At 35.4% G+C, this 271,533-nt stretch overlaps 4 protein-coding genes and 1 long non-coding RNA gene across 7 annotated transcripts; 4 read left to right on the top strand and 1 right to left on the bottom strand.

Annotated features, from left to right (window-relative positions):
* Positions 1 to 24,165: 24,165 nt before the first annotated feature.
* On the top strand, positions 24,166 to 26,570 carry LOC136030418 (uncharacterized). The gene is made up of 2 exons (XM_065709383.1): positions 24,166 to 26,377; positions 26,428 to 26,570. Exon 1 carries the CDS (start codon positions 24,615 to 24,617, stop codon positions 26,358 to 26,360), a length of 1,746 nt encoding a protein of 581 aa, XP_065565455.1. The 5' UTR covers positions 24,166 to 24,614; the 3' UTR covers positions 26,361 to 26,377; positions 26,428 to 26,570.
* Positions 26,571 to 30,864: 4,294 nt separating this feature from the next.
* On the top strand, positions 30,865 to 64,030 carry LOC136030417 (uncharacterized). Its single transcript, XM_065709382.1, has 5 exons — positions 30,865 to 31,185; positions 39,939 to 40,264; positions 47,311 to 47,366; positions 49,137 to 49,371; positions 63,865 to 64,030. The coding sequence occupies exons 1-5, from the start codon at positions 30,905 to 30,907 to the stop codon at positions 63,960 to 63,962; spliced, it is 996 nt and encodes a 331-aa protein (XP_065565454.1). The 5' UTR covers positions 30,865 to 30,904; the 3' UTR covers positions 63,963 to 64,030.
* Positions 64,031 to 70,403: 6,373 nt separating this feature from the next.
* LOC136030416 (uncharacterized protein CG3556-like) lies at positions 70,404 to 243,997 on the top strand. The gene is made up of 11 exons (XM_065709381.1): positions 70,404 to 70,442; positions 75,270 to 75,344; positions 87,414 to 87,543; positions 92,001 to 92,120; positions 104,396 to 104,499; positions 130,075 to 130,221; positions 167,708 to 167,922; positions 213,221 to 213,401; positions 219,965 to 220,169; positions 231,061 to 231,215; positions 243,862 to 243,997. The coding sequence occupies exons 2-11, from the start codon at positions 75,275 to 75,277 to the stop codon at positions 243,921 to 243,923; spliced, it is 1,389 nt and encodes a 462-aa protein (XP_065565453.1). The 5' UTR covers positions 70,404 to 70,442; positions 75,270 to 75,274; the 3' UTR covers positions 243,924 to 243,997.
* LOC136030415 (dynamin-binding protein-like) lies at positions 179,022 to 235,413 on the bottom strand. 3 transcript variants are annotated; one of them, XM_065709380.1, is made up of 4 exons: positions 235,268 to 235,413; positions 192,632 to 193,172; positions 187,449 to 187,688; positions 179,022 to 180,486 (listed from the first exon to the last, which is right to left on the bottom strand). In XM_065709380.1, the coding sequence occupies exons 2-4, from the start codon at positions 193,169 to 193,171 to the stop codon at positions 179,179 to 179,181; spliced, it is 2,088 nt and encodes a 695-aa protein (XP_065565452.1). In that variant the 5' UTR covers position 193,172; positions 235,268 to 235,413; the 3' UTR covers positions 179,022 to 179,178. The 3 variants fall into 3 exon arrangements, with proteins under 3 accessions (XP_065565452.1, XP_065565450.1, XP_065565451.1); XM_065709378.1 differs by lacking the exon at positions 235,268 to 235,413 and adding an exon at positions 211,542 to 211,564; XM_065709379.1 differs by lacking the exon at positions 235,268 to 235,413 and adding an exon at positions 208,582 to 208,722.
* Positions 243,998 to 252,443: 8,446 nt separating the features above from the next.
* On the top strand, positions 252,444 to 253,871 carry LOC136029830 (uncharacterized). Its single transcript, XR_010618125.1, has 2 exons — positions 252,444 to 252,853; positions 253,125 to 253,871. It is a non-coding gene; the product is annotated as an uncharacterized LOC136029830 (long non-coding RNA).
* The last annotated feature ends 17,662 nt before the right edge of the window (positions 253,872 to 271,533 follow it).

Genomic DNA, 271,533 nt, shown 5'->3' with positions numbered 1-271,533 from the left:
TTTCTGAAATGAATTTATGCTTAGAGTATTGTATTTTTCTTTTATTCTTTGGAAATGGCTATTCAATTCGGATGGAAGATAAAAATTGTCAAAAGGTATTGCACATTTCACTATTTTCTCTTCCATGTATGTCGAGGTATCAAAATCAATTACAAATACTTTGAAATTGCCATCCATAAGTACATTATCTGTCCTTAGATCTCCATTAGTAATTCCACACTCTTCTAATCTCGCAACTATGAACACTATTTGATGGAATATATTAAGTACTTCGCATTCACTCAATACTTTTTGTTGGAATACTTTAATGACTTCACATTCACTCAACCAGCGATCACTTATTTAATCTCGCTTTATCTGTTCTTTGATGGGGATTAAAAAAAACTATTTTTTTTAACTGAAAGTAAGGAGCGACATTAAAACTTAAATCGAACAGAAATCGTTCCGCATATGAATAGGACTGTCCCTTCCTCAACGCCTCGCTACTCACGCTAAATTGTGACTCTTTGTCACAACTCTACTTTTTATAACAATAAAAACTAGCGTAAAGAGCAAGACATTGAAGAGGGATAGCCCCTTTCATATACAAAATAATTTCTGTTCGTTTTAGTTTTAATGTCGCTCCTTACTTCCAGTTAAAAAAAAAACTTGTTTTTCATTTAATTTCTTAACGTCTTTCAACTAATGCAGGTTTGAATTCGGTTCACCGTACGCCAAAAGTTAAAACAAAATCTCCAGATTAGTTTTGGCAGATTTATTCCGTATATAAAGGGTTGCCCCCTCCTCAATACCTTGCTCTTTACGTTAAAGCTTTAGATTGACTCAAATCTAAAAGCAAAAGACTCTCACCTACTAGTCATATTTTCGGCGAGTGGCTCTCTGACTAAACATTGCTTAAAGTTCTTGAAAGATTGTGTAGTACATTAGGACAAACTTATAAGCACCTATTTGTGTTTTCAAACAAGCTCGCGTAGTGTTAAGACTAAAAACGTGCATTGAAAAACGGATCTGCTTTCATCATATGTTTAACCGTTATTTTACTTTAATTTTCAACTGGTTGAGCTGGCCTTGCGAGATAAGGATTACTTAGCTCAACTTGAGACACTTCACAAAAGAAAGCCTTTAGTCGAATCTCAAGCAGATGTAGAGTTTTCAATTGGCTGTTAAAGGCATTACGCTGGGTGGGCAGATAAGATTTATGGCTCTGTCATCCCTTCTGGTAAGCATTTAAATTATGACTATAAATTCATTCAGTTATCATCATTGGCAGCGCAATACCGCTGCCTAAGTGAAGAAAAAGATGGACTTAATGCATTATTTCAGTGTAAGTTCAGTATTTTATTTCAGTCATTTATTTCAGTCATTATTTCAGTATTTCAGGAGCGAACTGTAAGTAAGATGCTTCAAAAGAATTAGGTTTTTTATGCCTATTTCAAATATATGATTTTTATCGATATTAGTCTTACCCACCAAAAGTAAAGTGCCTGATAATATTTGGCTTATTGCCTTATTTCGCAAAAAGGGAGAAAAAACGCTAAAAGTCATAGATCTTAATAATCGGACCATCATAAAATCATACAATCAGACTCAGCGTATCAGAGTAGCCTACCCTACTGAGGAGGTTTCAAGCTCTTACCTGCAAAAAAGTGGAATTTTGTATTTTTTGCCAGAAGAAAGTTCGTGGATGCGTGTTCATTTGTTTTTTGTTTTTTTTTTATTCCTATGGGTGATCGTGTCGACCCAGTGGTCCTAGAATATCTCGAGAGGACTCATTCAAACTGAAATTAAAAGTTCTAGTGCCATTTTTAAGTGACCAAAAGAATTGGAAGGCAACTAGGCCTCCTCCCATTCTCATTCTTTTCCCAAAGTCACTGGACCAAAATTTTGAGATAGCCATTTTGTTCAACACAGTCAAAAGATCTAATAACAATGTCTTTAGGCGTAGAATGACCCACAGAATCCCGGGAAGGGCTGCAAGTTGTGAAGTTTGCCCATTGTTTACATGCAGTATTTGTTATTGGGAAGCACATAGCCATTTCTTTTGGCGGGTGTGTGCGGTAGATTTCTATGAGGAGAATCTTCCTTGAGGAGGGAAATTTCTGGAGGGTGAATAATCTAGGGGATATATTACACTGGGGGTTTTAACAGAATTACTATACGAAATTCTTTTTAATTGTCTTATATTATCCTTGCCAAATTTCTTGTGTGGAGATGTCCAGGTGGAATAATCCAAGGGCTTTTATCGGCGTGTTTTGTTTTCTGGGAAATAATTTCCACGGAAGGGGGGCATTTCTTGAGTTATCGAGAGACAGATTAGCAATTGAAGTCTTGTTCAAATGAAAGAATGCTAATGAGAATTTTTCAGCATGAATTTTCCTCAAGCAGTTTTACAAGAAGGGGAACTCTCAGCGAGAATGGAGCTGTCTGGAGGAAATCGGACGGACGAGGGGGTGCACTTTATGCTGATTAAAATTTCCACAAGGAGATTTCCATGAGGGGGGAGATATTTCATATAGGGTGAGCCAGATTTACCGGCATTTTTTGAAAAAACGGAACAGAAATAATGCCACATATGAAGGGTTCCCCCCTCCTCAATATATTACTCTTTACGCGAAATTTTTACTATTAACTAAGTTTGAAACACGGTGGCCGTCTAATCAGAATATGAGGCTTCTTTAAAGCGTTAACAGCTTTAACGTAAAGAGCACGGTATTGAGGAGGGGGCAACCCTTTATATTCGGAATAAATCTGCCAAAATTGATCTGGAGATTTTGTTTTAACTTTTGGCGTACGGTGAACCAAATTAAAACCTGCATTAGTTGAAAAACGTTAAGAAATTAAATGAAAAACAAGTTTTTTTTTAACTGGAAGTAGGGAGCGACATTAAAACTAAAACGAACAGAAATTATTTTGTATATGAAAGGGGCTATCCCTCTTCAATGTCTTGCTCTTTACGCTAGTTTTTATTGTTTTAAAAAGTAGAGTTGTGACAAAGAGTCACAGTTAAGCGTAAGTAGCGAGGCGTTGAGGAAGGGACAGTCCTATTCATATACGGAACAATTTCTGTTTGATTTAAGTTTTAATGTCGCCCCTTACTTTCAGTTAAAAAAAATTTGCTTTTTTTTAATCCCCATCAAAGAAAAGATAAAGCGAGATTAAATAAGTGATCGCTGGTTGAGTGAATGTAAAGTCATTAAAATATTCCAACAAAAAGTATTGTGTGAATGTGAAGTACTTAATATATTCCATCAAATAGTATCCATAGTTGCGAGATTAGAAGAGTGTAGAATTACTAATGGAGATCTAAGGACAGATAATGTACTTATAGATGGCAATTTCAAAGTATTTATAATTGATTTTGATACCTCGACATACATGGAAGAGAAAATAGTGAAAGGTGCACTACCTTTTGACAATTTTTATATTCCATCCGAATTGAATAGCCATTTCCAAAGAATAAAAGAAAAATACAATACTCTAAGCATAAATTCATTTCAGGAAGTGACAATAAAATCTGGGAAGAAATGAATAGACTCTGTGGAATAGGTCTAGAAACAATATGGACTTTGGGAGCAATATTGGCACAACTTTTACTTATTGAACCAGAAACATTTTTGGAGAGCATAGACTTGAAAGCTTTGGAAAGTAAATATCTGTATCCTCCATTTCACCAATGGTCAATAATTTATTGTTCATGGGTCAAAACTAAGATCCAAACAAAAGGCTGAATTTTAGTCAGTGGAGAAACTTAACTCGACAGATCAAAATGAATAAAATCTTGAATTTTTTTATTCCTAAACATTTCAGCAACACAGAGATTACTGGAGTAGAGCTCCAGTCTTCTAAAGCTGGAACCATCAACACTGCCACAGATGAGGAACATTCGGTGTCTCAAAAAGTATAATGGAATTTCAGGGAAGGAAAATTCATTTTACGGTCTACAGAAAGCCGCAGTATTGCTTCAAGAGAAGAAGAAACAAGTTATGAAGCGGTATTAGACTATAGAACTGGAAAAATCACGGGTGAAAAAAAAATAGTGGAACGCCCTATAAATGCAGCAGTAAAAAAATTAGACACTCAAAATTAGGAGACAGACTCTACCCATATAGTGAATCAGCTGAGCCCACTCCAGAACAAACAAGTCTTGTGAATACTGTTACGAAGGACTCAAATGTAACAGAAAAGCAATTCGAAGAAGAACCAGGTCTAAAGAATGAATTAGAAGAGCCAAGTCCTGTGCCTATCCAAGATACTACTCTCGCATTGCCAGTAGCAGAAAATGACGAAAATAAAGGATTAATGTGACGAGGTATTACACTCTGAAATTTTGCCTAATCTAGTGATGCCTGCCAATCCCTTTGTAGATTTAATTGTGCCTACTCTTGTTGTTAAATCTCTTCCGGTGTCTCAAACATCTATTGGTGCTCCAAATTATCGATTCTAACAACAAAAAGCACTAACAATGAACAAGATGTAGAAGAAGGGAAAGTATCGAATATCGTTGAAAACACTCCACCTGGAGTCAGTGACAAAATAATCAGAGGCCGAAATGTTTTAGTTGACACTCAACCAGAGTTCAACTTGAATCAGTGACAAAGAAACCAGACGCCGACATGTTTTGTTGATGCTCAACTTGAGTGTTACGGAGAATTGAGTATTACAAATTGTTCAATCGTAACAAAACACAATTCGAAGAAGGAGCAGGTCTAAAGAATGAATTAGAAGAGCCAAGTCCTGTGCCTATCCAAGATACTACTCTTGCATTGCCAGTAGCAGAAAATGAAGAAAAGGAAGGATTAATGTGACGAAGTATTACACTGAAATTTTGTTTAATCTAGTGATGCAAACCTATCCCGTTGCAGATTTAATTGTGCCTACTCTTGTCGTTGTATCTTTTCCGGTGTCTCAAACATCTAATGGTGCTCCATAGGTATCGATTCTAACAACAAAAAGTACTGACGCTGAACAAGATGTAAAAGAAAGGAAAGTATCGAATATCTTTGAGAACGTTACACCTGAAATCAGTGACAAAATAATCAGAGGCCGACATATTTTAGTTGACACTCAACCTGAGTTCAACTTGAATCAGTGTCAAAGAAGCTAGACGCTGACAAGTTTTGTTAATGCTCAACTTGAGTGTTCCGGAGAATTAAGTATTACAAATTGTTCAATCGTAACGGAAAAACAATTCGAAGAAGAAACAGGTCTAAAGCATGGATTAGAAGAGCCAAGTTCTGTGCCTATCCAAGATACTACTCTCGCATTGCCAGAAGCAGAAAATGAAGAAAAGGAAGAATTAATGTGACGAAGTATTACACTTGGAAATTAAAAAGTGATAAGTTCACTGAAGGTGTTTGATTTCATCGGTTTACGATGAAAAGGGATCTAATAGACATAAAAAAAAATCTATGTTTATTTGATCAGAAAAAACGTCTACCACTTTACAGCATTCGAAAAAAAAAATATTCTTAAACTTTTTTTCGTGTTTAAATATATCACAAATTAACTTATAAAAAAAAAAGCAACATGCCAAGGGGTCTATAGGCTCACATTTGGCGGACGGTCAATTGGCAACACAAAAATCAAACCAGGTAGGCTAATAAAAATAATCTTCCTTAATATTTATGTTTTTATCAGAAAATACGTAAGATTTTATCAGAAAATACATATGATTACCGAATCAAAAGATTCGGTAATCATTATGATGAATTAATCCATATTCTATATGGGAAATGGTACCATAATCATTATGAGAAATGATACCAATAGAGAAAAAAAAAACGATACAAAATTTCGGATAATTCAGCAGAATCTGGGTCGAGAACTTTGGCCAGATTCTGTTACAAAGGAATCAACTGTAACAGAAAAGTATTTCGAAGTAGAACCTTTTTAAACTTTTTGGTGCCATATTTTTTAGCTTACTTTTGATGATTGTTGGCCTATATTTTTTTTCAATTATGTTTCATTTGACACCTGCTACTGCCAAAAATTGCAAAAGTTCATATGGAAGTCTTTTCAACACAAATGGAGTCCTGTGGTGGCGCAGTGGATTTGACCTTAGCTTGGTAATACGGGACCCAGAGATCGAATCACACTGCAGTAATGCTCTGCAGGGCCGACGCAAGGACCTTAGTAGTCAAGAAGCGTCGTTAATTCTTAAAAATTAAAAAAAAATCAACACAAATGGATTTGCAGTTTTTTTGCTAAATTTTTAAAATACTTCTAGTGTATAAATTTTCTCTTTTTCCCGTACCCTAGCATTTTTGAACAAAACTAAAACAACTCAAATAAAAGTCTCAAATTCGGAAACCTTATTTTCCACAGGGGAAGGGTATTTTCCATGAGGGTATTTTCTAAGGAAGGGTATTTTCCGCGGGGGATTTTTTCCAGGGGGGGGTAATCACCGGGGTAATAAACGCCAAGAACCCCGGTAAAGATTATATAATTTATTCAGGTATGTAAATAGAATGTGAATACGGTGTATTCACACCGTACACATCTATATCTATCTATCTATCTATCTATATATATAAAAATAAGTTGTCTGTCTGTGTGTCTGTCAGGTGACGTCATGTTTCTGTGTCGACTGACGTCATGTTTGTTGATTGACGAAATTACACACCGGGACATCGGGACACAAATGACGACCGGGACATAGGGAATATAAATGACGACCGGGACACTCAAAGAGAAAGCGACCGGGACACAAGGAATGTTCGATTAGCAATCACCATCAACAAAGCACCGGGACACAAATGATGATCCCATTATGACTATCCCAGTAGAGAAATTCGTCTTTTCTATATCTCTTCTTCCAGTCTTTTTTTTTCGAAATGATTTTAGAGAGGGCAGCACTTGCACTGAGCCTACAAATTTTAGTGCTGTAAAATTTCAAATAATCAATGTGTAATTTATAGCTTACAAAATTTACATTTATAGCTTACAAAACCTTGATGAGAAAACAGCCACGTTTCATAAAAAGCTAATTGATAAATATCAAATTTGTTTCCCAGAAAAAAGGTTTAAAAGGTGCTCAAGTGACAAACCCTTTATTAATCAAACAATAAAATCGCTAATTAGAACCAAATTGAAGCTGTTTAAGAATGGTAAACTCGATCAAACCAATATATTAAGAAAATCAATTAAAAGAGAAATTCGTAAATTGGCACGATCATACTACAAAAATAAGATCGAAGAATTGTTCACTAATAAGCCAAAAAACTGGTATTCCGAGGTTAAAAAGCTATTTGGCAGGAGTCTTGACCAGCTTAATTTCAACTTACCAGAGCCCCTTGATGTTACTGCAAATAGTCTAAATAAATTTCTCGCTTCCATTGTCCAGAGCCTTCCAGCATTGCCAATCCAATTATCAACAGGAGCCCCATCCCCTCTTTTCCCGACTGTTTCCCCGTCTGAGATTGAAAGAAGAATTGATAAACTAAGAAAGACAAGTGTTTGTCCTTTGGATATCCCATTTCCTCTTATTAGATCCTTCGGTGATTTCCTGTCTAAGCCCTTGTCTGTCCTGTTTAACGAAATTACTAAGTCTGGGCAAATTCCAACAATTTGGAAACAGGGTTTTATTACCCCTTTGAAAAAGAAAAACGGAAAGCCTGGCTTTGATGGCGTTCGACCTATTACGCTTACTCCTATTTTTTCAAAATTGTATGAAGGATTCCTTGCAGATTTGCTAAAGGAAAAAATCCTACCTCTTACTGACCTGAAACAATTTGGAAACTTAAAATCAACTTCTACTTCCCACTACCTCGTTTCTCTTATTGACCACATCGGGAAAATCCTCGAAAAACCTAATTCCTGGCTAAACTTAATTTCTATTGACCTTCAGAAAGCCTTTGACCTTGTTAACCACAATATTTTAATTGAGAAACTAGAAAGCGAGTTCAATATCGAACCCTTACTGGTAAAATTAGTTGCCTCCTTTTTAACAAATAGATCACAGGTGGTTAAATACCAGAACCATTACTCAAATCCTCTCCCTATCTACAATGGCATACCCCAAGGAACTCTCCTAGGCCCCCTCCTTTTTTCAGTCATGGTTAACAGCCTTGCGAAGGAAGTTCCAGACCGTTGGAAATTTGTTGATGACCTAACGATTGTTGAAAGTTGCTTCAGAAATTTACTAAGTGACCCTATGAGTATTCTCAATGAAATTGGAAGTGAGGCTTTGGACCTAGATATGACCGTAAACCCCTCTAAGTCCATGATAATGCCGATTTGTTTCCTCAAATCCTCGCCCTGTTTTCTTAATCCTATCCCTCCTGAAATTTATGCATCCTCGGTTAAATTACTTGGAGTCACAATTTCTTCAAATTTAAAGTGGGATATCCACGTTAAAGATATCATCCATAAAGCTAATGCGTCTATCGCCCTCCTTAAGCTCCTAAATAAATATAGCGTCCCCCCTTCTCACTCCTTAAGGTTGTACACGTCTTTTGTCCGTCCGCATCTTGAATATGCTTGTCCAGTTTGGCACCCTGGCATCTCCCGTGAAGAATCAGACAAAATTGAGTCAATCCAAAAAAGAGCCTTGCGAATAATTTTCAAAGAAGGCAAGGTGCCTTACTCTCTGCTCCTAAAAAAAGCTAGTTTGGAAACCCTTGAGCGAAGGAGGTCGTCGTTGTGCCTCCGTTTTTCAAAAAATGCAATAACGAACCCTCGGACGGCAAATATTTTCCCCAAACGTCACTCACCATCCAGATTACGACAGCCTCGAGCTGTTTCTGAGCCTATCCCAGTTTTGTCTCCCATTCGCTGCGTTACTTCCAGATATGAAAAAACCTTTGTCCCCTTCATCACAGAAAAAATAAATAAAATAGCCAACTAGTTTCTCCCCCCTTCTTTTTTTTTGTGAGGTGCTTTAGGTCGTTACACTAATTTGCTTGCCTCCCGCTGTTTTGGTTTAGTTTCCCTTTTAATTCATATGTGTTTTTCGTGTGTTTTATGCTTCGTTCTTTTTTTGTGAGTTTTTGGACTTTTTTTTAGTGTCCCTTTTAATTTGTAGATATATATGTTTATTTCTTGTTCATTTCTGTGTTATTATACTTTTTTGTCCCCTTTCCTTTTTTTCTGACTTATATATTTATTTATTTATTTATTTGACTCATAATTTGATTATTTATTATTATTAGCTTTGTGTTTTTTGCTTTGTTTGATTTATTAGTCGACTCCGAAGTCCGAATTCGGCCCTTTGAGGGCTTGTGATAGTGATTTTTTTGAAATAAATATCTTATCTCTCTATCTCAATAAAAAACATGTACAAAAGTCTTTAAAATGGGGGGGTTTGGGGGGCGGCAGCCCCAACTGCCTCTCCTAATTCCTGTACGTTTTAAGGTTCGTTTTTGGGACGCAGCCTCTTTAACTCTTTAAGAAAACGAAGTTTTCTTCATATTATTGTTACTAGATCCATTTGGAAGCAAACTGTATTTCTTGTAACAAAGGGGAAAGCCTTAGGACTTTATGGGTGTGAAAGTCTCCGATTTTTAAGGAAAATACCTCCCCAGCCACCAGTAAATCCTCTAAATTTAAGAAATAAAGATTAAAAGTATATTTTTAAGGTCCATGAAAATACTGGGCGAGCAGAGCAAATATTTTGCAACCCACCCCCCTGTACTTTATTTCCATTAAATTAAAATTACACATTGATTATTTGAAATTTTGCAGCACTAAAATTTGTAGGCTCAGTGCAAGTGCTGCCCTCTCTAAAATCATTTCGAAAAAAAAAGACTGGAAGAAGAGATATAGAAAAGACGAATTTCTCTACTGGGATAGTCATAATGGGATCGTCATTTGTGTCCCGGTGCTTTGTTGATGGTGATTGCTAACCGAACATTCCTTGTGTCCCGGTCGCTTTCTCTTTGAGTGTCCCGGTCGTCATTTATATTCCCTATGTCCCGGTCGTCATTTGTGTCCCGATGTCCCGGTGTGTAATTTCGTCAATCAACAAACATGACGTCAGTCGACACAGAAACATGACGTCACCTGACAGACACACAGACAGACAACTTATTTTTATATATATAGATAGATAGATAGATAGATATAGATGTGTCGCGGTGTCCCGGTCGTCATTTGTGTTCCGGTGTCCTGGTCTGTAATTTCTCTTTGAGTGTCCTGGTCGTCATTTATATTCCCTTTGTCCCGGTCGTCATTTGTGTCCCGGTGCTTTGTTGATGGTGATTGCTAATCGAACATTACTTGTGTCCCGGTCGCTTTCTCTTTGAGTGTCCCGGTCGTCATTTATATTTCCTATGTCCCGGTCGTCATTTGTGTCCCGATGTCCCGGTGTGTAATTTCGTCAATCAAAAACATGACGTCAGTCAAAACACAAACATGATGTCACCTGACAGACCCACAGACAGACAACTTATTTTTATATATATATAGATTTATATTTTTGTGCTACATTACTGATATCTTGTGATAACGATTTATTCAAAAGATAAAAAGATCATATAGCAAGGGCTTTGGGATTACCACAGCGCCTCAGAATCTTGGGGCCAGGGTTTTAAGTTATATCCCAGGGGCATATAAGCTTTTTATGGAAGGTGCGGTCGTTAGCACTTTAGAGGAAGCTCATTGATTGGAAATATATAGTTTTAGTTCTTTTTAATAGTCAAAATCGGTGTAGGACATCTTGCCCCCCTTCCCTGACAACCTGTTTTCCCAAAACTTATCTAATCAAAATTGTGAGATGGCCATTTTGTTCACAATAGTTAAAAGAGCACATAACAATGGCTTCAAGGTGGATACAGTCCTCCAGAGCCAAGGTGAAAGTTATAAGTTATTCCCCGGCAATACAGGCTCCTATGGAAATAATGGCTGCATAAACTTTAAATTGGAAGGGGGTCATTTGATTAGAAGTTGGAAGAGCTAATGCCCTTTTCACAGAGAGGGAAATTATTCTGTATATGAAAGGGGCTGTCCCCTCCTCAACGCCCCACTCTTTACGCTAAAGTTTGACTCTGTCAAACTTTCTAGTTCTCATTTCACAGTTCTACTTTTCAAAACAATAAGAACTTTAGCGTAAAGAGCGGAGCGTTGAGGAGGGGACAGCCCCTTTCATATACGAAATAATTTCTGTTCATTTTAAGTTCTAATGTCGCTATCTATTTTCAGTTAAAAAAAAAACTTGGTTTTTAAAATTTAATCTCACAAATAGAATGAGATTATTCTTCACATGAAGTTGTGTTTCAGGGAAATGGCTACTGTTTATACAATTTCATTATAGATTGTTGTCACAGAAGGTTCAAAAGAATCGGATAAAGTAAACACCGTATTCACATTCTATTTACATACCTGAATAAATTAAATAATCTTTACCGGGGTTCTTGGCGTTTATTACCCCGGTGATTACCCCCCCCCCCCCCTGGAAAAAATCCCCCGCGGAAAATACCCTTCCTTAGAAAATACCCTCATGGAAAATACCCTTCCCCTGTGGAAAATAAGGTTTCCGAATTTGAGACTTTTATTTGAGTTGTTTTAGTTTCGTTCAAAAATGCTAGGGTACGGGAAAAAGAGAAAATTTATACACTAGAAGTATTTTAAAAATTTAGCAAAAAACTGCAAATCCATTTGTGTTGATTTTTTTTTAATTTTTAAGAATTAACGACGCTTCTTGACTACTAAGGTCCTTGCGTCGGCCCTGCAGAGCATTACTGCAGCGTGATTCGATCTCTGGGTCCCGTATTACCAAGCTAAGGTCAAATCCACTGCGCCACCACAGGACTCCATTTGTGTTGAAAAGACTTCCATATGAACTTTTGCAATTTTTGGCAGTAGCGGGTGTCAAATGAAACATAATTGAAAAAAAATATAGGCCAACAATCATCAAAAGTAAGCTAAAAAATATGGCACCAAAAAGTTTAAAAAGGCTTTGCTATTCTTGCAAAGGATAGTTGGCTCTGGGAACCATTAAATTCTTATTCTTTATGTTTTTAGGAATGAAAGCGTTGTCAAATTCTGCGATTTTTTTTCCTATCTTCCAAGTGTAAAACTACTATAAATCACAAATAATAAATAAATAAAACCCAAAACTAACCAAAATTACGATAGAGTCTAGTCAAACTCAAAACAAGCAAAAATTAAAAGGAGTATGGCTGACAACAGCCAAGTCTTCTTCAGACCAGAGCACAATTTGCACTTTACTTTAAAAACAAAAACAAATAACCGTGTATTGTCAGTTTCTTACACATATTCTGATATTCATTTTTTATAGTCTTAGTTCTTCTTTAATTGTTAAAGTCAAAAAGTTAAAACATTTAAAATGTATATTCTTTTCAGAAAAGTGCAAGTTATGTTCTGGTCTTGAGAAGTGCGTGGGTTGTCAGCCCTACTCATTTTAATTGTTGCTCGTTTTGAGTTTGAATCGGTTATATATTGTAATTTCTGATCGTTTTGAGTTTAGTTCATTTGTTGATGGTGATTTGTCGTAGTTTTACGCTTGGAAAATTATTTGAATTTATTTCTATCCATTTTGGGCTTAACGAGGCAGTTAAATATTCTTTGACAAACGTGTGTCATGGAAAAAGTTTTTTAAATTCATTTCCGTCCATTTTTGTTGACATAGTCTTTTAAGTTTTTTAAATTCATTTCCGTCCATTTTTGTTGACATAGTCTTTTTCATATAAAAAAAAAAAACATTTCTAATATGCTCCATACTTTTTACTTTGAAATTTTTTTGGCTTTATTTCTGCTCATTTTTAGTTCAATAAGGCTCTTTATTTTTTTATTAAAAAACTCATGTTTTCCATTAATGAATATTGTCTGTAAGCGATTAAATAAAAAAAAACAAGTTAATAAACCTTAAAACGAACTGAAATTATTACATATATGAAAGGGGTTGCCTCCTCAAGACCTCGCTCTTTACATTAAGTTTTTTTTTTATAGAATTTCAAAACAAAGTTTATTTTCCTAGTTACACGGCCATTGTGTTTCAGGAATTGTTCTTAAAGAATTAGGACAAAAAGTCAAAACTTTAGCGTAAAGATCAAGGTCTTGTAGAAAGGGCAACTCCTTTCATATACGTAATAATTTCTGTTCAATTTAAGTTTTGATGTTGCTAAGTTTGATTTTGATTTCTGGTCGTTTTTGAATAAAACCGGGAAATCCGGTGAAAAATGAAAAATGAAAGGTGTTTTGGTTGAAACGTGTTTATGAGAAATTCCGGTACTTGTGTGTTTTACGCGCACTCACTCAAGTGTACGATGTGTAAAAATCGAGAACAAACCGGTTTTTTCATTACTTAGAAACAAATTTGGGCTATATATTTATTTACACATTAGGGGGCGGGATTATCGCGGGTCTGTATGAAAAATGTGTTAGGTACAATTATTCTCCATATTATAAAGTAAGAATTGTTTTCTGACTTCAAACTGTCGAAATACTTTATTCCCCCCCCCCTGTCGTGTGCAAATATATAGCCTAAATTATATATTTTCATCTATTCTGTTACTTGTGTTTGTCTTGTCTCGTGCTAAGCTGGAAAAAACCAACGGAGAAACCGATTTGTTTTCGAGTTTTACACAAGCGTAAACTTGAGTGAGTGGCGTATAATACACAATTACCAAAATTCCTTCCCCTACGGAAAGAAAACTCAAATAAAATTTTCAAATTTTAAAAGCCTTATTTTCCACTGGGGGTGTATTTTCTGCAGGGGGTTGTTTTCCACGGGGATTATTTTCTGCAGGGGAGGTATTTTACGCAGGGGTATGTTCCACGGTTTTTTTTTCCAGTGAATATTTTCTGGGGGTGGGTACTCACCGGGGAGGGGATAACGCCAACCACCCTTTACCAGTTTCAAAGCAATAAGGTTATCACCATTTAGAAAAATAGATGCGTTGAGGACACTCAGTTGAGAAACATACAGTTTAAACAGTAGGCCTAGAGGATTGATATAAAAGCAATGGCACTTTTCAAAATAACTGATTGACATAAAATAGTGATACTGTACTAGGATACTTTTTTGTCCTTTTAAAAGCACGAAAAATATAAATGCATGTGCTTTAAAAGCACGGAAAATATTAATTGGCCAAGTTGCGAGTACCATGCTATTCTATTGGAATATTTCTTTGTAGTTTTTGTGGGGATAATCCAATTTTGTTAAAAAAAAATTATTGACAGCATTCTTTCTTGGATGTTACCCTTATGGGCACAATTCTTGTGGCTACAAAAGTGTTTGAATATAATTTAGGAAAGTATAGGCAAGAAGACAGCAAGGCAAAACTCCTTTGAATATCAGCATTCTTATGAGCCTACCATATGATTTCTTTTTAGATAATTTGCATAGTTTGAGCTTTTTTTACTTCTTTATTAATCAAGGGCAGCCAATTTTGGTCCCTAAATTTTGAAAAGCATATTGCACACGTTGCTGTATGAATGATACATAATTTGATTAACTATTGAGCCACATGTGACTAATATAATTTTTAATTCTCCACATTCCGGTTGTAACAGAAAATTCATACTCAATACTTTCACTTATAAATGTAAAAAATGTAATAAAGAAAATATTTTTTTTACCTTTGGAACTATTTGGGTTTGTCATTATACAAGGCAATTCACTATTACAATGGAGCTTGTACAGACATGCCATCTTTGATACACAAAAAAAAAAAAAACGAACAATTCAGACGGTTACAATACATGGAAAGAGGATACTTTAAATTGATCATTCTTTCCTTGTCTTGCATTTTCAGCTACTGACAATAAAATAGCACAATCATGGTTACCCCCAGGACTAAGCTCTTCTAATTCATTCTTTAGGTTCTACTTCGAAATACTTTTCTGTTACAGTTGATTCCTTTGTAACAGAATCTGGCCAAAGTTCTCGACCCAGATTCTGCTGAATTATCCGAAATTTTGTATCGTTTTTTTTTTCTCTATTGGTATCATTTCTCATAATGATTATGGTACCATTTCCCATATAGAATATGGATTAATTCATCATAATGATTACCGAATCTTTTGATTCGGTAATCATATGTATTTTCTGATAAAATCTTACGTATTTTCTGATAAAAACATAAATATTAAGGAAGATTATTTTTATTAGCCTACCTGGTTTGATTTTTGTGTTGCCAATTGACCGTCCGCCAAATGTGAGCCTATAGACCCCTTGGCATGTTGCTTTTTTTTTTATAAGTTAATTTGTGATATATTTAAACACGAAAAAAAGTTTAAGAATATTTTTTTTTTCGAATGCTGTAAAGTGGTAGACGTTTTTTCTGATCAAATAAACATAGATTTTTTTTTATGTCTATTAGATCCCTTTTCATCGTAAACCGATGAAATCAAACACCTTCAGTGAACTTATCACTTTTTAATTTCCAAGTGTAATACTTCGTCACATTAATTCTTCCTTTTCTTCATTTTCTGCTTCTGGCAATGCGAGAGTAGTATCTTGGATAGGCACAGAACTTGGCTCTTCTAATCCATGCTTTAGACCTGTTTCTTCTTCGAATTGTTTTTCCGTTACGATTGAACAATTTGTAATACTTAATTCTCCGGAACACTCAAGTTGAGCATTAACAAAACTTGTCAGCGTCTAGCTTCTTTGACACTGATTCAAGTTGAACTCAGGTTGAGTGTCAACTAAAATATGTCGGCCTCTGATTATTTTGTCACTGATTTCAGGTGTAACGTTCTCAAAGATATTCGATACTTTCCTTTCTTTTACATCTTGTTCAGCGTCAGTACTTTTTGTTGTTAGAATCGATACCTATGGAGCACCATTAGATGTTTGAGACACCGGAAGAGATACAACGACAAGAGTAGGCACAATTAAATCTGCAACGGGATAGGTTTGCATCACTAGATTAAACAAAATTTCAGTGTAATACTTCGTCACATTAATCCTTCCTTTTCTTCATTTTCTGCTACTGGCAATGCAAGAGTAGTATCTTGGATAGGCACAGGACTTGGCTCTTCTAATTCATTCTTTAGACCTGCTCCTTCTTCGAATTGTGTTTTGTTACGATTGAACAATTTGTAATACTCAATTCTCCGTAACACTCAAGTTGAGCATCAACAAAACATGTCGGCGTCTGGTTTCTTTGTCACTGATTCAAGTTGAACTCTGGTTGAGTGTCAACTAAAACATTTCGGCCTCTGATTATTTTGTCACTGACTCCAGGTGGAGTGTTTTCAACGATATTCGATACTTTCCCTTCTTCTACATCTTGTTCATTGTTAGTGCTTTTTGTTGTTAGAATCGATAATTTGGAGCACCAATAGATGTTTGAGACACCGGAAGAGATTTAACGACAAGAGTAGGCACAATTAAATCTACAAAGGGATTGGCAGGCATCACTAGATTAAACAAAATTTCAGAGTGTAATACCTCGTCACATTAATCCTTTATTTTCGTCATTTTCTGCTACTGGCAATGCGAGAGTAGTATCTTGGATAGGCACAGGACTTGGCTCTTCTAATTCATTCTTTAGACCTGGTTCTTCTTCGAATTGCTTTTCTGTTACATTTGAGTCCTTCGTAACAGTATTCACAAGACTTGTTTGTTCTGGAGTGGGCTCAGCTGATTCACTATATGGGTAGAGTCTGTCTCCTAATTTTGAGTGTCTAATTTTTTTACTGCTGCTTTTATAGGGCGTTCCACTATTTTTTTTTCACCCGTGATTTTTCCAGTTCTATAGTCTAATACCGCTTCATAACTTGTTTCTTCTTCTCTTGAAGCAATACTGCGGCTTTCTGTAGACCGTAAAATGAATTTTCCTTCCCTGAAATTCCATTATACTTTTTGAGACACCGAATGTTCCTCATCTGTGGCAGTGTTGATGGTTCCAGCTTTAGAAGACTGGAGCTCTACTCCAGTAATCTCTGTGTTGCTGAAATGTTTAGGAATAAAAAAATTCAAGATTTTATTCATTTTGATCTGTCGAGTTAAGTTTCTCCACTGACTAAAATTCAGCCTTTTGTTTGGATCTTAGTTTTGACCCATGAACAATAAATTATTGACCATTGGTGAAATGGAGGATACAGATATTTACTTTCCAAAGCTTTCAAGTCTATGCTCTCCAAAAATGTTTCTGGTTCAATAAGTAAAAGTTGTGCCAATATTGCTCCCAAAGTCCATATTGTTTCTAGACCTATTCCACAGAGTCTATTCATTTCTTCCCAGATTTTATTGTCACTTCCTGAAATGAATTTATGCTTAGAGTATTGTATTTTTCTTTTATTCTTTGGAAATGGCTATTCAATTCGGATGGAAGATAAAAATTGTCAAAAGGTAGTGCACCTTTCACTATTTTCTCTTCCATGTATGTCGAGGTATCAAAATCAATTATAAATACTTTGAAATTGCCATCTATAAGTACATTATCTGTCCTTAGATCTCCATTAGTAATTCTACACTCTTCTAATCTCGCAACTATGGATACTATTTGATGGAATATATTAAGTACTTCACATTCACACAATACTTTTTGTTGGAATATTTTAATGACTTTACATTCACTCAACCAGCGATCACTTATTTAATCTTGCTTTATCTTTTCTTTGATGGGGATTAAAAAAAAGCAAATTTTTTTTAACTGAAAGTAAGGGGCGACATTAAAACTTAAATCAAACAGAAATTGTTCCGTATATGAATAGGACTGTCCCTTCCTCAACGCCTCGCTACTTACGCTTAACTGTGACTCTTTGTCACAACTCTACTTTTTAAAACAATAAAAACTAGCGTAAAGAGCAAGACATTGAAGAGGGATAGCCCCTTTCATATACAAAATAATTTCTGTTCGTTTTAGTTTTAATGTCGCTCCCTACTTCCAGTTAAAAAAAACTTGTTTTTCATTTAATTTCTTAACGTTTTTCAACTAATGCAGGTTTTAATTTGGTTCACCGTACGCCAAAAGTTAAAACAAAATCTCCAGATCAATTTTGGCAGATTTATTCCGAATATAAAGGGTTGCCCCCTCCTCAATACCGTGCTCTTTACGTTAAAGCTGTTAACGCTTTAAAGAAGCCTCATATTCTGATTAGACGGCCACCGTGTTTCAAACTTAGTTAATAGTAAAAATTTCGCGTAAAGAGTAATATATTGAGGAGGGGGGAACCCTTCATATGTGGCATTATTTCTGTTCCGTTTTTTCAAAAAATGCCGGTAAATCTGGCTCACCCTATATGAAATATCTCCCCCCTCATGGAAATCTCCTTGTGGAAATTTTAATCAGCATAAAGTGCACCCCCTCGTCCGTCCGATTTCCTCCAGACAGCTCCATTCTCGCTGAGAGTTCCCCTTCTTGTAAAACTGCTTGAGGAAAATTCATGCTGAAAAATTCTCATTAGCATTCTTTCATTTGAACAAGACTTCAATTGCTAATCTGTCTCTCGATAACTCAAGAAATGCCCCCCTTCCGTGGAAATTATTTCCCAGAAAACAAAACACGCCGATAAAAGCCCTTGGATTATTCCACCTGGACATCTCCACACAAGAAATTTGGCAAGGATAATATAAGACAATTAAAAAGAATTTCGTATAGTAATTCTGTTAAAACCCCCAGTGTAATATATCCCCTAGATTATTCACCCTCCAGAAATTTCCCTCCTCAAGGAAGATTCTCCTCATAGAAATCTACCGCACACACCCGCCAAAAGAAATGGCTATGTGCTTCCCAATAACAAATACTGCATGTAAACAATGGGCAAACTTCACAACTTGCAGCCCTTCCCGGGATTCTGTGGGTCATTCTACGCCTAAAGACATTGTTATTAGATCTTTTGACTGTGTTGAACAAAATGGCTATCTCAAAATTTTGGTCCAGTGACTTTGGGAAAAGAATGAGAATGGGAGGAGGCCTAGTTGCCTTCCAATTCTTTTGGTCACTTAAAAATGGCACTAGAACTTTTAATTTCAGTTTGAATGAGTCCTCTCGAGATATTCTAGGACCACTGGGTCGACACGATCACCCATAGGAATAAAAAAAAAACAAAAAACAAATGAACACGCATCCACGAACTTTCTTCTGGCAAAAAATACAAAATTCCACTTTTTTGCAGGTAAGAGCTTGAAACCTCCTCAGTAGGGTAGGCTACTCTGATACGCTGAGTCTGATTGTATGATTTTATGATGGTCCGATTATTAAGATCTATGACTTTTAGCGTTTTTTCTCCCTTTTTGCGAAATAAGGCAATAAGCCAAATATTATCAGGCACTTTACTTTTGGTGGGTAAGACTAATATCGATAAAAATCATATATTTGAAATAGGCATAAAAAACCTAATTCTTTTGAAGCATCTTACTTACAGTTCGCTCCTGAAATACTGAAATAATGACTGAAATAAATGACTGAAATAAAATACTGAACTTACACTGAAATAATGCATTAAGTCCATCTTTTTCTTCACTTAGGCAGCGGTATTGCGCTGCCAATGATGATAACTGAATGAATTTATAGTCATAATTTAAATGCTTACCAGAAGGGATGACAGAGCCATAAATCTTATCTGCCCACCCAGCGTAATGCCTTTAACAGCCAATTGAAAACTCTACATCTGCTTGAGATTCGACTAAAGGCTTTCTTTTGTGAAGTGTCTCAAGTCGAGCTAAGTAATCCTTATCTCGCAAGGCCAGCTCAACCAGTTGAAAATTAAAGTAAAATAACGGTTAAACATATGATGAAAGCAGATCCGTTTTTCAATGCACGTTTTTAGTCTTAACACTACGCGAGCTTGTTTGAAAACACAAATAGGTGCTTATAAGTTTGTCCTAATGTACTACACAATCTTTCAAGAACTTTAAGCAATGTTTAGTCAGAGAGCCACTCGCCGAAAATATGACTAGTAGGTGAGAGTCTTTTGCTTTTAGATTTGAGTCAATCTAAAGCTTTAACGTAAAGAGCAAGGTATTGAGGAGGGGGCAACCCTTTATATACGGAATAAATCTGCCAAAACTAATCTGGAGATTTTGTTTTAACTTTTGGCGTACGGTGAACCGAATTCAAACCTGCATTAGTTGAAAGACGTTAAGAAATTAAATGAAAAACAAGTTTTTTTTTTAACTGGAAGTAAGGAGCGACATTAAAACTAAAACGAACAGAAATTATTTTGTATATGAAAGGGGCTATCCCTCTTCAATGTATTGCTCTTTACGCTAGTTTTTATTGTTATAAAAAGTAGAGTTGTGACAAAGAGTCACAATTTAGCGTGAGTAGCGAGGCGTTGAGGAAGGGACAGTCCTATTCATATGCGGAACGATTTCTGTTCGATTTAAGTTTTAATGTCGCTCCTTACTTTCAGTTAAAAAAAATAGTTTTTTTTAATCCCCATCAAAGAACAGATAAAGCGAGATTAAATAAGTGATCGCTGGTTGAGTGAATGTGAAGTCATTAAAGTATTCCAACAAAAAGTATTGAGTGAATGCGAAGTACTTAATATATTCCATCAAATAGTGTTCATAGTTGCGAGATTAGAAGAGTGTGGAATTACTAATGGAGATCTAAGGACAGATAATGTACTTATGGATGGCAATTTCAAAGTATTTATAATTGATTTTGATACCTCGACATACATGGAAGAGAAAATAGTGAAATGTGCAATACCTTTTGACAATTTTTATCTTCCATCCGAATTGAATAGCCATTTCCAAAGAATAAAAGAAAAATACAATACTCTAAGCATAAATTCATTTCAGAAAGTGACAATAAAATCTGGGAAGAAATGACTAGACTCTGTGGAATAGGTCTAGAAACAATATGGACTTTGGGACTAATATTGGCACAACTTTTACTTATTGAACCAGAAACATTTTGGGAGAGCACAGACTTGAAAGCTTTGGTAAGTAAATATCTGTATCCTCCATTTCACCAATGGTCAATAATTTATTGTTCATGGGTCAAAACTAAGATCCAAACAAAAGGCCGAATACCAAATAAATTTTGGAATATTTATATTTAAGTCTACCGTATATAAGTCTATCGTAAAAGTCTATCGTAAATAATAAAACAGAAATTTCAAAAGAATTGAAAGTAAATTTCAAAAAATTTAATTCCATAAAGAAGACTGAAAATTACAAAGCAGAAACTGAGTTCTTCCCAGCACGTAGATCTTGCGTGTACTGTTTTCAACTTGTAGGCTGTTGATGCTTTAAACTAGGTAGGCCGTGGATGTTTTAAATTCGGTAGGTTGTTGATGTTTTAAAGTAGGTGGAGTGTTTATGTTTTATACTAGGAAGACTGTTGATGTTAAGCTGTTAATATTTTAAACTTGGTAGGCTGCTGATGTTTCAAAGTAGGTAGGCTGTCGATGTTTTAAACTAGTTAGATCGTTGATGTTTAAACTAAGTGGGCTGTTAATATTTTAAACTAGGTAGGTTGCTGATGTTTTAAACTAGGTATGTCGTTGATGTTTCAAAAACGGGGGGAGGGGGGTAAAACCCCTCTATTTAAGCCTTTTGCCTTGTTCAAGCCTTGTGACGAGGTAATCTTAAACAGTGAGAATATCGACCAAGTGGATAGCTTTACATAACTTATTATTAGTAAAATAGTGAGTTAATTAGTGGACTTTGGTTCATTTAAAGTAGAGAAATCGGGCACTAAGAACCCTAGCTACACCGCTTATAACGTCATAGGATGAGATCAAACATGTATTTAGTTATAGTGTTACGTCATTGAAAATTGTTTGTAATGACGTTATTTGAAGATATAACTTGGTTTATTTAGTATAGCTTAGTCAGTGTAAAAACTTAACTCGACAGATCAAAATGAATAAAATATTGAATTTTTTTATCCCTAAAGAACACAGCAAAACAGAGATGACTGGAGTAGAGCTCCAGCCTTCTAAAGCTGGAACCATCAGCACTGCCACAGATGAGGAACATTCGGTGTCTCAAAAAGTAGAATGGAATTACAGGCTAGGAAAATTCATTGTACGGTCTACAGAATGCCGCAGTATTGCTTCAAGAGAAGAAGAAACAAGTTATGAAGCGGTATTAGATTATGGAGCTGGAATAATCACGGGCGAAAAAAAAATAGTGAAACGCCCTATAAAAGCAGCAGTAAAAAAATTAGACACTCAAAATTAGAAGACAGACTCTACCAATATAGTGAATCAGCTGAGAACACTCCAGAACAAACAAGTCTTGTGAATGCTATTACGAAGGACTCAAATGTGATAGAAAAGCAATTCGAAGAAGAACCAGGTCTAAAGAATGAATTAGAAGAGCCAAGTCCTGTGCCTATCCAAGATACTACTCTTGCATTGCCAGTAGTAGAAAATGATGAAAATAAAGGATTAATGTGATGAGGTATTACATCTGAAATTTTGCCTAATCTAGTGATGCCTGCCAATCCCTTTGTAGATTTAATTGTGCCTACTGTTGTCGTTAAATCTCTTCCGGTGTCTCAAACGTCTATTGGTGCTCCAAAGGTATCGATTCTAACAACAAAAAGTACTAACAATGAACAAGATGTAGAAGAAGGGAAAGTATCGAATATCGTTGAAAACATTCCACCTGGAATTAGTGACAAAATAATCAGAAGCTGACATGTTTTTGTTGACACTCAACCTGACTTCAACTTGAATCAGTGACAAAGAAACCAGACGCCGACATGTTTTGTTGATGCTCAACTTGAGTGTTACAAAGAATTGAGTATTACAAATTGTTCAATCGTAACGAAAACACAATTCGAAGAAGGAGCAGGTCTAAAGAATGAATTAGAAGAGCCAAGTCCTGTGCCTATCCAAGATACTACTCATGCATTGCCAGTAGCAGAAAATGAAGAAAAGGAAGGATTGATGTGACCAAGTATTACATTCTGAAATTTTGTTTAGTCTAGTGATGCCCGCCTATCCCGTTGCAGATTTAATTGTGCCTACTCTTGTCGTTGAATCTCTTCCGGTGTCTCAAACATCTAAAGGTGCTCCATAGGCATAGATTCTAACAACAAAAAGTACTAACGCTGAACAAGATATAGAAGAAGGGAAAGTATCGAATATCTTTGAGAACGTTACACCTGAAATCAGTGACAAAATGATCAGAGGCCGACATTTTTTAGTTGTCGCTCAACCTGAGCTCAACTTGAATCAGCGACAAAGAAACCAGACGTCGACATGTTTTGTTAATGCTAAACTTGAGTGTTACGGAGAATTGAGCATTACAAATTGTTCAATCGTAACGGAAAAACAATTCGAAGAAGAAACAGGTCTAAAGAATGAACTAGAAGAGCCAAGTTCTATGCCTATCCAAGATACTACTCTCGCATTGCCAGTAGCAGAAAATGAAGAAAAGGAAGGATCTAATGGTGTTCCAAAGGATCACAAACCTGTGATCTTGCGCGTTGAAAATCCTCCCAGATATAAATCGCCCGTAGGTTTTCAATTCTGCTGAAAATTTCCGTGAACATTTTCTCGGACATTAGCTATCCTCACACATAAAGTCACCGACGAGAAAGAAAGAAAGAAAGAAAAAAAATATATATATATATATATATCAAAGTGGAAGTAGCCACTACCCTGAAAAGTGATAAGTTCATTGGAGGCGCTGAATTTCATCGTTTTACGATGACAAGGGATCTAATAGACATAAAAAAATCCATGTTTATTTGATCAGGATAAACGTCTACCATTAGGCCAATAGTTTATTATATTGCATAGATGTTAAGAAATGATCAAGTACCTGTCATGCCCTTCTAAAAAATATTTTTGAAAAAATGAATATGTTTGATCTAAAATGCTAAATACAAGCCAAAAATGCTTGTGTAAAAAAATATACGAATGAAATTAAGGTTGTATGGGACAAAGGTAAACAATGGGGTCCATGCAGGAGCATTTTTCCCTAGATTTTCCTTTAAAGCAGATGTTGCAAAACATATTTTGGCTATTTTCACTAAAAAATACCTTTTTTTGTATACACAATTTTTCTGTCATTTTTTGGTATTTTCGTAAAAAAAAAAAAAATTCGTGAATTGATGCTACTGACGTTGAAATTCATGATTTTTTTCAGCTGAGGAGAGTTTTGTATTGACGAAGCCTACAAGAATATGGATTCACTAGTCCAGGACCAAAAAAAACATCCAGTACCCGTGTGGCATACTATTTCTTCTGGATTAGAGTCAGGGTCAGTGCTTGATCCTTTACGCTCAGCCATAGCTGACCTAGCTCTAAATTAGTATCAAGAAGCATCAAGTGAAGGTGAAAAGGAAGCGTCTGTGAAAGCACAAGAAGGCCCTCCCATTGCACTATTTGGCTTACTTGCCGTAAAGCGGTGATCAACACTACCATTAGGGCCTATAAAATCCAAAGCGGTATTATTTTTGTCTACTTTATCTTTAAAAAGTACAAAAATATAGTTTTAAGTCAATTAGACATTTCACAAATCTGCAAAATTCTTCACAGAATCCAAATTTATAATTCAGATAAGAATTCTTAAAATTTCAGGATGAGTTGAAAGTGGATATTTGGTTAATTCAAAATAACGAAATTGGACACTAACACTACTAGCTACACCACTTATGACGTCATATGATGAGGCTAAATTTATTTTAGTTAGTGTATCATTGAAAATAGTTACTGATGACGTCATTTCAACTATATAAACAGATTGTTTAGTACAGTTGAGCCATTCTAGAATTTATTGCATTAGTAACATGAAAAAAATCTTCCAAAATTGGTTTCACCGCTTTCTGCAAAAATTAACAAGCGCATCAGACATTAATAACGATTTACCATGTTGTGTAAAAACATGTGAAAAATCGACAGAGCCTACAGATGCTACACAGATACAGCAGATCTTTACAGATGCTATGCCTAAGAATGTTGATTTTGAGCATGGAAATGACCCAAAATCAATTGAAAATAGGCACAACTACAAAAAAAAGCTTTGTACAGACTTCAAACCCATTCAAAAGATGGAAGAAAGTAATAGCATGTACCAAACTTTCCATTCAAATAAGAGAAGAGAAATACTTATCTATGACAAACCGAAAAATCCTTTTCATATAAAAAGCACACTCAGTAAAATGGAATACAACAAGCTAGCAAACCTTACACCGATAATAAAAGAAGTGATGATTGGACTTCGTAATGTAGTTTACAGTGTTTCAGCTGTAATATGTTGCTACAAGAATAAGGTAAAAAGAAGTGTTGACAGTATTCAGAGAAAGGCAGTGGTAGGAATGAAAAATATTATTGACCGTGTTAGAGCTATGACTTCTCGAGCTAAATGTGACGATGCACTTGTACCCGACATTAGCCATACTTCCAGCAGCAGCTGTAACCCTGTAAAGAGCTTAAGGACAAGTATAGAAATGTTTAATGATGATTACTGCTTGAGTGAGACAGTTATAGGAATAGGACGAAATGGAGAAGTCCTCCTCGCCAGCGACAGGCAATGCAACAGAAAAAAAGTTGCCGTTAAAATTGTGAAACTAGAAAAGAATGTCAAGATTCGAGATGAAATATCTGGAGTTGTTATCCCAAGAGAAATTTATTGGCTGAAAAAAGTCCAAAATATAGAAGGCTGTCAAAAATGTGTTGCCTCTTATGTTGACGAAAAAAATGCAGTTATTGTTACAGAATACCAAGAAAATACGGTTGATTTACGCAGGTTTATCTATAATATGCTGATCCCCTTCAAAGAACAGATAAAGCGATATAAAATAAGCGATCGCTGGTTGAGTGAATGTGAAGTCATGAAGATATTCCAACAAGAAATATTGAGTGAATGTGAAGTACTTAAAATATTCCAACAAATAGTATCAATAGTTGCAAGATTAGAAGAGTGTGGAATTACTCATGGAGACCTAAGGACAGATAATATACTTATAGATGGCAATTTCAAAGTAACTCTAATTGATTTTGATGCCTCGACCTACATGGAAGAGAAAATAGTGAAAGATGAACTACGTTTTGACAATTTTTATCCTCCATCCGAATTGAAAAGCCATCACCAAAGAATGAAAGAAAAATACAATACTGATAATTATAAATTCATTTCAGAAAGTGACATAAAAATCGCGGAAGAAATGACTAGACTCTATGGAATAGGTCCAGTTACAACATGGACTTTGGGAGCAATCTTAGCACAACTTTTACTTATTGAACCAGAAATATTTTGGGAGAGCACAGACTTGAAAGCTTTGGAAAGCAAAATATCTGCATCCTCCATTTCACCACCGGTCAAAAATTTATTGTTCATGTGTCTGAGCCAAGATCCAAACAAAAGGCCGAATACCAAGGAAATTTTGGAATATTTATATTTAAATCTACCATATATCGTAAATAATAAAACAGAAATTTCAAACAAAATGGAAAGTGAAAGATTTTCCATAAAGATGACTGCAAATTCCAAAGCAAAAGCTAAGTTCTTCCCAGCACGTAGATCTTGCGTGTGATGTTTTAAACCAGGTAGGTTGTTGATGTTTTAAACTAGGTTGATTGTTGGTGTTTTAAACTAGGTAGATTGTTGATGTTTAAACCAAGTAGGCTGTTAATATTTTAAACTAGATAGGTTACTGATGTTTCAAAGAAGGTAGGCTGTTGATGTTTGAAACTAGGTAGATTGTTGATGTTTTTTGGGTAGGCTGTTGATGTTGATGTTGAATTGGGTTTTTTGGGCTTGAGCGTCCCGGTCGTCATTTATATTCCTTGTGTCCCGGTGACCTGGTGTCCCGGTCTGTAACATACGACAATAGATCAATTGTGTTGTAACTTTGTTCACGATCCCATTCTACACATGTAGAAATAGAAGCAGTACGATTAGGTGAAGGCATTCCCAAATGCTTGAGAAGTTTGTTAGCAATAGATAAGCACAAATCTTCAATCATAACTCAGGTGCAGTTATAAATTTCTGTTATAAAGTCCAAGGTCATATCTGACCTTTCTAGCCGTATTTGGTGGAGTATATTCTCGGCCATTTGTGATTTGTATTTCTCCCATAACTCTGTAGAAGATGAAGGAGAGCAACTTGTGCCGGAAGACACGGGCCGTAATGTCATGTCTATGAACCGGCGATTGTCCAGGATGTAAAAGCTGTTGTATCTAATCCCAAGATGGATTATATATAAATGTAATAAACGACGAATCATTAATCTATAGGTATAATATTTCATTGCGCTGCATTTCTTATCCATTTCTTTGTTAGTGGCTGGATTTATCAATTTAATATTAAAGTGATAGCCGTCGGCTCCATCCCAAAAAATGATAAAATATTGTAGGGCATCGTAGCATCGACGAGTTTAATAAAAACTTCTCATTGAAACGCCTTCTAATATACTTATAATGACGTCATATACAAAGCCTTTGACGTCATATACAAATCACCAACCATAACGATTGCCACTTCGTTGATAGTTGCGTATCAGTAGGCATCAATTCGATTGCTGCTTTGAACAGAAGCACTAAATTATTAATCATGTGGAAAAGATGTTGCAACTCAGAAACGATAGTCCTTTCAACGTATAAAGTACTCAGCTAAGTTGCTTGTATTATTCCCAATCAGTAGTCGCGCTCTTCTTGTTAGAGTTTCAAATGCTTGTAGGACATGGCAGAGGAATATCATAGAGGGACAATCCGTAAGAGGCACTTTGCTACCTGAGTCTTTACAGAGCCCAGGGCATTTTGTGTGATCACCACTGAAGAAATGGTGAGGAATGGCATTAAGAGCCTCTATTAATTCTTTTGCGCCTTTGCCTTCTTGGCTAATTCAGATGATCGTTGCCCGGGCGTACCCACTTAGCTTTTTAATCATTATTGGAGTTAGCCTTTTTGAGCATTCTTGGCCACCAGTCTTCCTTTTATTATACAATCACGATGTAAGGCATTTGCAGGCATGATTTACGCATTCCACTTTCTCAATCATCCGTCCGTATGGAACCTTAGCGATCAACTCATTATACATGTTGGAGTCTCCATCAGCAATGAACCTCTTATATTTTAATTTGTGCATTGTTAGAGCTAAGCGAAATGCCTCTACTATTATGTCCGCTTCCATTCCTGTTGATGGTCCATCCCAGTTCAAAAAACACTTGTGATGGGGTTTTTCCGAATTTCTGTAACGAAAGCACATAGCACAAAACTTGTTTCGAACGCCAATATGGAGCAGCTTCTTAGAGTAGTATCCAATCACCACACCACATCCAGATAAAGCTCTGTAACGAGTCCCGTAGCTTCGCGTGCACCAACTTCCATCAACAATTACAGTTGTCTGCACAAGACCCTCGTGGTCGAATCCTTCTCCAGCTCTCAAAGCTGCCTCTCTTTCTGCTTTTCCATTTTGTAATAAATATTCGGCAAGGAGTTTTTCTGTTTTCTCGCAGATTTCACGCTCCTACTTTGAAAACACTGCAGACGCTGGAATATGTAGTCCTAATGTACAAAAAAGCTCCTCAATCTGGGCATGCGTAAGTCCAGCATTTATTGCTCCCAGGACCATCTCACGATTTAAATTTTTGGTCTCTCTGTCATCTGCTTGCGGTGCATTTTTATCTTTTTTTCGTGATGGAGGAGCTTCGGTAAATACTGACTCCTCCTCTTTGCAGGATTCACATCTGAATACAAATCTACTTCGGAGTCCTTGTAGATATTCTTTTTCAAAGATCATATTTGGGACGTCCTTGATGTCTTTGCAACTAAAAAAAAAATATATATTTAATAAAATAAAATGAATGAGACTTTCCCAAAAGTTTTAGACTGAAGAACTTGCCAACATATAGACCCTTTCGAAGAACTCGTCTAGTCCAACATATAGACCCTTTCGAAGAACTTGTCTAGTTCTTCGGCGTACCGCATTATTAGGTATTTTGGATATTTGCATCTACCAAGCTCTAAATACTTTTTACAAAGGCGCTGTCTATGTGTGGTAACACTTTTAAGATGCATACCTCGCTTTGATTTAATTTTCCCCATGATTTCGGCTTTGTGTGCACAACTTTACTGAAGGCTCCTGGCTATTTCTCATTTCTAGGTTACTTCATTGCATTGAAATAATTTATGAAAATTTTAACCTCTATTAACAAGCAGCTGATTATACCAGCTTGTCATTTTAGTCTCTGGGGGATATTATCGGTGATCTGAAAAGATTCTTTCTGACAACCGACTTGTAAAAATTTCAGGTAGCTGAAACTATTCTAGGGGACTGTTAGAAAACAGGAAAATACATCAAAAAATGGTTCCAATCATCTTATAGATTATTGTCTTCTGCTCATGATAGTACCGATTTTGTTCCAAAAGCAATATCCTTCATAGAGTACACTTGTGAAAAAGACCTAGACATTTTCTAAGATTTCTAAGCAATTAGAGGAAATAGAACAAAATCCTTTCAAACATTTTGTAGCATCTTCAAGAAGCTATGGCCTGATATTAAAAGCAGCATCATCCGCCAATCAATACTTGAGTACTTTTTAAATATAAATTTTCAATTTAACATGGGATTTTCGAGTTCCGTCAGTTCACTTAATCACCGCCTTAAGTATGTTAAGTAAACCCTACATATTTTGAGAAAGGGGCTCATGGCAATGTTATTTACTTGTAATTGCTGGGGGACTAGACGCAAAAGCCTCACCTGATATCTAAAAGGTACGGGTGAACCCCATTTGTTGCGGTCTTGTGGTTGCTCTTGAGCATACCGGAGCAAGTAGCTCTTCCACTTTCTGCCAAACTTTCGAAATCCATCAATGGCGTCGAGGTAATTTTTGACAGTTGTCCTCCAATTCTTCAATTGACCCCAGGACTTCTGTGCTAATCTGGCAAAGGTGCAGCTAGAAGCACTTGCTTGATAATGCGACAATTGGGTAGGCTACTCATGGTGGTTACAATCCTGTGACGCGTGATTTATCTACGCAATCCTGCAGTTGTTGTGCCCCCTAAGTTTTTAAACGAAACATTCTCCACTTTTGAGAAAATACCACTATCTAAGTTGTAACCAATAGGAGAAGGTCAGCTATTGCAGTACCTAGGACAGTGAAAAAGAACTAAGATATGCAGTTATTGGAAGTAGCAGATGCCAAATAAAAAAAAGGCAATAAAAAATGAAAAATTAGCAAAAAAAAACCTAAAAACATGTGACACCAATCTTATTAAGAAAGTGTAGTTATCTTTGGTAATCAGCAGATGGTTCATATTTTAGCCTTTATGGACAAAATTTGATGTCAAATTCAACTAATTAATTTGGGTTGTAAATCTTCACGGCTCAATAAATTTGAAACAACGAGTAGAAAAATCACAGAAAATCTCGGTTTTTAGGCATAAAATGACCCAAGGCAGTAGTCAGGATTTTTTTCGGAAGGGGGTTATTATTTTCAGGGGTCTACATAAAAAGTAATTAGGAAAAAAACCTTTTATATCTATTTTTGTTAAGTTTCTACGAATCGGACAGAAACTTCAGAGGGGGAGCTCAAGCCCCCCCCCAAGCCCCCCTCCAGATATGACCCTGAATACAACTAAACAAATCTTTGTATGTTGATGTCTTTATTACTCTAATAATTATTTTCTATCTTTGAAATTGGCATATTTGTCGTATTTCCTCCATTTTCGAATTGGTTGTCTGAATAAAATGAGTACGAATTTATAGTGCATTTGCTGAAGAGAAAATCAAAGGTGAAAAATAATGTCAGACTTTCTCTTGAAAAAACACTATTAACTTAGGGTTGTTTTCTTATTTCCTGTCAATGCTTAGTTTGCGAGAAATATGGTATATTTCTTCTGAATTTGAGTAAATGCGGTCTACCCGCCTCTGGATAATTAACAATATTAAAATAGCACGTTTCTTACTGAATTCGGTTTTTAATGGTTATGGGCCACAATAAAATAAAAATGTGTCATGACGTAACGAAGTTCAAAATTAATTATTAGCTCGACACAAAATAACAAATGATTATAAGAAAAGTGAAAGAGAATGGTACGAACATTTTAGTCCATTATCGTAAGCCAGACGAAAAACATGTGCAAGTTAATAAGTTCTTTGTTGATGTTGCATTTATTTCAAATATCTCAAGCGAGAGTTATATACTCAACTACTATTGTGCTTGGTACTACCACTGTGGCCCCGTATAACCGTACCTTTACTGTTTATGAGACACAAACTGTTACTGTATCTTCTAACCCTACATGCTACAAAATTCCTGAAAGATACCTACCTGATTGCAGAGAGGGGCGACAATTGTTTTCATTTGCAGATCTATACTCGCCAAATGGAATTATTGGCCCTAGTCCTGTTATCAGGTAAATAATTTAATTTCACTTCAAGCGCCCAAATATTCTGAGAAGGTAAGGTGTCAATTCATGAGCATTTTGGAACTAAAGTCAGCCAAAAGCGTTCAATATTGCACTTTCATAGGTAAGGCCGAATCCAGGGGGGTTATGGAGTTTGAACCATTCCTCCCTGAAATGTTTCTCTGACTCATAAAAACATAACAAAAATGAATATCAACAAATTTTTAATGCATTTTTATAAGTTTTTTTTTTAGCCCCTCTCCTAACGGAAAAAAATCCTGGATACGGCCCTATTCATAGGGTATTATATACAGACACTGGTGTGCTTGATAATAGAAATGTAGTTCCATATAATAGCACGTTTACTGTATATGAGACAGTTACCGCATCTTCAAACCCTACATACTACAAAACTCCTGAAATATACCTACCTGCTTATAGACTTATGGACTTTTTTTAATTTGCTTATCTATGCTCGCCAAGCTGGATTATTTGTCTTGGTTCTTCTATGAGATTAAAAAAAAAAAAGAGCGACCCGGCTCAATAGTGACCAAAACTCTAAAAAGCTGAATTTGATACCAATAGTTAAATTCTAAAAACAACCCATTTTAATGGTGATTTTAAATATATAAGTTTCATCAAGTTTAGTCTTACCCATCAAAAGCTACGAGCCTGAGAATATCTGCCTTATTTTAGAAAATAGGGGAAACACCCTTTAAAAGTAATGGAATCTTAACAAAAATCACACCATCAGATTCAGCGTATCAGAGAACCCTGTTGTAGAAGTTTCAAGCTCTTATCTACAAAAATGTGGATTTTTTTTGCCAGGAGACATCAGGGATGCGTGTTTATTTGTTTTTTTCCCAGGGATGATCGTATCGACCCAATGGGCCTAGAATGTCGCGAGAGGGCTTATTCTAACGGAAATTAAAAGTTCTGGTGCCCTTTTTGAGTAGCCAAAGACATTGAAGGGCACCTAAGCACCCTACCACGCTCATTTTTCCCAAAGTCACCAGATCAAAATTCTAAGATAGCCATTTTATGTAGCATAGTCGAAAAACCTAATAACTATGTCTTTGGGGATGACTTACTCCCCACAGTCCCCGTGGGAGGGGCTGCAAGTTACAAACTTTGACCATTGTTTACGTAATGGTTATTGGGAAGTATACAGACGTTTTGTGTGGGAGGGGGCCTAGGTGCCCTCCAATTTTTTGGGTCACTTATAAAGGGCACTAGAATTTCTGATTTTCGTTAGAACGACCCTTTCGCAACATTCTAGGACCACTGGGTCGATACGATCACCCCTGGGGAAAAGAAAAGAAAAAACAACAACAAATAAACACGCACCCGTCATCGATCTTCTGGTAAAAAATACAAAATTCCATATTTTTGTAGATAGGAGCTTGAAACTTCTACATTAAGGTTCTCTGATACGCTAAATCTAACGGTGTGATTTTCGTAAAGATTTTATGACTTTTGAGGTTTTTTCCCCTATTTTCTAAAATAAGGCAAATTTTCTCAGGCTCGTAACTTTTGATGGGTAAGACTAAACTTGATAAAACTTATATATTTAAATTTAGTATAAAAATACAGTTCTTTTAATGTAACTATTGCTATCAAAATTCCGTATTTTAGAGTTTCGGTTACTATTGAGCCGGGTCGCTCCTTAATACAGTTTTTTTTTTTTTACCACGGACTGTTTATGAAGTTTGATTGAAAATCAACATTATATTTTGCTTTGGTTAAGATACTGTCACGTTTAAGGGGTGTTTTCCCCTATTTTCCCAAATAAGGCAAATTTTCTCAGGCTCGTAACTTTTGATAGGTAAAAATATCTTTTGATAGGATTTGATGAAACGTATATATTTCAAATCAGCATAAAAGTTTGATTTACCTATTAGTATCAAAATTTTGTTTTTTAGAGTTTTGTTTACTATTGAGCAGGGTCGCTCCTTACTATAGTTCGTTACCATGAACTGTTTGAAATGATAGCTTACGCTCTTTGAACTGGAAGACTTAGAAATTGATAGTTGTACTAGTTTTTTGAAACCTTTGATGGTGATCTAGGAGTAGGCTATACAAGGCCTGAACGACTAAAGGCCCCTGTAAGGGGTAGAGATAGAGTTGGTAGTGGTAACGATGAAAATGATAACCATTTATATACTGGCTCTGTTGGATGTGATATTGACGGTGTCGTATGTGGTAAGGAAGATGGTACAGGTACTGGAGTTTATGATGACGATTACTATCTATATATATAAAAATAAGTTGTCTGTCTGTGTGTCTGTCTGTGGATCAGGTGACGTCATGTTTCTGTGTTGACTGACGTCATGAAATTAGTTGTCGTCATTTTTGCTTTGACGGTGACGTCATTCAAGATATTAAGACATATGTTCACGTAGAAATCTATTAATGTTTAAGTTTACAATGACTGATGAACTTACCATGGCAAAAGCCGATGAAGATGCTCAAAGAGTCTATGTCAAAAAACTTGCTGCTGATAGAGAAAGTCAGAAAAGAAAGCGTGCCGAGGAATTAAAAGAACAGCAAGGAAACAGGCTTGAGGCTGATAGAGAAAGAAAGAACAGAAAGCGTGCCGAGGAATCAAAAGAACAGCAAGGAAACAGGCTTGAGGCTGATAGAGAAAAAAAGAACAGAAAGCGTGCCGAGAAACTACCAGAGCAACGCGGAAGCAGACTTGCTGCTAAAAGAGAAAGTGAAAAAAGAAGGCGTGCCGAGGAATTACAAGAACAGCAAGAAATCAGGCTTGCTGCTGATAGAGAAAGTAAGAAAAGAAAGCGTGCCGAGGAATCACAAGAACAGCAAGAAATCAGGCTTGCTGCTGATAGAGAAAGTAAGAAAAGAAAGCGTGCCGAGGAATCAGAGCAACCTGAAAGTTATCGCCTGGCATTCAGGTACAACCCAGTCGATGATTATAGCTTGAGTAGATGTGTTCAAATCGGGACAATGTCTGAAATTTGTCCCTATTGCAAGGCCTTGAAATTCAATGGTGAAACAATGGGAATGTGTTGCGCCTCAGGAAAAGTTAAACTTCCTCTATTGGCTGCACCACCAGAGCCATTGAAGACGAATGAATGCTTGCCTGAAAAATTCTAATTTATGGGCACACGTAAAAATATTAAAATTAACTACAAATATGCGTGTCCGATTGCAAAACGATAACTCTGGTCAAACATTTTCAGATCAATTGCTGACAATTGGAAACGGAAAGCTCCCAGTAGACTCAATTTCAGGACGTATACAACTACCTGCTGATTTCTGTAATTTAGTGACGTCCAAAAATGAATTGATTGAAAAAGTATTTCCGAATATTCTAAAAAATTATAAAAATAATAAATGGCTAAGTGAAAGAGCGATTCTCGCACCCAAAAATATAGACGTCCACGAAATCAACAATATTGTTTTGACCAAGATTCGAGACCAGGCAGTCCTTTACAAGTCAGTCGACACAGTTTTGGAACCAAATGAAGCGGTTAATTATCCATCTGAATTTTTAAATTCCATAGATCTTTCAGGGTTTCCACCACACGTGCTACAACTAAAAATAGGCGTACCAATAATACTTTTAAGAAATATAAACCCACCAAAGCTTTGCAATGGCACTCGACTTGCCGTAAAAAAAACAATGGAAAACCTAATAGAGGCCACAATCTTGACAGGGCCTTTTGAGGGTGAGGCTGTTCTTATTCCTCGCATTCCCATGATTCCAACGGATCTGCCTTTTCAATTTAAAAGATTGCAATTCCCAATTCGATTAGCATTTGCAATCACCATTAACAAAGCTCAAGGTCAATCATTAGAAAAATGTGGTATAGATCTTAATACTGATTGTTTTTCCCATGGACAATTGTACGTTGCATGTTCGAGGGTCGGTAAACCTGACAATCTATTTATATGCAGCGACAATTGGACAGCGAAGAATGTTGTATATTCGCAAGTTTTACGCAGTTAATTTGTATTGTATCTATCTATCTATCTATCTATATAAAAACGAGTTGTGTGTATGCATGTTTGTTTGTTTGTAAAAAGAGCGTTTGCATATGATGTCATTATTAGTACATACGGCTTTGTATATGCAGAGACAATGGGAAAGCCAAGAATGTTGTATATTCGCAATTTTTACGTAGTTTAACTCCTGCAGACGAAATGAATGCTTGCCTAAAAAATTCTAATTTATGGGCACACGTAAAAATATTAAAATTAACTACAAATATGCGTGTCCGATTACAAAACGATGACTCTGGTCAAACAGTAGACTCAATTTCAGGACGTATACAACTACCTGCTGATTTCTGTAACTTAGTGACGTCCAAAAATGAATTGATTGAAAAAGTATTTCCGAATATTCTAAAAAATTATAAAAATAATAAATGGTTAAGTGAAAGAGCGATTCTCGCACCCAAAAATATAGACGTCCACGAAATCAACAATATTGTTTTGACCAAGATTCGAGACCAGGCAGTCCTTTACAAGTCAGTCGACACAGTTTTGGAACCAAATGAAGCGGTTAATTATCCATCTGAATTTTTAAATTCCATAGATCCTTCAGGGTTTCCACCACACGTGCTACAACTAAAAATAGGCGTATCAATAATACTTTTAAGAAATATCAACCCACCAAAGCTTTGCAATGGCACGCAACTTGCCGTAAAAAAAACAATGGAAAACCTAATAGAGGCGACAATCTTGACAGGGCCTTATGAGGGTGAGGCAGTTCTTATTCCTCGCATTCCCATGATTCCAACGGATCTGCTTTTTCAATTTAAAAGATTGCAATTCCCAATTCGATTAGTATTTGCAATCACCATTAACAAAGCTCAAGGTCAGTCATTAGAAAAATGTGGTATAGATCTTAATACTGATTGTTTTTCCCATGGACAATTGTACGTTGCATGTTCGAGGGTCGGTAAACCTGACAATCTATTTATATGCAGCGACAATTGGACAGCGAAGAATGTTGTATATTCGCAAGTTTTACGCAGTTAATTTGTATTGCATCTATCTATCTATCTATCTATATAAAAACGAGTTGTGTGGATGCATGTTTGTTTGTTTGTAAAAAGAGCGTTTGCATATGACGTCATTATTAGTACATACGGCTTTGTATATGCACAGACAATGGGAAAGCCAAGAATGTTGTTTATTCACAATTTTTACGTAGTTTGGAACACATATATAAATCTATCTATATTCACAGGTGGGACACAGGGACACAACTACAATGGCGCATAACTAATATGGCGCGTAACGAATTACGCGCGCGGGGGGGCTTGGGGGGGCGCGAAGCGCCCCACCAACTAGGTGTTGGGGTGGTGCGAAGCGCCACCCCAACAGCTAGTGATTAATATAAATATGAAGATATTTTTGGTGGAGATCTTCTTGTGGCAATGATATATTGAGATGACGTTGAGTTATAATGGTCTTCTTGTGGCAATGATATATTGAGATGACGTTGAGTTATAATGGTGATGTATCTCATGTTGACCGCATTGATAATATGATATTTACGACAGGCTCCGTTGATCAACATGGACGGACACGTTTTCCAGAATAACATGGTACTGAGACTGAAATTTTTTCTATCAGATTCGGTGGAGTTCAAAGTTTTAAGAATTAATGGTTCTGAATAGAAAGGCTTTTTATTTGACAGATTGTTTGCGACAAAAGTAGAAGGAATTTTCACAAGGATTGGGGCACTCAACGCAGATCAATCCCGCCTTTTGTAAATAAATTCAAGGGTATTTCAATATATTTCATCGGTATTTCGAAGGGGCATATGCAAGGTATTATCCAATTTTCCAGGGGAGGAGGTGAGGGGTTTGAACCCGCTGAAATGTTTGTCTGACTTATCAAAGTGACAAAACGAATATGAACAGACTTTTAATGTGCTTTGATTTTTTTGTTACCCTCCCCCCAAAAAAATCCTTTTTTACCCACCTTCCTCCCGCCACAAAAATATGGGATACTGGGTCCTGGGTCCATGTCCCTTGAAATACTGACAATTTTACGCTTTTTCTTATTGTTTCGTATGTTTTCCTCATTTGACCATTTTGAGATTTTTCTTTCTTTGTTTACGACTATCAACGGTATGGCTGCTATGACTAGTGATTCCCCCTTCAATTGTGAAAATTTGTGGAAACAGGCCAACCTTTATGGGATAATAAACGGTATTTCGCTGAAAAAAGGGGATAAAAATAGAAATTTTCTTAGCCAATGGCGTCAAAAGCGCTTTTCAAATGGAGGGAACAATGCGTAACTATACCTATTATTAATTAGAAAGAAACTTTCAGGAATTTGGTAGAAAAGTAAAAAGCTATGTAAAACTTAAGACCAGCAGACATAAGTCCTATCATAATTCAAATTCAAAGGGACTATAAAGTACTATCAACGATTAATTGAAGCCCAAAACGACCATAAATTAATAAAAATAATCAAACATAAAAATAATCAAAGATAAAAATATCAAACATAAAGATAACGGACAATGATATAGATGAATAATACATCTTAAAACGAGTAGAAAATAAATTGAATATTCAAGTCAAACTTAAAGCAAACAGAAATTATTACAAATAGAAGCTTCGATATTGCCCCCTTCCACCTCTCCTAGTCGTAATAGTTCTATATTGACACAACTATATGTCGGATGGGGGTGGTAGCCAAACTCCTATTTGTAGTAGATTTGTTCGTTTTAAATTTGACTTGAATATTTAATTTAACTTTTACTCGATTGTAACTTATTTTTGTAGTTATATCTGTATCTGTTGTTGTTATATTTGATGTGATCCTTTGTTACAATTTCTGTTCGTTTGGGCTTCTGTGATATTGAATTCTGGTCGCTTTGATTTTGGATTATTATAGGAATGGGTTCGACATCTCCATCAACTTTCTCTTAAAGTATCGAATTGGAATGATTCAATGGTACATTCAATGATATGTTCTATTATGTTCAATTGAACAATTCTTCTGATAAGAAAATTAAATTTTATAAAATAAACCTCTATAAGTTACAAAATTGTCAAAACGAGAAAGCATCGCCTTTTCAAAAAGTTTGCTTTAGAATTGTTATTGTGCGCCAAAACAATAACAGAAAGCGCCACTCTGATTTAGCGCAATGACTTTTTCTACTTATAACGGCACAAAAACTTTTAATGTCTTTTCACTTATGCCTCATCTCGATATTCTTGAATCGATCATCATAATCGATCGATCATTGGATCAATCATGCTTACCTCTTCCAGGGTTATTGTACACATGATTTTAACAAATAGACATAATAGTATCTTTTTATTTGGTTCAATATCCAGTGAAAGTTTCAACTGGATACCATTAACCTATCCTAAGATATCGCAGATATGACTTTTTGAAAATCAGGATGGATATAGTTGTGTTTTGATTGAGTATACCATACCCCTAACCATGCTCTGAAAGTTAAACCTACCCATAACTATTCTGAGATGCTACAGATATGTAATTTTGATAACCAGGATGCATATGGTGTCTTCACTAACTCTTCATAAAGTATTGACGAAATGCCGTTCTCGACTATCTTCATGCAATATAGCGTCATTTGATTTTAAAAACTCCCATAGCATTTAATGAAAGTTTGAAATTAATACCTGTAACCATTCCCAAGATCAATATAGACCCGACCAGATACGCCTTTTTGAGAGCTTGGGTGGATCTGGTGTCTTTTGACATAGGGCAACAATTCCATCAATACTCAATACATCACAATACATCAATACTTAAAAACTCTCTTAGCACTCAATGAAAGTTTGAACTTAATACCCGTAACCGTTTCCAAGATCACTATAGATCCGCCCAGATACGCCCTTTTGACAACTTGGATGTATCTGGTGTCTTTTGAATCTGATGTCTTTTGACATAGGGCAACAATTGTATCAATACTCCCTGAAATTTTCAATTTAATAACCTTAGCCCTTTAACCCTACTACAAAACCCGGTGAAATTGCACTAACAAGCGTAATATTTTTATAGGCCTACCAACTTCTCCCATGGTGCCAGACGTTAGAGACAGAATGGATAAATGCTGATATTCTATAAATTCAGGGCCTTTAACAAAGGATGCATAATCATTAAGAATTTATCAGTGAAGGTCACGGGATTCAAATCTTATCCTGTTATGGACGAAAGTATGACAAAACGGAGCTTATGAAAACAGTGACGCCAATTCGCGACATTATAAAGGAGGGCAAAATACATTGCTCAAAATCTAGGGGAAGGGCGATTAACTTCGCCCCTTAACTTCCCCAGTTGGTATCATTGTTCAAACTTCGAAACAGGCATGCAAAGAAAAACCTTAAAACAGACAAAATTTCTAGAGTTAATTGTTTAATGGAGAAATTTGCAAGTTTTATTTTTATTCATCAGTTTTTCAATCCCTCGCAATCCATCACTAGCCCTTTTTTAGCCCCCACAAGCCCTCAACAATTTTCTGCAAAGAAGTCTCAGCTTGTTAGAGAATTTCAACAAAAGTTGTTGGTAGCGATTTCCTTCTAGCTCGGGAACATACAATTGTTGGTAAAATTGTTACCGTTGTTTTTTTCCCTAATGTTAGGACAGTGGTAAATTTCCCTTTGAAAACATCGGTCTGGAATTGGGTAGGAATAAACGGCAATTTCTCCATAAAACCCAATAGACCAAAATCAATGTAGAAATTTGGAACGTTTATACCACATATTTTATACAGTGTTACCTTTATTACCTTTTTTTTTCAGGAAACACTATTCTATACCCAGAGGAAGCCCTCAAGTAAGAGCAGCGTTGCCACTGATACGAGCCCCTATGCCACTCAATATGTTTGAACTGCCGCCATCAATTAATACTGCACCCTATCACTCTCCAACCTTCGCTTTTTATCCTGAAATTGATTCAAGTTTGAACTTTATTCCTTTAGAAAGAAGGCTATTTGATCTGCTAGTTGGAAATGTTTATGAGACAGTTAAAACAACGTCAACAGTAACAAATTTTGGTCAAGAAGTAACAACAGTCGTTGCGAATTGTCGCCCCAAAAAAGAGCTACGTCCTTCGTGCCCTTTGCAAGGTAAATTTTTGATGCCTTAAGTTTTGTATACAGATTATCCTCTTTACTGAACAATGACTAAGAACATGTACGATATTCATACCTTTAGCAAGATAACATTTAGGTATCGTCTCTAGCTGGATAGCAAAAAATTGTAGTTTTGTGAAGTCCCCCTCAGCAACTACTTTTTTCTGTGGTTGTCCTCTTAGAGGAAACCTAGTAAAGAACGAGTCCTAGCCCATAGTAACCGAAATTTAAGAACTAACGTTTAAACAACTACTGTCAAGTGAGGAAGAATCGCTAATTGAAGCTGATTCATGAATGGTAACTAAATTTTTGATGAATCATAATGGTAAAAGCTTATTGCGAAACAAATCTGTAGGACTATCAAAAATAGCCTAAAGCCCAGGATCGTATCCAGGATTTTTTTTTTTCGGGGGTAGGGGGGGTCCAAAAAAACTTTTAAAGACGCATCAAAAATTTATTTATGTTCATTTTTGTCGCGTTTTTACGAGTTGGACAAAAATTTCGCTGGGGGAGAGGGTCAAACCCCTAACCCCAGCACCCTGTATACGGCCTTGCTGAAGCCCCACTGAATTGGTGTCAAATTGAAATTAGATCGAATTACACTCCCTAATCTAGAGCAATTAGAAAAGTCGCTTTTTCGCATGTGAAGCTCTAATGTGTGTCCTTTCTTTCTTATTGTTTTTTTTTTCTGTAGCCGCTAGAGGAGCGCTTAAACATCATAAAGAATGTTCAAGGACTCATTTGAAAGAAATTGCTATATCTAGTGCCTATTATAAGCGTTAAAAACATAATACTAAAATAAAATTCCATTTAGGAAAAAAGTTAACACGAAGACGAGATTTTCACTTTCTGCCCGTCATCACGGTAGCTAGCCATACGAATTTTATATACCACTAAATAATATTAAATATAGCATTTTCATCAAAGATGGTACCATTTACTGAACAGTAATTTAAATTCAGATTTTCAGAAAAGCGTACGTTCGACACCGTAAAAGTACCCCATCATCGTAATTATCAGAAAGTTTTAATAAGTCTTTGTGTCATGACCGCCCAGTGCTCTCATTTTTAGTTTCAAAGTACAAAACACACCAAGAAAAAATTTGCCTTCTGGTTTCATCTCAGATCTTTTCATACCTGAACCGGTTTTTCTGCGATTTTCTTATGGTTGTTACAAAACTGCAGATAATTTTGTCTTGCGTAATGTCCTAACCATTGTTGTCACACTGAAGCTGAAACGTTAAAAAATAACCCAAAAATAATTTCTGGTAAGTTGGCATTTCTTTTCCTTTCTACACAACATAAGCAAGTCTAACATTTAACGGGGTAATTCACCCATAAAGTGATCAGTTGATCTAATGATAGAGAATGACATTTTAATGCACAGTGTCTGATTGTTGTTTTTGTCCTTCTGGTAGTGAAGCAAAAAGTTGAATAAGTTTCGAGCTCCTATCTACAAAAATGTGGAATTTTGCATTTTTTGCCAGAAGGCAGATCACGGATGCGTGTTTATACTTTAAAGGGTTTAATGTTGAATAATTTTTAATTATTAACTTATCAATGCATGGTTTTAACTTCTAACTGTTCAATCATTTATACATTTCTTTTCCCGCATGTCGCAATGAACTCCTTTTAAATAGTTTTTCTGATCGTTGCTGTTCTTTAACTTGACAGTGTAAAGTCATGTCCCGGTCGGTAAAACCGCCGTGTTTACGGACCTAGATTGAGATTTCAGTAGATGTCGTGTTAATATCTTCATGTTATTTATTTAAACAAATGGAAAATTGTGGTGCCATCCGTAAAATCACTGCACGAGTCAGTACGACCGCTACATTTATCGACCGATCAAGATTTCGGTACGCGTCGCAGTATTTTCATGTTCTTTATTTAACATAATGAAACATTTTAGCACTGTAAGTCACATCCCGACACAAGTCAGTAAAACCGCCGCGCTTACAGACCTAGATCGAGATTTTGGTAGATGTCATGTTAATATTTTGTTCTTTATTTAACCAAATGAATCATTTGGTTAATCGAAAGCTACACTATCGAAGACATGGAGACATCGAGTGCTGCGTAAAGATGCAAAGTGGCAAAACCCATTTCTTCCTTATCCTGTCAGGAGTTAAACAAGGCTACGTCTTGTCACGGTTACTCTTCATAGTTGTCATTGATTATGTAATACGAAGCACCAGCAGAGACGACATCGAACTGAATCCTGAAGTCTACCTGAGCGATAAACTTCGTTGAGGACATCACCATACTTGAATCATGCAAGCAACGACTTCAAGAACCTTTAAAACAAGTGAGCCAGAAATGCTGCCAGGTCACCCTAAGGATAAATATTGAAAAAAAAATGTATGATCACAACAGGCTCACTCCTGAAAATCGCTTGTGGAGACCATCAGTTAGAACAAGCTGTCCATTTCAAATACCTAGGAACCATAATTGGGATACAGGATCTACCACAAAAAAGTGTTCACTAGAATATGCCAGGCCAATGGAGCCTCCAATAGACTCGATAGAAAGTTTGGCGGTTTTAAAGATTATGCCTACGGCTGAAATTTCGACTCTTTAATAGCAACGTCACACCAGTTCTGCTTTGCGCAGCCGAAACCTGGCACTTGAACTAGGAACAAAAGAGGAGAATTCTTGCTTTTAAAAACACATGTCTGCATCCACCGAAAGCAAAGGATAACCAACTAATCCATCCGTGATAAAACGGATTGGCCTCTTGTGACAGATGTAATAAGAGTTTATGAATTGAGGTACCTATGCCACATACTGCGTATGGGAAATACCCAGCTACTGAGTGCATGGGTCCACTGGAAACCATCGGTATAAGTCGTAGAGGCAGACCCAGAAATACCATGTACTGAACTTTACAGACAGATCTACGAATCCTAAACACCTCAATCCAGCCTAAGGGGAAGGATATACTGACTGCATAAATTTTCAAGAGGAGTGGCGGCTCCTTGATGCCGTGGGTGCATCTGGTGCCACAGGTGGGTCTAGGGTCTAAGGTCCTCTTTGGTATCAAGATGTTACGGTTAAATCCTTACATAACTGTAAACCTTCAATCCAGTTTTCTGCATGTTTGTATTAGGCTACGGCAATCATAAAACCACATTTTCTAGAGCCCCATGATGTTAAATTTTCTATTTGATTTGATTTTCTGTTGATTTTTTACACACGTTCCTAGTTTTCAAAACTCGGCGCCCGCTAAGTGTTAAAACTGCATAAGCGTAAATGGAGGCCCTTTTCACTAGAAATTTAGCTCCAGGTCCTAAGTTTTTGAAACGTATATTATTTTATAAGTTCCAACTGAACCAACTTAAGAATCTATATTTCGTTTTTATTGTATTTGGTGCTTAAAATTTCTTAGTATATCCCGGTAGCAGAGAAAAAAGTTTTACTTTTAGTGGGCTTTGAGATAAAAGTACTTTTATTTTTATAAAAATACACCTTCCTTGTTGTCAAAACTTGGCACTCGCTGGGTGTTAAAACTCATAAGCGTATATGGAGGCCCTTTTCACTAGAAATTGATTTCCCATGTTTTCTTAATTCTTCTAAGATGTGTTTAATTTTGTCAGTTCCAACTGAATCAACTTAAAAAAATCAGGTTTCATTTTTAAGGTCCTTGGTGCTTAAAGTTTCTTATTATCTCCATGCAGCAGAGAAAAAAGTTTTACTTTTTATTGGATTTTGTGATAAAAGAATTTTGTATTGCTTTCCCCTTTTTTCGTTGGTAAATCTTATAAGCAACTCTGCCCTTCATGCTTACAACTTTTTAATAAAATAAAATTGAAGCTAGGTATAAGTTTTGAAATGATATTTTTCATGTAAAATTAGGCCCACCTATCCACGTTGCACTGACCACAATACATATTTTATCAGGAGGGGGGTAGACACGCTATTATAAATAGTAGGGACAGTATAACTTTCCAGTATTTATTATATCATTGTAAAATTAACGGTTTAATAAAGTTAGGTTAAAGAACAAATTTTTAGTATTTAGGTTAAAGAGATTAAAACGAATATGTATTCCCCTTATTGCAATGGGAGAGCCTCCAAAACCTTTTACAAATTAAGAATCTGCAGCTTACTGAAAGCTATTTAGAATTCAATAAATACAGTCATTTAATTAGTTCTAAGTAAAATACTGACTTCTTACTTTTCAATGCACACCATGCATTTAAATATATTCCTGCTAAGAAATGAAGCTTAGGGGGTGGGGTAGGGGGACAAACCGTAAAACATACTCCTTTTTTTAGTTTAATCCTAAATCTCTTAGGAACTTTTTGATGCCTAAAATGGGTAAGAGGGTAAAATGTTGTTATTTTGATGTCCTTGGTAGTTTAAAAAGCGTTTTATAATCCGTTTGCTCATTTTGTGACATCAATCATCAATTTTTTCTAACAAATATGACTATTCCTTAAGTGCTTGTCAGAAAGGGAAGACAAAAATTAAACTAAATGGTATCAACAAGAAACAAAGATTCAGAATCTTTTCGAGTCATAGTTGATTTGCAGCAGAGAATGTTTGATGCTTTACAGTCAATAGCTTACCGTCAGTCTTACCTTAGCTCCTCCAGTGGCTCCAGAGGCATATAGGATGTCAGTCAGTAGCCTCGAAACTTCCCTCAAGTGGGCCGCTGCGTAGATATCCTTCCACTCTGGGATCAGAATCGTCTGTAGGGCTCCTCTGGCACGTCTGTACGTTCTACGAAGTGTGTTCTTTGGTCTTCTTCAATAACGGGTGCCGTTCGGCTGCCAGTGGAGAGGTATTTTAGGAAGTTTATGACCTGGTATACGGAGAGTATTTCAAAGGTGTCGTCATCTTCGTTGCCTCACAACCGTAGTTGGTAAGTGCAAATACGGATCTTGTCATTGCTGTTATGGTCTCTGCATCTGATCCTAAGGGTCCGGTGAAGACAGCTATTTCCAAAGGCGGTAATATTTTTTCCTGTTCTGCGGTTAGCTTTGAGCATTTGATAGAATAGCCCAGAACAGAAAATACATTCGCCTGGATCAGTCTTATTTTTAACTTCTGTGAATATACTATGGATTTCCAGACTGGTAGAAGCCTGTAAAATGCTGCGTTGGTTAAGGCTATTTTGGTGTGTAAGTACTGTTTCAGAGTCAGTCTATATTTATTTAATTAGCCTAGAATTTCACGGAATATAATCATATAATAGTGTAATTATTATAGAAACCAAAAGAAGTGGTCTTTACAGACGCCAACTAAAAAAAATTGTTGAAGAGGGAGTATGAAAGGTTTTGAGTCGAAGGATTCCACTTAGGGATCTCTAACTTTACAAATTGAAATTCCATGCGTGACTCAAGCTTCAGAAAGATTCAGTATGTCCATATTTCCACTAAATGTATCTATGAAGCATATGTTTAAATATTTGCATATTTTTGAGTTGTTGTCAATAGGGCTGCATGGCTCATGTCACTTCTCAAAGTCATATTTAATTACTCTTTGGTTGTTTTCATTCACGAGAAAGTCTATGGCTAGCTCAAAATACCGATCTGATGCTATTTATGTCAGGCAGCACAAGGGATTTTGAAAAAGGTGGTGGGTTCCCCTCTATGGCACATAAAACGCCATAAGAACTTCTAGAAAGCCTTCTGTCAGCTTTTTATGATCAAATAAAACTGTTTGTGATGAAGAACTTTAAGTAGAGAGTGGTGACACGGTTCAATATTAACCGAAACTCTAAAAAAAGAAATTTTGATATCAACAGATACATCTAAAGAATTGGATTCCGATTATGTAAGATTTGTTAGGTTTAATGTCATCAAAAGCTACTAGTCTAAGGAGAATTGCATCATTTTCAAAAAGGGGAAAACCGCTAAAAGTCAAAGAATCTTAATGAAAATCACACCATCCGATTCAGCGTATATGAGAACCCATGAATTGAAATTTCAAGCTCCCATCGGCGAAAATGTGGAACTTTGTACTTTTTTTCAGAAGAACAATTATGGATTTTTTTTTTTTTACAGAGGTGGCTGTATCAAACCGATAGCCCTAGAAAATCGAGAAAGGGCTCACTCGAACGGAAATTAAAAGTTCTAGAGCCATTTTAAGTGACAAAAAGATTGGAGGGTAGCTATCCCCCTTTCTCCTTTTTTTCCTCAAAGTTAACCGATCAAAATTTTGAGATAGTTATTTTGTTCAGCATAGTTTAAAAGGTCAGTAACTATGCTTTTGGGGATAAAAAGACCCCCCACTGCCCCAGGAGAAAGGTCTGTAAGTCATGAAATTTGCCCATTGTTTACGTATATTATTTGTTAGTGGTAAGAATATAGACATTTTTCGGGGAGTGGGTCAATTTTCTTCTGGAGGATTTCTTACGGGGATAATTGTCGATGGGGCGGGAACTTTCCGTGGGTGAACTTCTCAGGGGAAATTTTAGGCTGGGGGATTTTCAAGAATTCCAATACAAAATTATCTTTATGTTTGTTACTTTCTCTTTTGCTATTCAATTTTACACGTGGAAACGTTAATAGTTATTTTACGGGGTAAATTCTGACTGGGATCAAATTTTCTAGAGGATCTATCCTCACTAGAACTTAAATTGAGTAGAAATTGTTACGTATATGAGGGGGCTGCCCCTTCTTAATGCTTCAGTCTTTACGCTAAAGTTTGAATTTTTGTCCAAGCTCTTTAAGAACGTCTCATGAAACACACAGCTTGTTTATTTAAAACAATAAGAAGATTTTTTTAAATTAGTAAGAAAATTTAGCGTGAAAAGCGAGATATAAAGAAGGGGGTAACCCCCTTCACATACATAATAATTTCTGTTTGTTTTAAGTTTTAATGTTGCTCCTTAGTTTCGGTTGAAGAATTCATTTTTTTTTCAATTTCATCTAAAAGATTAGGTATTGGACAGAAAAACAAAGATGGACAATGCATGAAAGACAAATATACTCTTTATTTTGTCGTTGTCGTTGGACAGACGAAACACCTTAAACTATTGACCACCTTAAACACCTTATCCCCCTTAAACTATTAAAATCATCTTTTTATTTTCAGTGATGCTCAGCGTTGAAGAATGTGACTCCATCAGCTCTGCGGATATCTTACAGATGGTAAGTTGATCACAAGCACACATTTAAGGGAGGCTGTATGTAATACCAGCCCTACCGCCTGCAAATCTGCTTGTTTCCAATTTTCTAAAGAAAATTCCCTATGTAGTTGACCTGACTTTTTTCAACTGTCCCCCTTCCCAACCACTATCAATAAGTTCCTATGCACGTGTTTATTTAATCGATGGAACTCTAATTAACATGATTTTTCCTGTGTTTAAATTCTCCTCCTCCCTCCGCTATCAATAAATTCCTATGTGCATGCTTGTTTTAGCAGAACTAAGTTTCTAGTAATTCGTATTGTAATCAAAGGGACAATTGATATCTTAAGCCCCTCTGAGCATATTTGAAAAGTGCATTCTTATTTATGCTATTTAGCTTGTAATGGCTGGTATTTCCATATTTTTATATAAATAAAATGGCCCATGGCAGTTCTTCGTTATAAATTCCTATAAGGATGTTCCTCTTAGGAATTTCGGCGATTGTTCGATTGTTCCCACAATTTATCAGATATTTGATACAATTAGCATAATTTTGGGACTGCGTTATCCACCCTCTTGTTTTTTCATTAAAATGACCAGTTTACATCAGTTCTGGTTATGTAATGATAAACTTTACATAACCAGGGTTTAGTAATGCTAAACTTTGAAATAAAGTATTTTGGTACTTGTATGATAAAGCACCCTACGGCTCAAGTTGTTTTCGTTGACGCATTATAGAACCGGTTTTTTCGTTAGTTTCTTTCAGCTTAGCATGAGACAAGACAAGAGAAGCGACAGAATAGATGAAAATTACATAGTTTGAGCTACATATTTGCACATTAGGGGGTGGGGGTAAAGTATTTGGACAGTGTGAAGTTAGAAAACAATTCTTTCTACATAATATGCATAATAACTGTACCTAACACATTAGGCATGCAGGCCCGCTATACTTTACCCCTTCCCCCAATTTGCAAATATATAGCCCAAATCTGTTTCTAAAGGATTTTATTTTTATACTTTGGTATATTTCATTAGAATTGAGCGTTAGAGAAACATATTACAAGAATATTAGGTAGGGGGTATATCAGACAAATAACGTATTTTTCAAGGGCTCACTTATTCTCTGTAAAATAACAATTGATAATAATTGTTACCATAATTTGAGGTTGTGGTCCACCATGGAAATATCTCCTAAGTGCACTATGAGCCCCGTATCCCCTTTCATACTCTTTTACGTCGTAGTGAACAAAAGCCATGAAATTGTTCAGTGTATCCAAGACTTTATGAAAGCAATTCCTACTTCGAATCATTAATAATGTGGCTAAGGCTTCCTTGAAGTACTTTACTTGTTTTGTAATGTGTCACTAAGCGTTTTTCGGAAAAAAATGCTGGTTTAGATCGTTTTTTACTCTACAGGTTCGTAGACTGGAGCTACTTTTATGTAGCATATATGTTTTCTAGGGGGGGGACTGAGGTCTCGGGAAAGATGCCAAAATCCATAAGGGAATAACTTTGGAATAACTATTTAAATACTGAAAACTATAATAACAAATCTGTCAAATTAAAATTTGTTTTGGTACAGGCCCGATAGACTTACACCCTCTCTATTTTTTTATACAATAGTGACTATTTCTCGTCAGTTTTGTTTGACCTATCACTAATTGAATCTTTATTTGGTCTTTGTACTCTGGACTATTTTTTTTTGCTTTTTTTTTTAATTTGACCTGAACTCAGGTCAAATTAATTATTATGGTCACAATTATTGACTATTAAGAAGTTTCTTTTCTTACAGGGTGAGTTGCTTGATCCAGACTGGTCTGTAAAGGAGTTTACTGTCACCTTTGACAGCACTGATGGAACAGATGACCCCCCACGCTGTATCTTAGGAATAGAGATTAAAGCTAAATCTGATCATCGAATCCTGTCTAGTGAATTTTCTTCAAAATTTGCGAAATACTGCAACGTTGAAGAGGCAAAATGTAGTATTTCTGGACTGAGTATAGATTTGTGTACATCCGAATTTCCAGGTAGGTTTCATACCAGACCATATTTGTACCTTTTAAGGTTTTTCGCCAGACCAGACCAGGTCTCCTGGCCAATGAAAAGATAAAGCTGTATATCCTCTAATGGGACGAGGATATGTCATAAAATTTCTTTAAGGAAGTAGAAGGGAGTGACAATACTAACAAGGCTCTGAACAAAGTGGTTCAGAGGAGGAGAGGGTACAGCTACGTTGGCTTCAGGTGGCTTTGTACTATGATGGGTTGTAAATGACATTAGCGGTAATTTATTTCGCTTGCAGTCTTTTCGAGTTTTTTTCCAGGTGACGGCTTTTACCGGCTTTTACTTTACTTAGGATAATTTACTTTACTCTATTCTTCCGTTTTGGGAAATACCTTTTGCATTCACAGCTTTGCACTCGCAACGGTTACGTTTTCAGTAGTTATGGCGTTTTTTGTATTTCTTCAAAAATTGTGGACAGGTTCCATAAGCGTCGAAAAAACATTGTTGACTTTCCGCTTAACTGTATAGCTTAATTGTGCTGTCTAAGTAGCTGAGATATTATTTTTTTGCGAGTCTTTTGTGTATTGTTTTCATTTTTTCTATTATTTTTATATATTTTTGCATTTCTATAAGTTCATTTCATGCTTGTAAAGAAGTTTAAAATAAATTATTACTATTATTAACAATAAGCTAACAAAATGTTCTAAAGCTGACATACCCTATCAAGTATGTAGGTTTTCAAATTGAGATATCTCACTGGTAAAATGAAAAGCAAAGAAAGACGGGAAAACGCAGGTATGGAAAGACAAGAAAAGACGGGCATATAAACGTGGGGTACAATATTCCAACAAGAAAGTAAAACCCGGTCATAATAGTTTAATTTAAAAAAAGACAAATAATATTTAAATACTTCAAAATAATGGCGGCATAATGACAAATAATTACGACAAATAATGGGGTACAATCAGCCCCAAACAATTTTAAATCCTTAGGGTCAATATGAAATGAACATTGGAAAGTCAACGCACTTCTGCTATGATGGTAATCGAAAAGAATCTATATTATTTATCAGCGCAATAAAGTTATCATGGTCTGTATTGAAATGTAATTAAGCTGGGGCGTATTTATTTTTATCATTAAGGAATAGGCTTTTCATTTTGCTACATTTTTATCAGTCAAACAATCAGTTGTGGCCTGTTTTGTTGTTTTGTTGCTTTGTGATATAAAGTTGAAGATATTCTGTTTATCAAACAGTTCGTGGTAACGAACTGTAGTAAGGAGCGACCCGGCTCAATAGTAACCAAAACTCTAAAAAATTGAATTTTGATATCAATAGCTACATCAAAAGAATCGCATTTTAATGCTGATTTTAAATATATAAATTTCATCAAGTTTAGTCTTACCCATCAAAAGTTACGAGCCTGAGAAAATTTGCCTTATTTAGGAAAATAGGGGGAAACACCCCCTAAAAGTCGTAGGATCTTAGCGAAAATGACACCATCAGATTCAGCGTATCAGAGAACCCTACTGAAGACGTTTCAAGCTCCTATCTACAAAAATGTGGAATTTTGTATTTTTTGCCAGAAGACAAATCACGGGTGCGTGTTTATTTGTTTGTTTGTTTTTTTTTTTTTTTGTTTTTTTTTCCCAGGGGTCATCGTATCGACCAAGTGGTCCTAGAATGTTGCAAGAGGGCTCATTCTAACGGAAATGAAAAGTTCTAGTGCCTTTTTTAAGTCACCAAAAAATTGGAGGGCATCTAGGCCCCCTCCCACGCTCATTTTTTCCCCAAAGTTAACGGATCAAAATTTTGAGATAGCCATTTTGTTCAACATAGTCGAAAACCATAATAACTATGTCTTTGGGGATGACTTACTCCCCCACAATCCCTGGGGGAGCGGCTGCAAGTTACAAACTTTGACCAGTGTTTACATATAGTAATGGTTATTGGGAAGTGTACAGACGTTTTCAGGGGGATTTTTTTGTTTGGGGGTGGGGCTGAGGAGAGGGGGCTATGTTGGAGGATCTTTCCTTGGAGGAATCTGTCATGGGGGAAGAAAAATTCAATGAAAAGGGCGCAGGATTCTCCAGCATTACTTTAAGAAAACAATGAAAAATCAACATGAAAACGTTTTTTCAAATGAAAGGAAGAAGTAGCATTGAAGCTTAAAACGAACAGAGATTATTACACATATGAGGGGTTCTAACAATACTTTAGCATAAAGAGCGAGGTATTTAGGAGGAGATAAATACCTTGCTCTTTATGCTAAAGTATTTTTAGTAATTTCAACTATTTGTTCTACGGCCTTTCTGATTCAGGGGTCATTCTTAAAGAATTGGGACAAAACTTACGATTTAGTGTAAAGAAGGAGGTATTAACGAGGTTACAAACTCCCTCATATACATAATAAAAATTAAAGAATATAAAAGTTTGTTACGTAAGTTAATTCTAAAGTTACGTATATTTTTTGCTAATAAAAAAATTCGTTAAAATTACAATTAATAGTTGCCTTTTTATGTAACCAAAAAATTGCATGGCAACTAGGCCTCCTTCCCCATCCCATATTTCTGAAAATCGTATGATCAAAACTAAGAGAAAGCCATTTAGCCAAAAAAGGAATTAATATGCCAATTTCATTTGAATAGTTTACGTGTGGAGAGTCAAAATCAAACATGCATTAATTCAAAAACGCTCAGAAATTACATAAAAAAAACTAGTTTTTTTTAACTGAAAGTAAGGAGCGACATTAAAACTTAAAACGAACAGAAATTACTCCGTATATGAAATGGATTGTCCCCTCCGCAATCCCTCGCTCTTTACGCTAAAGTTTGACTCTTTGCCACAATTCTGCTTTTTAAAACAATTAAAAGCTTTAGCGTAAAGAGCGAGGGATTGCGGAGGGGACAATCCATTTCATATACGGAAAAAATTCTGTTCGTTTTAAGTTTTAATGTCGCTCCTTACTTTCAGTTAAAAAAAACTAGTTTTTTTTTTTATGTAATCAGACAGAGAACCTAATTTATTATCCTTTGTCGTGTTGCTGCCATATTGCATGTTTGGTAATAATCATCTTGAACATCGCAAAAATTAGTTTTAAATCTTGTGTTTTTTTTCTTTTCTTTTATATGTTTTGTTTTTCGAAATTAACTTTTTTTGTTTTTTTTTATTTCTGTTGATAAATGCTTTTGGATGTGAAATAGGAATGTTTGGACTTATAACTAGTAAAACAATTAGAAAAATATTGCAGGCTATATAACTAATATTATATTATAATTAATTTTATATTATAATATTATAATTAATAATAAAATCATGTATTATTGTTTATCTTTCTAAGGTATATTAAAATACCATTTTCGTTTTCCATATTTCCATTTCGTTGTTATTCTAATGAAAAAGCAGTGTAGTCTAAGAGATTTAACGCAGGTCTTTATCTTAAACATAATGCTATACTTCAGCACATAGTACTGTTTCAATTAAATAATGAACAAGCTACCTCTGGTTGTCTTTGAGCTAGAGATGGTGAGATCTTTTTTGTCCCTATTATTGCTGAACTGCTATATCTTCTGTTAAGTAAGCATACCTTTTTAAATAGTATTCTTGTGAGTGCACACAATTAAGAGCATTAGCCGTAAAATTCCAAAAAAGACCTTATTTTACCAATTTGACATCTGATAAGGACACATTTTATTTTAAGTTTTTGAAAATATAAAAATTGGATAGAGGCTGAAGCAATTAAAAATTATTGCTCAAAGCGGAACCAGAAGAAAGCTTCTGGTTAAGATACCAGAGATTAAAATCATGGTTTAAATCATGATTAAATAAGATTAAAATCATGAAAGAATAATTTTAATCATGAAAGAATCATTGAAAGAATAAAAGAATAAGATTAAAATCATGAAAGAATTATAAGAATAAGAAATAAGATTAAAATCATGGTTAAGATATTTTACTAATTTTTAAAGGAACAAATCCATAGCTATAGCTTTGATATTCAGGATCCATAGGGACGTCACCCGTGCTTGCTGAATTTACTAGCAGCCTAGATATATATTGTAGTATCCCTCCCTCTCTAAAAAATCGTTTAACTGTTGCTCTCTATCATCTTGGTGGTCAAATAGAATACCTTGCTTTACCAGTATATTTTTGTGTCAATAATAAATAAAACCATAGAAATAATAACGGCATAACTAATATTCCTTGGGAAGAATAGCAGAAAATATATTTATTTGAACATTGTCTGATGACAGATTGCCAAAGACTGTTCTTGTTGCGAAATAATTATGCAGCGAAATTAAAATCGAGCAGCGAAATAATTATGGTGTAACTTATATTTCTTAGGAGGAAGAGAGGAAACTAAGTATTACAGATTGCCTAAAACTGTCCTCGTTGGCAATCCATCTGGGGCAAAACGAAAAGGTGGGAAAATATCATAAGGAAGAATTTTTCCACTAGCGGTTGAGCCGTAAGAAAAACAGCAATGTAATTTTCGCTTTTAGTTTTTAGATGATGCACCTATTGATAACTACAACTACTGCCAAATAAATGCAGCACCAAGCTACCTGAGGTGCTTGGTGCTACAGCTACGCACGCTTTTCCTCCATCTCAATCTATTCAAAGCCCTCCTCTTTAAAATCTCCTAAGAATTTCCAATTTCCAGTAAATTTTGCTTACGATCTTCTCTTACAACCTGATTTTCATTTGGCCTGATGTGGTTGGACAAAAAGGACAATCTTTGGCAACCAATCGTTAAGGACACTAAAAATATGGTTATTGTTAACTAAGATTCTGATAAACAACCAAATTATTTGTTGGTTTAACCAGCTTCTTGGATTGAAGAAAGTTTTGAACACATTGCCGCAAATCACGAAACTTAAAACAGCGGCACCGCTGAATCTTAATTACTTGACAATAATGACTCCACGCTATTCAAATGGCTTCATTTGAATGGCTCCATCCCTGCTTGAAAAATTAAATTTTGTTTGAAAATCCGTTTTTTTAAATGTGGAACAAATTCATGCGACATTGTTTGTATATATTTTTTACGACATTGTTTGTATATATATATATATATATATATATATATATATATATATATATATATATATATATATATATATATATATATATATATATATATATATATATATATATATATATATATATATATATATATATACTAGCTGTTGGGGTGGCGCTTCGCGCCACCCCAACACCTAGTTGGTGGGGGCACTTCGCGCCCCCCCAAGCCCCCCCGCGCGCGTAAGTCGTTACGCGCCATAATAGTTACGCGCCATTGTAGTTGTGTCCCTATGTCCCACCTGTGAATATAGATATATATATATATATATATATATATATTGTCCCGGTCGTCATTTACATCCCCCTGTTTCCCCCGGTGTCCCCGTTGTAGTTGTGTCCCTGTGTCCCGGTCGTCATTTATATTCCCTGTGTCCCGGTCGTCATTTGTATCCCGGTGTCCCGGTCTGTATATACATTCGTTTTTTAGTTTTGTTTTTCTCCTTTATTTTTTTCCTTTTTTTTCTTTTTTAGCTTATTTAGATTTTTAGATTTTTTAGTTTTTTTTTCTTTTTAGTTTTTTTGTCCCGGTCGTCATTTATATCCCCCTGTTTCCCCCGGTGTCCCCGTTGTAGTTGTGTCCCTGTGTCCCGGTCGTCATTTATATTCCCTGTGTCCCGGTCGTCATTTGTATCCCGGTGTACCGGTCTGTATATACATTCGTTTTTTAGTTTTGTTTTTCTCCTTTATTTTTTTCCTTTTTTTTTCTTTTTTAGTTTATTTAGATTTTTAGATTTTTAGTTTTTTTAGTTTTTTACCTTTTTTTAGTTTTTTTTTAGTTTTTTTAGTTTTTTAGCTTTTTTATTTTTTTTATTAGTTTTTAGTTTTTTTTGTAGTTTTTGCCTTTTTTTTAGTTTTTTTAGTTTTTTAGCTTTTTTATTAGTTTTTAGTTTTTTTGTAGTTTTTGCCTTTTTTTAGTTTTTTTAGTTTTTTAGCTTTTTTATTTTTTTTATTAGTTTTTAGTTTTTTTTGTAGTTTTTGCCTTTTTTTAGTTTTTTCAGTTTTGACGTCACCTGATCCAGTTTTTTCAGGTGACGTCACCTGATCCACGATCCACAGATCCACAGACAACTTATTTTTATATATATAGATAGTTTTTTTTTTTTACTTATGTCCTGGTCGTCATTTATACTCCCTGTGTCCCGGTGCTTTGTTGATTGCTAATCGAACATTCCTTTTGTCCTGGTCGCTTTCTCTTTGAGTTTCGTCATTTATTTTTTTCTTTTTTAGTTCTTTTAGTTTTTACCTTTTTTAGTTTTTTTTAGTTTTTTAGATGAAAATTTTTTTTAGTTTTTTTCTTTTTTTCTTTTTAGTTTTTTATTGGTTTTTACCTTTATTTTAGCTTATTTTTCAGTTTTTTCCTTTTTTTTAGTTTTTTTTTATTTATTATTTTTTTTAGTTTTTTACCTTTTTTTAGTTTTTTTAGTTTCTTTAGTTTTTTAGCTTTTTTACTTTTTTTATTAGTTTTTAGTTTTTTTTTGTAGTTTTTGCCTTTTTTTAGTTTTTTCAGTTTTTTTTTAGTTTTTTATTGGTTTTTACCTTTATTTTAGCTTATTTTTCAGTTTTTTCCTTTTTTTTTAGTTTTTTTTAGTTTTTAGTTTTTTTAGTTTTTTACCTTTTTTTAGTTTTTTTAGTTTTTTTAGTTTTTTAGCTTTTTTATTTTTTTTATTAGTTTTTAGTTTTTTTTGTAGTTTTTGCCTTTTTTTAGTTTTTTTTAGTTTTTTAGCTTTTTTATTAGTTTTTAGTTTTTTTTGTAGTTTTTGCCTTTTTTTAGTTTTTTTAGTTTTTTAGCTTTTTTATTTTTTTTATTAGTTTTTAGTTTTTTTTGTAGTTTTTGCCTTTTTTTAGTTTTTTCAGTTTTGACGTCACCTGATCCAGTTTTTTCAGGTGACGTCACCTGATCCATCCATAAACAGACAGACGACTTATTTTTATATATATAGAAGATATATATATATATACTAGCTGTTGGGGTGGCGCTTCGCGCCACCCCAACACCTAGTTGGTGGGGGCGCTTCGCGCCCCCCCCAAGCCCCCCCGCGCGCGTAAGTCGTTACGCGCCATAATAGTTACGCGCCATTGTAGTTGTGTCCCTATGTCCCACCTGTGAATATAGATATATATATATATATATGGTTTTAACTACGTAAAACTTGCGAATATACAACATTCTTTGCTGTCCCATTGTCTTTGCATATAAATAGATTGTCAGGTTATCCCCCTGTTTCCCCCGGTGTCCCCGTTGTAGTTGTGTCCCTGTGTCCCGGTCGTCATTTATATTCCCTGTGTCCCGGGTCCCGGTCATCATTTGTATCCCGGTGTCCCGGTCTGTATATACATTCGTTTTTTAGTTTTGTTTTTCTCCTTTATTTTTTTCCTTTTTTTTTCTTTTTTAGCTTATTTAGATTTTTAGATTTTTTAGTTTTTTTTATTAGTTTTTAGTTTTTATTTCTTTTTAGTTTTTTTGTCCCGGTCGTCATTTATATCCCCCTGTTTCCCCCGGTGTCCCCGTTGTAGTTGTGTCCCTGTGTCCCGGTCGTTATTTATATTCCCTGTGTCCCGGTCGTCATTTGTATCCCGGTGTACCGGTCTGTATATACATTCGTTTTTTAGTTTTGTTTTTCTCCTTTATTTTTTTCCTTTTTTTTTCTTTTTTAGTTTATTTAGATTTTTAGATTTTTTAGTTTTTTTATTAGTTTTTAGTTTTTTTTTCTTTTTAGTTTTTTGTAGTTTTTACCTTCTTTTTAGTTTTGTTAATTTTTTTTTTTACTTGTGTCCTGGTCGTCATTTATACTCCCTGTGTCCCGGTGCTTTGTTGATTGCTAATCGAACATTCCTTTTGTCCTGGTCGCTTTCTCTTTGAGTGTCGTCATTTATTTTTTTTCTTTTTTAGTTCTTTTAGTTTTTACCTTTTTTAGTTTTTTTTTAGTTTTTAGTTTTTTTAGTTTTTTACCTTTTTTTAGTTTTTTTAGTTTTTTAGCTTTTTTATTTTTTTTATTAGTTTTTAGTTTTTTTGTAGTTTTTGCCTTTTTTTTTAGTTTTTTGTCCTGGTCGCTTTCTCTTTGAGTGTCGTCATTTATTAGTTTTTTCCTTTTTTTTTTTAGTTTTTTATTGGTTTTTACCTTTATTTTAGCTTATTTTTCAGTTTTTTCCTTTTTTTTAGTTTTTTTTTATTTTTTATTTTTTTTAGTTTTTTACCTTTTTTTAGTTTTTTTAGTTTTTTTAGTTTTTTAGCTTTTTTACTTTTTTTATTAGTTTTTAGTTTTTTTTTGTAGTTTTTGCCTTTTTTTAGTTTTTTCAGTTTTTTTTTTAGTTTTTTATTGGTTTTTACCTTTATAGTTTTTTTAGTTTTTTAGCTTTTTTATTTTTTTTATTAGTTTTTAGTTTTTTTTGTAGTTTTTGCCTTTTTTTAGTTTTTTCAGTTTTGACGTCACCTAATCCAGTTTTTTCAGGTGACGTCACCTGACACATCCATCCACACATCCATCCACACATCCACAGACAGACAACTTATTTTTATATATATAGATATATCTATATATATAAAAATAAGTTGTCTGTGTGTCGATCTGTGGATGGATCAGGTGACGTCATGTTTGTTCGCATATGACGTCTGAATTATTTCACACTAATACAAAAGAAGAAAAAAACTAAAAAAGGTAAAAACTACGAAAAAAAACTAAAAAGAAAAAAAAATTAAAAAAGCTAAAAAACTAAAAAAAACTAAAAAAAGGTAAAAATCTAATAACTAAAAAAAAACTGAAAAAAATAAAAAAAGGCAAAAACTACAAAAAAAAATAAAAACTAATAAAAAAACTAAAAAAGCTAAAAAACTAAAAAAACTAAAAAAAACTAAAAAAAGGTAAAAAACTAAAAAAAACTAAAAACTAAAAAAGAAAAAAACTAAAAAAAAGGAAAAAACTGAAAAATAAAAGAGAAAAAGAAAACTAAAAAAATATGAATAAATATATATAAAAATAAGTTGTTTGTGGGTTATGTCTGTCTGTCTGTCTGTCGAGTGACGTCGTGTTTGTCCGCATATGATGTCTGAATTATTTCACACTAATACAAAAGAAGAAAAAAAACTAAAAAAGGTAAAAACTACAAAAAAAACTAAAAAGAAAAAAAACTAAAAAAGCTAAAAAACTAAAAAAAACTAAAAAAAGGTAAAAAACTAAAAACTAAAAAAACTGAAAAAACTAAAAAAAGGCAAAAACTAAAAAAAAACTAAAAACTAAAAAAGCTAAAAAACTAAAAAAACTAAAAAAACTAAAAAAAGGTAAAAAACAAAAAAAAAACTAAAAACTAAAAAAGAAAAAACTAAAAAAAAAGGAAAAAACTGAAAAATAATAGAAAAAGAAAACTAAAAAAATATTAATAAATATAAAAAATATAAATATAAATATAATATAAATTAGCAATCAACAAAGCACCGAGACACAAATGACGACCGGGACAGAGGGAGTATAAATGACGACCAGGACATAAGTAAAAAAAAAAACTAAAAAAACTAAAAAAATGGTAAAAACTACAAAAAGCTAAAAACTAATAAAAAAACTAAAAAATCTAAAAATCTAAATAAACTAAAAAAGAAAAAAAAAGAAAAAAGATATATAAAAATAAGTTGTCTGTGTGTGGATCTGTGGATCAGGTGACGTCATGTTTGTCCGCATATGACGTCTGAATTATTTCACATTAATACAAAAGAAGAAAAAAACTAAAAAAGGTAAAAACTACAAAAAAAACTAAAAAGAAAAAAAAAACTAAAAAAGCTAAAAAACTAAAAAAAAACTAAAAAAAGGTAAAAATCTAATAACTAAAAAAAACTGAAAAAAATAAAAAAGGCAAAAACTACAAAAAAAATAAAAACTAACAAAAAAACTAAAAAAGGTAAAAAACTAAAAAAACTAAAAAAAACTAAAAAAAGGTAAAAAACTAAAAAAAAACTAAAAACTAAAAAAGAAAAAAACTAAAAAAAGGAAAAAACTGAAAAATAAAAGAGAAAAAGAAAACTAAAAAAATATCTATATATATAAAAATAAGTTGTCTGTGTGTGGATCTGTGGATCAGGTGACGTCATGTTCGTCCGCATATGACGTCTGAATTATTTCACACTAATACAAAAGAAGAAAAAAACTAAAAAAGGTAAAAACTACAAAAAAAACTAAAAGGAAAAAAAAAACTAAAAAAGCTAAAAAACTAAAAAAAGCTAAAAAAAGGTAAAAATCTGATAACTAAAAAAACTGAAAAAAATAAAAAAGGCAAAAACTACAAAAAAAAAAAAAACTAATAAAAAAACTAAAAGAGCTAAAAAACTAAAAAAACTAAAAAAACTAAAAAAAGGTAAAAAACTAAAAAAAACTAAAAACTAAAAAAGAAAAAAACTAAAAAAAAGGAAAAAACTGAAAAATAAAAGAGAAAAAGAAAACTAAAAAAATATGAATAAATATATATAAAAATAAGTTGTTTGTGGGTTATGTCTGTCTGTCTGTCTGTCGAGTGACGTCGTGTTTGTCTGCATATGACGTCTGAATTATTTCACACTAATACAAAAGAAGAAAAAAAACTAAAAAAGGTAAAAACTACAAAAAGAAACTAAAAAGAAAAAAAACTAAAAAAGCTAAAAAACTAAAAAAAACTAAAAAAAGGTAAAAAACTAAAAACTAAAAAAAACTGAAAAAACTAAAAAAAGGCAAAAACTAAAAAAAACTAAAAACTAATAAAAAAACTAAAAAAGCTAAAAAACTAAAAAAACTAAAAAAACTAAAAAAAGGTAAAAAACAAAAAAAAACTAAAAACTAAAAAAGAAAAAACTAAAAAAAAGGAAAAAACTGAAAAATAAGAGAAAAAGAAAACTAAAAAAATATTAATAAATATAAAAAATATAAATATAAATATAATATAAATTAGCAATCAACAAAGCACCGAGACACAAATGACGACCGGGACAGAGGGAGTATAAATGACGACCAGGACATAAGTAAAAAAAAAAACTAAAAAAACTAAAAAAATGGTAAAAACTACAAAAAAACTAAAAACTAATAAAAAAACTAAAAAATCAAAAAATCTAAATAAACTAAAAAAGAAAAAAAAGAAAAAAGGAAAAAAATAAAGGAGAAAAACAAAACTAAAAAACGAATGTATATACAGACCGGGACACCGGGATACAAATGACGACCGGGACACAGGGACACAACTACAATGGGGACGCCGGGGGGCACAGGGGGATATAAATGACGACCGGGACACCGGGACACAAGGAATATAAATGACGCCCGGGACACTCAAAGAGAAATCACAGACTGGAACACCGGGACACAAATGACGACCGGGACACAGGGAATATAAATGACGACCGGGACACAGGGACATAACTACAAAGGGGACGCCGGGGTGCACAGGGGGATATATAAATGACGATGGCGACTCAGGGAATGGTCGATTAGCAATCACCATCAACAAAGCTCAAGGGCAATCATTAGAATCATGAGGTATAGATCTGAATACGGATTGTTTTCCCATGGACCATTATATGTTGCATGTTCAAGAGTCGGTAAACCTGACAATCTATTTATATGCACAGACAATGGGACAGCAAAGAATGTTGTATATTCGCAAGTTTTACGTAGTTAAAAACATATATATATATATATATATATATATATATATATATATATATATATATATATACATATATATATATATATATATATATATATATATATATATATATATATATATATATACATATATATATATATATATATATATATATATATATATATATATATATATATATATATCTATATTCACAGGTGGGACATAGGGACACAATTACAATGGCGCGTAACTAATATGGCGCGTAACGACTTACGCGCGCGGGGGGGCTTGGGGGGGCGCCCCCACCAACTAGGTGTTGGGGTGGCGCGAAGCGCCACCCCAACAGCTAGTATATATATATTCTGTATATTTTTAAATTAGAGGTTAAGTTTTAGTGACATCTATATTTTAAACTATATGTGTGGTTTAATATTAGATGGCAATAATTTTTTTTAATTATGCAATTTTTAGACTACAGGGTCGACGCAAATACCATAGCAGTCAAGAAGCGTTGTTAATATAATACTAACTGTATAACTACATTCTTGAATCCAAATAACTCGAAGATGATGATTCCGTAACTACTTAAAAAGTTAAATTTTTTTGGCTACTCAGTCTTACTTATAATACCCACTGCTGCGTCAATCTCGACACGGTTTTTTTCTGGCGGAACAGACGTACGACAGAATCGGATGAAGGTTGCCAAAGAAACGCAGACTTTTGCGTCGCTGCGACAAACTCTAGAAGAATTCAAATCAGGTTCTCAAACTCGGGATTCTTCGTGATCACATCGTGATCCTTGGAATATAATATGGGCTGGAACCTGACGGCCAAAATTAGCTTTTCAATCAGCTCCATGACTTTGGTTATGATTTTTTTTGTATGAGTTGTAAATTATTCAACGCATCCGACATTGCAGCAAAACGGATGGTTTTGCGTCGTTTGTCGCACGATTTGCGTCATTTGTCGCATGTCGCAGGATTTTATGCGAAATCGCAGCTGTGGGGACCAGGGGTTGCTGGATACGATATAAATTCAAGCTAATCAAATAACCTCTTAAATTTCCAAATATTCTTAAGTCACAACATTTACATTTTAATGGCATCTACATATTTTAAATCAGACGTGCGGGTGAATATTAAACGGGAATAAGATATTTCTCTTGTTAGAAAATTGACAGTCATAAATTTTCTTAATTTTGAAGTAACTGTGCTCAAACTGGCGGGATGAAATGACGAAACTTTGTGCTAGAAGTGACGAAAATCTTAGAACCTATTAGACATACCTACACATCAAACACCATTTTGTTTCGTGAAATTGTTCAGAAAAGAAAAGAACATTGAAGAAGCTCATTTTAAAATTATATAAGAGACGTTTTTCAGGGGCAATAGGAAAGAAACCTCTTTAATGAAAATATAACAGTTCAAAATAGGGATGAAACCTATTAATTGACAGTGAAACAAATATAAAATTTTTAACTGGATATTTTGGACACATATACAGTGTCCATCACCAGCAGTAACACTAAAAGACATTAATAAAACTAGCAAAATTTATAACCAATAAACTAATTACATATAGTTTATTGCTCTTATTTTTTCAATGCAACAGCGGAAGCAAATCTCCTTGACATTTTCGGTTCCAGTTCATTAGATTTATCTGACATATCAGGTGGACAGAGGTCAAATCTCTTAGGTGAAATGAAATTTACTTTATTTGACCTCAGTAACATATCATAAATTGAATTCAATCCAAATTCACCTGTATCTCTGTTTGTGGAATTATTCTTGAATAATTTTTTTTTTTAATTTCGATTGTTTCCCTGAAAATTTGCTTTAAACCTTGGTACCTAGAAATCAAAGAAATATTCTCAAATAAAATAAAATGATTTAGATAATTAAAAATATGTTCCGATAGACCCGACATTAAATCTTCAGGTTTTGAATTTTGCTTTAACGGCGATGAAATGGAATTATGGTGTTGTAGTAATCTCATTTTCAAATTCTGGTTAGTACGTCTCTCATAAGATCTTCCACAAGTAAATGGGTTTTTATCAACCCCACTTTGTTGCTCAACAGAAGTTTGATCCTTTATAGAATTTAATAAACTAGCCAAAGTATTACTACCTCTTAAAGCTACGTTTAAACCATTATTTTGTAACAATCTTTTAAGTTTTTCACTCAGCCCTGGAACATATGGTAAAGAACAAAAAACATATTTCTTTTCTGTTATTTCCAGGATATTATTAAAAAACTTGTGGAAGCCCTTATGTGGGACGTACTAACCAGATTTTGAAAATGAGATTACCTATTTTGAACTGTCATATTTTCGTCAAGGAAAGGCAGTGTGGTCTTCAAAGTTATCTATACTTCTTTAATATTTATAGATGAAGCTACGTGTATACTTACAAGCGTAGCGGTTATACATTATTTCTGATACTTTATATCAGAAACCTTTTTAATATTTATAGATAAAGCTACGTGTATACTTACAAGCATAGCGGTTATGCGTTATTTCTGGTACTTTATATCAGAAATCTCTTTAATATTTGTAGATAAAGCTACATTTATATTTGAAATCAGAGTTTTCATACGCAATTTTAGAAACGTTACTTTAGTAACGTCTTTAATGTGTATATTAAAGACGTTTATATTGTATACTTGTATACACATATACATGTAAATAAAAACCTACAAGTATATAAAAATACACATGTATACAAATAATATACAGCATGCATATTTGGAAGCATAGTATTTGCAGGTTTGGAGGCGAGCCATTAGAAAATGTAGAAAATTATAAAATCCTAGGTGTTGATGTGATTTTTCTTTTTCAGATTTTTTGCTGGTTGCAGATCCAAGGTTGAGAAGTAATGCTACCATAGAAGAAAATCCTTGTCGCAATTTCAAGAGTCTTATAAATTTCACCAGTTAGATTTTGGGGACCCTCCAATTATTTATTTGAAAATATTAGTGACAATTAATAAATATTGTATTTACAAACGTTTGGTTTTAGAATGTTGTAAGGACCCTCAAATGCACTACATTCACCAAATTAAATGCAACTCGACTACGATAAATCAAAAGAAGTTATGAAATATATTTTCACAAAAGTTGTACTCAAAGTCAAGCCCCTTAAACAAATTAGCTTTGCCGATATGATTGATTTTTTCCATTATCTATTGCCTCCTTTGGTTTGAAAAATGTTCAGGAGTTTTCGCTCATCGTCGCCCAATTAGTATACTATCGTATTTGCCAAAAATCAAATTTATGTAATTTGAATAAACAAAAAATTCAGTTTCAGGTATTTAGACATTTCAAACTCCTCAGAATTATCTCAGGATTCTAATTTGCTTTTCTGAGGATTCTTAAAATGTCTAAATAACTTTCAAATGGCTTTTTCATTCAAAAGAAGCGTGAATTCTGGTTTCGGCAGATAAGATACCATGCAAGATGTGCTACGCTATTTAAAAATGTTTTATACCCTTTTCATTCACTGATGCAGCTGAGAACTGAAAATGTTGATATCAAAATCTTTTGTGACGTTTGTTGGATGCCGAAGCTTTTCCTGGACAAACAGCTAAAAAAAAAAAAAAAAAAATTGATGTTTCTGTTACACCGGAATATCTATATCGTGCTATATGAAGCATCATGAGCTACATCAATCGGTTTCGCGAAAGGATGTGATTAAAGCCCAATGCTGGCTTTTGCAAGCTTAAATTGGACTATCGACAGTCATTTTTTAGTCTTGCGATTTACATCACAACAAAAGATTAACCAATCACCGGGCTTTTAAAGTAACATTGTATAGATTGGCCGTAAAAATGTATTTATCTTTTTCATTATTGGGACTTTGATCCATCATATATTGTTTTCTACTACGCTGGACTGATTTACAAAGTTGAAAACCCCTGAGATGTTTCCTTTTCAATTTATCTGTTTTTTACCATATACCGGATGCCCAAGAAAACCTTCCCCGCACCAACAACTGGTCCTTAATTACAGTCAAAAGACTCAAATGAATATTTGAGTTTTTCCAACCTCTCTTAAATCTATTAGTTTGAAAAGAAAACCCTTAAAGGTTCTTAAGATTTTGCTGTTACCCACATTTGAAAATCCGAATTAACTTAGTGTCTAGCGTCTTTTGATTTAGCTGTATAGCCGCTTAAACATGCCCAGAAATTTTCTACTCAATATCCTTAGCTGTTCATGAGATATTTTAGATACACCTCTTTGACAACTTGGATGAATAAAGTGGCTTTTGATCTGGTTTTACATCCCCCTCAACAAGTTCTGAAAGTTTCAAATTAATATCCTGAGCCGTTCCTGATGTATTGCAACGATACGCCCTTTTGAAAACTTGTATGCACATGGTGTCCTTTTTTCAAAATCCCCCCAATAGTCCCCGAAAGTTGCATTTTAATACCCTTAGTCTTTTTGGACACCCTGATCAAATTTGCACACCTTTCACAGTAATAAAACCTATATAAGGTGCCATTGATTGAGAGAGGAGTAGGATGTGCCCCCATTATAGATTTTTTGCCTCCCCCACCTAGATTTTTCACGATATTTTCATTGAAAAATTGGAAAAACGACTAATTTACCCTCCCACTAGACTTTGAAAATACATCCCCCCTCACCCCTAAATTTTCATTAACTGAGGCTACTGCGTATGTGTATGAAATTAGACCTTTCAAATATTTCGAGCAAAATGACCATCTCAAAATTTTGATCGGATGTCTTTAGGGTTGAGGGGGAGGGTGTGGCTTAAATGGTTTGGAAGGGGACTGGTTAGCCCAAAATCACTTTTGGCTCTTTCAAGGGACACTAGAACTCTTAATTTTCAGCCGAATAACCAATTCCAAGGTTTCTACGACAACTCCTTCCACATGGAGTTGCCTGAAAAAATAAATAAATGAGTAATAAATAAATAAATGAGTAATTAATTGAAACCATATCGCTCTTTACTTAGGCAGTCCAGTAGCGCTGCCGAAGATGCTATTTTATATAACAAGTTTCGTTTGATCGTTAAAAAAAAAAAAAAAAAAAAAAAAATATAACAAAAACGCAAAATCAAACAGTTCGTGGTAACGAACTGTAGTAAGGAGCGATCCGGCTCAATAGTAACCAAAACTCTAAAAAATCGTATTTTAATGCTGATTTTAAATATATAAGTTTCATCAAGTTTAGTCTTACCCATCAAAAGTTACGAGCCTGAGAAAATTTGCCTTAATTAGGAAAATAGGGGGTAACACCCTCTAAAAGTCGTAGGATCTTAACGAAAATGACACCATCAGATTCAGCGTATTAGAGAACCCTACTGTAGAAGTTTCAAGCTCCTATCTAAAAAATGTGAAATTTTGTATTTTTTGCCAGAAGACAAATCACGGCTGCGTGTTTATTTGTTTGTTTGTTTTTTTTTGTTTTGTTTTTTTCTTTTCCCCAGGGGTGATCGTATTGACCGAGTGGTCCTAGAATGTCGCAAGAGGGCTCGTTCTAACGGAAATGAAAAGTTCTAGTGCCCTTTTAAAGTGACCAAAAAAATTGGAGGGCATCCTCCCACGCCGCACGTTGTCCCCTCCGCAATCTCTCGCTCTTTACGCTAAGGCTTTTAATTGTTTTAAAAAGTAGAATTGTGGCAAAGAGTCCAACTTTAGCGTAAAGTGCGAGGGATTGCGGAGGGGACAACCCATTTCATATACGGAGTAATTTCTGTTCGTTTTAAGTTTTAATGTCGCTCCTTACTTTCAGTTAGAGAAACTAGTTTTTTTTTAATGTAATGTATCATAGAAATAAGTCTGGAAGCTTTCAAAAACATCTTATATTATGGTTAAATACAAAAAAAATTCAAATGAAAGTGAGGCGCAGCGTTAAGACTTAAAACAAATAGAAATTATTTTGTACATGAGAGTGGTTGACTCCTCATTAATCCGTCGCTAAGCGACAGATTAATTGAAAATAATTGAATTAAAGCAATCTAAAATTATCAGTGCTTCAAAGAAGCTTGTGTTTCAGGAGCCGTTCTAAAGGAATTGGGACAAAAAGTCAAAATCTCTCCCATGTTATTTACATGAACTTCAAGCATGTGGCTCAGAGTTTCTTCTGGGTCAGCTGTGAGAATACTATCCGCTCTAGTTATGCTTTTCAAGCGTATCTGGGGTATTTCTTTACAGTCCTTAATAGCCTATTACTGATTTCATCTGACTCTATACTTTCACAGAAAATCCTCCTTCTCTCCTTAATTTTCCTTTTTTAAACCTTCTAAGCTTTTAGTGTTTTTATCAAAAAGTTTGTGTTAACGACAAGGCTCGTAAGGAGCCTCGTAACGTAAGGAGCGACAAGGCTCAATAGTAACCGAAACTCTAAAAAATGGAATTTTGATAACAATAGTTACATCAAAATAATGGCATTTTAATGCTGATATATAAGTTTCATCAAGATTAGTCTTACCCATCAAAAGTTACGAGCCTGAGAAAATTTGCCTCATTTTAGAAAATAGGGGAAAACACCCCCTAAAAGTCATACGATCTTGACAAAAATCACACCATCAGATTCAGCGTAGCATAGAACCTTATTGTAAAAGTTTCAAACCCCTATCTACAAAAATGTGGAATTTCGCATTTTTTGCCAGAAGACAAATCACGGATGCGTGTTTATTTATTTATTTTTTTTTTTTTTTCTCCAGGGGTGATCCTATCGACTCAGTGGTCCTACAATGTCACAAAAGGGCTCATTCTAACGGAAAATAAAAGTTCTAGTGCCCTTTTTAAGTGACCGAAAAAATTGGAGGGCACCTAGGCCCCCTCCTACACTCATTTTACCCCAAAGTCACCGGATCAAAATTCTGAGAGAGCCGTTTTATTCACCATAGTCGGAAAACCCAATAACTATGTCTTTGGGAACGACTTACTCCCCTGCAGTCCCCGTGGGAGGGGCTGCAAGTTACAAACTTTGACCTGTGTTTACATATAGTAATGGTTACTGGGAAGTGTACAGACGTTTCCAGGGGGATTATTTGGTTTGGGGGGGGGGGGTATTTGAGGGGGGAGGGTTATCGAGGCGGATCTTTCCATGGAGGAATGATTTTCTTTTTCGAAAATTCGCGCAGGATTTTCTAGCATTATTTAAAAAAAACAATGAAAAAATAAATATGAAAAGTTTTTTCCACTGAAAGTGAGAAGCAGCATTAAAACTTAAAACGAACAGAAATTATTACGCATATGAGGGTTTACCTCCTTGTAATACCTCGCTCTTTACGCTAAACTATTTTTAGTAATTTCAACTGTTTATTCTACGGCCTTTGTGATTCAGGGGTCATTCTTAAGGAATTAGGATAAAATTTAAGCTTTAATGTAAAGAGCGACGTATCGACGAGGGGTGAGCCCCCTCATATACGGAATAAAATCATACGAATATAGAAGTTCGCTACGTAATTTAATTCGTAAGTTACGTATATTTTTTACTTATGAAAACGTTCGTAAAAAATTTTAAGTTATAGTTGCCTCTTTAAGTAATCATAAATTGGAGGGCAACTAGGCCTCCTCCCTCGCTCTTTTTTTCTCAAAATCTTCCAATTAAAACTATGAAAAAGCCATTTAGCCCCAAAAAAATTAATAAGCAAATTTCGTTTTAATTATTTATGTGCGGAGAGCCAAGATCCAACCATGCATTAATTCAAAAACGTCCAGAAATTAGACAAAAAAAAAAGTTTTTTTTAAAAATGAAAGTAAGGACCGACATTAAAGCTTAAAACGAACAGAAATTACTCCGTATTTGAAAGGGGTTTTTCCTCCTCAACGCCCCGCTCTTTACGCTAAAGTCTTTTACTGTTTTAAAATGTAGAGTTAAGAAAAAGAGTCAAACTTTAGCGTAAAGAGCGGGGCGTTGAGGAGGAAAATCCCCTTTCAAATACGGAGTAATTTCTGTTCGTTTTAAGTTTTAATGTTGCTCCTTACTTTCATTTAAAAAAACTTGTTTTTTTCTGTTTAATAACTTCCAAGGATGAATCCCAATCTGCAAGATTGGTGAGATCCAGGTGAGCGATTCGGTAGATAGCAGATAACAATTGAGTAGTCTTCGGGTCGGCTTTATTAGTCTAAGTTAGTTCTGAAGACCACTACTTATGTGCTTGCTCCCCTTCTTCAACGGGAGTTGGAGGTGCCTCTTGATTAAACTTACTATTCATGCTGGATATTAAATGGTTTCTCTTGGATTGAATTGCACCTTCACAAGTTTTTTGGCTTGATTATAAACACCCGATTATAAATGTACAATTTTTTTATTATGCCTTTGGGGATGACATGACCCTCAATAGCCCCTGGGCTATTGATTGGCTATTATTGGGCCCTGGGCTTTAAGTTGCACAATTTACCTATTGTTCACATATAGTGTTTGTAATTGGGAATACGCGGAATCTATTTTTTGGTGGGGGGAGGGGGAAATTTTCTGTCGATTGATCTTTCCAAGAGGGCATGCTATTGGGAAATATACGGAATCTATTTTGGGGGGAGGAGGGAGGAATTTTCTGTCGAGGGGGACTTTCCCAGGGGAGAATTTGCTGTGTGGAGGAAAGTTTCCGGGGGAGGTTTTCTAGGGGTAATTTTACACAGGGAGGGGGAAGGTGATTTCCAGACATGATTAGAAAAACGAAAAGAAATTAAATAAGAACAGATAAGTTTCTTCAACTAAAAGCATGGAGCAATACTAAAATTAGAAAACGAACAGAAATTATTCCGTGTATAAGGGAGGCTGCCCCTTCTTCAATCCCTCACTCTTTACCCTAAAGTTTGACTTTTTGTCACATTTCCTTAAGAAAGACTGCTCAAAAACAAAGGCCTCCAAATTTGAATTAAAAGTATTTTAAAGAACTTATAAGCGTTTAGCGCACAGAGTGACGGATTGAGGAGGGGCAATCCCCGCCCCATATACAGTGTGATTTCTCTTCGCTTAAAGTTTTTATATTGCTCTTTACCTTAAGTTGATAACTTTTTTTTATTTAATTGAAGCCTAAACTGAGAAGAAATAAAGTCAAGTAATAATTCACATTTAAAAAGACAGAAACTACTTAGACTGAAGTAATGAAACCAAAACAAATAGAAATTAAGATGAATAATCAATTCAAACTTCAAACGAAAAAAAAATTGTAAAGAAAAATGGAGCTACGACCCCCCCCCCACAATTTTTTACTCCTGCCTTAAAATCACTACATACCTTTGGAGTTTAGCCCCAAGAAATCTCTTTCTTGGAGCGTCTCTAAACCCCTGCACGAAAGCCTAGAATGACTAGAAGTCAGTCTAGTTTTTACCTGCGGAGCATCGCCATTGATTTAACCATTTCCAGAAAACAAAATTTCCAGAACAGAAACTAACAGTCGCATGGATAGTTCCTTGGCGTAAACATCTAAGGAGTTCAAAAGGTGAATGAACAGTCCGGTGAGTAACCAAATTCATAGAAACATTTTTTTTTGTATCTTGGGTATCCAAGATCAAAACCTGAAATGAGAGGAATTTTTTTTTTTTTGAAAGGCATAATATGCGATAGGTGATATGCCAAATGATAGAACATTTGAAACTTTAAATTGGTACCAATAAAAATGGAATCCTGCTATGGTTTTTCTAGTGATTAAACTTTTTTCTTATAATTGCTTTGGATATATTAAAAAAGACTCAGAAATAGTAAACCCAATCCTTATAACCAGTGGCGTAATTTCATCAAAATCCTGAGGGAGGGGGGGACAAAGTTGGAGCTAATTTTCCCAAATAAAGTTGAACTTGAGAAATGCCACATAGTACCATTAAGGTAAAGATATCCTGAAAAAACTGACCCGTTTCTGTGGATTCTTGAATTATGCAGGCTTATCTTAGTTTTGACAAGATTGGAGTCTTGGGGGAGGTGAAAATCAAGGTCTGGGATGATCATTTGCCCCCTTGTTCCATAGAAAACTACGTCCCTGCTTATAATAATACGAAAATTCATGTTAAAATAATCATCGGTTTGTTAATTAGCTTTTCAAAGTTGTGCCTGGTCATCTGTTCTAAACTAATGTCGGTAAGTGTAAAAAGACTTCGTTGGCTCAGAGGGGCACTTGCTCATCATATTAAGCTTAATCCCCTTTTATTGCACTAGGCGTTTGATATATAGTTACCGTAAGACGTTCTTAAGATTTTATATGGAGACTCCGTCCCCTAACGAGCCTTTCATAGTAATTTAGGCACTTAAACCCTACCTAGACCAACTTTGCAGCTTGTTTTTCAGAGTAAACCTAGAGTATTATCCCTTACAATTTATCCCCTAAATCCCCTCACATTTTGAAAAATATATTTGGAGTATATTTGGAGTATTTGGAGTATATTTGGAGTATTCACTGAAATGCCTATTTCTGGTATTTTGAATGAAAATAAAAAAAAAAGACAAATTTAAACTACTAGATTAAACCTAGATTGCACACCTAGAGTAAAATCCCTTACAATTTAGCCCCCTAAATACCCTCAAATTTTGAAAAATTTCTTTGGAGTATTCATTGAAATGCCTATTTCGGGTATTTTTGAATAATTTTTTTTTTTAAACGACAAGCCTGCACCCCTAGATTCAAAAAAAATATTTTGCTCCCCTAAATTTTTGCGAACTGACAAAACTTGTCTTAATTAGGCCAGATTGTTGTTTTAAGTCATAAAATGGCACACAGCATTACTTAGCCTTGGTATGGTCTCCTTAGTTACTTAAACGGCACTAGAAATTTCGATTTCCGTCAGAATGATCCTTTTCCCAATATTCAATGACAACTGGTTAAATATGATCAAACCTAAAAAAAAGAAAAAGCAAAATTAAAAAAAAAAAACAAGAACAAAAAACCCATATCCTTGGCCATTCTACTAAAAAAAAAAAAAAAAAAAAAAAAAAAAAAAAAAAAAAAAAAAAAAAAAAAAAAAACATTGTTCTTAGATAGTGACTTGAAACCTATGTAATAGGGTCTTTGATTTGCTGAATTTGAAGGTAAAATTTTCATGTAGATTACTCCCTTCTTTTCTTGGTTTTATTTCCTCCTTCCTCCAACATATGGCAAATTTTTTGAAGCTCGTATCTTTTTATACGTAATTGTAAACCAAATGAATTTCATACATTTGAAATTGCGAGAGACAGCCAATTCTTAGTTGTATATATTTTTTTCAAAATCAATTTATATGTTTTGGTTACTAATATCATGAGTCGTGTTTTACTTACAGTTCATTATGACGAACTGTTTGAAAATTAGACACGGCTTCCGGTTATAAAACATAATTTCTGTGAATAGACTCCACTGAGTAAGTCAAAGTTCAAAATATTATATGTTTCCAACTATCATAGTTGGATATTATATCTTTCCAACTATCATTATAGTTGGATACCATATACATGGTATATGGTATATACCATATTGTATAATACCATATACAATATATGGTATTATATCTTTCCAACTATCATAGTAATTTTCAACTGGAATTGGTGGCAAAATAGCTTTCTACACTTGACGTTATTTAATTTTTAACAAAGCAACGTATTACACAAACATCTGAGGGTGAATTTCATACCTAATTTCCAGCTACTCCCAAGCAAATCCAACTTTCATGAGGGTGTCAACAAATAAACACAAAAGTGCAAAAGAGCACCTAAATTTCTATGTTAAAAAGCATGTTGTTTTTCTGTGACGTCAAATTTTAACCGAAATTCGAAAAGAACAGAATTTTGAGAACAATATTTATGCGGGAAACATGATTAGGTTTATTGCTTCAATTTCGGAGTGTCTTAACGCTCTTTAAGAAAAGTTTATCGGATGATGGTTAAGTTAAATCTGAAAAGGAAAACCCTTCCAATCTCCTGTATTCCCCTTCAACAGAATACCAAACCTTTGTGGTCAAACTTCCCTGAATTTAAATCAACTGGAGAAACCACCCTATGAGGTATTATCCATACTGAAGATAACCGCACCTAAGGTGTCCACTTCCTTATTGCTTAAACCAGCTATAGTTTCACAATATATATTCCTTTTACACGCCTGAAACAACAATCAGACGCATTTGTCGAAGGACTCGGGCTTAATTTGTGATCATACTGTGTATTGTCTGTACAACAGCAATAAAAGAACTAACTGACAAATGGATTGACCTCTGGCGGCTCAAATATTACAAGAAGAGTATTGTGTAGATTTAGAAATTGTGTAGATATAGTTAGTTAGCAACTAACTATTTAGACTTGACTCATATGGTGGCGTGACTATTCCAAACAACGTTTCTAGTGACAGAGTGTGGTGACAGCAAAGATCAACTAATGTCAAAAGTATTTCCAATATTAGGGCCTTTTAAATAACAAATGGGGACAAATGACAATTGCTAAAATACTTAGACTTCATGAGGTACGGGATCCATCCCTACGGGAAGGATAGAATAGCTATCGTGATCTAATAGGGTGGGGTGACGAGAAGGGACGGATAGGCCTGGCTGACCGTCCTTAGAGTTTATCAGAGGGAATGCATAGACTATGTGACACACCAAAAAAAGGGAAGAACGGGTTAAGACCAAGTGCTGGCCATTCAGGAATCAGAGTCTTAAAGGTCCAATTAAGTGGAAAACCAGTTCAAATAAAAACTAGTGGGAGCTGATTCGTTTAGCAATAAGGTACTTCCGAAGAAAAATAATGAAGAAATTTTTCCTCCTTACGAATTTCCGCTTGAGAGTATTTAAGAAAGGAGCTATGGTGCATGGGAGGGAACTAGGCATCCTGAGGGATTGGCTTCGGTAGCCTCTTAACTTTCACTGTTGGAAGCATTTTCAGACCTGAATTGAAACTAAACTTGCCCTTTAGAGTATTCAAATTTAACAATGGAGACCAGTATCAAGCCTTGTGGGAGGGTTTTGGATAAAGGGGTACAAAGTACAGTTGTAGGGGAGGAACATGCATTAGCCATCCATCCTTGTTCCATCCCAAGCAAGAGACAAATAAGAAAGAACTAGAGTTAGGATAGGATGAAGGAATACAGGGTACAGGGGTGGGGGGACCTTTGTTAGCTCGTGATATGGGAGTGTATCCACCAGGAATCGTAGTTGTGAGAGATTACACTTTGGCGATGTAGTCATAATTGGCCACGAAATGCAGCATCCAATTGCTGGCTGAGAGGCCTGACTTGCAAATCTAGTTTCCGAAAGGAACTGATCCTCGCCAACCTCTGAGTCCAACCTCGGTAAGTTAACACGAAATACCTTCACCCCCTTTTTAGGCTCATCCAACTCAATCACACCTGTAATACCACCCAATTTGTCCGGTCCCCGGTATGGTTTTTTAAGCTCCACCTCCAGACGACCTTACTTTCTGGTAAGAGGATGGAGACTGATACCTCCCCATTAAACTTGTGTTTTTTCGCTGACCAAAATCGGCCTTGATGCATATGAAAATATACATTTTTGGCTGACCGAAATGTATATGAATGAATTTAGAATGAGAAGTAAAGTTTGGGCTGGGGGGGATTGAAATGTCACCTGTTGAGAGATGATTAGGATAAAATTTATTTCCAAAAATTAACTATCACAAGCCAGGATGGCCTTGATTCACATTTTGGTCAATTTAAAAAAAAAAACGATTTCGGAAAGGATAGTTTATTTGGAAATATTCAACTTGTTTCGAAAAGCAAACACACTAAATGTGCCCCTTATCTCCAAGCATTACCATCCAAAAGGCAAGCTTTAATGTAAATTGTGGGGTCGAGGGGGCCGCAGCTCCTCTCATAATTAGGATAACTTCGAATATGATTTAGAAAACAAAGAAAAATTAAAAAGAATAAAATAAAAGAGCCACAAAATTTAAAATTTGCGGAAAATTTCCTCTAGATGAGGGAACGTAGCCCCAAGACTTTACGATAAAGTTTGACATAATTACCCAACATTTTAAGAAAAAATGCCTTGTCATGAGAACATTGAGAGTTGGATATTTTTTTCTTTTAAAAATGCCTCAAAAATGGCAGGACTTATCAATTCACAATTGGTTTAAGCAATAACATTTTAATTCTAGAAATATTTTGAAAGGAGATCAGTATGTAAAATATTTGCAACTGCCAACAGGCTACGCTTTCTTATACAAAATACTTTTAGTAAATTACTAGTGAAACTTTCTTATAAAAAGCAAGGAGTTTGAGGGATATTAATTTTTGTGGGCTACAAGCTATGCTATTATGTCTGCTGGTGTATGCTTATTTAACCAAATTTACTTTTAGGCACGATGGATCAATATTTACTGCTATGTTCATATGTTCTTCTCTTAGTAGGAAAACTTGAAGGCCTCAGTCAAGGTAATGATGAATTTTTATTTTTAGCTGCTCTAATGTTTATAACGGGGCGCCACTCGGTGGTTTTTTGTTCAAAAACTTTTTTTCAGGCTGGAGGGGGGTTAGGGGGTTTCAGGCTGGAGGGGGGATATGGAGGGGCTTAGAGGGAGGTTCAGGGGGGTTAGGGGGTTTAGGGGAAGTTAAGGGGGGTTAAAGGGGACTAGCTGACACTCCACGTGTTCAGCAACGCGTGGCAGGGGTCAGCTAGTCTATATATATATATATATATATATATATATATATATATATATATATATATATATATATATATATATATATATATATATATATATATATATATATATATAGTACAGGGAGCCCGGCAGACCCACTGCCGGGCCCCGGCACTTGGTACGCGGCTGGCTTCTACATATGGATTCTCATTGATGCTTTTTTCTAACCACAGTTAGAAGATTAGAGCTTAAATTCTTGGTGTCATGACGTCACAACAGGCTCGACACAGCCACCCTGTGAAAAATACATATTATTTATTAAAGTCCTGACCTATTTCAATCGTTTTTGTAGCCAGTCATCGCTGTTCCTTGTTTTCCAACTGTAGATTTTATTGTCCAGTTTTGTTCATCTTTACCTCAGAAAGTTATTTCCGCGCCTTTTGCTTTAGCAGTTTAGATTCATACATCTTATAATTTAATATCTTGTGGCGTTATAGATAACAAATACGTCTTTTCTTGTTTCCAACCAGAGATCACTGTTCAAAAATTTCCTTACTGTTCAATGGTATTCTCGCTGTTGTTAGTTTTATGCCTTTTTCTTTAGCTGTTGCGATTCTCAACTTCACTGGTTTTTAATCACATTTATCTGTGCTTCCTTTTCATCAACCAATCCCTCAAACATTTTAAATGACCTTAAATTAGAATTAGCGCATTTGTAAAATTACATTTGGATCTTTAACATTTGCCTCGGCTTGTCTTTTGTTATTATGAAAAACACAACACCTTTGTTTTTTAACAGAGGTTGATGCAGTATCAGGTTCTTCGGTAACGTCCTTATAAACCCTAATGTCGTCATTTATAGCTATTTCACTGCTTGGAACTTTTATAAAATGTTAAACGTCGACTTTTGCCCCAGTTTGTCTTTTGTCATTATGAAATACATATCGCTGAAACTTTATTTTTTAGCAAAGGGTATGGTAAGCATTGATGACCTTATTCATTTCAAAGTCTGGAACCCAATTGTCGTAACTATCATTTTCAATTTTGGCACGTTTTGTCTCCGCTGTCACTTATCTTCTAACCCCATTTTTCTTTCTTCTTTATTTTGGATTTTCATTGCTTCAGACAATTTGCGAATTCCTTTTGCTTTAGCTGCCCTTATTGGTCAGTTTTTACATGATAGTCCAGGTTGTAGATTTGTTAATTGTTCAGATGGTGGGACAAAAACTTCTTTTTCTTCAAACAAATTATCATTTATAACATTATTAAATTTTCGTTTTTTGGGTCTTGTCTCATTTGATAGTCCAGGTTGTTGATTTTCACCTGTTGTGAATTTAATTTGTTCGGGCTGTTCTCTTGGTCTTATCACGTTTGAAAGTTCAGGTTGTTCCAAAGAATCATTATGTCACTTGTCATCGCTATTATTTTCAATTTTGACACGTTTTGATTATCGCTGTCGCTTATCTTCTAACCCCATTTTTTCTTCCTCATTTTGGATTTTCATTATTTCTGACAACTTGCCAATGCCATTTGCTTTAGCTGCCCTAGTAGGTTTAGGCTTGCATGATGGTCCAGATTGTAGATTTGTTGATTGTTAAGGTGGTGGGACAAAAACTTCTTTTTCTTCCAAAGAATTATCATTTGTAACACTTGTAAATTTTGTTTTTTAGGTCTTGTCTCATTTGCTGGTCGAGGTTGTTGATTTTCACCCATTGTGAATCTAATGCCCTTTGCTTTAGCTGTCCTTATTGGTATAGTATTACATGATGGTTCAGGTTTTACATTTGTTAACTGTTCAGATGGTAGGACAGAACATCTTTTTCTTCCAGGGAATTATCATTTATAACACTTGAAAATTATCGTTTTTTAAGTTTACCTCAAGATAAGTTATTCATACTCATATGTCTTTGCATGCTGAGTCTTTTCAAAGATATTTAATTATTGAAGCAAGTCCAATTTCTAACACCGATTGTCTACTAAGGTTCAAACTTTTTGTTTTCTTTTTTCAGATTTTTGATTTGTTGTAACCCTTTACTAAAATATATACATACATATTTTTGCAATTACCAGTTTTTTCTTCCTTAGTAATTTAATTTCATATATTTGATTGTTCAAGCAAATCAAATTTCTAACAACAATTTCTACTAAGCCTCAAACTTTTGGTTTTCTTTTTTAAGGTTTTTGAATTATTGTGATCCCTTGTTAAAATATATACAAATGTTTTTCCGATTAACAGTTTGATGCTACTTACACAATTTAATGTTATTTCATACTGTAGGCTTTTCAAAGATACTTGATTATTGAAGCAAGTCCAATTTCTCACACCGAATGTCTACTGAACTTCAAATTTTTGGCTTTTTCAAGGCTTTTGAATTTTTGTAATTCCTTGTCAAAATACATATAATATTTACCAATATTTATCTCGGTTGTAAACGAACAGAACATTCAGAGGATTCTCAACTCAGTTCGTAAATTGAAGGGGAGCGGCATTCGTGTGTGCACGAATCTTCCCCCCCAAGCTAAACGCTATTCGAAACGAACTTCTTGCGAAAGCAAAGGATTTACGTGAATCAGATTCCGCAAAGTTTACGCGTGTTAAACAGAAGGGCTCGAAGCTTTGGCTTGAATACAAATCCACGGCCTCGTCACCCTGGGAAAGAGTGTTGGACTAGTTATTGCTGTCCCTTTGTGATTATTATTAGTATTGTGATAGAAATTTTGATTGATTTTTTTGCCACTTCTGTCACAGTGTTGTGTACATGTTGGGTTCTACAACCTCGTTTTTTGCGTATGATCTTTTTTTTTAGTTTTCTAGTGTTAGTAGGTCTAGTGAAAAAAATCAGGTTTCGAGGTCTTGTTTGTTCTCTGCCACTTTTTTACCCGATTTGCCTGATGAGTGGTGCGATGCCATTTCCATTTTTCCATCGTGCCTACCTGGGACATAAGGTAAAGATGAAATTTATATATAACACGTGAGTAGTGGGGAGTCTGGGGGAAGATTGGGGAGCCACCTCGGTGATCAGCTTGATCTAAAAAATATTTATTATGATTTTCCCCCTTTTGCTAAAGGTGTTTATGATGATCATTTAGCTAGCCTTCCTGCTACTGATTTTTTATTTGAAGGGGATTTAGGAACAACTGTAATTGATGGGAACTTAAGATCAGCACTTTTTAACTGCAGAGGTTTGGCTAGTAGCCACGAGTTTGTTTCGCAGTTACTTTTTAACCACAGGGTAAGTATCTTAGGCCTATATGAAACGTTTTTAAGTAATGAAAATGCAGAATTTATGAATTGTGATGGGTTTAAATTTATATCTAATAAAAGGGAAAATAGACAGGATGGTGGAGTTGGACTTTTTGTTTGGGATGATATTCCATTTGTTGTGAACAAGCAACTATCTAAGCATGACCAAGAGATGACTTTTGGGGGCCTTTGTATTGAGTGTGTGATTGATTATAGGAAAGTTCTTGTTTGTGTTTTATCGATCACCATCGGCTTCGTTACAAGAGTTTTTGCGAATTTATGAATGCTTCATTGAAGATGTGACTAATTTGAATTCTGAGCAAGTTCTGGTAATGGGTGATTTTAATATTAATTTATTGTTAGCTCAGACAAATAGACCGGGAATTTCTAATCATTTGCATGAAAAATCGATTGATACGGAAGATACGTATCGGAAGATACGGCTACTCTCATTGATAATATTTTTTCTACTATCCCCGTTTCTCTTTCGCATATTATATTTACAGATGTTTCTGACCATTGTGTGGTAGTTGCGGATGTTGGAATTAATCACAGACCAAAATTTTCGGAATTTAAACAAACTCGACAAATTAATAAAGAAGGAATGGATAAATTGAGGAACCTTTTTTATTTAAATGAATGGACTGCAATTCTAGAATGTGAATGCATTGAGACGCATTAAAATAAAAAAAAATATACACTCCCTAAAAAACCATGGATTTCACGCGGGCTTCTACGCTCTATTTCAATAAAAAATAAGCTATTTAAAATATCTGTGTCATTCCCATCTACTAAAAATAAAGAAGAGTTTAAAAAGTATAAAAATGTCCCGACACAGTTAATTCGGAAAGCAAAAGCTAGATATTTTGAAAAATCATTTGTAGAAGCTCGTGGGGATCAAAAACACACTTGGAGACTTATTAACTCTCTGTTGGGAAGGTCTCAGAAATCTTCATTTCCGAATGAAATGCTACGTGGTGATGGTACTTTTTCTTTCGATGAGCAGGAAATAGTGAACTAGCTCAATGCTCATTTTGTAAGCATCGGTGAGAAAACAGCTAATGCATCTCATGTTTCTCCAAATAATAATAATAATGATTTATTTATAGATCACATGCCCCCTCCCTCTGATAAAAGCATGTTCCTTTCCGCGGTCACTGAAATTGAACTAAAACACATCATGTCTAAAATGAAGAATGGTTCATCTGAAGACCTTGATGGATCTTCGACTAATTTGGTCAAAGAAATATTCCCAGTTATATCACCGGTGTTATGCCACATTATTAATCTTATATTTGTAACTGGTGTCCATCCTTCAACATTTAAATCAGCAAGAATTGTGGTCCTACATAAAGTGATGACCCGAGTCTTCCTGCTAATTATCGTCCTATATCGATACTCTCTGCTTTTTCGAAGGTTGTAGAGCGAGCACTTTATAACAGAATTTATTCTTTTTTTGACAAATTTGATTACATTTCTAAACTTCAGTTTGGATTTAGAAAAGAGCACTGCACTGATCATCCTATGGTTATTATTGTCCAACATATTATTGATTGTCTTGACCGTGGCGAAACGCCTGCAACTATATTTTTAGACATACAGAAAGCTTTTGATTCCATTTCTCATCAAATTCTTTTGTATAAGCTTTCGAATGCTGGTATTCGTGGTAATTGCCTTAGGTTACTTGAATCGTATCTTGATGGGAGGCAGTAGATACGTATATATAATGATGTTAGATCTGATTCTTTACAGCAGTCAGATAAGGTTGGTGTTCCCCAGGGATCCATATTAGGACCTCTGCTTTTCCTAGTTTACATTAATGATTTGTGTTCAGCTACTGGAGTTTCTTATATAGACACTCAGTTTGCTGACGATACTGCAGTAACCATTTCTGGTAAATCTCGTGAAGAGCTAGTGGTCAATTTAACATCCACATACGATAGATTGTCTATTTGGCTCTCTGATAATAGACTACTTCTGAACAGAAAGAAGACGAAGTTTATTGTTTACAGCAGAACGGGTCACAAGTTTCCAGATATAGAATCAGTTTCCCTTTCTGCGAATGAACCTGAGTCTGTTATTGAAAGGTTTGTATCGATAAGATATTTGGGAGTTGTGTTTGATGAGAATTTGTCATGGAAAGAGCAAATTAATCAGGTTAGAGCAAAGTCTGCCAGTGGAGTTGGTATAATGTGCAGTCTGAAAAACCTTCTTCCATATTGCGCTCTTAAATCCCTTTACATTTCCCTTGTGCAATCCCATTTTGATTACGCATCTATTATTTTTTTGAACACTTTAAAAAGTAATGTTACCCCTTTACAGATTATCCAAAATAAAGCAGTTCGTATCCTTAAACCTTTTCTGCCATCCCCATCAAACTTCCCCTTAAAATCCACAACATAGACCCTTTTCTCACTTCATAATATTCTTCCTGTTCGGCAAAGTATTCAATTTTTAAGTGTTATGTTTAAGATTAAGCTTGAACGAGAAAAGCTCCCCAGATATTTTGCATCGATGGGTCTTATTTCTTCTCCTTCATCTTCACAAGCTGAAATCCGTGGTAAATATAATCTGCGGACTCCTAAGGTAGTTACAGAGAGGTCACGTTTTTGCCTGAAGTATTTGATTCCTCTACATTGGGAAAGATTGAAAAATGAGATTGATTTGAATGTAAGCATAGATGCTATAAGACGGAAGTTGAAAAGAGTGCTGATTGAAAGTTATAAATCTAAATAATATGAAAAAATGTTTTTTTTGTTTTTTTTTCTTTTAAGGATGTTTATTATTTTTTTAAGTATTGGGTTGGTCTCCGGGGTTCGCCCATGAGGCCTCCAGATGTCTTATGACTCACTTGGTTTTAGGTTGTAAATTTATTTGCGTCTCAGGGTGCTGCGCGGAGGATGGAAGTGGTATCGTACGCCACGGGATTTGTTTTTTATTTATTTCTGCCAAGATTGGTTAGGAGAAGTATTTATTTTTAATTTTTGTGCATATTTAGTGTTTCTCAAAGGTAGCTCAATTGCATTCGAGCTATACTCTCAGCCTTGAGTTACCTAATATTTTGTATATATTGGTTATAATAAAAGAACCTTGAACATCTCAAATTTCTAACTTATCTACTTCGTTTTTTTGGGCCAAAATATCCCAGAATAGAAATTTTCGCGAAAAATATGAAACCTTTTTCGAGAAAAAATAAATAATTACATATGTAAATACATAAATAAATAAATACATTAATAATAAAATAAATACATTTTTGGTCGGTATAAATTATATTCTTGTCTTCAGAAGGCATGGGGAGTGTCAGCCCTACAAATGCTAATTTTTACTGGTTTGGAGTTTGACTCGGTTATTTATTGACATTTCTATTCGTTTTGGGTTTCATTGATTTATTATTGGTGTTTTGTGGTAGTTTTACGCTTGGAAGATTTATTTCTGCTCATTTTTGGTTTAATGGAGCTCTTATTTTTTTTATTTTTCTTTGAAAAACTTATTTCGTGGCAAAAGTTTTAAAAATAAATAAGCAATAAACATCAGATTACATAGAACATCTTGACCCAGTGCAAATCTATATGACGGAGAATGCTGGAAGAAAGAAAAATACACACGCAGTAAAAAGCAAAATGACAGTCAGCCATCTTCTATTGAATACGCAACAAAAACCAAATGGGAGCAAAGTGCCATGCCCAATAAACAACAGAAGCCACAATTCCCAATTGGCCCAGAGACATAAATCGTATTGGGGCGTTAAAAAAATAAACTAAAAAAGTTAATTATCCAGATATAAAGAAAAACTTGCAATTATTTTTAAGGCACCAAATGAGTGGCACTTTTTAGTGGACTTGGGAAGGTACTCTATGCAGCATGAGAACCAATCAGAGGATTGAAATCTGATTTTACTGATGGATTGAATGAAATTCGAACGTCAGCAGGATTATGGAAATAGCTAGTAACAGCATGAGAACCAGTAAGAGGATTGAAATATGATTTTATTGATGGATTGAATGAATTGTAAACGTCGCCAGGATTATGGAAACAATGAGTAGCAGCATGAGAACCAGTCAGAGGATTGAGATCTGATTTTACTGACGGATTGAATGAAATTTGAACGTCAGCAGGATACTGGAAATAGTGAGTAGCAGCATGAAAATCCTTCACAATATCCCCTAAAAAAATATAAAGCTCCCAACAAACCTACTCCCTCACTACCACCTATCCACCCACTCCTCCTTACCACCCCTAACCAATCAGACCTCCCTACCACCTCCTATCTCCTCACAAAAAAATACCAATTCAGCCATGCTCTTTCATAAATAGGCAATATGGCTGAATTAAAGCTATCTCATGCTATCAAAGGGCATTCTTTTTCTTCCATAACAGAACTCCAATCAATAATACTAATCTCTTCTGAAAATTTCGAAGATTTTCTTTTTTCATTAGTCTAGTTATAACCTTCTTGTTTCACAGTTTTTTCACAGGGTGATTGACTGTAGCTATTAATGGAAGATGGAATATCCAGGGCATACTATCACGCCAGCAAAGCTCCTGTGAAGATCACTCGGCTAAACAAAGATATTGTTGATCAATGTTTAACTTTGTGAGGTTATTCTCGTTGGTACCCCCACGAGGGGGTACAGTCACTCGGAATCATAAATTCCAAGAATCACCATTAATTCCTGAAAAATCATGAAGATTAAAATTAAAGTCACCCATCACAATATGGCTACACTCGGATGGTATTTTAACAAGCAGCTCATTAAACCCTTCAAGGAAATCATCCAAGTGTGCACTTCGCGGCTTATACACCGTACTAATTAGATTTTTTTACCATCTACCTCAATCTCTATTAAAAAATTTCTTCATTCCAAATACTTAAATCATTCTTTACACTATATCCATTTCCCTCCTTTACCAAAAAAGCAATCCATCCACGGCTCATTGAAACTTGGTTCTTCACTTAGACCTTGTACCCTGAAAATGAAGAAAGCAAAATATGTGCTTAAAAACGATTCACAAACACCAACTATATCAAATTTTGACAAAAAATCATCTAGTAGCTGAATAAACAAAATCAAATTTGAACTAATAGATAACCTAGATACAGTCCATGAGCGACCGTATCTTTCTAATCACAGTCTCGCCTCTAGGCCTAGTCAAAATTTGCCCTTGATCAGACCAAACATTCTTCTGACCGAATTTGTCCTTAGCCACATTCAGGATGTCTCTTCGTTGCTTGGTCAGAGACTCCGCAGCAAAAATACCACTAGAGGCCAGTTTAGCTTTAGACTTGAACACTTTCTTGGCGATGTCTTTGCTCAAAAACTTCACAATAACTGGAGCGACCCTTGGAGCAGACCAAGTTGAGTTAGTAGCAGCATTATTCAGCCGAGTCTATAAACGTTCATAGTCCCATTTGTAGTAAATTCAGGCTAAGAAATCTTCTGATTTATAGTTGACTAGCAGAACGAGTGTCAACTCTAGCTAGCTGTCTAACACCGTGAAACACAACTGTGACTATCACGACTGTGACTGCCTAACACCGTGACTATCAAGTAATGATTTTTGTTCGTAACCGTCAAATTTCGTTTCAAGCCTGTTCAGTTGTTCATCTAAATACTCAATTTCGTTTTTCAGCCCCTTCAACGATTTCTCTGTTATTTGAAGCTTGTGGTTAAACTCAAGGACAGCCTTATAAATTTGACTCACGATAGTCTCAGTTGATTCCTTAAGTGAGTTTGAGCTAGCCAGCTTTTCCGTAACTTATTGAGTAATAATGTCTATTAAATCATTTTTGATTTTATTTAGTTCAGCTTGAGTTGCTATTGCATTGCGATTAAGCTGCTAGTTGCCAAGGGCGTTGATCCCTTAGGTTTGCCTTCATCACATTTTTTTCAATGCAAGGTATGTTTTAGACAGTCTCTTTAAAATATCAGGCGCAGAAGCAAGCACGTAAAAAAAAATTCTGTAGCAGGAGCAGTTAAATTATCAGCGCTAGGATCATAGACTTGGAGATTTGTATTAATAAGACGGAATTCATCGTGAGATTCATAGCAGAATAAACAGTTCGTGGGAACGAACTGTAGTAAGGAGCGACCCGGCTCAATAGTAACCAAAACTATAAAAAATGGGATTTTGATACCGATAGTTACATAAAAAAAATCGCATTTTAATGCTGATTTTAAATATATAACTTTCATCAAGATTAGTAATACCTATCAAAAGTTCCGAGCCTGAGAAAATTTGCCTCATTTTAGAAAATAGGGGAAACACCCCCTAAAGTCATACAATCTTAACGAAGATCACACCATCAGATTCAGCGTATCAGAGAACCTTGTTGTAGAAGTTTCAAGCTCCTATCTACAAAAATGTGGAATTTCGCATTTTTTGCCAGAAGACAAAATAACGGATGCGTTATTTTAAAAAACAATGAAAAAATAAATATGAGAAGTTTTTTTCTACTGAAAGTGAGGAGCAGCATTAAAACTTAAAATGAGCAGAAATTATTGCGCATATGAGGGGTTTACCTCCTCGTAATACCTCGCTCTTTACGCTAAAGTATCTTTAGTAATTTCAACTATTTATTCTACGGCCTTTGGGATTCAAGGGTCATTCTTAAGGAATTGGGACAGAATTCAAACTTTAGTGTAAAGAGCGAGGTATCGACGAGGGGTGAACTCCCTCATATACGCAATAAAAACATACGAATATAGAAGTTCGTACGTAAGTTAATTCGTAAGTTACGTATTTTTTTTTACTAATGAAAATATTCGTAAAAAAATTAAATTTCTAGTTGCCTTTTTAAGTAATCAAAAAATTGGAGGGCAACTAGGCTTCCTCCCTCTCTCCTTTTTTCTCAAAATCTTCCGATTAAAACTATGAGAAAGCCATTTAGCCAAAAAGAAAATTAATATGCAAATTTCGTTTTAATTATTTATGTGCGGAGAGCCAAGATCAAAACATGCATTAATTATAAATGTCCAGAAATTAAATAAAAAAAAAAAAGTTTTTTTAAATGAAAGTAAGGAGCTACATTAAAATTTAAAATGAACAGAAATTACTCTGTATATGAAAGGGGCTTTCCCTCCTCAACGCCCCGCTCTTTACGCTAAACTTTTTTACTGTTTAAGAAGTAGAGTTAAGAGAAAGAGTCAAACTTTAGCGTAAAGAGCGAGACGTTGAGGAGGAAGAGCCCCTTTCATATACGGAGTAATTTCTGTTCGTTTTAAGTTTTAATGTCACTCCTTCCTTTCAGTTAAAAAAACTAGTTTTTTTTATTTGATACAATATAGACTGGCTTGCCACGTGCATCTTTACTAGCTTTGACGATTCTTACTGGCCAGAGAGGATAATCCTTGAATTTCGCAAGAGCGACATCAAACTGGTTGAAAGACATGATTAAGACCAGAAATAAAATAAACCTTAAAAGACTTACCTTTAAGTGAGGACTGAGCCTCACGAGAGTATCCAGGTGGATTAAAACACGCCAATTTTGGATAATTTTATCTAATTATCTAAAGCAAATTGTTCACAGCACTATACAATATTGTACACAATTTCAATAGTTGCGAAATGAAATAAATATCCAAACATTAATCCTCTGTGAAAACTGGCCAAACAACATAAACTAGTTTTGATCCGTATAGGTCAAAGACTGAATCATGACTGACTCAGTCTACTCAGTCTTTACGTATAGTGTTTGTTATTGGGAAGTATGCATACATTTTTTTTGGGGGGGGGGGGAGAGGCAAATTTTTTGAAGATGAGATTTTCCATGGCGAGGGAAGTTTCCAGGGTGCGAATTTTTCAATGGAAATTTTACACTGGAGGAATTGCCTAAATTCCTATATGAAATTCTTCTTATGTCTTGCTTTCTCATTGCCGACTCAATTTTGAGTATGGAGATGTTAAGGGTTATTGTACGGCATAAATTTTCACCAGGATTGAATTGTCTAAAGAATAAATCCTTGGGGAGAAGGGATTTTTCCTTGGAAGAGTAGCCAGGTTTCCTGGCATTATTTAAAAAAACAATAAGAAATTAAATAAAAACACAAGTTTTTTTCAGATGAAAGTAAGGAGCAACTCTAAACTTAAAACGAATAAAAATTGTTACGTATATGCGGGACTTAGTCCTCCATGACCCCTCGCTCTTTCTAAAGTTTGAATTTTGTTTCAATTTCTGAAGAACGACACCTGAAACACTATGTTTGTTTAATTAGAACAATAAGAAGCTCTTTTGAAAGTACTAAAAAAACTTTAGCGTAAAGAGCGAGGTGGTGTGGAGGAGTAACCCCCTTCATATACGCAATAATTTCTGTTCGGGTTAGATTTTAAAATTGCTTCTTACTTACAGTTGAAAAAACTCGTTTTTTATATTTAATATTAAGTCAAGCGCCAATGTTTATCTGTTCAAAATAGTTACACCAATTTGTATTAATTTAGTTTATTGAATTAATAATTGTTTTGAATTAGTCAACTACTTAAATAATTATATTGATTAATTATATTCATTAGAAACGTTAACTACAAACATTAATTAGTTTTATTGCATCTTAACAACACGGATATGCAAAATATTACATTAATCGTTTTAAAATAATTTCCATTATATTATTTTAGATGCCGACTTTGCCATTGCCACTGGGATAAAATGGCTAGAAACTCAGCAGGATTTGAATTATGGCTGGGGTGAAGAAACTCCTCGGGTTGTAACAACCTTAGCTTTACTAGGAAGATTAAATCATACTCGGTAAGCTACTGACTCTGGGTGATCTTATTATTTTTTTTTTTTTACTTTGATTATTCAAATGTTAAAAATTTAAATTCTATAGGAGAAAGAAAAAAAACTTTAAAAAAATTATTGTTGCCTCGATTGTTACTCACGGAAAGTTGTTTGAACAATGTCAACCTTTTATCTAGACGTTAATGTAAGACCAAACCAATTTCGATCACAACAACCAAATTTCCAACTACAAAGTGGTGCAAGTTACGTTTCAAGAATTATCACAACCAAAAACACCTAAAAACAATGTTTTACAGTCTCTATTTATACAAATATGCAAAAAAAAAAAAAATGTCCTTTGCGCCACAGTAAACTTTTTTTCAAACGCGGAAGTCGCGGGAGATTGCAGTTCATATAGGCCTATCACTGTTTTCGCATGCAATATTACATTAGTAAGATTTTTATGGCGCTTGGTATTTACCAATTGACATATAGCGATCGCAATTTCTGTCGGTCCCACTTTTTCTAGTTTAGGCACTTCCAGATAAGCTAGGACGATGATAGTTGGTAGGCGTATCAGGGACCAGGCGAGATTAAATTAGAAATAGTCTCTTCTCCGATTCGATCATCCGGGGGGGGGGGAGTGAACAAGATAGTTGAGAAGAATTTTATTGGCCGATAAAACAGATGATCGTTCTTTTTAAGTATATCTTATGGTAAAGAGTATGATTCTCGCTTAGGGTTCGTGAGGTCTCAGGTTCGACCAATTTTTACATGAAGAAGATCCGAAACTAGATACGTGATCAATAAAACGATCGCTGAAAGTTTGTAGGCATATCAGGGACTCGACCGGATTAAATTAGAAATAGTCACTTCCCTGATTCGACCATCTGGGGGGGGGGAGAGTGGAAGGACGGTTAAGTCAGGCAAATTAGAAAAAATGAGGTCTTTTTAACTTACGAAGGGTTATCAGATCTTAATGAAATTTGATATTTAGAAGGACCTCGTGTCTCAGATCTCTTATTTAAATCCCAACCGGATCCATTGACATTGGGGGGAGTTGGAGGGGGAACTAGAAAACGCTTAGAGTGGAGAGATCGTAATGAAAGTTGGCGGGAAGAAACTCTTGGCTCTTCTGACCTCGTTACAAGTGCCATATGAACTCTTGGCTCTTGTTTGAATATGTTGTGATCCCAAATACCGTTGAACGGACTGCGGATAGCGGAAACCTTTAACCAATTCGGGTTTCAACTTCGTATTGGGTGCCAACATGCACATAAGGTTTTAGCTTCACTTTTTTATGATACCCAGTGTAAAGATTATTAATTAAAAATTTTTGCCGCGGATTTGTCAAAGGCTTTCGACAGTATTTGCCATACACAAGAACGGCACCCTTTGTTAGAGTATGTAGTGAACCCTTGTGTCATACATGTACTTAAAATTTTGGCTTAGTAATTCGTTTCTGCGTTTGAAATCGTGTACAGGGTTCTACAGTAACATAATAGTTCAATTTGGAGTAGGATAGTGTGGAGTGCTCTCACCTGATCTATTTGATGTTTGTATTCGTGATGTGCGATCAGGCCTTCGTATTTCCGTAGTTTATCTAATGTGTCTTATATTGCGTACGCGGACGACCTGTTTTAAGTCGGACCAAGTTTATTCTGTCATTATCCTTACACATATTTCTAGGATGTTTCGGTATTTAGTCGATATCTAGTTCTTAATCCCAAATCCTCAGTACATAATTTGTCCCGTTGGTCCTCAGTAATTCACAATGTTGCGAGTATAAGATGGTTAGGCATAAGAATTTGTATAGCTGTACCTTTTTTTGCGATTCCAAGTTCTGAGAGAATTTAAAGAAAAGCAGAAAGTTGGATGTACGAAAAGTTTACCAAACTGTGGAAAATAATCACGCCCAGCTTTAGCTAAAATGTAGTCCACGTATTGTGACCGTTCTGTCTCATTTTTAAATGGTAGGTATTCGTTACTGAAGAAGAGAGATTTACACCACATCTGTATTACTTATTTTAGAAATTGCAGCTGCTTGCAGTGCAATTGCAGCGCCAAATCAAAAAGACATCCCTTTGAGTCCCTAAGCCCAGACTATAATATTATCCGTGTGTTTTTATTTGAGATAAAGGTTTAAGTTGTCTATGTGTCTCTGTGATTATTTTTTGTGAAATTTATTCCACTTGCTTTGTTCAAAGTGGGGTATAAGTAAGTTTTTAACAATAAATAATTGTTGGTAGGGTGGGCGATTTGATGTTTTGAATATATATCTTATATAATATTGTGAGTAGTATGGATGCTTTATTGTTCTTTATCATCAACAGTCAAAACTACTTAAATGCAAAAAAAACATTATATTCCAGCGACAAGTGGAGCGATTGACTTGAATATTTCAGAAATGAGTTTTTTGGTCCTGGGGCTTCTAATATGTTTAATAGGGGGAGGCTAGGAAGAAAGCAATTAAAGATTTTGTACTTTTTGTGTTCAATCGAGCTGAAATTTAGGAAATCAGAGAGTAAATTTTTTGGGGGGAGGGTGGACTAATTGACCGATCATCGCGGTTTTGGCGTTGACCAATGAACGCCTAAAGCCGCATATATTATCAGGATTTGTCCAACGTTCACACGCCAACCCAACTTCTGGGTGCCTTTGGCAGTGCAGAGGAGTCTAAGGTCTATGGTCTTTGGCTCCCAGAGGATTTAATATTGTTTGTCTGTGGGGAGGGGAGAGGGGGTTGAAATGGTAAAGTGCAAAGATATTCTAGTCTTTTTTAAGATTATTAAATATTCCATTATCTAAATGCCACATGCAATTTTCTCCCTGGCTAAACAACTGACTCAATTAGAAGAAGTTGACAAGAAATTAGTCACTTACCAGTACATGTGTCGCAAAGCTCCTACCCCTCGCCCTCTCAATATTGTATGAAAGGGATGATCTAGAAACTTAGCCACAAGTTCAATTGAAAAGGAATGGAGGCTCTAGTGTTCTAGGCCCAAGGATAAGAGAGTATCGTGACATAAAAAAAATTAGAAGTTTCATCCCATTGGACGGCGTTACCTAATCTTAGGCCAAAAGTTATTTTAGTGATATTTCATCAAACATGCAAATAAGAAGTACCGATTGGTGGTCATAGGCTCTTTACGAGCTTTCAAAAACTTGAATTTTCAAAAACTAATTTCTATAATAGATACATAACAAATCCAATTTCATACTGACTCTATTTATGTCAACTTATTAAGTTTGAAAAGATCGGTCAGAAGTTATCAGTAATTGTATGGAGCGACATTAACGAATATAACGATCAAGCGTAATTACCATAAATAATGGTGACAGTGGCACAGCTCAAGCCCCCCACCAAAAAACCTGATCTCAGCACTGCAAAGGACATTTCCCTTTTTGATGGGTCAAGGTGCCTTTTTTATGTGAATACAGCTCAACTTTCGGCTGTTCTCTCCAAAAAACTTAGTATCTGGGTTTTTTTAATTCTTAGTGAAAACCCCAGAACAGTGATTCTTATAATTTTTAGAGTGAAAGAAACAGATGGATATACAGATTTTAGTCAACATATCTTCCGAAAGTCCGTTTTCTTACCGCTTTCGCCATTCATGCTTCTGCTGGATTAACATACAAGGCTCTATATCTCTAGTATGTCTTTAGTACATCTTCCTTTAAATCTTCTTGACCAACTTCTGTCACGTCATTAATCCATTTTTTTTTCAATTGGTCCTTTACTGACACTTTAGTTCAGTACCAACTGCACACAGCTTAATACCAATATACATTTATGAAAACTCCTATTTTGCCCATGAGAAGCTTTTGGTACATAGCTCTGAACTTGGCACCTCCTCCAAGCCTGCGCTCCGACGTGTAGATCGTACTACAACACCATAGGCGGGAATGCAATTTCGTTTGTTGCATACACAGCTTAGATACCAATATTGGTATCTAAACTGTGCTACCAGTTTCCTGTCTCCAGCCGCTAGTATCGCTACGGCTCACTGTGTCCCAAAAATAACTCGAGTTTTCATAAGTGTATTGGTATCTAAGCTGTGCAACTGCATTACATCCTCCCTGATTGTCGGCTAGTTATGGACAGCGTTGCCAATGCGGTGTAATTTTAGTATTTTTGATACAGATAAGAGGCCATGGTACAATTGGGTACAATTTTATTTTGGCACAATACAAATTTTCAGTTACACATGGGTTTTACTTTTATTTTTCTCACTAAGGACGCCTGTTCAAGTTTTGGTTTATCGAACATTTTCTTCTTGTTATGGAAAATGTTTGCGTTGCTGTTCAGATTATACAAATTAATCTCTCAAGCTACAATTTCAGTTGAAAAACTGGTAGGCCTACAGTTTATTTCAAAGTGTTGGCAACGCTGATTATGGACAATATCTCATATAAAGCTCGTGCAAATCATATATTTTGTATCACAAATTTTTGTTGTGATAACATATTTTTACATAAAATAGAGAAAATGGCAAAACCGTTGGTCGTCTGGATAGTGATATTGGGCCCCAAGATTGCTCAAACAGCCTACAACAGCTTGTCGCTAAGCAGCTTGAAGTTGAACTGATGCTTGAATTATGGAGGTTAGTACACAATTTAGGTAGCTGTTATATCAATGATGTATTACCCTAGGCTAATGAATCGTCGTTACAGTATTATAGAATTGGTATATATTAATATAGCACAGTATCACAGAGAAATAGAATTTACTTTTGGGAACATATTGCAAATTGAAAAAGATTCACTCTTCTTATTGGTTAAAATTTCCGTAAAAAAAACAATGAGGCTTAGCGTTGATTTAAATGGTTCAAAATTTGCCACAGCAGCAGTGAGTAAATACTACAACGTGTAAAATTATTTGGCGTCCCTTTCTGACATATGTCCAATATTCCCTTTCTGAATCATTATTTTTATACTTTTGAATATTCCAAATATTTGTGAATATTTTACACGTTGTAGTAATTTTACACGTTGTAGTATTTACTCACTGCAAACAAATGCTACTTGGTTTAGACTTTTAAATCTAAGCTCAGCCCCCTGCGTAATTTTACTTTTGGTGGAAAAAATTTGAGCAATGCGGTCTTCTAAGTTCTAACTCAATTATCACATGGTTCCGTGTAAAATAACTTTCGTAGACCGCCCGGATCCTAATAGATCTTTATTAAGATATCTCAATAGTTTCGTTTAAGTTGAAATCTAGTGAAATTATATTTTATCCGTTATTATGGCATTTGGAATTTACCAAGTGACATATAGCGATCACAAATTCTGTCGGTCTCTCTGTCGGTCCCGGTTTTGCTAGTTTTGGCACTTCCAGATAAGCTAAGACGATGAAATTTGGCATGTGTATCAAGGACCAGACCAGATTAATTTAGAAATAGTCGTTTCCCCAATTTGACCGTATGGGAGAGAGTGAGGGGGGGAGTTTAATTCGGAAAAATTAGAAAAAATGAGGTTTTTTAAGTTATGAACGGGTGATCTGATCTTAATGAAATTTGATATTTAGAAGGATATCGTGTCTCAGAGGTCTTATTTTAAATTCCGACCGGATCAAGTGTCATTGGGGGGTTTGGGGGGGGGGTTGATTCGGAAAAGTTAGAAAAATAAGGTATTTATAACTTACGAACGGGTGACCAGATCTTAATGAAATTTGTTGTTTAGAAGAATCTTGTGCTCTGGAGCTCTTATTTTAGATCCCGATCAGATCCGGTGACATTGGGGGGGGGGGGTTGTAGGGAGAAATCGAAAGTATTGGAAACTTGAAAATTAAGGTATCTTTATCTTATTAATGGGTGATCGGATCTTAATGAAACTTGGTCTATAGAAAGATCTTATATTTCATAATTCGGTGTTAATTCGGAAAAATTAGAAAATTGAGGGGTTTTTAACTTAAAAATGGGTGACCGGATGTTAATGAAATTTGATATTTAGAAGGAATAGATGTCTTAGAGCTTTTATTTAAATTCCAACCAGATCTGGTGGCATTGGGGGGGGGGAAGTTGGAAGGGAAACCGAAAATCTTGGAAAACACTTAGAGTGGAGAGATCGGGATGAAACTTAGTGGGTAGAATAAGCAAATATCGTAGATACGTGATTGACGGTAACCGGACTGAATCTGCTCTCTTTGGGGTAGTTAGGGGGGTTCCGGTGCTTTGGCGAGTTTGGTGTTTCTAAACGTGCTAGGACGATGAAAATTGGTAGGCGTGTCAGGGACATGCACAAATTGACTTGATATAGTCTTTTTCCCCGATTCGACCATCTGGGGAGCTGAAGAGAGAGGAAAAATTAGAAAATAGAGGTATTTTTAACTTATGAGTGAGTGGTCTCATCTTAATGAATTTTGATATTTGGAAGGGCCCCGTGTCTCAGAGCTCTTTTTTTTAAATCCCGACCGTCACTAAGCCTCTGATTTTCCTTTTAAATCAATCTATTGATTCTTAGAATTTCACTAGAGTTCATGCCATATGATCTCTTGGCTATTGGCTCTTCCGACCTCGTCACAAGTGCCATATGAGCTCTTAGCTCTTGTTTTCATATTGCAAGGGATCTCTCATGGACAGGTTTAGGAGACTTTAAGAAGATAGAGAGACTATTCTGTGGCTCAGGCTTGGTTAAATGTGTGCTGTGGCTCGGGTAATAATTTCTGTTCGTTTCGAGTTTTAATGTTGCTCCTTTACTTTAAGTTGGAAAAAACTTGTTTTTTTTCTTATTTAATTTCTGATCGCTTGTTAAATAATGCTAGGAAAACTGATTACACCTCCATGGTAAAATCCCTTGCCTCCACGGATTTATGCTCTAGACAATTCAACCCTGGTGAAAATTTACCCTGGACAATTATCCTTAACATCTCCACGGGTAAAATTGAGCCGGCAAAGAGAAAACTAGACATAAGAAGAATTTTGTCTAGGAATTCTGGCAAATTCTCCCAGCGTGAAATTTACCCTGATAAATTTACCCCCTGGAAACTTCTCTTCCCAAAGAAAATTATCCCAGTGGAAACTCCTACCAGCAGAAAATTTACCCCACCCCTACCCACAAAGTGTAGGCATACTTTCCAATGACAAAGACTGTACGTAAAAAAATTTGCTCCAGGGCAAATTTTGTACCTTAGACCTTTTCCAGGGACTGTGGGAGTTATGCTATTTCCAAAGGCATAGTTATTTGGCCTTTCAACTATGCTGAACAAAATGGCTATCTCAAAATTTTAATCGGACAATTTTAAGAAAAAGGGGCCAAGTTGACCTCCAATTTTTTGGTCACTTAAAAAAGGCACTAGAACTTTTAATTTCCGTTTGAATGAGTCCCCTCCTGATATTCTAGGACCACTGGGATGATAAAATTACCCCTGGAAAAAAGAAAAATAATCAAGCATCCGTGATCATTCTTCGTGCAAAAAATACACATTTCCACATTTTTGCAGATAGGAGCTTGAAACCTCTACAGTAGAGTTCTTTCATGCACTGAATCTGATGGCGTGATTTTATTTAAGATTCTACGACTTTTAGGGGGTGTTTTCCCCTTTTTTTTAAAAAATCATGATACTTTTTTCAGGATCTTAACCTTTGATGGGTAAGACTAACTTAATGAAATTTTACATGTTTGAAATCAGCATAAAAATCCGATTCTTTCAATATATCTATTAGCTTGAAAATTTCGTTTGTTAGAATTTCGGTTGCTATTTAGCAGGGTCGCTCCTTACTTACAGTTTGTTACCACGAAATGTTTGATACCCAAAGAATGCATGGAGGAATAAGCGATAGAAACTCTAAAAAAAATTTATTTCAGTCCAGAGTGTAGCCCATATGAGCCCAATGGGAACCAAGAGGCTAGAAATGCCACCGACTGTGGTGCTGCACCTCCAACCGTTCAAAAAAGATTTCAAAGAAAAAGTTCAACAAAACTTTGGAATTTGCCATGTAAATATAAAATTATAAGAATTATCTATAAGAGTATGGCTAACGTTACAATGGCTAAGATATAAAGATATGCAAAGAAATATGCTACTTTAATAAGAAATTGCTTCCATTGTAGATACTATCTACGCTACATTTTAAATAAAAAGTGACGCTCGATACTCTAAAATGTTGCACCAGGTAAAAACAATACTGAAGACAGTAATGTCGGTAGGCAACTTGATAACTCGATATTCGATACGTGATATCAGATGAATCACACACCTTGAGAAATTAAGGAGCTTAGATTCCATTCAAACAATTGTTTTTAATATACGATACATAATTGCGATGTTTATCAATGAAAAAATTAGATTCAGCGCTTTGGGTTAATTTTTGAGAAAATTGGATTAAATTGCCTGAATGTGAGAGTAATTAAAGCTAATTACATGGATTTAGTGCATAAGCATCTCTTAAGAGATGGTCCAACTCAAAACTAATAAGAATCCTTTTTGGAAAAAAGCGGTTGCCGCACGGAAAAAGGCTGCTCTGGTCGTTTGTTCCTCGTCAATCCAAAGTGTCCCAAATTTTTCAAAACGCGTCCATATTGAGCCTCACTGTATCCATGTGTCCTAGAAACAGAAAATGCCTTTGAAAAGCAAATTATATCTCACTTGGTAAGCTTGATTAATTACTGGACTATCCGGAATACGGAGCATTCGATTCTGCATATGTAATTAAACAAAGTAAAAAAAAAAGTTTTTCAACTGAAAGTAAGGAAACACATTAAAACTTAAACGAACAGAAATTGTTCCGTATACGAGAGGGAACTGCCCCCTCCTCAATATCTCGCCCATTACCTAAAGTTTTTTAACACTGTAAAAGTTTTAATGCTGCTCCCTACTTTCAGTTGAACAAATCTGTTTTTTGTTTAACTTCTAATCGTTTTTCAAATGATACCAAGATTTCCTCCCCCTCTCCAAGGAAAGTTCCTTCACGAAAAACTTCCTCCAAAGTTCCCCCTGCGTAAAATCTCTCCGGACAATTCCATCCTAGCTAAAAATTTCTTTTGCACTATTCCGCCTGGAAAAATCTCTTTAGTCTATTTCATTAGAAAAAAAAAGACTTGTTGTCTATTTAATTTCCGATCATTCTTTAATATTGCCAGAACCCCCCCCCCCTGCTGGAAATTTTACAGGAAATGCCCACTCAAAAAAAAATTCTCCGTCAGAAAATTCCTCCACGGAGAATTTCTCCCACGGAAAATTTCTCACCCAAGGAAAAAATCTCCCAGGTAATTTCAACCCTGCTGAAAATTTCCCCCTGAAATCTCGCAGGTAAAATGTAGTCGACGAAGAGAAAGTAAGACAAATAAAAATAATTTCGTAAAATAGTTCTAGCGAATTCCCTCATACAAAGTTTCTCCTAGAAATTCACCCTTGAAACTTCCCTCCCCTAGGAAAACTCTCCCTGTGGATAATAACCCTTCCTGCAGAAAATACCCCCTGAAATATGTCTGTATACATCCCAATAACAAATACTACGAGTGTTTGCAAACAATGGCTAAATTGCATAACTTACAGCCCTTTCCCCAGGGGGTGTGGGGATGTCCTTATCCCTAAATGCATATTCGCTGAACCCTCAAACTATGCTTAACAGAATGGCTGGCTCAAAATTTTGATTGGATGAGTATGGGAAAGAAAACGTAGTAAATTGGAAATTTGGGGAAAAATAAACTTAAGGAATTTTATATGTTTGTAATCAGCATAAAAAGTCAATCCTTTTGGTGTGTTAATGAAAAAAAAAAGTTTTTTTCTATTGAAGAACGAGTATAAATTGTTCTGTATATTAGGGGGCTGCCCCTTCCTCAATATCCCTCTTTTTAAGCTGAAGTTTTTTAAGAACTTTCAATAAAGATTATGATTCTAAGTACATGGTCCTTGTGTTTCACGATAATAAAGAATAAAGAACGTTCATTATTCATATTAAATAAAAAAAACAAGTTTTTTTAACTGAAAGTAAGGAGCGACATTAAAACTTAAAACGCACAGAAATTACTTCGTATATGAAAGAGGCTGCTTCCTCATCAACGCCCCGCTCTTTACGCTAAAGTTTGACTCTTTCTCTCGATTCTTCTTTTTAAAACAGTAAAAAACTTTAGCGTAAAGAGCGGGGCGTTGATGAGGAAGCAGCCTCTTTCATATACGAAGTAATTTCTGTGGGTTTTAAGTTTTAATGTCGCTCCTTACTTTCAGTTAAAAAAACTTGTTTTTTTATTTAATTTCTGAATGTTTTTGAATCAATGCATGTTTTGATTTTGGCTCTCCGCAGAGGAATAATCAAAACGAAATTTGCATATTTTTTTTTGGCTTAATGGCTTTCTCATAATTTTGATCGAATGATTTTGAGAAAAAAAGAGCGGGGGACGAAACCTAGTTGCCCCCCGATTTTTTGGTTAATTAAAAAGGCAACTAGAACTTTTAATTTTTTACGAATCTTTTTATTGGTAAAAGATTTACGTAACTTATAAATTAGCCTACGTAAAGAACTTTTGTATTCTCATGTTTTTATTACATATATGAGGGGATTCGCCCCATCGTCAGTACCTCGCTCTTTACACTAAAGCTTAAATTTTATCCCAATTCATTAAGAATGACCCCCTGAATCACAAAAGCCATAGAATAAGTAGTTGAAATTACTGAAAATACTTTAGCGTAAAGAGCGAGGTATTAGAAGGAGGTGAGCCCCTCATATGGGTAATAATTTCTGTTTGTTTTAAGTTTTATTGCTGTTCCTTACTTCCAGCTGAAAAAGCTTTTTCACTTTTATTTTTTAATTGTTTTTTTTTAAATAATGCTAGTAGCCTATATCCTGCTCTCCCTTCATGGAAATTTTCTTCTCCCATTACAAATTCTCTAAGGAAAGTTCCCCCAGCATATCCCCGTCTTCTCAACCCCTCCCCCAAACCAAAGAAATCCTCCTGAAAACGCCTGTATACTTCCCAATAACCATTACTATATGTAAGCACAGGTCAAAGTTTGTAACTTGTTGCCCCTCCCACGGGCACTGTGGGGGAGTAAGTCGTCCCCAAAGACATAGTTATAAGGTTTTTCGACTACGCTGAATAAAATGGCTATCTCAGAATTTTGATCCGTTGACTTTGGGAAAATAATTAGCGTGGGAGGAGGCCTAGGTGCCCTCCAATTTTTTTGGTCACTTAAAAAGGGCACTAGAACTTTTCATTTCCATTAGAATGAGCCCTCTTGCAACATTCTAGGACAACTGGGTCGATACGATCACCCCTGGGAAAAAGAAAAAAAAACAAAAAAACAAATAAACAAATAAACACGCATCCGTGATCTGCCTTCTGGCAAAAAATGCAAAATTCCACATTTTTGTAGATAGGAGCTCGAAACTTCTACAGTAGGGTTCTCTGATACGCTGAATCTGATGGTGTGATTTTCGTTAAGATTCTATGACTTTTAGGGGGCGTTTCTCCCTATTTTCTAAAATAACGCAAATTTTCTCAGGCTCGTAACTGTTGTTGGGTAAGACTAAACTTGATGAAACTTATATATTTAAAACCAGCATTAAAATGCGATTCTTTTGATGTAGCTATTGGTATCAAAATTACATTTTTTTGAGTTTTGGTTACTATTGAGCCGGGTCGCTCCTTACTACAGTTCGTTACCACGAACTGTTTGAAAGAACGTTCTATAAAAATAGAACGTTCATAAAGAATTGATATAAAAGGTTGAATTTTAGCATAAGAAGCGGTGTATTGAGGCGGGGTAGCCTTCCTCATGTTCAGAATAATTTTTGTTTGGTTTAAGTTTTAATGTTGCAACTAACTTTCAGTAGAAAAAACCTTGTTTCTTTTATTTAATTTCAGACCGTTTTTCAAATAATCCCAGGAAATCCCACCTCTGTGAAAATCCCCCGTAGGAAAATTCTGCCATAGAAAGCTCCTCCCATGTCAAATTTTTGCACCGGGGATTTACCACCGGATAATTCTATCTTAGCACCGAATTCCCCCAGAAAGTTTAATGCGTGTTTTTATTTAATTTCTGATCCTTTTTAAGGTCATGGGGAAATTCCCACTGTGTGAAAAATATTTTCCAGAAATCCTTCCTCCCCCCACCAAATAGAAGTTTCTCCTGCAGAAAAATTTTCACATGAAGAATTTCTCCTGTTGATATTTCCCCAATGGAGAGTTTCTCCGTGGGAAATTCTCCCCGCTTAAAAATCCCCCAGATAATTCCAAATCTATTGAAAATTTCCCCTAGCAATTATCCCGAAGCATCTCCACATGTAAAACGGGGTCGTCAACGAGAAAGTAAGACAAATAAAACGAATTGTGACAAATTCCCTGTGTAACATTTCCCCTGGAAAGTTCACCCTCCGAAACTTCAAACCCGATGGGAAATTCTCTGCGTAGAATATCCATTTCCATAGAACTCCTCTCCCCTGAAAAATGTTGGTACGCTTTCCTATAACAAATACCGTATGTAAACAATGGGCAAAATTTATACTTTGTGGCCCTCTCTCTAGTGGTTCTGGGGGCACATATCATCACCTAAGACATAGCTATTGTACTTTCAACTATACTGAACAAGATGGTCATCTCAAGATTCTGATCAGACTACTTGGGAAAAAAGGGGTGCGAGGAGAGCTAGCTGTCCTCCAGTATTTTTGTCAATTAAAAAGAGCACTAGAACGTTAAATTTCCGTTCGAATGTTCAAATTCGAATACGATTAATCCTAGGAAATAAACACAAATCCGTGATCTTTCTCAAGGCAAACAATACAAAATTCCATAATTTTGTAGATAGGAGCTTGAAACCTTTATAGTATGGTTTTCTGATGCGCTGAATCTGATGGTATGATTTTTATTAAGATCTTTTGACTTTTAGTGGGTGTTTTCCCCTTTTTTGAAAATCAAGCAAATTTTATCAGGCTTGTAACCTTTGATGGGTAATACTAAAATTAAGGAATCTTATATATTTAGAATCAGCGTAAGAAGCCTTTTTTTCATGTCTATTGATATCAAATTCCATTTTGTAGAGTTTCAGCTACTATAGAGCCATGTCGCTCCTTACATACAGTTCGTTAGCACGAACTGTTTTATCTTTTGTACATTCGTTGTTTAGAGTTTTGATGAATGATTTTCCAAATCGCTCCTTACTTACAATTCGTCACCGAACTGTAGCATTAATAATGAGAAAAAAAGTAATTCTCATAATACATCAGGCATATTTTAAACTCATCTAAGAGAAATTAAATGCATACAGTATGAAAAAAGTGCATGAAAAAATGCATAAAGTATTTTTTTTACAAAAACCTCAAATTTAGGGTGGAAAACGTCATCCATAAGTATCAAAGTAATTTTAAAAATGGAAAGACAATGGGAGATCACGGAATCAAATAAGGAGGAAAAATCTCCTGGACTTATATTATGCTGATGATTAAAGCATATTAAATGAAAGTGTGAGCAAAATGAATGAACCTTTAGAAGTTTTGCAAGTTCAGGGTGCTAGAATAGATTTGAAAATTAATGTTAAGAACACTAAGTCACTAAGGCTAGGAATAAGTGCAGACGAATAGGTGACGTTGGGTAACGAAAAGATTGATCAGGTGGGAAGCTTCACTTTCCTTGGTAGTATTGTTAATAAAGAGGATGGGAAAAGTGAATCTGTTAAAAGTAGAATAGTCAAGGCTCAGGGTATATTTTCACAGTTAAAAAAGTTTGGAAGAACAGTAAGATAAGTCTGCAAATCATGATTAGAATATTGGAAGCTACAGTGATGACAGGGGTCAAATATTGCTCTGAAGCATGGGTGCTCCAAAAAGCGGATGAAAATTTACTAGATGTTTTCCAGTGAATTTGTCTACGGATTGTTCTGGGTACCCGGCTGACTGACCATATTTCAAACAGTAGGCTTTATGAAAAATGTAGTTCAATCCCGCTTTCTAGGGCTAAAATGAAATAAAGGTTGAGATGGCTAGGCCATATTTTTGCGGATGAAGGATGACATATTGCCGAATATTGTCCTTTCCGGTCAACCTTCTAGGGCTAAACAGAAAGCAGGTCATCCTCGTTAGGGGTGGGATGGTGTCATAAATAAAGCTCTAAAGGAAATAGGAACTTCCTTGGAGGGTGTAAAGAGGGAAGCTTTGAATAGATTGGGTTGGAGGAGGAGCGTGCGTAGCTGTGTTGGCCTCAGGCCGCTTGGTGCTGCGGTGAGTTATTATTAGTACAAGTAGTAATTATTTAGATGTGCTAACTTTAACCATAGATGTCTTTTTGTGTCTTTTAAATTAAAAAAAGAACAAGTTTTTTTCAACTAAAATTGAGGAGCAAAATTAACACCTAAAACGAACAGAAATATTTTGTACATCCCTTCGTCAGCCCTTGCTCTTTACACTAAAGTCTTAAAGCTTTTTTAAAAAATGCTTCTCATTCAAAATCAACGGTTTTTGTGTTTGAGTTCCTTGTGTATATTCTTTCCTAAGGAATCAGGACAAAAAGCCAGTCTTTAGTGTAAAAAGCAGGTTGAGGCAGGGACAAGGACAAAGAGACAAAACAGGGACGATTGTCACTTCTAACAAAATGTTCAAAGCAATATTTAGAAAAAGTTGGAAGGCTGCCGTTTATTCATAGGATGTAATAAAAACAAAGCTGAAGAGGAGTGATGGCTAATATTTCAAAGAATATAATGAAAATGAAATGTCAGAATGTGCAACATGTTTTTTTTATCAAGAATCATTTTTTTTTCTTTTTTTTTATCAATTTATCATTTAACTAATTGACTAAAGCAAAGACGAGACAGCCCTGTGATTCAAAATCTATCGGAAAACAAGACCTCACATTACAATTTAAGCAAAGAGGGAGAATTCCTAGATTTCTGTGTAAAAAAATGCGCTTTAATCGCATTGGTTTACTTTCATGTTTTATTTTCGACAAAATAATATTTATTAGAACCCCACCCTGTCTTATTCCTCTTCCAAACATATTGGATCCGCAACACTCCCTGAGAGTTACAACTTAATTTTCCAAGCAGTTCCTAAGATACACAAGATACTCTATCTTGATGACCAGCCGAAACGCAATGTTTTTTTTTTGCTCGCTACTTAAGCGTAAATAGACTCTAGTGTTGTAAATTGTTCAGACGGATCGAGGAAATCTTTTTTAGCAAATCTACCCCCACCCCAGCACAAAAATTGAAGTCTACTTGTCTTCTGAAGTCTTCCCAATTCTAGTTGAAGCTTCAACTCCATCCCCCCAAGCCGTTCCTAAGATATTGAAGATGTGCTAATTTGACGATACGGATACACATAGTGACTCTAAAATTACCTCTGCCCCTCCTACTAATTCAACATTAGAAGTATGCTCTCGCCCTTAACATTTCCTGGTAATGTTAAAATCAATGCCAAAAGCAATGTCCAGAATATTGCTGGTAAGGAGTTTTAAAACGTGGGTTTATATAACGAATTTTGATTTCCCTTGGTACGTTTGTTGTTTCAGGAATATACCGAAAATATCTGTCAATTCTTGGATTAGGTAACAATGCCAAAGAGTTCCAAGCTGATCGAACAACCAAGATAACATACCCAAGGCACACTTTACATAATTTATGCCCATTTAGACTCATTGTGCAATTTGTTTACTGACGGGGGTAATTGCTCACTCCTCATTGCGGAAAAGTTTTTTTATTGGGAAAAATTAGTGTTTAGGTTTTGAAGCAGTGGAGGGAAAAACAAAAAGAGCCGCTAATGACCTACAACAATGAATGTTTATTTTTTAAGCATTGTTGTCCGAAGTTTAAGTTGTACTATTAAGACCAGAAAAATAAGAGGGCACCAGTTCCCCTAACTTTGGCATTACCAAGAAAAAAACATTAAAACAATCATAATTTGTCTTTTGTGTGAAGGGGCTGCTGCCTTGCTCAACCAAACCTCTTTACGCTAAAGTTTGACTTTTTTAAATGCTTCAATAATGAATTGCTCTAATACAAGACAAGTGTGATTCAAAGTAAATAAAAATTTGTCAAAATCCACCGAAAATAAAGTAATTTTAATGATATATGTTGCACTCTTAATTGCTTGCAAAAAGTATTAGCAAAACATTAGCGTGGGTTAAGGGAGTTGGCAACCCCACTCATATGTCTGATACAATTTTTATTGGTTAAAAGTCTTAACGTGAGTCTTTACTTCTATATGAAAAACTAGTTATTTTTTCATTCCTAGAAATTCAAAAATTTTAAATAAGCTTCAGCTCAATTTTCTCTAAATCTGGTTCCTAAATCGCGAGTGCGCGTAGCTCTGGGAATGCGAGAAAGGAAAGAGCAGGTAACTGTAGGGAAACAAAACTGGAGGGAATATCTGTACAGTTAAAAAAAGGTAAGAATTAGACTTTAGAGTCCCTACCGGCGTTCCTGATCTCCCTTTCTTAGCACTTCAGCCAGGAAGTGCGAGGGGGGCTGGGGGCCAACCATCCTGTGCTTTCGCACACCCTTCCTGTTTACCTTTCCCAGATTTCTCCAGGTACCCATTTAGAGTTGGGTCGACTCTGGCTGAGCTTACAGAGTCACGCCACTAACCTCCATCCCAAATTAAATAATTGGGTACACTAGGATTCGGACCCTCGCCCTCTCAGACACAAGATCCGGAATCTAGCGCACCAATCCACCCAGCCAGGACGGTTTCTTTAATAGTTCTTTTAACCTATCCTAACAAGGTGCAATATTGTATTATAAGATCTAAAAGTATTAGAAAACGGTATCTCTGTCTAAAGGAGATGCACCCTGTCAGACGATAGAGGGTGAAACTAATGAGTTTCTTAAGAAATATTTTTCAATTTAAATGCTGCCAAATTATTAGTTTAAATAAGAAGTAAATAAGATAAGAAGGTATTTAAGACATATAAATAATAAAAAATAATTAATTTCTTAAAATATATTTTCCAGGCCTCGAACTGATGAGAGAAATCCAGGAAAACTTTCTTTGTTCATTTTAGCATTTACGTCATTATGTTATGATGTTAGAAATTTCCATGGCCACGACGTATTATGTAAGTACAGCTTCGATATAAGAAAGATTTAATGAATTCAATTATTCCAAAGAATTACTTCGAAATTAAGCGAAAAAGCATTAGATGTTTAATACCGTAATAAGTAATAATGTTTATTACGTATACGTATATTACGTAAAACGTAATATACGTAATAAGTGACATCGAATTTAGAAATATCTCCACCCAGGAATAATGAAGACTGTTGCTCAAACAAGGGATCTCTGTAGGTGATCTCGAAATCTTGCAACCCCCCCCCCTGAAGCTCAATTTTTCACAGATTTCTGGACACTTGATGGGGAATTGTCAAATGGAAACGGCTTTTTTTTTTACCATTGCACCGACACCCAAGAGAAAATCTGCGTATATGCCTGGTTCAGACCTATTTCTTGCAATGTTTCTTTTCTTCAGGAGTGGCAGCCCTTGATCTAATTATATCCAAAAACGTATGTGGCTTTGCGGTGCTGTTTTGCTCTTTCTTTTCTGAATTTTTTTCTTTTTCTTTTTCTTTTTGTTTCTTTTATTGAGGAGTGGCAGAGCTTAATCTAATTATATTCAAAAACGTATGAGGCTTTGTGGTGTTGTTTTGTTCTTTATTTTCTGAATTGTTTTCTTTTTATTTTGTTTTTTTTTCTTGAGGAGTGGCAACCCCCTGATCTAATTATATCCAAAAACGTACGTGGCTTTGTGGTGTTGTTTTGTTCTTTATTTTCTGAATTGTTTTCTTTTTCTTTTTGTTTCTTTTCTTGAGGAATGGCAGCCCTTGATCTGATTATATCCAAAAACATATATGGCTTTGTTGTGTTGTTTGTTCTTTCTATCTTTTCTGAATTGTTTTCTTTTTCTTTTTGTTTCTTTTCTTGAGGAGTGGCAGCCATTGATCTAATTATATCTAAAAACATATATGGCTTTGTTGTGTTGTTTGCTCTTTCTATCTTTTCTGAATTGTTTTCTTTTTCTTTTTGTTTCTTTTCTTGAGGAGTGGTAGCCATTGATCTGATTATATCTAAAAACGTATGTGGCCTTGTGGTGTTGTTTTGTTCTTTCTGTTCTAAATTGTTTTCTTTTTCTTTTTGTTTCTTTTCTTAAGGAGTGGCAGCCCTTGATCTAATTATATCCAAAAATGTATGTGCCTTTGTGGTGCTATTTTGTTCTTCCTTTTCTGAATTGTTTTCTTTTTCTTTCTTTTCTTGAGGAGTGGCAGCCCTTGATCTGATTATATCTAAAAACGTATGTGGCTTTGTGGTGTTGTTTTGTTCTTTCTTTTCTAAATTGTTTTCTTTTTCTTTTTGTTTCTTTTCTTGAGGAATGGCAGCCCTTGATCTGATTATATCCAAAATCATATATGGCTTTGTTGTGTTGTTTGTTCTTTCTATCTTTTCTGAATTGTTTTCTTTTTCTTTTTGTTTCTTTTCTTGAGGAGTGGCAGCCATTGATCTGATTATATCTAAAAACGTATGTGGCTTTGTGGTGTTGTTTTGTTCTTTCTTTTCTAAATTGTTTTCTTTTTCTTTTTGTTTCTTTTCTTGAGGAATGGCAGCCCTTGATCTGATTATATCCAAAAACATATATGGCTTTGTTGTGTTGTTTGTTCTTTCTATCTTTTCTGAATTGTTTTCTTTTTCTTTTTGTTTCTTTTCTTGAGGAGTGGCAGCCATTGATCTGATTATATCTAAAAACGTATGTGGCTTTGTGGTGTTGTTTTGTTCTTTCTTTTCTAAATTGTTTTCTTTTTCTTCCTTTTCTTGAGGAGTGGCAGCCCTTGATCTGATTATATCTAAAAACGTATGTGGCTTTGTGGTGTTGTTTTGTTCTTTCTTTTCTAAATTGTTTTATTTTTCTTTTTGTTTCTTTTCTTAAGGAGTGGCAGCCCTTGATCTAATTATATCCAAAAATGTATGTGCCGTTGGGGTGCTATTTTGTTCTTTCTTTTCTGAATTGTTTTCTTTTTCTTTTAGTTTCTTTTCTTGAGAAGGGGTAGCCCTTGACCTAATTATATCCGAAAACGTATGTGGCTTTTTGGTGTTGTCTTGTTCATTCTTTTCTGAATTGTTTTCTTTTTCTTTTTGTTTCTTTTCTTGAGGAGGGGTAGCCCTTGATCTAATTATATCCGAAAACGTATGTGGCTTTTTGCTGTTGTCTTGTTCATTTGTTTCTGAATTGTTTTCTTTTTCTTTTTGTTTCTTTTCTTGAGGAGTGGCAGCGCTTGATCTAATTATATCCACAAACTTATGAGGCTTTGTGGAGTTGTTTTGTTCTTTCTTTTCTGAATTATTTTCTTTTTGTTTCTTTTCTTGAGGAGTGGCAATCCTTGATCTAATTATATTCAAAAACGTATGTGGCTTTGTGGTGTTGTTTTGTTCTTTCTTTTCTGAATTGTTTTCTTTTTCATTTTGTTTTTTTTTCTTGAGGAGTGGCAACCCCCTGATCCAATTATATCCAAAACCATACGTGGCTTTGTGGTGTTGTTTTGTTCTTTCTTTTCTGAATTATTTTCTTTTTCTTTTTGTTTCTTTTCATGAGGAGTGGCAGCCTTTGATATAATCATATTCCAAAAACGTATATGGCTTTGTTGTGTTGTTTTGTTCTTTCTTTTCTGAATTGTGTAATGTTGAATTGAACTTTTTATAGGATGTATCCACGCCTAGCAGCTCTGAAGAGAAAGTCTGTTACCTAGATTAAATAAAAAAAAACAGTTTTTTTAACGGAAAGTAAGGAAGCGACATTAAAACTTTAAAACGAACAGAAATTACTTCGTATGCGAAAGGGGCTGCTTCCTCATCAACGCCCCGCTCTTTACGTTGAAGTTTGACTCTTTCTCTTAACTCTACTTTTTAACACAGTAAAAAACTTAAGCGTAAAGAGAGGGGCGTTGATGAGGAAGCAGCCCCTTTCACATACGAAGTAATTTCTATTCGTTTTAAGTTTTAATGTCACTCCTTACTTTCCGTTAAAAAAAAACTGTTTTTTTATTTCTGAACGTTTTTGAATCCATGTATGTTTTGATTTTGAATCTCCGCAGATGAATAATTAAAAGAAATTTGCGTATTTATTTTTTTGGCTAAATGGCTTTCTCATAGTTTTGATCGAACGATTTTGAGAAAAAAAGGAGCGGGGGAGGCGGCCTAGTTGCCCTCCGGTTTTTTGGTTACTTAGAAAGGCAACTAGAACTTTTAATTTTTTACAAATGTTTTTATTAGTAAAAGATATACGTAACCTATAAATTAGCTTACGTAACAAACTTCTGTATTCTCATGTTTGTATTACGTATATGAGGGGTTTCACCCCCTCGTCAGTACCTCGCTCTTTGCACTAAAGCTTAAATTTTTTCCCAATTTCTTAAGAATGACCCCTGAATCACAAAAGCCGTAGAATAAATAGTTGAAATTACTGAAAATACTTTAACGTAAAGAGCGAGTTATTAGGAGGAGGTGAGCCCATCATATGCGTAATAATTTCTGTTCGTTTTAAGTGGTTATAATTCTGCTCCTTATTTTCAGCTGAAAAAACTTTTTCACATTTATTTTGTCATTGTTTTTTTTTTAATAATGCTAGAAAATCCTGTGCTCTTTTCATGGAAATTTTCTTCCCCCATCATAAATTCCTCCAAGGAAAGTTCCCCTAACATATCCCCCTCTTTTCAACCCCCCAAACCAAAAAATCCCCCTGAAAACGTCTGTACACTTCCAAATAACCATTACTATCTGTAAGCACTGGTCAAAGTTTGTAACTTGTAGCCCCTCCCACGGGGACTGTGGGGGAGTAAGACGTCCCCCAAGACATAGTTATGAGATTTTTCGAATACGCTGAATAAAATGGCTATCTCAGAATTTTGATCCGGTGACTTTTGGAAAATAATTAGCGTGGGAGGGGGCCTAGGTGCCCTCTAATATTTTAGTCAATGAAAAAGGGCACTAGAACTTTTTATTTCCATTAGGATGAACCTTCTCGCAAGATTCTTGGACCACTGTGTCGATACGATCACTCCTGGGAAAAAAAACAAACAAAAAAACAAACAAATAAACACGCATCCGTGATCTGCCTTCTAGCAAAAAATGCAAAATTCCACATTTTTGCAGATAGGAGCTTGAAACTTCAACAATAGAATTCTCTGATATGCTGAATCTGATGGTGTGATTTTCGTTAAGATTCTATGACTTTTAGGGAGTGCTTTTCCCTATTTTCTAAAATAAGGCAAATTTTCTCAGGCTCGAAACTTTTGATGGGTAAATCTAAACTTAATGAAAGTTATATGTTTAAAATCAGCATTAAAATTCAATTCTTTTGATGTAACTATTTTTATAAAAATTCCGTTTTTTAGAGTTTCGGTTACTATTGAGCCAGGTCGTTCCTTACTACAGTTTGTTACCACGAACTGTTTGATACAGTCAATATCCGAGTTCAACAGATTTCGAGCATCTGATTTAAAAATTCTTATCGGCTATCGTTCAATCTGACCCTTTTCCAATCAGTCACTCTATTAAATTATATTTACTAAGCCAGTAATTAATATAGTATAAAAGTATTTTGGAAATTTGGGGTTGATAATCTGAATTTTTTTTAATACGATTCAATATGTTCGATTAAAACCCATTAATTTAAGAACTGCCTATCAAACGTCATTACTATGTAAAAGAAAATTTTGAATATTTTTTTAGCATCTTTTTTAAAAATGGAGTGATACTGAAGAAATTATATCCTGAAATTTAACTTATCTGAAAACCATGGACATCAGGTTGCAAGGGGCTAATCACAAAAATACAAAAATTCTTTTTTCTCCAGTGACAGAAGATCACGGATGCTTCTTTATTTTTTCTTCTTTTTTTTCATTTTTTTATTTTGGAGAGCTGATTGTATCGAACCAGTGGCCATAGATTACCGGGAGAGGATTTGTTTAAAAAAATGTGAAGTTCTAGCATTCTGTTTGGGCAACAAAATATATTATGACGCAGCTAAATGCTAATTCCTTCCATTTTGTCCCCTAAGACTACAAATTTGGCCCAGATAGGACTAGCGTGCTATCAGCCAAAATTCTCAACTTGCCAAACAGCTTTAAACTATTGAAAGGATATTTAGAGAGCCTTCCAGTTACAGAGGTCATATTGACGTGCTGTGGTGCACTCGTACCTTATCACATGATTAGCGCGGGAAGATAAACCATTTATCCATAAAATTAACGAGCACTGGGTGTTGCTCTTGAAACTAAAGTTTAACTTCTCTTTTAATAGTTCAACACCCTGCTCTTTACGCTAAAGTTTGACTCTTTTTCACAACTCTACTTTATAGGACAACCAAATCTAAACAAAAATCTTTCATATACGGAATAATTTCTGTTTGTTTCAATTTTTAATGTCGCTCCTTACTTTCAGTTAAAAAAAACTTCTTTTTTATTTAATTTCTGAACGTTTTTGAATTAGTGCAAGTTTTGAATTTGGCTCACCGAACATGAATAACTAAAACGGGATTTACATAATAATTTTACTTTTTTTAACTGATAATAACCTTATAATAACTTAAATTTGATTTTTGTTCCATTTGTTTAAGAATGACTTCTGAATCATAAAGGAGGTTTAATTAGAATAATAACCTCTTTTAAAAGTTAAAAAAGACACTATAGCGTAAGAGTGAGCTCAAGTTTCTTTAGCGTAAGTATACGTCTGTATAATTCCCAATAACCAATACTAGGCTATAAGTAAAATGGGCAAAGTTCATAGCTTGCAACCCTTCCCCCTGGGACTGTGGGGGATAAAGTCGTCCTCAAAGACATAGTTATTAAATATGTCAACTATGTCTGTATACTTCCCAATAACCAATACTAGGCTATATGTAAGATGGACAAAGTTCATAGCTTGTGACCCTACCCCTTGGGACTGTGGGGGATTAAGTCGTCCTCAAAGATATAGTTATTAAATATTTCAACTATGCTGAACAAAATTACTATCTAAAAATTTTGATCCGGTGACTTTGGTAAAAAAAAAAAAGAGCGTGGGAAGGGGCATAGTTGCCCTCCAATTTTTTAGGTAACTTAAAAAGGTCACTAGAACTTTTGAATATCGTTCAAATTAGCCCTCTTGCTAAATTCTAGGACCACTGGGTCGATACGATCAATCCTGAAAAACAAACAAACAAATAAACAAATAAACATGCATCCGTGATCTTTCTTCTGGAAAAAAGCACAAAACTCCACATTTGGGCAGATAGGAGCTTGAAACCTCTATAATAAGATTTTATGATACGCTCAGTCTGATGTTGTGATTTTCATTAGGATTCTGTGCCTTTTAGGGCGTGTTTTACCCCTTTTTGAAAACAAGATAAATTCCCTCACGCTCTTAACTTTTGATTAAATAAAAAAAAAGTTTTTTATAGCTGAAAGTAAGGAGCGGCATTAAAAGTTAAAACGAACAGAAATTACTTCGTATGTGAAAGGGGCTGCTTCCTCATCAACGCCCCACTCTTTACACTAAAGTTAGAGTCTTTCTCTCAACTCTGCTTTTTAAAACAGAAAAAAACTTTAGCGTAAAGAGCGGGGCGTTGATGAGGAAGCAGCCCCTTTCACATACGAAGTAATTTCTGTTCGTTTTAACTTTTAATGCCGCTCCTTACTTTCAGCTATAAAAAACTTTTTTTTTAATTTAATTTCTGAACGTTTTTGAATCAATGCATGTTTTGATTTTGGCTCTCACAGAGGAATAATTAACACGAAATTTGCAAGTTTATTTTTTTGGCTAAATGGCTTTCTCATAGTTTTGATCGAATGATTTTGAGAAAAAAAATGAACGGTGGAGGAAGCCTAGTTGTCCTGCGATTTTTTGGTTACTTAAATAGGCAACTACAACTTTAAATTTTTTACGAATGTTTTTATTAGTAAGAGATAAATGTAACTTATAAATTAGCTTACGGTACGGACTTTTGTAATCTCATATTTTTATTACATATATGAGGGGTTAACCCATCGTCAGTACCTCACTCTTTACTCTAAAGATTAAATTTTGTCCCAATTCATTAAGAATGACCCCTGAATCACAGAAGTCGTAGAATAAATAGTTGAATGTAAAGCACTGGTCAAAGTTTGTAACTTGTAGCCCCTCCCACGGGGACTGTGGGGGAGTAAGTCATCCCCAAAGACATAGTTATAAGGTTTTTCGACTACGTTGAATAAAATGGCTATCTCAAAATTTTTATCCGTTGACTTCGGGAAAATAATTAGCGTGGGAGGAGGCCAAGGTGCCCTCCAATTTTTTTGGTCACTTTAAAAGGGCACTAGAACTTTTCATTTCCGTTAGAATGAGCCCTCTCGCAAGATTCTAGGACCACTGGGTCGATATGATCACCCCTGGGGAAAAAAAACAAACAGCCGTCCAACATCAGGCTCTTTGAGCCTTCCCCAGGGCGGTTGTGTGTATTTATAGTTTTTGTAATTAGTAGTTACTAAAGATAGTTCTAATCAGTAAAAAAAAAAAAAATAAATAAACACGCATCCGTGATCTGCCTTCTGGCAAAAAATAAAAAATTCCACATTTTTGTCGATAGGAGCTTGAAACTTCTATATTAGGGTTCTCTGATACGCTGAATCTGATGGTGTGATTTTTGTTAAGATTCTATGACTTTTAGGGGGTGTTTCCCCCGATTTTCTAAAATAACGCAAATTTTCTCAGGCTCGTAACTTTTGATAGGTAAAACTAAACTTGATGAAACTAACATATTTAAAATCAGCATTAAAATTCGATTCTTTTATGTAGCTCTTGGTATAAAAATTCCATTTTTTAGAGTTTTGGTTTCTATTGAGCCGGGTCGCTCCTTACTACAGTTCGTTACCACGAACTGTTTGATGGGTTTAACTGTTTGAATAGCAGATATTGCTACAGCTTGTCACGAGCACTACATGTTACTACACCGCTTGTGCAACACAATATAAGTGCACTAAGTGTTATCCATAGAACCCCTTTGCTTATATCACACCTAGGATTGCTCACACAGATAATTTTGATACTTTTACATTACCGGTTTTTTTTTTTGCACTAGTGATCTTACTCTCATCCCCGAGAAAGGCAAATTGAACATTCAGTGTTCGGCCTTTAGGCCTATAGCAATCTCAACTACATTTTGTAAACTGTTTGAGCTGCTTTTTGTTCATGAATTAAAGAGGAGATGCAGCATTCCTCCATACCAGTTCAGTTTTCAGAATAAAACAGATTGTGCTGATGCACTTGGTGTTGGATGCGGAACTGGCCCAAGAAAGTCTCGTTCCAGCAGCGAAAGATGTTAAGCATTCATTTGTCTCATTGGTGCACGGAGTAATGCTCCTTCATACGACAAAAAGAGGTGTTCATCTCCTTTGCTATTCATGCCTTGAGAAACTTATATTCACGGCTTAAAGTACGCATTAAAATTACAACTCAAGTTAAGTTACCGTTTTCCAATATATCTAATCTAATACATGCTCTGCAAAACAGACTTTCTTGTCCCAGAAGACTATCGAATGATCTGAATAGTTGTTTCTGTTTATAAGGGTATGCGATTAGATGCTATGACTTTTCATAATCTTTTTAACAACGGTGTCTTGGGTGCTCAATCAAAATGCATATCCTCGTGCGTTGAGGTAGCAACTAACGTGACACTTGTCTGTCATGCGGATGATATTCTTAATCTTAGCAGGTCGATAAAGCGTATCGAAAAAAACTTAAGTGTATTTAACAATGAATATTCTAAACTGGAGTTGGAACTATAAGAAATCTGAGGTTCTTCTATTTAATTGGGGTAATGCGGGTCCCACTCCGTCAGTCCAGCTGAACAACTTGTTTATCTTTGTCTTCCAATTGGGCTATCCATAAAACAAACCCGTTTGTCGTTGATTTCCAACCTTGAAAAAAAGTGTGGTGTGTCTTTTGCTTTGGTTGTCGAAAAAAAAACGCTTCAACCGAATAATTCTTGCTAAACTGTATAATTCAACAGTAACACCGCATTTTCTATACCCTTTCTCCATACCATTTACATGGTGTTCTGTCTTGCACTTTTTTTGTGTGTTTGCGTGTTTTGCGTGTGCACGGTGTTTTGCCCCATTTACAATTTTTGTCTTGTAATTGGCAATGATTTCCTCGAAGGATCTGACCCCTCAAGATCACCTTGCAACGCTTTTCACTGTTCTGGTTAGGCGAACTTAAAATTTGTCACATCCACGCCACCTTGAGGCCTCGGAGGCTGAGATTATCATCTAATGGTGGGGCAGAGAAAAAAGTTCATGGTGATGTAGAGAGCCACAGCCCTCTCTTAGGACTAGAATAGCCCTTGCCTTTTATACTCAGCCTATTTTCGTCATTTCATTTTCAGAGAATGTCTCGGTATCTGTATGTTTTAAAAATCTCGAGACTTGATCCATTGTAGCACCGAATTCAACTTCTAATAAAGTCATTAGCAATTGTCAAAGATATTTTCCAAATTTGGGCATCAAGGTCATAAGGTGCTTCTGGCTAGTATTGGTGCTGCAATACAATATAGCATCAGCAAGGTTTTCACCTGTAACACGAAAGTGTTATTTTAGTACTATTACAATCAATTTTTTGACTATAGCACCGAAAACCGCTGTGCAGCTCGTAAGACTTTAGCAGTTGTAGCACTTTGACAGCACTTTGGGAGCTTCAGCACTTGATGAATTATCACTTATGCGCAAGCTACAATTAATGACAGAAAACATAAATCAATGATTTGATGCAAACTTATTATGTTTGAATGTAAAAACATCGTTTTTTCTTATTTTCTCCTAAGAACTGACCGTGGTGGCAACCCTGAGCATCAACAGTCTTGGATCCTCCATCAATGCTTACAACTTAGATGCTAGACATTCTGCTTTGCATAGTTAATTTTGAAATTTTGCGGTTAGACTTTTCCTGTAACAACTCTATTTGTAAGAAAGAATCTCTTACAACATTTGGTAACAACCTCTTTTGCTCGTGGGAACGTAATTGCTGGTAAAATTGGGTGCTAACATCTTTTGTTTGGATGGTGTAAGATTGGCAACAAAAGGTGAACAATTTCAAAAAGTAACAATGAAACCAGAATATTAAAGAATTTTATCTGTTTTGAAAGTTTGAGCTGTCCGGTTGCCAAAACTCACTCAAAAGATAAAACAAAGATTTATAGAAATTTGACTAAGAAGATACATTCCAGGTGTGTAATTAATTGTGCGAGCCGCCTGATGAAAAAATCACCAATTCATATTGATGAGAGATTGTCAGAAATCCACCCAAAATTAGTCCAAAGGATTCCTTCATAGAGAACCGTGGCCTCACTAGTTTGATTCTCTTCCTCAAGATAGGATTTTGAAACCTCAACAATTCGGTTCTCTGGTATGCCGAATCTGTTGTGTGATTTTCATTAAAATTGCTTCATTTCTTCACCCTTTTTTCGAGAATCAGGCAAATATTCTTTGGCTCATAACTTTTGAGGGTAACATTAAACTTAATGAATTTTATATATTTGATATCATGGGCAGTGTAATAGCACTGCCTAAGTAAAGAGCGATGTGGGCACAATGTATTAATTTTTTTTTATTCTGCTAGCCGTCTCGTACTTTGAATATACAAAATTCATTAGGTTTAATGTTACCCCTCAAAAGTTACGAGCCTAAGAATATTTGCCTGACTCTCGAAAACAGGGGGACAAAATCAAGCAATTTTAATGAAAATCACAACAACAGATTCAGCGTATCAGAGAACCGAATTCTCGAGGTTTCAAAATTCTATCTACAGAAATGTGGATTTTTTAATTTTTTTGCAAGAAGAAAGATCAAAAATACATTTTTATATGTTTTTTTTTGCTTTTTTTCTCCAGTGGTGATCATATCAAACTAATAGCCGTAGAATACTAGGGGAGGGCTCATTTGAATTGAAATCGAAAGTTCTAGTTCTTTTTTAACTGACCGAAAAGATTGAAGTGCAATTGACCTGATGTCTGATGAAAAAATAAACCATCCATATTCATGAGAGATAGTTAGAATCCACCCAAAATTATTCCTTAGGATTCCTTCTTAGAGAACCGTTGCCTCACAGGTTTGATTCCCTTCTTCAAACGAAAATCCACCCCTCGTCATGGCAAAAATTTTATTTATTTGTGTTTTGAGACACTCATTCATGCTTCAGGTCCCACAAATAACAATTATACACCTGATTTTATTCACCTGATTCGACAAAATTATTGTTAATATCATTATTACTAAGCCCGTCATACTTGTTAATCTTCTTTCAGGATGAGATTATATGAAATCAATTTTATAGAAGGAACCAGGAAAAATAGCTAAGCCCACTAAAACTAATAGTAAGGTAATCCCCGCTTATATCTTCAAAAAACAAACGTGGAAATTGAAAAAGCAACTTAAAGAAAGGGTTTCATTATTCGAAATCTAATTATTCGAAATCACTTGAGACATTCCTTTTTCCACACAGAAATTGAGTTTAAGTGACTTGTATCTTTAAATGCAATTAGAAGATACGCATTATAAATTCAGTATAATTGTGTGTATAAAATTGTTTTCTTTCCTTTTCAACGAAGATTCAAAAAAGATATTTAAGAATTCTAGGGGGAAAACATGCACAGTTTTTTTTTCAATTTTTCAATAAAATACCAAAAATGGCATTTTAAAAAAATCTTGGTGGCAATTCTTCAAATTGGTGTTCCTGTCTTTTTACCAACAGTTCTGTGTGGTATTCTGAGAAAACGTTATGACAATTTTATCAGGGAATAGTATCCAGAAAGCTCCCTTGAAGAAAAAGAATCCCATAGCTACAATGAAAGTAGATGGATATTTACAAGGGTTGCTTTTTACTTATAGTCTTTACTACGAGCTGAACTATATGTGACTCTTAAATGTAGTAGAAACTGCCAGTCTTTAACCGCCCGTCGTTTATGTTTAATTTCGACGTTTTCTAACAGTTCTTCGAGAATGATAATCATCCTGGAATGACCCCCCCCCCCCAAATGAAAGCAACAACAACAACTTTTTTCTTAACAAAAAAAGGAATATTTGGGCCATAATTTTGAATTTTTCACAACTTTGAAATCAGGTTGAATTCATTAATTTTCACTCTTAATTAAATTGTGTTTAACTACAGTTAAATATTGTATTTTGAGAAAAAGATTTCAACAATTGCATTGGTAAATAAATATTTTTGAAAAGTAATGTTCAAATAAGATAAGAATATTTCACGTATCCAACTTTTAAGTGGAATTATACTGCGAGAATCATGAACATTTCAGGTATTGTTTTTGTGAAGTTTTTCAATACGTTCTTCCATTAATACCGGCATGTTTTGTCCTAGTCCTATTTTGGTATTAAATAAAAAAAACTAGTTTTTTTAACTGAAAGTAAGGAGCGACATTAAAACTTAAAACGAACAGAAATTACTCCGTATATGAAATGGGTTGTCCCCTCCGCAGTCCCACGCTCTTTACGCTAAAGTTTTTAATTGTTTTAAAAAGTAGAATTGTGGCAAAGAGTCAAACTTTAGCGTAAAGAGCGTGGGACTGCGGAGGGGACAACCCATTTCATATACGGAGTAATTTCTGTTCGTTTTAAGTTTTAATGTCACTCCTTACTTTCAGTTAAAAAAACTAGTTTTTTTTATTTAATTTCTGAACGTTTTTGAATTAATGCATGTTTGATTTTGGCTCTCCGCACATAAATTATTGAAATGAAATTAGTATATTAATTTTTTTTTTGGCTAAAACGTCTGTACACTTCCCAATAACCATTACTATATGTAAACACTGGTCAAAGTTTGTAACTTCCAGCCCCTCCCCCAGGAATTGTGGGGGAGTAAGTCATTCCCAAAGACATAGTTATTATGGTTTTCGACTATGCGGAACAAAATGGCTATCTTAAAATTTTAATCTGTTGACTTTTGGAAAAAAATTTGCCTGGGAGGGGGCCTATTTGCCCTCCAATTTTTTTATCACTTAAAAGGGCACTAGAACTTTTCATTTCCGTAAGAATGAGCCCTCTTGCGACACTCTAAGACCACCTGGTCGATACGATGACCCCTGGGGAAAAGAAAAAAACAACAACAAACAAACAAATAAACACGCACCCGTGATTTGTCTTCTGGCAAAAAATATGAAATTCCACATTTTTTTAGATAGGAGCTTGAAATTTTTGCTATAGAGTTCTCTGATATGCCGAATGCGATAGTGTGATTTTCGTTAAGATTCTATGACTTTTAGGGGATGTTTCCCCCTTTTTTCCAAAATAGGGCAAATATTCTCAGGCTCGTAACTTTTGATGACAAAGACTAAATTAATTGGAACTTATATATTTAGAATCAGCGTAAAAATTCGATTCTTTTGATGTATCTTTTTTAGAGTTCCGTTTACTATTGAGCCGGGTCGCCCCTTACTACAGTTCTTTACCACGAACTGTTTGAAAAGAAAATAATTCGGTATTTCTGGGCTTCTGACATTATTACTCCTTTGCGGAAGTTAGGCTCAAAATTGAAAAAGGATTATATTTTTCCTCTGGGCCCCTTCCACCTCTTAGTTCGTTTATTTTCCCGTTAGTTTTCACCTGTTTTCGCTTTATAGTTGTGTTATCTCTTAGCAGTTCTTTCGTTAGTTGAGTTATGGTTGTGGTATATATGTTTTATCGCTCGTATAGTTGTGTTATTTTCAAATTATACTCCATAATAGAGAGGCTCCGAACACCCAGCATTGTATATTAAGCTCTGAATTTGACGTTTTTTTCTAACGTGACCAGATTCGTCCTGCGCCCTTTTCATTGAATTTTTTCCCCCATGGCATATTTCTCCAAGGAAAGATCCTCCCACATAGCCCCCTCCCTCAACCCTACCCCAAAAATAAAAAAAAATCCCCCTGAAAACGTCTGTACACTTCCCAATAACCATTATTATATGTAAAAACTGGTTGAAGTTTGTAACTTGCAGCCCCTCCCCCAGGAACTGTGGGGGAGTAAGTCACCCCCAAATACATAGTTATTATGATTTTCGACTATGCTGAACAAAATGGCTATCTCAAAATTTTGATCCGTTGACTTTGGGAAAAAAATGAGCGTGGGAGGGTGCCTAGATGCCCTCCAATTTTTTTGGTCACTTAAAAAGGGCACTAGAACTTTTCATTTTCGTTAGAATGAGCCCTCTTGCGACATTCTAGGACCACTTGGTCGATACGATGACCCCTGGGGAAAAAAAAAACAAAAAAAAAAAAACAAACAAATAAACACGCACCCGTGATTTGTCTTCTGGCAAAAAATGCAAAATTCCACATTTTTGTAGATAGGAGCTTGAAACTTCTACAGTAGGGTTCTCTGATACGCTGAATCTGATGGTGTCATTTTCGTTAAGATCCTACGACTTTTAGGGGGTGTTTCCCCCTATTTTCCTAAATAAGGCAAATTTTCCCAGGCTCGTAACTTTTGATGGGTAAGACTAAACTTGATGAAACTTATACATTTAAAATCAGCATTAAAATGCGATTCTTTTGATGTAGCTATTGATATCAAAATTCAATTTTTTAGAGTTTTGGTTACTATTGAGCCGGATCGCTCCTTACTACAGTTCGTTACCACGAACTGTTTGATCAAACAAAAATGAGGTTTTCTTTCAAATGAAAGTTAATAGTTTTGAAAGGAAAAGAAATTATCTTATGTATTATCAGATATTCCACCCCCCCCTCAAATTTCTTTACGCTATGTTTTTACAAGCACTTTGATGCAACAAACATGACCAAAAAATTCCGTATATTTTCGTACGTTCCCCAATAACAAATAGTGTGTGTGAATAATGGGCAAATTGCGTAACTTACAGCTCTTTCCCCAGGGACTATGGAATGACTTTGGTCTTACTAAGGAGGGGGCACTGAGATGAAATTAAAATAGTAGTGGTAAAATAGAATACCATAATAGAAATTCAGTGAAATATTTTTTCTCGTTAATGGACCTTTCAACTATGCTGAATCATGGATATCCCAACATTTTGATCAGACCTTTTTGGGAAAGAAAGGAGTGTCGGAGGGGACTAGTTGCACTTCAATCTTTTTGGTCAGTTAAAAAAACTAGAAATTTTGATTTCAATTCAAATGAGCCCTCCCCTAGTATCCTAGGGCTATTGGTTTGATATGATCACCACTGGAAAAAAAAAGCAAAAAAAACATATACAAAAGTATTCTTGATCTTTCTTCTTGCAAAAAAATTTAAAAAAAAATCCACATTTTTGTAGATAGGATTTTGAAACCTCAACAATTCGGTTCTCTGGTGTGTCGAATCTGTTGTTGTGATTTTCATTAAAATTGCTTGATTTTGTCCCCCTTTTTTCGAGAATCAGGCAAATATTTTTAGGCTCGTAACTTTTGAGGGGTAACATTAAACTTAATGAATTTTGTATATTTGAAATCATAGACAATGCAATAGCGCTGCCTAAGTAAAGAGCGATATGGGCACAATATATTAGTTTTGTTTTATTATGCTAGTCGTCTAATGAAAATGTTACTCATCCATATTCATGAGAGATAGTCAGAATTCACCCGAAATTAGTCCTAAGGACTCGTTCCTAGAGATCCGTGGTCTCACTGGTTTGATTCCCTTCTTCAAAGGAAAATACCCCCCCCCCCTTTTTTTATGGCAAGAATTTAATATGTTTGTCTTTTGAGAAACTTATTTATGCTTCAGGTCATACAAATACCGATTATAAAAATGATTTTATAAACCCGATTCTCCCAAATTTTTGTTAGTATCACTATTGCTAAGCCTGCCATTATTGTTAGCCTTCTTTCAGGATGATTTAAGTAGCTTATATGAGATCAAATTTATAGAAGGAACCAGGAAAAACAGCTAAACCCACTGAAACTAATAGGCATGTAATCCCCGCTTGTATCTATAAAAAATAAACTTGGAAATTGAAAAAGCAACTTAAAGAAGGGTTTCATTATTCGGAATCGAATGGAAGCTCCTATCGCTTTAGACATTCCTTTCTCCACACAGAATTTGATTTTAAGTGGATTATATCTTTAAATGAAGTTAGAAGATACGCATTATAATTTCAGTATAATTGTGTATGTAAAATTGTTTTCTTAATTTTCAACGAAGTTTCAAAAAGATATTTAAAAATTCTAGGGGAGAATTATTCATAGTTTTTTTCAATTTTTTTAATGAAAATACCAAAAAAGGTATTTTGTTTAAAATCTTGGAGGCAATTCTTCAAATTGGTGTTCCTGTCTTTTTACCAAGAGCCTTGTGTGGAATTCCGAGGAGAGGCTACGGAATTGCATCGGTGAATAGTATCCAGAAAGTTCCTAAAAAAGGAATCCCATACCCTCAATCAAAGTAGCCGGATATTTACAAGGATTGCTTCTTACTTATAGTCTTTACTACGAGCTGAACTTTTCAAATTCAAATCCTCTTTGTTTTGGGGGTAGGGTTGAGGGAGGGGGCTATGTGGGAGGATCTTTCCTTGGAGAGATATGTCATGGGGGAAAAAATTCAATGAAAAGGGCGCAGGACGAATCTGGTCACGTTAGAAAAAAAACGTCAAATTCAGAGCTTAATATACAATGCTGGGTGTTTGGAGCCTCTCTATTATGGAGTATAATTTGAAAATAACACAACTATACGAGCGATAAAACATATATACCACAACCATAACTCAACTAACGAAAGAACTGCTAAGAGATAACACAACTATAAAGCGAAAACAGGTGAAAACTAACGGGAAAATAAACGAACTAAGAGGTGGAAGGGGCCCAGAGAAAAAATATAATCCTTTACCAATTTTGAGCCTAACTTCCCCAAAGGAGTAATAATGTCAGAAGCCCCGAAATACCGAATTATTTTCTTTTCAAACAGTTCGTGGTAACGAACTGTAGTAAGGAGCGACCCGGCTCAATAGTAAACGGAACTCTAAAAAACGGAATTTTGATGCTAAAAGATACATCAAAAGAATCGAATTTTCACGCTGATTCTAAATACATAAGTTTCAATTAATTTAGTCTTTGTCATCAAAAGTTACGAGCCTGAGAAAATTTGCCCTATCTTGGAAAAAAGGGGGAAACATCCCCTAAAAGTCATAGAATCTTAACGAAAATCACACTATCGCATTCAGCATATCAGAGAACTAGACATTTCAAGCTCCTATCTAAAAAATTGTGGAATTTCATATTTTTTGCCAGAAGACAAATCACGGGTGCGTGTTTATTTGTTTGTTGTTTTTTCTTTTCCCCAGGGGTCATCGTGTCGACCAAGTGGTCTTAGAGTGTCGCAAGAGGGCTCATTCTTACGGAAATGAAAAGTTCTAGTGCCCTTTTTAAGTGATAAAAAATTGGAGGGCAAATAGGCCCCCTCCCACGCTATTTTTTTCCAAAAGTCAACAGATTAAAATTTTGAGATAGCCATTTTGTTCTGCATAGTCGACAAGCATAATAATTATGTCTTTGGGAATGACTTACTCCCCCACAATCCCTGGGGGAGGGGCTGCAAGTTACAAACTTTGACCAGTGTTTACATATAGTAATGGTTATTGGGAAGTGTACAGACGTTTTCAGGGGGATTTTTTGGTTTGGGGGGTGGGGTTGATGGGAGAGGACTTTGTGGGAGGATCTTTCCTTTGAGGAATATGTCATGGGGGAAGAAAAATTCAATGAAAAGGGTGCAGGATTTTCTAGCATTACTATAAAAAAACAATGAAAAAATAAACATAAAAACGTTTTTTCAAATGAAAGTAAGGAATAGCATTGAAATTTAAAACGAACAGAGATTATTACGCATATGAGAGGCTCTAAAAATACTTTAGCATAAAGAGCGAGGTATTTAGGAGGAGATAAATACCTCGCTCTTTATGCTAAAATATTTTTAGTAATTTCAACTATTTATTCTACGGCCTTTTTGATTCAGGGGTCATTCTTAAAGAATTGGAACAAAACTTACAATTTAGTGTAAAGAGCGAGGTATTAACGAGGGTACAAACCCCCTCGTACACATAATAAAAATATAAGAATATAAAAGTCTGTTACGTAAGTTAATTCTTAAGTTACGTATATTTTTTTACTAATAAAAACGTTCGTTGAAAATTAAAAGTTCTAGTAGCCTTTTTAAGTAACCGAAAAATTGGAGGGCAGCTTGGCCTCCTTCCCCACCCCTTATTTCTCAAAATCGTCTGATCAAAACTAAGAGAAAGCCATTTAGCCAAAAAAAATTAATATACTAATTTCATTTCAATAATTTATGTGCGGAGAGCCAAAATCAAACATGCATTAATTCAAAAACGTTCAGAAATTAAATAAAAACAAACTAGTTTTTTAACTGAAAGTAAGGAGCGACATTAAAACTTTAAACGAACAGAAATTACTCCGTATATGAAATGGGTTGTCCCCTCCGCAGTCCCTCGCTCTTTACGCTAAAGTTTGACTCTTTGCCACAATTCTACTTTTTAAAACAATTAAAAACTTTAGCGTAAAGAGCGAGGGACTGCGGAGGGGACAACCCATTTCATATACGGAGTAATTTCTGTTCGTTTTAAGTTTTAATGTCGCTCCTTACTTTCAGTTAAAAAAACTAGTTTTTTTATTTAATTTACAACATAGAGGTGTTCTATACCGTTACAGGTGCACTATCGTATTACGCAAGATCCAGTGTGCGTAATATCATCTTGAGGGACTAGTAGCTCTAATAGTTTACACTCTATGGGTGCCTTTAAAAGCATCATACTATCACGACTGTTATGTCTTTTGGAGATCAGATGCCGGTATAACTTTTATGATGGAATAGATTTCTAAATTATCGCTGTTGAAAATCTTACAGAAAAGGTTGTTACATCTAAAAAAGGGTGAAAAGGAGGAATATATGTTCTGGTTGCATCTTAGACGGCTCATATCCGAGAAAACTAAAGCCTGTTTTATTAAGAAAGCATTACTATCCTAGTTGAAATTTTTGGAAGTCTGCACTAATTTTGACCTAATCAGATGAGGACGGGGAGGGGTAGAAAGCTTCAGAATTTTCATTATTCCAAAGTATGCGAGAAGAATCTTTCAGTCATTAACCACCATTTGTTAGTAAGAAAGGAAATGTCTTAGTTCTGCCCGTTTGAAGTTAATGTTCAATGGGTGGGGTGGAGTTTTGACGAGAGTAATTATGTTATTGGAATATTTATAAGAACAGATTATCAAATGTCAACGAAAATTGGAGAAGATTTTGGATTCATGACAAACTTGTTGGGAATTCATAGCTAGGCTTGCACTTGTTCCTTTTTATGGTGTTTGCATGACCTCTCTCGGGTGAGGAATAGAAAAGGTATCGAAACTGATTTTGATAAACTTGATTATTAAGTAAACTGGTGGAATCCCTTCAATGAATTGATAGGTGAAACTAAAGTCGGTTTTTTGATAGCCCGGGTACGTTAATTTTTTTTATCTAAGGCCGAGCCAACAGCTGGCTGATTTCGGATCCATATGAAATTCAAAGGTACCTAAAATTGCAGATGTCGATCAATAATTTTGGTTCTCAGAAAAATCTATAAATTAGATTAGGAAGCATGGTAGTCCATGCATATAAAGGGGTATCGGTAGAATCATTTACTGTTAAAAATGCTCTGCTAAGAATATATAAGTAATTTGTAATGGGCAGAAGAAAACTAGGAAAAAATCTTTACTGTTGTACTACCTTTAATCCCTTTTCCCCAAGAACCAAAGAGTTAACTTTATAAGTAGCAAAATATTACATTTTTTGGTACTAAGGTATCCATAGTTTTTATATTCGTTTAAAAAGCAGCAAAAGGTTTGCCAGGCTACCAACCATTTGGAACCAAATTAAAAACTTAATAGAGCTAAAAGATGATTTAATTGATACAGTTCCCAGGGAGCTCACGGAGCTCCTTAGTTGGTTTTATTGAGGGAGATGATATCAAGTCCTGTTTCATTTTTGTAAGTTACCAGAAGTAGCAAGCGATTATCCCGAATTTGGAACAGGAATTTGCAAATAACTATACCTGTTTTAGATCCCAAAGGCACTAAAGACTCGATTTTTGTGAGGATCCAGGATATTGCCGACAGCCAGAGCTATGATTATGAATGATCATGCTCCATCAGACCTCTCTGAGGGAATCAACATTGATAAGAATTGCTTAGTCAATTTTAATTAATTTTGGCACGAACTAGAAGCTAGAACTTTTGTTGCATCTTCATAGGATCCGAATCAAAACAAAGATTCATCATCATTTGTGTTTTTTTTTGCAACTCTGATGAATATAACTCTGGATGCCTGTTTCTGCAACGCTCCATGGAATCTTTCCTCCTGATGTCTAGTTTTCTATGAAAGACAAAGTTTTGTTTTTCTTGTTAATTTCTGTTATTTCAGTGTAAGTCGTTTTTCCGACCTAAATCTATGAAATCTACATTTATATTTACTTATCTCTTCCTTCGTCTTAATCTTTATTCTAATGTTTAATCATCATTAGTGCCAAAATCAGCATGTAAATTTTCTTTAGATCTGAGGGGAGGACTTACAAACTAGGCTGGGAAACTATTTTTATTAGAGCTACTCAACTGAAATTTCAAGGGCATCTTCAAGAGAAAGAAGTCTAAAGTTTGACTTGACCTGACCTGAAGCCTAACCTGACCACTTGTGTCTCAGACACTAGCAGTGGCATAAAAAATATAGGGGGAAAAGATAAGTTCTTCTCTTTTCTCTTACTATATAACCTAAATAAAAGGATTGAAAAGTTAAGGTAAATAATTTAACTAATGGTAAGTGTAAAGCATAAAGGTAATGTTATTTCTCAGATGAATAGGCACACATATGAAATTCCACATCTTTTTAGATAGGAGCTTGAAATTTTTGCTATAGAGTTCTCTGATATGCCGAATGCGATAGTGTGATTTTCGTTAAGATTCTATGACTTTTAGGGGATGTTTCCCCCTTTTTTCTAAAAATAGGGCAAATTTTCTCAGGCTCGTAACTTTTGATGACAAATACTAAATTAATTCAAACTTATATATTTAGAATCAGCGTGAAAATTCAATTCTTTTGATGTATCTTTTAGCATCAAAATTTCGTTTTTTAGAGTTCCGTTCACTATTGAGCCGGGTCGCTCCTTACTACAGTTCTTTACCAAGAACTGTTTGAAAAGAAAATAATTCGGTATTTCGGGGCTTCTGATATTATTACTCCTTTGCAGAAGTTAGGCTCAAAATTGGTAAAGGATTATATCTTTTCTCTGGGCCCCTTCCACCTCTTAGTTCGTTTATTTTCCCGTTAGTTTTCCCTGTTTTCGCTTTATAGTTGTGTTATCTCTTAGCAGTTCTTTCGTTAGTTGAGTTATGGTTGTGGTATATATGTTTTATCGCTCGTATAGTTGTGTTATTTTCAAATTATACTCCATAATAGAGAGGCTCCGAACACCCAGCATTGTATATTAAGCTCTGAATTTGACGTTTTTTTCTAACGTGACCAGACTCGTCCTGCGCCCTTTTCATTGAATTTTTTTCCCCCATGACATATTTCTCCAAGGAAAGATCCTCCCACATAGCCCCCTCCCTCAACGCTACCCCCAAAACCAAAAAAATCCCCCTGAAAATGTCTGTACACTTCCTAATAACTATTATTATATGTAAACACTGGTTGAAGTTTGTAACTTGCAGCCCCTCCCCCAGGTACTGTGGGGGAGTAAGTCATCCCCAATACATAGTTATTATGATTTTCGACTATGCTGAACAAAATGGCTATCTCAAAATTTTGATCCGTTGACTTTGGGAAAAAAATGAGCGTGGGAGGGGGCCTAGATGCCCTCCAATTTTTTGGTCACTTAAAAAGGGAACTAGAACTTTTCATTTCCGTTATAATGAGCCCTCTTGCGACATTCTAGGACCACTTGGTCGGTACGATGACCCCAGGAAAAAAAAATAAACATGCACCCGTGATTTGTCTTCTGGCAAAAAAAATGCAAAATTCCACATTTTTGTAGATAGGAGCTTGAAACTTCTACAGTAGGGTTCTCTGATACGCTGAATCTGATGGTGTCATTTTCGTTAAGATCCTACGACTTTTAGGGGGTGTTTCCCCCTATTTTCCTAAATAAGGCAAATTTTCTCAGGCTCGTAACTTTTGATGGGTAAGACTAAACTTGATGAAACTTATATATTTAAAATCAGCATTAAAATGCGATTCTTTTCATGTAGCTATTGATATCAAAATTCAATTTTTTAGAGTTTTGGTTACTATTGAGCCGGATCGCTCCTTACTACAGTTCGTTACCACGAACTGTTTGAATAGGTTTTTTTTTACTTTTGCTTGTTACATAATAGAGTGTTTTTCTTTTATTGTTGCGTAATATTTTTTGTTTACTTATGGAAAAGGATGCAGGTGCATGTTAAATAATAGGGTTTTTCACTTATACAAATGTAAGAAGGCGGTAGTTACGTAATAGGACTTGTTTACTTTGTTGAGGGATGATGCAATTTTGCGTGACTTGACAGATTTATTGGGGGTGACGTAATCTTATGTGACTTGGTAGATTTATTGGGAATGGCCTAATTTGGCGTGACTTAGGGATCCACACTTGTAACTGAGCACAACACAAATATGGGTGTTATATAATGACGGTACATTTTTATGGTTTTCTCAAAAGGCTTCATCTTATTATTTTAAAGTCACTTATATCCACACTGCGTTCCTAAACCTGGATAATTCAGATTTGTGTACTCCCCCACACCAAAATTTTACCAGTAAACTTTTCAAAAGCCTTCCTTTTATCAGTTTCAAAGCATTTTTTCTGTAATAGGCTCGTAAACTAAATTATTCAGATTTGCGCACGTCCCCATGCAAACTTCTCACCACTTTACTTTTCATAAATCTTCCTTTAATTGATTTTTAACCACTTTTTCCATACGACGTTCCTCAAGCTCGATAATTTAGATTTGCGTACACCCCCATAACAACTTTTTACCAGTATACTTTTCAAAAGCCTTTCTTTTATTAATTTCAAAGCACTTTTTTTCCAAATTACGCCCCTTAACTTAAACTATTTATACTTGCGCAAACTCCAATGGTGACTTCTTATCACCATACTTCCAGAAGGTACTTCCTCTTACTTATTTTGAAACACTGTTTTCAATACTGCTTTCCTATACCTAGATAATTTAGATATGCGTACAACACCGTAGCAACGTTTTACCACTATACTTTTCAAAGCCTTCCTTCTATTATTTTAAAAGTACTCTTTACCATATTAGACTACTAAACTCAAATTATTCTTATTTGCGCACATCCCCAGGCCAACTTGTCATCACAATACTTTTTGAAATACTTCCTTTTATTGATTTCAAACTACTTTTCTCCATAATATGTTTCTAAATCTTAATATTTTAGATTTGTGTACATCCCCATACCAGTTTTTTGCAACTATACTTTTCAAAAGCCTAACTTTTAAAAAGTTCGAAAGCACTTATCCATATTACACTACTGATGTTAATTTATTCAGATTTACACACATCCCATGCCAACTTCTAGTCATCACACTTTTTGAAAGGCTTTCTTTTATTGATTTCAAACATTTTTTTTCCATACTGCTTTTTTAAACCTAGATAATTTAGATTTTCGTGTACCCCCAGAGCAATTTTTACCATATGCTTTTCAGAAGCCTTCCTTTTATTACTTTCAAAACCATCTTTTCCGTATCAGACTCTTAAACTTAAATTATTAAGTTTTGCGCACACCCCCGTGCCTACTTTTAAATCACTTTACTTTTCGAATGTCTTCTTTTCATTGATTTCACACCACTTTTCCAAACTTTGTTCCAAAACCTAGATAGTTCAGATTTGCGTACACCCCCATACCCATTTGTTACCCCCTTACTATTTAAACAACATGCAATAATGCAAGTTTTGCCATGTGGTTGGCACCATGTTCCCATATTTAGGTTATTCGGATTTTCCAGCAGCCCCTACCAATTTACTCTTTGTTTTTTCGTTTGTTGAGTTTTAAATGATATTTCTACGATTGCATGATTTATAATTTTTCCATTAATAAAAGTCTTATTTACAACAATAGCCTTCATTTGATTAGATTTTTGTTCTGGGATGAACTGTCAATATACTTCGCTAAAGCAATTTAAGCATCTTGTAGCCTATATACATAGGTATGCTCGGTCAAGATTGCTTTTAATATAAGTTTAAAATCATGTGTAGTAAAATGCAAACGTAAGACATTTGATTGCATATGAAGGTTACCATATTCTAGCCATAATAATATTCTCGCTTTTATTTCATCTCTGGTAGTACATTCAAGTTCCAATAGAGTAAAAGACTTTCTAGAGAAAAACTACGCTAAGAACAACACCAATATTATCTGACAATACCCTATAAATCATTACTTATGAAGCAGATGCACATCAAAAGTAAACAATTTCTAGTGATTGATATTCTCCCCTGCATGTTAATTATTTCAGACATAGGAAAACACGCGATCCATTTCATCATTCTAGAAAGTGAGACATGGAATTTTCCGCATGCATGGCATATGAACATGGAATTTTGCATGGCATAGATTATCACGTACACAGTATTCCTCAAATAATAATATTAGGAAGGATTTCATAGTTTAGCTGTCTAGCGCGCCAGGTCATTGGATAGAAATTACTTTCGAATCCTATTGTGAACAAAAAATATTTGGAATATAAAGGTTCCCTGAGCAAAAATGCAATAAAGAAGATATAATCTCTTAATTTATTATTTATTATGCAGCTGTGCTACACCATTACGTGACATTCCATTGCCGTCATTACTTAACAGTCACATATGCACCGCTGTTACGTAGCACCAACATTTGTGCCGCCACTACGTAACATCCGAAGTATACGCTACCGTTACGTAACACCCACGTGTGCACCATCATTACGTAACACCCATGTGTGTAATGTGTTCAGTAACAAGCGGGGATCCCACAAACGGCCCTGACCTTCAACAAATCATGCGAAAATACGTCATTCCCAATAAATCTACCAAGTCACGTAAGAGTACATCATCCTTAATAAATATATCATATCACACAAGCTTACGTCGTCCCTCAACATAAGTAAACAAGTCTTATTACAAGTATATCCCCTATCGGTGCCTTTGAAAGCGTTATGCTGTCAGTAATAATAACTAGGATACGAATCTCGTCAAGTCTGATCGAGATGTGACAATTCCTTTTGTTAAATCTCCAGATGAAAGAATTTCGTAGCAAGGATATCTTCATTTTGCGCCTTATTTGTGTTATTTAGTAATCTAGAAACAAATTTCAGGGAAAAAAATTTTCTGGTTTCTCTTGAAAATTGCAAGAAATTTGGCCAGTATTAGTAACACATTTCTTATTCACTTCTCAATCCCATACCCGGTTTTTTTTCAGAATGTCCATCTCTAATTGTTCCATTTAAAAGCATTGCTCTGCAGCCAAAAGCTCCGGTAGCAGCGGTACTATTACCCACTGCTGCCAGGCTTGCTATTAGTAAAGGGTAAAATAAAGGTGATATGCAGCGGTAGGATTTTTTAGTGTGGCACCATATGGTGTTGGCTATATACCTCTTTTATCAGCTTCTCATTGGTCTCTTTTAGCTCAACTGCTGCGCCATGAGCCAGAGGCACCCTATGAGCTAGGACTTTCGGTGTTGGCTACTTGTGCTGCAGGCGGATATCCCAAGAGACGCCTCCTTAGAAAAATTGCTGAAATTGTAAATGATCCACCACAGCTTCATATGGCTGGTAAGTTCGATTAGAATAGTTTGAGCTTGTGAAAATGTACATAAACACAAAATAGACACCCAAAGAAAAACAAGCATGGGTTTAGTTAAGGGATAAATGGAAATGATGGTTTGATCTCCTCGCTATAGTAAAATTTTAAATCGTACCCAATTGACAACTTTTAATTACCGAAAATTTTAATATGTTTCCCTTTTTTAGTATTCTTATATATATGAAACAAAAATCTGAACTTAGCGTGTGCTCAGGAAGGTTGACTTCAGATAAAGCCCATGATTTGCCTGGAGTTGTCATATTTCCCCAAGGGATGGAAAGTTGCAAATATTTTTGTTATTAGTAAAAAGAATAAAAATAAAGATGGTTCTCTTTCTTCCTATAGACGTAATAGCTTGTTGTCTAACGTTAAAAAAAATTGAGCGATGAATTTCGAATAAAATGAATCCCTTAAGTTACACTAATAAATGGATCTCTGATTCACAATTTGGCTTTTTAACGAATTAAATAAAAAAAAACAAGTTTTTTTTTAACTGAAAGTAAGGAGCGACATTAAAACTTAAAACGAACAGAAATTACTTCAAATATGAAAGAGGCTGCTTCCTCATCAACGTCCCACTCTTTACGCTAAAGTTTGACTCAATCTCTCAATTCTTCTTTTTAAAACAGTAGAAAACTTTAGCGTAAAGAGCGGGGCGTTGATGAGGAAGCAGCCTCTTTCATATACGAAATAATTTCTGTTCGTTTTATGTTTTAATGTTTCTCCTTTCTTTCAGTTAAAAAAAACTTTTTTTTTATTTAATTTCTGGACGTTTTTGAATCAATGCATGTTTTGATTTTGGCTCTCCGCAGATGAATAATCAAAACGAAATTTGCATTTTTTTTTTTTGGCTAAATGGCTTTCTCATAATTTTGATCGAATGATATTGAGAAAAAAAGAGCGGGGGAGGAAGCCTAGTTGCCCTCAGATTTTTTGGTTAATTAAAAAGGCAACTAGAACTTTTAATGTTTTAAAAATCTTTTTATTAGTAAAAGATTTACGTAACTTATAAATTAGCTAAAGTAAGAACTTTTGTATTATCATGTTTTTATTTCATACTAGCTGTTGGGGTGGCGCTTCGCGCCAGCCCCCAAGCCCCCCCCGCGCGTAAGTCGTTACGCGCCATATTAGTTACGCGCCATTGTAGTTGTGTCCCTGTGTCCCACCTGTGAATAGAGATAGATATAAATATATGATTTTAACTACGTAAAACATGCGAATATACAACATTCTTCGCTGTCCCATTGTCTGTGCATATAAATAGATTGTCAGGTTTACTGACTCTTGAACATGCAACATGTAATTGTCCATGGGAAAAACAATCCGTATTCAGATCTATACCTCATTATTCTAATGATGTGTCCCTGTGTCCCGGTCGTCATTTATATTCCCTGTGTCCCGGTCGTCATTTGTGTCCCGGTGTCCCAGTTTGTAATTTCTCTTTGAGTGTCCCGGTCGTCATTTATATTCCCTGTGTCCCGGTGTCCCGGTCGTCATTTGTGTCCCGGTGTCCCGGTCTGTAATTTCTATTCGAATAATCCCTGTGTCCCGGTCGTCATTTATATATCCCGCCTGTGCCCCCGGCGTCCCCGTTGTAGTTGTGTCCCTGTGTCCCGGTCGTCATTTATAATCCCTGTGTCCCGGTCGTGATTTGTGTCCGGGTGTCCCAGTCTGTAATTTCTCTTTGAGGTTCCCGGTCGTCACTTATATTCCCTCTGTCTCGGTCGTCATTTGTGTCGTGAACAAATGTCTTAAATACCGTTAATGACGTCACCGTCAAAGCAAAAATGACGACAACTAATTTCATGACGTCAGTCAACACAGAAACATGACGTCACCTGATCCACAGACAGACAGACAACTTATTTTTATATATATAGATAGATATGAGGGGGTTCGTCCCGTCGTCAGTACCTCGCTCTTTACACTAAAGCTTAAATTTTGTCCCAGTTCATTAAGAATGACCCCTGAATCACAAAAGCCGTAGAATAAATAGTTGAAATTACTAAAAATACTTTAGCGTAAAGAGCGAGGTATTAGAAGGAGGTGAGCCCCTGATATGGGCAATAATTTCTGTTTCTGTTTTAAGTTTTAATGCTGTTCCTTACTTCCAGCTGAAAAAACTTTTCATATTTATTTTTTAATTGTTTTTTTTAATAATGCTAGTAAATCCTGCTCTCCCTTCATGAAAATTTTCTTCTCCCATGAAAAATTTTCGATGGAAAGTTCCCCCAGAATATCCCCCTCTTCTCAACCCCTCCCCTCAACCAAAAAAATCCTCCTGAAAACGCCTTTACACTTCCCAATAACCATTACTATATGTAAGCACTGGTCAAAGTTTGTAACTTGTTGCCCCTCCCACGGGGATTGTGGGGGAGTAAGTCGTCCCCAAAGACATAGTTATAAGGTTTTTCGACTACGTTGAATAAAATGGCTATCTCAGAATTTTGATCCGTTGACTTTGAGAAAATAATTAGCGTGGGAGAGGGCCTAGGTGCCCTCCAATTTTTTGGGTCACTTAAAAAGGGCACTAGAACTTTTCATTTCCGTTAGAATGAACCCTCTTGCAAAATCCTAGGACAACTAGGTCGATACGATCACCCCTGGGAAAAAAACAAAACAAAAAAACAAATAAACAGGCATCCGTGATCTGCCTTCTGGTAAAAAATGCAAAATTCCACATTTTTGTAGATAGGAGCTTAAAACTCTTACAGTAGGGTTCTCTGATACGCTGAATATGATGGTGTGATTTTCGTTAAGATTCTATGACTTTTAGGGGGTGTTTCTCCCTATTTTCCAAAATAACGCAAATTTTCTCAGGCTCGTAACTTTTGATGGGTAAGACTAAACTTGATGAAACTTATATATTTAAAATCAGAATTAAAGTGAGATTCTTTTGATGTAGCTATTGGTATCAAAATTCCATTTTTTTAGAGTTTTGGTAACTATTGAGCCGGGTCGCTCCTTACTACAGTTCGTTACCACGAACTATTTGATAAGTCAAAAATAGATGCATTAGATAATATCTTATCAATTGTGCAGAAGATGAAAATAAAAAATTGTTCGCGTTATGCTTGTTTATTGATATTATTAAATTAAAAAACTAGTTTTTTTAACTGAAAGTAAGGAGCGACATTAAAACTTAAAACGAACAGAAATTACTCCGTATATGGAATGGGTTGTCCCTTCCGCAATCCCTCGCTCTTTACGCTAAAGCTTTTAATTGTTTTAAAAAATAGAATTGTGGCAAAGAGTCATACTTTATCGTAAAGAGCGAGGGATTGCGTAGGGGACAACCCATTTCATATACGGAGTAATTTCTGTTCGTTTTAAGTTTTAATGTCGCTCCTTACTTTCACTTAAAAAACTAGTTTTTTTTAATTTCTGAACGTTTTTGAATTAATGCATGTTTGATTTTGCCTCTCCGCGCATAAATTATTGAAATGAAATTTGTATATTAATTTTTTTTTGGCTAAATGGCTTTCTCTTAGTTTTGATCAGATGATTTTGAGAAAGAAGGGGTGGGGAAGGAGGCCTAGCTGCCCTCAAATTTTTTGGTTACTTAAAAAGGCTACTAGAACTTTTAATTTTTAACGAACGTTTTTATTAGTAAAAAATATGCGTAACTTAAGAATTAACTTACGTAACAAACTTTTATATTCTTATTTTGTGTACGAGGGGGGTTTGTGCCCTCGTTAATACCTCACTCTTTACACTAAATTATAAGTTTTGTCCCAATTCTTTAAGAATGACCCCTGCATCAAAAATGCCATAGAATAAATAGTTGAAACTGCTAAAAATACTTTAGCATGAAGAGCAAGGTATTTATCTCCTCCTAAATACCTCTTTCTTTATGCTAAAGTATTCTTAGAACCCCTCATATGCGTAATAATCTCTGTTTGTTTTAAATTTCAATGCTATTCCTTACTTTCAATTGAAAAAACGTTTTCATGTTTATTTTTTCATTGTTCTTTTAAGTAATGCTAGAAAATCCTGCACCCTTTTCATTGAATTTTTCTTTCCCTATGACACATTCCTCCAAGGAAAGATCCTCCCAGATAGCCCCCTCCCATCAATCCCACCCCCAAACCAAGAAAATCCCCCTGAAAACGTCTGTACACTTCCTAATAACCATTAGTATATGTAAACATTGGTCAAAGTTTGTAACTTGCAGCCCCTCCCCCATGGATTGTGGGGGAGTAAGTCATTCCTAAAGACATAGTAATTATGGTTTTCGACTATGTGGAACAAAATGGCTATCTCAAAACTTTAATCCGTTGACTTTTGGAAAAAATGAGCTCGGGAGTGGGCCTAGGTGCCCTCCAATTTTTTTGATCACTTAAAAAGGGCACTAGAACTTTTCATTTCCATAAGAATGAGCCCTCTTGCGACACTCTGGGACCACTTGGTCGATACGATCACCCCTGGGGAAAAGAAAAAAAATAAATAACAAATAAACACTCACCCGTGATTTGTCTTCTGGCAAAAAATACGAAATTCCACATTTTTTTTAGATAGGAGCTTGAAAATTTCGCTATAGGGTTCTCTGATACGCCGAATGTGATGGTGTGATTTTCGTTAAGATTCTATGACTTTAAGGGGATGTTTCCCCCTATTTTCCAAAATAAGGGAAATTTTCCCAGGCTCGTAACTTTTGATGACAAAGACTAAATTAATTGAAACTTATATATTTAGAATCAACGTGAATATTTGATTCTTTTGATGTAACCTTTAGCATCAAAATTCCGTTTTTTGGAGTTTCGTTTACTATTGAGCCGGGTCGCTCCTAATATACAGTTCGTTACCATGAACTGTTTGAAAGGTGCATTTGATAATGCTTGGCATTATAATAAAACAGGTATTATAAAAAAGCTGATAGATTAAGATTGTCCTGCTTGTATTCTAAGATTCACTTTTTGGGCTTCAAATAACAAATTCACTTTTTGGGCTTCAATTTGGGCCTCAAATTGATATAAGGGAGTCGAAGGTTGCAAGTATGGAAAGACTCGCTACCAATGTCTTCGAAAGATTCAATTTTTTGGCTTCAAATAGCAAATTCCTCTTTGATATGAATAAAACTGAAGCTATGTTATTTCACACCAAACATGAATCCCCTCCTATTAAGCTATGCTTTAGTGGTAATATGATTAAAACTCAGGATAACGTCAAATACTTAGGGTTATTTTAGATAGCAAATTATCAAGGTCTCCTCATATTACATACAGAGTAAATTCAAATAAACAGTATTCCAGCCACCTTCTTAACATTGCCAGGTCAACTTGGAGTCCAAAATTCCTTGCCCTAAGATTGTTCTACAAATTTGTTATTGAATGTGCTATTCTGTGTGCTGCTACTATATGAATTAGTACAATCAGGAAAGGGCACATAAGGATAGCCCTACGATCAGCTCGAAAGCCTTTCCTATTTTGATTTCCAAATCCTTTAATTGTATTTTGTGTGTTTTTTTTCTTAATATTACTTTTTTCCGCTTATGCTGTTCTATATACATTTATCCCATGTCGAATAATTAAGACCCAAATATTTCAACCAGAATTTATTCGTTTAGATAAAATTGTGCTGAGTATTAAAGTCAGCTTATCTTATTTTCTAAGACAGCATCTTTCGGTATTGAACAATTCCAGAGAAGTTTATTTTGTAAAAATCAATGTACATTTTTGTCTTTTCACGAATTTGTATTTTGCTTTTCGCTTTTGAAGTTTCACAGACGGAGTTTTAAATGCATTCTTGAAACGCTTATGTTTCTTAAATGAAGTTTCGCTTAACTGTATTTTCTTAGAATAGTCTTTGAAATGTTTTAGCAGGGCGATTGGCTGATAAAAATGTTAACAAAACAAGAGCTAAGAGCTCATATGGCACTTGTGATGAGATCGGAAAAGCCAAGAACCAAGAGCTCATATGGTATGAGCTCTGGCAAAATTCTAAGAATCAATAGATTGCTTTAAAAGGAAAATCAGAGGCTTAATGCCAGTTGGGATTTAAAATAAGAGCTCTGAGTCACGAGGTGCTTCTAAATATCAAAATTCATTAAGATCCGATCACCCAGTCGTAAGTTAAAAATATCTCAATTTTTCTCATTTTTCCTCTACCTTCTGCCCCCCAGATGGTCGAATCCAGGAAAACGACTTTATCAAGCCAATTTGTGCAGCTCCCTGATACTCCTACCAATTTTCATTGTCCTAGCACGTCCAGAAGCACCAAACTTGCCAAAGCACTGAACCCCACCCCTTAACTCTCCCAAAGATAGCGGATACAGTCCGGTTACGTCAATCACGTATCTATGACATTTATAAGTGATTTCCAAGATTTTTCGTTTCCCCCTCTAACTCCCTCTAGTGTCAACAGATCTGGTAGGGATTTGAAATGAGAGCTCTGAGACATGAGTTCCTTCTAAATATCAAATTTCATTAAGATCCGGTCACCCACTCTTAAGTTAAAATACCTCATTTTTTCTATTTTTTCCAAATTAATAACCCCCAGCTCCCCTAAAGAGAACGAATCCGTTCCAATTATGTTAAACACGTATATATAACTTGTGCTTATTCTTCCCATCAAGTTTCATCCCGATCTCTCCACTCTAAGCGTTTTCCAATATTTCCGGTTTCCCCATCCAGCTCCCCCAAGTATCACAAGATCTGGTGGGGATTTAAAATGAAAGTATTAAAACACCCTTCTAAAGATCAAATTTCATTAAGATCTGGTCACCCGTTCGTAAGTTACAAATACCTCATTTTTTCTAATCTTTCCGAATTACTCCCCCCTCCCACCAAACTCCACCAAAGATAGCGGATCCGTTTCAGTTATTTCCGTCACATATCTTGGACTTTTGCTTATTCTGCCCACCAAGTTTTATCCGGATATCTCCGCTTTAAACGTTTTCCAAGATATACCAACCCCCACCCCCCCAAAGACACTGGATCCTGTCGGGATTTAAAATTAGAGATCTGAGTTACGAGTTACTTCTAAATATGAAATTTCAATAAGATCCGAACACTCTTTCGTAAGTAAAAAATACCTCATTTTTCAATTTTTTTAGAATTGACCCTCCCCAAAGAAAGCAGATCCGTTCCGGTTATGTCAATCACGTATCTAGGACTTGTGCTTATTTTCCCCACCAATTTTCACCCTGATCCCTCCACTCTAAGCATTTTCCAAGATTTTAGGTCCACCCCTCAACTCTCCCATTGTCACTGGATCCGATCGGGATTTAAGCTAAGAGCTAAGTGTTTTCCAAGATTTTAGGTCCCCCCCCAACTCCCACAATATTACCGGATCCTTTCGGTATTTAAAATAAGAGCTCTGAGATACGATATCCTTCCAAACATCAAATTTCATTAAGATCCGATCACCCGTTCATAAGTTAAAAATACCTCATTTTTTCCTAATTTTTTCGATTCAACCGTCTCCCACTACCCCCACCCCCAGATGGTCGAATCGGGGAAACTACAATTTCTAATTTAATTTGCTCTGGTTCCTGATACGCCTGCCGAATTTCATCTTCCTAGCCTACCTGGAAGCACCTAAAGTAGCAAAACCGGAACAGACAGACCGACAGAGCGACAGAATTTGCGATCGCTATATGTCACTTGGTAGATACCAAGTGCCATAAAAAGACAATATATCTTGAAAGAGAACTTGCCATTTTATAGTTTTTTTTTTGGTGGTGGGGTCTAGTAACGGAAGCAAAGAATTTCCGTAAGGGCCCAAAATTGCAAACACTAAACAGACGGTAAGTCTCAGAGGGATTTTTTTCAAGTTTACTTGGAAGCGTTTAGCCCATGCTTCAAAATCTCGTTAATCTTTTAATCTTGTTAATCTTGTTAATCTGTCCCTAGACGGCCTCCTTGCAAGAAAGGGACAAGGTTTTGACAAAATATCTAAGACCTTCTTTCTTTGGCACATTTTCGGGAATCATTCCCCGCGTCTGACTAAGTCAGCTTAAACCAAAATCATCCACTATTTCTCTTACAAATAAACAATTTGAATCTTTTTGTTGTTTTTTACTCTGTCTTCGCTACTGAGCAATAATTTCTATTCAAAATTAGAGAAACACCATTAAGAAGAGATTCATGTACTGACAACCATATGCACCAACAAGAACGAAGACATTCATACACTACATTCTTATTTTTTTCGTTCTTTTACATTCTTATTCATTCTTATTTCCTATTTTCTTTTTTTTATCTTGGGTCGTTTCTTCAGCTTCGCTCCATCAATATCAAAGAAAGAAAATGTAAAGAAACGAAGAAGTATGACGACATTTTATAACAAAAATAGTGAAACTACAATATAAATGGTACTAATATACTACAAAACTATGAGACCAAAATAAATAGCTTTTAGCAAAAACAGCGGAACCATAATACAAAAGTATTAATTTGATGCATATTTGTTGTGCTGTAAAGACTTTACTCTCAATTCATGATTCAATTTGGTTTTTATGGCACTTGGTATTAACCAAGTGACATATAGCAATCGCAAATTTTGTCTGTCTGTCGGTCTGTCGGTCCCGGTTTTGCTACTTTAGGCACTTCCAGGTAAGCTAGGGCGATGAAATTTGGCAGGCATATCAGGGACCGGACAAGATTATATTAAAAACAGTCGTTTTCCCGATTTGACCATCTGGTAGTGTCGGGAGTAGGGGGCCCCTTAATTCGGAAAAAATAGAAAAAATGAAGTATTTTTAACTTACGAACGGTTGATTAGATCTTAATGAAATTTGATATTTGGAAGGATATCATGTCTCAGAGCTAATATTTTAAATCCCGACCAGATCTGGTGACATTGGGGGGGGGTATTTTGGAGTGGGAAGCCTAAAATCTTGGAAAACACTTAGAGTGGAAGCATTGGGATGAAACTTGGTTGGAAAAACAAGCGCACAAGTCCTAGATACATGATTGACATAACCGGAACGGATCCAATCTCTTTGGGTAGTTGGGGGACGGATCCAATCTCTTTGGGGTAGTTGGGGTAGTTTGGGGTAGTTGACTTGAAAAAAAAGAAAAAACGAGGTATTTTTAACTTCTGGACGGGTGGTCGGATCTCAATGAAATTTGATATTTAGAAGGATATCGTGTCTCACAGCTCTTATTTTAAATCCCGACCGGATCTTGTGACATTGGGAGGGGTCTGGGGGGAACCTAAAATCATTTAGATTCTAAAATCACCTAGATTGGAGGGATCGGGATGAAACTTGGTGAGAAAAATAAGCAGAGTTCTTAAATACGTGATTTACATAATTGGAACGGATCCACTCTATTGGGAGAGGGGGTTTAATTCTGAAAAATTAAAGAAAATGACGTATTTTTAACTTACGAAGGAGTGATCAGATCTTCATGAAACTTCATATTTAGAAGGACTTCGTAACTCAGATCTCTTATATTAAATCTCAACCGGATCCAGCGTCATTGGGGGGGGGGCAGTTACCACGAACTGTTTGAAAATACAGGGCACGGACTAATTGTATTTTTGATAGTCTAGGAGGGAGAGACTTCGCTGAATTAAAATTTTTCACTGCAAAATACAAAAGAAAGTTATTTTTCAATGGAAATACCCAAAAAAGTTTTTTTTGTAAAAAAAAAGTTGGTAAAAAAAGAAATAGTTTATAGAACTATTCTGAAAAACACTGAGATTTCATTATTTTTCTGGCGTTCTTATAAATTTTGCAGTAACTGCATAAAGCAGCTGCTAAAAATGAAGAGCCATGAAGTTCAGCTTTTTTTGGTAATTTTGTAGATTTTGCCGTAACTGCCTAAAGCAGTTGGCAAGAAACATTTCAGATAATACCGCTTCTAACTGTGACAGCAACTTTGAATTTCCTATTCACATTTGCTTCGCACTTCTTCAACTTCAATTCAATCATCGCAATTTTAAGTCTGTACGGGCTCATTTCACAATATGTCAGTGTGTTTAGCAATAACAACGAAAGGAAAAATTTATTTCTAAAACACACATCACGATTTAATGGAACAAATTAAATGGAATATTAGGGTACAAAAAAGCATATAAACCTCTAATAACGTCAAAATAAAATCAGTTTTTCAAAAGAAATATTGTTTTTTTTTTCCTTTTTTAAATACCCTAAGCGAAATAAGCGTGAGTTCAGCCTTCCTTATTTCTTTATATAAATTATTTTGAGACATTTTTTGTCACGGAAGAAGATTAAGTATAAGGCTTCTGTATATGCGTAAGCCTTCTAGATAATATTGTTTTTTTTTAGGTGGTTTATAACTTGCCTCTTATACAAATTTGGGTGAAATTCTAGTTAATTGACTTCTTGCTATCTCAGAAAGGGTTTAGGTTAGGAAAATGAAACTTTCAGGGATATGTCTACAGGCTAAAGTATGTCCTGGGAAGGTATTTTGAAGCAACTACCTCCACTCCTTCTCCCTCTAGAGGGCCCTGACCTTTGATGACCCTTAAAAATATGTGTGTTATAAAAGTGAAACCTTGCAAGATAGATCTTCTGCTTAATCGAAGTACAACAAAATTGTTTTCAGCTTCATAACTTCGCTCAATTCCATTTTATAAGGTTTTAGAGATATGCAAATACATTTCCTAAATTTGGAGAAAAAATTGATATGGCTCAAAATTCTACTCAAGTAACAGGAATTGTATTTTCAGAACTAAATGCAGAGAAAAAGCAACTAGTAACTGAAATTTAAGGTAAAATGTTGTTTTGTCAAAATTTCAATAGGTATAAACCTGTCATGTAGGCAAATTTCAGGGCCCTCTAGAGGGAGAAGGAGTAGAGGTGGGTGCTTTAAAATACCTTTTCGGGGACATACTTTAGCCTGTAGACCCATCCCCGAAAGTTTCATTTTCCTAACCTAAATCCTTTCCAAGATAGCAAGAAGTCAATTAACTAGAATTTTACCCAAATTTGAAAAGCGCATATCATTTTGAAACACTGTCAATTGAAGGGAAAATAACTTTTTGTATAGATAAAAGACGCGTTTCATTGTTATTTTTACGCATCCAAAATTGCATGGACCTGTGAATGTAATTTTTTCTGTTTACTTTATTTAAATTATATGCAAGTTCCTTTTGTCATGAAAGAAGGCCAACTCTACACCAATTCCTATGCGTCCAAGTTTTTTAGATGACATTAATTTTTTTGTAAGTAGTTTGCAATTGTTTTTTTGTCCCATATCTTGTTATGGCACTAATAATAACTGTTAGAAATAAAGAGAGAGAAAACAATTTGCAGGAAGAAACTTTTAGTGAAGATCTTGTTGAAAGAGAAAAAAGTTTCCAGCAAGGGTATTTGATGTCAACGGGTACTCAGAAAACTTCAACTGGTCTGTCAAAGAAGCAGTTTTTGCATAGGTTTAAGGAAATCTAGTAATAAACTCTAAAAACCGGCTCTTAACCACTCTTGAGTTCATTAGTTGCTAGTTGTTCTTTTAAAGCGTGGCTTATGAAAACAATTTGAGACAGACAATTTAAGCCATTAACCTTGCACGCCCAGAAGATCGCAAGGGCTAGCTGTTTCAAAGGACTAGAATTGCGAATTTATTTGAGTTCGAAGATATAGATCAGCTTCTGAGCATACTATTGATTTTCTAAGGTATTCTAATAATAAATATACAAAACTTTCAAAATGATATAATTCTACTTCCTGAGGAGAAAAATAAAAAAGCTAGGTTAGACGTTTTGATAGCACGGTGCTTGAAAGCAAATGGGCCTTTTTACAACTACAAGTTCAATTTTTTAATTTTTGTCGAAACGTCACATAAGAAGACGTCATTGTGACATCAATTAGATCCTTCATGAATTTTAGGAACTTGCAGCTTTGTAGGACTTTATATTTTAAGAATAATGACCTCAGTCAAATTGATATTAAATTATAGCAATAGAATATCTTTAATTGCAATAGCAATAGTTAAAGATAGGAACTGGGACACAGTTAGTGATAAGGAAAGAGTTAAAAACAGATAGTAAGGATATTCTTAAGATATACTACCGAGATAGAGTTACGGGAAAAGATGAATAGGATAAAAAGATTTTGTGACATATTGGATTTAAAGAAACATTTTTATGTAAGAAACACGCATATCACACCATCAGCACCTAAGACCTTATGATTTTTTTAATCCTTTTAGTACTCTTAACTAATTCTTAATCATAAATGTTATTTGCTATCAAAATATCCCAATAACTCCTATATTGAAAGCACAGTGATAAGAGGGATGGGGAGAGTATTTATATCACTCTAAAATCTCATGAGTTTCGAAAAAAAATTCACAAAATTACCACAAACCTTTACTACTTTGACGAATATATACCCTTCAAATTTTACCCTTGCTCAGAGAAATTCTCTGCAATATTATGTGCTGAAGCCTATATACTGTCTCATAATTGAAGGTTGATTCCATCATCACTTTCTCAAGTAAAAGAAGCTACGATTTAGATTTTAAAAAATGTGGAAAATACTATGTATTAAGCTACGTATCCATGGAAAGACTTTAAACGCTAGCTTTCTAATTTATGTATAATAAAATTGCTTAAATTCAGAAATGCGTGCAGGCAAAGGACTCCGTGGGACACCTATTGCATAGAGAGAAATAGGGAGTTCCATTTATCAGGGGAGTTCCATCTACAAGTTTGATGAGACTAACTAGACTACGGGACTTTCAGTGAAATATTAATCCAAGCATTAGTCGTTTTAACAAAGACAAGGAAAATGGGCCAGGCATAATTTCTCCTGAAGACTAATTCCTTGTAATTGCTTTTGCGAGCCGGAATCTTAATTAATGCTGGAACAAAAGAGGAATTCTAGAAAATTTATTGATATTAAAACGGGGAATAAAGATCACAAAGACTTTGTGCCTGCACACTTCAAAAATATGTAGGCTCGTGATGATACATTACCAAATCATAGTTTTTATTGTTCAAATCTTCAGAAAATAATTGAAAAACAATGGAAAACGAATATTAGTTATACATACCATATCTTTTTTACATAACCTGAAATAGACAAGCTGTTGAAAATTACAACAAATTTGCTGAATAGAAAATATTTTTAAGTTACATTCATCATCTTCTGTCATCTGTTTTTATGGCACTTGGTATTTAACAAGTGCTATACAATGATCGCAATTTCTGTTGGTATGTGGATCTGTCTGTCTGTCGGTCTGTCTGTCTGTCCCGGTTTTGCTGGTTTGGGCACTTCCAGATAAGCAGGGACGATGAAATTTGACAGGCATATCAGGGACCAGACCAGATTAAATTGGAAATAGTTGTTACCCGATTCGACCATCTGGAGGGGGATAAGGGGGGACAGGTTAATTCAGAAAAATTGGAAAAAATGAGGTATTTTTAACTTACGAACAGGTAATAAGATCTTAATAAAATTTGATATTTAGAAAGATATCGTGTTTCAGAGCTCTTGCTTAAAATCTTGACCAGATGAGGTGACATTGGGGGAAGTTGGGGGGGACCTGAAATCTTGAAAAACGATTAGAGCGGAGGGATCGGGATGAAACTTAGTGGGGAAAATAAGCAGAAGTCCTAAATACGTGATTGATATAACCAGAACGAATCTGTTCTCTTTGGAGGAATTAAGGGGGGGGTCAATTCGGAAAGATTAGAAAAAATGAGGTATTTTTAACTTATGAAAGAGTGATTGGATCTTAATAGAATCTCATATTTAAAAGACCTTGTTACTCAGACCTCTTAATTTATATCCCGACAAGATCCGGAGACATTGGGGGCAGTTGGAGGAAGAAACTGAAAATCTTGGAAAAGGTTTAGAGTGGAGAGATCGTGATGATACTTAGTGGGAAGAATAAACACAAGTCCTAGATACGTGATTGAAATAACCAGACCGGATTGGCTCTCTTTGGGGGATTGGGGGGAATTAATTCGGAAAAAATGAGGTATTTTTAACTTGCGAACATGTGATCGGATCTCAATGGAAATTTGATATCTAGAAAGGTCTTGTGCTTCAGCTCTTATTTAAAATCCTGACCAGATCCGGTGACATTTGGGTGAGTCGGAGGAGGAAACCGGAAATCTTGGAAAACGTGAAAATAGAGGTATCTTTATCTTAGGAATTGGTGATCGGATCTTAATAAAACTTGATATATAGAAAGATATTGTGTCTCGAATACTCCATTTCCAATTAGTATTTGTTCCAGGGACATAGGGGGTGGTGGGGGAAAACAGAAATCTCGGAAACCGGAAATCTTGGAGAACACTTAGAGTGGAGAGACCGGGATGAACTCTGATGGGAAGAATAAGCTGAAGCTCTAGATACGTTTTTAACATAACTGGAACGGATCTGCTCTCTTTGGGAGGGTTGGGGGGGATTTCCAGTGCTTTGGTGAGTTCGGTGCTTCTGGACGTACTAGGACAATGAAAATTGGTAGGAGTATCAGGGACCTGCACATATTGACTTGATAATAGTCGTTTCCCCGATTCGACCACATGGGGGCTGGAGGAAGAGGAAAAATTGAAAAAATGAAATATTTTTAACTTACGAATGGGTGATCAGATCTTACTGAAATTTGATACTTAGAAGGACCTCGTGTCTCAGAGCTTTTATTTTAAAATCCGACCATATCTGGTGATATTGGGGGGAGTTGGAGGGGGAACCGAAAATCCTGGAAAACGCTTAGACTGGAGAGATCGGGACGACACTTAGTGAGAAAAATAAGCACAAGTCCTAGATACGTGATTGACAGAACCAGATGGAGTTCGATCACTTTGGGAGAGTGGGGAAAGGTATTAGTTTGGAAAAATTAGAAAAAAATGAGGTATTTTTAACTTACGAACGGGTGACCGGATCATAATGAAATTCGATATGAAGAGGTAATTCATGTTTCAGAGCCCTTATTTGAAATTCCGACCAGATCTGGTTACATTGGGGAGAGTTGGAGGGGGAAAACCGGAAATCTTAGAAAACGCTTAGAGTGGAGAGATTAGGATGAAACTTGGTGGATAGAATAAGAAAACGTCGTAGATACGTGATCGATGTAACTAGACTGGATCCGATCTCTTTGGGGGAGTTAGAGGGGGGGTCTAGTGCTTTGGAGAGTTCGGTGCTTCTGGACGTGCTAGAACGATAAAAATTGGTAGACGTGTCAGGGACCTGCACAAATTGACTTGATAAAGTCGTTTTCCTCGATTCAACCATCTGGGGGCTGAAGGGAGAGGAAAAAAATAGAAAAAATGAGTATTTGTAACGTACGAATGGGGGATCGGATCTTAATGAATTATGATATTTAGAAGGACCTCGTGTCTTGGAGCTCTTATTTTCAATCCTAACTGGTATTAAGCCTCTGATTTTCCTTTTAAATCAGTCTATTGATTCTTCGAATTTTGCTTTAGCTCATGTCATATGAGCTCTTGGGTTTTGGCTCTTCCGACCTCGTCACAAGTGCCATTTGAGATCTTAGCTCTTGTTAAAGTGTCGACTGTTGTATTCAGCTTATATAAAAATCACTAATTAAAAAGACGGACAGGGATGTTGGAGAATGGGATGTTGGTGTTTCAAAGATGTTGGTGTTTACATCAAGTGTTCAGCAGAGTGTTATGGTTTCTAGAGTTAAGTGTCGGTGTCGTATTACTCACTGTGAAATCAAGTGTTCAGCAGAGTGTTATGTTTTCTAGAGTTAAATGTCGTGTCGTATTACTCACTGTGACATCAAGTGTTCAGCAGAGTGTTATAGTTTCTAGAGTTAAGTGTCGGTGTCGTATTACTCACTGTGACATCAAGTGTTCAGCAGAGTGTTATGGTTTCTAGAGTTAAGTGTCGGTGTCGTATTACTCACTGTGACATCAAGTGTTCAGCAGAGTGTTATGGTTTCTAGAGTTAAGTGTCGGTGTCGTATTACTCACTGTGACATCAAGTGTTCAGCAGAGTGTTATGGTTTCTAGAGTTAAGTGTCGGTGTCGTATTACTCACTGTGACATCAAGTGTTCAGCAGAGTGTTATGGTTTCTAGAGTTAAGTGTCGGTGTCGTATTACTCACTGTGACATCAAGTGTTCAGCAGAGTGTTATGGTTTCTAGAGTTAAGTGTCGGTGTCTTATTACTCACTGTGACATCAAGTGTTCAGCAGAGTGTTATGGTTTCTAGAGTTAAGTGTCGGTGTCGTATTACTCACTGTGACATCAAGTGTTCAGCAGAGTGTTATGGTTTCTAGAGTTAAGTGTCGGTGTCGTATTACTCCCTGTGACATCAAGTGTTCAGCAGAGTATATGGTTTCCCACTCTGAAAAAATGGGCTAGAACACCCAATGTCCATTCGAATGAGCTCCCTCCCAAGTTTATATGATCAACTATTCTATTTGAAGTACCCCTCTGAGAAAAGTAAACAAATATATAATAACAAAATATTGAAGCCTAATGGCCTTTGCTATAGCCAATGTTATAACTAAGATTAAAATACCTTATCGGATTCGTTTCTGGAAAAGTTTTTGGGGACTATTTGACCTCCGCTAAATTTTTGACTTCTAAACAGGACAATATAACTTCTGATTTGCAATCGAAAGAGTCCTCTCCCAAGTCTATACGACCATCCCTTCCATATGAAGTGCCTCTGGGAAAAAATTGTAGCCTTATGGCCATGGGGTCGAAACGGGGAGGCTAGTTGCCATTGGATCACTCTTTACTCTTAAAAAGGAAACTAGAACCTTCGTTTCCTAATTATTTTAGTCCCCTCCAAAGCTATACGACCACCTTTTCCAAAAAAATTTATACGCCCCCGTGGCATAGCTTACAAACCATCCCCTGGGTTTCAGCGGGAGGGGATATGTTGACCCCAAAGTTTTGTCATCTGATCATTGAGCTATTTCAAACAGAATAGCTATCTCAAAATTTTCATCGAATGCATTTGGGGAAAGGAGGGTGAGGGGAGGAGGTGCATGCCAACTGATCACATTTGATGAATCTGAAAAAATTAAATGAAACTTTGAATTTACAATCAAATGAACCAACTCTGGTGTTTGTACAACCACCCCTTACATAAACCCTTATCTGCCCCCGGGGCATAACTTACAACATTTTTCCTGGGATCTGGGGGGGGGGTTGTGTTGCCCCTGAGTTTAGTTATTTTATCTTTAAAATATTATGAACAAAATGGTTATTTCGAAATTTTGATAAGATGCATTTGGGGAAAAAGGAGCCTAGGAGGAGGGGGGGGGGAGTAAGGTCACTTTTGGATTTGATTACTTTTGAATGACACTAAAAATTCCGATTTTCAATCAAATAAGCCCCCGTTCAAGTCTTTACTATAATCCCTTCAATAAGTACCTTATATGCCCCGGGGTATTATTTCACTTGCCCACTTGCCCTCAGGTTCTGTTTGGATGTGTTATCTCTGGAGTCTTCGTTATATGATCTTTGGTCTAGTTTGAGTTTCCTCCGAGGTTTATGCAACCACTTTTTCCATTTAAACTTTATGTGCCCTACGGTATAAGTTACAACCCTTCCCCCAGGCTCTAAGGGGCGGTGTTGACTCGGAAGTTTTGTTATCTGATTTTTGGACTATTCCCAACACACTGACAATCTCAAAATTTTTATAGGATGTATTTTGGGGGAAAGAGGGTGTGTTTGTGTGTGGGGGGGAGGTGCCCTCTGATCCCTTTTGACTCATAAAAAGATAACTAGAGCTTTAAATTTTCAATCAAATGAGCCCTCTCTGAAGTTTATATGAGCATCCCTTCTATAAAAACCATAAATGCCGCGAGAGCATAACTTACAGCATCTGTCCCCGCGTCCTAGACGCTGTGTCAACCCCGGGATCTTTATTATCTGATGTTCGAAATATTTTGAATAAAATAGGTATCTCAGAATTTTTATCGGATGAGTTTCGAGAAAAGGGGTGAGGGGGGGCTAGTTTCCCTCCAATTTCTTTTGACTCTTAAAAAGTGAACTAGAACTTTCAGTTTCCAATCAAATAAGCCCTCTCTGATGTTTATACGAGCATCCCTTCTATAAGAAATATCTAATAATAATAATAATAATAATAATAATAATAATAATAATAATAATAATAATAATAATAATAATAATAATAATAATAATAATAATAATAATAATAATAATAATAATAATAATAATGATAATAATAATAATAATAATAATAGTAATAATAATAATAATTTATTCCAGAAAAAACCTGTGGGCCATAGGAAATTTACATAACAAAAACAAGCAACAAATTAACTAATATAAATTAATACTATTTAAAGAAAACGCTCACGATGTGCCGCTGCAATCCTGACAAACCTTGCTATCCTTTTAATACTCAGGAAATTTATCTCTTTCATTCTACCTACCATCCATATCTCATTCAATTTTTCTTTACCATATATCTCTCGCCTCCATTCATTCAATTCAACACATTCACACAAAAAATGTATCAAACTTTCATCCTGAGATCCACACATAGGACAAGCAATAGATTCTACCTTCTCCCCTTTTCTCCCTTGATACTTTCTTTTCTCACAGATCAAAAATCCATTTCCCCTCCAATCCAAATAAGCCTTCAAATCCTCTCTGCTTAACCCAACCTTCCAAAATACCTCCTCCCCCAAATTACCCTTTATCTGTTTATAAAACTTTAACGACCCTGAACGATCCAGACTTTCCCACCATATCTGGCTTTCTTGGTTCTTCAACCTCTCTTGTACCTCCCTTGCTACTATTTCCTCCATACCCATAGTCTCCCTTCCTTCATTCCGCCATTCCCCTAATCCACACTTATCTAAGATATCCTTAATCTCCGCCGGCCACCCTGCTTTGTTTTTCTGTCTCAACACCTCTAGGTATACTACCTTTGCTACCGTAAATCTCTGCATTCCCAGTATCCTAACCCAATTTGTCACCATGGTTACTAGCTTCATAGATCACAGCGATGCTATATGCCCTCAGGGCATAACTTACGACGCCTTTCCCTAGGCCCTGGTGGGTTGTGGTGACCCAGGAGTTTATATTATGCGATTTTTAACAAAATGGAAATCTCAAGATTTTGTCAGATACATTTGGGGGAAAAGAGCGCGGGTCTAGTTGCCCTCCGATCATTTTCAACTCTTAACAAGGGCACTAGAACTTCCGATTTTCAGTTGAACTAGCCCCTTCTGAAGTTTATACGACTACGCCTTCCATATGAAGTGTCTCTTTGAAAAGAATGGTCGTATGAAGCCGTATGGCCTTTAATATGGGAAACGCTATAGCATCGCCTGTGATAGACATTGATCTGACCTCTAAATGCACAAATAAAAAAAAAAAAACGGGGAGTTTAGAACAACGAGTAAAAACAAGAATTATGTTATGTAGAGCCAAATCGGTTTGCGCCCCATGTTTTCACTTATATTGATTGAATCTTGAAGAGCAAGATTCAAGTAGTGCTATCAATTCTTGTTTAAGTGTTTATTGTATATTTTGTGGTTCACCTAATCCCGAATTTATATTGTTTTATTCATGCAAGGAGGAGTATACAAGAGGGGAGAATTTGGATGTTTTACTATTACACTGTCATCGGAGGTGCATATACTGATGATCTTGGGAGTAATCAAACATTTAGAGGTGGTAAAAAAAAGGCTTAGAAATTTAACAAATCAACACGATAATCCAAAAGAGGTTGTATAATTGAGGAAAACAATTTGAAGTGAAATATTCTTGCAAAATGGAATGAAAGTGATTTTCCCTTTAGCATAAAATTACTTAAAATTTAGTGAAACGAAACTCTTTAACACAATCTTGGGTCTTTTCAGAGTTTGGTTTGTGCTGATTAAACTTAATGGCTAAAAATGGTACTTAAGGTAGCGCTGGTTCCGTTCGTATCATTTGAATTTTACATGCGTCTCTTAATAGCCATGATCATCTGAATTTTGGATGAAATCCATCTGAGTGAAAGATCCATTTGGGAAAAGGCTTATCGAGCAAAGCTTAACTTTGTCAACTGTCCGTTGGGGAGAATGTTCTTCACTTAAAAAAGTTTTCTTCAAATTGAAATGAAATGGATCGGAATGGAGAAAAAAAAATAGATAGAAATTGAAAATATCCCGTGTAGTAAAGTATAGAAATACAATAAATAAAGATCGCTTGCTAGGAAAGAAAAATCTACTAAGAATGAATAAATTACAAGAAAAATTAAAGAAATAATTAAAATTTAATTCTTTAAGAGCAATCGTATACTTATAATTAGTCTCTTTATGCTTGTAACCGCTTCCTCTGACGTTACTTTTTTTTTTGAATACCCTATTTATTTGAATGGAATGGAAAAATATATAGATTACCAGAATAAGTAAACATCATTATTGAGTTTGTTTACCATGTATACTCCTCGGTATTCCCTACTAGCCACCAGGCTGCAATAACTCAAAAGGAGCTATGTACCACAATCAAACAGTTCGTGGTAACGAACTGTAGTAAGGAGCGACCCGGCTCAATAGTAACCAAAACTCTAAAAAATGGAATTTTGATACCAATAGATACATCAAAAGAATCGCATTTTAATTCTGGTTTTAAATATATAAGTTTCATCAAGTTTAGTCTTACCCATCAAAAGTTACGAGCCTGAGAAAATTTGCGTTATTTTAGAAAATAGAGGGAAACACCCCCTAAAAGTCATAGAATCTTAACGAAAATCACACCATCAGATTCAGCGTATCAGAGAACCCTACTGTAGAAGTTTCGAGCTCCTATCTACAAAAATGTGGAATTTTGCATTTTTTGCCACAAGGCAGATCACGGATGCGTGTTTATTTATTTATTTTTTTTTTTCCAGGGGTGATCGTATCTACCCAGTTGTCCTAGAGTGTTGCAAGAGGGCTCATTCTAACGGAAATGAAAAGTTCTAGTGCCCTTTTTAAGTGACCAAAAAATTGGAGGGCACCTAGGCCCCCTCCCACGCTAATTATTTTCCCAAAGTCAACGGATCAAAATCCTGAGATAGCCATTTTATTCAGTGTAGTCAAAAAACCTTATAACTATGTCTTTGGGGATGAATTACTCCCCCACAGTCCCCATGGGAGGGGCAACAAGTTACAAACTTTGGCCTGTGCTTACATATAGTAATGGTTATTGGGAAGTATACAGGCGTTTTCAGGAGGATTTTTTTGGTTGGGGGGAGGGGTTGAGAAGAGAGGGATATGCTGGGGGAACTTTCCATCGAGAATTTGTCATGGGAGAAGAAAATTTCCATGAAGGGAGAGCAGGATTTACTAGCATTATTTAAAAAAAAAACAATTAAAAAATAAATGTGAAAAAGCTTTTTCAGCTGGAAGTAAGGAACAGCAATAAAACTTAAAACAAACAGAAATTATTACCCATGTGAGGGGCTCACCTCCTTCTAATACCTCGCTCTTTACGCTATAGTAATTTTAGTACTTTCAACTATTTATTCTACGGCTTTTGTGATTCAGGGGTCATTCTTATTGAATTGAGATAAAATTTAAGCTTTAGTGTAAAGAGCGAGGTACTGACAATGAGGCGAATCCCCTCATATATGTAATAAAAACATGAGAATACAAAAGTTCTTTACGTAAGCTAGTTTATAAGTTACGTAAATCTTTTACCAATAAAAATATTCGTAAAAAATTAAAAGTTCTAGTTGTCTTTTTAATTAACCAAAAAATCGGAGGGCAACTAGGCTTCGTCCCCCGCTCTTTTTTTCTCAAAATCATTCGATCAAAATTATGAGAAATATGTTATTATGAAATATAATTATGACAATAAATATTATGAGAATTTAGCCAAAAAAAAAGAAAATATGCAAATTTCGTTTTGATTATTCCTCTGCGGAGAGCCAAAATCAAATCATGCATTGATTCAAAAACGTTCAGAAATTAAATAAAAAAAAAAAAACAAGTCAAAAGAGTTGAGAAAACGAACAGAAATTACTTCGTATATAAAAGGGGCTGCTTCCTCATCAACGCCCCGCTCTTTACGCTAAAGTTTTTTACTGTTTTAAAAAGAAGAGTTGAGAGAAAGAGTCAAACTTTAGCGTAAAGAGCGGGGCGTTGATGAGGAAGCAGCCCATTTTATATACGAAGTAATTTCTGTTTCGTTTTCTCAACTCTTTTGACTCTTTCTTTCAATTCTTCTTTTTAAAACAGTAAAAAAATTTAGCGTAAAGAGCGGGGCGTTGATGAGGTAGCAGCCTCTTTCATATACGAAGTAATTTCTGTGCGTTTTAAGTTTTAATGTCGCTCCTTACTTCCAGTTAAAAAAACTTGTTTTTTTTATTTAATATAATCAGAGAACCTGATGCGCCCCCCTGAAGGATACAAGACACCTCCTTATTGAGCAAGTTTAGAATGAACTATGTCATACTGATGCAAGTTTTGTGTAGTCGCAAGGGGGGTCTAAAGTGGAAGCTGTTAGTATGCTCAATAGTACAACCCTCTATGACCCAGTATATATATATATATATATATATATATATATATATATATATATATATATATATATATATATATATATATATATATATATATATATATATATATATATATATATATATATATATATGTAGTTGATTTAGTTTTAGTTTTATTTCTTTTTTGTATTCTCCATCGTTTTCGTGTTCATATTGGGTATTAAAAGTTTGATCATTTATAAAATTTTATCAGTAAAACAGAGATGCTTAAAAATTTGCTTGGTCAATGCTGTCAGTCAAGCAAAACAGAAGAAGAGAGATTACTGCCCTTTACTTTCGTGTGATTAATTCAATTTGCTTATTTTTGTTGAGTCTTTTTTATACCAGTAAAATTATTCCATGTTCTTGGAGAGAAAAACGGCCAAGTTCAACCAGTCCAAACTGGGTATTTAATATCTGTTCAACAACTAATGTTCGGTGTTAACTAATACTGAGCGAGAAATATAGACGCACGAGAAATGCAGATTTCAGATAAGGCAGATAACTCAGCATTTTCAAAGTGTTAAAAAAATGAAGAATAAGAAAATACAGAGAATGAAAAGACAAAATCAAACGAGGATTATTTCTATCCAGTAAGTAGACCAAAGTAGACATTTAAGCAAAGACCTCCACTAAGCCGTCTTTGTTATTTTTCTTCTTTTTCTTTTCATTTTTCCTTTTTCTTTTCCTTTCTGCGTTGATTTTGGCTCCTGGACGTGAAACATTTGAACTTTTGTGCTTATTAATATTTTTTTGTCACTTTTCAATTGTCTTATTAAAAAGTTATACCTGTTATAGCTGTACTTTTCGTTTCCATTGTTTCTAAGTGACCGAAAACTATATGATAGATCCCATCTTCGATTTTTGCCCCTTAAATCTAAATTATTCTGAAGCTGTTTCGCTTTTTATATCTTGTTAAAAAAAAATGTGACTTGATTCTTTAAAAGCAAATAATATATTCATCAGCAAACATAACTTAAATTACCAAGGACAATAAAAGCGAAGTCTGTTTGATTTTGACAACCAAAAACTTGCAGAGCCCCAAAGACATAATCTCCAAACCTTTCAACTACAATGAACAAAATGGCCATCTCAACATTTTGATTTGATGTGTTTGGGAAAATTGTGGGCGTGGGAGGGGTTTTGTTGCCACAAAAAACACAAAAATCAGGAATAAAAATTTTCAAGGAGAAAGAATTTTTGGAATTTCTGGTTGTATTTTTGGTAGTTGCAGGTTCTAAATAAAAAAAAAGAAGCGAAACGAAATATCAACAAAGAATAAGCAATACGAAACCATACAGTCGACTTAGATAACTTCGAAGAGCGCACTGCCTTTCCATGACGAAAGTAAAACAGTTCAAAATAGGGATGAAACCTTTTAATTGACAGTGAACATATATAAAATTATTTAACTGGATATTTTGAACACATATACAGTGTTCATTATCAGCAGTAAAACACTGCAGTAAAACATTGTTTTACTGCTGATGGTGAACACTGTATATGTGTTCGAAATATCCAGTTAAATAATTTTATATCTGTTCACTGTCAATTAAAAGGTTTCATCCCTATTTTGAACTGTTTTACTTTAAACCATACAGTTTAAGAAGCTATGGCTTTACTTTCTGGAGATTTCCTTAGACTTTTCCTTTTACTTTCTGTTTTTCTTTTACTGTTTTGTTTTTTGTCTTTTGTTTGTCTTTTACTTGTTTTTCTGTTTTGTTTTACTTTTTCTTTTACTTTTCCTTTTTCTTTTACTTTCTTTTACTTTCTAGACTTTTTCCTTTTACTTTTCCTTCTCTTAGACTAGATTTCCTTTTACTTTCTGGAGTTCAGTTGTGCTTGGGAATCAGTAGATTTTTAGTTTTAAAATTCTTACAGACGAAATTTTTAAATGTAACTTGTTAGTTTTTATTATTTTTGTCGCGATTCAACATGGCAACACTGAAGACATGCCTTAAAACCTTCATGATTTTGAAACAACCAGAATAAAAGTCTACCAAAACCATGGATTTCAAGTGTGAATATACGTTTAATGGGTCCAGAAGGGGGGAGGGTCATTTTGATTCCCTTGGTACTTCACTCTGATTATATTAATAGCCATGGCCGTACCCAGTCCTAGATTTTACGAGAGGAGTGAGGAGCTAAGTCATCCGGATTTGCAGAAATACCAAAATCAAGAGTTGTTCATTTGGTATGTTTAAAAGATTACAAGTATCGAGAGAACCGACAGAAAAAGAAAGTCTCCAATAAAGAACACCCATACGAAATAGATGGCAATCTTGTATTCATTTGTGTTGATTTCGTTCATTGCTTAAGCCGCTTAAACCTTTGTTGTTGTTGATGTTCTTTTTTTTTTCTTAAGATAGAACTTAGACAGAACTTAAACAGAACACTTTTCTAAGCTGTTACAGTGACATTACTTATCAATTACAAATCAAATAATGGAAGATAATATTTAAACTTAGGGTATCTTTTACGGAGTAAAGAAGTAAGTGTACATAGGAATATACAAACCGGCCACCCCCGCTGCGCACTCGGCAAGCATACCTGAGCCCATATAGGCCTGATACTTTAATTTAAGTCAAACAAATTGTTTGCTTGAAATAAAAATGAAATCCCTATGTAAATGTAACCAGGTCTGCCTGTGGGTATAGGATTGAAAAATGCAGCTAGTCAGCAAGGAATCTTAATTATAAATTATATTAGGAATTATATTATACAAAATTATATGCACAAAGCTGGAAAAGTAAAACGTTTTGCCCCTTCTATACAGGCCAAAATCATTATAGTTAAAAGCATAAGCCAAACTGAATTGAACAGACCGAGATAATTCAAAACTGACGCATACTTAGGACTTTACCTTTTTTTTTAATCCCGCTTCCTCTCCTCAAGTAATCTCAAGTAAAACTCCCTCGTTGGCAGTGACTTTATCAAGCAATTACGAATAAATTACGAAAAACCACATAATCAGGTGAGTTCTGACCACTTAGCATATTATTTCACTCAACGAATTTCGCCTAAAAAATAGGCAAATGAAGATATAGCTTAAGGTTATAGGTGTGTCCTAGAAGCCAAATTTAATCGATTATATCAATAATTTTTAATAATTACTCATTATTATTTTCATGCTATAATGAACAATGACAAAAATACATCAGCTTGTATGCTCAAAAGGAATTTAATCTCTTCTACACTTCGACTATATAGATTGATATTTTTTTTTTCCTTATCTTGTGCTTTTAAGTGAGACTTAGGACAAACAATTAATTAATTGTTATGATTTATATTTAATATTATAAATATTTATATAATTACGCATTTGTAATTATAATTAAATATTAATAAATGCTATTATATATACATAATATATATATATATATATATATATATATATATATATATATATATATATATATATATATATATATATATACTAGCTGTTGGGGTGGTGCTTCGCGCCACCCCAACACCTAGTTGGTGGGGTGCTTCGCGCCCCCCCAAGCCCCCCCGCGCGCGTAAGTCGTTACGCGCCATATTAGTTACGCGCCATTGTAGTTGTGTCCCTGTGTCCCACCTTTGAATATAGATAGATTTATATATGTGTTTCAAACTACGTAAAAATTGCGAATATACAACATTTTTGGCTTTCCCACTACTGGGAGCTTTCCGTTTCCAATTGCCAGCAATTGATCTGAAAATGTTTGACGAGAGTCATCGTTTTGCAATCGGACACGCATATTTGTAGTTAATTTTAATATTTTTACGTGTGCCCATAAATTAGAATTTTTCAGGCAAGCATTCATTTCGTCTGCAGGAGTTAAACTACGTAAAAATTGCGAATATACAACATTCTTGGCTTTCCCATTGTCTGTGCATATACAAAGCCGTATGTACTAATAATGACGTCATATGCAAACGATCTTTTTACAAACAAACAAAAATGCATACACACAACTCGTTTTTATATAGATAGATAGATAGATAGATACAATACAAATTAACTGCGTAAAACTTGCGAATATACAACATTCTTCGCTGTCCAATTGTCGCTGCATATAAATAGATTGTCAGGTTTACCGACCCTCGAACATGCAACGTACAATTGTCCATGGGAAAAACAATCAGTATTAAGATCTATACCACATTTTTCTAATGATTGACCTTGAGCTTTGTTAATGGTGATTGCAAATGCTAATCGAATTGGGAATTGCAATCTTTTAAATTGAAAAGGCAGATCCGTTGGAATCATGGGAATGCGAGGAATAAGAACAGCCTCACCCTCAAAAGGCCCTGTCAAGATTGTGGCCTCTATTAGGTTTCAAGTAGACATAAATTGATCTGGATTTTCGATTTGGGCTCCAAACGACGTCATTTGGAAACATGAGTTGTATTTTCTGATTTGTGACAAAAAACGCTTAAATTCTGACGTAATTCCAGTAAGGAAAGTCTTCAATGGCTCTGGTGGTGCAGCCAATAGAGGAAGTTTAACTTTTCCTGAGGCGCAACACATTCCCATTGTTTCACCATTGAATTTCAAGGCCTTGCAATAGGGACAAATTTTAGACATTGTCCCGATTTGAACACATCTACTCAAGCTATAATCATCGACTGGGTTGTACCTGAATGCTAGGCGATAACTTTCAGGTTGCTCTGATTCCTCGGCACGCTTTCTTTTCTTACTTTCTCTATCAGCAGCAAGCCTGATTTCTTGCTGTTCTTGTGATTCCTCGGCACGCTTTCTTTTCTTACTTTCTCTATCAGCAGCAAGCCTGATTTCTTGCTGTTCTTGTAATTCCTCGGCACGCCTTCTTTTTTCACTTTCTCTTTTAGCAGCAAGTCTGCTTCCGCGTTGCTCTGGTAGTTCCTCGGCACGCTTTCTGTTCTTTCTTTCTCTATCAGCCTCAAGCCTGTTTCCTTGCTTTTCTTTTGATTCCTCGGCACGCTTTCTGTTCTTTCTTTCTCTATCAGCCTCAAGCCTGTTTCCTTGCTGTTTTTTTTATTCCTCGGCACGCTTTCTGTTCTTTCTTTCTCTATCAGCCTCAAGCCTGTTTCCTTGCTGTTCTTTTGATTCCTCGGCACGCTTTCTTTTCTGACTTTCTCTATCAGCAGCAAGTTTTTTGGCATAGACTCTTTGAGCATCTTCATCGGCTTTTGTCATTTTAAACTTAAACATTAATAGATTTCTACGTGAACATATGTCTTAAATATATTGAATGACGTCACCGTCATTGCAAAAATGACGACAACTAACATGTCTTAAATATCTTGAATGACGTCACCGTCAAAGCAAAAATGACGACAACTAATTTCATGACGTCAGTCAACACAGAAACATGACGTCACCTGATCCACAGACAGACAGACAACTTATTTTTATAGATATATATATATATATATATATATATATATATATATATATATATATATATATATATATTGTTTGTTTATTTATTAATAATTATTATTTGTTAATTAATTAATCAATAGCAAAAATTTAATTCTTCCTGGTAATTGGCTTCTATAGCGTAAGCCCTTTGCAATATAAGCTTCACTGCTAGACAGGCGTGTTATCTTCAATTTAGAAACGGCTATATATATTCATCATGGGCATATTTAACGCCAGTTTTGGCACAAGAAGTTCCTCCTATGTTAATGCTCATTTTTAGTGTTATTTAAGGTGACTGACTTGTTTTTAAGTTTTGGCTTAATGAAACTGGATATTTTAAGGACTGGATTTTTGAAAATATTTCTAAAGGGTTAGGCACGCCCAATCCTTAATGCTCGTGGCGAGCTATCCCCCTCTAGAACTTCAAATTTGCACTAGATATTAACAAGAAATTTTCGTTTGTTGAAATTTTTTTATTGGATGTTCACTGGAAGATGACTGAAAAATCTAGAAATAAACAGAAATTTCCAAATATCGCTTTCGATATCGGTATTTACGTTTCGGTATTCAATATTGATTTTTGGTCTGATATATAGGTATATCAATTTTGATATTTAATATTGCCCAACTTTAAACTTTTGAATTGAATTCTTAGAACAAGACGCTGTTATCTAATCATAATTTGATTTATGTAAGATCGCTTTTATGGTGTTTATGTTTTCTGGAAATTGTAAGTAAGATAATGGGTTTATTATATTATAGTATTGCTGGAAAAGTAAAACATGGAAAATGCTAATAGTCGAGTATTAAATAGAATGACGAAATATAGAAACATATATGGAGAAATATAAAATGACAAGTTTCTAAAGACCTATTCAAAGGGACCTTGGGTAGCATTTATAAGCCCCCCTCCATCACAGACCCAGATATCCCCCTCCTAGACGAGATGCCAATGGGTCTAGATGCATCATTTGTTTCCTTGAGTGTCTGTATTTTAATAACTGAAAAAATATTGTCAAGAAAATTTGTCTTTTCAAACAGTTCAAGGTAACGAACTGTAGTAGGGACTGACCCGGCTCAATAGTAAACGAAACTCTAAAAAACGGAATTTTGATGCTAAAAGATACATCAAAAGAATCGAATTTTCATGCTGATTTTAAATATATAAGTTTCATCAAATTTAGTCTTTGTCATCAACAGTTACGAGCCTGAGAAAGCTTGCCTTGTTTTGGAAAGTAGGGGGAAACACTCTCTAAAAGTCATAGAATCTTAACGAAAATCGTACCATCGCATTCAGCGTATCAGAGGACTCTATAGCAAAAATCCAAGCTCCTATCTACAAAAATGAGGAATTTCGTAGTTTTGCCAGAAGACAGATCAAGGGTGCGTGTTTATTTATTTATTTATTTTTTATTTTTGTTTTTTCCCAGGGGTCATCGTATCGACCAAGTGGTCCTAAAATGTCGCAATAGGGCTCATTCTAACGGAAATGAAAAGTTCTAGTGCCCTTTTTAAGTGACTAAAAAAACTGGAGGGCACCAAGGCCCCCTCCCACGCTCATTTTTCCCAAAGTCAACGGATCAAAATTCTGAGATAGGCATTTTGTTCCCCATAGTTGAAAACCGTAATAACTATGTCTTTGGGGATGAATTACTCCCCCACAGTCCCTGGGGGTGGGGCTGCAAGTAACAAACTTTGACCAGTGTTTACAAACAGTAATGGTTACTGGGAAGTGTACAGACGTTTTCAGGGGGATTTTTTTGGTTTTAGGGTGGGGTTTAGGGGAAGAGGATATGTAGGAGAATCTTTCCTTGGAGCAGTATATCATGGGGGAAGAAAAATTTAATGAAAAGGACGCGGGATTTTCCAGCATTACAATAAAAAAAACAATGGAAAAATAAACATCAAAAAGTTTTTTCAATTGAAAGTAAGGAGAAGCATTAAAACTTAAAACGAACAGAGATTATTACGCATATGAGGGGTTCTAAAAATACTTTAGCATAAAGAGCGAGGTATTTAGGAGGAGATAAATACCTCGCTCTTTATGCTAAAGTATTTTTAGTAATTTCAAATATTTATTCTACGGCCTTTCTGATGCAGGGGTCATTCTTAAAGAATTGGGACAAAAATTACGATTTAGTGAACAAGAGCGAGGTATTAACGAGGGTACAAACCCCTTCGTATACATAATAAAAATATAAGGTTATGAAAGTTTGTTACGTAAGTTAATTCTTAGGTTACGTATATTTTTTACTAATAAAATCGTTCGTTAAAAATTAAAAGTTCTAGTTGCCTTATTAAGTAACCGAAAAATTGGAAGGCAACTAGACCTCATTCCCCACCCCTTATTTCTCAAAATTGTCTGATCAAAACTAAGAGAAAGCCATTTAGCCAAATAAAGAATTAATATGCAAATTTCATTTTAATAATATATGTGCGGAGAGCCAAAATCAAACATTCATTAATCCAAAAACGTTCAGAAATTAAATAAAAAAACTAATTTTTTTAACTGAAAGTAAGCAGCGACATTAAAACTTAAAACGAACAGAAATTACTCCGTATATGAAATGGGTTGTCCCCTCCACAATCCCTCACTCTTCACGCTACAGTTTGACTCTTTGTCACAATTCTACATTTTAAAACAATTAAAAACTTTAGCGTAAAGAGCGAGGGATTGTGGAGGGGACAACCCATTTCATATACCGAGTAATTTCTGTTCATTTTAAGTTTTAATGTCGCTCCTTACTTTCAGTTAAAATAACTAGTTTTTTTTATTTAATCTGTAAAATAAAGTTGGCTTGTAGTTTGTTCTTGAACGCTTTTTAAACACCAGAAGAAAATATTACGCTAGTCCAGTTCTTTATAATCTGTTAATGTAATGTAATACTGTAGTTTAATCTTAAAATTAATGCCTTGCACATTACAGTAATACTGTTACAACGTCTTTAGTTAATTCTGTTAGCAACGATTCTTCGAAATTCATGAAAATAGCAGACAGGATTTGGTGGAGTCGTTTGTAATTAATTGTAACTTGCGAGTAATCACATAATGTATCATAAAAAGCTCGATGGCAACCGATGGCAACTCGATGGCAACCGAAAAAGCTCGACGTTTAAAATGTTAGATTGTTAGAATATGAGAGCCAAGCTACTTCATGCAGTAGAGATTCATTATGCTAGTAATACTGGTGAGGCTGGCTAGACTAGTTGAAGGTCACTAACTCGGGTAGTGAGGTAGGCTAGTACAATCGCGATACCCAGTAGTTTAATTACTCTACATTTTTCAAGTGTAAAAAAATAGTTGTCTCTTATCAGCAAAAATGTTTTCGCAAATTCACAAGTTTTTTTTAGCGCTTTTAAAAGAGCTATTTATACTAATTAAACGACCTTTGTTATTTAGGAGTCATTCTTAAAGAACTGGGACAAAATTAGAACTTTAGCTTAAAGAGCGACGTATTGACGAGGGGATAACCCCCCTCCTATACGTAATAATTTGTGTTCGTTTAAAGTCTAAATGTTGCTCCTTACTTACAGTTGCAAAAATTGAAAAAGTTGCAGTTGTAGTATTAATTCAACGGCCATTACCTTTGAGGAGCTGTTCTTACAGAACTGGACGATAAGTCAAATTTTAGAGCACAGAGTGAGACGGGAGGGTTCGAGGAAAAAATAGCCCCCTTATTTGGGAAGCTATTTTAGTTCCTTTTAAATTTATAGCGTTACTCTTTACTTTCACTTGGAAATTTCTCTTCGTTTTAAAATAATAAGACTATTGTTTATTTCAATTTATAATTAAATAAAAAAAAGTTTTTAACTGCAAGTAAAGAGTGACATTAAATCCTAAAACGAACGGAAATAATTCCGTATGTGGAAGGGGTCGTTCCTTCCTCAACACCTCGCTCTTTACGCTAAAGTTTGACTCTTTCTCACAACTCTACTTTTTAAAACAATAAAAAACTTTAGCGTAAAGAGCGAGGCGTTGAGGAGGGAACGACCTCTTTCATATACGGAATAGTTTCTGTTCGTTCTAATTTTTATTGTCGCTCCTTGCTTGCAGTTAAAAACTTTTTTTTTAATTTAGTTTATGGACATTTTTTAATTAATGCATGTTTTGGTTTTGGCTCACCAAACATTAACAATTAAAATTAAATTTGCATATTAATTTTTTTTTTTAGCTATATGGCTTTTTCATAGTTTTGATCGGACGATTTTGATAAAAAAAAGGATTCGGGGAGGAGGCTTAGTTGCACTCCTATTTTTGGTTAATAAAAAAGGCAACTAGAACTTTTTTTACAAACGTTTTTATTAGTAATAAATATACATAACTTACGAGTTAACTTACGTAACGAAATTCTATATTTGTAAATTTTATTACGTACTAGCTGTTGGGGTGGCGCTTCGCGCCACCCCAACACCTAGTTGGTGGGGGCGCTTCGCGCCCCCCAAGCTGCCCCGTGCGCGTAAGTCGTTACGCGCCATATTGGTTACGCACCATTGTAGTTGTGTCCCTGTGTCCCACCTGTGAATATAGATAGATATAAACATATTTTTAACTACGTAAAACTTGCGAATATACAACATTCTTGGCTGTCCCATTGTCTGTGCATATAAATAGATTGTCAGGTTTATCGACTCTTGAACATGCAACATATAATTGTCCATGGGAAAAACAATCTGTATTCAGATCTATACCTTATTATTCTAATGATTGCCCTTGAACTTTGTTGATGGTGATTGCTAATCGAACATTCCCTGTGTCCCCGTCGTCATTTATATATCCCCCTGTATTCCCTGTGTCCCGGTGCTTTGTTGATGGTGATTGCTAGTCGAACATTCCTTGTGTCCCGGTCGCTTTCTCTTTGAGTGTCCCGGTCGTCATTTATATTAAACACATTCATTTGAAATAGTGAGATAGCCATTTTGTTACCAATAGTCCAAAAATAATATAATAGTGTCTTAAGGATGGACACAAGGTTTTTATGGAACGGGTAGTCGCATAAACTTTGGATCGGATGGAGCACATTTGAATGGTAGTTTTCTGAAAGGTCCAATAATTATGTCTTCGGTGATGTCAACCTCCCCACAATCCTCGGGACAAGGGCTTTAGGCTAGGTAATTCGTTCATTGTTTCAGCCTAGTATATGTTATCAAACATTCGTGGTAACGAACTGTTAACCAAAACTAAAAAAAAATGAGTTTTGATATCAATAGCTACATCAAAAGAATCGCATTTTAATGCTGATTTTAAATATAGAAGTTTCATCATGTTTAGTCTTACCCATCAAAAGTTACGATCCTGAGAAAATTTGCCTTATTTAGGAAAATAGGGGGAAACACCCCCTAAAAGTCGTAGGATCTTAACGAAAATGACACTATCAGATTCAGCGTATCAGAGAATCCTACTGTAGAAGTTTTAAGCTCCTATCTACAAAAATGTGGAATTTTGTATTTTTTTGCCAGAAGACAAATCACGTGTGCGTGTTTATTTGTTTGTTTGTTTTTTGTTTTTTTTCTTTTCCCCAGGGGTCATCGTATCGACCAAGTGGTCCTAGAATGTCGCAAGAGGGCTCATTCTAACGGAAATGAAAAGTCCTAGTGCCCTTTTTAAGTGACCAAAAAAATTGGAGGGGATCTAGGCCCCCTCCCACGCTCATTTTTTCCCACAGTCAACGGATCAAAATTTTGAGATAGCCATTTTGTTCAGCATAGTCGAAAACCATAATAACTATGTCTTTGGGGATGACTTACTCCCCCACAATCCCTGGGGGAGGGGCTGCAAGTTACAAACTTTGACCAGTGTTTACATATAGTAATGGTTATTGGGAAGTGTACAGACGTTTTCAGGGGGATTTTATTTCGTTTGGGGGTGGGGCTGAGGAGAAGGGGCTATGTTGGAGGATCTTTTCTTGGAGGAATCTGTCATGGGGGAAGAAAAATTCAATGACAAGGGCGCAGGATTCTCTAGCATTACTATAAGAAAACAATGAAAAATAAACATGAAAACGTTTTTTCAAATGAAAGGAAGAAGTAGCATTGAAACTTAAAACGAACAGAGATTATTACGCATATGAGGGGTTCTAAAAATACTTTAGCATAAAGAGCGAGGTATTTAGGAGGAGATAAATACCTTGCTCTTTATGCTAAAGTATTTTTAGTAATTTCAACTATTTATTCTACGGCCTTTCTGATTCAGGGGTCATTCTTAAAGAATTGGGACAAAACTTACGATTTAGTGTAAAGAGCGAGGTATTAACGAGGGTACAAACCCCCTCGTATACATAATAAAAATATAAGGTTATGAAAGTTTGTTACGTAAGTTAATTCTTAAGTTACGTATATTTTTTACTAATAAAAACGTTCGTTAAAAATTAAAAGTTCTAGTTGCCTTTTTAAGTAACCAAAAAATTGGAGGGCAACTAGGCCTCCTTCTCCACCCCTTATTTCTCAAAATCGTCTGATCAAAACTAAGAGAAAGCCATTTAGCCAAAAAAAGAATTAATATACAAATTTCATTTTAATAATTTATGTGCGGAGAGCCAAAACCAAACATGCATTAATTCAAAAACGTTCAGAAATTAAATAAAAAAAACTAATTTTTTTAGCTGAAAGTAAGGAGCGACATTAAAACTTAAAACGAACAGAAATTACTCCGTATATGAAATGAGTTGTCCCCTCCGCAATCCCTCGCTCTTTACGCTAAAGTTTGACTCTTTGCCACAATTCTACTTTTTAAAACAATTAAAAGCTTTAGCGTAAAGAGCGAGGGATTGCGGAGGGGACAACTCATTTCGTATACGGAGTAATTTCTGTTCGTTTTAAGTTTTAATGTCGCTCCTTACTTTCAGCTAAAAAAATTAGTTTTTTTTTTATTTAATTGAGAAAGGTATGCATGTTCAAACGGTACTTTCCAAGATAACGCAGGATATTTAGGTGAGGCTTTCCGATAATGTTGAAGGAGCGTTGAACTAAATCAAAACATTTTATGTGAATACGGATTGTCAAAAGGGTGCATCACAGGAATAACTGAGTACATTAATTTGGAAAATTGAGATATGAGATATGAGATATACATTTATTAAGAAAAGAAAACAAACATTATTCGCCAATCGCCTGCCAAGAAAGGCAATAAGCTTGTAAGGGCAAGCGAGTTTATCACCCTCAGCTAATTAAAACCACATTCGTATCACGCTACTCAATACAAAAGAAACTCAACTGATGAAGGAAGAAAGGAAAAAAAAGAGAAAGAGGAAAAAGACAAGAAGAAGACAGAAAAAAATTAACAGAAAAAATTAACAGCACGTAAATCAGGGAAATGCCTTGAATAGAATGACAACCTGGAACGGGCCTTACATCAAAATTATTCCCGAGATAAAAGAAACTTCTTTACCCGTGACTTGAAAGCCGGGAGACTAGGCACATTTTTCACACCCTCGGGCAAAATATTCCAAACATGGGGACCATAATGGCGAATCACAAAAGATGCCCGAGTAGTACTTCTAAACTCATGGGTTAAGTTATCAGCTTTTCTTGTATTATGATCATGACGGTCTTTATTAAAAGTAAAAAGATTTTCATAAGCAGGGGTGAGCAGGCGATTCAAATATTTATACGAGAAAATCGCAACTTGGTAATCACGAATTTGGGATACATCCATTAACTTATTCTTTTTAAAATGCTCATGAGCAGGAACCCCATCAGAATCCAGGAAATAATATTGGAGATTATCATGCTATGTGTATACATATTGTCAAAATAGGGTATCTCAAGAATTGATTTGGATATAAAGTTGTAACTTCAGAGAATACTTAAAGGGGGAGATCGTCTGACTAAAACTACTGCTATTGCTCCATTTACTAATACTGTTGCTACTACAACTACTGCTACTACTACTACTACTACTACTTCTATTGCAACCACTTGTAGGGCTAAAAGCGTTAAGATGAAAATTTCCAAAAGTATATGAACATATAGGGTATCAAAAGGATATTACAGCAATGTAATAGCAATGGCTAATTGTATTAAGTTGAAAATTCCAGGACTTGATGAGAGGGATGTTCAAATGACCAAAAGGCAATAGGTAATACGGTAATATACGGTAATAATACGGCAATAATACGGTAATAATATACGGTAATATACGGCAATAGGTAATACGGTAATAGATAATACTACGGGTAATGAAAAGATTGAACAGGTAGACAGCTTTGCTTAACTCGGTAGTAGTATTAGTAAAGACAGTGGGAGTATTGAAAATGTTAAAAGAAGAATAGCCAAGGTTCAGGGTAGGTATAGCCAATATTGCTCAAAAGCATAGGTGCTCCGAAAAGCGGATGAAAATTTACTAGACGTTTTCCAGAGAAATTGCCTACAGAATGTTCTGGCTACCTGGCTAGCTAACCGTATTTTAAACAGTAGGCTGTACAAAAAATGTGGTTCAATCCAACTTTCCAGGGTTATAATGAAAGAAAAGTCGAAATGGCTAGGGCACGTTCTGCGAATGAAAGAGCAGTGTACGTAGCTGCGTTGGCCTCAGGCGGCTTGGCGCTGTGGTTAGTTGTTAGTAGGGGTAGTAGTACTAGTACTACTACCACTATTACCACTACTATATATACAACTACTACTACTACCGTTGAAAACAAAATACTTTTAAGTTTTTTCACTCCTCTTACTTTCATAAATGTAATGTTATTAGAACTTTAAGGAAGAAATATCAGTTCATATCAATTAAACTGACAATTCGCTGTCATTTTTTTTAGTAGAGAGCAAATTGTGTTCAGGTCTTGAGAAGACGTGGGGGTTATCAGCCCTACTCATGTTAATTTTTGCTCGTTTTTGAGTTTGACTCGGCTATTTTTCGTAATTTCTGTTCGTTTTGAGTTTCATTTATTTGTTGATGATAATTTATGGTAGTTTATAATTTGGGATATTTGGGATATACACTTTGGACCGTCCCCGAAATGGGTGGGAGGAGGTCATAAGAAAGGATTTAAGGGAAAGAGAACTTCGTTGAAACGAGAAAGAGGAAGGCTTGAAGTAGATTGGGATATTTTATCAACTAAAACTGTTCATAGTTTAAATAATTTTTATTCTCGCTACTTTTATTATTATTACTTTTATTTATTATTATTTGATCATAGTAAATGTATCTACTCTTGAAATGGCACAGGCCATGGACTGGTAAAATTTTCGCCCGAAAAACTCAATAACTTTGCTTATTTTATTTGTCAAAAGCTTAAGAGGTAGGCTATGTATGTAAATAGCGCTTCGAATAAGATATAACTGTAATACAACTAAATGTGACTTCAATAAGATTCTAAAAATAAACCATAAGAAATAGAGAATTTTTCTTTGAAACGCTGTTATGGCTCAAAAGCTGTTCATTCATTTTATTGGCTTAATGTTTCTCACAGAGGAACTAATCAGCTTCTAAAACGGTAGAGCTACTTGTCTTTGTGAAAGTTACTTTTTCCAATCTAAAAAGATTTTTTTTTTTATTGACGTTGGTTAGCTTTGAGCATTAGTTACCCAGTTTTAAAAAGATGGAGCTATTTTCCTTTCCATCAACAAGTAATCCTCTTTCAAAAATGCATCATAAAAATGATCCAATGAATTTAAAGCACAATTTTCGATTCAGAAGTGTAGGACAGCGATCAATCTTAGGTAAAACTCCTCATATTTTAGATGTACTGTCACTTTCGGCAATGGCATTAATTTGTGTGGCAAGAAATGGACAAAGAGAGACAACTGTCCCACGTGCCCCAATACAAATTCCTTCACAAACTGGAATACAAAAGGCCGTCTCCTCTCTGCTCAAGAGTACAATGGAAAAAGTTGCAAAAGCACAGGAAGCTGATGGGAGCTTTGGAAACGAATTTAGCACATCTCTGGCAGTCCAGGTAAAGCCAATATTGAACTTTTTATTTAGATATTGAATTTTTGTTAATGTAGTGATTTTGCAATTCCCAATAGGGGCATATCCAGGGAAAGAAATTGGGTTAGAACCTCAGTCCAAAATTGTTGTCTAAATTTTATACTAGTCTAAGACATGTAAAAATGATTTATTTTAACCCCCTGTAAGAATTATATGCCCAGGTAGCCTAAAGTAGTTAAGGGTTCCAAGACTAATCTTACTCAAGACTATTAGAAAAGATTCACTAGACGATATTCTGCTTTTGGGGTAGTAACACAGCCATACAACGCTGGTTCGATTTATCTGGCAATACTGGGATCAACTGTCAATTCGGTGTCTTTGTGAATGAATAACTATCATTTAAAGCATATGTTGAGGATGCTTCAAATATATTGGAAGCACGATTTATTGGAATCATTCAAAAACTTAGACAATTTTAAAACATTTTTAAATGTCCGTCTCGTTGATCCGTCACTTGGTCCATATTTCAAACAATAATTATTATTTTATTATTGTACGTGGTAATGTTCGCAATAGCAACCGCCCTTTGGATTTAAACCCGCTTATAGCCGCTACTCTTTTCTTCCTTTGTATTTAAGATCAGGAAGAAGCTTAACAGCGGTTCCCTCAAGACGCAGGTGTTATTTTCTTCAAAATACAGGTGTTTGTTACATAATAGGGAGTGAAGATGCAGGTGTTTGTTACGTAATATGGAATGGTTGTTTCAGGATGTAGAAGTTTGTTACGCAATAGAGAAAGTTTTCTTTAAGGTTTCTTTGGTTGTTCAGTTAAATGTTTAAAACCCCGCGAGGGCCAGGAAAAAACCTTTAGGGATCCCTTCAAATCAAGATGCAAACATAGACGTTACAGCATAGTTTTTTTGCTGTTTTCAAAAACCTAAGGGTTTGGGGAAAAACCTTCAGGGACCTCCCAAGTAGGGACACAGTCCAAATTGATCATAACCCAATATTTTTCTGCATCACACACAGGGTCTTTGTTCTCTTTGTTGTTGGCGAACAAAGGAATTTCCCGCTATTTTCAGGAACAATGAGCGACGCGTTACTTGATCCTGTATTTCTCTGTATTGGTCTTAATTTATAAGGATTGTTCTGGATTCCTACATATTGTGGGAATAAGGAAACGACTTATTCAAGAAATATTTTAAATTCTATTTCTTTTCAAGACTAACGGGGAACTTTTTACAATATCACTAGAAATAAGGAGAAGGGGGCGTGAAATGCAAAGGAACATCATAATCTAACAATGAAATGGCCAGTTCCCGCAGTTCAAATAAAAACAATGGCCAGTTTAAGTTTATAAAATTATTTTCGCGGGGAAAAGGTCGGAAACGTCTTAGGTGTGATAGTACATGCCAGAGGTGTCATCGGACCAGTACATTGTGCCAAGCTGGAGTTAATTGCTACAAGTTATAAGAAGAAACGCTATCAGGAATTGTTCAATAAGTTTAATTGAACGATTCTAGTTTAAAACGGATATTTATGCACGCCAGAGGGTGCCATCAGGTGGGTAATTATGCAACGTGTTGTCAATTTACCTCTAATGAGATTATTCGGAATATGATGAAAATTATTATTCAAATGTTATTCAAATTGTTATCCAATCAGGAATACATAGTCTTGTCTCAAAGAAACGAGGCGTTTTTATTAAAACCTTTCAGTAATATATCTTTATGTGACTTAAATTTACCTCTAATGAAATTATGCGAAATACGAAGAAAAATATTATTCAAATGTGTGCTTGTCAATCAGGAGTAAACATTGTTATTCAAGAGAAAAATATTATTTAAATGTATGCTTGTCAATCAGGGATACATAGTATTATCTCAAAGAAACGAGGCGTTTTCATTAAAACCTCACAGTAATATATCTTTATGTGAATTAAATTTACCGCTAACGAAAGTATGCGAAATACGAAGAAAAATATTATTCAAATGTGCGTTTGTCAATCAGGAGGGCCTAGTCTTAGCTAAAAGAAACGTTTTATTTTCACTAAAAACTGTCAAAAATACCTCTTAATATGGCTTAGATTTACCTCTAACGGGATAATGTAAAATACGAAGAAAAATACGATTCAAAAATTTGCTTGTCAACCAGGAAGGCCTAGCCGTGGCTTAAAGTATTAGGCGTTCCCATTTAAACAACCCTCCCCCTCCCCCTTGTATTCGTTTCTAGGTTTCCCACGTTTCTTTTATTCACGCATTTTTGTTTTTATTTTACTCTTTATGAGTTTTTTTCACGTTTAGCGTGTCATGGTGGTGTGGATTGCCACAGGAGTGGGGCGTCACGTTTGGGATGGCTTCCTAAAACACGAATCAACGGACTTAAATCACGTGTTTTAGGAGAATGCCTTAGGAATGATGAGGGAGTGCCAGAGGGGGTTATGGAGCAGGTTTTTACAAAATCATTGCAAATCAGTGGAAGGCTCATTCAAGATATGTTTTGAATTCTATGTTCTTTTTAAACAATAAGGAGATATAAAATTAAAGACGACTTATATTGGAATATATCAAATATTTTGCAAAAGCTAAAGAATGATGTCAAAGCTTAAGAACCATATTAAAGTGCAAGGAGGGGGTGGTTTATAAAAACACGAATCAATGGATTTAAAGCACATTTTTATCATGAAAATATCTTAGAATTTATTAGGAATAATAGGGAAATGGTCATTCAAGAAATTTTTAAACAATAAGGAAATATAAAATTAAAAACGAAACATACTGCAATAGATCAACTATTTTGCTAAAGATAAGGAGGGATGTTAAAACTTCAGAGCTCTTGTTATTGAATGGATCGGAAATGACAAGTAATCACAGTCAAGCTTTTGTAATTGCTAACGGACCCCTAGTTCTACCCGAACCCCCTGGTACAGTTTCTTATATGAAGACACAAATAAATTACCGCCAAAATTAGACAGAAAATTACGCATTACCTTTAACTCGATCAAAATTCTACCGTAATTATACCGAAATTCTACCAAAGTTTTATCGTAATTCTACCCAAAGGCCCCTGATACTACTCTCTTATATGAAGACATAAACAAATTATTGCCAAAAACTATTGATATTGCTCGTAATTCTATAAAAACCCTACCGTTATTCTAGCCAAGGTCCCTGATGCGAGTCTCTTATATAAAGATATAAACAAATTATCACGAGAAATTGTTGACATTACTCATAATTCCATGAAAATTCTACTGCAACTCAACTCAAAATCAATGATATTAGTCTCTTATCTGAAGATATTAACAAGTTATCACCAGAAATTATTGGCATTACTCACGATTCTACCATAATTCCACCGAAATTCTACCGTAATTCTACCCAGAGCTCCTGATACAAATCTCTTAAATGAATACATAAACAAATTATGACTAGAAATTATTGACATTACTCGTAATTCTACCAAAATTCTATCATGATTCTACCGTAATTCTACCCAAAGCCACTGATATTAGTTTCTTAAATGGAGACATAAACAAATTATCATCAGAAATTATTGACATTACTCGTAATTCTAATAGAATTTTACCAAAATTTTGGGTAGTTCAATCCAAAGCACCTGTTAGTAGTCTCTTATATTAAGATATAAACAAATCATCACCAAAAAATATGGGCATTACTAGCAATTCTACCAAAATTCTAGCGCAATTCTACGGTATGATTTATGGAGCGATAGGCAATGATTTTGCTGGCCCTTATGGAGCGGTGGGCATCGATTTTGCTGGCCATAAAAAGGGCCTTTGGTTCTAAGAACAAATGTGTAGGTAGTGTTCAAAAGCAAATCACTAATACTGATCACTCATGGGCTCACTAGAGAAATGGGAGGATTAACTGAAATACCTGGGTAATGTTCAAACGAATATGAAACGTCATTTTGTTTTGTTTCGATTAGTTTGTCAAAAAATTGATTAAAGGCTTTGGGACCATGACAAATAAGTCTCAGACAAGAGTCCAGAGCTGGAGAATTGCATCATCAATCTTTCTCTGAGTAAAATTTCTCTTCTGCACTGACAATCTTTAAAAATACTCAATTAAAATTAGTTATTTTTCTAAAGTAACAAGATTTCTTATAGTTGTCTGTCGGTCCACATTGTTCATTTTTAGTCTTGACGCTCTCATTGGTGATTATGGACTAGCTAACAAAAGCCATTTGAGAATCAAACAGGTAGACGGATAATGTTTCTCCTATAGCAACAATCAGGTCTACTATGCCATTACATAAAAAACAAATGTACTATAGTATTACGTACGATCCGGGTGCACGTAATAACGTATAATGGTAATCCTTTGTTCCTGAAAAATCAACACAGAATTAAGTAACGCTCCGCTCCTTGTTCCTGGAAATAGCGCAAAATTCCTTTGTTCGCAAACAACAAAGTGAACAAAGGCCCTGTATGTGAAGCAGAAAATAATAGGTTATGGTCAATTTCGACTGTGTCCATACTTGGGAGGGCCCTGAAGGTTTTTCCCTATACCCTTACGTTTTTAAAACAACTAGGACGTAAAGTCTATATTTGAATCTTGATTGTCGGGGTCCCTGAAGGTTTTTTCCTGGCCCTCAAGGGTTTTTAAACATTTAACATAACAACCAAAGAAATCTTAAAGAAACATTCCCTATTGCGTAACAAAGACCTGCATCTTGAAGAAATTTTACCTTGAAAAAATATTATATAATAAGCACCTGCATCTCTTAGAAAACACTCTCTATTACGTAAAAATCACCTGCATCTTGAATGAAACTAATAACACCTGCGTCTTGAGGGAATCGCTGTTAAACTTCTTCGTGATCTTAAACCCTTAGCGGCTATGCGCTGACTTGAATCCAAAGGACGGTCACTACTATTTGCCCTTCCAAACCGTTTTATGAGACTTAAATTGAAAATGTATCCAGTTGCTGCTCTCCAGAATTTTTTTTTCAATAATTTTTTCTGTACTATTGTTTTCATACCTATTTGCGTCGAAGGTAAGCCTACCCCAAACATCAAAACAAGAGCAATAGGGAATTCTTTTCGTAAGACGGTGGAAATCTAATTTGAATGAATATATCAGCCCTATGTCCAAGGGCCGTCCTCGGCAAAACATAGATATATAAAAGAAGAAAAACTTACAGCAACATAAGACCAATAAAACTAAAATGAAATTTTTTTTAAACAATATCAGCATCTTTACTTCAGCGACGTCCAACCAGGACTGATAAATAAAGTGAGATGAAACAAGGCAACCCATTGAAATGAAGGAAGAATAATCAAAAACATGTTTTAGTGCTAATCTTGCCTTTTTGGCATCTAACCGCAACGGTCTATTTGTTCCGTGTTAATATCTAGTGGTTTTTAAAACATTTTGTGACATCGTTTTAAATTAAATTTATTAAATTAAGTTTTTAACTTAATTAAATTAAGATTATTTCTTAATTAAGCCTGGTCGTATCTGGGTGTATTTTTACAGTTTGACCCCTTGCCTGTACCTAGATTTTTAGATTTCATGCCTGCTGTGTGCAATAATTTCAGTGTTGCGCATTTACTCGTGTAGAGCAGTTTGATGTATTTAGATGAGGCAAGTTAGTTCGTGTTTACCAGTTAACGATCATATTTTCGATTTTTCAAATAAGAATATACACAAAGGGAGAGAAATTAAGAATAGTTATTCAAATACAAGAAAATAGTCGTGCTGAGCAGTAAACTTTAGAAAAACAAATCGCAAAATACTCACTCGGAGCGTATGGGGCAACAATTTTATTTTTGCGGACACATACGTCCGGAGCACCTAAAGAGTTGACGAAGTTCACTCCCGAAGTAGGAGGAAAATGACTAGAATTTATGTTGATAATTTGGTTACGTCTAGCTCAGGGTTTTCTCTGGTTCCCAGGGGGACCAAATTATGAAAAGTGTTAGAGGGGGAAACATAAAACAGTTTTGATATAATTGAGCTTAGAAGGTTGTGGAAAGATGAATTGTTCTCTAAGAATGATTTTGAGCATTAATTTGATTGGTTTAGTAGAGCATAGGTAGAACTGTAATCAAATTGCATTTTTTTGGGGGGGGAGGGAATAATTTCGTAAACCATATTGGCCTGCCTTAACAAAGGATAAAAATTTAAAAAAAAGGAAAACCGAGAATAAGGTTTTATAAGGCCAATAAAACTACTCGATGAAACAAAACGAATATATCGAAAGGACAACCGCTTTCCTTTTTGGTGCTAGAAAAAGAAACAAAGTTTCAAAGAAACAATATTCATATATTCTGGGGAAAAAGGACAAAACAAACCGAATAGAAATAGAAAGACAAAAAAACAATGTGGATGTCAAAATGAACAAAAACCACACATTGGAATAATTAAAAGCCTAGCAACGTGGAATAAAAAAGGACAAAAGGTAAAATCAAAATTAACAGCATTAAAGACATTAAGAGTCAAAAAACCTAACTCAAAAGCTAGCCACTCACAAAAATCAACGAATAACAGCCAACAATGTTCTAGTTAAGATGCTAGACAAGTGACTATGAGTCCAAGATTCTTTTAAAGGAAACTAATAAAATAACTAAGCAGAAAACTACATCACATTTGTCTAATTTTAAGAAAAGCTTTTACACCCAAGGGGTCGGAAACTCTTATCATTTTGTGAATGTGAAAGTGATTTGGAATTTATCTTGGAATGCCAACAAATTATCAGCAACTCATCTAAGAAAACCAAAAAAAGAGTCACTTATTTTAAAACTGCCCGTAACTCTGTCAAGAGCACAACCTGAATTTGAATATTTACATATTTCAAACGCCTTTCTGTATTGTATTGGCCGAGTGGGTTGGTGCGCTGGATTTGGGATCCTTCGTCTGAGAGGACGCGGGTTCGAATCCCAGTGTACCCAATTCTTCAGTTTGGGACGAGGGTCAGTGGCGTGACTCTGTAAGCTTAGCCAGAGTCGACCATGCTCTAAATGGGTACCTGGAGAAATCTGGGGAAGGTAAACAGGAAGGATGTGCGGAAGCACAGGATGGCTGGACCCCAACCTTCCATTGCACTTCCTGGCTGAGGGGCCAAAAAACGGAGATCAGCACCGCCGGTACGGACTGTAAAGTCTAATGCCGTATCCACCTTTTTTTTTACCTTTCTGATTTGGCAGGGTCTTTTAATATTGTTCAGGATCTTTAAGAGAAGTATATATATAATTGTGGACTTTGGTAGTAGCATGGTCTTAACTATTTTGATTAGGTGCTCTTTTAACCTCTTTTGGGATAACTGGTAATTTATTGGTTCAATGTATTTGTATCCCATACCACGTCCTGGTATTTAAAAGGGGTGTTGTTTGTGCGTTGAAATTGAAGAAAGGAGTGAATTCGCTACTGCCGTACCGGGATAAAACCGCTATAACATTTTGTACTTGAAAGCCGACAGTTTAAAAAAGTTATGCTAAACTGAAATTTTCATTTACGATGTTCTTGTCCAGAGGACTCTACGTTTAGGGAAATTTTTTGTTTCCTTCGTAAAAAAGTTTCAGGATTCTATTACGTAGGGTCTTCAAATCATTCGTTTATTGAAAATGATTGTGAAACCATCACTCAAATCATAATTTCTTATTTTTCTGGAGAAATTCTATCCCATTTCTACTTGAGAAATATAGACCTAGTTTCAATTCCGATTCTAACACCTGCTTATCGAAAGCTCAGAGATCCATTCTCTCTCTACGGGTAATAGCTTTTCTTGAAGAGCGCTGTTCCAATTTCGCAGAAGTTATTTGTTTCTCATATTCTTTCTGAACTAAACATGGAATCCATCACCGTATAGAATAAAGGAAGGTTAGAAACTATTGGTACCATACTGGGACGAACTGGCTAAAACTTTTTTATATTTGAACACTGAAGGGCTTATAATACTTTGGTCTGCGATATTAGGATTTAGATATTCGATTTAGCCAAATATGAGATATTTTTCTGACAGTTTTCCTCTTCGTATTAAATTTGGGTACTTGTGTATTATTCAGAACACACTCCATAAGTGAATTTGGGTTCTTTGGTGAAACAAACTACAATGCAGGTACGTTTTAACTAAATATTTGGTACTTGTTCATTATTCAGTTGATTCAATTCAGAGCACACTCAAGAATTTTGCTGAGAAAAATTTAGTTTGCTACGCATAGTGATAGAAGATAGTGTCTGAACTGAGATTGAAATGAAGATTTTAACACAATTCTTCACGACATTTCTGCGTTCTGGGTACATAATTCTAAGTTTTAATTTTACAATTTTCCTAACAAAGTATTATATTTTCATAATTTTTTGTTTTATTCCATTAGCTTAATCAAAATTTTTAGCTATATATTTGCACATTAGGGGTGGGGTGCATTATAGCAAATACCTAACTTAACCTAACTTAACCACCTCTATATATAAAATATTTCATTAAAATGTATCTGCATCGTAGTTTGTTTTACGAAAGAACCTAACTTCACTTATTGAGTGAGTTCTGAATAATACACAAGTACCTAAATTTGAAATACATAACCACAGAAAATGAAGAATGGAGAGAAATTGCTGCTACCGCGCTCAGAGCCGCATTTAAAGCTTTGACGCTCCTAGGCCCAAGCGTTTTTGCCGCTGCGTTTTCCGATATTTTCGGTAAATAAAACTCAAAACGGCTAGAAATTACTATTAAGAAATAAATGAAACCCAAAATGAACGAAAACTAGATTAACAATCAAAGCAAACAACATACTTGTAGAACAGGTACTAATATAAACGAATAAATAAATCTTAAAACGAGTAAAACTTCAATTGAATATGCAAATCAAACATGAAACAAACAAGATTGTGGCTACTGCCCCCTTCCCTGGCTGTAAAAGTATAAAGCCTACTGCGACATTGGCGCTCTACCGAAAACCATATGTGTCTTGAACAGTCTTGGAAAGAACTAATAAAACATGAATATTTGATGTATAATAAAATTGATGGCTGAACGCTTATTAGTTCAGGATTTTTTTTTTCACTGCAATTTTCATTTTATTTTCGATATTGTTATAAGTATAAAAGAAAATTTTGCATTATTTGTTTTCAGTAAAGCGCCAATTACGCAGTAAGCTTTAGACTCTTAATATTAGGGAAGGGGGTAGTTGCCAAATTCTTATTTGTAGTGAACCTTTTATTCCCGGTATTAGAAATTTTAGACTTGCTAAATTTCGAAATGTTGGATAAACGTAAGGTTTACATTGCCAGTTTGGTTAAATAGCATATTATCTTATTACTTTTTAACTCCAACGGTTGCTAATGTTTCAACACCAGAAAAAGAAATCCGTTATTGTCAGATTAAAAATCCTCTCGTATTGTCTAATTAACTGACATCTTTCATAACAAGTGCATGACATAGCTGCCATATTTTCGGCAGAACTTATAGCCCAAATCGACGAAACCACTAGGCCAAAAGTATCGAACACTATTACAAAACTTACTATGCCCTATTACAGCACTATTATGGGTAAAACAAGAAAGATTTACAATCGGCATATGAGATAACCTACACTTGTAAGCCAAAAGCAAAAGAAGAGTCCTGTGACAGAAGTTTATTTACCACCCCTCCGAGAGATGGTTGGAGTTTAACCCCCGCCAAACCCCAGAAAATATGTCCCAGTGGAACAAAAACAAAAACTATAACAAATAACCGAGTTAAACTCAAAACGAGCAAAAATTAACATGAGTAGGGCTGGTAACCCCCACGCCTTCTCAAAACCAGAACATAGTTTGAACTTTACTGAAAACAAAATACATTTTAAGCGTTTTCACTTTTCTGACTTCAATAAATAAAGAAGTATTAAGAAATTAAGGAATGAATATCAGAGCATGTGAATTAAACTGGAAATCCAGGGTTAATATTTTTTTTATTTTTTTTAGTCAAGTGCAAATTATGTTCTGGTCTTGAGAAGACACGGTTGCTGCCAGTCCTACTCCTTTTAAGTTGTTGCTCGTTTTGAGCTTGACTCGGTTATTTATTTTATGATTTAAATAAACAAAATACGCTCAAAATGTTTTAACTTTTTTAACTTTAATAAATTAAAAATTATTAGAACTTTAAGGGGTATATATTAGTATATGTATACTAAACTGTTGGCCGAAAGTTTGGCGAAAGTTAAACTGTAGGCAAAGTTGTAATAGTAGTCAGAGTAGTAGTGTTGAGATTACTGTTAATAATAATAACGGTAGTACTAGCAGCAGGAGTAATATTACCATACTGTATATTGGTCAGTAGAACATCCCTCTCATCAAGTCCTGGAAGTTTCAACTTAATGCCATTAGTCTTTGCTATGACATTGATGATATATCCTTTTTGAAAACCTGAATGTTCATATGCTTCTTGAAATTTTCTTTTCAATGCTCTTAGCCTTACAAGTAGTTGCAATAGAAGTAGTAGTTTAAATAGTAACAATAGTAGTAAATATAGGCCTAGCAGTGATAGTAGTTTTAGTAGCAGTGTGTACATATTGCCTTCCCCTTTAAGCAGTGTCTGAAAGTTCTAACTTAATACCCAAATCAATTCTTGAAATATGCTTTTTTGACAATGTACATGCACTTGGCGTCTTTTGATTTACTCAATGTTAGAAATGAAGTAGTGTGGTAGTAGTAAGGGTAGCAGTAGTTGTGGCGATAGTTAAAGTAGTGGCATTAGCATTCAAATGTTGCCTTTTTGATCATCCCCCTTATCATTTCCTGAAAGTTCCGAATTAATTTACTCAGTCATTTCTAAATTACACATGCGCAAATTTTTTTGCGCGCGGCGTGGCTTATGCCGTGGCGCAATGTCCATCAGCTATGCTACTTTATTGATTTTTCAAAGCATGGATATTAGCTGTCAGTGCCTTACGAGTTTAGAGGCCTTTATGTTTCTTGAGTGCCAAAACTAAAAAGCTTTTGCACCATTTTTATATTCAAAGAGACTTGATCTGGGCACTAAAGGACCAACTTTAGTTTCATCACATGTAACAGAATGACAATATATATATATTTTTTTTTTGAAAAATCTTTTGTCACCATCATAAATCGACATTCCCAAAGTAGAACTAGTTATAAATTTACATCAGAGAATACTATTAACGAAGCAATTAAACTTTTTAATTCTCAAAAACAACAACAACAAAAATACTGACACCATTGGCTTTCCACCTTATAAAAGTTAGATAGGTACTATAAATTATGTGTTCAATTCATTCAACTCCAGTAAAAAAAAAAATTGTTACTTTTAAAACATTATTTTTGTTCTTTCTCCTGAGTCTTAATTAAAGCCTCATCCATAGAGTGAATATTAAGAAGCTTCCTTGGTGCTGGTGTTGGCCGAGCCTTTAAGTACCGTGGCTGTGGAACAGGTTGCCTCTTACAATCCACCAATTGAGAGTCTTCCTCGATACCAATTTCAGCATCACATGCAGTCTCTAAACTTTCACTATTTTCATTATTATCGTCACTACCATTGCTCACTAAATACTCATCATTTCTCACCTCCTGAATAGGAAAATCTTTTAGAACCATTTTGTTCACCAAGTCACAATTATTTGGCACGTGACTTGAAACAATGTCATTCGAATCGATATTATGTTTCTTTGGAAGATCCGGGTATAAGGATTCATAAGGAGGTGGACTACTAAAAAAGGTTGCTGTTATATCCTGTTCACTTATCTCCACTTGCTTATCATTTATCGGTCTGCTGTTTACTTTATTGACACGCAAGCTTGGTTTTTTATCAACATATTGATTATAAGGTCTTAAAATACAAGTCGGGACAAATCCAACATTGTCACCAAATGAAATTTTTGACATGTCCCCTTTCTTCTTTATTAAATAGATCATTTCCCCTTTTGTAACTCGAATTTCTCCGTTTTTCGCTTCGTAGTCACAAATAGCTGTATAAGGCTTAGCATTTGAAATCTCATATCTGCGGAAACTAGCTGTTAAATCTAGTTGGGACTGTTCCTTATTTTCTTTTACAAAAGCAAAGTTGTCAAGTTTTGACCTTGAATTTCTTACACTTTCTTCATACCTTGCTTCAATATCATCAATTAAAGAGTCAGATATGCCAGTATATGCTGCTAATTTGTAAGCAGAAGCAGCTTGCATGGCAAGAAATTTTTTCCTCAGTTCCAACTTTCTTTTCCCTAGTTTAAGCACTAATTCAGTTGCCATTTTCAAAAATACTGGTAGCTCGTTTGATAGCTGTAACTGAACATAACTATATGACCGAACTGAATCATTTACTTTGTACTGAGATGATGCATCTTGAGAAATGGATTTTACTAAAGTTGCTTGCTTGAACTCCATGAGTAATGATTCTCTTGTTTTGATAAGTTTATCAACCTCTTCAAAAATGCTGATTAGTTCATCAATATGTTTAGTTACAGATTCATTTAGTGACTTTTCAACAAATGTTTTAACTTCTTGATTGAATTGTCTACTAGTGTTTACAAAGGCTGTGTAGACAGGGTTGTCATCTTCCACATATTCTTGGATGGATAGAGCCAAAGACAGTTGAGATTTTGAGTAAGAAATCATTTCTTGCTCCATCTACAAGATAAAAAATATCATTCGGGGATAGTTCACTATGAAGGCTGAAATTTCCGGCTAAAAATAAAAATAAAACACTAAATGGACACAATGGAAAATGTTATACGTTATAAGATAAATCGTACACATACCGAAATTCGAGGAAGAAGCACTTCCCCAAAGCCCCGCTACGTACACGCCTATATTGTAAAGAAATTCTTATTTAAGAATAAACTGAAATGAAAATTTTTAAAGACAACCGCATAAAGTAAAAAAAATAATATATAAATCAACATAAAACAAAATATATTAAAAACAAATAATCATCTGGTTATGATTTATTTCGTAGAAATAACATTCCAGGCTAAAACTTCAAAAAAGATTAAACAGAAGCGAACAGAAAATATGATGCATTGTAATTACTTAAGGAAGGATTAGGGCCAATAGCCCGGCTGTATATATGTCCACGTCAAAATTTCAAGGCAGACTAGAGTCAACAACTACAGGACTACCACTAAGAATTTACCAAAATTAAGGAATTAAATTAGAAAAAAATCCAAGTTTTTAAAACAAATCCCAAGAAGTTAAACGGTGATCATGCATATATAGGCCTACTGTTTGAGGGTATACTGTTTACAGAGTATACTGAGTACCCTCAGTGTACTGAGGGTATACATATATGCTGTTTAATAAATACTAATTACAAGACAGACGCTCGAAACTAAAACCTGAAGACGTTGAGGGAACTCCTAAGGAGTGGACCGATTGATAAGAGGGGGATATGTCGGGGGTAATTTCCATCGAGGAATCTGTCATGGAGGAAGAATACCTCCATGAAGGGAGCGCAGGATTTTCTAGCATTATTTAAAAAAAAACATTGAAAAAATAAATACGAAAATGTTTTTCCAACTGGAAGTAAGGAACAGCATTAAAACTTAAAACGAACAGAAATTATTACGCATATGAGGGACTCGCCTCCTCCTAATACCTCTCTCTAAGCTAAAGTATTTTTAGTAATTTCAACTATTTATTCTACGGTTTTTGTGATTAAGGGGTGATTCTTAATGAATTGGGACAAAATTTAAGCTTTAGTTTAAAGAGCGAGGTACTGACGAGGGGGTAAACCCCTTAATATATGTAATAAAAACATGAGAATACAAAAGTTCGTTACGTAAGCAAATTTATAAGTTCCGTATATCTTTTATTATTAAAAAGATTCGTAAAAAATTAGAAGTTCCAAAGTCCTTTTTAAGTAACCAAAAAATCGGAGGGCAACTAGGTTTCCTCCCCCGCTCTTTTTTCTCAAAATCATTCGATCAAAACTATGAGAAAGCCATTTAGCCAAAAAAAATATATGCAAATTTCGTTTTAATTATTCCTCTGCGGAGAGCCAAAATCAAAACATGCATTGATTCAAAATTGTTCAGAACTTAAATATAAAAAAACAAGTTTTTTTAACTGTAAGTAAGGAGCGACATTAAAACTGAAAACGAACAGAAATTACTTCGTATATGAAAGGGGCTGCTTCCTCATCAACGCCCCGCTCTTTACGCCAAAGTTCTTTACTGTTTTAAAAAGAAGAGTTGAGAGAAAGTCAAACTTTAGCGTAAAGAGAGGAAGCAGCCCCTTTCATATACGAAGTAATTTCTGTTCGTTTTAAGTTTTAATGTCGCTCCATACTTTCAGTTAAAAAAAACTTGATTTATTTATTTAAATGTTACCAAAACTCTGTTTCTTTGAGTTTTAGTTACCATTGATCCGCATCGCTACTTACTTACAGTTCGTTACGACGAAATGATTGATTTACTTTTTAATGAAACCTTTTTCTCGATCTTCTCTTCTTGGGAGGCTGAGGTTGATAGTAACTTTAGGTGCTGTTGAAGGGCTGCATTGATTAGTACATATTTAATAGTAGCAGATTTTACCCGAGTGGGATATGAAGGGGTAATAAGAATAAATTTAAAGGAAACTAGGAGTTCATGGGAGGGTGTAGATAGTGAAGCTGCTGTGTAGGTCTAAAACAGCTCAGGGTGCCGGTGAAATTGTTAGTAATAGTTGTTCTACCGGTATAATTAGGACAGATATAATTTATGGTTTGAATTCCATGTTTCTTATTTGGTTGTTTGCGATTTAAGTGAAAGGCATAATGGCTTACCTCAATCTTGATAAAAAAAAATCTTACCCCGATGAATCTGTGTGAAAAACATGATCCCTTTTATTAAATTTTAACTACTTTTTTTTTAAAAACTTGTGGGTTGGCCGAGTTCATTATCACTGCTATGATGATTGAGTGGAAGTATCAGTCACGATCTGTTACCGATCTTAATTTTAACTGCTAGATTGAAAAAGTCCAAGATAGGCCATATTCTGCTATAAACAGCTTTTATATTTTACTCTATAGTATTCAAACTTTTTTCAGCAATTGAGCAAATTTTTTTCTCTATCATGAATGTAGCGAAATAAGATTATGGTCATCAGTTGCTCAGTATTCCCATCAACTGGGAATTTCCTGAACATCTTAGGATTTTTGTCCTGAGTTTCGGTCTTGGATGTAATATATATTAGATATTATACCCCCCCAAGCAAAAAATCCCCCTAAAAACGTCTGTACACTTCCCAATAACCATTACTATATGTAAGCCCTGGTCAAAGTTTGCAACTTTTAGCCCCTCCCTTGGGGACTGTGGGGAAGTAAGTCGTCCCCAAAGACATAGTTATAAGGTTTTTCGACTACGCTGAATAAAATGGCTATCTCAGAATTTTGATCCGTTGACTTTGGGAAAATAATTAGCGTGGGAGGGGACCTAGGTGCCCTCCAATTTTTTGTGCACTAGAACTTTTCATTTCCGTTAGAATGAGCCCTGTCGCAACATTCTAGGACCACTGGGTCGCTACGATCACCCCTGGAAAAAAAAACAAATAAAGACGCATCCGTGATCTGCCTTCTGACAAAAAATACAAAATTCCACATTTTTGTAGATAGGAGCTTGAAACTTCTACAATAGGGTTCTCTGATACGCTAAATCTGATGGTGTAATTTTAATATTCTATCACTTTTAGGGGGTATTTCCTCCTGTTTTCTAAAATAAGGCAAAATTTCTCAGGCTCGTAACTTTTGATGGGTAAGACTAAACTTGATGAAACTTGTATATCTAAAATCAGCTTTAAAATGCAATTCTTTTGCTGTTGCTATTGGTATCAAAATTCAATTTTTTGAGTTTTGGTTACTATTTGAGCCGGGTCGCTCCTTACTGCAATTCGTTACCACGAACTGTTTGATGAATACATCAAAGGAATCGAATTTCGATGTTTATTCAGAATACATAAAATTCATCAAGTTTAATACTACCCATCAACAATGGCGAGCCTGAGGAAATCTGCCCAATTTTTGAAAAGGGAGGACGCACCCAAAACATTAAGTGTTCTTAAAGAAACTCGCACCATCAGATTCAGCATATCGAAGAACCTTACTGTAAAGGTTTCAAGGTCATATATATAGAAATGTAGAATTTTGCATTTTTTTTTACAAGGGGAAAGATCACAGATATGAATGAATGAACGAATAATACTTTATTAAAAAACGAACTTTCACAACAAATGACACATTAACATGACGCATTACAATTTTCATTCATTTAGGATTTCAACAAACGCTGGCACAAAGCTTCAAATTACAATTTTCATTCATTTAGGATTTCAACAAACGCTGGCACAAAGCTTCAAATTACAATTTTCATTCATTTAGGATTTCAACAAACGCTGGCACAAAGCTTCAAATTACAATTTTCATTCATTTAGGATTTCAACAAACGCTGGCACAAAGCTTCAAATTACAATTTTCATTCATTTAGGATTTCAATAAACGCTGGCACAAAGCTTCAAATTACAATTTTCATTCATTTAGGATTTCAACAAACGCTGGCACAAAGCTTCAAATTACAATTTTCATTCATTTAGGATTTCAACAAACGCTGGCACAAAGCTTCAAATTACAATTTTCATTCATTTAGGATTTCAACAAACGCTGGCACAAAGCTTCAAATTACAATTTTCATTCATTTAGGATTTCAACAAACGCTGGCACAAAGCTTTTTCTCTAATCCTCGGTTCTTGCATTGATTAGATTTAGAAAAAGGATTTTTTTTCCTTTTGATCAAGGTAATCAAATATATATTTTATATAGTTGGAATCAGCTTAAAAAGCTAATTCTGTTGATGTATCTGTTGTTATCAAAGTTATGTTTTAAAGTTTTTAGGAGTAGCCTTACCCATCAAAAGGTATTAGCCTGAGAATATTTGCCTCATTTAGAAAATAGGGGGGAAAACCCCTAAAAGTCATTAAATGTTAACGTAAATCACACCATCAGATTCAGCGTACCAGAGAATCCTTCTGCAGAAATTTCAAGCTCAAGGAACACGCCCAAAACATTAAATGGTCTTGAAGAAACTCACACCGGCAGATTCAGCATATCAGAGAACCTTACTCTAAAGGTTTCAAGGTCCTATATGTCAAAATGTGGAATTTTGCATCTTTTGCAAGAAGAAAGATCACGGATATGAATGAATGAATGAACGTAAATGAAATGTAAATGTAACTTGACTAAAACCAAACAGATAAACACCGAACCAATGAGGTTTACAAATTATCTTCCTAAGCCAACTTAGGCCTAATTTTTGCAGACTTGATTTTGACTTAAATAATTCTTGTCATAGCGCCCGTCACCGAGGGAGACCAAAGAACACGCTCCGTAGAACGTCATTCATATCGAATGTCCTACTTTCTATGAGTTCTTTAATTCTTAAAATTAACAAAATAATTATTTTTTTTTAATTTTTTAAATTAAAATAGTCATTTTAATTTTAATTTTATTTAGTTTAATTTAAATTGAATTATTTAATTATTAATTAAGCTATCAATAAATTAATTATAATTATTTAATTTAAAATATTTAATTTTCAAAATTAAAATAATTCACCAAACGGCTACACTTCCAATTAACACTGGCATTTTTTAATTCCTGTCTTCCCATGTCAGATGTAACACGTCGGGCTGACAAGGTACGGAAGTGGAATTCCTTGAGGAGGAGAATGTAAGGCGCTTTGCCCTGACCATAAATAATTCTCAGGGCTTTTTTCTAGATAATTTCTAGCCTATCGGACTGATAAACCGTAAGGCTAAAACGCCACACAGGGCAAGCATACCCTCCACTCAAGCAGTGGACGGATAAAAGATATATAAAGGAGGGGTATATGTGCTTTTGGACATTAATATTTAGCAAATAGCTTAAGGAGGGACAGAGATGCACAGCCCTGTTTAATAGTGGAACAAGCGTGGGCCTCCCATTTCAAATTGGTCGTCAGTGTGACCCCTAAGAGTTTAGTTTTTGTTATAATTATTTTATTAGGTATTGGAGTTATAAACGATGGCTTTGAAGTGTTTATTTGTTTTTTGTTTGTTTGTTTTTCCTAGGGGTAATAGTATCAAACCAGTTATCTTAAAATATCGGAAAAGGGCTCATTTAATCGGAAATCAAAAGTTCTAGTACCTTTTTAAAGTTACAAAAAATATCAGAGGGCAGCTAGCTCCCTTCCACGCCCATTTTTTCCAAGGTTTCACTAGAAAGTAAATTGCATCCAAAGGTAGCTAGTCAATTATAATGTTTGACCCACACCTGTCGTTAAAAAAAAAAGTCAAAATTTGTGCCTTAAAATACTTCTCATTCCATTTAAACTGTTTTTGTGTTCTGACCAGTCGTTTTTAAAGAATTAGGACTCCAAGTCAACTTTTGCGCAAAGAGCCAGGGTTGATAAGAGGACGTCCCCCTCATAAATGCAATAGTTTCTGTTCGTTTAAATAGAAGGGCATAGTAACCAGCAGTTTCTAAGATACTGTCAAGTGAAAAAAATTTCCCATAAGCGTTTCTTCAGAAACTAAAACAATTATCATGGCTGCACAGAAAAACTACATGTAATTAGGAAAAAAAGTTTGAGAATTTCAAAAAAAGAGCCTGAAACTATTTAAAAATGGGCTCAAAATGAAATAGAAAGTTGACCATTGAAATCAACATAATTGAATACCGTACAGTAGAAGTTTACACCCCCAAATTATAAAAAAAAGGAAAACCGTTTTTTTTTGCATGGTTATTAGTGATGTGTCTCTCTTTTAGTGCCAGTACTAATTATAGAAAGATCACTAACGGATCATTTGAAAACTAATGTTCATATCTACGTGTTTTTTGCTTTTTAATTTGCTGCAATGGCACCGCAGTGAAGTGCCACCTGGGTTCAAAAACAGTGCCTGTTGGTGTCACTTCCAGAGCGGAGAAGAGAAGGGAACAAGAGAAGGTTAGGGTTCCGTTTAAAGAACAGGCTTGCTGTTCCATGGACATTCAATAATTTTGATGAAGGATTCTTTTTCTGACTAAACACTAATATAACAGAATCCTTATTTGGGTACAATCAGAAAATTTCTGTTAATAGAATTTTAAAATTCTTTTCCAGTACAACTAACCCCCCCCCCCCCCGACCCCCAATGGACAAAATTGTTGAAGCATTGGAAGCACAGTATTTAAAGTGACAGTGCAGCGAAAAAGGGGGACCAGTTTCAATGCTATCAGCATCGACAAAGAATCTATGACAGCTAATACTTCTTATTTATTAATTTTTTTTTGTTCGTTTCTTACTGGTATTTTCTGTACATGTTAGTCACGTTATTCCGGCAGAAAAAGTCGACGAAATGATCCATCACAGCAGGCACACACCTAGGAGTTTACGTTGAAGGAACATACACTGTGGCACGGGGAAGGGGGCTGTTAGCTAGTACGAAAAGGGTAAATTGCCCGGAAACTTTAAGGGACATCTTAAAACTTTGTTCACTTTAGAGAGGCGGCCCCCAAACTTGCATACCCCCATAGTCAATGGTGGCCCCCATAGTCAATGTCTATTCAACTAAAGGAATGTGAAAATTATGAAAAAGTGACTTACTTTTTTAACTTTCTTAAAAAATCTTCGAATATGCTCATAGAGCTTGTTAAATTCCTGCATTTTCTGTTGGAAATCGGTAGATGGCTCTGATAGTAGCTTATTCTCATCATCCAAATGAGTAAAATCGTAGAGGACGCTCGATATTCTCGCCACTGTTGAAGCATTACTCCTGAGGCACACTTCTGACATTTCTTGTTTCAGCTTTTCTTCATTTATATCCTCCACAATCCCTTTCATCTCCTATAAAATTTAGTTTCACTTAAAACTGTTATTTGTAAATACTACTTTAGAATGTCGACGCAATTCCAATCTATTACTGTGTTTCCTTATCACCAAAGATAAGGAAATTTCATGAGGAAAACGCTTCAAATTATTTTTCTCACCTGCATTTTTTTCTTAATGGTGACCTGAAACTAAAAATAATTATTTATTCATAGTTAAAATTAGCTTCCATTTTATTAAATGATCAATTAAAACTAATTATCTCATCAACTTTCATTGGTTTGGTGCTCGAAAAGGCTTGACTTAAGTGTCGGAACCAGACACAGAACATAGTATTTTTTTTTAGAAAATTGACGCACTTTTTAACTATATCAATTGCTCCAACTAAAGGTTGATCGATGTTACCACAAACACCTTTTGAATTTTTTTTTCGAGGGAGGTTGGATCCTCTCAATATTTTTGGGGGGAGTGAAAGTTTGAAAAAAACCTCTGTCTCCAGGAGATCGTTAGTTTGTCGTGGGGCACTACACAATTTTAAGTTCTTGCACTTTTTTTGCATTCCTCGAGAATGCATTTCTCTTTTATCCCACTTTGTTTTAAACTTTTGCTTTGATTACTTTACAAGAACAACTTCAAAATTTCCCGTATTGTATAAATCCACTCTAGTTTATTTTGAGCTGTCTATCCTTTCTACTATTCCGATGTTGGCTATTTGCTAAAGCTATTTAGGCATGCATGTTTCGTCTAGGCCTAATTTGGTGCCAGGGCCAAACCAGCCAAGTCACTCCTTCATGACAGACATACCGAATGAAATCAAACTGCATGTTTGATAATGAGCTTTGATACTTTATTGGGTGGCTTTTATAACAAAAATCTCAACGTCAATTTCTATTTTCTAATCCATAGGCATGTTGCATGTCTTCCTCTCCTTTCGAAATTGGATTAATATATGAAGCCCCTTGAACACAGAAGCCCCAATTAGAGGGAGGGGACATTCTCCCCTTCCTACCTTTTAAAATTTACCTTTCTTGGTGTGCCCATAAAAACACTATAATGATCCCAAATACTGCCCAAGCTTAGGGGTCCCTAAGCGGTAGCATATAGGCTACTAACAAATAGAGTAGTACGACCTTGTTTGTTCACTCGCTTTTATTTCTTAGTCCCCATGATATTTCATTGGTAAAATAAATCAAATACAAACAAATATTGATTAATATGCTGTTGGATAGAGATGGATCCAGGATTTTTGACGGAGACGGCTATTTAGATTTGACTGCCAGCCAAGAATTTAGATGACCTGCGTTTTGGAACGACACAATCATAAAAACATGCTAAAACTAAAAAAAAAAAAAAACAACAAAAAGAGTGGTCACCCTTCTTCCTCCCTCGACCCCTTTGATCTACCCCTGCTGAAAATGCTTTCCATTAATCACTGGGAGGAAGCTCAATGGACATAAAAACTAAAGTGACTTTTAAGGATATATTGGTTAGTTCCTAAACAAGAGAATATCAGAGATTCCCTGAGATTGTTCCAAATCCAATAGCCAGAAAAATAATGGAAAGAAGGTCACTTAATTGACATTTAGGGCGTTTGATATATATTTTCCAATTGTCTTTTATTCTTAAAAACCACTGGAAGAAAGTACAAATCTATAATAATATATAATAAAGGAAACAGAAAACGTTAGATAATTTAATGATAAAAGACAGAAACAAAATCAACCAGTATAAAAAAGTGTGTTTTAAATAACAGAATTTACTTTGATATAAATTTGCATCACTTAGTTATAACAACCTCATCACTATATCAAAACGAACATAAGATATTTCCCTCTGATTTTTGTTTTTATTAATAGAAAAGCAAATCCAAAACAACTTTTTGTTTGTTAAATTGAAGTTTTAACCTAAATTCTACCAGCGACACGAGCAACAACAACAAATAAATAAGGATGGTTAACAGCTAGGATATGGTAATTAAAAGGCGACATATGTCATTTTGGTGAAATGGGTTATATATGTGTCGTGAAGAATCAAATGGTACATCCTGAATTTTCCTATCTTGCACCGTTATGAATGTGAAAAAAGAGACATACGCCAGTTTCGACAGAAGTGGGCTATTTTACGGAGCAGGCACGTACACAGGAATTTGTTCTGGGGGGAGGGAAGTAAAAACGTGAGATTTTGGGGGGATCAGTCCCAGAGACCTCCGCCTGTGTACGTGCCAGTTATGGAGCTAAAATGGCATTTACCGTCTTTTGTCAAGGAAAAAGGAGACATCCGTCAAAAATAGATTAATTTTGAATTCATTTAAAATACTTTTGACAGAATGCTGTATCTTATTTAGAGGAAAAAGAAGACATATGCCATAAAATGGAATAATTTTGAATTTGCTCGGAACATTTAAATTTATTTTATACTACTTAAAAGAGCATGAGCAAAAGAGCAAGAGCAAAAGTTGGTTTAGACTATGTTCCCTTTATCTCTGTTACTTTCATCTTTCTGAAAGACCACAACCGACAAACTTTTTTCTTTTCTTTATCTCTTGAAAATTTTCAAAAATGATGTATGTCGCACTTTTGATTATCACAGTCTAACAGCTGAGAACAATACAGCTTCTAAGGCAGATGGACTTATCCTGGTTCAGCAGAACCAGGCGGATTTATCTTATCAGTTTCTTCCCTAACATCCTTATCAACACATGTAGAATTTTGGTGGCAAAATCCTGCTTTTGTTTTATAGATAGATATATATTTATTCTAGTAAAAGCCCCTTTGAGCCATGGCAAAGAGATAAAAAAAAATACACAAAATAAAAGCGTATGATAATAACACGCATATCAAAAAATGGTGCATAACATAACAATGAAAAAAAAACATATCAATTGCTAAACAAAAACAAACTTAATAAAGCACATAATGTCATAAAATTAATTCATATAATTATACAAAATGTGACACACATGATAGATAGATCGTGACATAGATAAGATAGTTAGATAGATAGATCAATGCTTTAAATCCAGATGGGCCCAATTTAATATATTTAGGATTTTTTTAAATGATAGAAGTTTTATTCTTTAATAAAATTTGAATCGATTAATGGTCCTTTCCTCTAGATATTGAACATTTCCTAATTTTGGTATTTTCAAACAGTTCGTGGTAACGAACTGTAGTAAGGAACGACCCGGATGAATAGTAAACGAAACTCTAAAAAACGGAGCTTCGATGCTAAGAGATATATCAAAAGAATCGGATTTTTATACTGATTTTAAATATATAAGTTTCATCAAATTCAGTCCTTGTCATCAAAAGTTACGAGCCTGAGAAAATTTGCCTTATTTTGGAAAATAGGGGGAAACACCCCCTAAAAGTCATAGAATCTTAAGGAAAATCACACCATCACATTCAACGTATCAGAGAACCCTTTAGAATAAAATTTCAAGGTCCAATCTACAAAAATGTGAAATTTTGTATTTTTTTTTTTTGCCAGAAGACAGATCACGGGTGCGTGTTTATTTGTTTGTTTGTTGTTGTTTTTTTTCCCAGGTCATTGTATCGGCCAAGTAGTCCAGGAGCGTTGCAAGAGGGATCAATCTAAAGGAAATGAAAAATTTTAGTGCCCCTTTTAAGTGACCAAAAACTGGAGGGCACCTAGGCCCCCTCCCACGCTCATTTTTTTCCCAAAGTCAATGGATCAAAATTTTGAGATAGCCATTTTGTTCCGCATATTCGAAAACCATAATAACTATGTCTTTGGGTATGACTTACTCCCCACAGTCCCTGGGGGAGGGGCTGCAAGTTACAAATTTTGACCAATGTTTACATACAGTAATGGTTATTGGTAAGTGTACCGACGCATTCAGGGGGATTTTTTTGGTTTGGGTATGGGGTTGAGGGGAGGGGGCTATGTGGGAGGATCTTTCTTTGGAGGAATAATTCATGGGGGAAGAGAAATTCAATGAAAAAGGCGCAGGATTTTCTAGCATTACTATTAAAAAAAAACAACGAAAATATAAACAAGAAAAAGTTTTTTCAATTGAAAGTAAGGAGTAGCATTAAAACTTAAAACAGACAGAGATTATTACGCATATGAGGGGTTCTAAAAATACTTTAGCATAAAGAGCGAGGTATTTAGGAGGAGATAAATACTTCGCTCTTTATGCTAAAGTATTTTTCCGTCATTTAAAGGTCATTCTTAAAGAATTGGGACAAAACTTAAGATTTAGTGTGAAGAGCGAGGTATTAACGAGGGGACAAACCCCATCATATATATAATCAAAAATATAAGAATATAAAAGTTTGTTACGTAATTAAATTCTTAAGTTACGTATATTTTTTACTAATAAAAACGTTCGTTAAAAATTAAAATTTCTAGTTGCCTTTATAAGTAACCGAAAAATTGGAGGGCAACTACGACTCCTTCCCCGCTCCTTATTTCTCAAAATCGTCTGATCAAAACTAAGAAAAAGCAATTTAGTCAAAAAAAAGAATTAATGTGCAAATTTCATTTTAATAATTTATGTACGGAGATCAAATCAAACATGCATTGATTCAAAAACGTTCAGAAATTAAATAAAAAAAACGAGTTTTTTTTAGCAGAAAGTAAGGAGCGACATTAAAACTTAAAAAGAACAAAAGCGGAGGGAACAACCCATTTCATATACGGAGTGATTTCTGTTTGTTTTAAGTTTTAATGTCACTCCTTACTTTCAGTTAAAAAAACTAGTTTTTTTATTTAACCACGGGAGAAAATGAATGGATTTCATCAAATATTGAACTGTGGATTTTTCCTAATTTTTAAAGATAAATATGGTGGTGAATATTTTTACTTAAGCAATTCAGGAATCCGGTTTCATTTTCCCTATCCTTAGTACTTCCCTACCTAGTTTCTTGTTTCTTTGTTCTAGTATCTTTAATCTAGTACTTCAACATAGTTCCTAATCTAGTACTTTAATAACTTACTTGAAGTAGGTCATTCAACTTATTCTTCTCATCACCCTTCTCTGCCACTTCAACTATTTCAGCTAGAAGCATGGGATACCTCATAATTCTTTGCACAGGCATTATAAGAATGGACTCTAAATTACCAACAGGTGAATCCTTTCTCAATAAATTAAGTCTCTCCTCAAGCAATTTCTTAGAATCTGTTTCATATATTTTTCTAAGTCTAGCTATATTTTCGTCATAATCAACACAATATTCTTTGTAAACAAAGTGGAGAGATTTTACATAACGAGATAATGACTCAGATAGCTCCATATCCTTATTTTTACATTTATAGAGGCTTCCGAGGAATTTTTCTGAAATATGAATGACATCATAAAAGTTACCAAAGAAACAGCTAGCGAAGTCTCTTTCATTTTTGAAAGCATCTCTCAGTCGATGTAAATACTTTAAGTAGCTTTCTTCTGATTCAATTAATTCCTTGGTTCTCAAATCGAAGAGATTCCTAAGTTTGAGTTCTTGCTCCAGGTCAGGGTTTTCGAAATGAAGATCATCCATGCTGAAAAATAAGATAAATCTTCAAACAAAAATTATAGAAATACAATGACAAGTAATACATAGACCCCTGCACAGGCTCCATGATTTGTAAAAGAGGAAAGATACGCATTATAAACAAAAAACACTGTTTCGCAAATAATAAACATAACTCATATACAACAAATCACGAAACAGACTCTTATTCATATAAAAAGAGGGGGAAGGAGAGAAAGAGTTGGAAAGACTCAGTGATTTATAAAAAAATGTTCCCATCACTCAGCAAAAGCTTAAAAACATAATAATAATAATAATAAAAGGGAATTTCAGCTCTAGTCCCTCGAGTTAAATCCACATGTAAAATTTTGACCGATAAATTTGAATTTTGACCAATAAACAAACTTCTACTAAGACTCGACCATGGTGATTCTTAGGGCATTGGTTTCTTACCTTCAAGACCAGGGAAAAACATCTCTTGATAAACAGTGATAACCAGCTTTTCGTTAATAACAATCAAAATGCTCAAGAAGTTTTTTCCATTTTTTCACACACCTGTAGATTTTTGTTCTGTTACATAACGCCTTTTAGATCAAGAACTTTTTCTAGAAGGGTGAAAACATTAGTTCTCATAATAAAATTGGTGAATTAGACATTTTGGAAAACCGTGGAAATAAAAATAATCGATCGATGCCCCAGTATCTACACCCTAGCGCTGAATACAGTGGTATTCTAACCTAGTCTTTAAATTTCCAAAAATTAAAAACACAGTCAGAGTTGTTTTTAATTTTAAACTACTGTCACTACCTCCCGAAAAATAGCCCACTGCTGCACAAAGGCTGCCACCGCCACACGGGCACAAGATGCTGCACACCAGCCATACAAGTGTTATATTTAGAAGAGGCACAAAGAATTTTTGTTCATTTGTATTAATTCCATATATACGGCTCTACTTAGCCCATGGTCTGAGTGACGTAGAGTATTGCTAGAAAAAGCTATATCGCTTCTATACACGTTTCTTTTGTCGAAGAAAAGATGATTAAATCCCCTTTTTCTGACTGATATGTGTTTTTCACTAGTCATTTGAAGTTTAACGAAGCTGAGTGGGAAATGCTCCATTTTTATTGGCGGGTACTCCTCCAGAAGCGTCAATTTAAGAAAATATAGAGGGAGCTCGACAGTGTATTTTTGACAGGGGGATTCATACCTACAAAGCCCCTTCCTGTGTAAAACCTTGGTGTTGTGACTTCATTGCTGAATAGCCAAGAAAAACGCAAGGCTAGACGACCTAAGTCAAGATAAGTTTGCCGGGAGGGGTCTTGGAGTCAGGTCCCTCATCCCCAAAATTTTTTTGAATGTCGGGACATTTCTTATTCAAATTATAATTTTTTATTGCTGGCCATACTCCCGAATCTAAATTTTATTATTTTTTTTATTATTATTATATTATTATTTATAATTGTTATATCATATTGCTTTATATATATTATATCACTATATATTCTATTATTTTATATTAAATTATTATATTATAATTATAATATCTTATTAACCTAAATTTTATCGCCCCACTCCACAAAATTGTCATTTGTACGAGCCTATCCTTATCTGCATAGTAAAATGCAAGAATTTATATTGGAAACTATTCATGGTTTCAGCCACAGTAGAAACATCTAGATATCTCTACTGTAGTTTCAACGTTCCATGGTAACTGATAGCATGTCAATTTTCTTCTGTCAATATTTAAATTCAATTTTAATGGGCTTGTTGCAAAGAAGCCGTTGATTTCCATTTTATGATTCTTCTTGGTCACGATTTCTTATCTAGTACGAATTTTTCTTGAAATGAAAGGTATCTTCAATATTTCAGTTCAGTTATTTCAATATATAAATCCCAGTTCAGAGAGGAAGAATGTAGGGGTTAACGAAGTAAGTCAAAGCTGCGTTCGTTGCTAGAATGACTTGCTAAATCGTCCTACTAAATAGCTCTACTGAATTATATCAAAAAAGTCGTTCTAGCAAAGGGTCCCTAATTTGTTCTTGTCTTAAGTTTCCAGGCCAAAAGGAACTTAACTTAAATATGAAAATAGTTTTGGGGGTATGGTTCCACAAAAAATGTGAATAAGAAAAAGCCAACAAATTTTTTCTGATTAGCTCAAAATTTATACTGAAGGGTCGCTCTCTCTGAAATAATGTACACCAGGTGACACGTGCCAAGTGTGGCAGAACTGTACCATCCGTTTCGTGACAGTGCCACAAGAGGTAGAACTCTGCAGCTTGGGTAGTGTTCCAAGATGTATACAAGGTGGCAGGATGTCCGAGCCACCTAGACTTGTATCTTTGGGTCGTTGGGTCAACAGAACCCAACTGAAAAAGGAAAAAACATTGAGGCAACTGATCCTTAGAAAATGAGCTAAAAACCTGTTTTCCTGTTGCTTGAAACTTGCATCTGAAATTTGTTTGGGAACGGAGGACCTCACTTCATTATGAATTGGGTTCACCTGAAATAGGGGCTCTGAAATTTGAGATTGCGTTCTAAGAAATTGGGCCTAGTAAAGAAACAAAATATTATTTTTATCTAAAGAGATTGAAATTAGAAGCCGGAAATTTCTAGGGTAAGTGCATATAGATTTACAAGAAGAAATTATTTTTGGAGGATAGGCTTGAGTCGTTGTGTCAACAGAACCCCAGTGAAAAAAAAATAGATTAGGGAACCATGCATTCCGTTTTTAGAGAGGATTTTGTTAGGGGCACAGATATAGACTGTATAACTTACTGCCCTCGATCAGTTTGGATCTTGCAGCCATAAGTCTCTGAGCCAAGGGGAGCTTAACAAAAACATTTATTCGGCCAAAGGGGGCACAAAAAAGGGCACAAAGAAATTTTTTTTCCAAACGAATATCTGGAAACACAAGCCTAGGCATGTTACCGATCTGCATTAGAATGATGTTTAGAGAGGGCTGAGAAAGTCTTATTGAAGACGAAAATTTTGGTAACAATAAGGTTTCGACTCACAGCGTTAAAAAATAGGCAGAACATTTTCTTGGTTCCATTGCAACTGAACCACCGTGTTACTGAACCCCAAGTAACGGAACCACCATGCAATTGAACCATCGTGCAGCTTAACCGCCTTGCAACTGAACCATCTTGCAGCTTAACAACCTTGCAACTGAACCCTCGTTCAACTGAGCCCCCCTGTAACTGAACCCCCATGCAACTGAACCGCATTTAACTGAGCCCTCGTGGAACTCAACTCCCGTGCAACTCAACACCATTTGACTAAACCCCAATGTAACTGAACCCCCATGCAACTGAACCACTGTGCATCTGGACCACTGTGCAACTGAACCGCCATGCAACTGAGCCACAGTGCAGCAGAGCCACCGTGCTACTGAACCCTCGTATAGCTGAACTCACGTGCAACTCAACCACCGTACTTACATTGGGTAAAATACAAGTTATAATCTCTACTCTATATATTCAACCTTGGTTGAATTGTTTGCTTTTTAAAGTCATTAATTTAAAAAAAAATTCCACAAGACAAGTTTTTCAAAGAGAAGTAAAGAGCTCCATTAAGGCAAGAATGAGCAAAAAAAAGTCAAATGATCTTCCAAGCGTAAAACTACCAGATTTCACTACCAATAAACAAATGAAACTCAAAACGAACAAAAATTAACAAGAGTAGGGCTGATAACCCAATGTCTTCTCAAGACCAGAACAAAATTTGCGCTTTACTGAATATAAAAAACAAAACAAAAATATAAACTGACATATACTGACATTTCTGAGTTAAAATTTTGATAATTTTCCATTTATGAAAGTCAGAGAGGCGAAAACATTTCGAGCATATTCTGGTTTGAACAATTTAAGGTTTGAAAAGGAGACTTTTGGGATTATGTCCAATCATACAATCAAGTAAGGAGCGACCCGGCTCAATAGAAATCAAAACTCTAAAAAACGGAATTTTGATACCAATAGCTACATCAAACGAATCGCATTTTAATGCTGATTTTAAATATATACGTTTAAACAAGTTTAATCTTACCAATCAAAAGTTACGAGCCTGAGAAAATTTGGCTTATTTTAGAAAATAGGAGGAAACACCCCCTAAAAGTCATAGAATCTTAACGAAAATCACACCATCAGATTCAGCGTATCAGAGAACCCTACTGTAGACGTTTCAAGCTCCTACCTGCGAAAAAGTGGAATTTTGTATTTTTTGCCAGAAGCCAGATCACGGATGCGTGTTTATTTGTTTGTTTTTTTCCCCAGGGGTGATCGTATCAAACCAGTGGTCCTAGAATCTTGAGAGAGGGCTCATTTTAACGGAAATGAAAAGTTCTAGTGCCCGTTTGAAGTGACAAAAAAATCAGAGGGCACCTAGGCCCCCTTCCACGCTAATTATTTTTCCGAAGTCACGGATCAAAATTCTGAGATAGCCATTTTATTCAACATAGTTAAAAAACCTTATAACTATGTCTTGGGAACGACTTACTCCCCCACAGTCCCTTTGGGAGGGGATACAAGTTACAAACTTTGACCAGTGCTTACATATAGTAATGGTTATTGGGAAGCGTACAGACGTTTTCAGGGCGATTTTTTGATAGGGGGAGGGGTTGAGAAGAGGGGGATATGTTGGGGAACTTTCCATGGAGGAATTTGTCGTGGGGAAAGAAAATTTCCATGAACGGAGCGCAGGATTTTCTACCATTATTTAAAAAAAAACAATGAAAAAATAAATATGAAAAAGTTTTTCAACTGAAAGTAAAGAGCAGCGTTAAAACTTAAAACGAGCAGAAATTACTACGCATATTAGGGGTTCATCTCCTCCTAATACCTTGCTCTTTACGCTAAAGTATTTTTAGTAATTTCAACTATTTATTCTACATCCTTTGTGATTCAGGGGTCATTCTTAATGAATTGGGACAAAACTTAAGCTTTAGTGTAAAGCGCGAGGTGGTGACGAGGGGGTGAGCCCCCTCATATACGTAATAAAAACATACGAATACAGAAGTTCGCTACGTAAGCTAACTCGTAAGTTACGTATATCTTTTACTAATAAAAAAGTTCGTAAAAAATTAAAAGTTCTAGTTGCCTTTTAAGTAACCAAAACATTGAAGGGCAACTAGGCCTCCTCCTCCGCTCCTTTTTTCTCAAAATCATTCCATCAAAACTATAAGAAAGCCATTTAGCCAAAAAAAAATGAATATGCAAATTTGTTTTAATTATTCATCTGCGGAGAGCCAAAATCAAAACATGGATTAATTCAAAAACGCTCAGAAATTAAATAAAAAAACAAGTTTTTTTACTGAAAGTAAGGAGCGACATTAAAACTTAAAACGAATAGAAATTAAATCGTATATGAAAGGGACTGCTCCCTTCTCAACGCCCCGATCTATACGCTAAAGCTTTTTACCGTTTTAAAAGGTAGAGTTGGGAGAAAGATTCAAAATTTAGCGTAAAGAGCGGGGTGTTGAGGAGGGAGCAGCCCCTTTCATATACGATGTAATTTCTATTCGTTTTAAGTCTTAATGGCCCCCCTTCCATAATTCTTTGCGGTAGTTTTCATGATTTTGTTACTAAAGTTTTATGTTTCCATCATATTTTGATTTGTTTCATTAGCCTTAACTGAACTTCACCTTTCGTGTGTTTGTTATATAACCGATAAGTAAGAAATAGTGCCTATTCTTAATATATATATATATATATATATATATATATATATATATATATATATATATATATATATATATATATATATATATATATATATATACTAGCTGTTCGAGTGGCGCTTCACGCCCCCCCAAGCCGCCCCCGCGCGCGTAAGTCGTTACGCACCATATTAGTTACGCGCCATTGTAGTTGTTATATATATATATATATATATATATATATATATATATATATATATATATATATATATATATATATATATATATACTAGCTGTTGGAGTGGCGCTTCGCGCCCCCCCCCCCCAAGCCGACCCCGCGCGCGTAAGTCGTTACGCGCCATATTAGTTACGCGCCATTGTAGTTGTGTCTCTGTGTCCCGCCTGTGAATATAGATAAAAGAGAAAAGATTTCTCTTTTCGTTATAGATATATAAATATGTTTTTAACTACGTAAAACTTGCGAATATACAACATTCTTCGATGTCCCATTGTCTGTGCATATAAATAGATTGTCAGGTTTAGCGACTCTTGAACATGCAACATAAAATTGTCCATGGGAAAAACAATCCGTATTCAGATCTATACCTCATTATTCTAATGATTGCCCTTGAGCTTTGTTGATGGTGATTGCTAATCGAACATTCCCTGTGTCCCGGTCGTCATTTATATTCCCAGTATCCCAGTCTTCATTTGTGTCCCAGTCTTTAATTTCTCTTTGAGCGTCCCGTTCGTCATTTATATTCCCTGTGTCCCGGTGTTCTGGTCTATAATTTATCTTTGAGTGTCCCGGTCGTCATTTATATCTCCCGGTCGTTATTTGTGTCCCAGTGTCCCAATCTGTAATTTCTCTTTGAGTGTCCCGGTCGTCATTTATATTCCCTGTGTCCCGGCTTTTAGTTTTCTTTTTCTCCTTTATTTTTCATTTTTTTTCCTTTTTTTAGTTTTTTTTTTCTTTTTCAATTTTTAGTTTTTTTAGTTTTGGCCCCCCTTCCATAATTCTTTGCGGTAGTTTTCATGATTTTAATGTCCCGACTTAACCGGGACACAGGGAATGTTCGAAGAGAAATTACAGACCGGGACACCGGGACACAAATGACGACCAGGACACCAGGACACAGGGAATATACATGACGACTATAATGGCAGGAAACTAATATGGCGCGTAACAATTTACACGCGCGGGGGGCTTGAGGGGGCGCAAAGCGCCCCCACCAACTAGGTGTTGGGGTGGCTCCACCAACAGCTAGTATATATAAAAATAAGTTGTTTGTGTGTGTCTGTTGACTGACGTCATGTTTGACGACTGTCAACTGACGTCATGTTTGTCGACTGACGTCATGTTTGTCGACTGACGTCATTATAAGGATTAAGGATTATGCCTTCGTGAAGTTGTTTGTCGACTGACGAAATTACAGACCAGGACACCGGGACACAAATGACGACCGGGATACCGGGACACAGGGAATATTAATGACGACCGGGACACTCAAAGAGAAATTACAGACTGGGACACCGGGACACAAATAACGACCGGGACACAGGGAATATAAATGACGACCAGGACACAGGGACACAACTACAACGGGGACGCCGGGGGGCATAGGGGGATATATAAATGGCGACCGGGATGTTCAAGATTCGGTAAACCTGACAATCCCGGGAGACAAATGACGACCGGGACACAGGGAATATAAATGACGACCGGGACACTCAAAGAGAAATTACAGACCGGGACATAAATGACGACCGGGACACAGGGAATATAAATGACGACCGGGACACAGGGAATATAAATGACGACCGGAACACTCAAAGAGAAATTACAGACTGGGACACCGGGACACAAATGACTACCGGGACACAGGGAATATAAATGATATAAATGACGACCGGGACACAGGGACACAACTACATAGGGGACGCCGCGGGCACAGGGGGGATATATAAATGACGACAGGGACACAGAGAATGTTCGATTAGCAATCACCATCAACAAAGCTCAAGAGCAATCATTAGAATAATGAGGTATAGATCTAAATACGGATTGTTATTCCCATGGGCAATTATATAGTGCATGTTCAAGAGTCGGTAAACCTGACAATCTATTTATATGCGCAGACACTGGGACAGCGAAGAATGTTGTATATTCGCAAATTTGGCGTAGTTAAAAACACATATATATATATATATATATATATATATATATATATATATATATATATATATATATATATATATATATATATATATATATATATATATATATATATATATATATATATATATATATATATATATATATATATATATATATATATATATATATATATATATATATATATATATATATATATATATATATACATATATATATATATATATATATATATTTATATATATATAAATATATATATATATATATATATATATATATATATATATATATATATATATATATATATATATATATATATATATATATATATATATATATATATATATACATACATATATATATATATATATATATATATATATATATATATATATATATATATATATATATATATATATATATATATATATATATATATATATATATATATATATATATATATATATAATATATATATATATATATATATATATATATATATATATATATATATTCACAGGTGGGACACAGGGACACAGCTACAATGGCGCGTAACTAATATGGCGCGTAACAAATTACGTGCGCGGGGGCTTGGGGGGCGCGAAGCGCCCCCACCAACTAGGTACCTTAGATACTTAGATACCTCTACTTTGGTTCCAGCATTTCATGATAACTGATTGCTTGTCAATTTCCTTCCGTAAATTTTAATTTAATTTTAAAGAGCTTGTTGTAAAGAAGCCGTTGATTTCCATTAGTTGATTTTTCTTGGTCATGATTTCTTATCTAGTACGAATTTGTTCTAGAGAAGAAACGTATCTTCAATCTTTCAGCTGAGTTATTTTAATATAGACATCTCAGCTCAGAGAGGAGAAATGTAGGTGTTCAACGAAGCAAATTAAAGCTGCTTCCGTTGCTAGAATAACTTGCTACATCGTCCTACCAAATAGCTCTACTGAATTATATCAAAAAAGTCGTTCTAGCAAACGGTCACTGATTTGCCTTAAACTAGCAGTCTTAAAAGAAACCTTACTTAAAAAGAAGATTAGTTTGGGGACATGGTTCCGAGAAAAAGTAACCCGGGAAGAGTCAACAATTTTTTTCCTGATTAGCTCAAAATTTATATTAAAGTGCCCCTCTCTCTGAAATCATGTGTACCAGGTGACGCCTGCCAAGCCTGGCAGAACTGTACCATACGTTATATGTGAGACAAAAATCTTCAGTGGCAATTATAGGACTTTTCATAACTGTATATTACCACAGCTGTGGTTGGTACTTGTCCATGGAAGTGTTGCTAGATGTAGCATAATTATGCTGAACGCAGTATAACAAAAGAATAGCAAACAAAAGAATTTAAGCATAATCCTCCTTAAGATAGCATCGCACCGGCGATTCTCTCAAGACGCAGGTGCTATTAATTTTCCTCAAGACGCAGGTGTTTGTTACGCAATAGGATTTGTTGTCTTCAATATGTAAGTGTTTTTTACGTAACAATGAAAGCTTCTTCTTTGATTATTACGTAGTTACTTTAAAACCTAAGGGTGTAGGAGAAAAAACCTTCAGGGCCTGTCAATTAAGATATCGGTATTATCTTGCAAACGTAAGCGTTACAGCAAATTTTTTTCTTTGACTGCTATGTTAGGTGTTCAAAGGATATAGGGAATAGCCTTCATGGCCCGCCAACCAAGATATTGGTAAGATGATAAAAACGTAGGCGTTACGTCATAGTTTCTCTTTGATTGTTACGTAAATACTTTAAAAACCTAAGAGTGCAGGGAAAAATACCCAGGGTTCACGGTGATGCCCCGGTTTAAAAAAAATATTGATCTTGCTCCAATATTTACATGTCAAGATGACGTACTCTCGCGTGAATTGTCTTGGTTCCTTAGGACCTTTATAATCCAGCAAAAACGGGTTTGGAAGGTCAACAACACGTGACTTGTTAGATCTTACGGTTCATTTAGCACAGTATTATTTGTGGACTGGAAGAATGAACACCTACATCTTATTCTTAAGAAATGAAAATGAAATATTTCAAGATGGCATGTGTGCACGATAGCCTTGTAGAAGTATTGAATGCTGACAAGGAGAAATACCTGAATTATGGAAACAAGGGAGAGTAACATCGCCAGGGAAGTTAGTGTTGAAGGAGAACGCAAGCATAAAATTAGTAGTTGATGGTGAGGGTCATCCTCTTGCTTATGCTGCTGCTGGTAACCCACTACCAGTTGATAATTCTTATCTCCATCCTCCTAGTATTAACATTCAACGATAGGTAAAAAGAAGACAGGCGTACCCCCGCGACATCATCGTGCAGCATATCTTTTCTATGCGCCAAAATTGTAGTCTGTGTGAAATCAACGTGGTAAAAGACAGAAAAACTATTGGTAAAATAAAAAGGGCACTGGCAGAAAATATCACCAGTGCAATTAAGTATGAACTGATAAAAAACAGAGCACGAAAACCTAAGTTTACCAACAGATACGTTTATTGAGCCACGAATCACTATGTAAGCAAAAATGTGTCGAAAATTTTTTTCGTTAGATATTATAGTTGGTTACCGCTTCTATGGTGCCAATAGTGACCAGCTTGATCGGATACCCGGGCTATAGGCGTGTGACGAGAAGATAGAAAAATTATTTCATCTTCAACAGAAGAAATATCTTCTATCTTCAATTTGTCTATAATCAACAGTGAGAGTGTTAGGATTAAAAATGAATAAAGTGGACAGACAGAAAATCATAGGGAATCTTTTTACTTTGGAAAAATTGTTAATTTTAAATGATGATTTTCCAAGATTGTCGGTGGAGATGAGAATCTTCACTCAGAGAATGATTGACGAGATAATGAAAGATGCCTCTCCGGCTTTGGAATATTGTCTGAGACTTGTGTGTCGTGGCCCCAAACCATTTAGTCAATTTATTGACATACTAATCGAAACAAAACAAAATAGCATTACAATTTGTTTGAAGGTTACCCATAGTTTCAGTTACTCCTCCCATTTCTCTTATGAGCCAATAGGTGATCAGCATAAGCGACTAATAATAGCAGAGATCATTCATTTTATCGATCGCACGTCAGTTTGTTTGGAAGTGACACAGTCAACACAGAAATTTTGTTTACATGTATTCATTGGGTAGCTGGTCATCCTGTGAGAATTGTACTATTATTGATGATTATGACGAAAAGTGTAGATTATGCAATCCATGTAAATTGCACAAAAGGATATGCAGTGCAAATTAAAGACTGTAATTCCTGTCTTGAAGATGTTTGTGACTCTCACACTAGAGGTTCCCTATACTCCAGTTGTTACTATGATAAATGTCATTAATAGGAAAATACTTACCCTGTTACGATTAGAAAAAAACCTAAACGTGACTTCAGTTTATTTTTAAGAGACTGGTATCGTCGTGGTTCTAAATTGTTTCGGAAGAAAAACTTGAATTGCTGGAATAATAAGAGAGTCTGTTTTTTACAACATCGCTATGAAAATACTGCCTACTATGATTATAAACACAGTGGTTTTTACTTGGCTGTTACAGAAAGTGATTCTTCATATGAGAATATCATGTGTGACATTGCTTCAAATAAGCAAATTGAAACAAGTGAATTTTATAACATGAATCAAAATAGTACTAAAGACTTTACAAGGAGATATAACGAAAGTGAAGTTACATTATATTTGTAGAAGATGTGACCCTGACTTTGCATGTCAAGATAAGTACAAACCGAATCCTGATGAACTTCCGCCACTTACCGGTACCGATGATTACCTATACGTGGAAGAAGAAATTTAAAAAATGGAGACTTTTTTGTACATACAAGTTTTATTAATAAAACATTTCATAAACATTTGATTTTAGGGCACTGAAATTTATGTTATGAAGGTACGAAGGGGTATTTTCAACTAGAAAGTCATTCAATCGAGGATTGTCCACATAAATGCTAAGAAATTCACTGTAAGTATATCCGCGACATCGAAAAATAAAAAATAATATTGCATGAAAACCATAGCTTTTGGTTGATAAATCTTTTACTAGCGTCTGATTTTGAATAATAAATTTTCCAATTTGCTCAAGAAAGTTTTTGATGTGAGGCGTGTAAAATGCATACGGCACTCCAAGAGGATCAAAATATTCAGTATTCGTCGCTGTTTGAAAGATCATAACCAATGTCCCGTCTTTACAGTTGATTTACTACTATTATCAATGATATTGGAATTATTAACCCTTTGAAAATGTTCAAGAAATCCAAGGGTATGCAATATGATTTGTATTTGGACAAGTATTGATCCAAATTGAGTACATTGATTATTTGATTTGTGTTCATGGTGCCAAATCTAATAGAACACTACCATTAGGGGCAATTTCCCGATAGATTTCAACTTGATTTAATGAGATTAATGCTATACTCTCTGCCAACGATTCGGCAAAGGTACACTCTAAACGTACTGTTCCCGTTCGGACAATACTCATATTTTGGATACCAGACAAGTCCAATACAGTGATACCATGGGTTTTTGCAAACTTTGCATGGGTTATACCATTTTTAAGTAGTTCCCAATCTCGATCTAGGGATTGCGTTTTCAATTCATATAGGATTCTCTAGATTTATCAAAGTATATATTGTAGAGCTGGATTCCATTTACTTTACATACAAGAGATGAAAGTCCAAACATTTCAAATTTGTGTGGAGAATTTGTCAATGATCCAATTGCACTAGCACTTTTTACAAAAGCCAAAGCGAGTTTTGAAGAAATTTCGCCATTGATAAATGACGAATCGGTGTGGGTACGTGAACCCATAGCAATATGTCGTTTATTTGTGATTGTAGCCGGAAGAGTAGTTTGATATTATTTCTGCTTGGTCTTGATAGTCAAATAACAAAGCAACAGAAATCAACCTGTTATCTTCGTACATGGAGTATTACCGAGGGGAGAGAGACTGTTACATCCGGTGCAGTGGGAAGTACTTTTCGCAAAATAAAATTGGACGGTACAAGTTGTAGCTTCATATCAATCTTAACGTTGGGAGGCAGCCATTGAGGTATATTAAATATTTCAGGATTTATTTTCCCAACTAAGAGTAAATCACTAGTTGCCGCCTCTCTAATTATATTGGTAGTTTATGTGTCCGTTTTAATGGCTAAATCGCTCAATCTCTTATAGGACTTTGGAGTCATCAGCATGAATTGTATGTAGCTTGCATAGTTTGATAGATTATTGCTTGTGCTCTCCAACATTCCATTTATGTAGACACTTATTTGTCTAAACAAAATTGTATAGTACACAATTTTCATAGGATAAACCCTCAGCTGCACTTGGTTTTTCATTATGAGATTTTTTACAGTCCAATGCAAATCTACAGATGTGGAAGATATATATATATATATATATATATATATATATATATATATATATATATATATATATTATATATATATGACTCATTAAGTAACTGATGTAACTGACTCATTAAGTTTAATGTTACCCATCACAAGCTGCGACCCTGAGAAAATTCGGGTGATTTTCGAAAAAAAGGGGAAACAACTCCAAAAAGTCAAGGAATCTTAACTAAAACTTTAATGAATAATCAGATTTAGTGTATCAGAGAACCCTAATACAGGGGTTTCAAGGTGCCGTGTGCAAAAAGGTGGAATTTTGTATTTTTCACCATAAGAATAATCACGAATGCGGGTTTATTTATTTCTTTGTTTGTTTTTTTTTGTTTTTTTTCCACAGGGGTCATCTTATCGAGCAACGGTTCTAGAAGATAAGAAGGCTCATTCGAACAAAAGTTAAAAGTTCTAGTGCCCTTTTAAGGTGACAAAAGGATTGAAAAGTAATTACCCCCCCCCCCTCTAACGTCCCTTTTCTTCTCGAAGTCATCTGATAGAAATTTTAAGATAGCCATCTTGTTCAACATAATTGAAAAGTCCAATAGTTATAACTCTGGGAATGATGGGGTCCCCACACCCACAGCCCCTGAGGAAAGGCTCATCAGTTGTGAAATTTGCCCATTGTTTACACATAATGTTTATCATTGGGATGTATAAAGACGTTTTTCGGAGGAGGGATTTTCCAGGAGGATAATTTTCCATGGGAAGAAAAGTTTCCGGAGGTGAACTTTCTAGGGGAAATTTACACGAAGGGATTTGCCAGAATGCCTATTCAATTTTTTTTTTGTCGACTTAATTTATATGTGGAGATGTTAGGGGAAATTTCCCAGAGGAGGCATTTTCCGCGGGAAAAATTCTCTATGGGGGATTTTCCGCAGGAGAAATTCTTCAATGGAGAATTTTCCGGGGGAAAACTTTCCACTGGAAAGTTTCTAGGGAAAGGTTTCTAGGGAAAATTTTCCATGGATGAGAAATTTTTTGGAAATCTCTGGCACTATTTGAAGTACGATCGGAAACTAGATAAAATCAGGTCTTTTTTTTTCAAATGAAAGTAGGCTAAAAAGGACTTTATTAGCGGAATCATCCGCAGAAATTTTTTATGGGAAAATTTTAACAAGGATTGAATGGTCGGGAGGGAGGTATTTTATACGATAAGTTTTCCATGGAGGAATTTATTGGAAGAAGAGGAGTTCCCATTAATGGGGTGGCATGTTTCCTGGAAATAGTTGAAAAAGGATCAGATAACAAATTAAAAAACAAGCTTTTTTCAACTTAAAGTAATAACACATTTTGACTGCAGCTCCGCTACACTTTACCCCCAAGCACTCCTTCCCCTAATATGCAAATATATACCCAAATTACTTATTTCTCATGCATGTCGCTACCGGTAACTCTTGTTTTTCCGGTTCTTGTTTCGTCAATTGATTCAATTGACAAGCACGCGGGTTGAAACAAGAGAGACGAATTGGCAGAATCGAGCAGAATGCCAGGGAAATATATAAATTTGGGTTATGTATTTACACATTAGGACTTAGGAGGGAGGAGTGGTTGGGGATAAAGCACAGTGTAGCTGCAGTCAAAATGTGGTAACTACGATTATTCTGCATATTATGAAGTAGGATCTTTCAAGAAGGTTCCTTCTTGAAAGATCCTAATCTAGACCTAAGGAGAAACATTAGAACTTAAAACGAACAGAAATAATACTAAATTTTTTGTTGTTCTTATTATTGGCTTATGAAAGCAAACATGACACTTGATGCCATTTTTTCAGCTCTTAATGAATATAATTCCATCACAAACTCAAATTTAAGCCCTTTTTGAGCTCTTGAAAATGCCCGAAATATTTCTAGTTTTTGGGCATAAAAAAGGGCTTAAAATAGCAGGCTTAAATTCTTCCGTCGGCTTTCATATTTTCGATATTTTATCAAAAATTTTACCGAAATAATTACATATATGAGGGTGCTGCCCCCTCCTACATACCTCGCTCTTTGCGCTAAAGCTAGAATGTCTCATTTCTTTGAGAAGGACTTCTGAAACAGAAGAGCCACTTGATTAGAATAAGAAGCTTTTTAAGTACTAAAAAACTTAATGTGAAGAGTGAGGAATTGAGGAGGGGCAGCCCCGTCAGATATGAAATAATTTCTGTGAAAAAGTTGATACTTTTTTACCTAAATCTAAGTTGAAATATATCATGCTAAAATATTATTTACTTACATAGAGATGACGCACCAAAACTGAACACTCGTTTTAAACTGGTCTCAAGGCATGCCAAGTATTTTCAACACACACTAATGAATTAATGCGCCTGTTCTTTTCGTAGGAGAATCTCGCTTAAAGATGAAATACGTGTTTTTCTTATCTTGCATCATACTTTGTCTATTTTCTGAATTAATTCTGTCAAAAATGTTTATTTTTTATACATTTTTTATCAGCTCTTAGATAAGATGAGATAATTGCTTTTATGAAACAATAACAGTATAAAATCTGGTACTTCTGCATTGTACCAAACACAGTCGTGAAGGTTGCTGAATGTAAGATCTCAGAAAACCTGTATCATAGCAGCAGAAGATAAATTAAGGGCGACAGAATGCATTGGACTTGCATAATTTGGCCTAACTTACGAATTAACTTACGTAACGAGGTTCTATATTGGTATATTTTTATTACGTATATTAGAGGGTTCGTCCCCAAATTAATACCCCGCTCTTTACACTAAAGCTTAAATCCTATCACAATTCTTTAAGAATGACCCCTGAATCACAAAGGTCGTAAAATAAACAGTTGAAATTCCAAAAAATACTTTAGCCTAAAGAGCGAGGTATTTAGGAGGAGATGAACCTCCTCATATGCGTAGTAATTTCTGTTCGTTTTAAATTTTAATGCTGCTCGTTATATCCAGCTGAAAAAACTTTTTATATTTATTTTTTCATTGTTTTTTTTAAGAATGCTAGAAAATCCTGCGCCCCCTTCGTGAACTGTTTCCCCACGATAAATTCTCCATGGAAAGATCATCCCACGTAACCCCCTCCCCTCGACTGTCCTCCCCCAGCCAGAAAAAATCCCCCTGAAAGCGTCTTTACACTTCCCAATAACCATTTCTATGTGCAAACAATGGTCAAAGTTTGTGACTTGCAGCCCCTCCCTCCTCCGGGGACTTTGGGGGAGTATGACATCGCCAAAGACATAGTTATTAGTTTTTTCGACTATTCTGAACAAAATGGCTATCTCCAAATTTGGATCGAGTGATTTTGGGGAAACAGTGAGCGTGGGAGGGGGCGTAGGTGCCCTCCAATTTTTCGGCCACTTAAAAGGGGTACTAGAACTTTCAATTTCCATTAGAATGAGACCTCTCTCGACATTCTCGGACGACTGGGTCGATATGATGACCCCTGGGAAAAAAAACAACAAATAAACACACACCCGTGATCGGACTTCTGGCAAAAAATACAAAATTCCACATTTTTATATATAGGCGCTTGAAACTTCTACAGTATGGTTCTCTGGTACGCTGAATGTGATGATGTGATTTTTGTTAAGATAATATGACGTTTAAGGGGTATTTCCCTCTATTTTTCAAATTAAGGCAAATTTTCTCAGGCTCGTGACTTTTGATGGGTAAGACTAAATTAGATGAAATTTATATATTTAAAATCAGTTCGTTACCAGAGACTGCTTGATACATAAAACCACAGAGAAAGAGAGATACTACCTATAAAAATTTCATGACACGAAAAGCTTTCATCTGGCTTAGAATTTCACATAGAAGAACCAATCAGATAAAACTAACTGTTCATTATATTTACTGGATTAGAATTTCACGTGGAAGGTTGTGAAAAGTGCGATTATCGGTTCCACATTCTAGTAACCCCGAAATGATCAGATTGGTTTACAAATATACATCAAAAATATAAGCGAATGCAGTTTAAATATCATTTTACCCCTCAATTATAGAAAGTCATATCTATTATCTCTTAAATAAAACTTAGAAAGCTGTCAAAGCAGAAAGATTTGTATCATCCAGCGAAATTGCTTTTAATCTTGCCTGTGGCTTTTTCGCTTCATTTCTATCAATTTGCAGGGCCAACGTTCTTTCTAGTCTCTTCTAAATCAACGGGGCTTAATTAGATTTTAGACCACCATATAGGGGAAAATTATGGAATCAAATTTTGGTTAATAATAACTGTGATATGGATAAAAAAAAACAAGATATATCGGACAGAGGGAAGAAAAATAGAGATACAAAAGAAATTTGTTTTAAGTTTTTAAAGTTTGTATATTTTTAAAAATAGTTACTGCCAATTGAAGCAAACGATTTGAGATGGACAATCTCGCCAAAAATATGATTTCTCTGTTGTAAAAAATATTTGACTCTCTGTCAACCTTGTTTTAAAACGCTAATATTTAGGGGGAAGCTAGGGTTTGAGAATTAAAAGGATATGTACTCTTGAAAGTGAATAGGCTATACTGTATATTTAGAAATATGCGCTGATTCTGAGCATGACAATTGCTAAGCTCTATTTCAGAAAACTGGTATTTATATGGAGTCTCAAGGCCAAACTTTTTTTCGTACAGGAATGATTATGAACGGGTCGAGTTTACACCATATTTAAAATTTGCGCCTCTGTTAGCTTCTGGACTACAGCCAAATAAAATTGCGATTTTCTGCATTCTGATGTTAATAGTTTGTTCCAAAATATCTAACGTTTAAATACAACAATCAATTAAATGAGTAAACAACCCATGCCTAGAATTTTTAATTCGGGAGAGGTGGTTTATGTATTCCAGAGGGGAGGTTCAACCACTGGGAAGGTCTCGTTAGCCACTAAATGGTAGAAAGTATCGTATTTTTATGTGATGCTTCACATTGATGGGAGGTGAAGGAACTTAGTCCAAACCTTTCCCTTGGTACGTCCTGGACGAACCTTGGCCTCATATTGTAAATGTATGTTTTTCTTCATACAGGATGCAGACGTTTTTCAGGATATAACTGTTCTACTCTAAGGATTATTACTCGTCTAAGGGAAAATTTAAACTAAGATACCAATATATAAAAAAGCATTTCAAATCACGGCAGCATCCCAGAAGCAACAAAATTAGACAAAATAATTCCGACAAACATGCAAGCCATGATTATATATTTGCAAGATAAATGGACCAACTATTCAACTACTCACTACGACATCAGAGTTTCGGAATTCTCCTTTACAAGCCATGGAGCTTTTCTAGGGATTAGTGCCTAGAAGTTAACTTCGTAAGTTAAAAATTAGACAAAATAATTCCGACAAACATGCAAGCCATGATTATATACTTGCAAGATAAATGGACCAACTATTCAACTTCTCACTGCGAAATCAGAGTTTCCGAATTCTCCTTTGCAAGCCATGGAGCTTTTCGAGGGATGTGAATTGTTGCCGAATAATTTTTAGTTTTTGTTGGAAAATGTATGAAAATATACTTGTTGGCAATTCTACAACATTGTGACACTATAACCTGGCCAAATCCAGTTTTGTAGAAGAAATTGCCTTCTAATCAAGAGTAGGCAAAAATTATTTGTTAGAAAAAGTGTGATTTCTGAGGGTTGGTATTCCCGTGTTTAAGGAGGAAGAAGAAGATTGGGAACATTTTCTCCGATAGTGCCCGGTGCTTTCTGATTTCAGGGGGATATATTCACATGGGATTGATTTGCATTTTACTGATATTCCTCAAAGTAGAAACTCAACAACAAGTTGGCGTGTATATAGATAAATGCTCGGAAAGAAGAAAAAGTTTATGTGATTAAATTATATTGTTTCTAGATTAAGTTTTTTTTTTGCTTGGTATCTTTTTGTGCATGTTTTGTAATTTGTTTTTTACAGTGAGTTCCTTGATCTTTACATTTTCGGTATATACGGTTCCTGGGCTTGTGGAATACACTGATTTATTTATCTATTTTTTAGCTTATACCCGACTTACAAAAAAATGAGAAAATTTAAGAAGGAAAACAAAGCCAAACGAGGAGGATTTTCGCCAAGTGAATAAAACGAAACAACTTTGCCGAAATTTATTACTTGCTTGTTTCTTTTTTGTCGCTTGCTCATAATTATCCTGGTATAGCTTCGTCTTTTTCGTAATTTTTTTGGGTCTTTCCGGGCTAGGGAGTGACTCCATGCTTTTAAAGGTCATTCAGAGCAATTCAACTTAAATATTAATTAATATGAATGGTCTGTGGAAAATTATTGAGCTTTGTGGAACGAAATATCATTTTTTCTCCGTGGAAGTGTTTTGTCTACCTATTTTTTTCTATCGGAGAAGCTAATTGTATAACACTTAGAATAAACTGAAAGGATATTAATTTTTCAAAGAGGTTACGAATTGCCCACTATGCAGTATTTTTGGGGGACGGACATTTTCTGTTTAGCTGTAATGTTATGGCAAATCTAAGGGGAGATCTGTTTAATGTTGCAAGTGATGAGCTGCTACTGGGGATCCATAAATTAACCTCCTAGCTATATAGTGGCAATGGTTAATTTTATTTTAAACGGTTTAAATCTCGAAAAAAGGAGTTTTCTTTTATTTATAGGCATCTGCTTATTTATTATGCTTATTGTATCAGCTTTGAATATGGCTTTACCAGCGTTGAAATACACACACATTGTGTTCTTTGGGTTGTCCCATATATTCTAATTTACGTCGAGGCTTATTTGAATGTGAATTTATTTTTGTTTTATTAGTATTATATGGAAATTTAACTGTTGTGTGTTTTGTGACCCGTTTGTTAATACAAAAAATGAAGGGATCCCTGGTTCGTGGAGTAAATCTGGCTCATGAACAAGAGACTGAGAATCCCCCATCTAAGCAACTGTTTGTTTTTCAGGCCCTCACAAATTTGGATTACAGAGTAGATGGCTGGGATGAAAGAAAAGCTGAGCAATGGCTAATAGATCGACTTCAGTCAGATGGCTCATTTGGAACAGTTGGAATTACTTCGCAAATCCTACTGGCTCTCGCTGGAGATGGTGGCTTTTCTCAAATTGATAGAAGAAACTGTCCTTCAGGTTTGAGCTTCTGTGACTCCAAATTCATTTATGGTTTCGCTTTAATTGAAGAAAATGTTATAAGCTTCATCCAGAGTGAAGCATAAAATCTCAAAAAAAGCGATTGATAAGAAGTGAGAAAGATGATATGTTCGAAACAAGAATGTACACAGGGGATGGAGGGAACTCAGGGCCCTTCCCCATAATCTCGAATTTTTAGGCACTTCAAATAAAATCTTACAATTTTTTTTATTATTGTCCCATCCGGAAAAAAGCTGTTGCGAGCTTCATAATGAAACAACCAAAAGATAAATCTTACACGAATCGTGGGTTTTCAGGTATGAATAGAGCTAAAAATATATTTTTATCCGAGTCACGAGGTCCTTCCAAACATCAAAATTCATCAAGATCCGATCACCAGCTCACAAGTTATAAATACCTTATTTTTCTAATTTTTTATCTCCCTTCAGCCCCCCCCCAGATAGTCGAATCAGGAAAAACGACTGTATCAAGTCAATTTGTGCAGAAGCTCCCTGACACGCCTGCCAATTTTCATTGTCCTAGCACGTCCAGATGCACCAAACTCGCAAAAGCATTGAACCCCACCCCCTAACTCCCTCAAAGAGAGCGGATCCATTACGGTCACGTCAATCAAGTATCTACGACATTTGCTTATTCTACTCACCAGGTTTCATCCCGATTTCTCCACTCTAAAGCGTTTTCCAAGATTTCCGATTTCCCCCTCCAACTCCCCCCAATGTAGACAGTTTTGGTCGGGATTTGAAATAAGAGCTCTGAGACATTAGTTCCTTCTTAATATCAAATTTTTGCAACTCCCGCCAATGTCACCAGATCTGGTGATGATTTAAAATGAGAGCTCTAAAGCAAAAGATCCTTCTAAATATCAAATTTCATTAAGGTCTGATCACCCGTTCGTAAGTTACAAATACCTCATTTTTCTAATTATTCCAAGTTACTCCCCCCCTCAAACTCCACAAAAAGAGAGCGGATCTAGTCCGGTATGATTTGTTTTCATTCTCCCCGTCAAGTTTCGTCCTGATCTCTCCGCTTTAAGGGCTTTCCAAGATTTCCGATTCCCCCACCCCAACTTCCCCCCCCCCAATGACGCTGGATCCGGTCGGGATTTAAATTAATAGATCTAAGTTACGAATTCCTTCTAAATACGAAATTTCATTAAGATCCGATCACTCCTTCGTAAGTTAAAAATACCTCATTTTTTCTAATTTTTTAGGATTACCCCCCCCCCCAGCTCCCCCAAATTGGGCAGATCCGTTCCGATTATGTCAATCACTTATATAGGACCTCTGCTTATTTTTCCCACCAAGTTTCATCCCTATCCCTCCACTCTAAGCGTTTTCCAAGATTTTAGGTTCCTCCCCCGACTTCCCCCAATGTTACCGGATCTGGTCGGGATTTACAATAAGAGCTCTGCGACACGATATCCTTCACGATCATTAAGATCTGATCACCCGTTAGTAAGTTGTAAAGTAGTCTCTACTACTACTTTACTGTAAATTGGGACTTTCTTTCTCTGTGCTCTCTTCTTGAGAGTCTAATGGTAGCGTTGGCCTACAATCTGGGGTTCGAACGGTAGAGGATGTCAAGTGTCTCTAACTTTCATAAAGTTTATGTGTAGAGTATAAAAATGTTTATTTACACATATAATACATTAAATGTACACACGACGAGGACAGACACAGAATAAGGACTGAACGAAATAATCTAAAACGTTGGCTTATATACACTGAAACAAGGAAACAAACATTGAAGCATGTGACAGGAACTGACCTATTTTAATCTGTCAGTTCCTGCAAATATTCGGAATTTATAATATTAATGTAATCATTTAGGAAGTGGGAATTCCACAGAACTTAATTATGATTAAGAATTTAATTATGTATCTAACCTACTTTCACTACTTTCAAAGTTTACAAAGTTACAAATTCCTCATTTTTTCTAATTTTTCCGATTTAACCGTCCCCCCAGATGGTCGAATCGGGGAAACGACGATTTCTAATTTAATCTGGTCTGGCTCCTGATACGCCTGCCAAATTTCATTGTCCTAGCTTACCTGGAAGTGCCTAAACTAGCGAAACCGGGACAGACAGACAGACAGACCGACAGAATTTGCAATCTCTATATGTCACTTGGTAGATACCAAGTGCCATAAAAAGAAGAAGGTAACGTGCTGTTCTCTTTCCCACTCAGCTACAAGACTTTCCGAGTATACACGGGGACCCAATCAAGACGGAAATGCTGTATCTTATTGTTTTTATTAATTTTTTTTTATTTCTTGAATTAACACATTTGAAGCATAAAATATGACATCTCTCCAATGATTTTCACTCTTCTGCTGACGCATATTGGCTCTTTTAAGAGCATCGAATAAAAAAAAGCACGTTTTTCAACTGAAAGTAAGGGACAACGTTTAATTTAAAGCGAGCGTAAGTTATTCTGTACACTAGGGAGACTTCTCCTTCTTCAATCTCTCGATTTTAGGCTAAAATTTAGCTTTTTTATAAAAATTCTTCAAGAGCAACTACTGAAACACAAGGGCCGTTGAAACGTAATGAGTGAGGGATTGAAGAGGAGAACGCCCCGTTATTTACGGAATAATGTCTGTTTGTTAAAAGTTTCAATCTTGCTTCTTACTTTCGGTCGAAAATACTTTTTATTTAATGCTGATCGTTTACCAAATCATGACAGGAAGTTCTCCTCCGTAGGAAATTCCCCCGGGTAAACCATACAACAAAAGATCCTCCCTCAAGGAAAAGTGCTCCCGCACAAGATACCCCTAAAAACCCCCCGGACAACTCCCTCCTCACTGATAACTCCCTTCAAAAGATTTCCCCCGGGAATTCCCCTGGAAAATTCTCCTTACTGTCATTTGAAAAAAAAAATATTTGATTTCTGTTGGTTTTTCAAAACAGGTCATGAATCACCCTCCCTCCAAGGAAAGTCTTCTTAGAAAATCGCCCCCATTGAAAGTTCCTCCCGTAGAAAATTCGATCCATGGAAAATTCCTCTCGCAGTAAACTGTCGCATTATTAATTACAAATATTATATGTAAACACTGGGCAAATTCCATAACTTAAAGCCCATTCCCCAATGGCTGGGAGGGGGGATCATGTCACCCCCAAAGACATAGTTATTGAACATTTCAATTATGATAAATCAAATGGTGAAACCGCCAGTACAAAATCCTTTCATCCTGAATTCCCCCCCCCCAGAAAACTCCTTCCCCGCTGAAAATTTCCACCGGACATTGCCCCCGGAACGTTCTTTCCACATATGAAACTGAGCAGCCAAAGAGAAAGTAAGACAAATAAAAAGAGATGCTTATATAAATTCCGGTAAATTCTACCCATATAAAAATTTTCCACGGGGAAATTTCCTTCCCACGGAAATTCCTCCTCGGGGAAAATCCCTCCAAAGAAAATCCTTCCCGTAAAATGTCTGTATAATTTCCAACAACAAACGCTATATGTGAACAATGGGCAAATTGTTTGACTTGCAGCCCTTTCACGAGGGTTGGTGGGGTGGGGTATGTCATCCCCAGAGACATAATTATTGAACCTTTCAACTATGCTGAACAAATAGCCATCTCAAAATTTTGATCGAATGTCTTTGGGGAGGAAAGGGGCGTGGGGGGGCTTGTTGCCCTCCAATCGTTTTGATTACTCAATAGAACTACGCAATGTTTAACTCTCTCTTCAGAGTTCTTTTCAACTTTCCCTCGCGGTACTTGTCTTCTATTGGTCTCACATTCATATTTAGCCTTAGATGGAGTTTACCACCTGATTAGCGCTGCATTCTCAAGCAACACGACTCTAGAGAGACCTCGGAATGCCGAGCGCTCATCCGTCCTACGGGCCTGACACCCTCTCTGGGCAATCGGGCCACATTCATGAGGACTTTAGACTGAACAAGCGACAGTGTTAGGAGGCTGCCAAACACTGCATCGGTCGAAATTGCCTCCCGAAGGATACAATTGACCCTTAGTGCTGGGTAGTTTCCGTTTCAATGAAACCTCTCCTGATCTCCAAGAACCTTTTGTTTGATACGGGAACAACCGCGGGGAACAAAACAAACAAACACGCATTCGATCCCTCTTCTTGAAAAAAAATCCCTATATTCGTAGATAGGAGCTTGAAACCTCTGCAGTAGACTTTAATGATATGATGAATCTCACGGTGTGATTTTCATAGAGATTGCTAGAATTTTCGGGGTTGTTTTCCATCCTTTTTCGAAAATCGGGCAAATTTTCTCAGGCTTGTAGCTTTTGATGCGTAATATTGAATTTATTGGATTTTATATATTTAGAATCAGCACAAAAATTCAATTATTATGCATTAATTGTTACCAAAAATCCTTTTTTTAATTTCGGTTACTGCTCGGCCGAGTTGCTCCTTATTTGCAGTTCGTTACCACAACCTCTTCGATTTTCCATTATTACGTCATTAACATAAAGATTTGCATGCTTAAAATTACGGTTTTCATCACTAGAATGATGCTTTCAAACAGTTTATGCTAACGAACCGTATGTAAGGGGCGACAAGGCCTGCCAAAACTCTAAATAACAAAATTTTGTGTACAATAGACACATCAAAAGACTTAGAATTTTATGCTTATTCCAAATATATAAAATTCATTGGGTGACCAAAAAGATTAGAGGGAAACTAGCCCACTGTTTTTTCAATAGCCATTTTGTTCAGCATATTTAAAAGCTTTTAATAACTATCCATTTGGGGGTGACATGACCCCCAAAAGCTCCTGGGGAAGCGGTTGTAAATAATGGAATTTGGCCTTTGTTTCAAATAGTATTATTGGGAAGTATACCATTGGCGGATCCAGGGAGCGGGGCGGGGGAGGGAGATCTCCAGGCCCCCAGGATTTTGCCTACGGCCTTCTTTCTCTGTTTTTTTTTCGTTCTTTCACTCTTTTTTCGAAGAAATTTGCCAATGTGGTCAATTATTGGCACCTTTGTCACATTGGCTCCCCACCCCCAAGATTTTGCTCATCTGCGCCCTTGTCACAATGGGCCTCCCCAAAAATTTGGCTCTAGATCTGCCCCTGAAGTGGGCAGACATTTTCGGGGGGGGGGGGGTAATTTCTGCAAAGAACTTTTCTACGAGAAGAATTTTCCTTGGGGAGGGATGTTTCTGGAGGTGAACTTTCTAGGTGAAATTTCACGAGTGGAGAATTTGCAAGAACTCCTATACTAAGTTATGTTTATTTGTCTTACTTTCTCTTTGGACTTGGAAGTGTTCGGGGGGAAATTGTCAACGGGATTGGAAATGTCTTAAGAATTTTTCCATAGGGGCCTTTTTTTGCGTGAGAAAGTTTCCATTGGGAGAGTGGGTTTCCAGAAAATAATTTTTTACAAAGGGGGATTTCTGGGATCATCTGGAAAAAGATCAGAAATTAAATAAAAGCATGCCTTTTTTACATGAAACTAGATGTGGGGGCTCAACGGAGGGGAAGGTGAATTTCCGGCATTGTTTGAAATATGTAATTCATTGTTTGAATTACAATAGATAAAACAAGTTTTTTCAGCTAAAAGTAAGGAGCAACATTAAAACTTAAACGAATGAAAATTGTTCCGTGCATGAGGGGGGGGGTGCCCCGTCCTCAATGCTTCGTTCTTTCCGCTAAAGTTTGAGTTTTGTCTCAATCCTTTAAGAACGACTCCTGAAAAAAAAATTTAAGAACTAAAATCTTTAGAGTAAAGAGCAAGGTAATGAGGAGGGGGTAGCCCCCGTCACTTACGGAATAATTGCTGTTCGTTTTCAGTTTGAATGCTGCTGCTTATTTTCAGTTGAAAAACTTTTTTTTATTTAATCCGTTATTAAAATGAAGACGATAATAATTTCGTTGAGTTGAGATCCCAGAAGAACAAAAAATCAATAATTTTAAGTCGCTGCTGCACATCATATCTACTCATAATATATTTTTGAATAGAAGTCTAAGTAATCTGCAAAAAAAAGAAAAAAATTATGTACACCTTTAACCCTTCAGTTTTATTTGTTCAACCCTGTACCAATTACGAAGTATTCAGCAATGAATACAGCGTTAACTGCCGACTACAAAATGACCTTAGCCATGGATGCCAATTCATGAAAAATGTAGGAGGGGATGAACTTTTTTTTAATCTGTTGGGGGGTAAAGTTTGTTGTTCTTTCAATTTTTTATTGAAAACACTAAAAGCAGGTATGTTTCAAAGTCTAGGGGCAGCATGAAAATCTTGGGGGAGGGCAGTCCCCTCCAAAAAAGCAACGTGCCTTACCCTAGCCTTTAGCCTTTTGTATAAATTCAGCTAATTCTTAGGAAGTTATAAATTTTGAGCTTCTTTTTTTGCTCTAGCTATTACAACGGATTATGTGGGCTTTTTAAATTCCATACTTTAGAAATCGTTTGCCAAAGTTTTTAGACTTTTCCTTCATTTATTTCAATCTATCGCAAGATCTATTTCTTCAAATTTATGAGGATATTCTTAGGAAATCGGTTTTCTATTGATTCTTTTCTAATTAGTCCAATATAGGAAGCTCCCCTCTCTTTCTTAGGTACCACTCAAAAAGGATTGGAGCTGCCCTTAGAAGTTGCTTTTAGTCCGAGTGCTATTCAAAGTAAAATCGGTGTTCAAATCACTTATATATTATGGATCGACAGGAACGTGACCGATGTTAAGGAGCTGGAAATGAAGGTCCCGGAAAAAACAACGTTTTTTGAAGTGATGAAGGCAGCCGCAGAATTAGACCCTAATTATGAGTAAGTATTGCTTCTTTATTCCGTGTTCTGCTTTTTTGGTCCTTGTGTCCTTTACTTGTCTGGTAAGCTTTAAAATCCCGCCAATAGCTTTTTCAAAGTAAAATATAAAAATCATGAAAATTTAACATTGTATTAACATATAATATACGTAATATAATATAATTGACAGTGGTCAAATATGGCTCTGAAGCACGGGCACTCCGAAAAGCAGATGAAAATTTACTAGATGTTTTCCAGAGAAATTGCCTACGGATTATTCTGGGTACCCGGCTGACTGACCGTATTTCAAACAGTAGGCTGTACGAAAAGTGTGGTTCAATCCCGCTTTCTGGGGCTATAATGAAAGAAAGGTTGAGATGGCTAGTCCACGTTCTACGGATGAAGGATGACAGATTACCGAAGATTGTCCTTTTTGGCCAACCGTCTGGGGCTACACGGAAAGCAGGTCGTCCTTGTCTGGGTTGGGAGGATGTCATAAATAAAGATTTAAAGGAAATGGGAATTTCCTGGGAGGATGTAAAGAGGGAGGCTTTAAATAGATTAGGTTGGAGGAGGAGCGTGCGTAGCTGTGTTGGCCTCAAGCGGCTTGGTGCTGCAGTGAGTTATTATTAGTAGTAGTAGTAGTAATATAATATAATGTAATTATATAATAGGTAATTATAGAAAAAATCGTGACAAATTCAATATAAAATATAAAAAATATCATTATTGTGATTATAAGACAATATTACAACATCACACGGATGGTACATCCCTGCCTCTCCCATGACATATTTGCTGGTTCTATTTCAGGTCGTGGATTGATTCTACGGCTTGATGACGACGAGGGGTAATTTGGAAAGCTTGAGAACCTTAATTGTTACATCAGAAAACTCGTTGCTTTGCAGCATATTTTGTATATTCTTTATCATATTTTATTGTTATTCATTAACAAGGCCGCATCGAGTGGGGAAGGGGGTTAGGGGGTTTGATCCCCCTCGAAGTTTTCGTCCGACTCGTGAAGGATACCACGTCAAAAATCAGTTGTCTGTGCACCAGTATCAATTTTCACCTTCACGGAATGGGGGACAGGGGTAAATTAGCAAACTCAACAATAAGAAATTGATGAATAGTGTCATTCAAACTGTTAAAGTAGTAGTAATAATCGAATCAAGTCATTTTTTTACGTGATATAGATTTTAAACTTCCCTAGTTAATTATTGTGATTATTTCGTAATACCACCAATTATTTCTCAACTCATTTCACATTTTTATTTTCACGTAATTATATTTTGCATCAACTTCTTTGCAAATTCGTTCTTGGTAAATAGGACCCATCGCTCTCAAAATAAAGCTGAAAAAAGCTCTTTCAAAAATATAATTTTAGCCACGTTCCAAACAACTTCCAAAAAAGAAAGCTACAAGTTTTCACTAAGTCAAGCAGTTACTCCGAGAAAAATACTTAACGTGGATAGAAAAAATTGTTTCATTTTGTTCCTGGGAAAAAGTTCCTGGACGTTACAACATAAAGAGCTATTTATCGTATTAATTTTGTACGCCGAGATCAGCTCCTGAAGAGCAGGTAGTAAAAAAGAAATATTGTCGTTTAATTACGGTGCGTAACAAAAAATATGTTAACTAGAGATTATATACCTGGTGCACCCATACTATCAGTTTTCACGAAGAGGGTGGATTCAGGGTGTAACAGAATGTAAAAGAAAGTTCTTCTGTCGGGGGGGGGGGGGTCATTGAAAAATGCCCTCTCTCTACGTTTCCATTGAAAAATTATAAAAAGACAAATTAGCCCCGCTGGAGTTTGAGGTTATATATTTTGCCCCCCTCTAAAATTGCTTGAATTGACGTCACCGGTGATAATGCTAGAAAATTAAAGCATATTTGTTGAGTTGACAAATAAATTATTGCGGATTTGACGGTTAGAATGGTTATAAATAAACTTACGTAAGAGATATATATAAATATATATATATATATATATATATATATATATATATATATATATATATATATATATATATATATATTATATATATATATATATATATATATATATATATATATATATATATATATATATTTATTTATAAAACTAAAAAACAACACCACCCCGTGAAGTTAACAGCCACCCTGAGAAGTAGAAAAACTTATCCGAGGGGGTGGCAAAAATCTATAAGAAAATAATACAGGACTAAATAAATTATAAAACAACTAATACAAATCGCACATGCTAATTGGCACCACAATCCTCGCAACAAAACAAATTAAAAATTCAACTATTAAAATCATACCCCGAGAGGCCATAGTAAGCTACTACAGTATTTATTTGAACCCCCCCCCCTCCAAAAAAACAACTGAAATTCGTACAAAATAAAAAGGATTTCTTTTATTTCTCTCTTGAAAAAAGAAATATGCCTACTATATTTAAAACCCTGATTATTCGTCTTGTATACGAAGACCCACAAGAAGGTCATATCCGAGTTGTGGTCACTAGCTCAAAAAAACAAAAAACAATCAAATCGCAAACCACTACATCAGATACAAAAGTCACTAAGACAGCAACATACTAACACTGTTTCTTCTAACACTGTTTCTTTAAAAGATTAAATATAAAAAAAAACAAGTTTTTTAGCTGATAGTAAGGAGCGACATTAAAACTTAAAACGAACAGAAATTACTTCGTATATGAAAGGGGCTGCTTCCTCATCAACGCCCCGCACTTTACGCTAAAGTTTGACTCTTTCTCTCAACTCTGTTTTTTAAAACAGTAAATAGTTTGACTCTTTCTCTCAACTCTGTTTTTTAAAACAGTAAATAGTTTGACTCTTTCTCTCAACTCTGTTTTTTAAAACAGTAAAAAACTTTAGCGTAAAGAGCGGGGCGTTGATGAGGAAGCAGCCCCTTTCATATACGAAGTAATTTCTGTTCGTTTTAAGTTTTAATGTCGCTCCTTACTTTTAGCTAAAAAAACTTTTTTTTTTATTTAATTTCTGAACGTTTTTGAATCAATGCATGTTTTGATTTTGGCTCTCCACAGAGGAATAATTAACACGAAATTTGCAAGTTTATTTATTTTCTTTTTTTGGCTAAATGGCTATCTCATAGTTTTGATCGAATGATTTTCAGAAAAAAAGGAACGGTGGAGGAAGCCTAGTTGCCCTGCGATTTTTTGGTTACTTAAAAAGGCAACTAGAACTTTTAATTTTTTACGAATGTTTTTATTAGTAAAAGATAAACGTAACTTATAAATTAGCTTACGTAACAAACTTTTGTAATCTCATGTTTTTATTACATATATGAGGGGTTCAGCCCCTCGTCAGTACCTCGCTCTTTACACTAAAGATTAAATTTTGTCCCAATTCATTAAGAATGGCCCCTGAATCACAACAGCCGTAGAATAAATAGTTGAAATCACTAAAAATACTTTAGCGTAAAGAGCGAGGTATTGGGAGGAGGTGAGTCCCTCATATGTGTAATAATTTTTGTTCGTTTTAAGTTTTAATGCTGCTCCTTACTTCCAGTTGAAAAAAAACTTTTCGTATTTATTTTTTCACTGTTTTTTTTTAAATAATGCTAGAAAATCCTGCGCTCCCTTCATGGAAATTTTCTTCCCCCATGACAAATTTCTCGATGGAGAGTTCCCTCAACATATCCCCCTCTTGTCAACCCCTCCCCCAACCAAAAAATCCCCTTGGAAATGTCTGTACACTTCCCAATAAGCATTACTATATTTAAGCACTGGTCAAAGTTTGTAACTTGTAGCCCCTCCCATTGGGACTGTGGGGGAGTAAGTCGTCCAAAAAGACATAGTTATAAGGTTTTTCGACTACGCTGAATAAAATGGCTATCTCAGAATTTTGACCAGTTGACTTTGGGAAAATAATTAGCGTGGGAGGGGGCCTAGGTGCCCTCCAATTTTTTCGGTCACTTAAAAAGGGCACTAAAACTTTTCATTTCCGTTAGAATGAGCCCTCTCGCAAGATTCTAGGACCACTGGGTTGATACGATCACCCCTGGGAAAAAAAAACAAACAAACAAATAAACACGCATCCGTGATCTGCCTTCTGGCAAAAAATACAGAATTCCACATTTTTGTAAATAGGAACTTGAAACTTCTATAACAGGGTTCTCTGATACGCTGAATCTGATGGTGTGATTTCACACCATCACGCTGATACGCTGATGTGCGTTAAGATTCTATGACCTTTAGGGGGTGTTTCCCCCTATTTTCTAAAATAAGGCAAATTTTCTCATTCTCGTAACTTTTGATGGGTAAGACTAAACTTGATGAAACTTATATATTTAAAATCAGCATTAAAATGCAATTCTTTTGATGTAGCTATTGGTATCAAAATTCCATTTTTTAGAGTTTTGGTTACTATTGAGCCCGGTCGCTCCTTACTACAGTTCGTTACCACGAACTGTTTGACAACAAAAGAAGTGAAATTCGTACTAACTGAAAGGAATTTCCATAATTGCACTCTTAAACACAGAAATATCACTATTATTTTTTAATACTCTGATCTAGATGATTTCAATTTTTAACCCCTATGAAGTACAGAAATCGCCGACCGGGTCAAAAAAATCAACGGAATATTAAGAGAATATACGTATAATGAAAAATCATAATAAAGCTTCTAATGCTTCGTGTAAATAACTCAGTTTGAGAGATTATAAACAGCTACAGGAATATATCGTTTTTCCTTGACATTGGTATCTGCCAATTCGTCACCAGTTTGTTCAATGGATGCCATTCTCAATGTCAATCGTACCTTACATCGGATCAGCAAAGCTCAGTATCCTCCACGACAAATACTGCAGTTTTCGGAGTCGATTGTGAAATCGACAGCGAATTGAAATCGATCAGCGAAGCTCAGTATCCTTCACGACAAATACTGCAGTTTTCGGAGTCGATTGTGAAATCGACAGCGAATTGAAATCGATCAGCGAAGCTCAGTATCCTTCACGACAAATACTGCAGTTTTCGGAGTCGATTGTGAAATCGACAGCGAATTCAAATCGATCAGCGAAGCTCACTATCCTTCACGACAAATACTGCAGTTTTCGGAGTCGATTGTGAAATCGACAGCGAATTGAAATCGATCAGCAAAGCTCAGTATCCTCCACGACAAATACTGGAGTTTTCGGAGTCGATTGTGAAATCGACAGCGAATTGAAATCGATCAGCGAAGCTCACTATCCTTCACGACAAATACTGCAGTTTTCGGAGTCGATTGTGAAATCGACAGCGAATTGAAATCGATCATCGAAGCTCACTATCCTTTACGACAAATACTGCAGTTTTCGGAGTCGATTGTGAAATCGACAGCGAATTGAAATCGATCAGCAAAGCTCAGTATCCTCCACGACAAATACTGCAGTTTTCGGAGTCGATTGTGAAATCGACAGCGAATTGAAATCGATCAGCGAAGCTCACTATCCTTCACGACAAATACTGCAGTTTTCGGAGTCGATTGTGAAATCGACAGCGAATTGAAATCGATCAGCGAAGCTCAGTATCCTTCACGACAAATACTGCAGTTTTCGGAGTCGATTGTGAAATCGACAGCGAATTGAAATCGATCAGCGAAGCTCAGTATCCTTCACGACAAATACTGCAGTTTTCGGAGTCGATTGTGAAATCGACAGCGAATTGAAATCGATCATCGAAGCTCACTATCCTTTACGACAAATACTGCAGTTTTCGGAGTCGATTGTGAAATCGACAGCGAATTTGAAATCGATCAGCGAATTTCAGTATCCTTTACGACAAATACTGCAGTTTTCGGAGTCGATTGTGAAATCGACAGCGAATTGAAATCGATCAGCGAAGCTCAGTATCCTTCACAACAAATACTGCAGTTTTCAGAGTCGATTGTGAAATCGACAGCGAATTGAAATCGATCAGCGAAGCTCAGTATCCTTCACGACAAATACTGCAGTTTTCGGAGTCGATTGTGAAATCGACAGCGAATTGAAATCGATCAGCGAAGCTCAGTATCCTTCACGACAAATACTGCAGTTTTCGGAGTCGATTGTGAAATCGACAGCGAATTGAAATCGATCAGCGAAGCTCAGTATCCTTCACGACAAATACTGCAGTTTTCGGAGTCGATTGTGAAATTCCCTTTCAACTGGGTGGATTGAATGATGCCTCAATTAGCACATTGAAGCGCACCAGTTCAGACTTCGATTATAAAATATGTTCACACCCTGTCAATCATGCTCTCTTTGTATTACAGGAGATCTTTTCTGATCAAGCACTTTAACCGTCAAATTTCCATTTTGCCTAATTTTTGTAGATCGCCACCTGGCTATGCATTGCCGTTGTCGAGCCAGGGGCGTTAATTCACAAAAATGTAGGGGGAAGGGGGACAAGGATCTCTTTCATTTTTTCAATGAAGTTGGACATAAAGGTGTTTTGAAAATCTAGGGGAGGGGGATAATGTAATTATTCTTATTTTTCTTAGTATTTTTTAGACATAGGGAGTAATTAGATCTAGGGGGCATTGCTCCCCTTATTGACCCTCCTTCAGTGGCGGATCCAGGGGGCAAGGGGTGCCCCCCTGACGTAGTGGTGGATTTGTGGTTAGGACTAAGCATCGGCACTGTTTCTGTTTTTGAGAAAAACAGAAACAGAAAAAAACAGTTAGAAAAAAAACAGAACAGAAACAGAAACAGGTCAAACAAAAACAGGTAACCTGTTTCTGTAATCTATTCTGTTTTTCGAAAAAACAGAAAACAGCTGTTTTTTTAAAAAAAACCAGCTGTTTTAACAGCTGTTTTTCCTGTTTTTTCCTTACTTCTTCTATTTCTAATAGGAAAGAAAACATCTTCTTGTTAAATCCTTGTAGTCACGTACAAAAGATGAGCAACTTCGTGTAATTCAACACACTAGCGTATTTTTAGGGGGGGGGCGAAATTTGTCATAAAATGTGTCCAATCGGGTGATACCAACGCTATATTCCTTTCAAGCTTAAATGTCATTTATAATTGACAATTTACCCTAGTTGCTCTTAGACCGTTGCTTTAGCGGTAAACCATTGCTCAAAGCATATACCAACACTATATTCACCGCTTAACGCACGGATGCTTTCAAGCCGAGGCTACTTAGACCGCTGCTTGCTAATATATACCAGACAGACACAGAGTCATCCCATCTAGCTTATGTCCACCGCTTAAGTTAGAGGCTATTTAAACCGTCGCTATAGCGGTAACCCATTGCTCTAAGCAAATACCAACGCTCTATAACGCTCTATGGTTAGACCATTGCTCAAGTGGTAATAACCCTCCGCTACACACATACCAAGGTGTCTAGGTTCACCGCTTAAAGTACGGATGCCTTCAAGCCGTGGCTTGTTGGATCGCTGTTCTAGCGGTAACCCATTGCTCTAAGTAAATACCAACGCTATATTCCTCTTTTATATGGGATTTCATTGAGCCCATGTTTGCCGCTTAAAGCACGAATCCTTAAAGCCGTCAATGGTTAGACCGTTGCTCAAGCGGTAATAGCCATCCGCTACACATATACCAACAGTAGAGACATTGTCATATGGGGTTCCCATCTAGCCCATGTCCACTGTATAGCGTTCAAGCTTCTCTCTCTTTCTCTATCTCTCTCTTTCGCTCAGATTTACCCCGCCGTGAATTAGCATGAGAGGTTGACTCTAGTTGAGCATTGTGGAGTGACATGCATGAGAGGAAAATTTTCAAGTAGTCAACCCGTAGTCAACGGGTTGACTCTATTTTGGCATTGTCAAGGGACATGCATGGACGGAGAGGTGTAGCATAAATGGGAGACAGTCACAACGGCAATCAAAGGGGTAAAATTAACCTTGACTGGGTTGCCCACTTAATTGGACAATCTGTCTTAGCTTTTTTCTACAATTGGCCATGACTTTGACTTTTCCCACAACTATTCCCTTTTTGTTTAAATTCAAAAATCAACGGTATCATGGTATCATGCCCGCTAGATGTGCGTTTCGGTACGGTAGGCACGGGTAGGTATCATGCGTTTCGGTATCATGCCCGCTAGATAGCGCGGAATTTGAAAAAAAAACAGAAAAAAAAACAGAAAACAGATAAAAAAAAACAGAAACGGAAAAAACAGATGAAAAAAAAACAGAACAGAAACAGAAACAGGTAAAACAAAAACAGGTAGCCTGTTTCTGTTTTCTGTTCTGTTTTTTTGTAAAAACAGAAACAGAAACAGGCAAGAAAAAACAGAAACAGAAAACAGAAACAGTGCCGATGCATAGTTAGGACCGCTTGCTCTGGTTTGGGTTAAGACGAAAGTTATTTTTTTTGTAATTGCGTTTAATAGTTGAGTTTTTAATAAGTTTTTAATTACTAAGGCTGTTTAATTTTGCAAACAAGTTTGAAACAAGGTTTCAGTTACTTTTTGCGTTCTCTGTTAGATTTTACTAATGACGCATACCGCCAAAACTATTTAATTAAATTTAGGTTTATCAAGGGAATCTCTCCGTATTACCACAAAAGCCAGCTGGGAGGACAAAACCTTTATTTCGTAATAACAAGGACGGGAAAATTAAAATCCTAACTTCTTTAGGCTGTCAAAATGGTATTTCAGGATTGTGCTGTCACAACGGCGTTGAAAAGCAAAATATTCACTACTTTTTACTGTCAGAATTTTTTTTTCTAGTCTTGTTATGGCACTGATGTGAATAAATTGACATCATTACTTTTTTTTGGCTGTCTGTTTTGCTTTTTTGGGTTTGCTTTTTTTTGCAAAGCAGGGTGGTTTTACAACATTGTTGTTGTTTTTTTTTTAGGGAATTTTTATAATAGAAAGTAAATTTATGAGAAGTGCAAAAATTATTAATTTAAGTTTTAGATTTTGTAAGCAAATGGTGGCCACTTTACTGCCTATTTTCATCTAATTAAAGCTCTGCATTATATGACATATCACCTCCTCTGTTCATCCTAAAACATTAAAATAAAGGCCGAACACTTTAGAACTTTAATAAGGGTTCGTATAAGTATATGCTTAAACCTAAGTATATGAGTCGAAATACTCAGTCAAATATCAGGGTAATCATTTACGAAGAATAGATTTTCAAAAAATTGTTTATAAAAGAAGGCAAACAATTGTGTTTTTTTTTATCTAGATGGTATAGAAAGGTCTCTGAATTCTCAATTTGAATCAGTGGAATGACATCGATTTTTTTTTCAAACATTTGCTAATAAAATGTTGATAAAAAGTGGAACTTGAGTTAAAGTAACAACAAGTAACAACTTGAGTTAAACGCGGAAACGGAATGCAACTGCAATATTATTTCAGAATTTCTCACCTCAATACCAGCCAGTCAGAAAATATAGTTGTGTTTTTATATAGGCGTTGCATATATTTGTCCATAAAATTGTCTAAACTCTATATAAACCGCTGAGGATTTTTATACTTATTTTGATACATGTCGTCGAATCATAATTTCCACGATTAGTTGTTTATAAATCAAAATATTTACAGGACAATTCTCTTACTAAATGCTAAATTTTAGTCAAATTTCAAGTTTTTATTTTTATGCTCAACAGACACATCGAGATATAAACTTTTGAATTGAATATAGGAAAATCTCAAGATTAAAAAAATCAACTACAAATCTACCACAGCTTGAAACCCTGATAATCTAAATCACCAATCTATACCTATTAAATACAAACATAACTAACACATAATTATTTGTTTTTAAGGAGTATTTTGACTCTTATACTCAGTTTGAAACAGATACCTACATGTATCTTTATTAGAGTTCATATTTTTCTGATGATTTGGTCTTTATTAAAATATTTTAAGATGAATAGAAGAGGAAATACAAACGAAAAGCTTTAAACTGACAGGACTATCCATTATAAACGTTTACTAAAATATTGAGGTAGACATCGATCGTCTAATAAATAAATATGGCGGTTGTGGAAATACAGAAATAGACTTTTCTTATACAATTATAAATTCAGTAACTTAAGCGAAATATATAGAACTTTAAAAAGTGGAAAGATACGCTACGTTGTTATGAAAAGTAAGATTTTGGTTATTAAATTTTTTGGATTTCGTCAAAGTTGACACTGTTTATTAAACACTATTTTTAAAAAGAAACAGTGATTAGTGGATGCTTTTTTGCCTATACTTAATACCCTCGTTTTCGATGCATTTCTATCTTTTCGTTCTATTTTTCGTGTTACGCCCATAAAAGAACTAGTATTTAATGTTTAGTACATATTTTATGAAAATACATGTTTTATCTTTATCCTCATTTCCTAGTCTTCATTACTATCATAGTTACTAACCGATGTATAAACTTAAGCGACATGCTAAATGGTTTGACCTATACAAATTGTCATAACGAGTGCATGACCCCAAAAGATGGTTTAAGACGAATCTTTTGTTTGACAATAAAATGCTTAACTCACTCGCTATAGCGGCCAGATGTGCAAAGGCGAAAAATTATGCAGAAAATATTAAATTTCATTTTTTCATAGATGATGAACAGCTTTTTATTTTTATTATGTTGGGGCGGTTTTTATAACTAACTATGTTTTGTATCAATATTTTTATATAATTTTAATCTGAATAGATTTATTAGAACTTTAACCCTCACCAGATTTTAGATTAAATTTATGACAATTTCCACTACCTACCTACGACACATAATTGCCGAGGTTCCCTTTAAATTGCAGGTATTTCTTTGTTCGCAAGTTTATCGAAATAACCTATAATGCAGCCTCCCCCCTCCCTAAAGAAAATCCCAGATCTACCCCTGCCCCTTTTTCATCCTTTAATATTTCTAAATATAGGTCAACCTTTTTCGCGAGGAATTCAATTTTCATCATTTTAGCCAGTGTTGCATTTTCTCTCTTAAAGTAGAATCTTTGCTTTCAGGTTTTCAGCAACAATTTGGCCAAATGGCCACTATGTCCACACAATTGGTGGCAGAAGAGAGCAGCCAATAGGATTTCATTTCTGGCTTCTGTATCGATTACCCTTCAGACCTGATCCAAAGAACCCTCCACCAACAGACTATGTGGCTCCTTCAGGTAAAACACCCAGTTTACCAATAAACAGTGAGTTTTTATGACAGATCCCTACACAGGAGTGTGTTCGGTCTCTTTTACCCTCATTCCCCCATAAAATGGAATCTTAAAATTTTCCAGTAGTGTCTTAAATCATCCGTATACCTCACCTACGTTTCTTCGAATTTGTGTCCCCCTTCCAAGTCCCCAACGAAAATTCTAATTTAGGTGTCTGTTTGAGACCAATGGTGTAGCAAAGATTTATTTTAGGAATGGTCCCTCTATAAAGGGAGAAAAACATTAAATGTCTTTTATAAGGCCATTCTGGTCTGTCTATAAAAGGGGAAAATTTTCAAATGTCTTTTTTAAGGCCATTGCGCAGTCAAAATATACTTTTCATAGTTATACAATTTTCCAACTTTAATAAAGTGAGTAGCGGCTGGAGCCAATAAACTCTCCACCCATTTGCGCTATTGAATTGAGCAAAATTCGTTGAAAAGGGAAGTTGTAATTGCACTGTCAATAATAAGTTAATTTTAAATGACATATTTCTCAGATTCTTGAAAACTTAAAAAAATACAAATTATAAAATCCAAACATAAACAGGATAATGGAATTGAATGCCCTGGCCAAAAGTAAAACAAAATATTTACCACAAGATGAGAAGAACTTAATTTAAGAACTAAGAGCCTTTCTTGTGTATGGGTGTCACCAGGGAGGTGCCAGTGGATGAGGCCTCTTTGGGAAACGAGCAGATTAAAAAAATGAATTGTAAAACAGGAAAATGAGAAATATTTCATTTTAAATCCCGGTAAATAAAACCCGGTAGTTCTTCGTCAGGAAAATTCATTAGTATTACTTTCATTCATTAGGGTTAAACTTCTCAAAATTGCAGAAACAGTGATTTTTTTGTTGAATTTACGGGGCGTTATGGGAAAAAAAATAGGGAGCCCCAAGTCCTGTACTTATGTACATGTTAAACGCGAGAAATTGTGAACCATCGAACAAAAGTAAATACAGCCTAGATATAGGATAAGCCTGTGTTCCATGCCAGCGCAATCAAATTTTAGTAAATGAGATTTATTAGTTTAATATCCAAGATTTACATAGGAGAAAAAATCCACAGAATCTCATTAATTAATTTGGTCCTTTTCTCCGTTTTATACAAAATAAAATAATTAAAATTTTATAACACATTAAAAAAATGTGTTTTAGAACAGTCCAAAAAAACCTAAACAAATCAACCAAAACTCCACTTACTAGCATTTTTGAAAGCGGGTTTTCAAATTTTGGTTATTATGGGCCGTGGTTCTTCCCTTGCCTAGGTTTCAAGTCTCACCATGATAGCACACCGATTCGAAGTGGTTAAAATGTAAAGTGTTTTGTTTTTGATAGTTGCTCTAAATCTAAGACTAAAATTGATAAATAACTGATAAGGTCAAATACTACTACTACTACTAACAACAACTCACTGCAGCACCAAGCCGCTTGACTCCAACACAGACATTCACGCTCCTCCTCCATCCCAATCTATTCAAAGCCTCCCTTTTTCCACCCTCCCAAGGGGTTTTCATTTTCTTTAAGTATTTCCTTAGGACATCCTACCACCCCGTGTGAATAATGCTAATTACCCAACCCACGTAAAACAATACATTGCTTAATATTATTTTAATAGTAACGTTTTAAACTAACAGAAAGAAATGAACTGTGCTTAGCGTTCCAAGAAATAAATAAACCAAACGACAAAAATATTGTGTCTCCAAAAAGTATAATTTTCCTTATCGGGCTTCAAAAATTTACAATGTAAGTTTTTAACAAGTCTTTGGGAAAGCTTCTGTTTCTAGCATACAAGTACACAATTTTGGGATGAGGATAAAAATAAAAGTCTGGATTGTGGATAAATTAGGTCAAACAGCAGCTTTTATGTCAAAGCCATTTATTTCACTTAGGGGCGTTGGTCGGTTAATTGTCCCAATCAATCCTAATTTATGAGAAAGTTTTCCCAATACTTTTTCTCAATTTATGGAAATACTTTATGTTGGAGAACCATTCTTGTTAACATTTATTTCTTCTTTTTTTCAAAACCATTCCAGTCTTAACTGACAGTAAAATAATATTGAAAGAATATGAGCTAAAAAAAATGTATTCGTGAATGAGAAAAACATTTTAAAATATTTTAATTTACACATAGTTTATGGGGATCGTCAAGGGGAAAAGAGGGATTATTCTCCTTTACTTCTGTTTTTAAAAGTGAACTTTCAGACGCATTTTTTAAATTTCTATTAAAATTCAACTTTCAGACTGTTTTTTCGACGTATTTTTGCAAGTAGATCACGTTATTCCTTAAGCTTATCTCAGAAACCAAACAATCCGCCTTTTTTTTTAGCTTTTGTTGTTTACCCATTGACACCAGACATTCTACTCCAAAGCAGAGTACCTTAGCTACGCTTTCGAGTTAAACTGAGATAGACATCCGCGGTCCCTTGGATTGACCATAAATAATACCAGTTGATGTCCGTAAGCACGTCAAATGACGCTCTATTTAAAAAGGCTTCTGAAGAACGTTCTGGCACTAGGGAAGGTCCCAAGATCCATAAAAAACTTGCCAAATTTACAAACGGAGCTATCTCTTAACCTCTGGAAATAGGGAAGCTGATGAATTTATTTGAGCTAGGCCTGCGAATACCGATAAATTTTTTGCTCCCAAGGTTAACAGTAAAATTTGGGCTACAATCCCATCACGGGCTAAACAGAGGGATGCTAAGACACCTCACTATGACAACTGCTCACTCAGCCTTTTATGTTTTAGAGGCTGCAAATCTGATTCTTTAGCTTGAAAATCATGATATCAAAGAAAAGGTTGTCAAAAGCCTAACAGATGTAGTTCACATTATGATCTCAGGTACACTTACTGATTATGATCTCAGTCTTTTTGCCAAAACGGAGTTCCTTTTTGACAAGGATGTTGCCAAAACACCATCCAAAGCCAAATCTGTTGTAGATTTGGAAGAATCTTTTGGAAGACCAAAAACGTGCAAGGGGAGGGGGTCTAACGTTATCGCCACTGGCAGAACGAGGCTCCTTGTCCAAACTATCGCAGAAATTATGGTCTTTAATCAATAAAGGGTTTACATTAAAACAGGCCAATTTTTGTGGAAAAACGCGATCCTGCCATTGGAGGTAACACCTTGACCTTTCTTATGGAACTTTCAATCAGCTGTTGCAAATTGTGCATTAATACTGCTAGCAGCACTTTATCGGCAATTTTACCAAGCCTTTAGTTAGGAAAATAATTAAATCACAAGAATCTCATGAAAGGTGTCTTTAATAGATGATTTAGTCTTCTCAAGCTTTCTAGTATTAGGGATGTCAAACGTGTATTTGATCTCTTTAGATTACCTTCTTCGTAGATCGAAAATCTTCAAACAAAGACGCTAACACGAAAATTGGCAATTTTATCAGCTTGTGAATGAGTTCAGATTTAGGCCAGTTTGTCACATAGTAGTATGATATATAATGACGTTGAAAATTTTGTTTTTTAAATCAATGTGTTATTGAAAAGAACGAAACCGTTCAACCGCAAATCAGTGGTTAAATTTCGTCCTTCCTTGTGTCCGGTGACGCATCTAGCTACTTATATTAGAATGACGAAATATCAAAATAGAGATGACGCAATTTTTCTTACATACTCTAAGCCTCACATTGCTGGGTCCAAGTGATCTATTCCTAGACGGATCTAAGAAGTGTTATTTCTTGCAGTTATAAATCTCCGTTTTTGTGGTGCTTATAGCACCCGGTCTACCTTAGTGTCCCACCTTAAAGAAAGGCTCTTCAACAAGCCAATAGAAAGTGGACAACAGTTATCTGTCTGTGGATTTTATGTGTTGTATTTTTTGTGTTTGAAACATCTTACTATAAATGAATATTGTACAATAGCTTCATTGTACAAATAGTGCTATTATTGATTGTTATTAATGGTTTAGCTCATGATGAACTTTAAAATCTCAATTTAACTTGAAAGCGTAGCTAAGGTGCTCCGCGTTGGAACAGAATTGATAAATTAAGCGAAAACTTACCAAGTTCTAAGTTTGATTGTAATTCTACTCCGAAAATGAACACCAGCGTAGCTGAGTTCAACTGCCCTCCCAATTTCCCTTCCCGTTCAACTCTCAGCGCTTCACAATGATCTTAACGATCCCATGCACAATGAATATAAAATACTGGTATTATTCATGATCAATCGAAGTGATCGCGGACGTCTATCTCAGCTGAACTCTCAGCTACGCTGGTGCTCCTTTTTTGGAGTAGAATTACAATCAAATTTCAAACTTGGTAAGTTTTCGTTTAATTTATCAATTCTACCATTTACCCGTTGTAGCTTTGTCAAATTTAGACCAACAAAAAGAACGCAAAATCTGGTTGGTTCGTTTGTATAAAATATTAAGCCAGTAAAAAGATTAAAAAGTTTTTGAGTCACACTATTTTTCAGAAAGTAAACTTTCTGTTTTATATGACTTGTGGATAATGAGGATAAACTGCTCCTGGTGCCTCTTAGAAGAGTTGGTGAAAGTAGGGACTTAACAGTACTAGTTTCACTCACCCTCCAGCAACTGGCCATCCCAGTGTCCAGTGTCTGACCTAGTCTGACCTAGTGCATACTAGTGTAACCAGTGTCTGACCTAGCAGCAGGGTATATTGTGGAATATGCCTTCGGGATTGGATAGATTGAATCCAAAATGCCCCTATAACTCTGCCCGGGGGTTAATCCCCCTGAATATGCGAAGTGCCGACTGTGGCACGAGAACAGATACCTAGAGGAGCAGCTCGAGGGTGTGAGAACTTCTGTTTTTAGTACTAGTTCTAAGATTCAGGTTCTACTTCCGGCTGGTGGCTGCTGAGTGATGGGTGACTTCCCCCTCTTTTTTGAAAGACGCGGGTTGTCTACTCAAGCTGGTCTAGAGGTGACAGGTGGAATCCTCACGATAGTAGGAAACAGTGATGGACACATTGACACTACCATGGAAGGCTCTACTGCCAATTGGTGAAAAAGAGATAACGAAGCCCTGTCTTAAAATACCACTCAATAGGAGGCGCTAATAGGCCAGCGGCACAGGGCCTTCCTAGTCTGAGCCTTGAATCAGTCTTATGAGTCCACCCACAGTCATAGCAATTATGATGATTTCTCTGTGATTTAGCTTTTTTTTTCTAAGGTTTAAATTTGAGACGGATTTTTTCATCTTCTGTTAGATATTAGCTTTACGCTCGCTAATTGACAGTTTTTAGAGCTCCCCGTGATATTTCTATAGTGACGCTAATAACGTCACTGCTTCCGTAGTAGTGTCAATTCATATGAATTAGGAGAAGGGGGCTAAAATATACTATTTTACAATCTAGACGGATGATTTTGTTGATTCTTTCTTTTTTTAATGAAAGTACCAAAAAAGCCATTTTTAAAAATCTAGATGGGAGATCTTGGGACGGCGGTGCCAATATCACCACTCCCACCTTCAAATTGACACCACTAGAGCCTTGAAGAAACATTCTGTAATCATTTTAATAATCGTGTATTGCCACTTATTATTGCCGCGTTAGAAATGGGGTATTCAATTTTGTCAAGAAATTTCAAAATACCACTTGTTTTAAAAATTGAATGTCACCATTATTTAAGAAAGGAAGTACCTTACAAATGTCATTATGTTAATAGGAAAATCAGGGAGGAAAACAAGTAAAGCGTCGGATGATTTGCCCCCATCCACACATTGCACTTCCGGCCGAAGGCAGTGAATCAGGAGATCGGTACCTGCACTACGCACATCATTGGTCAGCATGCGAAAAAGTTCTTTTTTTACTTAGTCCCCAGTGAACATCTGCAAGATTTTAATCTACCAAATTCAACAAACCAAATGGTTTAAAATTTAAGAATCTCTGGCAAGTTTCAAGTTGAAAGCCAATTGCATAATCTATATTTAACATATCAATGATACAACAAACCCGAAGAACTGCAACAGTGAACCAAAAGTAATCTATTTACAAAGAATCATACAGGCCAATGTTGTTAAGACGCTGATTACTGCCAAGGTTATAACGACGCTTGTTGAAAAAAAGGGATATAATTAATACGAACTATCAAAAACTACAGTGAGCAAATATTGACTTTAACTAATTCATGAAGGTTAGTGACGATTTTCTTATATAAAAGCAGAAATAAAAAAAGTATTGTTCTTAAAAAGCATAAGGACTTTTGGCGAAAAGAATATTGTAATATGGACAACAGAAAGAAAAAGTAAAAGCACACAGTTGTGAAAGGAGTTACCTAATGACTATTTGGCTCTATCAATGAAGTAAACTTAATCATCTATCAAACAGTTCCCGGTTACGAACTGTAATTAAGGAGCGATGCAGGTCAATAGTAACCGTAACTATAAGAAATCGAGACTCTAAGATTCTCGGTAACAACGAATTCATCAAAAGAATATAATTTTGAGGCTCATTCAGAATGTGTAAAATTCACCAAGTTTAAATATACCCATGATCAAAAGCTGCAAGCCTGAGAAAAAGTGCCCAAGTTTTCAAAAGGGTAAAGAATAATCCATCAAATTCAGATTATCAATCAGTGAGATTCCGCCAGATTAAAATCACACCGTCAGATTCAGCCACCAAAGTTTTGAGACAGCCATTTTGTTCAACATAGTCGAAAAATCTAATAACTGTATCTTTAAGAATGACTTGACATCTCAAAGCCCCCGGGGGAAGGGAAACAAGCTATGAACTTTACCCATAGTTTACTTATAATATTGGCTATTGAGAAGTAAACGGATAATTTTAGGGGGGACTTTCTTGCGGGGAGGGGGGTACATGAGAGTGTCTTTCCACAGATTAATTTTTAGAGGAGGAAGGAATTTTCCATGGAGGGGGAGCTGGATTTCCCGGCATTACTTATAAAAACGATTGGAAATTGAATAAAACAAAGAAAATTCTTCGACTGAAAGTAAGAAGTAACATTAAAACTTAAAACCAACAGAAATTATTTCGAATATGAAAGGTCTTGGCCCCTTCTCTATACATCGCTCTTAAAACTTTTTAAACAATTTTTCTTAGCTTTAAAAAAAAGCTTGTTATTTTAACAAGCTTTTCTGAGTTAAAGCTAACTCAGACCCGCCCGACCAAATTGACGAACAGATTACTGCTGCTGGTAACAAGGCTACACCTGCCTCCGATGGCACTAAATTTACAGCAGAAGAAATTAAAGCTACAGTATGAAAGCTGAAGAGCAGCAAAGCGACGGGAGTATGTGGCCAGCCATCAGAACTCCTTAAAAATGGCGATCCATCCATGACCCTCTGGCTACAGGTGCTTTTTAATATTGTTTGGCGTACTGAAATAATACCATCAGACTCGAAGACAGGCTTACTTGTGCCAGTCTACAAGAGGAAAGGAAGTAAAGCAGAATGTAATAACTATCGCGGAATAGCTCTGCTCTCGGTACCAGACAAACTCTCGCCATGCTGCTCCTCAAGTGGGCAATAAAGTACCTTAATCCCCTTCGTCACCACCAGCAAGCTGGGTTCATGCCGGGTAGGTCCACTGCTGAGCAAATCCATACAATTAGACAGCTGATAGAGAAAACTTCTAGAATATAAAAGGAAGACATACATTGCCTTCGTCAGTTTTCGATCTTCTTTCGGTATTGTCGACAGACCGTCACTGTGGCTGATCCTTCAATTTGCTGATGTACCTAAGAAAATTGTCAATCAATTCGAAGAATTATACAATAAGACAAAAGTGATGACTTTGTAAATGGCCAGCTCTCATGGCATTTTTAAATTAGAAGCTGTGTTCGGAAAGGCAGCTCTGCTGCTCCCGAACTCTTCAACTGTGTTATGGACCATGTTCTTAACAAAATACTGCTGGTGCATCCGTCTGGGATCGATTTTGCTGGAAGAGCTCTACCAGATATTGACTTCGCTGACGATGTTACATTGGTATGCGAAAATCTCAGTAACATCAAAACTGCCCTGGAGACACTAGCATCTGCTGCAAAAAAAACTTGGTTTAAATGTAAACTAGACCAAGATCAAAATATTGCCTGTGGAAAAGACTCCATACAGCCCCCTGACAACTATAAAAGTATATGGCGAATATGTTCAGATAGTCAAGCAGTTCACCTACCTTGGTTCGATTGTCTGCTCAAACAGAAATCTAGATGCAGAAATATCAGCAAGTTTGGCAAAGGCGAACGCCGTTTTCGACCGTCTGCTGAGACCAATATTCCACAAACTGCAGATCAGCTTTCTTATTAAATCTTGTGTCTACTCTGCTTCGATAGCAAGTGTTGTATTGTACTCGTCAGAGACTTGGTCTTTAAATCAATCGCAGATGATGAAGGTAGATGCTATTCAGACAAAACACCTCCATAAAATCGAACACGTTATGTGGCTTGACAAGGTACGAAACACGGATATCCTCCGGTCCTTTAAATTACCACCCCTGTTCAACTTGAATCCCACTCTCTACGTCGGTGCAGTCATTTGCTTTGCCTACCCACTGAAACACCCGAACGACTTATATTCGACTTCGATCCAGTCGAATATGGAGTGCCACAAGGCTCAGTTCTTGGGCCATCCCTTTTCCTCATATATGTCAACGACCTCTTTCGACTATTTAGCAACCCACGATCTGATTTCTGTTGTCATTTGTGCCAGAAAGGAGATGCTGTGGTTGAAGCCTTGGATACGCCTGGTAAACATGAAGAACTCTTTGCATTCGCCGACGACACCACCCTGGGGGCTACAGCACCTGATGAATCATCTCTTATCCTCAAGCTACAATTGATGGCAGAAAATATATATCGTTGGTTTGATGCAAATTTGTTAGCTTTGAATGTAAAAAAATCGTTTCTTCTTATATTCTCCCGCATAGGCAAAAGCTGCCCTACAGTGACAGAGCTTAAAACATCTAAGGGATCCATATCCCGCCCAGCTGACCAGCCGCCCGGGCTGACCAGCTGACCTTTATTCGATTCCTTGGGATACTTCTGGATGAAAATCTATCGTTCAAACGGCATACTGAGTCAATGAGATTAAAGGTTTCTCGAGGCCTTGGAATTATTCGAAAGCTGAAGCGAGTCTTTCCTTTCTCTATTCTTCGTCTTCGTCTATTATATTTCTCTCTTATTTACCCTTATTTATGCTACTGCTCGTCAGTGTGGATGTCAACATTTCCATCTGTACTTACACCTTTACATAATCTCCAACTGAAAGCAGCAAAAGTTCTTCAGTCTACCACCCATATTTCTGTTGAACTTCTGAAGATTGAAGATATTCATACATTACACCTCTCTTTCATTGCGTTTCAGTATTTCCGTGGAGACCTTCCATCAAGTTTTTCCGGGCTTTTTGAAATTGTTCGAAATGTCAGTCCTTATGAAACTAGGATGATGTGCTAGTGCCATCCACCCCTGCAGTGCGCTCGGACTTTGGTCTGATAGTTGCTGTCGATGTATATATATATATTTTTTTTTATTTATTTTTTGTAAGTAGGTGGTGCGGAGACCGGTTGTACTCGGGTGAGGATTGGTGAGTAGACTCTAAATATATTTTAAGTGTGAATGTAATTAATAGTTATTTATGTTTTGTTTTGTTGTTTTTTTTCCCAAATAACGGGCCATTGAGCCCTTTGGGATATTTTTTGTTTATAAATGGATGGATATTGGTAATAAAAGGAACTTGAACTTGAACTTGATCTAACTGCAAACGGCTGGAAACACCCCAGAGGTAGACCACGTATGAGAGGGGCGGATATCATCGCCGATCGACTCACAGCATGGGGCATTCACCCAAGCGAAGCTCCTACCCTCGCCCAAAACAAGCCTCTCTAGAAAAGACTAACGGCACTGACCTCTTGCTCCCTCTACGCTGGCGTCGCTGTCGAGTAAGAGATTTAAGTCCACTAAGTGAAGTCATTTAGAGCTAAGTCAACTCTAGCTGTGCCTACAGAGGCATGCCACTGACCCCCGTCAAAACTAAATAACTGGCAACACCAGGATTCAAATCCTCACCCTTTAGACAAAGGACTCAAAAATCATGTGCTTTATCCACTTGGCTAGGACTAGTTTAATACGCACACAGTGATGTACAGTTCTTACACAGTAAGTTCTTACAATCTTAAGAATCTAATTTTTTGTTTCCTGAAAGTCTTCCTGAACCTTCATTCCTGAAAGTCTTAATAATTTTAATGTTATTAAAGTCATTAAAGAGAAGACGTTCAAAATGTATTGCATTTTTAGTAAAGCGTGAATAAAACTGACAGGGAACCTTAATAGCTGAATTTAGTTTTACCCTTACAATCTCTCATGCCGTGCAATAACTCATCCTCTGAGATTTTGCCACAAAAATCAGAAAATATACTCAGAGGATTTTCCAAGTCCCTTACTAACTTCCAATTTAGCTAAATAAACTCCCCAATTTAGCTAAATTTTAGATTTGGCTAGGCTCCATTTGATCTTGTAAGAAATTTCGCAATATGTGTTTAAAATTCATCTCTCGACCGTCTTATTTTAGGCAGAATAAACTTTTTACTAAGCTCAAAAACTCTATTTTGTTTTATCACTAGCATATAAAATAAACTTTCAAAACTCTTTAAGAACGAAACTAATTTTTTGTCCAAAATAATCAGCCATGCAGAGTCATACCTAGGATTCTAACTAGGCTTCGTAGAAAGACTATAACTAAGGATGCAGTTTCGCGAATATTCACGTATTTGATAATTTCTGAATAGTGAAGCCTTTTTTCGAGCTCTGTCATCCTTCTAATTTTACTAGCTTATCCCCCATCGTGAATGCTATGCTGGTATTTAATTGCTAAATTACTGCATAGCCAATGTGGCGTTTAGCCACATCTGTGCCATATCTGATTCTTAAACAATGGAGAGTAGTGTTTATTTGCTGTCATAGTAGGACCGATCAGTAATCTCATCTAATTTTTCAATTTAGCCTGTTCAGCCTCAAAAGGACAAAGCCTCAGTTCAGGCTCAAGTTTAACCTGAACCAAAAGATCCTTGCGAAGCTGCGCAGCAGTGGCTCTTCCTCGCCTGCTCTATTTGTCACCTTTTTGGGACTGGTTTACACTAAACTAAGATTAATATACTGTAAATATCTCAAGTTTTTACTTCGATATCCACTTCGGGAGAGAAATACTTACGTTCTGAAGACCCACCTATCACCCAGACTCAGAAATACTAACGTTCTGAAGACCCACATGTGACCCAGACTCAGAAATACTCACGATCTAAGGACCTACATGTGACCCAGACTCAGAAATACTCACGTCCTGAAAACCCATATTTGACCCACAATATGGTGGACACAATTGACATTGTGCCATTATCTGAACGAAGTGCCAAGAAAAGGGCGTTAGAACATTGTGCCAGTTTCTACCACAATTTCTACAACATTACACTGTTTCTACACTGATCATTTACACTGTTTCAACAACATTACACAGCTTCTACACTGTTCATTTACACTGTTTCTACAACAGTATCCTACAATTGGTTCTCCATTCTCTCTCCAACGTTGCTCCCCCTCCCCTAGTTTTCTATTAATGACCAGAGGGACTTATTCATTAACCAGCTTGGAATTATTCACCGCGTCAAAAGAATGTATGAATAATCTTTTTTTCAAGTTCTGTAAAAGAACTTTATTTGAAACATATTTGAAAGTATTATATTGGAGGTATATTAAGGCCGTGACTAAGTGAACTGATGGAACTCGAAAATCCCATGTTAAAATTGAAAAATTATATTTAAAAAGTACTCAAGTATTCATTGGCGGAAGATATCACTTTTAATATCAGGCTGTAGCTTCTTCAAGATGCTACATAATGTTTGCTAGGATTTTCCTCTATTTCTTCTAATTGCTTAGAAATCGTAGAAAATGTTTAACTCTTTTTCACAAGTGTACTCTATGAAGGATATTGCTTTTAGAACAGAATCAGTACTATCATGAGCAGAAGACCATAACCTGTAAGGTGATTGCAGGCATTTTTCGATATATTTTTCTGTTTTCGAACAGTCCCATAGAATATTTTCAGCTACCTGAAATTTTTACAAGTTTTTTTGCCAGAAAGAATCGTTTCAGATCCCCTAGAGACCAAATTGACAAGCTGGTATAATTAAACTGCTATTTCCACAAATGAATAAGTGCTATTTGAAGGGTTTTTGACAATCGACGGTCTCTAGAGAATTTAGAGACAGAAGGCTACTCTAACTTTAGTTTTGAAGCTCAATGTTGTCAAGCTCACTTAATCTCGACCTTAAACTCTTATCTTCAAAATATTTAATAGGGACAAGATTGATATGGGGTGAAGGTAAAACTAAGATTCTATTTTGAAGCATCTGACTGTTTTTATTGTTTGTGGGGGGTGAAGGATTGACTTTGTGCAGAGGTGTAATGTAATACCTCATCTACAAGTGCGATTGAAGAAGTTGTTGTTTTCTAAGTGTTTATCTGTTGTTCGAGTGTTAATGTTTTCTTTTACCTTTTTTATACTACTCCGCTTTTCTTTTGTATGAGAATTATAGCTGCTTTAAGCATAAGCCTCTCAAATAGCTGCTTTAAGCATAAGCTTCTGATAATAACTTTTAGTAATCTTTATTTTTTCTTATTTTTTAGGTGTTGACGATATTATCGTGCAGAATGGTGACTATTTCCTTTTTTGGTATAAAAATATTTAGTTATTTTAGTGTCAATTTAATAAAAGCGTTGCTTTCGGTAAATTTAAGGCTAATTAAAGTTATATTGTAACAAATTCGAGTTTTTTGTTTGTTTTTTTTTCTTTTAGCAAAACATGGAGTCTTGCTTGGGATAAGGTCTACCTATGCATTGAGGCGTAGGAAGATCTAATATCGGCAGTTTTTCTGGGCATTTTATTCATGAAACTTTGAAGGTCTTAGTAGAGGGCATCATTGACTAGGTCACAGCTGATTTTTGTGTGGGCAACTGGAGAAAATTTGCCAAATGGGTTCAGTCGAATCAGGCGCTGAGTTGCATGAGGTGAATTTTATTGAGGGTTGAACTAAATAGAGGAGGGTGAGTGAAATGGAGGCTTAGTTAAATGGCGATCGAGTTAAGTCAGATTTTGAGTTATATTGAGTTAGTTCGGTTACAGATTTGAGTTACGCGCATACCCATTTGAGTACTTGAGAACATCATAAAGTAGTCCTATTTAGAAAGAGCGTAAGATAAGAAATCTAATGATAGTGATACTAATGTTATTTTATTGATATCGTTCCTTTAGATATGGTCAACCACAGTAAATTTACCCCCCTCCCTTTTAACCTAGACTGAATTGTTGCAGATTGTGCGTTGAACTGGGGTTGATTTGAATGGAGGTTGACTTGCATGGGGGTTGACTTATACAGAGGTGAGTTCTATGGGGTGTATTAATTTGGAGTTACGCTAAATAGAGAGGGGTGAGTGAAATGGAAGCTTGGTTAAACAGGGACCAAGTTAGGCAAGGGCTGATTCAAATGAGATTTGAGTTGCAGACATACCCATTTGAGTAATTCAGAACATCATAAAGCAATTTTATTTTAAAAAGCGTAAGATAAGAAATCTAATGGTACTGGTACTACTTTTATTTTACTAGCATTGTTTTTTTCTTAGATATGGTCAACCATAATAAATTTATCCCCCCCTCCCTTAAGCTAGACCAAGTTGTAGTAGGTGTCGAATTGAACTGGAGTGAACTGGAGGCGTGGTGGTTGAGTTAAACTTGGTTAACGTTGCATGGGGATCGAACTAAATGGGGTCCAGTTAACTGATGGTTGAATTTCACGAGATTTGAATAGAATAGAGATTGAGATAAACGGGGATAATGTTGAATGGGGGTTTAGTTGAAGGTGGGCTAATATGGATGAATCGAGTTAAATGGATTTGAGTTAAAAGAGAGTTGAGCTGCATGGCAACCACTCGGACGACATTAGCTCATACACCCTGGAGTGCATAAAGAAGGAAATATTTTACACTCAGCGTCAAAATATTGTCAAATTAAGGTCAACATCTTGAACCAATAGTCTACAGCTCATTAAGGGCCTGTCATAAACTCCTGTTTCAAGGGAATAACTAAGCGTATTTTGCTACCTAGTACCCTTCTTACAGTATGGAGGAGCTCAGTACTAAGTGTCACGTCATTAAGAAGCTGTAAAAGGTAGAGCAGAAACAGATGAACAAATGATTAGGAAACATAGGCATTACTTTTTAAAAGTAATAGCGTAATATGTCTATACCCTATTTGTGGTTTCTTATGGTTTACTTATGGTTTTCATATAAGCCACAGACAGCCACAGTAGGATGTCTCCAGGCTAGTGACCCTCAAAATTTAATTTTCGTTCTATAAGTTTCCATATTGTAAATCCCATTCACAATTTTCCAAGTGTTTGATATCCACGCCAGAAACAACATGGACACCCCCTGCCGAAAAAAAGCTTCAGAGTATATATCTTCATGGATCACTTATTTGAAATTACATATTCAATGAATGTACCAACTAACGATGAAAGCAAAATAAATTGCTCAAGTTAACATCAAGGGCTTTATCCGTGGGCGCATCCAGTATTTTTGTTCAATCGTTTTTGTTTTTTTTTTCAGTTTGGGTGGGTACAAAAAAAACTTTACAAAAAAGAACAAATTTGTTTACATGTATATTTTGTTACTTTTGTGAGATTCGGACAAAAAACTTCGAGAGGGGGGGGGTCAAAACGAATAATAGTATTTTGGATACAGCCCTGACCTCAGCTATTCTGCCTGTGCATGCATGTCTACCACATATGACTTCTTTGCCAAGAATTACCCCAAACTTTGGCATTGGTTACAAAAATTAAGTCAAATAGTCCCAATTAAAGAAATTAGGGGGGGGGGCGAACATACTTTCCAAAATATATATTTTTTTACTTTTATTTAAATAATAAATAAAAAATAAACTACTAGCTGTTGGGGGGCTTCGCCCCCCAAGCCCCCCGCGCGCGTAAGTCGTTCAATTTATGGTTTCTTATGGTTTACTTATGGTTTTCATAGAAGCCACAGACAGCCACAGTAGGATGTCTCCAGGCTAGTGACCCTCAAAATTTAATTTTCGTTCTATAAGTTTCCATATTGTAAATCCCATTCACAATTTTCCAAGTGTTTGATAACCACGCCAGAAACAACATGGACACCCCCTGCCGAAAAAAAGCTTCAGAGTATATATCTTCATGGATCACTTATTTGAAATTACATATTCAATGAATGTACCAACTAACGATGAAAGCAAAATAAATTGCTCAAGTTAACATCAAGAGCTTTATCCGTGGGCGCATCCAGTATTTTTGTTCAATCGTTTTTGTTGTTTTTTTCAGTTTGGGTGGGTACAAAAAAAACTTTACAAAAAAGAACAAATTTGTTTACATGTATATTTTGTTACTTTTGTGAGATTCGGACAAAAAACTTCGAGAGGGGGGGGGGTCAAAACGAATAATAGTCTTTTGGATACAGCCCTGACCTCAGCTATTCTGCCTGTGCATGCATGTCTACCATATATGACTTCTTTGCCAAGAATTACCCCAAACTTTGGCATTGGTTACAAAAATTAAGTCAAATAGTCCCAATTAAAGAAATTAGGGGGGGGGGGCGAACATACTTTCCAAAATATAAATTTTTTTACTTTTATTTAAATAATAAACAAAATATAAACTACTAGCTGTTGGGGGGCTTCCCCCCCCCAAGCCCCACCGCGCGCGTAAGTTGTTACGCGCCATTGTAGTTGTGTTCCTGTGTCCCACCTGCGAATATAGATAGATATATATATGTTTTTAACTATGTAAAACTTGCGAATATACAACATTCTTCGCTGTCCCATTGTCTGTGCATATAAATAGATTGTCAGGTTTACCGACTCTTGAACATGCAACATATAATTGTCCATGGGAAAAACAATCCGTATTCAGATCTATACCTCATTATTCTAATGATTGCCCTTGAGCTTTGTTGATGGTAATTACTAATCGAACATTCCCTGTGTCCCCGTCGTCATTTATATATCCCCCTGTGCCCCCGGCGTCCCCGTTGTAGTTGTGTCACTGTGTCCCGGTCGTCATTTATATTCCCTGTGTCCCGGTCGTCATTTGTGTCCCGGTGTCCAAGTCTGTAATTTCTCTTTGAGAGTCCCAGTCGTCATTTATATTCCCTGTGTCCCGGTCGTCATTTGTGTCCCGGTGTCCCGGTCTGTAATTTCGTCAGGAGACAAACATGCCGTCAGTCGACAAACAACTTCATGACGACATACAGCTCAATCCTTATAATGACGTCAGTCGACAAACATAACGTCAGTCGACACACAAACATGACGTCAGTCGACACACACACATGACGTCAGTCGACACACAAACATGACGTCAGTCGACACACAAACATGACGTCAGTCAACAGATAAACAACTTATTTATATATATATACTAGCTGTTGGGGTGGCGCGAAGCGCCACCCCAACACCTAGTTGGTGGGGGCGCTTCGCGCCCCCCCCAAGCCCCCCCGCGCGCGTAAGTCGTTACGCGCCATAATAGTTACGCGCCATTGTAGTTGTGTCCCTATGTCCCACCTGTGAATATAGATATATATATATATATATATATATATATATATATATATATATATATATATATATATATATATATATATATATATATATATATATATATATATATATATATATATGGTTTTAACTACGTAAAACTTGCGAATATACAACATTCTTTGCTGTCCCATTGTCTTTGCATATAAATAGATTGTCAGGTTTACCGACTCTTGAACATGCAACATATAATGGTCCATGGGAAAACAATCTGTATTCAGATCTATACCTCATGATTCTAATGATTGCCCTTGAGCTTTGTTGATGGTGATTGCTAATCGACCATTCCCTGTCCCGGTGTCCCGGTCGTCATTTACATCCCCCTGTTTCCCCCGGTGTCCCCGTTGTAGTTGTGTCCCTGTGTTCCGGTCGTCATTTATATTCCCTGTGTCCCGGTCGTCATTTGTATCCCGGTGTCCCGGTCTGTATATACATTCGTTTTTTAGTTTTGTTTTTCTCCTTTATTTTTTTCCTTTTTTTTTCTTTTTTAGTTTATTTAGATTTTTAGATTTTTTAGTTTTTTTTTTAGTTTTTAGTTTTTTTTTCTTTTTAGTTTTTTTGTAGTTTTTAACTTCTTTTTAGTTTTGTTAATTTTTTTTTTTACTTATGTCCTGGTCGTCATTTATACTCCCTGTGTCCCGGTGCTTTGTTGATTGCTAATCGAACATTCCTTTTGTCCTGGTCGCTTTCTCTTTGAGTGTCGTCATTTATTTTTTTCTTTTTTAGTTCTTTTAGTTTTTACCTTTTTTAGTTTTTTTTTAGTTTTTTAGATGAAAATTTTTTTAGTTTTTTCCTTTTTTTCTTTTTAGTTTTTTATTGGTTTTTACCTTTATGTTAGCTTATTTTTCAGTTTTTTCCTTTTTTTTTAGTTTTTTTTTATTTTTTATTTTTTTTAGTTTCTTACCTTTTTTTAGTTTTTTTAGTTTTTTTAGTTTTTTTTTAGTTTTTTAGCTTTTTTACTTTTTTTATTAGTTTTTAGTTTTTTTGTAGTTTTTGCCTTTTTTTAGTTTTTTCAGTTTTTTTTTTAGTTTTTTATTGGTTTTTACCTTTATTTTAGCTTATTTTTTCAGTTTTTTCCTTTTTTTTAGTTTTTTTTTAGTTTTTAGTTTTTTTAGTTTTTTACCTTTTTTTAGCTTTTTTAGTTTTTTTAGTTTTTTAGCTTTTTTATTTTTTTTATTAGTTTTTAGTTTTTTTTGTAGTTTTTGCCTTTTTTTAGTTTTTTTAGTTTTTTAGCTTTTTTATTTTTTTTATTAGTTTTTAGTTTTTTTGTAGTTTTTGCCTTTTTTAGTTTTTTCAGTTTTGACGTCACCTGATCCAGTTTTTTCAGGTGACGTCACCTGATCCACGATCCACAGATCCACAGACAACTTATTTTTATATATATAGATAGTTTTTTTTTTACTTATGTCCTGGTCGTCATTTATACTCCCTGTGTCCCGGTGCTTTGTTGATTGCTAATCGAACATTCCTTTTGTCCTGGTCGCTTTCTCTTTGAGTTTCGTCATTTATTTTTTTCTTTTTTAGTTCTTTTAGTTTTTACCTTTTTTAGTTTTTTTTAGTTTTTTAGATGAAAATTTTTTTTAGTTTTTTCATTTTTTTCTTTTTAGTTTTTTATTGGTTTTTACCTTTATTTTAGCTTATTTTTCAGTTTTTTCCTTTTTTTTAGTTTTTTTTTATTTTTTATTTTTTTTAGTTTTTTACCTTTTTTTAGTTTTTTTAGTTTTTTTAGTTTTTTAGCTTTTTTACTTTTTTTATTAGTTTTTAGTTTTTTTTTGTAGTTTTTGCCTTTTTTTAGTTTTTTCAGTTTTTTTTTTAGTTTTTTATTGGTTTTTATCTTTATTTTAGCTTATTTTTCAGTTTTTTCCTTTTTTTTTAGTTTTTAGTTTTTTCGTTTTTTACCTTTTTTTTAGTTTTTTTAGTTTTTTTAGTTTTTTAGCTTTTTTATTTTTTTTATTAGTTTTTAGTTTTTTTTGTAGTTTTTGCCTTTTTTTAGTTTTTTTAGTTTTTTAGCTTTTTTATTAGTTTTTAGTTTTTTTTGTAGTTTTTGCCTTTTTTTAGTTTTTTTAGTTTTTTAGCTTTTTTATTTTTTTATTAGTTTTTAGTTTTTTTTGTAGTTTTTGCCTTTTTTAGTTTTTTCAGTTTTGACGTCACCTGATCCAGTTTTTTCAGGTGACGTCACCTGACCCATCCACAGACAGACAACTTATTTTTATATAGATATATATATATATATATATATATATATATATATATATATATATATATATATATATACATATATATAAATAAGTTGTCTGTGTGTGGATCTGTGGATGGATCAGGTGACGTCATGTTTCGGCTGACGTCATGAAATTAGTTGCCATCATTTTTGCTTTGAAGGTGACGTCATTCAAGTTATATAAGACATATGTTCGCCGTCATGTTTCGGCTGACGTCATGAAATTAGTTGCCATCATTTTTGCTTTGAAGGCGTGACGTCATTCAAGTTATATAAGACGTATGTTCGCGTAGAATTCTATTAATGCTTAAGTTTATAATGACTGATGAAGATGCTCAAAGAGTCTATGCCAAAAAACTTGCTGCTGATAGAGAAAGTCAGAAAAGAAAGCGTGCCAAGGAACTACCAGAGCAACGCGAAAGCAGACTTGCTGCTAAAAGAGAAAGTGAAAAAAGAAGGCGTGCCGAGGAACTACTAGAGCAACGCAGAAGCAGACTTGCTGCTAAAAGAGAAAGTGAAAAAAGAAGGCGTGCCGAGGAATCAAAAGACCAGCAGGGAAACAGGCTTGAGGCTGATAGAGAAAGAAAGAACAGAAAGCATGCCGAGGAACTACCAGAGCAACGCAGAAGCAGACTTGCTGCTAAAAGAGAAAGTGAAAAAAGAAGGCGTGCCGAGGAACTACTAGAGCAACGCAGAAGCAGACTTGCTGCTAAAAGAGAAAGTGAAAAAAGAAGGCGTGCCGAGGAATCAAAAGACCAGCAGGGAAACAGGCTTGCTGCTGATAGAGAAAATAAGAAAAGAAAGCGTGCCGAGGAATCAGAGCAATCTGAAAGTTATCGCCTGGCATTCAGGTACAACCCAGTCGATGATTATAGCTTGAGTAGATGTGTTCAAATCGGGACAATGTCTAAAATTTGTCCCTATTGCAAGGCCTTGAAATTCAATGGTGAAACAATGGGAATGTGTTGCACCTCAGGAAAAGTTAAACTTCCTCTATTGGCTGCACCACCAGAGCCATTGAAGACTTTCCTTACTGGAACTACGTCAGAATCTAAGCGTTTTTTGTCAAAAATCAGACAATACAACTCATGTTTCCAAATGACGTCGTTTGGAGCCCAAATCGAAAATCCAGATCAATTTATGTCTACTTTCAAAGTAAAAGGGCAAAATATCTATCTATATTCACAGGTGGGACATAGGGACACAACTACAATGGCGCGTAACTAACATGGCGCGTAACGACTTACGCGCGCGGGGGGGCTTGGGGGGGGGCGAAGCGCCCCCACCAACTAGGTGTTGGGGTGGCGCGAAGCGCCACCCCAACAGCTAGTATATATATATATATATATATATATATATATATATATATATATATATATATATATATATATATATATATATATATATATATATATATATATATATATATACTAGCTGTTGGGTGGGGGCCCAACACCTAGTTGGTGGGGCGCTTCGCGCCCCCCAAGCCCCCCCACGCGCGTAAGTCGTTACGCGCCATATTAGTTACGCGCCATTGTAGTTGTGTCCCTGTGTCCCACCTGTGGATATATATATATATATATATATATATATATATATATATATATATATATATATATATATATATATATATATATATATATATATATATATATATATATATATATATATATATATATATATATCTATATATATAAAAATAAGTTGTCTGTCTGTGGATGGATGGATCAGGTGACGTCACCTGAAAAAACTGGATCAGGTGACGTCAAAACTGAAAAAACTAAAAAAAGGCAAAAACTACAAAAAAAACTAAAAACTAATAAAAAAAATAAAAAAGCTAAAAAACTAAAAAAACTAAAAAAAGGCAAAAACTAAAAAAAAAACTAAAAACTAATAAAAAAGCTAAAAAACTAAAAAACTAAAAAAAGGCAAAAACTACAAAAAAAACTAAAAACTAATAAAAAAAATAAAAAAGCTAAAAAACTAAAAAAACTAAAAAAACTAAAAAAAGGTAAAAAACTAAAAAAACTAAAAACTAAAAAAAACTAAAAAAAAAGGAAAAAACTGAAAAATAAGCTAAAATAAAGGTAACTGAAAAAACTAAAAAAAGGCAAAAACTACATCTATCTATATAAAAATAAGTTGTCTGTCTGTGGATGGATGGATCAGGTGACGTCACCTGAAAAAACTGGATCAGGTGACGTCAAAACTGAAAAAACTAAAAAAAGGCAAAAACTACAAAAAAAACTAAAAACTAATAAAAAAAATAAAAAAGCTAAAAAACTAAAAAAACTAAAAAAAGACAAACTAAAAAAAAAACTAAAAACTAATAAAAAAGCTAAAAAACTAAAAAACTAAAAAAAGGCAAAAACTACAAAAAAAACTAAAAACTAATAAAAAAAATAAAAAAGCTAAAAAACTAAAAAAACTAAAAAACTAAAAAAAGGTAAAAAACTAAAAAAACTAAAAACTAAAAAAAACTAAAAAAAAAGGAAAAAACTGAAAAATAAGCTAAAATAAAGGTAACTGAAAAAACTAAAAAAAGGCAAAAACTACAAAAAAAACTAAAAACTAATAAAAAAAGTAAAAAAGCTAAAAAACTAAAAAAACTAAAAAAAGGTAAAAAACTAAAAAAAATAAAAAATAAAAAAAAACTAAAAAAAAGGAAAAAACTGAAAAATAAGCTAAAATAAAGGTAAAAACCAATAAAAAACTAAAAAGAAAAAAAGGAAAAAACTAAAAAAATTTTCATCTAAAAAACTAAAAAAAAATTAAAAAAGGTAAAAACTAAAAGAACTAAAAGAGAAAAAAATAAATGACGAAACTCAAAGAGAAAGCGACCAGGACAAAAGGAATGTTCTATTAGCAATCAACAAAGCACCGGGACACAGGGAGTATAAATGACGACCAGGACATAAGTAAAAAAAAAACTATCTATATATATAAAAATAAGTTGTCTGTGGATCTGTGGATCGTGGATCAGGTGACGTCACCTGAAAAAACTGGATCAGGTGACGTCAAAACTGAAAAAACTAAAAAAAAATAAAAAAGGTAAAAACTAAAAGAACTAAAAAAGAAAAAAAATAAATGACGACACTCAAAGAGAAAGCGACCAGGACAAAAGGAATGTTCGATTAGCAATCAACAAAGCACCGGGACACAGGGAGTATAAATGACGACCAGGACATAAGTAAAAAAAAAAATTAACAAAACTAAAAAGAAGGTAAAAACTACAAAAAAACTAAAAAGAAAAAAAAACTAAAAACTAATAAAAAAACTAAAAAATCTAAAAATCTAAATAAACTAAAAAAGAAAAAAAAAGGAAAAAAATAAAGGAGAAAAACAAAACTAAAAAACGAATGTATATACAGACCGGTACACCGGGATACAAATGACGACCGGGACACAGGGAATATAAATGACGACCGGGACACAGGGACACAACTACAACGGGGACACCGGGGGAAACAGGGGGATATAAATGACGACCGGGACAAAAAAACTAAAAAGAAAAAAAAAACTAAAAACTAATAAAAAAACTAAAAAATCTAAAAATCTAAATAAGCTAAAAAAGAAAAAAAAGGAAAAAAATAAAGGAGAAAAACAAAACTAAAAAACGAATGTATATACAGACCGGGACACCGGGATACAAATGACGACCGGGACACAGGGAATATAAATGACGACCGGGACACAGGGACACAACTACAACGGGGACACCGGGGGAAACAGGGGGATGTAAATGACGACCGGGACACTGGGACAGGGAATGGTCGATTAGCAATCACCATCAACAAAGCTCAAGGGCAATCATTAGAATCATGAGGTATAGATCTGAATACAGATTGTTTTCCCATGGACCATTATATGTTGCATGTTCAAGAGTCGGTAAACCTGACAATCTATTTATATGCAAAGACAATGGGACAGCAAAGAATGTTGTATATTCGCAAGTTTTACGTAGTTAAAACCATATATATATATATATATATATATATATATATATATATATATATATATATATATATGTATATATATATATATATATATATATATATATATATATATATATATATATATATATATATATATATATCTATCTATATTCACAGGTGGGACATAGGGACACAACTACAATGGCGCGTAACTATTATGGCGCGTAACGACTTACGCGCGCGGGGGGGCTTGGGGGGGGCGCGAAGCGCCCCCACCAACTAGGTGTTGGGGTGGCGCGAAGCGCCACCCCAACAGCTAGTATATATATATATATGTATATATATACATATATATATATATATATATATATATATATATATATATATATATATATATATATATATATATATATATATATATATATATATATATATATATATATATATGTTGCATATAAATAGATTGTCAGGTTTACTGACTCTTGAACATGCAACATATAATTGTCCATGGGAAAAACAATCCGTATTCAGATCTATACCTCATTATTCTAATGATGTGTCCCTGTGTCCCGGTCGTCATTTATATTCCCTGTGTCCCGGTCGATATTTGTGTCCCGGTGTCCTATTTTGTAATTTCTCTTTGAGTGTCCCGGTCGTCATTTATATTCCCTGTGTCCCGGTGTCCTGGTCGTCATTTGTGTCCCGGTGTCCCGGTCTGTAATTTCTATTCGAACAATCCTTGTGTCCCGGTCGTCATTTATTTATCCCGCCTGTGCCCCCGGTGTCCCCGTTGTAGTTGTGTCCCTGTGTCCCGGTCGTCATTTATATTCCCTGTGTCCCGGTCGTGATTTGTGTCCGGGTGTCCCAGTCTGTAATTTCTCTTTGAGGTTCCTGGTCGTCATTTATATTCCCTGTGTCCCGGTCGTCATTTGTGTCCCGGTGTCCCGGTATGTAATTTCATCAGTTGACAAACATGACGTCAGTCGACAAACAACATGTCGACAAACATGACGTCAGTCGACACACAAACATGACGTCACTCGACACACACACACACACACACACACAGACAACTTATTTATATATATATAAATATAGATAGATTACAGAAATAAATCATTACACTAGGGAAAAATTAAAATTTTTCGAGTGCATAGCGATCAACTACATAAACATTCCTAAAGGAGAATATAATTTGGAAATATGTTTTGCAAAGTCTAAAGGAGCAAAAATCTAAGAGGCACGTGCTCCTTGCCCTCATTTGATGCCACTAATTACCTCTCTGTCCAAAAGAAGTTCTTTTCAAAACATAAAAGAAGAAACATAATAAAACACTTCCCGTCTTGGTCAAGCTGTAAAATGCTTGAGACAGAAGAAGAAGAAAGAAACCGAGGACATTTGCATTGGCCAGCAGAATAAAGAAAAGTAATTGGTTCTTGGTGTCTTCTAAAGGGGCAATTTTCTGGAGCTGACATTTATTTATGACCGAAAAAATTACTCCTCTTAGAAATAATATATAATTCTTGTTGTGCAGAAACAATTTACGGGCAATGACGTCGAAACCAGATAACGTTACCAAAATCACATTGCTAAACCATCACTTCTAAGCAACTGCGGAAATTGTAATTTTTGTAATGAAATGTTGTAATGGTGTAATGGTGTAATGTAAAATTGTAATGTAAATTGTAATGTTGTAATGTTGAATATAATTGCGGAAATAATATGCCATCCAGCTGTCCATTCTTTTTGGAACAGCTAAATGCTTTTTTTATGTTCTTGCTCATTCTTCCTTTCTTTTTTATAATTTCTTTCGCCAAGACAATATTGTCACACTAGTATTTCTGAGTAATTACATAAATATATAGTAAAATCTAACTTTCTATCTGTTTTGAATATATAAGTGATCTTTTTTCTCTCTCTTTCTTTCTTCATTTCTTATATTCTTTTGGCCAAAATGACATTGCCACACTGAATTTCTAAGTAATTTTCGAAATTCCAAAACATACTGCAAAAGTGTCGATGATCATGTGTATAAAAGAAAAATTAACTTTTAAGTTCTTAATTATATTCAACTGTAATGACAAGTATGAAAAGGGGTGAAAGAAAGAGAAAAATAAACAAGCATATATCCACCCGTCGAGTGCTTACAGTTGGGGACACTAAGCAAAGAAACCACAAAGGGTAGACACCAGATTGGTGTTAATTTTGGTTAACCTGGTGTTAATTTTCAGAATTAATCTGGTGTTATATTATCATAAATTAAAAACAAATAAATCCTTAAAAGAAGTTTTTCAAAGAAAATTAAAGGGCTACATTAAGCCAAAGATAGGCAAAACTAAAACTCGAGCACAAAAATTAGCATAAATCACAGCCATAAATACAAGAAATGCAAAGCAAACAGAAATTACAATAAATAACCGAGTCAAACTGAAAAAGAGCAGAAACTACCACAAAGAGGAGCAAAGCTAGAGCTCCCTGTGCTTTCTAGAGATCAGAACATAACTTGCATCTCACTGATAACAATTTTTATTTCCAGTTCTGTTCTAATTGCTCCCTATCATATCCCAATCATAACTAGAATTACTGGGAATAATCGAATGTGGTTTTAAAGTTTAACATATTGTTGATATTCATTCTTATTTACATTCATATACATTACATTTATTTACATTACATTCATACAGTGTGATTCGAATTAGCCCAACACTCCCCTAAACATTCTCAAAAAAGTTCCACCTTAATACTCTTGGCCTCACTAATAGTAGTATTGGTAGTAGCAGTTGAAGCAAAATGCACATAGTACCTTTTGGTTAGTTCAATATTTCTCTGAATATAGCCTAAAAGTTTCAACTTAATACTATAAGCTACCCCATTTGGTAATCTGCATGCATATAGTGTTTTTTTATTTAGTTCAACATTCCCCTGAATATTCCCTGATACACTACCCTTAATGCCCTTAGTCTCAGTAGTAGTAGCAGCAATAATGGCAATATGCACGCAGCGCCTTATGGTAAGTTCAACCTCCCCCTCAAAATACCCTGAAAGTTTCAACTGAACCTCTAAACTGTTCGGAAGATATTGTTGTTACGCCTTTTTGACAAAGTATACGCACATAGTGTGTTATGACTTTGTGTCATAAGTTATGACTTTGTGTCATAAGTTATGACTTTGTGTCATAGTGTGTTATTTTTGTGTAATCTCTTTCTCTGCAACATTTTCTGAAATGTTCATTTAAATACCCTTAACCTAAGTAGTAGCCACAGTGGAAGTAGTAGTTGTAGTAGCAGGAGCTGAATAGTACCAACAGTAGTAGCAGCAATAGTATTATGCACGTACTGCCTTTCGGTCAGCTGAACATCCGTTCAACTTAATACTCTAAGCCGTCCCTAAGATATTGCTGATATGTACTTTTGAAAATCGCATATACTGTGCTTTGATTTAGTTCAACTTCCCTCTCTTAATTTCCTGAAATTTTCACTTCGGAAGCAAGGTGGAAAGCAATGGCAAGAAGAAAATCAGCTGTGACCGTACAATGTTTAAATTCCTATATAGCAGAAAAACTGAAAGTCATTTTGCCGAAGCTGAAGCAATATTAGGTCCAAAAGCGACAAAGGTCCTCTGCTCATGGAAACCAGTCAATGAAAAAATACTGTATGAAAGATTTGTTTCTAACCACGCCAGATTGTCGTTGATCGTGTGCTATGCACTCACAAATGACGCTAATGTCACCCTTAAAGATGAGCTCTACGACAACCTCCAGTCTATGATTGATTCAATCCCCCTCCACGACGTCACCTGTATCGCCGGTGACCTCAGCGCAAAGGTTGCCCAATGCAGATCCTACTGCCCTGAAGTGATGGGTCACCACGGACTTGGTACCATAAACAAAAACGGAGCTTGACTTGTCAACTTCATTATGGGGAGTGATTTTCTGATCGGTGGTACGCTCTCTCAGCATAGAGACATCCACAAATACACTTGGACATCCCTGGATGGCACCGTCAAAAGTCAAATCGATCCGCCGACTACCCGGAGATGGCGAAAAAGCCTAAAAGACGTTCGAATTTTCCAAAGCACCGACGTTGGTTAAGACCACAAACTAGTAGTCATTGCACTGAAATTGAAGCTGAAGTCCAATAATCGGAAGCTGAAGACGGACATACTCAGAAGCTTTGACATGGACAAACTAAGTAACAAGGGCGTTCGATATTCGTTTGGCATCAAACTGTTCAATAAATTTGAAACCCTATATAACCTACAAGAAGACGCCGAAGAAGCTTGGGAGACGATCCGCAAGCTACACGGATACGACCAAAAAATCCATGGGTTTAAAAAGCCCGCTAAGCAACAGTGGATATCTACGAAGACCTGTATGTCGTAGAAAATCGCAAGAAACTAAAGTCAACCTCTTTTAGGGAAAATGGTCATTCAGAGATGACCAAGAGCTTGGCCTATAAAGAAACTGGCAGAAATGTAGGGGAAAATGACAGATCTGACAGACGGCAATACATGGACAAAAAGGCCAGACAAACAGAAGAAGCAGCAAAAGAATCAGTTGGAGAGACCGTGTCAGCAACGACAAGATCCGTCCCCGCACAGGCCAGGTAGATATAGCAACCGTTGTACGATAACGAACATAGCGATACTTTGAACACATCCTCCACATGCCAAAATCACAGACTTCCAAAAATGCTCCTCCACCGCAACCGGAAGGCGCTCATCGCCGAGAAAGACCAAAAAACACGTTTCGTAGGACGTATGGAAGTGACAGAAGATCCCTCCAGACAAGTCTCATTCCCGAATGGGAAGACATATACGCAGCAGCTCACATGAGGGAAGATTGGAGGCTTCTCACCGACGCTCTGTGTGCCTCCAGAGGCACAGGAAGAACTAAGGTCTAAGATCTAAGGCACTTTTGAAAATTGCATATACTGTACTTTGTTTTAGTTCAATTTTCCTCTCATAATTCCCTGAAATTTTCACCTGGTTACACCTAGTCTTAATAGTAATGGCAAAAGAAGTAGTAGTAGTATTGCTAGCGTAGTAGTCAGTGATTAATATTATTTCTAATTTTTGTTATCACAAAGTTGGCATATTGGATGGGCAAAAGTAGCATTTCACATTTAAAAACTCTCCCCAAAAACTTTTTTAATCAGCAGATTTTGAGTCTAATACAACCATCGATAAGAACAGCCTGGTCATCAGTGGCTATTAAAATGATTATCTCTCCCCAAAATGTGACGGTGCTGGCATGAAGAATAACTATATCAGACTATATCTAGTCTGAATATATCAGACTAGAAACAACTACGTGTCGGGAAACAATTTGAGGAACCTACACCAATATATTGTTGTCCAATTTTCCTCCTAGTCCAGGAATTAAAGGAAACTTAGCTTACTAAATAAATGATCGTTCAGTAACTAATATTGTTTTCAGTTGATGGTGTCACAAAATTAACAAATTGAATAAGCGACAGTAGCACTTCACATTCTAAACCTCGTTCCGTGTCGTCGTTTTAGTTATTAATTTTGTGTCCTTAGCAACCGTCGATAAGAACAACCTAAGGCAGACTTGAATAAAGCAAAATGACGCTGAACCGAATACTTGAATAGGACAAAATCAATCAAAAGCTAAATGAAACAGCTTTCTGATGACAAAGAGAAAATGCAAGGAATTTCCTTGAAATGAACTACAAAGCTATCGAATTCGACGAGAAAAATTAATCTCCAGAACAAAGCAGCAGTCTCAGTATTTATGATAGGAATTGGAGAGTCTCAAACTGATGATATTTTGGATAAAATATGAGCTTCTAAGGGGCTATACACTCGGTCAATATGTATACCAGACCTAGAACCAAAAGCAGGATTGGTAGACAGACATATACATTGGAACTTGTTGTGAGTGAGCCAGTATTTGTGGGGGGGGGGGCTGATGATTCGAGGAAAAATGGAAACTATATAAAAAGAAGTTGGTAGACAATCAAACAGTTCGTGGTAACGAACAACCCGGCTCAATAGTAACCGAATCTCTAAAAAATGGAATTTTAATACTAATAGTTACATCAAAAGAATCGTATTTTAATGCTGATTTTAAATATATAAGTTTCATCAAGATCAGTTGTACCCATCAAAAGTTACGAGCCTGAGAAAATTTGCCTCATTTCAGAAAATAGGGGGAAACACCCCATAAAAGTCATACAATATTAACGAAAATCACACCATCAGATTCAGCAAATCAGAGAACCTTGATGTAGGAGTTTCAAGCTCCTATCTACAAAAATTTGGAATTCCGCATTTTTTGTCAGAAGACAGATCACGGATGTGTGTTTATTTGTTTTTTTATTTGTTTGTTTGTTTTTTTTTCCCAAGGGTGATAATATCGACTGAGTGGTCCTAGAATGTCGCGAGAGGGCTCATTTTAACGGAAACTAAAAGCTCTAGTGCCCTTTTTAAGCGACCAAAAAAATAGGAGGGCACCTAGACCCCCTCCTATGCTCATTTTTTCCCAAAAGTCACCGGATTAAAATTCTGAGATAGCCATTTTATTCACCGTAGTCAAAAAACCTAATAACTAGGTCTTTAGGGACGACTTACTCCCCCGCAGTCCCCGTTGGAGGGGCTGCGAGTTACAAAATTTGACCTGTGTTTACATATAGTAATGGCTACTGGGAAGTGTACGGACGTTTTCAGGAGGATTTTTTTTTGTTTAGAGGGGAGATTTGAGGGAGAGTAGGTTACGTGGGAGGATATTTCCATGGAGAAACTTGTCATGGGGATGACTTGCCCCCTCATATACGCAATAAAAACATACGGATACAGAAGTTCGCTACGTAAGTTAATTCGTAAGTTACGTATATTTTTTACTTATGAAAACGTTCGTAAAAAATTTAATGTTAATGCCTTTTTAAGTAATCAAAAATTGGAGGGCAACTAGGCCTCCTCCCTCGCTCCTTTTTTCTCAAAATCTTCCCATTAAAACTATGAAAAAGCCATTTAGCCAAAACAAATTCATATGCAAATTTTGTATTAATTATTTATGTCCCTGGAGCCAAGATCAAAACATGCATTAATTCAAAAACGTCCAGAAATTAAAAAAAAACAAGTTTTTTTTAATGAAAGTAAGGAGCGACATTAAAACTTAAAACGAACAGAAATTACTCCGTATATGAAAGGGGCTTTTCCTCCTCAATGCCAGGCTCTTCAAGCTAAAGTTTTTTACTGTTTTAAAAAGTAGAGTTAAGAGAAAGAGTCAAACTTTAGCGTAAAGAGCGGGGTGTTGAGGAGGAAAAGCCCATTTCATATACGGAGTAATTTCTGTTCGTTTTAAGTTTTAATGTCGCTCCTTACTTTCATTTAAAAAAACTTTTTTTGTTGTTGTTTATCTCTTAAAGGAGCCAAGTGTTCGTGACTGCCAGATCTCAGCGGGAACCAAGTTCCAAGCACGCCCCACAGTCACAGCCAGGCCGAAGTGTGAACGAACCGAGGGACTAGCTGGAATCATCACATCCTCCCGGTTACGAACCATATACAAATTTACTTCCCCTACTAGTTTAAGCAGTCCCGAAAAAACAACATGGGAGATCTCCCTGGAAGTATTGATATGCCAACGAAGATAGAGATAAAAGATAAATATCTTTAATTTTGAGGAGGTCAAGAGGAGTGTGTGTAGCCGACTGGAGAATTCTTGCCGCTTTCTCACAAAGATTGTGAATAGGAGCAAGTACCGAGGGAAATGTGGACATCCACACGGATGAACAGTAACATATATAAGGGTAAATCAGAGAGAAGCATAAAAGACGGAGGATAGGGAAAGGAAACAAACTCTTTAATTTTCGGATGATCCCAAGTCCACGGGAAATTTTCACTCTTATTATTTGAACATGCTACTTAAATGATAAACTTTCATCCAAAAGAACTCCCAGGAATCGTACATATCGATCCGAGGGACGACTTATGGAGCCTCTTGGTGTATTAGCTTTGTGGAGCCGATTGTGGGGCAGCTCACACCTTTACGAGAAAAAATAAGAAGGTAGAACTCTTTTACATTTAAAGTTAGTTGATTTATGTCGAACCAAAAGAGTATTTTCTCAGTCATTGCTTGAAGCTTTAGAATAAGGGATGATTCATCCGGAGCTGCAGCACCTAAAGTAGTGTCATCTGCAAATGCTATTAATTCTTCTCGACTATCAGGTGTGAACACCAACGTACTCTGAGAGTAAGATTTGTGACACAATCCACAACAAACATTGTTAATTGGGGTGTTAAAAAGTCGGTAGAGATCGTTCACATAGATGAGGAAGAGGGTTGGCCCAAGAATAGAACCTTGGGGTACTCCGTATTCAATTGGAACTTTTTCGTCTGTAAGTTCCGTGACGATAGATCTGTCAGTTATGTATGACGAGAACCAAGACAATGCTTCCCCACGGACACCAACATGACAAAGTTTACCAATGAGAATCTTATGTGTTAGGCTGTCAAAAGCTTTCTTTACATCAAGAAAAATGGCCGCAGGAATAAGATTAGAATCTAAAGATCGTTGTATAAACTGAAGAAGTCTATTACAAGCATGTTTTGTAGAATACTTTGCGCGAAACCCAAACTGATGCTGATGGAAAAAAAAATATAGCTTCAAGAAATCTCACCAGACGTTTGAGCATTGCCCTTTCAAATATCTTAGAGAACACTGACAAAAGAGAGATCGGCCTGTAATTCCCAGGATCCTTTCGGTCACCTCCTTTAAAAAGAGCTATAACACGTGCAAATTTAAGACGTTGGGGAAATACTCCTAGTCGAAATGACCTATTAATCAAATGGTAAATTGGGGTGATAATCAATGGGAGAATATGTTTAACTACTTTAGCAGAAATTTGGTCGAAACCTGCAGAAGAATTCTTTAAAGACAGAACAATATTTCTAATTTCCTGCGCCGTAACCTCCCCAAGAACCATTGATTTGATGCACGAGGGACCTAAGAACTACTTCCAAGACTGCGACACAGAGGAATGAGAAACGCTATTAGCAGTTTTTCCCTATCTCCGCAAAGAATTTATTCATATGATGTCGAATTTGGCCTTTTTCTGTGACAAGTTGATCGTCTACAATGAGAGACTTAGGGAGACCTTCTGGTTTCATGGATGGCCGACTAACTTCCTTAATCACGTCCCACGTCTTTTTTATATTTTTACCGGAATCAACAAATCTCTTTGTAAAATATACTGTTTTAGCTCTGCGAATAATTGATTTCAGAAAATTATGGTACAACTTAAATGCTTCTAACTTAGCCTTATTTGGTCTTTTTTTTTGTACTCCTTCCAAAGGTTCTGCTTTCTTTTTATTGACTTTAGGACTTCAGATGTTAACCAGGGAGCTACAGGTGTTGATCTTTTTGATCGAGGATTTTTTAAAGGATCTTTTAGACAATAAGACGTGAATTTTTCCTTAACAGTGTCATAAAACCGGCCAAATATGTCGTTATAATTGCCTAAACTAATATTTCCTGGTAAAGAAAAGTCTAATTTATATGTACCAAGATCTTCTTTCAATCTATCCAGCTCCACTGGTGAGCAACAAAATCTCAGTTTATCCTGGGGGATTAATCTTTGTGGATTTTGGAGGATTTGAAACAGGGCTGAAACTGGCAAATGGTCGGAAATGTCAGAAAGCAGTACTTCATTCTTAATCGAGTTTAGCGATGAAAAAATATAGTCAATTAATGTTGCTGACTGGTTTGAAACCCTTGTCGGTATGTTTATACAAAGAGCCAATCCGTACGAAATTAGTAAAGACAAGAGATTAGAAGCCTGCCTAGATGACGATTTCGTAAGGTCAAGGTTAAAGTCACCCATCAATATAACTTCATATTTTCCAGCAAAAACTTTCCTAAGAACGTCTTCTAATGTTTCAAGAAATTCAGTCACAGATCCGCTTGGAGAACAATATACTTCGCCAATTATTACCCTTTCCTTTGCGTTAATTGTGATTTCAATAAAAAGTGACTCAAATATTTTTTCATTATTTAGGCATAAATCATGTCTTAGTACAGCCTGAAAATTATTTTGGATGTAAAATCCAAGTCCACCTTTTTTGCCCATCTTGCGGTTAAGAAAAATCGACATATAACCGGGAATATCCAAAAGTACCTAATTATTCTCATTCAAAAATGTTTCACAGAGACCGATAATTGCTGGGCACGAATCCCTACATAATAATTGAATATCGTCGAATGAAGAATTTAGGCCTTGAGCGTTAAGATGCACAACCGGAAAAACATCACCCCACCGAGCTCCGGAGCCCCAAAATCTCAGCTCCTCCACAAACACGCTATTAATAATATTCTCAAAATTTTCTTCAAAACTCGTATTGGGGGCTTTACCAACCGGATTATTTATAATTTCATTAAAATTAATTCTCTTAAATTCATTATCATTTAATCTCCCTAATGTTATGTTGGCGTTAATCCCCAACGGAGAATCAAAATTAACCATAATTACTTACCGAAACAGGTGATCGAGAGTCATGCTGTAGTCGCGTGAACACCAGTGACGTCAACTGCTTAACATTCCCAAGTAAAAAGGCTAAGAAACGAACTTCAATAATTTTGATCTGAAACAAAAAAAAATGACAAGTAAAATAGAACAGGAAGGTGTAAATACTGAGGGAAAATAATGAAAAATAAAAGGGAAAAACAAAATAAAACAAACAACAATAAAGAACAGCACATTTTTTTTTATATATAATATATAGAGTGGTGGGGGCGCTTCGCGCCACCCCAAGCACCCCCGCGCGCGTAAGTCGTTACGCGCCATGTTAGTTACGCGCCATTGTAGTTGTGTCCCTGTGAATATAGATATATATATATATATATATATATATATATATATATATATATATATATATATATATATATATATATATATATATATATATATATATATATATATATATATTTAACTACGTAAAACTTGCGAATATACAACATTCTTCGATGTCCCATTGTCTGTGCATATAAATAGATTGTCAGGTTTACTGACTCTTGAACATGCAACATAAAGTTGTCCATGGGAAAAACAATCCGTATTCAGATCTATACCTCATTATTCTAATGATTGCCCTTGAGCTTTGTTGATGGTGATTGCTAATTGAACATTCCCTGTGTCCCCATCGTCATTTATATATCCCCCTTTGCCCCCGATATCCCCGTTGTAGTTGTGTCCCTGTGCCCCGGTAGTCATTTATATTCCCTGTGTCCCGGTGTCCAGGTCTGTAATTTCATCAGTTGACAAACATGACGTCAGTCGACAAACAACTTCATGACGACATACAGCTCAACCCTTATAATGACGTCAGTCGACAAACATGACGTCAGTCGACACACAAATATGACGTCACTCGACAGACAGACAGACAGACAGACAACTTATCTATTTTATATATATATAGATAAATATAGAGTGGACGTGCGCACTCGCTGATGATCATGCATCATAATCAAAATCAGTATTGGCCGAGGGGAAAACTAGGGTAAATGGGTCGTAGCATGCGTCATCAATCTTGATCCAGTTGGAACTAGGAGTCTTTTTGGATTCTAGCCATAACCTAGTCCCTTTTGAACCACCTTAGTGGGAAACACTTTATCGGAGGGAACTTTATAATTTCTTAAATTATAAGCCGTACTCAGAAGCTCTTTCCGACGTTTAGCCAACTTGAATGGAAGGTCAATACTGACGCTTTTCCCCGTATTTCTTAGATTGCCAACACTAGCTATAATATTATCCTTATGTCGAAGATTTAAAACAGATACAAGAATAGGGTCCGGTGCCGGACGCGAATTTTGTCTGATGGGACGTTTAGCCTTACTTCTAAGTCTATAGATGGCCGTAAACTTAATATCCCTGTAGTTCCGTATCGACATTTCTGATAAAAAATCATTAACAGTTTCTTCAATGTTTTCATTTTCCTTGTTGGGTATCCCATGGATAAGAAGATTCTTGCGTTTAGTGACAATTCGGTTCTTAAACAATGGTCTTTAACTGCAACAATTGCAGATTTCAAGTCAGTGTTTTCTTTTTTTAACGCTACATTCTCCCTACGAATATTTTCAATCAGTTGCTTCAAGTCGTCAATACGCTCATCGAAATACTTTTTCGAGACAGACGTCGATAAATATATTATATCGGTAACTAGCTGTTGGGGTGGCGCTTCGTGCCACCCCAACACCTAGTTTGTGGGGGCGCTTCGCGCCCCCCCCCGCGCGTAAGTCGTTACGTGCAATATTAGTTACGCGCCATTATAGTCGTGTCCCTGTGTCCCACCTATGAATATAGATAGATTTATATATGTGCTATGAACTACGTAAAACTTGCGAATATACAACATTCTTGGCTTTCCCATTGTCTGTGCAAATACGAAGCCTTATGTACTTATAATGGCGTCATATGCAAACGCTCTTTTTACAAACAAACAAACATGCATACACACAACTCGTTTTTATATAGATAGATAGATAGATAGATACAATACAAATTAACTGCGTAAAACTTGCAAATATACAACATTCTTCGCTGTCCAATTGTCGCTGCATATAAATAGATTGTCAGGTTTACCGACCCTCGAACATGCAACGTACAATTGTCCATGGGAAAAACAATCAGTATTAAGATCTATACCACATTTTTCTAATGATTGACCTTGAGCTTTGTTGATGGTGATTGCAAATGCTAATCGAATTGGGAATTGCAATCTTTTAAATTGAAAAGGCAGATCCGTTGGAATCATGGGAATGCGAGGAATAAGAACAGCCTCACCCTCAAAAGGCCCTGTCAAGATTGTGGCCTCTATTACGTTTTCCATTGTTTTTTTACGGCAAGTCGCGTGCCATTGCAAAGCTTTGGTGGGTTTATGTTACGTAACAATATTATTGGTACGCCTATTTTTAGTTGTAGCACGCGTGGTGGAAACCCTGAAACATCCACGGAATTTAAAAATTCAGATGGATAATTAACCGCCTCATTTGGTTCCAAAACTGTGTCGACTGACTTGTAAAGGACTGCCTGGTCTCGAATCTTGGTCAAAACAATATTGTTGATTTCGTGGACGTCTATATTTTTGGGTGCAAGAATCGCTCTTTCACTTAGCCATTTATTATTTTTATAATTGTTTAGAATATTCGGAAATACTTTTTCAATCAATTCATTTTTGGACTTCACTAAATTACAGAATTCAGCAGGTAGTTGTATACGTCCTGAAATTGAGTCTACTGGGAGCTTTCCGTTTCCAATTGCCAGCAATTGATCTGAAAATGTTTGACCAGAGTCATCGTTTTGCAATCGGACACGCATATTTGTAGTTAATTTTAATATCTTTACGTGTGCCCATAAATTAGAATTTTTCAGGCAAGCATTCATTTCGTCTGCAGGGGTTGATCTAGGTATTATAGGTAATGTTTGCCTGAAATCTCCCGCAAGCAATATTAATGTGCTGCCAAAGGGTTTCGAATTCCCTCGCAAATCTTTCAAACATTGATCCATAGCCTCGAGCGATTTTTTGTGTGCCATTGTGCACTCGTCCCAAATAATAAGTTTGCATTGCTGCAATACTTTACCCATCCCAGATGATTTGGAAATATTGCACGTGGGAGTTTCTGTAGAATGCAAATTCAGAGGCAATTTCAAAACGGAATGAGCAGTTCTTCCACCAGGCAGCAACGTTGCGGCTATTCCGGACGACGCAATTGCCAACGCTATATCATTTTTTGATCGAATTGATGCCAGAATCAGTTTTATCACAAACGTTTTACCAGTACCTCCTGGCGCATCCAAAAAGAAAATTTCTCCAACGTTGTTATCGACACAATGCATTATCGTATCATAAATGTCTTTTTGTTCCCCTAGGGCTGTAGGTGGGTCGTTTTATCTCCAAAGACAATGCTATTGGCCTTTAAACTATGCTGAACGAAATAACTATCTCAAAATAATTTTTATAATAAAAATAAAATAATAATAATTTATTAAGTCAAATAATTTTTGAAGCGTAAAGCTACCTTACATCGCAATGAACAGATAAATAAAACCCAAAAATAACAGAAATTACATTAAATAACCAAGTAAAATCGACAAGCAGGGAAAAATTGATTACTAGAACTTGTTTACATTTGAAGTGCTCCTGTCTGTTAAGTAATGCTTTAAAGAGTATTATTAGATAATATTGCAGGTTACTCTTAGCGCATTTTTTACTAATAGAGTCTTTTACTCTATTGGACCTGAAATGTGCTATCGGAGATGACATGAAAGCGAGAGTATCATTATGGCTACAATATGGTACACCTTCATATACGTCAAAAGTTTTTCTCTTATTCTTGTCTTTCTTTTATTTGAGGCACGCGTGAGCGAACATACTTATGTAAACAAGCTACAAGATGCTTAAACTGTGTAAATGATTACGCATCGAAGTTTTATCCTGGAACAAGTAATCTAAAGAATGAAGGCTTTTGTACATACAAATTCTATTACTAAAACCAAATTAACGAGCATTATTAAAACGGAGAAAAAGCAGTTAAAGAACAACAAACAAAAAGAAAACGTGAAAAACCTTTTAAAGGATAAAATATCAGCAAAAACAACCATGAATTAAAGAAAGGTGGAGCCCTAGCAAGCAATTCTAGCGGGAGGCCTAAAAAGAAATCCCACCGGACCCACTTCATTCAATCCCACCGGGACCCTAATAGCCAATTTCGTCAAACCCATAGCAACCAATTCCAATGGAGGCCCACGAGCAATCAATTCCAACAGGGCTCTAGAAACCAATCCCACCGGGGATCCTTAGCAACCTTTTCCATCGGGGGGCCCCTAGAAAGTAATTCCAGGGGAGAGGGGGGTTGTTATTATATAAATTTAAGCCATATTAAACGTCTTGAAAAATATCTTGAAGAAAAATATCTTATTGAATGTCTGGAAATGTCCTGAAGCATCTTGAAAAATGTCCTGAAGAAAAGTCTTAATAAACTTTTTCCCGCTTGAATAGTGGACTCTTACACGTCCTACTACGTCACAATAAAAATAAAATTATGATGTAACAACCAAGCCCTATTACATAAAAACCAAAGTAAACTGTCCCTATTAGGTAATTAACACCTGCATCTCTCAGAAAACATTCGCATAACGTAACCACTAAAAGTAAGCAAAACCCATAACAGAACAAGCACTTGTCTGTGTAGTCATTCTGGGGCACTGGCCGCTTGTATAGACGGTCAGGGGGATACTAGCCACTTAAAACCATGGAGGGGAAACTGCTATTACATTTAACTTCTGTCCTCTTATTAAACAATACGTTCTCTATTAACTATTCTCTGTTGAACTTAGCAAATCTTGAAAATCATTTTCTAATGTTCAAGGCCGTATTCAGGGAAGGGGAAAAAGGTGCCGGGTTTGACCCATCCCCTCTTCCTGAAATGTTCTCCCGGCCGGTAAAAACGTAACAAAATGAATATAAGCAAATTTCTTATGCTTTTTGTTTGCAATCCCCCCCCCCTGAAAAAATATGTTGAGCAGAATGGGTAAACAAAAACTGCAGATAGATCATTTGAAAAGCTTGCATCAACAGTAATTTGTTCCCAATCATTTTCTACTAATAGATTATGATTATGAATGTAAACAAAGTTAGAATATATGAACAGAGAAATATGAATAAATATATTAGTAGACTTGAATTGTGCAGATGGTTGAGTATTCTAGATGAAAATGTTAGTGAAACAGAGGATTTTTTGGAGGTTTTGAGAGTTCAGGATGCAAGAATAGTTTCGAAAATTAATGCTAAGAAGACTAAGTCGATTAGACTAGGAATCAATGAAGGTAATGTTGGGTAACAAAAAGATCGATCAAATGGATAGCTTCTGTTACTAGGGTAGTATTATTAGTGAATATGGTACTGAATATATAAAACGTATTTAAAATGGAGGCGTAAGAGATAAAGCTGCGAACAAAGATTAGTATATTGGAAGGTATAGGGATGGTAGTGATAAGTAGGGTTCTGAAATGTGGGCACTTTGAAAGACCGAGGGGGATTTGATCAATATTTTCCAGAGGAATTGTCAAGGGATAGTTTTGGGCAGCCGTTCGACTGACCGCATTTCAAACAGTAAGCTGTACAAAATGTGGTCATTTCCTACTTTCAAGGGCTATAACTAGGGAAAGGTTGAGATAACAAGGACAAATTTTGCGGACAAACGATTGCCAAACATTGTGCTTGTCGGTCATCCATCTAGGACAAGACAAAAAGCAGATTGTCCCCGAATGGAATGGAAACAGGTCGTAAGAAAGGATTTTAAGGAAATGGGAACTCCTTTTGAGGGGCTAAAGAGGAAGCTTCGAACATTTGAATGAAGGGGGAGCGTGCGCAGCAATGTTGGCCTCAGATTGGTTTATGCCACAAAGAGTTGTTAGTAGTTAGTAGTAGTATTTTAAGATTGCTTCTGATGAGGCATCAATAGTTGGTGTTTTTATACAAAAGGAAAAAAAAGCTTGCGAAAATCAAACAGCGTTTACTTCGTACAAATTAAATGGAGACAATGGAATCGAGCCATTTGAGCCTGGTATTTGAAAAAATTCTCAGTTTTTAACCTTTTTTTTTCACACTTATAATAGGCCTCCAGTGGCGTGCAGAGAATGATTCGAAATAGTAAAACCCGTTATTCTCTCTAAGAACAATTGGGCCCAGATAGGTTGGAGATAATGAAATGAAACTATTAATAAAATGAATCTCATGGTTAATATTTTGTTACTTATGAGAATTGCTTAAATTTAATTACTTATTTCAATTAAACTTAATTTAATTAATTATAGTTGAAATTAATAAATTACTTAAATTGCTAATACTAAAATGGGTCCTAAATCACAAAGTCATTTTTGTTAAGTTTCAAGTCATTTTTGAAAAGTTTCGAAATTAAACCAAACCATGGACACAATCAAAATGATCCTCAAATGAATTTAATGGTTTGATAGTGTTCCAAATGACAATCGTCCGATCGTATAACATCGACATATTCCGGGTCTTTCTTTTTTTTCTGTTCCACACCGTTCAAAAATGAGCCATGTTTCTTCTTTGTTTTTGGTGTAAAATCCAAATTTTGTGGAATAGTTGATGGCTGTGAAATAGTTCGATGGCTTGTTACAAATGACGATTGTCGATTGAAAAATCGACACTTTTCGACTATTTTTTTTTCGTTCCACTGCCCTCGAGAAATGAGGTTCGCTTCTTTCTCTGTTTGTTCCTTAATTTAAAATTTTTGTTGACATGTGAGGAGTATTACTTTAAAATTAATGTCACAGACAATAACGTACTACTATTGAATAAAACGGTTCGAAAGTGTATTACGAATGACGATTATCGATCAAAAACCGACATTTTCAGTTCTTTTTATCCATGTTCCAAGGTCTTCAAGAACATAACCTCGCCTCTTCTTTTAATTATTTTTTAAATTAAACATTTACGTTAACACTTTTTGAGAAATGTCATCTATCTCTAACTGCTGC

This window comes from Artemia franciscana, chromosome 8 (genome assembly GCF_032884065.1).
Source record: "Artemia franciscana chromosome 8, ASM3288406v1, whole genome shotgun sequence".
NCBI classification, from domain to species: Eukaryota; Metazoa; Arthropoda; class Branchiopoda; order Anostraca; family Artemiidae; genus Artemia; species Artemia franciscana.
The sequence above is the reverse complement of the archived record's forward strand: the minus strand, read 5'-3'. Positions and strand labels throughout refer to the sequence as shown.

Bases quoted from the DNA above. Each gene is read 5' to 3' on its own strand.
- LOC136030415 (XM_065709378.1), bottom strand. The intron at 187,689-192,631 runs GTAAGTTATTAA...TAAATTTTATAG, and splicing joins AGTTGAATGACCTACTTCAA to GAGATGAAAGGGATTGTGGA. The intron at 180,487-187,448 runs GTAAGTCACTTT...TTTATCTTGTAG, and splicing joins TTTTTAAGAAAGTTAAAAAA to ATGGAGCAAGAAATGATTTC.
- LOC136030417 (XM_065709382.1), top strand. From the start codon at position 30,905: ATGTGCAAGTTAATAAGTTCTTTGTTGATGTTGCATTTATTTCAAATA. The intron at 31,186-39,938 runs GTAAATAATTTA...TTTTTTTTTCAG, and splicing joins GGCCCTAGTCCTGTTATCAG to GAAACACTATTCTATACCCA. The intron at 40,265-47,310 runs GTAAATTTTTGA...TTTTATTTTCAG, and splicing joins TCCTTCGTGCCCTTTGCAAG to TGATGCTCAGCGTTGAAGAA.
- LOC136030418 (XM_065709383.1), top strand. From the start codon at position 24,615: ATGAAAAAAATCTTCCAAAATTGGTTTCACCGCTTTCTGCAAAAATTA.
- LOC136030416 (XM_065709381.1), top strand. From the start codon at position 75,275: ATGGATCAATATTTACTGCTATGTTCATATGTTCTTCTCTTAGTAGGA. The intron at 75,345-87,413 runs GTAATGATGAAT...ATATTATTTTAG, and splicing joins ACTTGAAGGCCTCAGTCAAG to ATGCCGACTTTGCCATTGCC. The intron at 87,544-92,000 runs GTAAGCTACTGA...TACATAAAATAG, and splicing joins GGAAGATTAAATCATACTCG to AGAAAATGGCAAAACCGTTG.